The following is a 288,358-nucleotide window of genomic DNA, read 5'->3' on the forward strand; positions in this document are numbered from 1 at the left end:
CATAAAAGTTATTTTAATAGAATTTATTTTGCGTACATGCATCAATATAATCAGAAACAATGTCAGCGTTATTTCACTATCATGGTTCCTTCTTCATAACTTAGGTGCCCACCACATTAACATATCAAGCCATATGAAAATTCTGGACTTTCCTTAAACTCACTTAACTGCCTAGCTTTTGAGATTGACGTTGAGATGGTCTTTCCCTCAGTTTCTTCTCCAGTGCTAACATTGCACCCTCTTATTTCCTTCTGAAATGGATTTTGTTTTCTGCAACATTAAGATTCCTTGCTTACTGCTTCCAGAGAAACAACACAGTATTCAAAGGTGGAAGATTCAGTGATTCCCTGGTGGTCCAGTGGGTAAGACTCTGTGTTCCAATTCAGGGGGCCAGGGTTTGATCCCTGGCCTAGGAACTAGATCCCACATGTCACAGCTGAATAGCCCACATGCCACAAGACCTGGCACAGCCAAATAGATAAATAAATATTCAAAAAAGTAAATAAAAGGGAAAGATCCAATAATAGTCTAATTATGATGAATCTTAGAATTAAATTTTCCTGCAATACTTCATACTCCTCATTGTATGACAGATGATTATGTGTTTCCTGGCTTATTCAAGATACTAGTTTCTCCTTCTGCCAGCCTTAGGCTCCTCGTTGTCACGAGGACTCTTCAGTCACGTTGCTTCAGTCACACCATGGACTGCAGCCAACCGGGCTCCTCTGTCTGTGGGCTTTTCCAGGCAAGAACATTGGAGTGGGTTGCCATTTCCTCAGGCTTCTCATTAGCCATTCCTAATTTTACCCTACTCTGTTCACTGCAGCACTATTTACGATAGCCAGGACGTGGAAGCAATCCACAGATGAATAGATAAAGAAGTCGTGGTACATATATATATATATAATGGAATATTACTCAGCCATGAAAAGGAATGAATCTGAGTCAGTTCTAGTGAGGTGGATGAACCTACAGCCTGTTACACAGAGTGAAGAGGAAAACAAATATCGTATATTAATGCATATAAATAGAATTTAGAAAAATGGTACTGATGAACCTATCTGCAGGGCAGGAATAAAGATGCAGACCTAGAGAACAGACTTGTGCACACAGTGGAGAAAAAAGAGGGTGGGTCGAATTGAGAGAGTAGCACTGAAATACATACATTACCATATGTAAAACAGCCAATGGGAAACTGCTGTATAGCAAAGGGAGCGCAACTGGATGACCTGTGACAACCTACAGGGGTGGGATGGGCTGGGTGGTGGGAGGGAGGATCAAGAGGGAAGGGACAGATGCATGCTTATGGCTGATTCATCTTGTTGCATGGCAGAAGCCAAAATAACATTGTAAAGCAATTATCTTCCAGTTTAAAAAAAAATAGAACTAAAAAAAAAAAAGAAATGTGTCTTTTCCTTCTTCTAGATAAGTAGTACTATCAAAATACTTTTGGTAGTACAGAAACTTGAAATAATTGATTAAACTATACTTTTGAGAATAATGACATTTTAGAGAAAAAAAGATCTTAGGTATGCACTGTGCAATCCCTTCATTTGACATAGCAGACACTGAATTCCAGAGAAATTAAATAACTTGGTCACAGTGACACAGCTCACTGTGGGCTTTGCTAGGAAGAGGGCTGCCCCCTCATTTTCAGTTCAGTTCTCTTTCCGTGATACACAGTGTTTCAATAACCTTGGCCTTCAAGAACTCTGGTTAGTTCAGTAGTTAATAACTGAACTATATAACTATATAACACATTATTTTCCTGAACTTCTCTGGTCTTCCGAAATCATGCAATTTAAAAAAGCTTATTGTTTTAGGTACTTGAAGGAAAAATCAAGGACAAGGTCAATGGCAGCAAATTTGCACTTCAATGACAACTTGCAAAAATAAATTTTAAGTGAACACCAGATTTTCACTGTTGTTGTGAGAACAACAACAAAAATAAATTTTAAGTGAACACCAGATTTTCACTGTTATTGTGAGAACAACTAACTGGACTAGATCTTATGACTGTCACACATTCCACCTTCCTCATGTTACGAAGGCCTTCTGGAGTTTTCCTGGGCTTGCTCAAGTTAGACCGGATTGGCCAATGGATACTGACCACACATTTGTTTGCCTACTGAAGTCAACAGTTCAAGAAAATGGCCCATTATGAAGAGTCTTGCATTTAATACCACTCATTTGCATTCAAATAATTATTTAGTTGAAAAGGAAGCTTGGGCCAGGGGAAGTGAAGGAAAGCCAGGCTTTATTTTCTGAAAACCTTAAGCCTAGAGGATCTCTTGGATTTTCAAGAATAATAAAAGGAAACAGGTAAGACAATGCAGTCATGTGGACCCAAATGGTTCTGTTCTACAGGAAGAGGCTCGTGTAATTAGAAAGAGCCAATGGAGCACAGCATAGCCTAATCAAGGACCTGGAAGAAGTGTGTTTCTCCCCTGTCCGATCATGAGGCTACCATAAACCTGCACTTTTCGATTCCCCTGTTGTGTTTACACATAGAAGCGCCACTCACACAAGGTAACCAACACACTTAACAGTTTCCCATCTGATGAAGTATGAAGACAGAAAGTACCTGCTTCTGTTACAGATATCTAATATGTTTTTATCATCAGGCTTGAAAAGTGCATTTCCTCTCAGTCATAATTCACTGCATGACCTGAGTAATCTGGAACGCCTTGGGGAGGGTGTTGGGTGTTTACCATAGCATCTACTGAACTCAATAGTAAAGTGTTTGCCTCTTTATTTTTTGGGGGGTGGTGGGGATGCTTTCTAGGTGGTGGAGAAGGCAATGGCACCCCACTCCAGTATTCTTGCCTGGAAAATCCCATGGACGTAGGAGCCTGGTAGGCTGCAGTCCATGGGGTTGTGAAGAGTTGGACACGACTGAGCGACTTCCCTTTCACTTTTCACTTTCATGCATTGGAGAAGGAAATGGCAACCCACTCCAGTGTTCTTGCCTGGAGAATCCTGGGGACGGCGGAGCCTGGTGGGCTGCCGTCTATGGGGTCGCACAGAGTTGGACACGACTGAAGTGACTTAGCAGCAGCAGCAGCAGTGGTAAAGAACGCGATCTCCAATGCAGGAGACTCAAGAGACAGGTTTGAATCCTGGGTCGGGAAGATTCCCTGGAGGAGGGCATGGCAACCCACTCCAGTATTCTCGCCTGGAGAATCCCCATGGACAGAGGAGACTCATGGGCTATGGCTCATGGGGTTGTAAAGAGTCAGGCACGACTGAAATGACTTTAGCATGCATCCACTTCTGATTTTTAACCTTGCAGGGGTAATGGGTTGCTTAGTTAGATAATATCTGGGCCTATATGGGAAGCAGCTCTGGGTAAATGGAAGGTGATGGATGACTTGAAGGGAACGCAAACACATCTATGCCGTTTACCACCACCTCAGTTCAGTGTGGGAGGAAGCTCCATCATCTGTGTCCTAGGTACAGACTCACGTCACAGAAACGCCTTGTGCCAGCGGGGGGTGAGCCACACACTGGGAAGCCATGCTGTTCACAAGGGCAGGTCTGCGCCCCAACCCACAGGCGGGGACCCATACCCTGCTGCTGACATATGGCGCCCCGTCATTAGCCAGATGGCAGCAATGCTGGGAAAGGCCTGAGCACACGTGAATAATCTAATCTGGACTGTGGGAGGCAATTAGGACTGGCTGGGTGGGGATCAAAGCCGGTGCAGGGCTGGAGAAGCTTGAGCAGGTGTTGAAGGTGTTAAAAATGGGGGCGCTGGGGGAGTCTTCAGCATCAGCCTTACCTCAGCTATCCCTCTTCTACTTCTGAGTGGGAAGACAATTCCAACGTCACCCAGTCCCCTCTGTGCCCAAAAGAAAGGTCAGGGGTTCAGGACAAGAAAAACTTGTTGCACATAAAAAGTAGAATCTTCTTTGAGATTGCATCATGGAACAGCCTGCTTGAGAATTTTTTTTTTCAATAAAGAAGGCTTGGTCAGAGTTGAATAGTGGTGCTTGATCTGCCCTAGATGATTCAGAAAGCCTCAAATACCTTTGAAATTGTGTCCAAAGAACCTCGAAAGATCCATGACTCCAAAATATTTTGTAGCCACTGGAATAAAGGTCAGAAGAGCTCAACTTTTCTTTAATTTTTTTAACTCAGCCTTTCTGATCATAACAGAAAGAATTCTGGAGGGTTACTGCACATGAAGTGGATGTGGGATGACTCATGGTCTTGTATGTCGCCTGGTCTCTGGGTACCTCCATCTTCATCACCCTTCAGCTGGCCCAGGGCGCACTGCCTGTGTCAGAGTCAAGTAGCTAGACCATCTCAGGCCCCTCCAACCAGATCCCAACACAGCCCTTGTCCAGCATCACCCCTGTGAGCTAGTGCCCTAGATGACACCCCTATAATAAAGTTGCACTCAGGCAGAAAGCAAATGATCCATCATGATGGGAGGACAAGAGCAGACCTTCCAGCAGGGTAGGTCATGGCAGGCAGTTAACTTCCAGTCTCACGAGGGACAAGGAGAACACAGCGGACAGGAAATGGATACCCGAGTCCTGGTCCACATGTCTGCACTGGCCAGCACGCAGCACTGGGCAAGTCACCCTCACGCGTCTATTTCAGTTTCCTAGTCTGTAGAATGGGGAAGCGCGTCTATTTCAGTTTCCTAGTCTGTAGAATGGGGAAGTTGGACTGGATTCCTGAGGCCTCCATAGCTGAGGAGGTGACAGGCTGTGGACAAGCTTTATGGTGTGGCCCTGCCTGTGGGAGGTATTCAGAAAGGAATGGGTCTTTTATTAGGAGCCAGTTTATTCTTCCATCTTAAACACCAAGCTACATGTTTTAAGACATGTTGGATTTTGTGATTAGGAAAGGATTATAAGAAAATATATGCGTCCAGGAGGAAAAACATCACTTGAGCACACCATCAAGGTTTCAGTGATGGGTCAATGTGCTCGTTAGATGCGAGAGTCACAGATCAAATATTTCTGATTATAATGTGTGTTTTCTGATTTGGAAATATTGTTCACACATCTCCCTTCCTGCCTCCAACCTCCAGTTCTGTTCTTAGCAGATCATATACATTTAGATTCTAAACTGCTCAGCGTATAAGCCCTAAGTGCTCTGAACCAATACTTTGGCATATCAGTTGTACTCAGGTCTCTTGACTTTTTCACTCCAGGCTCAAAGGGGGGGCTCTGCATCCTCTATTCTCTCCTGGACTCCATCCTTCTCATCTCCACCCCCTTTTTGGATGTCCCAGTTCTAACCCTCCGCTCCACACTCATGCTGCTTTCTCCTATGGGGGCTCCAATCTTGCCTTCCCCACGGGCTTTCCATTCTCTTCCCAGGTCTTCTCAGATCTTCCTTATCTTAAACATTAAAACAGTTTCTCTGTTCTGTTTGCCTTTTTGTACACGCACGCGTACTTGGTGCACCTCAGTCGTGTCTGACTGTGACCCCATGGACCAAAGCCTGCCAGGCTCCTCAGTCCGTGGGATTCTCCAGGCAAGAAAACTGGAGTGGGTTTCCATGCCCTCCCCTAACGGATCTTCCTGACCCAGGGATTGAACCTGCGTCTCATGCATTATAGGCAGATTCTTTTCCACTGGGGAAGCCTACTTGTCTTTTTAGCCACTTTTCAAACTTTTTCCTTTTCCCAATCTCCTAATCCTTTGAGTTAATAGCTGTGTGCTTGAGTGCTCAGTTGCTTCAGTTGCGTCCAACTCTTTGCAACTCCATGGACCCGCCAGGTTCCTCTGTCCATGGTCTTCTCCAGGCAAGAATGCTGGAATGAGCTGCCATATCCTCCTCCAGGGAACCTTCCTGACCCAGGAATCGAACCTGCTTCTCTTATGTCTTGTCTTCTGCATTGGCAGATGGGTTCTTTACCATTATCACCACTTGAGAAGCCCAGTAAATAGCTTATACCTCCTGTTTCTGCTTCCCTTGTCTTCTTCCAGTGTCTTCAGTCTGGATGTTCATAAGCTGCTCTGTATTTGCTCTCTCCAAGCAGGGCTTTCTACGTCTCCTCTTTGCCTCTGGCATCTGATATAAATGCAGGGTATAGATAGGATGTCCCTCCATTCACGTCCAGTGCCTAGCATTGACCTGACTTAGCAGAGGCTCATGGAGAAGGCAATGGCAGCCCACTCCAGTACTCTTGCCTGGGAAATCCCATGGACGGAGGAGCCTGGAAGGCTGCAGTCCATGGGGTCGCTGATGGTCGGACATGACTGAGCGACTTCACTTTCACTTTTCACTTTCATGCATTGGAGAAGGAAATGGCACCCCACTCCAGTATTCTTGCCTGGAGAATCCCAGGGACGGCAGAGCCTGGTGGGCTGCCTTCTATGGGGTCGCACAGAGTCGGACACAACTGAAGCAACTTAGCAGTAGCAGCAGCAGTGGTGACTCAGCAAACCTTGGCTGAAAACTGAGGCTCTGTTGCTTCTTCCAGGTATTTCCCATCCTGTGTCTCCTTGCGGTCCAAGCCCTTCTCATCTCACCCCCCTTTCACTGCAATATTCTGGCTCACTTCTTCACTTCTGATTTATCCCATAGAGCACTCTTCCTCAGGACTCACCAACAGTTCCCCAGGGACTATTGACCCAAGCTCCATCTTCTCAATGGGTATTTTAAAAAATGTAATTAATTGCTTGAAAAAAAGAGTTCTGGAGTGGGTTGCCATTTCCAAGGGATCTTCCTGACCCAGGAATCAAACCCGAGTCTCCTGTGGCTCCTGTAAAGTAGGCACCTTCTTTACTGTCTGAGCCACCAGGGAAGCCCATGGATGCACAAATGAAACATTTAAACTGAACAAAAGGTACCAGAGAAAGATGAAATCTCTTTTCTACCCTTCCCTGAGTTTTCCTTCCGGGAGCAATCACTGTTAGCAGTTTCTTATACATCCTTGCCCATCTTTGCAGACATAGTTCGTGGATGCAGTGCTTCCTGATTGGCCTGCAGCTCACCATCGGGCCTGGGGCTCCATCTTCCAACCACTGGGCTGGGGAGCCCGTTTGCCTCCTGGACACTTCTCCCAGAGCTGGGCTCTAAGGACACACTCCTTGCAGCTTGCTTCAAGCTGCAGACCTGAAACTGTCCTTGTTCTCTCTCGATTGTCTGGGGCTGCCGGTGTCTGGGACGGACCTTTAGACCACACGCCCCGTGTGGCTCCTGTGAGGGATTCTAGCACTGCTCACCCTCCCTGGAGTGAAGCTCCTTTCTGGTCAGGGGTCCAGTCTGAATCCCACTAATCCTGACTTGGCTCTTTTTGCACCAACCAGAAACTGCTGGAAGTTCTAACTGGTTTTGCTTCTAAACCCACAGTAGGTTGTGCTCCCCATTGATATGGTTGCCAGGAGATAAGCCTGGGATGATCCTGTTCCTGTTTTTGCAATGTCACTTCATCAGGAGGCCTTATCCCGGGTCCAGGTCTGACCCCTCTTCAAATGATGCATTGGAATGATCTGAGATACAGCTCGGAATGTCCTCAGAGCCAGAGTGCATTTCCTACTAAATTGGGGAAGAGCAGCCACTCTGGGACGCCACCCCCAACCCAGTTCTGCATCTGACAAGGCAGTAATGATAGCCTTGGCCTTGGAAAATAGCCCTGTAATGACATCAAGAGTCTTAAAGCTGTCTCGAGGGAACATATAAATTACTGTTTTAGTTAGATGCAAAGTACCTTAAGTATAAATAGGAAGACTTTTTAGTTCCTTTAAAATCCACCTAATGAACAATAGGCCTGGAACAGTATTTACTGGAGGTGCTGCGTTAGTGACACTTGGCCTATTTAAAATATTGATTTGGTGGTAAATTCTTATTTATTATATACATAGTTATGCTATATACGTGTGTTATTTATTAGGTATGTTGCTGCTGCTGTGTGTGTGTTCTAGTCGTGTCTGATTCTTTGTGACCCCATGGACTGTAGCCACCCAGGCTCCTCTGTCCATGGAATTTTCCAGGCAAGAATACTGGAGTGGGTTGCCATTTCCTAATCCAGGAGATCTTCCCAACCCAGGGATCAAACTCGTGTCTCTTGCATCTCCTGCATTGGCAGACGGTTTCTTTACCACTAGCGCCACCTTGGAAGCCTCATTATGATTGTTACACATATGCTAACATATATAACTAAGCACATGTTAGACATGTTAATGTTATATATATATTGAGTCAGCCAAAAGTTCGTTCGGGTTTTTTGTTTACAGCTCACTAGAAAAACCCAAATGAACTCTTTGGCCAATCCTATGTATTTATACATGTAAGTCATGTCTGACTCTTTTGAGACCCATGGACTGTAGCCTGCCAGGCTCTTCTGTCCATGTGATTTCCCAGGCAAGAATACTGGAGTGGGTTGCCATTTCCTTCTCCAGGGGATCTTCCTGACCCAGGGATCAAACTCCTGCATTGCTGGCACCCCAGAGATGTACATCCTCTCTCCCTCTTGCATATTCACAATGCATGTTAGCATATCAAAGGCTCTGAGAGGTCCTAGAGTAAAATAACTTCTAAACCTTTTGAACTCAAACTTATTTGGCAATGAAGCACTTTATGCATGATTCCTGAGTGTTAGTTGCTCAGTCGTGTCCGACTCTTTGGAACCCCATGGACTGCAACCCGCCAGGCTCCTCTGTCCATGGGATTCTCCAGGCAAGAATACTAGAGTGGGTTGCCATCCTCCTCCAGGGGATCTTCAGGGGTACATATAAAGGATAGTGCTGCTTCAGTTTCTGCATGCAAGTTAACCAATTTATTTGTAAACAAACAGCTGGTTCCCTTAAATATTTCATATATCCATTACACTACAAACCAATAACATAATATGCATTATGTATACACCAATAAGCTAATATAAAGAATAGGTGAATTTTGGGAAAAATAAATCACAGTAAAGCTATTATCTATTCCTACCTGTGACCTAACATTTATATAGTCACATCTTTAAAAAGTCAGTACGTAAAATACATTTCTTTATAAATCAAAGTCCAGTTAGCTGGGCCCCTTCTGTCCTTACTGTCCCGTGATTTTTTCCCTAGTAGCCACTTAACAAACTTCCGGCAGGAACCAGAGGGTCCGCTGTTGGTCACTGATATTTTTTTCCTTAAGGAGATATCAACCTCATTAAGCCAAAGAAAGTCTTCTCATTACATTTTCTCACCTGAGTGATCCAAACTATATTTTCCTCATAGTTTCTTTCCAAATGCTATATGTCTCATAAGTACTAGGTCAGAATGCTATCTTTCTGCTACACAATTGGCTATATCATATATACATGTACTTTTAAAAATATTATTTAAAAATAATAAAAGTCATGCAAAATTGGCATTCTATCCTAAGCCCAAGTATGTTTATGAACTAGCACACAGATTAAAGCCCATAAAACAACTCATTCACAGATGGCTCCTCTCTGGTCATTCAGAGAGCCTCTTAGAGACTGCTATCTCGATGGCCCCGATTTTGTGGTTTTTCCATTTAATAGAAGTTGCCGTGGAAAGGAAGCCGTAAATAAAGACTCCCTGGTCAGGGAGCTAGAGCTCTGCTTTATCTTGGAGAGAACTGGAAGAAACAGCTGAGCGGGGCCTGGCCACCGCAGTTGCTTCTAAGGCTTTCTCATTGAGAAGGGAAAATAAGCCTCTGTGAGGGGACTGAGGATTTTTATTGGGAGGTTGGAGTAGAAAGAAAGTTTTGGTCTGAACAATAGTCATCTGTGAAATATTTTTAAAATCAAATGGCAGACAATATTTTCTTTTGAGACTTAATGATAAACCCTGGAACAAGAATGCCTAGAAAATACATTAGATTACAGTTGGTGTGAGCAAAGCTTGAGAAAAAGCTTGAAAGCAGGTAGCTGGAGTGCAGTATGTCTAACTCTCTTTTAAGAAAACCAAGAATCTATTAAAATGGAATACCAGCAAGGTCCTGCTGTATAGCATAAGGAACTCTGCTCAAAGTTATGTGGCAGTCTGGGTGGGAGGGGAGTTTGGGGAGAATGGGCACATGTATATGTATGGCTGAGTCCTTTGACTGTTTACCTGAAACTATCACAACGCTGTTAACTGGCTATACTCCAATACAAAATAAAAAGTTTATTAAAAGAAAAAAAAAAAAGAAAACCAAGAATCTAAGCAAGGAGTTTATAGACTTTTTGATTTCAAGGATAAGGAAAAAAATTCAATTAAAAATATTGATTTTGAAAGCCAACTCTAGTAGCCCATTTTTCTTTTTTGCCCAAATAAGGATAGACTAATTTGGCAAGAATTACCATTGTTTTATTTTTTCCACTAGGAAAAAAAATAGGAAAGCATGATGTCATATTTACACATACAGTTCAACACTTATATACAATTCTTAAAACTGAATGCATTTGGCTTTAATGAAAAACTCTGGACATTGTTCTAATTTTTCTCACGTAAGTTTGCTTTGTTAGATTAGTGTTTTGGAATGCAAAATAGAATAAAATAAAATCTCCTAAACATGCCAAGGAAGTATTGATTATCTTCAGAGAAATTCACATTGGTATTATTAGTTGCCTTATAATATAAAAATATCTCAAACATTATTTATTTAATTTCTTAGGAAAAAAAAGAACTGAGCTCTGCATTTGATGTACTTAAAAGTTAATGAATGTACTTGAAAGTTAATGATGTACTTGAAAGTTAATGAATACAACCTACATACCCTGATCATTTACAGATAAATATTTACTGATAAATATTTACAGATACAGTACAAAGAGAAAACTTTAGTACTGAGAGCCTGTGGAGGGAGTAAAAAGGGTGGTATTAATCAGGAAATATTCTTGGTTCTTTTTTAGGAAGGAGGGAGAAAACTGAAGCTGAGAGGCTAAAGAAGAATATGAAGCAAGATAAAAGAGCTTCCCTGGTGGCTCAAACGGTAAAGAATCTGCCTGCAGTGTGGGAGACCTGGGTTTGATACATGGGTTGGGAAGATCCCCTGAGGAGGGCATGGCAACCCACTCCAGTATTCTTGCCTGGAGAATCCCCATGGACAGAGGAGCCTGGCGGGCTACAGTCCATGGGGTCACAAAGAGTCGGACATGACTGAAGCAACTTAGCACACACAGCACAGCCCTGATGTGCTGCCTTTGGAGTCAAAAGCTTTTTGTTATTTGCCTATAGTTTTGGAGTGCTTTTCCTTCACTTTTCAGGAGAGTTTGATGGATGCACTTATCTACCTGTGGTTGGAGGGGACAGTCGGGACTATGACAGACACAACTGCCTTGGCGTATATCCAGAGAAAATTCCAATTTGAAAAGACACCCACACCTCAAAGTTCATAGAAGAATTATTTATTAACACAATAGCCAAGACATGGTAGCAACCTATCTATTCCTTGACAAATGAATGGATGAAGATGATGTACACATAGATATATATAATGGAATATTACTCAGTCATAAAAAAGAATGAAATAAGGCCATTTGCAGCAACATGGACGGACCTAGAGATTATCATACTAAGTGAAGTACGTCAGAGAAAGACAAATATCATATGACATCCCTTATATGTGGAATCTAAAACAGAATGATATAAATGAACTTATTTACAAAATCAGACCACCTTACCTGCCTCCTGAGAAATCTGTATGCAGGTCAAGAAGCAACAGTTAGAACTGGACATGGAACAACAGACTGGTTCCAAAACAGCAAAAGAGTACGTCAAAGCTGTATATTGTCACCATCCTTATTTAATTTATGTGCAGAGTACATCACACGAAATGCTGGGCTGGATGAAGTACAAATTGGAATCAAGATTGCAGGGAGAAATATCAGTAACCTCAGATGAAGCCATCCTCATGGCAGAAATCGAAGAACTAAAGAGCCTCTTGATGAAAGTGAAAGAAGAGAGTGAAAAAGTTGGCTTAAAACTCAACATTAAGAAAATTAAGATCATGGCATCTGGTCCCATCACTTCATGGCAAATAGATGGGGAAACAAGGGAAACAGTGGCAGACTTTATTTTGGGGGGCTCCAAAAATCACTGCAGATGGTGACTGCAGCCATGAAATTAAAAGATGCTTGCTTCTTGGAAGAAAAGCTATGACCTACCTAGACAGCATATTAAAAAGCAGAGACACTACTTTGCTCACCAAGGTCTGTCTAGTCAAAGCTATGGTTTTTCCAGCAGTCATGTACGTATGTGAGAGCTGGACTGTAAAGAAAGCTGAGCGCCGAAGAATTGATGCCTTTGAACTGTGGTGTTGGAGAACTCTTGAGAGTCCCTTGGACTGCAAGGAGATCAAGCCACTCAATCCTAAAGGAAATCAGTCCTGAATATTCATTGGAAGGACTGGTGCTGAAGCTGAAACTCCAATACTTTGGCCATCTGATGCAAAGAACCGACTCATTGGAAAAGACCCTGCTGCTGGGAAAGATTGAAGGCAGGAGGAGAAGGGGACGACAGAGGATGAGATGGTTGGATGGCATCACTGACTCAATAGACATGAGTTTGAGCAAGCTCTGGGAGCTGGCGATGGACAGGGAGGCCTGGCGTGCTGCAATCCATGGGGTGGCAAAGAGTCAGATACAACTGAGCAACTGAACTGAACTGATTTACAAAACAGAAATAGACTCACAGACATAAAAAACAAATTTATGGTTACCAGTGGGGAAAGATGGGGGGGTAAATTAGAAGTTTGGGATTAATATATACACACTACTATATATAAAACAGATAAACCACAAAGACCTACTGTATAGCAGAGGAAACCATATTCAGTATCTTGTAATAACCTATAATGGAAAGGAATCTGAAAAAGATTATATAAATCTCTCTGTATATCTATATAGCTGAATCATTTTGCTGTACACCTGAAACTAACACAATATTGTAAATCAACTATAATTCAATTAAATAAATAAAAATAAATTAAAAAAATCTAGAATACTACACTTTCAAAAAAAAGAGATACCCCTAGATGGCCATGCTATCGGCCATTCTTAATAAGCTAGATTTTTACAACTTGCCCGCAACTCCATTTTCAGGTGAGAGTAAAAGAGCTGGGTCTTACACATGGAAGACTGTATGATCTGGTATGTTCACTGAGGACAAAAATTTAAAAAATAGGTTCTAAATTTTTTTTGATTTGTTGATGAAACTGATCAATTTCCTTCTAATAGTGATATTATTTTATCAGGGGGCATTTCTATTTCCCCACTTTTCTTAAGCATTTGAATTCTATTAACTTTGTGAAATGATTGGAAAGTACTAAAGACCAAGCCTGGTAAAAGGTTAGCTGCCATCATCCAAATAGTTGGTACAAGATTATTTGTGGACCATCCCCAAATGAGGCTATTTTAGAAAACAAGGGGGAATAAAGACTAAGATAAAAGACTAAATATTTAGAATCTTTGGTTGCACTGACAGAAAAACCAAATAAAACTGACACACACAAACAGCACAATGTATTATCAACACACCACTGGCTATCTCATAGAAACTAAAGATGTGACTTAGGAACAGGCAGAATCTAGGGTCTGAACAGTCAGGATCCACTGATTCTCTGGATGTTCCGTCATTTGGTCAGAAGTTTCCTTCCAAAATAACCAAGATGGTTAACTGGGTTGATGTGATAACATAGCAGTTATCAGAAGACTGTGTGCATGGATGGTGTGGGGAGAGTAGAACAGGAAGAAGATTCTGTTTTCAGAAGAGATTTGTATCAAATAAATCAGAGATGTCCACCTGATTGAAAAAATAGTGAAGAAGCTAGACAGCAAGAGAAAATGGCTTGTCAAGTTTCTTGACTGTTTATAAATAACCAAGATCAGTTTCAAGGGTAAAGTAACACCCCCTCCCCGCCCATTTAAAAAAAATTTTCTTCATTTAAGGACATCCTTTGAAAGATGTACCAACAAATAGCAAACTGTAAGCCACTTGGCCTATTGTGCAATGCTTAATTACTAATCTTCATTGCGCACTCATCATATGCAAAGAACTTTTCTGGATTTTGAGCTATGGGAAAGAAGTTGCAAACATGACTAGGTCCCTCCTTCAAGGAGTTTACACTTTAGAATCTGGAGAAGGAAAAGTTTAAAGCAAGCTATCATAACTAAGTCAACCTAACATAAGGACAGATTGCTATATCCCATATTTTCCTCTAAAAAAAAAAAAAAGAATTTGTGGTCTTAAAATAGTACATGATGCACCACGATTCACAGCCTGAACTACATAAGTCAGTCAGAAGGTGTCCTCAACCATACCCTGCAGACTGATCACACACACCACCACCTGGATTTAGCGGAAGATTTTCAAATGCATCTTTTTCTTTCTTTCTTTTTTCTTTTTCTTTTTTTCGAAATGCATATTTTTCTGTGTCTCTGTTTCTCACTGGCTTTTTGGAGAAATACCAGAGAGGAAAGGAAACCGTAGGTTATTTTTATAAGTATGCTTGCACATTCACCATCATCATCATCATCCACAAGCCTGGCTTTTAAAAGCCTGGGACTTCCCTGCAGGTCCAATGGCTAAAACTCCGAGCTCCCAAGGCAGGGGTCCCAGGTTCAACCCCTGGTTAGGGAACTAGATCCCACATGCCCGCAACTAAGACCTGGCACAACCAAATACATTAAAAAAAAAAAAAAAAAAAAGTCTGAGGGGCAGAGGGGCGAAAAAGGAGCTGGTGAGAGGAGGTTTTGGCGGAGGATTCCAGCAGGTGGCGCTTGTCTCCTCCTCCGAGGTTAGAACTTTGAACTCACCCTAGACTCCTGAGGGAATCAAGAGGTACTACTTACTCAGCGCTCAGTCAGTGCAAGTGACATCGACCATGCGGTACTTTAGATCATCACCTTTCCGCATCACCACTTAAAACACCATCTCCCCCTCCACCAAGGGTTGAATTATTTTCTTATTTGACCTGCATCCTCTTCCCTTAGCTAAGTCCCTCACAAGGTCGCTGCTCAAGACTTGGGTATAGAGCCTTAGAGAGTTGGAACCGAAACTTCAGAAAGGAGAGGGACGTTATTAACCTTCCAACTGTTCTACTCTTAGGCTGTCAGAAGTTCTGATGCCCCTGGTGTTGGTCTGGGCAGAAGGTGAACAGGGGCTAAAAGAAGCTCACAAGGTCACCTTGACGAACACCTGTGCGCAGGCTCCAACCGGGACCGGGTTATTTTATAGTTGGGGTCACTGCCTTTCTGACCCCTCCAACTCCACCCAATTCCGGGCTCAGCCAGCCACAGCCAGCCCCTCTTCCTCACACGACAGTGGGTTCTGTCCACCATAGAAACGACCTGCATCTTGAAAACTCCTTCCTTTCTGTGCCTGTAGTTTTCTGCCATCGCTCAGAAAACGCTCTGCTCCACTCCTAAGCTGTTCGCAGCGGCGTCCAGCCCCGGCGTTTACAAGGGCGCAAGCCTAGAGTCCGAAGGCTCTCCTTTCAAACCCAGCTCCGCCTCTGACTGCCTGGGTGACCTCAGACGGGTTTCTTCACTTCCTCTGTGGGCTGAGGGAAACAATTTTTCCGCTCACGGGGTCCCCTAGATTCCTGAGATCACGAACGCCGACAACGGAGACCAGCGTCTGGCCCACTGGAGGTGCCCAAACGCTAGGGGCGGGGGTCGTCTGTTAGTCTGATCCTACCGTGAAACACTGCCTCTGGGGGTTGGGAGGGGACTGGAGGTCAAAGAATCCGAATAATTCGCAGAATTGAGATAGCCTCTCGCCTACCCCGTGATCTCCCCGCGTCCAGCCCCAAGCGAGTACCGGGGCAGCCCGGCGCCGGCGCGCGGCAGCAGCCGGGGCCCGCGCCCGGGGCGGCGGAGGCAGGCTCGGGGCTGGACTGACGGCTCCGCGGGAAGGCGGAGCAGAGAGCGGGCGGCGGAGGAGGGGAGAGCCGCCGGGAGGAGGGCGCAGGGGCGGGAGGAGACACATGCGCGCTGCCCGCCGCCGCCGCCGCCGCCGCCGCCGCAGTCCTTAGCTTCCCGGGGACAGGAAACCTTCGAGACCGCGCTGCCACGGCCGCCTCCGCCTCTCGGCTCCCGGTTCCGCGCGCCTGCCACACCCTCCGCCCCTCCTCCGGCATCTCTCGGCGGAGCGCCGCGGGGACTCGGCCCCGGGCTGTCGTCTCCCGTTCCGGGGGGGAAAGGTGTGACCTCCCCCCGCAGGAGCGGCGCGGCGGGGCGGGGGGGCCCGGGAGAAGATGGCGACGCCGGGAAGCGAACCCCAACCTTTCGTGCCTGCCCTGTCGGTGGCTACGCTGCACCCCCATCATCATCCCCACCACCACCACCACCACCACGGAGGAACCGGAGCCAGCGGCGGGGCCGCGGGAGGCGGCGGCGGCGGCGGCGGCGGGGGCTTCAACCTGCCCTTGAACCGGGGGCTGGAGCGCGCGCTGGAGGAAGCGGCCAACTCCGGGGGCTTGAACCTCAGTGCCAGGAAACTGAAGGAATTTCCCAGGACCGCGGCCCCCGCTCATGACCTCTCGGACACGGTGCAGGCAGGTGAGAGAGGGCCGAGGGCGGGCGGTGGGTGTGGGTGTTTGGCGGGCTGTCGTGCCTTCCCCGACGCGGTGGCCAGTCTGAGATCTGGCCTGACCTGGGGGTCCAGCGGCCCGTGCTGTTCCGAGGCAGGGACCCGCGTGGGCGGTCCGGCCGGAGGAGAGCCGGGCTGCTCCGGGCCGCCGAGCCCGCGGGCGCGTGGGTCCCCCCCGCCGCTGCTGCGCCGGGGAAGTGGCCGCTGGACTGGGACTTGCGGGCGCGCCGCGTGCGCGCAGTGGAAGTGGGAGGTTTCGGGCGGCTGCGGCCGCTTCCTGGGCCCGGCGCAGGGGCTGGGGACCCGGGCGCCGCGTCTGCGCCTCCAACCCGGGCAAAGCCCTCTTTGCGCCGAGGCGCCGCCCGTCCGGGTTGGGAAGCCTCTAGACAAAGGTGGCGCGCCCTCCGCCGACCCGAGGGCACCGGCGCGGTTCCGCCGGGCCCCCCTCGGCGACACCACCGAGCGATCGGGCAACTTGTGCCCGCGGCTTCCTCTTCCTGCGTCTATGTGAGGGAGCGGCGGCTCTGGTCGCGAAACCAAATCGCAGCCGCTTCGCCGGGCTGTCCGCTCGCTGGTTCTTTGCCTCCAGCTCACCGCCCACGCGGTTTGGTCCTGCCACTGAAGCTACCTCGTACTCAGTAATCCGATCTTTGCGGGGGCCCTGGAAGAGACGGCAGGGTATATTTAAAAAAAAAAAGTAATTAAAGTGCGCTGGTTTCCACCCGTGAGCCCGACAAGTTGTAACTCGCGCCAATGAGCATACAGCGTTTTCAAGTTATGTCGTGTGTTGACATATTTCTGAGAGGTCGGCTTTCCCTTTGGTAGTTGGAGTTACTGGAGCAGGATCTATAAACAGGAAGGAGGCTGGTGGAATGCGATTCGGGCCTTGGGATCCAGGTAGAACTGCCTGGGTTCCCCGCCGTCGGGTTTCAGTTCTTTGGAGGAGGGTTTGTATCTTGCCTCCCAGCATTTCCCAGAGCAGTGGGTACCCCATTTGGGAACCACCAACCAGACCTCCTGGCTGTCGTTGCGTCACAGGCCGAGTGTCAGACCCCTGGGATCCTGGATGGCTTGACTGTCAGCTCCAGATCTGTTTCCTCCGCTGCGGGAGGGTGGGGGTGGGGAGAGGGGACAGACAGTGGCCTTTTGGAGCTAGATTCCAGCGCTCCCCTCTTTAATTCAATGCACGTTTATTAAGAGTCCTAATGAATATTCAGACAAGACTTCTGAGTTCACTAGAGGCAGAAAGCACTCTTTGGGGTCATTAAACTTTGCAATTTGGATCTAGGGATAGTCAGGAATGGGCAAAAAGGAGGGAATTTCCAGAGTTGAGTTGTCAACAGCTGGGGAGGTTCTTGATTGGACCACTTAGATGCAGTTTCTCAAGTGGAAGTTATTCCAAGAATTGCCTGAATCATTAACTTAGGAAAAAAGTCCGTTGTTAAGTTGGACTTCCCTTTTGCGGCAGATTGTAAGGTGAGCTATGGCAGGATTGGATATGACTGCTGAAAATGTAGCTGGCAGGATATTCATTTCATTGGATATGAACATGGAGCTTGCAGGACCAATAACAATCTGTGTCTGTAAGTTCAGAAGGAGGCAATGAATAGTGTTCCTCTACTTCTGAGGTTTATTTCAAAGTTGGGTGAACTTGATGTGTTTGCCCTACTGGTGTTTCTTGGAGAAGACCGGTGCTTTTAAAAGCAGAGACCACCTCTTTCAGTTCAGACCTAACTGTGTGAAGCATGGTGGTGTTTAAAACACGATTTCCGTTGTCCTTTTCTTGTTTGTGGTGAGCTGTGCTTGTGAGTTCTGCAAGATTTTAATTCGAAACCTCACTTGCACATGTTCTATGTGCAGAAAATTCTAACTAGTTAAATCTTGGAGGCTTAACCTTAGTGACAGTGAACTGAAAATGTTAGTTCCTCAGTCGTGTCTGACTCTTTGACACCCCATGGACTGGGCCCACCAGGCTCCTCTGTCCATGGAGCTCTCCAGGCAAGAATACTGGAGTGGATAGCCATTCCCTTTCCCAGGGATCGAACCTGGGTCTCCTGCACTGCAGACAGTCTTTACCATCTGAGCCGTCAGGGTTAACTCCCTATGGATAAAGGCAATATTAATTATGGGAGGAGGAATGACACTGGAGTTTGTAGGAAGTTAGGACAACTCTTGAAGTAAAGAGTATTCAATGTAGACAGCTCGTTTACATGAAATTTCATTACCCAAATGTGTTAAAGAGTTGCTTTTGCAAAAACATTTTTGCCTCAGGTCAAAGCTGGGTGTAAACCAGTTGTGTTCTGCCCTTTGCTCTGTTTACTCAGAGCACTGTTCCTTATTTGGAAGAGCAAAACTCGAAATAAAGCAAGAGTTAAAACTACCTCCAGTGTGCACAGTGCTGACATTTCCTGCATGTAAGAGTTTTAGAAGAGTGGAGTGTCTGAATAGTAACATATACAATAGAGACAGTGGATTCTCTGGGGTTCATATTTAGTTTACAGAACATCTCTTAAAATCAGAAGGACACACAAAGATCTTTGAAGACCCGAGATGTAAAGTGGACTTTTTCATAAATTTTGTAAGACAGGGAGTGACAGAGAAAGCTTTATCTCCCCATTCAGTTGTATAATTCAGGCCATTTGGTTTATGCCTTGTAAAAGTAACTCTTCTGGCAGCCACCCTAAGCAGAACTGCCCTCTTGGGTAATGTAGCTTATCTGGCCAGGAGTTGAAAACCCAGATGTAAACATAGAAATATAGAAGCCCAGGGCTGCTCAATAGATGTTTAAGCTCTGTTAATCAAGTGCATACATCCCTTTCATAGGAAAAAACCCAACACTCTTAGGCCTTCCCCCTTTGAGCCAATCAATTTACTCATATTTGAGTGCAAATAGGTTGGTCGTCAGGATCTAGACTTCTGGCTGGTGAGCTGGGGAAAGAAGGGCTGTGTGTTAGCACAGGTGACCCTGGCTGAATGGAAGAAGAGCCACTATGAGCTCTCGGACTGGGCTCTGCATCACCCTGCTGGGTCCTTGTGAAAAGCACGTTCAGATCCTCCTGTACAGCTGGGGAGAGTTGAGTAATACATGCTCAAGGTCATCGCTCTACTTAGATGCTAAACCAGGGATGGAACCGTGATGAGTTCACTCTAGTGTGTGTGTTCTTGACCATGGTGCTAGTGGTAAAGAGTCTGCTTGCCAGTTTAGGAGACATAAGAGACGTGAGTTCGATCTCTGGAGGAGGAAACAGCAACCCACTCCAGTGTTCTTGACTGGGAAATCCCATGGACAGAGGAGCCTGGGGAGGGCTACAGTCCATAGGGTTGCAAAGAGTTGCACACGACTGGAGCAACTTGGCATATACTCACACAGGGAAGGGGTGGAGAGGAGTAAAATCCAGGAGGGTACCTGGAGACTCATTCAACCAACATTCGTTCTGCAAGTACCCACCAAGCACTGCTCAGTGCCAGGCACTGTTCTAGGTACCAAGGATACAGCAGAGACCAACAGAGACTCCCTTGACCTCTTCTGATAGAGTTTTCATTCTCCTTGTCGGTGAGGGTGGAGATAATTGAAGAAATAGATTTTGAAGGATGAACTGGGAAGACTTATAGGAGATGTACGCTATCTTGGTTTAGAAATATACACTCTGCCTTGTATTAAAGGTGACTTGCAGTAGCTTGTAAAATAGCACAAATGGTAGTAATAAATACGAACTGATGCAGAAAGTCAGGTCTGAGAAAAAAGTACACAAATACGTTCATTGGGAAAGCAAACTTGTTGTTGTTGTTCTAGTGCTGATTTATTAAATAGTGTCATTTGGGGATAAGGAAGTTCCAAAGGGTGTTTGTATGACTGAAATGAAGTGACTTGAAAAGAGGAGTAAGAAAAGAGTCTGTCTCAGGCTGATTGCTGGAGGTCCTGGAAAATGAAAAGGAAAATCTTGGATCCGATGTACAGAACAGTTGTTGAAAGTTGGTCACATTAAGAAGAGAGTGGGGTATGTTATTGCTGATATCTCTTTTTGGGGTGGCTGGAAGCAGGAAAGGCGATATGGGAAATGCAGGGCTCGCCCAGACAGGAATACAGATGAGAAAAGTACTCAGTGAGGTCCTGTAAGTGCCAGTGCTGGTGCTGGAGGAGGTGCAGAGAGTAAGATGCGACAGGAGCACACGTGAGATGCCACGTGATCTTTTTTTAAAATAAAATCCCTGCATCTTCTTTAAATATATACGTGTATATATATATGTAATTTTCTATTTATGTGTTTATTTACTTTTGCCTGTGCTGGGTCTTGGCTGCTGCGCAGGCTCTTCTCTAGTTGCAGCAAGTGGGGGCTCCTCTCCAGTTGCCGTGCGGGGGCTTCTCGTTGGCCGTGGCCTCTCTCGTGGCAGAGCACAGGCGCGAGGTCATGCGGGCTCCATTGTTTCGGCTCCTGGGCTCTAGAGCGCAGGCTCAACAGTTGTGACCCACCGGCTTAGTTGTTCCAAGGCATGTGGGATCGTCCCAGATCAGGGATCGAACCTGTGTCTCCTTAATTGGCAGGTGGATTTTTTTTTTTTTTTTTTAACCACTGAGCCACCAGGGATGCCCCCTTTATTTTGCATCCTTTAATTTCAAAACAAAACATGAAAAACACGATACACAGCCTTTAATTCCCCCTGTCACATGTGGGAAGGAACAGGGTTTGAGGCCCTGGTATCCTGCCTTAGACAGAAGGATGGAAATAAAACCACTGGACATCAGCAAAGGGGAGCAGGTGGGCCAGGCCGCCGGGGCTGCTGCTGGTGGGGCGGCCATGGGAACCGGGAAGCTGTGGGGACCTCAAGGTGCGACGCCGGTGGCACAGACAGACATTGTCTGCAAAATTCAGAAAAAAAGGTCATTTTAGTTAAACTGGCTGGGAAAGACTCTGCTAACCTGAGGTTTGGGTCAGGTTTTGTAGGCTGGCTTGGTTTTGGATGGAAGTCCGCATGCACATTCTGTGGTTGGAAAGATGGTGTGAATGTGGGGCATGCCTGACAGTCTGAGATCTGCTGTGCGTACAAGTGAGACGGGTGTTCAGGCCGTCACCGTGCAATGGGGTGACGTGGCACAGGGCTCTTAGGACCCTGTAGGGCACCGCGGATTACTGGGGCCTGGGATATGTCAGCCTGTGGGACTAAGGCCCTGGTCTGTCTGCGATACCTCTCTCAAATATCTACAGAGGCAAAGACTCTTCTCTGAGATTTGTGGCTTCTCTGTTGAAGCCTGAGTCCCCCTGCCCCACTCCCATCCTGTCTCAACTGAATCCTTGGGATATTAGCTTCCTTTAGTCACTGGGATGCACCCAAGACTTGATGAAATCTATCTGGTCTCAAAAACTATTCCATAATTTTGGCCGTAAAGATTTTTCATTATGAATGTAATGAAACTTGAAATCACACGTGTTTTTGTAGAACATGATGTTCTTTTGTAGTTATGCTTTGTTTCAAATTATGTTTCTGCTATTGAATTGATTAGTCACTGTGCTATATCGATCATTTATAGTTGTAGTCACTCTCATTTAAATGGCTATATTCATCACATATATTCTGACTATTAATACTTCAAAAACAAGGAGTCACAGCTTTTCCTCCCTTTTATTATTGTTGTTGATCAGTTTCACTGTTGTTGTTTAATCACTAAGTTGTATCTGACTCTTTGCAACCCCATGGACTGTAGCCTGCCAGGCTCCTCTGTCCATGGGATTCTCCAGGCAAGAATATTGGAGTGGGTTGCCATTTCCTTCTCCAGGAGATCTTCCAGGACCAGGGACTGACCCCGTGTCTCCTGCATTGACAGGCGGATTCTTTACCGCTGAGCCACCAGGGAAGGCCAGGTTTCACTGTGGTTTAGTCGCTCAATCGTGTCCAACTCTTTGTGACCTAATGGACTGTAGCTGCCTGGCTCCTCTGTCCGTGGGATTTCCCAGGCCAGAACACTGGAGTGGGTTGCCATTTAGAGGACTTCTAGTAGTCAAAGCTGTTAGCGCTGCCAGGCCTCCGTGTGCATGGTGTCTCTGCACCACAGCCACGCGTGCTCTCCCACGTTTCTGTGTGTGGCAGGAACAGTCTCCACAAACACACCTGCATTCTTGTTGCTTGCATCGTGGGCCGCTCTTTATTGAAAAGGCAAGAACACGATAATCATGTTTCCAGAATAACAGCATGCAACCATAGGCCACAAAACCTCTGGGAATTTTTGAGCTGTGCCAGTTTATAAAGGTCAGCCCAGGGTTTGACCATCATTGAAAGTATTCCACCGGCTAATTCGTTAGTCACTGTGACATCTTATTTGTTTTTTTGGTGAGTGTCTGTTATTCGGCAAAATTTTGGCATAACCTCACTATTTAAAAATTTTAACTTCAATTGTTGACTAAGAATTTTTTTTTTTTGAGTTCTGTTGCAACTTAAAATTTTCATGCTGTGGTTTAGCAGTTCTTTGGTTTTAGCATTTAAAGGGTAGGTAAGCATTTAAAATATAAACACTAACATTTGAAATCCATTTTAGTGTTGACTGGTGCAGAGGTTAATTACCTTTGCTCTTGCTGTGTGTGAACACAGCTGGTCTCTGCTGGTGTGAACAAAGGCTTAGAAGTTGTTAGTCAACTTCGTCATTACTTATCAGTATTTAAACACAAGTTGCTTCCTTTTGTGTGCACTTTTCTATTATTCCCCTTTTTCATATCTATCTATATCTATTGACCTATATCCATAGATATAACTATGATGTCTGTAAGTTATATAGATATAACTATTTACCTATACCTACAGGTGTATTTATATACCTGTATTAATTGGTATATATCTATATACTTGGATGTACTGGTGCTCAAGACGGTAAAGAATCTCTCTGCAGTGTGGGAGACTTGGGTTCAATCCCTGGGTTGAGAAGATCCCCTGGAGAAAGGAATGGCAACCCACTCCAGTATTCTTGACTGGGAAATCCCATGGACAGAGGAGCCTAGCGGGTTACAGTTCATGGGGTTGCAAACAGTCGGACATGGCTGAGCAACTAACACACACACACACACACACACAGATCTATATACTTACATCTATATACGTTTATATGTGTGTGACTTGCTTAGCCAAAAAAGAAAGCCCAACTATATTTACATACCCGATGCCTTTATTTATGTACAGTTTATAAGTAGTGTGGAGGCATTTACTATTGCTACAAACTTCTTGTTGTATGAAAGTTCTGTGGCACCAAATTTTTCATTTGCTATATGAATTTCTTTGGCTAGAGATAATAGGTATAAAGACTTTTTATATTTATGCTGGGCAGCATTTACTTTCTCTTAATATCGTCCCAGAGTCATCTCCTCCTGGCGCTTTGTTGAGTCTGCTTTTCCAGAGACTTGGCGATTTAAATGGCAGAACTGCTATGAACTCTGCTTAAGGTGCTTATGGGGTTGTCGGTTGGGTCACATGACTTGAACTTTTGTCTGTGCCTCATAGAATTCTGTTTGTGATGCTACTTGCCAGATCTGGCTTAGCTTTTTGGAAGATTAGACTTCTGCCTTAGAAAGGCATTGGGGAAAGCTGGCCTGGGCTTAGGTCTGGTACTGCCACCACGATTACCGTTTGCGAGCTCTTTCAGTGACGGTGTCACTTGTTGGAATTCAGGTGATTTGGAGTTAACTGTGATGTTTATTTCAAATATAAAATTATGTGTGTGCTCAGTCATGTCTGACTCTTTGCGGCCCCATGACTGTAGCCCGCCAGGCTCCTCTGTCCATGGGAGGATTTTCCAGGCAGGAATACTGGAGTGAGTTGCCATGTCCTTCTCCAGGGGATCTTCCCAACCTAGGGATTGAACCCTCGTCTCTTCCACCCTGGCAGATTCTTTACCAATAGCACCCCCTGGGAAGTCCCTATCGTAAAAGGCTTAAGGATGTAAGACCCAAAACCCAACTATATTTACATAGCTGATGTATAATTTATAGAAAGTCAAGAGGCTTCTGTTTTATTGCTACTATTTTTCGTGCGTGGCGTGGAAGGGTTTTTGCAGCAGAATTTTCAGTTGCTATGATATTTCAGAGAAGTTTTTGTGTGTATGTGGTGTGAATTGTTTAACCAAAAAAAGAAAAAAGGCAAGAGAGAAAAGAAAGAAAAAAAAATAAGAATGGTCAGGATTCCATGTAAGCCTTAGGCCTGCCAATAGAGATGCAGGCCTGAAGCGTGTCTGTGTTCTCTTCATCTTAATTTCAGAGTTCAGTAGTATTGCTTCCATATACTGTAGTAAGAAGTCGTACATTTGGAAACCATCTGTTCCCACAAAGTAATTCAAAAATCGAGTGAGATTGTTTACATGGATAGAAAGTCGAAGAACTGTGAGAATTTGGCTTCTCTTGCTTTTACTGCAAGCAAGTAGAAGTGAGATGCCTTTCTCAAAGTCAGATTCCTGGGTGTGCTCCTACTTTTTCCTATCTGGGTCCTCCATTGGTCATAAAGGAGGGATACTGGGACCAAAAAAAAAAAAAAAAAATTGGAGACAATCAGTGTTTGGTTTGCATCATAGAAACGTTTTAATTTGGGGTTGCTGAGAAATTATTGTTCCTATGTTCATAGGAGATTGATACTGAGCCAGGTTAATTTATGGTACCTGGAACCCTTCCAGGATGTTCCGGGGTCAGGCTTTATAATTTTGGAAATCTTCTTTGATATTTGCTTTCTTCCTTCTGCTGTGCTTCCTCAGTCTCTTTGCTGGAGGGGCCCTAAGAGCTTGTGACTCAAAACACAGTCCGTATCTCTCTGGCCCAGTGAGCCTTGAGGTTCCCCTTGACTGTTCTCCCCAGAGGGGCAGAGGGAAGCCCCATCTTGGTTTTCTTAATCCTCTGGCTTCTCCTGTGGTCTTGCTTTTGACAGCTGACCTCTGCAGCTCTGGCCATGGAGTTTTGCCACCCAAGGTATTCCTCCAATGTTCCTTTTTTAAAAAAAAATATTCTATGTATTTATTTTATTGGAGTATAACTGCTTTACAGTGTTGTGCTGGTTTCCGCTGTACTACAGTGTAAGTCAGGTCTGTGGGTCATATGTCCCCTCCCCCTTGAGCCTCCCTCCCACCCCTGTACCAGCCCTCTAGGTCCTCAGGGAGCACTGAGCTGAGCCCCCTTGCAATACAGCAGCTTGCCACTTGCTGTCTGGTGTATATGCCAGTGCTGCTCTCCCAGTGCGTCCCCACGCCCTTTGCCTCCCGTGCCCACATGTCCATTCTCTACATCCTCCAATGTTCTTCCCTATTTTTTGATGTTGATGCTGCACAGCCTTACAAGTAGCATCAGTACATCTTACCTGGTTCCGTCAGCCTGGCTCTGTTTTACTGCATTTTCTCTCTGCAGGCAACTGCGATGAGTTCAAAGATAGCATCTCCCCTTGCAGACTGCCTGACTTGGCCTTTCTTCCCATTGCCCGCATTTCCCTTTTCCAGGTCATTTCCCTCGCTTCACCCCTCCACCTCCCCACCTTCTGCCCTGGAAAAGCATGAAAGTGAAGTTGCTCAGTTGTGTCTGACTCTTTGTGACCCCACGAACTGTAGTCTACCAGGCTTCTCCATCCATGGGATTTTCCAGGCAAGAGTACTGGAGTGGGTTGCCATTTCCTTCTCCAGGGGATCTTCCCAACCTAGGGATCGAACCCAGGTCTGCCGCATTGGAGGCAGACACTTTACTGCCTGAGCCATCAGGGAAGCCCTTCTGCCCTGGACGAGTCTACTTAACCCTGCTCCCATTTGGTCAGTCCCCAGCCTCCTCAAGACAGGGGGCTCCCTGGCAGCCCTTCCATGTAGATCTGAGCACAGAATCAGGCTCAGCTTTAAGACACTTTGGCATTATTTCCTTATGGTGCTTTTTTGTGAATTATTGCCTTCATCTCTGGTACTTTCCCCATGCTTAAACTCTTTCCTCCTTTGCTGGCCCGTGAGGTCTGGCTCGGCAGGGATTTTCCCTTAGTTTCGTGTGTGCCCTCCATACAAGGGACAGAAAGTGCTAGATTATTAACAGTGCACTGCTCCTCTCCTCTTTCCTACTCGAAGCCGTCTCTTAGTCCCTGCACTTTCAGTCCGTCGTCATCTTGGATCCGCCACGACGCACGGTTTGCTGATCTGATGCCGTTTTTTCGGTCCTCACCTTTTTTTTTTTCCCCCACACGGCATCTTTTTGCTTCTCAGCCATCACCCCACTCTACTAGTTGGCTCAGGCTGCTGTAACAAAATACCGCAGACTGGGTGTCTTAACAGAAGTTTATTTCCTCACTGTTCTAGAGGCTGAGAGTCCAAGGTCAAGGTGTCGGCGGGGCTGGTTTCTCCCGAGGCATCTCTCCTGGGCTTGTTGGTGGCCAGCCTGCCCCTGTGCTCCTGTGGCCTTTCCTCTGTCCTTGAGCGTCCCTGCTGTTTGCTTGTGGGTCCGTGTTTCCTCTTCTTATGAAGACACCGGTCACACTGAATTAGTGCCCGCCCATAACCCACTCGTATAACCTTATGAGCGGTTATACAACTTGAGAGGCCTGATCTCCAAATAGATCATGTTCTGAGGAACTGGGGCTTCAGTGCACGAATCTAGGGGAACTCGATTCAGCCCAGCACACACTCCTCCTGGCCTGGATACAGTGACTGTGCTGTGTAAGCCTGCCCTCCCAGGAGGCCTGGGCCAGGCCTGTCTTATTCCCCACAGTAAATGTTTCTGAGTACCTGATGTCCTGTAAAAGGAAGGGGCCACATACACACTTAAAAATGGGTGACTCTGACTAAAGTCTGGGTCCCCCTTCTCCCCACCACCTCGCTCAAATTTAGAATCTTGTTTTTGGTGGTTGGTGGGTCCCTAGAGTTATTCTTTCTCAACAGGTAAGAGTACTTTCTTCAACATTTGCCAAGTGTTTGATAAGCCAGATTACATCCAGAGGTCGAGTTGTCATGACTTCTGAGAGGGACAGGTGGGAGTTTTATTGTATCAAATGTCGCTTGAAGTTAACAGTTGAAGTGAGTAAACAGGTTTTGAGCACTCAGCAAGGGTAGCAGCTGTGGACGAGGAAAAAAAAGAGAGATATAGTTGTCCCTGTAGATTTTGCAGAATTGGGTAAGGACTCAAGTAACGTATTTGGAAGACTGTTGTTTTGTTGCTGATGTGTCTGCTTCTTTTGCGACCCAGTGGACTGCAGCCCACCAGGCTCCTCTGTCCATGGGGCTTTCCAGGCAAGAATACTGGAGTGGCTTGGCATTTCTTTCTCCAGGGGATCTTCCTGGCTCCTGAATTGCAGGTGGATTCTTTACCACTGAGCCATCTGGGAAGCCCCGAAAGTACTGTATTCTCAGTAACTTAAGTGTCATTTTCAGAAAAAGCCTTTTAGTCCTTAGCCTAAGGGACTGTCTTCCCTGTTGTGTAGCTTAGAGGTTAAAAATCAGCTCTCTTGAGCCTCAAAGACCAGGGTCCAAATCTTGGTATTGTCGATTGTTAACTGTGTCACTCTGACCAGATAACTTAAACTCGGAGTATCAGTTTCCTGTGACCTGATGTCTTACCTGTAAAATGGGCACAATGGATACTGAGTCGTGTTGTGAGGACAATGCTTATAACAATGATAACAACACTATCAAGTTCTTTCCTGTGTCAGGCATTGTTCCATGTCCTTTATATGTAAACAGATATATTAAATATATGTAATATATACATTTCCTCATTTAATTCTTGCTGAGTGTTCTAACTGTAGTAGGAGCTCAATATCTCCTTACCTTCCCAACTGCCATTTGGGTTCCACCCAACTTCCGATATCCAGTTGAAATCCACCTGCCTCTGAAATGCCTTTCTTGACCACTGTAGCCTGAAGAGGGAGTTTCTCGATAACTAGAAATCACCCCTTCACATCTCTCCCTGGTTTAATGGCTGAGGACACTGAGGCTCAGAGAGCTTAAGCCACTTGCCCAAGGTTACACAGCAGGGTGGTGGACACCTCCCAGCCAGGAAGCTCCCTCCCTCCTTAGACTTCTCAGGTCAGCCCCACCCAGACCATCCAGGAGGAGCCCCACCCAGACCATGCAGGAGGAAAGACTCTAAAAGAAAAAAAAAAATACTGTGAAACCTTTAATAACATGTGGTCCAAAGCTGGGGAGAAAAAGATAGGAAACGAAGCGCAGTTACAGATTAAACGTGTTAGTTCAGGATTTTACAGCATGTGGTTTGGAGGACATGCTTGGGCTCCATGTAAATTGGATCCCAAAGTACTGACAGACGCGTGGGGCAGTCCCACCCAGACTCAGGCCTGGAGGTCCGCCTGTCAGAGCAAGACTTTTCTCAGCACTTGGAATCCATTTTCCTGTGGAAATAAAGTAGTAAGTGGTGGTTTGGTTTCCCCGCCAACCCTCCCTTTAACCCTGGCAGAGCTGGGCCTTTGGAAAAATGCAGACTCCCTTCTGACATGGAATTCTGCATCAGGATGTGAAACTCTTGCCTCTGGGCGATTGCTCTCTTCCCTGAGGCCGTTCTGACCCAATGTCAGAAAGCCCAGCTCCCTCCCAGGCCCCTTGGTCAGCGGGCCCAGCAGACTGGGTGTCCCTTCCACCCGGTGCGGGGAGCCGGCTGCTGTGCTGTGCGTGTGTACTCAGCCATGTCCCACTCTTTGCGACCCCGTGAATCACAGCCCCCCAGGCTCCTCCGTCCATGGAATTTCCCAGGCAAGAATACTGGAGCGGGTTGTCATTTCCTTCTCCAGGATATCTTCCTGACTCAGGGACTGAACCCGCATCTCACGTGTCTCCTGCACTGGTAGATGGATTCCTTACCCCTGAGCAACCCAGGAACCTCATGTGGGCATAAGTCAGGGGCCAGCTCTGGGGCTCAGTGAGGCATCCAGACGTGAGACGAGTTGGTCTGGGAAATGCCCCGTGCAGGAGACAGGCAGGGATGGAAACGCTGCTCTGCCTAGTTGGTGTATTTTTTACATATTATTCCCCCAGGTTATTAATTTTAGAATTTGAAGCAAATTGCTGAGTCTTGCTGAACTTCAGGTGGGTAATTTGTTTTGTTTTAATATTTATTTATTCGGGTGCATAGGGTCTTAGTTGTGCCACACAGGATCTTTAGTTGTGGCGTGTGGGATCTAGTTCCCTGACTAGTTGTGGCGTGTGGGATCTAGTTCCCTGACTAGGAATCGAACCCAGGCCCCTGGCACTGGGAGTGTGGAGTCTTAGCCACTGGACTACCAGGCAAGTCCCCAGGTTTGTAATTTGTTGATGGTGAAAATACTCTTTTCCAGATGCTCAATATCACTCATTATCAGAGAAATGCAAATCAAAACCACAATGAGGTACCATCTCACTCCGGTTAGAATGGCTGCTATCAAAAAGTCTACAAGCAATAAATGCTGGGGAGGGTGTGGAGAAAAGGGAACCCTCTTACACTGTTGGTAGGAATGCAAACTAGTATAGCCACTATGGAGAACAGTGTGGAGATTCCTTAAAAAACTGGAAATAGAACTGCCATATGACCCAGCAGTCCCCCTGCTGGGCATACACACCGAGGAAACCAGAATTGAAAGAGACACGTGTACCCCAATGTTCATCGCAGAACTGTTTACAATAGGACATGGAAGCAACCTAGATGCCCATCAGCAGATGAATGGATGAGAAAGCAGTGGTACATATACACAATGGAGTATTACTCAGCCATTAAAAAGAATACATTTGAATCAGTTTTAATGAGGTGGATGAAACTGGAGTCTATTATGCAGAGTGAAGTAAGTCAGAAAGACAGACACCAATACAGTATATTAATACATATATATGGAATTTAGAAAGATGGTAACGATGACCCTATATGTGAGGCAGCAAAAGAGACACAGATATAAAGAACAGGCTTTTGGACTCTGTGGGAGAAGGTGAGGGTGGGATGATTTGAGAGAACAGCATTGAAACATGTATATTACCATATGTGAAACAGATCCCCAGTCCAAGTTCAATGCATGGAACAGGGCACTCAAAGCCGGTGCACTGGGCCAACCCAGGGGGATGGGATGGGGAGGGGGATGAGAGGGGGGCTTCAAGATGGGGGACACATGTACACCCATGGCTGATTCATGTCAATGTATGGCAGAAACCACCACAATATTGTAAAGTAATTAGCCCCCAATTAAATAAATTAATTAAAAAAAAATACTGTTTTACCTTCAGGGCTGTTGCGAGGAGCTGAGATACAGTCCCCAGAGCAGAATTTGGGTTTGGCTTAAGTGAGTGATCAGTAGATGTCACTTGCTTTCCTAGATTCCCAAGGGTTGACGTGTCATAGTTTGTCTTCAGTACGATAAATAACTGGGTGTCATCAGCCTGTCATTGGCATAGTGGCTAAGGGCGCACATGGCTGGCTCTCAGTCCTGGTTTCACAAGAACACAGCTAGTGCTTAACTTCCCTGAGCCTCAGTTTCCTTGTCTTGCAATGAGGGATCATAATCCTAGGATTATTGTGCAGAGGCAATGAATGAATATATGTGTAAAGTGCTCAGATCAATGCTTGGCACTGACATTTGCCATTATTATTATCACAGTCCGTTATTTTTAGAAAAGAGATTCAGTCTTCTAAGGCACAGAAAGACTACATTCCTAGAAATATTGTGACATTAATAAAATGATTGTGATATCCAGAAAGCTTCAGTATACCTGGTGGCACTGTGTGTAAGCATTATTTATATTCTTTTGACAGTCTTTGGAAGTTGGTAGAGTAGGTACTGGCTCAGAGAAGAATCTGCCTGCAGTGCAGGAAACCTGGGTTCAATTCTTGGGTTGGGAAGATCCCCTGGGGAAGGGAATGGCTGCTCACTGCAGCATTCCTGCCTGGGAAATCCCCTGGACAGAGGAGCCTGGCGGGCTACGGTCCATGGGGTGGCAAAGAGTCAGACATGACTGAGCAACTTAGCACACAGAGAGTAGGTATTATTTATTCTTCCAGAGCTAAATATTCAGATCTTAGGTGTAAGGAAACCCGGATTAGATGGCGAAATGGTTTTCCTTGGGTTGTGTTACCAAGTGGTTGAGCCAAGACTATATCTTCTGAGTTTTTATGTGTTTTCCATTCATTCCTCAAATACTTCTCCAAGGAGTGAGAACATGTCTGTGAGGATGCAGAGATTAAAGAATAAATATGTAGATTTCAACATGTGATTGCTTTTCTTACTTTCCTAGTGTCCAGCATTTGGTTTGAACTTTAATCAGAAGGTGTTACATCCAAGGCCTGCTGAGAGGTTCAGTATCACCCCGAAGTTACTGATAAGGGAACCAAAAGGGGAGATGGTCTGGGTCCAGGGTCCTTCAGGCTATTTCCTCTTTCAGTCCTCCCAACGGCCTTGCAAGGCAGGTAGTCTCCTTGCAGCCCAGAAGGAAACATCAGTTATGCAAACCTGAGTACATTTGCAGAGCCAGTAGAGCCAGAGCTGAAGCTGGAATCTGAACTCGGGTTGAAGAAGTGCTGGAGTCTCTTGCCATTAGTAGGAGCAGAATCTGCCACCCCCAGAATAGGCCACTTTGGCATATTGATTATTTTGAACTTTGCTGTTGTTGTTCGGTTGCTAAGTCATGTCTGACTCTTTGCGACCCCATGGACTGGTAGCCCACCAGGCTCCTAGGTCCATGGGATTCTCCAGGCTAGAATACTGGAGTGGGTTGCCATTCCCTTCTCCAAGGGATCTTCCTGATTCAGAGCTTGAACCCAGGTCTCCTACATTGCAGCCAGATTCTTTACTTTCTGAGCCACTGTTTGCTCAAATTCATGTGCATGGAGTCAGTGACACTATCTAACCATCTCATCCTCTGCTGCCCACTTATCCTTTTGCCTTCTGTCTTTCCCAGCAATAGGATCTTTCCAATGAGTTGACTCTTCGAATCAGGTGGTCAAAGTATTAGAGCCTCAGATTCAGCATCAGTTCTTCCCATGAATATTCAGAGTTGATTTTCTTTAGGATTGACTGGTTTGATCTCCTTGCAGTCCAAGGAACTCTCAAGAGTCTTCTCCAGCACCACAGTTTTTAACTTAAGTTACTTTAAAAACATTCTGGCCTCTTTAGTCTCCCTGAAAACTGAAACTAAATACCTCGTGTGAAAGAGATACCAAAAGAGACACAGGGATACCCTCCATACCAAAGAGGGAATAGAAGAATTCAGGGTGGAGATGGCTGTGTAAATAAACTTTATTTCTTCACTCATTTCCTACCCCAAGTCCAAACTCATTTGTCTTGTCAATTTTTAGGAGGTTTACTGTTTTTTTATTTTTTTATTTTTTGAGAGGGGGTGGGTCTAAAATATATATAAAAGCGTTCTGTTTTGGTTACTTCTTTCAGTATCTTATATTTATGAGCTCCTATATGTAGGAAATTAGTTTTTTTCCCATTGTTGGATAGCAGTTTAGTTACTAGGCCAACCAAGAACCTAGAAGGGAAGAAGGAATTAAGTTTTCTTCTCCTATACTGTGCTCTCTACATATTTAGAGCTGGAGCTATGGATCCATAGACGAGAGTTTGTGATGGGAATCAAGCCCAGAGCATTTTGATAGGTAGTCCCTGTGGTGACTCAGAGACTGTTGAGTTAAATTCCACTCCAGACTCATGTCTCCCATTAAAATAAATGGATACAGAGGATCCAGGTGGATGCCTGGGGAGTTCTAGTCCTGATACTCACCAGTTTCCAGTGGCCAATTACCAGCTCCATTTCTAAGAACTGTGCTTTCCAGCAAGCACCAATACTCATTAAAAAAAATCCTCCAACATTTCTGTTATTTAAAAATTTAAGTACACCTTCAGATTTTTGGTTTTGTTATGAAATTTTGTTAGACTTTGTAGTCCGTAACTTAATTGAACAGCCTATTTAAAATTTACTTGATTTTATTCCCTCCAGTGAGAAATGAATGGTCATTGAGTGAGTCATCAAGTAATATACTTTCTAGAGCGTTCCCTCTGCAGTAGGAGTACTTACATTCTCTGTGTTTTTTTTTTTTTAAATAACAATCGTTGAGTTGATTTCTAAACATGCATTTTATTTTGTAATGAAGATCCTTCAATGCATTAATTAGTTGCTTTTATAATCTTATAAATGAAATAACACAGCAGCCCATTTTGACTAAAATGGCAGCACAATGTATGGCTAAATAACCAAAATTTTTTGTTAATGCAAATCGATCTAATTCAAAGGAATCTGATTGTGCAATTGAAGGCAAACAGATCTTTTCTTTGTTCAGTTCCCTTAGAGGTGAGGATGATAATCTCTGCATGCAATTTAAGGCAATTATGTGTAGTTTTCAGTCTTTAGAAAGCCTGGATAAATCAAAGTTAATTTTAGTTGTACCAGTCCTTCCAGTGGCTATCGTCTTGTAATAAACTTTCCGCCGTGGTTTGTTCAGATATTTGCAATGAATGCTTTCTTGCGTCTGTGCCGTACTTTGAAGGGCACCATGCAGTAACTTTATGAGTGCTAATGTGCCAAAGTCCGATCTATTTTATGAAATTCACTTGGCAGCTGTGAAGACTTGCTGTTGCTCCCCCTCGTCCCCCTAACCCCTAAAGTCCTTGGAATCAGTATGTTAATGAAGACTTGATTTCTCAATGTGAAATTTACACAGTGGGAGTTCCAAGGTAATGTGCCTTGGCAGTGCCCTCAATGTCTGCGTTTTTAGAGAGTGAATGACAAAGACAGGCTAGCCCAGCTCAGTGTTTTCACCATCAGGCTGCCAGGGTCTTTCTAAGGTTGGTTCATTTTTTCAGTGTGCACAGCCTCTGGTCTCAGTGGCCTCAGAGGTTCTTTTAGAACCCTCCTCTTCTCTATCAGCCAGGTCTCCTTGTTTGTGATCTCCTAACACAATTGGGTTAGATAAGCCCCATTACCTTTTTTTTTTAATTGAATGAAAGATTCTTTAAATTCTGTAGTGCTTTACACTTTTCAAAAGTTTCATACCCTTGACTTCATATAATTCCATAATAAACCTTCTCTTCCCTACCCCTGTATTCCCTCTCCCCAATGGGACTTTGCTTCTTTTTTGTCTTATTCATTAGTTTGTTGTACTTTTTAGATTCTCCATGTAATATCATATAGTGTTTGTCTTTCTCTGACTTATTTCACTTAGCATAATGCCCTTCAAGTCCATCCGTGTTGCTGCAAATGGCAAAATTCCATTCTTTTTTATGGCTGAGTAGTCTGCTGGTGACTTCCCTGTGACTCAGTGGTAAAGAATCCTCCTGCCAATGCAGGAGCCTCTAGTTTGATTCCTGGCTTGGGAAGATCCCCCAGGGAACTAAATGGCAACCCACTCCAGTACTCCTGCCTGGGAAATCCCATGGACAGAGGAGCCTGGCGGGCTACAGTCCATGGGATCACAGTCAGACACGACTTAGCCCCTTAGAACAACAGGATTCTATTGTGTGTATATATATATACACACCGCATCTTCTTTATCCTTTCATCTATTGATGGGCACTTAGGTTGCTTCCATACTTGGGCAGTTGTAAATAATGCCACTGTAAACATTGGGAACCCCATCACCTTAGGACAAAAGACTTCAGCTTTCAAACATATCACTTTGTATAGTTCTGTGCAACACTCGTTTCTCAAGAGAGCCTTAGGTCACTGTGGACATCACAAGAGGTGCTCTTATGGAGCGCTCCTAAGTATCCTATAGACCAGGTTTTCTGGGGTCAGTCTGGTTGATACCATTTGCCCTGGCTTAATGTATAAAGACTGCTAAGTCGCTTCACTCGTGTCGGAGTCTGCGACCCTATGGACTGTAGCCTGCCAGGCTCCTCTGTCCATGGGATTCTCCAGGCATGAATACTGGAGTGGGTTGCCATGCCCTTCTCCAGGGGATCTTCCCAACCTAGGGATTACATCTCCTTCATTGGCAGGTGGGCTCTTCCCTACTAGCGACACCTGGGAAGCCCCTTAATGTGTAATAGCACCTCCTTATAATGCATCCTGATTTGGATGATAAATTATGTGATCTTGTTACTCATGGAACCATAGGCACCGTGTATTAAGATAAACTGAAAATGGAGATGAGGTAAGTGACTTGCTCAGGCCCTCTGGTCACTGAGTTCAGATCAGGTTTAGGATCTGAGCAATTTATTCTGGTCATCTCCATCACCTGCCCAGACTGCTGCCCTTTGACGGGAATGACAATGCTTGGCTGGTTTCTCTCTTTTTTTTTTTTTTTTAATGTGGGCCATTAAAAAAAAGTCTTTATTGAATTTGTTACCTATTGCCTTCTCTGTTTATGTTTTTTTGGTTTTTTGACCACGAGGCACAAGAGATCCCAGCTCCCTGAACAGGGATCAAACCCTCACCGTCGAATTGCAACACCAAGTCCCAACCACTGGACCGCCAGGGAAGTCCCTGGTTTCTCTTTTTAACTTTCACACCAAGGAACCCTCACAGGAAGGTCTTTGGCATTTGTCATTAATTTTAGTGGGCAAATACACCACTCATTTTAAAATCATGAAATATAGCATACATAGAAGAATCTATACAAAGTGTAAGCATGGCTTCAATGACGATAGTGAAATTGTCTTAGGGACAGACAGCAGGTAGGAAGCTGGGACTGGGGTGGGGACATGAAGACCTGGGGAGGTACAAGGGCTGATGCAAACAGTTTCTGTCTTGGGTTAATGGTGAATGCACAGGTAAGTATGCATTTGTCAGAACTCATCACACTCTACACGTAAAAAGGTTGCGTTTTGTTATATACTGATTGTACCTCAATAAGTTAGACTAAAACTGCTTCTGTGTGCTCTTATCCATCTTGAGAAGTAGAACAACCAATTCCTCTTTAGCTCTCTGCTTGCTGCACTATCCCTGAATAACAAGCTGTTTCATTATTATTTTTTTAACTTTTCAACATTTTTACTTTTTTTTTTTTTAAATGTGGAACATTTTAAGTCTTTAATGGGCTTCCCTTGTGGCTCAGCTGGTAAAAAATCTGCCTGAAATGTGGAGACCTGTGTTCAATCCCTGGTTTGGGAAGATCCCCTGGAGAAGAGAAAGGCTACCCACTCCAGTATTCATGCCTGGAGAATTCCATTAGCTGTGTAGTCCATGGGGTTGCAAAGAGTGGGACATGACTGGTCAACTTTCACTTTCACTTTGATTAAATTTGTGACAACGCTGTTTCTGTTTTACGTTTTGGTTTTTTGGCCAAGAGGTGCGTGGGATCTTAGCTAACCTACCAGGGATCAATCTTGCACCCCCTGCGCTGGAAGGCAAAGCCTTAACCACTGGGCCACCAGGGCAGTCCAAACAAGCCATTTTAAAACACAGAATAACTGGAGCTTTATGGCTGAATTCTTGCCTACTATTTGAAGACTGACGTTTCTCTGTTCTTTGACCTTCATTTTCTTTATTTTGAAACAGCTTATTAACTGTCTATGTGCTGTGCTGTGCTTAGTCGCTCAGTTGTGTCTGACTCTTTGCGACCCCATGGACTGTAGCCTGCCAGGCTCCTCTGTCCATGGAATTCTCCAGGCAAGAATACTGGAGTGGGTAGCCTATCCCTTTTGCAGGGAATCTTCTTGACTCAGGAATAGAACCGGGGTCTCTTGCATTGCAGGCAGACTCTTTACCGTCTGAGCCACCAGGGAAGCCCGAGAATACTCGAGTGGGTAGCCTATCCCTTCTCCAGGGATATCTTCTCCACTCTCCTGCATTGCAGGTGGATTCTTTGCCAGCTGAGCTATCAGGGAAGCGCAACTGTCCACATAGTCACACTAAATCAAATATTCTAATTCTCTTTATGAGTGGCATTTTAGTTTATTGATAGAAAAACTGAAACTGAGCCAACCTTCCGGGCGTCCTCGGGATCGTGCTGGTTAACGAACTCCAGGATCTGAGAGCACTGCTGTGCACCTGTTGGGTGCCAGACACCCTGCAGACCTGATCTCATTCTTCCCCTCGGCCTGGGAAAGGTGTTTACCTTGCATTTTGTGGAGTGCAGATACCAAGACCCAGAGATGCTCAGCAGCTTGCCCGGGATTCTAGAAGCCAGGGTGTAACCCGTCCACCAGACTCTAAAAGTGTTTGCCATTCCCACCACGCGCCCTGTCATTAGAAAGAACTGCCTTTTGTGGGGAAGGCGGGGCCTTTTGGCGGCTCCCTGCTTGTGCCCTGGAGCCTAGGACCCTGTGATGCTGTATCACCCGCGGCCTTCCCTTGTGACGGCCCTGAGCCGGCTTGCTCCCCACCCCGCCTCCTTCGAGGCTCTCTCCCTGCAGAGCTCCCATGTCATCTGCCTCTGGGATCCAGCGTGCCCCTCCTTAGCCACTGGGTTTCCCCCCACCCTCCTCACCAGTCTCTGTGGCTTCAGCTGCCTCTGTCTCAGTCCCGTATGTTCCAGGTTTAGCACCTCTGTTTTGCCTTTGATCTTTTCTTCCCTTTACTCCTGGAGAGGGAAATGGCAGCCCCGTCCAGTATTCTTGCCCGGAGAAACCCATGGACAGAGGAGCCTGGCAGGCTACAGTCCATGGGGTTGCAGAGTCAGACATAATTGATCGACTGTCACTCACTCCCTCCTTTTCCTCTCTGTATGTGCCAAACAAAACACAACAGAAAACAGAGCAATCAAAAAATCAGACTCCGGATTTCCAGTCCCTGTCAGTCACCCCATGATCTTAACACTTGCCTCTTCTGTGATGTCCCCAATCGCGGCTTCCCTCTCCCCACTCACCCCTGGCTTTTCTGCACTTTAGGATTTTGGTACAAGTGATTGAATTGATCCTTAATTGTTCTTTAACTTCATGTCTTTTCTCTCCAGTTACTGATAACAACAAGAAGAATGATAATAGCTTTTTTTTTTTGAGTCAGGTATTGTATTAAGTATTTCTCTCATTTAATCCCCCAAGTAATCTTAGGATGTAAGTACATGCATTCTCCCTGTTTCACAGATTAGAAAATGGAGGCCCAGAAAAAATAGCCGCCCATAGCTACTTAAGTGGAGAAAAGTGAAAAAAAGGGTTAGTTGCTCAGTTGTGTCTGACTCCTTGTGACCCCATGGACTGTAGTCCACCAGGGTCCTCTGTCCATGGAATTTCCCAGAATACTGGTGTGGGTAGCCTTTCCCTTCTCCAAGGGATCTGCCAGACCCAGGGATCGAACCCGAGTCTCCTGCATTACAGACTGATTCTTTACTATCTGAGCCACTAGGGAAGCCCAGAAACTGGGATTCAAATCCAGTTTGACTTGTGTGGTCCCATCTCACCCTTTAGTGACCCCTCGAAAATTCCTTGACGAGCATAGAAAAGAGAAAAAATGGAGGACTCTTATTGTGCCTCTAGTATGGCATATTCTAGAGGTGGCTTACTGTATTATTCTCATGGTAAAAATGAGATATTGTGGTCTCCAAAAACTGAGGCTCAGTTTAAATAATTTCCTCAAGGTCAAGGAGCTAATAAGTGAGACATCAAAATTAAAGCAGGTCATTGGTCCCCTAGAAATACCACCTCTGTGCATGATGAACTCCTACTGGATGTCCCGTTTTTTATTCTCTGCAGGATGTTAGTGAAATTTTTTGATTAGATTGATTGACCGAAAGCAGCGTTTCCTTTTTTTCTGCTAGAAGGGAGCGTGTGAGAAATAGTCCGCTGGGGAAGAGTGAAACCTGCAAGGAATGTTAGTTTTAGAGAAGGGACAGTGTAATAACAAAGGTGAGGTGGAATAGCTTCTCAGATGGCATGGTGCAACTGTAGAATTTTGTTTATCTCGAGAGACTGATTTTAAACCTTCCTGAATTTTACCCTAGTGGAGCAGGGTTGTCTGAAATTAAAGGATGGGAGAGAATGATTTCGTATTTCTGTTCTGATTTTTTTTTTTTTAAACAGGTTTATTTGAGATGTAACTCACATTCCATACAATTCCACTCATTTAAAGAGTGTAATCAGTGGTATTTGGCATATTGAGAGTTGTGAAGCAATGGGCACAATGTTTGAGTATCTTCATCACCCCCGAAGAACCCTGTCTCCACTAGCAGTCACTCCCCGTTCCTCCCAAGTCCGTCCCTACCAGCCCGAGGCAACCCACCGCTAGTCTGTGATAGTGAGTTTTGCCTTTTCTGGACATTTCAGAAAATGGAATCACACAGTACGTGTTCTTTTGGGACTGACTTCTTGCACTGAGCATCACGTTTTCAAGGTCGTCCATGCTGTCGCACGTAATCAGTACATCATTCCTTTTTATTGTGGAATAATACTCTATTATGTGCATACCCCATACGGATAACATTCTTCAGCAGATGGATACTTCACTTGTCCCCCACCCCTTGCTGTTGTGAGTAACACTGCTGTGAACAGTTGTGCACAAGGTTTTGTTCGGAAGATCCTGTGTTGTTACCTTTCTCTAATCAGCTGACTTCCTGCCCTTGTCAAGTACAGAATCAAACGCTAGTGGCCAGTTACCCTGGTTTCTTTCACCGGTAGATTCGGAGACTATTGAAATTCTCCCTAGAGCTCACCTTTCAAATTAATTAACAATTAAAAAACTAAACAAAAAAGGATCCATTTATGTTCTAAAAATATGTTACGATATGTTAGAATTTTGTTGATCAAAACAGGCATCCTCTGACTACCCAGTACATCTTGTGGTTAGTTCTTATTTGTTTGGGGCTACCCTGGTGGCTCAGATGGCAAAGAATCTGCCTGCAATGTGGGAGACCTGGGTTCGATCCCTGGGTTGGGAAGATCCCCTGCAGAGGGGAATAGCTAAAGCTCTTCGGTTCTTGGTGTTAATATAAGTAACTCAGCATGCAGAGGACGGGTCTGCAGCAGATGCAGCTCCTGGGTCTTGGAGTTTGTTTTTGTCAGCAGTGTTTCTGCTTTCTGCTGACTGTGCTGCATGCCAAGGGCGCAGTTGGTGGTGGTATTCGCAGAGATGTGTGTTAGCCTGAGGGACAGAGGACACTCAAGTGTGGACTTTTGAGCGATGGGCACCCGATCTGCCCTCCACACATGGCCCTTTGTACTCTCAGTAACCGGAGAAATGCTGGCCGTGTCTCTGGGTTTTCTCCAAGCCTGCTAGGGGTGGCATCTCCCAGGGCTGGATGTGAGCTTCTTAGCATTGTATGTGGTAGGAGCTCTTCCATAGTGAACCGCCAAGGGCTCACATCACCATGTCTTTGTCACTGGCTTCCATCTCTTGCTTGCTGTGACCATGCATGAGGTTTAAAACGATTATGGCTGTTTAGGCAAAGATCAAGGTCAAATCTCTGCTCTGTCAGTTACTAGTTGGGTGACTTGGGGCCAGTTCTGAGCTCTGATTTTTTATCTGTCAAGGGAAAATACTAAAACTTATTTCCTGGGGTTGCTGTGATGATTCAAAGAACAAATTCTCAACGCATGGTACTTGGCATGTGTGTGTGTGTGTGTGTGTGTGTGTGAGACATTAGTAGTAGCTGTGTTTTGAGCTGTGGTGGCCCCACTGGAGGAGCTATTTTTAGACAAGAGTGATCTGCTCACTGCCTCCAGCCCTCATCCGAGCTGAGGACCTGCATCTGTCTCTGTCACTAGTCTGGGAACATACCTCTTGGCTGATACAACCTCCCTTCTGCCAGTCCTCCGAGTCCTCTTTGCACCCGTCCCCAGGCAGTGCCCGGGGACTCCCTGCTGTACACAGGGTGTCAGTGGTCCCGCCCAGCCTGGTGCTGGCCGGCTTGATGGAAGGTCTTGGACTGTCTTGCACTTGGCTGCCTGGGTAGCTGCAGCTCCTCTGAGGCTGTGGTCCCCTAACCACATACGTTTATCATCTTATATGAGCCATTTGGGGTCTCCTGTAAGCTCTGTGACTTTAATTTGAGAACCAGCATGTAATGTGGCGTGGTGTCTTAGCTCTTGGTAAAGGTAAAATGGGAGGGAAAGAGAAAGGGAGAGAGTAAGTGAGCGAGCGAGAGAGAGGGTGACGTAAAGGCCAATTCTGCTTAGAAATATGAACATCTTAGGGTGAAGATGCTTCATCCGCAGGGATATAGTTTGGAAAATATATTTATGACCATTATTTTCATTACATCGACTAAAGGAAAAGAGTAAAATCTTTCCAACCTTTGGGGGAGTACAGGAGGCCGAATGAGAAGGCGGTGTACTGGGACGCTGAGTGTCCCAGTGATCTGAGGGTGAACTGAGGCAGTAAAAGTTCGCAAGGACTTTAAAAGGCTTTTTAAGTTTTTTTGTTTGTTTTGCTGGGCCAGACAGCATTATGAGATCTTAGTTCCGGGACCAGGGAACGAGCCTGTATCCCCTGCAGTGAATGCATGGAGTCTTAACCTTTATAAAGTAAGAAATGCTGTGCTATTTTCTTCATTCATTCATCCAGCAAGTGTTTATTATCCAGCACATGTGGGCTGCAGAGGGCACGTGGGCTGTGGAGGGGCTGGTCCCTTCCTTCTGCTCACGTCCCTATGTGATGAGAACCGTGACCCACACCATGACTCGAACCTCACGGCCATGTTGAGGTTCCTGCTCTTCCACCTCCTGGTCTGGTGACCTCGGGCAAGCTCCATAATCCCTCTCTGCCCTGGTTTCCTCATCTGTAACTAGAAATGATAATAGCACCTGTTTCCGAGGGAGTGGAACATGTAAGTACCTAGAGCAGTGCCTGGCATGAGGAACAATCACTGTTAGCTATTATTTGATTCTTCTTTATTTGTTCCCGTCTTTCTTATCATTCCCTCACTCTGTCATCAGATGCAGGGAGAGACTTCGTTTTTCTTTTCCTGTTGTAACTAGTGTCCCTAGTTCCCAGGCTCCCTTAAGTGAAGTGAAAGTGTTAGTCACTCAGGTGTTCGACTCTTTGCGACCCCATGGACTGTTGCCCGCCAGCCTCCTCTGTCCATGGGATTCTCCAGGCAAGAATACTGGAGTGGGTTGCCGTTTCCTTCTCTAGGGGATCTTCCCGACCCAGGGATCAAACCCTGGGTCTCCTGCATTGTGGGCAGATTCTTTTCCAGCTGAGGTACCAGGGAAGCCCCATATAACTATATATTGCAAGCAACTGGAATTTATTGTGGCTACAGGTTCATGGGATTCCCCAGGCAAAAACACTGGAGTGGGTTGCCCATGGTAGGAGCTTAGTAAATATTCGAGCTCAAGCAATGAGTGAATGGATGAATGAATGAACACTGGGCTGGGCTGGATGTTCCATCTACACTGGTGACCCACATGTGGTGCTGGCCTTCATGGAGCTGGGGTTAGTATAGTGAAAGGAAAATTGGAGTGTATAATAACAGATGGTGACAGGGGGCATGCAGGCTGAGGCCCAGGTGGACTATTTTGGATTATGTGGTCAGGGAGGAAGTAGCATCTTCAGACTATGTTGTGTGTGGCTCAGTGGTAAAGAATACACCAGCGATGCAGGAGACCCGGGTTCGATCTCTGGGTCCGGAAGATCCCCTGGAGGAGGGCATGGCAACCCACTCCAGTATTCTTGCCTAGGAAATCCCATGGACAGAGGAGTCTGGCGGGCTTCAGACACGACTTAGGGACTGAGCACGCACGCACGCACGCATGGTTGATTAATAAACGGGACCTCTTTTTCCCTTCCTCCATTTGGAAACCTAAAATAATCATTTGTGGCTTCCTTTCCTGACTTGTAAAGCATTTCTACTCAATTATTCCCTCTCTTCAAACAGATAAACTATTATCTGCATGTTCTAAAGTTTTTAAAAGGATGACAAACAAGCTTTTATGATTTAAGAGATTTTAAAAGTCAACCCATGTAACTGAAAACTGATTATGAAACACTCACTCACTTGTTTACTTTTGGTTGCTTGGAATTAGTTTTTTTTTTTTTTTTTCTATTTTGGTATATGGGATATTTGTTGGTTTTCCTTCATCTTTCTCTTGTCTGTTTGGATAAATTCAGCTAGCAAAATTCTTTCTGGGTGCAGTAATAATAAAGATTTTGCTTAGTCTTAGGGTGAAGTTTACATTAGATATTTACAAGTACATTCTTTTTTTTTTTTGAATTTAAAAAATTTTATTTACTTTTGGCTGCACTGGGTCTTCGTCGTTGTTCTGCCTTTTCCTCTAGTTGTGGTGGGTGGGGGCTACTCTCTGGTTGCGGTGAGTGGGCTTCTCACTGCCGTGGCTTCTCTTGTTGCGGAGCGCCAGCTTTAGGCCTGCAGGCTGTGGTAGTTGTGGTGCGTGCATTTACGTGCCCCGCAGCATGTGGAATCTTCCCAGACCAGGGATCAAACCCCTGTCCTCTGCACTGGTAGGTGGATTCTTGGCCACTGGACCACTAGGAAAGCCCACAAGTACATTCTTGAATGTTAGCATTAAAGGTTCTTTTGGCCAGTAGATAGTGAGACAATTGAAAAACATTAAACCAAAATATGCCTGATGGGCAGGAACCATCTTCTTTTATTAGATGGGGGTCCCCATTAGGGTGGACTCTTCCATTCCTGTCCTACCTTGGGAATGACTGACGGTGGGCAGCAGAGAGTCAGTAGAAGCGCTGGCTCCGCGCTGCGTCTCCATTACCGCCAGCGAGAAGGACAGAATTCTCTGCTGCAGCCAGTACTTTTATAGGTATGGAGGCTAGCTTCAGCTCTGCACCCCAAACTTTGGTGTGAGTGACCATTGTATGGCTTAGCTTCTCGCAAGCAGGAGACGTGTGTGCGGTTAGCTAAAGAAAGAACCATACTGGGGAGGGCTTTTCATTCATCTGCCCTGCACACAGAGGTTCTCTCTCCACGCTGGAGGAGACATTGCTCTGTAGCAAGACCTGCAGAACAGAAAGCTGTGTGTGTGTATGTTTGGCAGACGGGTACAGAGCCGTCTCAGTCCTGTGTGTAAAAATCATCAGGCAGGGATTTTCAGTTTTGCCCAGGGCTGGTGATTTTCAGCTTCTTGTGTCGACTATCAGCACAGTTTCTTGAACCCTGCCCTGTGCCTTGGAACAGTTGCAAATCTCTTTGTGCTCAGGGAGTCCATTTAAATTGAATTGAAAGATTGAAACCATTTAAATGGAAAGATACAGAAACCATTGCCCAGTCTATATTTAGGTAAATTTATATTTTCACTTTTCACTTTCATGCATTGGAGAAGGAAATGGCAGCCCACTCCAGTGTTCTTGCCTGGAGAATCCCAGGGACGGGGGAGCCTGGTGGGCTGCCGTCTATGGGGTCGCACAGAGTCGGAAACGACTGAAGTGACTTAGCATGTTTGGGTATTTATATTTTCTTTCTATTTACATTTTTCTTGAAATGCCTGCAGGAACCCCTTCTGGCTGAAATTAGAGAATGAAGCTGACTACTAAGCCCTTGAGCTCATGCCTCTGGTGAGATAGCAGGAAATCTGCAGGGGAGTTCAGAGGGCGCGAGGATAATTAGCAGAAGTTGAAGGAGGAAAACCCCTGTGATACAGAATAGTATGACATCGAAAGTGATGAATATTTGACTTGGGAATGCGTTTTTATTTTTGGCAGTGGATTTACCTCCCATGTTCAGCCTGGACAAAGATTGGAATTAGTCCGCATTCCTGAAGCACATGCTGATTGCGTGCTCAGTCACTCAGTTGTGTCTGACTTTTTGCAACCCTATGGACTATAGGCTGCCAGACCCCTCTGTTCATGGGTTTCTCCAGGCAAGAATACTGGAGTGGGTTGCCACATGTTCCTCCAGGGGGTCTTCCTGACCCAGGGATCGAACCCCCCGTCTCCTGTGTCGCAGACAGATTCTTTACCACTGCCCACATGCTGATTTTGGCTGAAGTCTGAGGCATGCCAGCGACCAGGGGAAGGCCATCTGGGTTTTAGACATTTACCATGGACTTTGTGTTCATGTCTTTGCATTAGGGCTTCCCTGGTAGCTCAGACGGTAAAGCGTGTGCCTGCAATGCGGGAGACCTGGGTTTGATTCCTGGGTCAGGAAGATCCCCTGGAGAAGGAAATGGCAATCTACTCCAGCACTCTTGCCTGGAAAATCCCATGGACAGAGGAGCCTGATAGGCTACAGTCCATGGGGTGCAAAGAGTCGGACACGACTGAGCAACTTCACTTTCACTTTCACTTTGTGTTCATGTAACTTCTCCTTAAGCTGGAGAAATGAGAACTGAAAGGCATTTTCAGTGAGGTTCTCATGCACAACAGCCTGTTTTAATTATAGTGCTTCCTTAGTGTCAGCTTTAAATGAGAACATTGTTTTTTTTCTTCTGTAGGATTCAGGTTGTCGGTGTAAAACTTGTTAGAATTCCCCAATGATCAGTCAGTTCAGTCGCTCGGTCGTGTTTGACTTTGCAACCCCATGAACTGTAGCACGCCAGGCCTCCCTGTCCATCACCAACTCCCAGAGTCCACCCAAACCCATGTCCATTGAGTCGGTGATGCCATTCAACCATCTCATCCTCTGTCATCCCCTTCTCCTGTCCTCAGTCTTTCCCAGCATCAGGGTCTTTTCCAATGAGTCAGCTCTTTCTATCAGGTGGCCAAAGTATTGGAGTTTCAGCTTCAACATCAGTCCTTCCAATGAACACCCAGGACTGATCTCTTTTAGGATGGACTGGTTGGATCTCCTTGCATTCCAAGGGACTCTCAAGAGTCGTCTCCAACACCACAGTTCAAAAGCATCAATTCTTCGGCACTCAGCTTTCTTTATAGTCCAACTCTTATATCCATACATGACCACTGGAAAAACCATAGCCTTGACTAGATGGACCTTTGTTGGCAAAGTAATGTCTCTGCTTTTTAATATGCTGTCTAGGTTGGTCATAACTTCCCTTCCAAGGAGTAAGCGTCTTTTAATTTCATGGCTGCAATCACCATTTGCAGTGATTTTGGAGCCCAGAAAAATAAAATCAGCCACTGTTTTCCCATCTATTTGCCATGAAGTGATGAGACCGGATGCCATGATCTTAGTTTTCTGAATGTTGAGTTCCCCAGTGATAGGTTACTTTAAATGCCCTTCTGATAACCTGGAAGTTGTGGTTGGTGTTGAACTTGACAGGAATCATTGTATTCTTTTATGCATATTCTCTATATTTTGAGACCCAAGAGGGTTTTCGCTACATGGTCACAAGGCTGCTGTTGGTTAGAACTCTGAGTTTTAAGAGGTTGTCAAGCTTCCCAGGTCACTCAGATGGTAAAGAATCTGCCTGTAATGTAGGAGACCTGGGTTTGATCCCTGGGTCGGGAAGATCCCTGGAGGAGGGCATGGCAACCCACTCCAATATTCTTGCCTAGAGAATCCCATGACAGAGAAACCTGGTTGACCACAGCCCATGGGGTCGCAAAGAGTCAAACACTACTGAGTAATAACTAACACTTTTACTTTAAAGTTTGGAAAAGTTGGGAGCAGCCTGCTTGTTCTCTACTTTCCCAAACCAGAATGAGAGGCTCCTTCACTGGTCCCATTGAGTTCTGTGCTTACCCTTTATCATATATATAAATATCCATGTTCCCTTTGTTCCCCTTCTCTGTTTCTTTGTCCCAACACCCCAGCCGAGGGCCAGGCCCACATGGGCATTTGTGTCGGTTTTCTATTGCTTCATAAGAATTTGTCACAGAAGCGTAGTGGCTGAAAACAGCATGGATTTATTATCTCACAGCCTCCCTGAGTCAGGAGTAAGGGCATGTTTTGCAAGGTCCTCTGCTCAGGGTCCAACAAGACTGTAATCAAGGTATCGGCTGAGGCTGCTCTCATCTGAGTCTCTGACTCGTCTTCCAGGTTCGTGAGATTATTGGCAGAATTCAGTTCCTTGAGGCTGCAGAACTATAGAACTCATGGTGTTTTTTTTTTTTTTAAAGAGAGGCACTTCTCTGGTGGTCCAGTGAGTAATACTCCGTGCTCCCAGTATGAGGGTCCTGGTTCGTTCCCTAGTTGCGGAACTAGATTACACATGCCACAACTAAGAATTTGCATGCCACAATTAAAAAAGACGCTGTGTGCAGCAGTGAAGATTGAAGACCCCACATGCTGCAACTAAGACCCGGCCCAGCTGAAGAAATAAATACAGATAAATCAATAAGTAAATATTAGGGGAAAAATGGGTCCAAGTCTCTGTTTTAAAGGCATCACCTGATTAGGGCTAAATAAAAATAAATAAATAAATATTAGGGGGAGAAAAAGGGTCCAAATCCCTGTTTTAAAGGCGTCACCTGTTTAAGACAGGCCACTCCAGATTACCTTCCAGTCGATGAATTCAAAAGAACCCACCTGCCACAGTGCAGGAGACATAAGAGATATGAGTTTGATCCCTGGGTCAGGAAGATCCCCTGGAGGAGGGCATGGCAACCCATTCTAGTGTTCTTGCCTAGAGAATCTCGGACATGACTCAAGCGACTTCACGCACGCATGTGAGTCTTTCTCTGATCCCCTCTAACCACATGCACATGCTCTTCTTGTTGTTGTTTAGTCGCTGAGTTGTGTCCAACTCTTTTGCAACCCGTGGATTGTAGCCTGCCAGATTCCTCCATCCATGGAATTTTCTAGACAAGAATACTGGAGTGGGTTGCCATTTCCTCCTCCAGGAAATCTTCCTGAGCCAGGGATCGAACCTGCATCTCCTGCATTGACAGGCGGATTCTTTATCATCTGAGCAACAGGGGAAGGCCATGCACATGCTGTATCCCCTTGGAATCCCTGGGCTGTGAGATGTATTAGGTGTGGAAAGAAAGCCTTCCCTTCAGATCTCCTGGCTTCATTTCAGATCAGTTGGCTATAAGAAATCACACTGAAGTGTGGTCGTCGATGTTTAATTTGGAGGAGCACGAAGGGTGTGTGCTGCGTGGTGCCCACATGGCATAAGAGTCTCCATGATCTAATACCGCTCTGCCCAGCCTTAGAAGCTTCCTCTGCAGACAGTGGCCCTGCTTCCCTGACAGTTCCCAGGCGTGGGTGCCACCTTGTGTAAACATGGCTGCTTTTAGTGCCTGCAGAAGCTAAAGGATGACACATTAGTAACAGCTGGAGGATCTCATTCAAATTTGGAGGAAAATATATGAAGGCTAGAGTCTGGTAACATCCAAACATAAGAGAGTCTTTGTCTCATCTGATTAACAATCGGATACATTCTGAGTGCTTTTCTGGATGGTAAGAACCAGCGTTTCTGCTGGAAGGACCACATCATTCTTCTTCATGATAACCTACCCCTGTTTCTCAACTCTCCTTTCGCTTCCAGCATTAATATGTCAGTCCTTTGGACTCCCTTGAGAACTGAAGTAGCTTGGTGGCTGGTCCCCACGAGCTGGTGCAGAATTAGCAGTCACTCGGTTGGCTTTGGGAACGTCTGAAGTATGCAGTCAGGTGCTCACATCCTGGGAGCTGGAAGCATAGGGCTTGGCCCTCCTGCCAGAAGGGAAGCACACTCCGGGGGAGCTCCCCAGGGAGAAGGGGTTGACACTTACACTTTATTAGTGATTTTAATCGAGGGAGCCACACTGCACCCTCCCAACTCTGCAGGGACAAAACCCTAATGCCAGTGAAAATGCCCTTGTTCATGAGTATGCTGAGACATTTTCCCTAGGATGAAGGTGGGGGACTTGCCCTGTGCAGGAGAAGGACTGCGTTTTCAACAATTTGTATGTAGAACTTAGAATAAAAAACAAAGTACACCAAAGGACTGTTTTTTTGAAACCCTGGTCTGGTTGACTCAGATGAACAGGAAAGTTGTATGCTTGCCTGCAGCATCTGATTATGGGCTGCGTTTGCAGCCCGAATGGCCACGTAATGTGAACCTGCAGAGCATAACTTAACTGCCAGCCTTCATCAGTGTTCATTTCTTTAGCTCATCAGAGAAGTATTTATCACTATGGAAAGTGACTATACATGTAGCCTTCTAGAATTCCATGGAACAAGATGTCAATCTCAGATGGATTGATGTGCCCTATGTCTTTTTGCCTATTATTGTTTTTTTCTTTCTTGGTAACAGTTTCTTCACATATGCCAACTTTTAGCTAGTGGGAAAAAAAAATGATTTTCCCTTTCTGGCCAACTTGAGTAGAGGGTAGGGTTGGCTTCTTTTCTGGGGTTTATCATTATGGATCTGATGATGTGATCAATAAGGAGGTAATAACACCTCCATAGGCTAACAAAGTAGATAATTTGTACTTTCTTCGCTAAATTATCTTTTCACCACCTTCATATATTTCACAGTTAATTTTTCTGTAGGTTCATCCAAAGGCAGTTGCCTGCTGGTTTGTCCCTTTCATACCGAAGCAATGTGAATATTGAAATAATTGTCAGTTAAAGAAGATCCAGTTTCAGAAATAGCTGTCCAGTTGTTCATCATCTGGCAACTTAAAATGCAAAAGTATGAGGTGCTTTTGAGGAGAGAATGTGGAGAAAAGGGGACCCTTTTGTACTATTGGTGGGAATGTAAATTGATGTATTCACTGTGGAGAACGGAATGGAGGCTCCTTAGAAAACTAAGCATAGTGCTACCATATGACCCAGCAAACCCAGAGTGAAAGCCTCCATTCCAAAGACACATGCAACGCATTGTTCATTGCAGCGCTAATTACAATAGCCAGGCTCTACATCAACCTAAATGCCTATCAGTAGAGGACTGGATAAAGAAGATGTGATACATTACACAATGGAGTATTACTGAGCCATAAAACGGAGTGGAATTGGGTTATTTGTAGAGGTGTGGGTGGACCTAGAGACCGTTGTACAGAGTGAAGTAAGTCAGAAAGAGGAAAACAAGTATTGTATGTTAAGGCGTACATGTGGAATCTGGAAAGGTGGTATAGATGATCTTATTTGCAAAGCAGAAATAGAAACACAGACATAGAGCACAAACAAACATGGATGCCAGGTGGGAAGAAGGAGGGCAGAGGGAGGAATTGGGATATTGGGACTGACATATATGCACACATGTATACACCACTGATGCTATGCATAAAACAGGTAACTAATGTGACCCCAGTGTCTAGCACAGGAGCTCTACTCAGTGCTCTGTGGTGACCTGAATGGGAAGGAAATCCAAAAAAAGAGGGCATATATGTGTACATGTAGCCGATTCACTTTGCTGTACAGCAGAAACTGACATAGCATTGCAAAACAACTGTATGCCAATAAAAATTAATAATAAAAAGTGTGGTAACATTGTTAATCTTGTGGGGCTTCGGGGTAATTTGAGAAGACTCGCAGTCTGTACCTGGGCGAGGCAGGTCTAGAAGAAGGCTTCACCAAGGAGTGAAACCTCTCAGGCAAGCGGGGTGGGCCAGTGAAGCTCCTGGAGCATTTTGGCATGGACATCTGTTTGCGTTTCTAACTCAAGGCCTTTTTATAGCATTTGTTCCTCTGCCAGGCCCTCCTCCAACTGCCTCCAATTTAAAAAAAAAAAAAATCAAGTCCCATCTAACTGCCATTCTTGTTTGATTGTGAGTTAGCGCTGGAAAAGCTTTATAGGACTATTTTCAACAAAGAAGGAGTTTTAAAACTCATTCTATCACTTGTCATCAAATTATAAGCTGACTCTAGACAGTATCTCAAGTTCTTAAATCATTGAAAGGGTTTCATTTATTTCACTCTTTCTTATAGGGCTCTTCTCTTCTTACTTGTTTCCCAGAATTGTGTTTTTAGAGTGAAGAGATGAAATTATCCGAAGTGTAATTTGCAATTTGCATCCTACGCGACAGTTGAGACAACACTAGCTAAACTGCTAAGAAAAAAGCAAGCCGTGTCTTGTAACGCCAGTGGTTACTGTTAGCATACCCTGCTTTCTGTTTCAGGGGGTACTAACATTGGAACTGGGGACTTTTTGGCCTGGCGCAAATCTGTTAAATTGGTAAATCACTTGTTACTTCACATTTTGAAGTGGGGCTTGTTAGACGAACTTGTTTGTGAGACCAGAAAAAGCGTCCCTTCGCGTTTTGCTATTTTTGATTCTATAATGTGAGTTAATCAGTGCTGACATGGTGATAAAAGCTACCGTCGCCTGTCCAACCTTCCTGATGTGCAGGGTGGATTAGGATGGAAAAGCTTAAATATATGGGAATGAGAGCAGAAGTGACAGAGCTCTGGGGACAAAGTTCTTTTTACCGAAAAAGAGCAGAGAGCAAAGTGAATTGGTTAAGAATTTTGTAGTTTTTAGCACTGGGTCAGTTCTGATGAAGCTCTAGGAAAGGGAATTTATGTACAAAGTCTGACTCTAGGCCTCTTTATTATTATTATTATTATTAATAGCAGCAGTAATGTTTTCATGACACTTGGGATACTGAGGTATGTAGCTGGAATCCATCCTCGTGTTAATAGGTGCATCACTGGTAAGTATCTAATAAGCATGCGCTTTGCTTAATGAAGTAAAGGAAAACACATCCCCCATGGCACTGTTGTACCAGAAAGTGGGTTCATGTGTCAGCTCCCTGCTGACGTTTGGAATCTTGCTGGTGGGGCTGTGTTTGCTTCTTTGTCTGCTGATTCTCTCATTGTCTCAGTCAACCCCACTGCAGCTAGATACCTTTTACTTCCTTCCCCTAATCCCCATCCAAGCCTCCCAATCTTCTGGGGGCTGAATGGAATACAGTGTTTTTGTTTTTGTTTTTTTGGTGTGTGTGTATGTGTGTTTTTAGCTGTGCCATGCAGCATGCATGATCTTAGTTCCCCGACCAGGGATCGAACCCGTGCTCCCTGCGGTGGAAGCATGGAGTCTTCACCACTGGACCACCAGGGAAGTCCTTGGAATACAGTGTTAACTGTGCCTCTGACGCATCTGCAATTCAGGAGAGGCAGGTTCTGCCCCTGGGTCGGGAAGATCCCCTGGAGAAGGAAATGGCAACCCACACTAGTATTCTTGCTTGGAAAATCCCACGGATGGAGGAGCCTGGCAGGCTACAGTCCATGGGGTCGTAAAGAGTCGGACACGACTGGGCAGCTAACACTTCACTTCACTGAACCATCTGAGGGAAAGTGTGGGAAGGCCAGGGACAGAACGGAAGGCAAGGCAACAATAACAACAGCAGCAAAAGGGCCGTGGGAGCTGGGGTGAAGGAAATGGAGCACGGAGGACTTGGAGGGCGAGATTAACAGAGTGGTGACCAGTGAAGTTGCTCAGTCGTGTCCGACTCTTTGCAACCCCATGGACTGTAGCCTACCAGGCTCCTCCATCCATGAAATTTTCCAGGCAAGAGTACTGGAGTGGGTTGCCATTTCTTTCTCCAGGGGATCTTCCCGACCCAGGGACTGAACCCAGGTCTCCCGAATTACAGGCAATTGCTTTACCATCTGAGCCACCAGGGAAGCCCAAGAGAGTGGTCGGGGTAGGTAAGACTCCCCAGCATCGTCTGAACAGGTACCACGTGCCAGGCATGGTCATCTCTGTCTCACTAGTATCCTAAACAGTTATCATTATCATCCTTGTTTTATTATTATTATTATTTTGATAGTACCTTGTAGCTTGTGGGGGGATCTTAGTTCCCTGACCAGGGACTGAACCCTTGGCTTTGGGCAGCGTGAGCCCAGAGTCCCAACCACTGCACTGTGAGGGAATCCCTCATCCTTGTATTAGATAGGAGGCACCTGCAGCACGAAAGAAAGTCATTTTTCAGTTTCGCAGCAGCCCTTTCAGGGATCAAAGCACAGCAGTCTTGGCTCCTGTTCATACCCCTCACCATTACACTGGAGTCAGCAAAGGGTGGGATGAAAATCACAACTAAAGGTGGGGATTTCTCAGATTATTTCGCCTCTCCCAGCCTCCACTCTTCCATTAGTTTTCCATCTTCTCAAACCCAAGTACTCCTGTCCTCCTTCTTGTTTTCCCGTTCTCTCCATAATCGGTTGCCTTCCCTTTCAGTTCAGTTCAGTTGCTCAGTCATGTCTGACTTTTTGCGCCCCCATGAACCACAGCACGCCAGGCCTCCCTGTCCATCACCAACTCCTGGAGTCCACCCAAACTCATGTCCATTGAGTCGGTGATGCCATCCAACATCTCATCCTCTGTCGTCCCCTTCTCCTCCTGCCCCCAATCTTTCCCAGCATCAGGGTCTTTTCCAGTGAGTCAGCTCTTCGCATCAGGTGGCCAAAGTACTGGAGTTTCAGCTTCAACATCAGTCCTTCCAGTGAACACCCAGGACTGATCTCTTTTAGGATGGACTGGTTGGATCTCCTTGCAGTCCAAGGGAATCTCAAGAGTCTTCTCCAACACCACAGTTCAAAAGCATCAGTTCTTCGGCACTCAGCTTTCTTTATAGTCCAATTCTCACATCCATACGTGATCACTGGAAAAAACATAGCCTTGACTAGATGGACCTTTGTGGACAAAGTAATGTCTCTGCTTTTTAATATGCTGTCCAGGTTGGTCATAACTTTCCTTCTAAGGAGTAAGCGTCTTTTAATTTCATGGCTGCAATCACCATCTGCAGTGATTTTGGAGCCCAGAAAACTAAAGTCAGCCACTGTTTCCACTGTTTTCCCATCTATCTGCCATGAAGTGATAGGACCGGATGCCATGATCTTAGAAGACCGGATGCCTTCCCTTTATATAATCCAAAAGAATTTTAAAAATTACTTGAAGAAAGTATAGTAGACACCTAGAAACTGCTCGTTCCATGGGACACTGGCAGTTTTAAAAATTGGAGTGTGCTTAAGATACCAAGGATCCTTGCTTGTGTGCTTACTCACTCAGTCGTGCCCTACTCTGTGATCCCATGGCAAGCCAGGCTCCTGTGTCCATGGCATTCTCCAGGCAACAATACTGGAGTGGGTACCCATTCCCTTCTTCAGGAGATCTTCCCGACCCAGGGAGTGAACCTGGTCTCCTGCATTGCAGGCAGATTCTTTACCATCTGAGCCACCAGGGAAGCCCACAAAGGACCCTTATCGCCAAGTTTTTCCACCAATGGGAAAACAACTGTTGCCGTCTTCTTTTGCGCTATTTCATCCTCCCAGTGGCTGTGACCAATACAAGACTCTCCGTGGTTGCATTGAGTTCCTTTGGATGTCTTCCTGAGGGGTGAGCCTGTTGCCTTTTGATGGAATTAAGCTATAATTGCCCCCAAACACTTCCAGAGATTTTCAGGCTCAGAATCCAGTAATGGCTCCTACCTCAGCTCTCATACCATCGTATATCACAAAGCCTTGTGCTCTCGGAAAGAAAAATAGTGGCAGTTGTATTCAGTCAAAGGTGGAACCAGGAGCATAATACATTTTTCTGAAAAAGGTGTTACCCAAAACTCCACTTTGATCCAGGCCAGAGGACATCCAGTGGTCTGAGACCCGCCGTCTCAAGGACTGTTCTGCCACAGATTCTCCAAGGATGGATCTTTTTTTTTAATTAATTAACTTTTCCACCCAAACGTTAAACTTTTTGTTTGGTATTGGGGTATAGCTGGTTAACAATGTTGTGGTAGTTTCAGATGAACAGCGAAGAGACACAGCTGTACATAAACATCCACGGACGGATCTTAATGTCAAAAAAATAAATGAACAACCTTTTTATTTATCTTTTGCCAAACCACATGGCATACAAAATCTTAGTTCCCTGACCAGGGATTTGGAGATCGAACCTTCATCCCTTGCAATGGAAATTTGGAGTCTTATCTACTGGACCGCCAGAGAAGTCCCCCATCTTATAAAAGCTACCAGTTCTCACATTATGCATTTCATTTGATCACTGCGAAGACAAATCAGTTTTAGCTTCCCTTAAAGATCTTGGTGGAATTTGCTGCAGCCACATGCCCATGTTGAAAAGCATGACTACTCTGTCCTTTTCTATATTCTATAGAATATAGCCAGTGAGAATACTGGCCAAATTAAAAAGAATGAGGTTCACTGGATCAAGGCATTTTCCTTGCTGGATTAAGTCCATGACCTCTCGCACGCACTGGAGGTCTTGGTTGGAAGTATGGTGGGGTAGTTTTGTCTTCGTTGGAGTCTTCTGCCCCTGAACTCAGAGGCTACGGCATGAACTTTTGACTCCAAAAGACGTCTTCAGATTTCTGCCTGTGTTCGCAAACATCAGTATTGATTCTAACTTTGGGGTGTTTCTAGTCTTTGGGGTAATTGAGAATAACTACATTCCCTAGGTTTCTTTTCTATTTAATAGAATAAATGTTAGTGATGTGATTTGATCCAACCAGACTACTACAGACTTTTGACCTTGTCTTCCTTGGTAGCCCAGTTGGTAAAGAGTCTGCCTGCAAGGCGGGAGACCAGGGTTCAATCCCTGGGTCGGGAAGATCCCCTGGAGAAAGAAATGGCAACCCAGTCCAGGATTCTTGCCTGGAGAATCCCATGGACAGAGGAGCCTGGTGGGCTACAGTCCATGGGCTCACAAAGAGTCAGACATGACTGAGTGACTAACACTTTTGCCCTTAATTATTGGCTTGTATTTTTGTTCATGTTTCAACTAAGGTTTCTTGTTGTTTTGGTCACCTAGATTTTAAATTCCATGAAGTTAGGAAACTTATTTTTCACATGTTTTCCCTTTGTGGAAAGGGAAGACTAATTTCTAGGTATTCTGTAGAAATGATGTAGGTAGTGGCTGAGGATAAGATCTGTGAAATTTCCTTATTTTATGCAGATCTTGGCCTGACTACTTGCTAGCTGTGTGGCCTTGGGCAAATTCCTTAATATCTCTGGGCCCTATTTTTCTGTTCTGTAAAATGAGGATAACAAAGGGATGCTGAGAGACTTAAGTGAGATAATCCACCCAAAGTACCTGACAGTCAACATTCAACATATTGGAACTCATATTACTGTTTCTATTCATGTTTTTTTTTTTGTTTTTTTTTTTTAGCTTTTTAATAGTGAACTGACACATGTAGAACAACACAACGATTTTCTGGATAGAGCAACTAAAATAGTGAAATAAATCAAAACCTTATTATTCGAAGAGTAGTTGAAGAAAACAGATGTTAAGCCCAGAAAAAAGAAATACAGAAACTGTGATAACTCTTTTCCAGTATCTTGGGGGAACACACTCCTTCCATTATAAATTTATTTTAACTATCAGACCACATAAGGTTGGAAACACATTACATTTGTTAGTAAAACTTAATCAATTCCTTTATCTGAAGTATGTATGATTCCGAAATTTTAGGCAATGGAACTTGTATTCAAAGACATGAGAATAATTAAGACGCTTAAATTGTTGTCTGTTCATCACTGGTGGAGTTCACATTCTAGTTATAGAGTGCCTTTCTTCCAGGGAACCTAAATTTCTTTACCCTCATAGCCTCATCTCTTTCCATAGTGTCCTGCTGTGTTAATCCTGTTTTTTTTTTTTTTTAACATTTAAGATCTTACTCCCCAGTGTATGTTCCTTGGACCAGCCTCATTGGCATCACCTGGGAGCTCCCAGAGACATGCAGACTCAGGCCCCACCCCAGACCTCCGGACTCAGAGTCGGTTTTTTGTTTTGTTTTGTTTTGGCCATGTGGCACGTGGAATCTTAGTTCCCCGACCGGGGATCGAACCTGTGCTCCCTGCAGTGGAAGCCTGGACTCCTAACCAGTGGACCACTGGGGAATTCCCAGAGTCTATGTTTTTCACAAGATCCTCTTTTGATTCAAGTGCATCTTAAAATCTGAAAAGCATCTCTCAAGACACCAAAGTTAACTGTGTTTGGAATCACATGGCAAGCAGATTTCCTGCCTAGTCAGGGTTTCGTAGCTTCTGCTGTTGAGAGAGCTGAGATGCCCAGTCTTTCTTTCTCACAATGCCCTCTGCCACCTTGGGGCTTCTGAGGGTTCCTGTAGCTCATGTTTCTCTTGTTAGGCTTTGTAGCTATGCCCCTGTGAGTTTTTGCCCCTTAATATTTTGTCTCTTTGATTTCTTCATGTGCTCTTGAACTTTTAAGCTTTTTATTTCTTACTTTTAATACGGTATTTCAGTCGGGTGACAATTTTATAGTCAGAGCCCACATGGTACGTATTTAATAATGTCTTATAAAGCACCACTTGTTACGAAAAGAAGCGGATGTTCTTGAAATGAGGCTATAGGTAAAATATGGATGGAATTTGTGCCTCATTTGGGAACTGATGGAGAAGTATATTTTGGTCTGCTATAAAAGTTCCTTCCTCTAACTTCCTCCGTGCAACGAAGCCATGAAAAGCACAGGGAATTTGCAATTTGCTTCACTACTGAAAAGTTACAGGAAATTTATGGGGTAATAGTGACGTTGAGAAGAAGTAGTTCTCTAAGAGAACTGCATTTTTCATAGGTAACTGGAAACATTTCCAGCTTTTAAAATGAACAGATGTCTTTTTCTCTCATGATTAGTAAGGTTTTGGAAATGAGCAGGAACAACTTGGTAGCGTTCCTGACATATATTTCAAAACATTTTGGATCTACTTGTTAAGTACGATGTTTTAAAAGGCGCTGGCACTTGTATTCCTGCTACTCATAAGCATACATTCAGCATTTCTTTTTTTTTTTCTTTAGCATTTCTGTAATTTGCAACAGTTTTGTAGAAATGAGTGTTATCTGAAATGAGTGTTCTTGAACATGCTTTACCCACATAAGTAATTTTCGTTCTTTAGATTACATCTCTCTCTTTCTGGTTGTAACTGGATTTACTGGGGATGAGAATGAACATTGTCATTTTTCCCCCTAGGAATGATAAATGTAATTACAGTACTAAAAAAATCCTTTCCAGCTGAAGGAACAAACCATGAAGACTGTGGTTTAAGTCTTTGTAAATGTATTTTTCCCCCTGTTAAATCTAAACCATACAGTTAGACTTGGTTGTGCTGTGTAGGTGTCCGATTTTAGTTTCTTTGACTTTGTGATCTCCCAGTTCTCAGGCATGAGTCAGTCCAGTCCTGGGCAGAAAACTGCACTTTCAAAGTTATTTTGACTTTTCAGTTTGAGTTTTTAAACCTTAAAAGCATTGTGCATTCTTCTCACCAGGATGACATGTTTATCGCCAGTCTAGCATCTAGAAATAGCTTGACTTAGAGGAGATAAAAGTCAGTGGTCGCAAAAACAGAGATGGGAAGACAGAATGACAGACAGAGGGAAAGATCAGTGGGTATGACCACAGAGATGACACATTTTGCTAGACTCAACATTGTAATTGTTGCCCAGGAAGGTCTGAGGAAGGGCCACACACAGGGCCCAAGGTCGCCGGTTGCATGTGGTCAGCAGCCAAGGACAGCTCCAGCAAAGGCCGGGGAGAACTCTGTTCATCTGTTTCTTCATTTGGCCAGCTTTGATTGAGTTCCTCCCTGGGCTCAGGAATTATAATACAGCTGTAGGAGTAAGTGCTGGGGGTCAGGATAGTTCTTTCCATATTGTGTTGTCTTGAGCAGGTTTTCCTAACTTTGAATCTTCCCAAGAAGAAACCTTGGGTCTCTCTTGGATGTTGTGTATGATGTGGTTTGTCTCAGCTTCAGCAGAGGGATTCTGGCTCTCACTGGATCTCAGTTTCTTTATCAGGAAGATGAGGAGTTGGCCATTAAACGACGTCAGCAGTGGCTTCCAGCTGAGATCCTTGGGATGTCATGTGGCTTGTTGAGGATTAAACAGCTCATGACGGATCCTGGAAGAGGCTTGCAGATGCAGACCTTTCTCTACCCATCTGAGTTTCTTAAGTCGTAAATGTTCGAACCACAGCACCCTGAGGAAGCTGCCTGCTGAAGGTGAAGCTTCGGATCTCCAGTTGGCCTGATTGTCGGGAGGAGTGACAGGCGGTGTATTGAAAAGCAGAGGAATCACTTTGCCTCGTGCTGGGAGGGGTTGGGGGCAGGAGGAACAGTGGGGACAGAGGATGAGATGGTACAATGGCATCACCGACTCAGTGGACGTGCGTTTGAACAAACTCCAGGAGGTAGTGCAGGACAGGGAAGCCTGGCATGCTGCAGTCCATGAGATTGCAAAGAGCTGGACATAACTTATCGACTGAACAGAAAGAGAGAAGTGGAAGTTTGGCCTTCAGCGACATCTCAGTCCTTGGCTCTGTGTACCACACTTCCTTTAGTCAGTGGAATAGTAATTCCTTGAAATGAAACCCCATCCTCAAGTTTGCCCTGTGCCTTCACAAGAGCCAGATAGGCTGCACTGCTCATAGAATGTGCAGGTTGTAATGCTGATTAAGTGAAAAACGTGTTGAGGCTGGCAAGGGATTTCTGGCATTGATGGATTAAAGCAGATTAGACAGCCTTTCAGGACACTTTTAATAAACTTACAGTATGTTAAAGACATTTAAGAAGAAGGATCGGAAGGAAATAAGGGAGTGAGAGCACATTATGGGTGCCTGAGAGAAAGTATTTCACTGAAGCTCAATTTTAGGTTGTCCTCAGCTTGTGTTTTCTTTGGTAGTTTTGATTAGTTGGGAATTAGAGACAAATTTTGGGCTTCCCTGGTGGCTCAGATGGTAAAGAGTCTGCTTGCAATACGGGAGTTCGTTCGATCCCTGGGTCGGGAAGATCTCCTGGAGGAGGGCATGGCTACCCCCTCCAGGATTCTGGCCTGGAGAATCCTTATGGGCAGAGGAGCCTAGTGGGGTGCAATCCGTGGGGTTGCAAAGAGTCGGACACGGCTGAGCGACTACGCATGGCACGGCACAGAGACACATTTTAGAGGAGTGCATCGTTATTGTCATTGTTTTATAGCAGTCTTAGTGGTAAGTTTCAATAAATGACACTGGTTTTGTCGCTTAAAAGTTGAAACAAATCTGCCTTATTTTTAATGTCTGTGATAATAAAGACTCAAAACTATAACCTTAGCACAGATCAGAGAGCTGTGAGAAACAGTAAAAAATATATATATCACTTTCATTATTAGGCATTGTGTATGAAATTAATAATCGCTCTCCTTCCTTATACGGGCTTCCCTGATTGCTCAGTTGATAAACAATCTGCCTGCAATGCAGGAGTCCCCGGTTCGATTCCTGGATTGGGAAGATCCGCTGGAGAAGGGATAGGCTACTCACTCCAGTATTCTTGGGCTTCCTTGGTACCTCAGCTGGTAAAGAATCTGCCTGCAGTGTGGGAGACCTGGGTTTGATCCCTGAGTTGGGAAAATCCCCTGAAGAAGGGAAAGGTTACCCATCTCTAGTATTCTGGCCTGGAGAATTCCATGGATGGTATATAGTCCATGGGGTTGCAAAGAGTCCTATGTGACTGAATGACTTTCACTTCACTTCACTCACTTCCTTTCCTATGTCAATTGCTGAAATTAATCTTAGCATTTCTGTTTCAATTTTAGTACCACTGAGTAGTTAAGAATTGGTGGGGCTGTAATTATTAGTGCTATGTGGATATTTAAGTATAATTTGATATGAGGAAATTAAAGGAATGTGCAAACTTGAGGCTGTGTTTTTCTCTTTCGGGTAAATCTAGTCATATAGCTCTGTTAGAATTGTAAATGCCGAGTTATTTGATCTTTCCTGGTTGAGTTGTCTTGAAGTAATTCACATTTACAACATGCTGTGTATGAAAGCGTGAAAACCAGAACCATACAGTTTCACTACCATCTGCAGTCCTGAAATGTTTTTTATGTACATAGTAAATCTGGGATTGCTTATAGTAAGTGGTAGATACTGAAAGTGGTAGCAACTTTCAGAGATAAATAAGTTACCTATTAGTCTGATTAAATGTTTTTGGTAGTTACATGGTAAGTCATATATGTTTCCTTGTTATTTCTTCTGAGTTTCCTCAGAGATAGATTAACTTTCTTTTCACATATTTAAGGTCTTAGCAGCATTTTCCCTACTCCTGGCCCCCCTAGATTTTTATTATAAAATATGTCAAACATAGAGAAATAGAAAAAATAGTACCTTGAACATACATTGAACATGCCTAGGTTCCTTAATTGTTAACCATTATGCTGTATTTGCTTTATCTCTGTGTGTATGTGTGTGTGTGTGAATGTATACATATATGCATATTTTTTGCTTAACAATTTGAGGCAAACAGGGGTAGGCGAACATTAAGATACTCACCCCCTACGTTCTTAAGTATCTATCTTCTAAAAATAAGGACATTCTCCTACATAACCACGGTAATATTTCAAAATCTGAAAATTAACCATAATTGTTTCATGATTCTCGATAGCCAGTCCATATTCACACCCCTCTCCCCCAATTGTTTCCAGAATGTCTTTTATGATTGTTTATTTTTTCCGTGAACTAAGATCCAGTCAGCGTTCTTGCATTGCAGTGGTATGGCCCTAAGGCCTTATTTTTTCTAGTCTAGAAAAGCTCTCATATTTTTTTTCTATGACACTGCCTTTTTAAAAAGAGACCAGGCCACTTGCTGTGGAGAATGTTCCACGCTGAGTATGCGTCTGATGGATTGTTGCCCTGCGGCCCATTCAGTTTTCCCTCGCCCCCATATTTCGTGCAGACTGGGAAAAGTTTGAAGGTTATTATTTCTTTTACTCTTTTTTGGGGGTAGGGAAGTGATTAGGGGCTTCCCAGGGGGCACTAGTGGTAAAGAACCCTCCTGCCAATGCAGGAGATGTGAGAGACTTGGGTTCAGTCCCTGGGTTGGGAAGATCCCCTGGAGGAGAGCATGGCAGCCCACTCCAGCTTTCTTGCCTGACGAATCCATGGACAGAGGAGCCTGGCAGGATATAGTCCATGGGGTCGCACAGAGTCAGAAACGACTGAAGCGACTTAGCAGGCTGGCATGCATGGAGGAGATTAAGAAAACGCGAAGGTTGTCTGTTTAGAGTAAGTTTCCCTCATACCCAGGCCTCTGTGCTGTTGAGTAGGATGGAGAATAATGGCTTCATTGAGAGGTAATATATATGTTTCTAGTCTTCGGTTGCTCCCACGTGAAGTGATAAGTAGATGTGTTTATCAGTGGATGTGCTAGCTTTCAGGAGTTGATGTGTGTCTTCTCAGAACAGAGTTTTCTGTTGCCTGTGGCCTTTTATTTTCTGTCAGTGCCCTGCCAGCTGTAGCTGTGAAAACACGTGGACTTAACTTTCACTTGCCCTGGTTGGACGAAGCTCCTTCCTGCATGGACAGTCCGATTGGCTCTGTGGCCTTAAAATGTCAAGTAAGTGCCCTTTTCTGTGTGCCCTGAAACTCAGCCTAAGCTTTGCTATAAATGGCAAAGCTACTGAGTTGCTGTGGCTACAGGCCAAAGGCTGGAAATAATTTTAGGATCTAAAAACACAGTTTTCATATGAAAATGTTTATTTTATGGGCCGCTGATAAGCATGCATGTGTGCTATTCATTTTCATAATGAATTAGTTCCTTTTTTTTTTCAGTTGTAAGAATAAACCTTCATTAATATCTAATTTGTTGGAATGGAAATGATTCCGGTAGGGTTATGATGATTTCATTGTGACCTCCCTTCTGGAGAGGCATAATGAAATGGATACTTTAATCAAATTCGAAGGAAGATTTATCTGAATGTGCACTTGATCAATAGGAAAGGTGGCTTTTGGCTTTCACTTTGAAATATTGTTTTCTCAGCGAGGGCTCCAGGCTAGGCCCCAGGTTCCAGAAGGCAGTTAAGAAGGGAGTCAGGATATTACAGAGTTCTTAGTCTCCCAAACCTAATTAAATTTGAGTCCTTAGAAGCATGCATCTCTTTGGATTCATTTGGATGCGTGGGTCTAAGAGGGAATGTACAGGAAATTTAGCATATATTTATCATAAGTGAAATTCAGAATTAAGATTAGTAGTTTCATTCTTTATGCTGATGTGTGTTAATCAATGGACAACTAAGCAAAGCTCATTTTACAAGTTTTCATTTGGAACTTTTGCTTCAATGTCTGTTTCTTAAGTATGAAGTCACAAAGCCATTTCATTTCCTTCTTATAAATTAGCAAGTGTATAATATATGTATATAAAAAATTGAGTTCTTAGAGCTGAACGGGGCCAGAGAAAACCAGCAGGGCAAGACCTTTCCCTTTAGGCCAGAAATATATTAATTCCTGTTCTCAGGTAAGAATTTGAAGGCAAATGTTCTTTGAAAAACATGAAGGCTCACAGGGGACTGCAGCCTGGGATGTCTTCTTTTATTGCACTTTTTCTTCTCTAAGAATACTTGTATTTTCCATTCAGTCATTAGGCTAACGTCAAGGAAAATAATATTGATAATTTGAGAGATTAGAGGAGTTCAGTCATCTGTTGGTAGCATAAGTCTTCTCCATGGAGTCCTTCTTGAACTTTGGATGGAATTGGGGGAAAACTGTCCCTGATTTTCAAGGCTTCCCCAGCATCTTGTGGTATTTGAATCAAAAATAGACTCTTGTTTTAAAAACTGTCAGAATAGGCACAGTTCCCACCCAGCCGGGCTGTTTGTGGCTCAATCCTTGCTTTGAATGCAGCAGTGCCATGATGAGGCCGCTCAAAACTTTCGACTGGTGTGCACCCATTGGATGGACATTTTTTTTTGGTATCTAAAAAGTTTTTTTTTTTTTAATTTTTTGTTGGATAAATTTTTAAAGAGTATCATCGATTTCGTCAAAGCCTCACATAAGTGGAGAATGAAGGTCTCCTGATTTGGGGTTGCTAATTTATATTATAAACAGGAGTGTTTCTGTTTCAGGGTGAGCCACAGCTCAGAGGCAGCAGTTTTAGGGAGATTGTATCCTCAGTTAATCACTTGGCGATGGTGGTTTAGTCACTAAGTCACGTCTGACTCTTTGCGACTGCGTGGACTGTAGCCCGCCACGTTCCTCTGTCCATGGGATTTTCCAGGCAAGAATACTTTCCTCTGAAGGATCTTCCTGACCCCGGGATCGAACCTGGGTCTCCTGCATTGCAGGCGGATTCTTTAGAGACTGAGCCACCAGTTAATCACTTAGGGAGTTGAAAATGTGATGCCTGTGATGTGTCCCGGTGGTCCATGGCACTTTGTCGTTCTATCTCTTTCATTCCTGGATTTACCCTTCCAGTTCAGAATAGGCAGGACACGGGAGGGAAGAGCTCTGTTACTTGCTCTGTACCTTGAGGGACACTGTGCCCTCCATAGGGACATGAGGGTTCCCTGTGACAGTCAGTGCAGGACTCTGGAGTCACTATGATCTGGATATTTTAATCCTCAGAGTCTCATTTTCTTATCTATAAAATGAGATTAAATTGTTAGAGTCCATCAAGCATTGAGCAAGTATGCTACAAATGGTACTTAACATTACTCTCTATTGACATTTGTCAGTTTTATTTTTCAAAACCACTCATTCGATCACATCCTTCCTCTTCCCAATCCCTGGTCTTAGAGCTGAAGAACCTCTGGTGACTCCCTCCTGCACGTGGGCTAAAGTTCAAACTCCTTGGTGGGTCCTCTGAGGCTCCCTGTGATCTGGCCCTATTCAGCTTTTCGAAACTCAGACTCCCCTTCCTGCTTGCATTGGACCAGTTGGGCTGAACACGATGCTGGAGTTCTGGCTTCCATAAGTGTCTTTTCTCCACCTGAAGTTCCCTCATCACTTGAGTTCTTGTGCCCTCAGCCCCCCGCCCCACCATCCTAAGGCTAACTCTAACCTCTGATCCCTACCCCTAACCTGCCTCCAGTTGCCATCTCCTCAGATTCCCTAGTCCTTTTTGAGACTTGTGCCCCCAAATAGCCTTTCTTGTTTCCTTCCAAATTGGAAATACGGTCATCCTTCTCTGAATTGCTAACTCTATATTTATAGCTCTCTTAAAAGCCTCAGAAAGTTTATTTAGAATTCAAGTCATTAGAAAAATTAAACAATGTTCTGGACTTCCATTTATATAATATGAAAGTTTATCAATGTATTTTCAAACACTTTTTCAATGAGAATTGAAACAGCAATATTTGTTTTTCCTTTAGGGGTTTACTTTACTTTAGGGGTTTGCTTTATTTACTTATTTTTTCATCCTCCTAAGACCTGAATTTGATGAGACAGATGTAGTTAAGTGGAAGATGCCATTCTTCAAACATTTCTGGGAATCTCAGTACTTGGTAGCTGACTAGGTCATGCTCAAAATAGAAAGGCAGAAATGAAAAGTCTGCCCAGAGAGTTGCTGGATCTTAGAACCAGGAGAAACCAAAGTGACTTTGGTGAATCATTATTGTGGTCTGAATTAAGCATAATCTCAGATAAGTGAGGCCGTGTTCTGAAGAAGCTGGTTCTGCCGGTTGATCCAAATGGCTAGTTTTTCTGGTGCTGCCTTGGGAACCAGTGGGCACACCTGTGCTTTTGCAGGGGGCCCCTGAGGCCTGCGGCCCTGCCAGGAACATGACCCTGGTGGGGACCATTCTGTAGCTGGTGAGGCCCTGAGGTCAGGCCAGTGCTGCCACTGTATCAAGTCTAGGGAGCATGGGATTTCCTTGTTGTGCTTAGTGGCTCAGTCATGTCCGACTCTTTGCGACCCTATGGACTGTAGCCCGCCAGGCTCCTCTGTCCATGGGGATTCTCCAGGCAAGAATACTGGAGTGGGTCGTCATGCCCTCCTCCAGGGGATCTTCCCAACCCAGGGATCGAACCGAGGTCTCCTGAGTTGCAGGCGGATTCTTTACCATCTGAACCACCAGGGAAGCATGGGATTTCCTTGGGAAACCATATATCACTCCCAACCCCTATCAGCTTCTACTCCTGCCCTTTTGAAATGTAAACTCACCTTGCTCTGATTTTGTACTTGTTTATTGTCGTAGTTTTGGTTCAGTTGGCTCACCATAATGATTAGGCATTTTTATCATCTATTATTGCACGTACTTCATGTTATTGCTTTTGATTTATTTACAGATGGAAGGTTTGTGGCAACCCTGCTCCGAGAAAAGTCTATGAGCACATTTTTAGCATTTGTTCCTTTGTGTTTTTGTGTCACATTTTGGTAATTCTCACTGTATTTAAAACTTTCGTTATTATTATGTTTGTTATGGTGATCAGTGATCTTTGATGTTACTATTGCAAAAAGATTCTTACTCACTGAAGTCTCAGATAATGGTTATCATTTTTTAGCAATAAATTATTTTTAATTAAGTTATGCACATTTTTAAGACAATGCTATTTCACACTTAATAGACTACAGGATAGAATAAACATAATTTTTGTGTGCATTGGGAAGACAAAAAACTTGTGACTTTTGTGGTATATGCTTTATTGTACTGGTCTGGAATTGAACCCCACATGTCTCCTAGAGATATGCCTGCATAAAGCTGATTTTAATTTGACATGGTAAAATATAAAGATATTATGAATTAAGTGGTATAACTTCAAATGATATAGAATTTGGAATGCCAAGATCATCATCATTATCTAACCTGCTTCTAGTATTTACCATATGACAGGAACAGTTGTAAATGTTTTACATATTTAGTTTACCCATTTAATTCTCACAGGAATCCCATGAGGTCGTGGCTATTAGTATCTTCATGGAAGCACAGAGAGTTTAATTAACCTGACCAAGATCACACAGCCAGCCAGTGGCGGCGTTGTCATTTAAACCTAGGCAGTCTGACTCCAGGGGGCAAGTCAAGACATTCACCGTCTTTCCTTTCTTGCCTGTATAGTCTTACTGTTTGGCACTGGACCCCTCCTTCATTTCAGGGAAAAAAGTGGAAAGTCTGCATTTAACAGTTAAGCAAAATAAGCACAGGATGTCGTAAATTTCCAAGCTAATAGGGAATTGTTCAAGAAGTATATTTACGGATGAGGCTTTTAAGAAAATCATAGGATGAGTATGGGACCCTTGTTATCTGACGTGTGCTACTTACCCAGAGAAAAATTTAGGGAAGGGATCCTAATGGAATAGCAAGTGATTTTTAAAAAATCTCCCCAGAGAAGTAAAGACCCTTTGGTTTAAAGCCACTATCGTGCTCTCTCCTTGAGGCTGAGAATGCTTAGGGCCATGGGCCAGGTAGAGGGAGAGCTGACTTCCAGCAGAGTTTACAGGAGAATTTAATATTTCACGTTTCTCAAGTTGACTGAATTAGTCCATAGGACTTCATAAGTGACTGCTTCCCTTAGCTTTGATGAATAATAAAGTCACCAAATCATGCGGCTGCACATTCTAAAAAAGACAGCCCTACTTTCAAGTTGGCACCTTTTAGAAATAAAACATATCTTGTCTGAAACGTGAAGACTGTAATGAGATCAAATAACAAGAGTGTCATTTCGGAAAACCTGTTTGCCTCCAGGTTCTGTGGCCACCCAGTCCACAGCGGGCAAGAAAGTCTCATGAACAGATTTTATCTGAGTCCCATTCATACTGTTCTCAGTATTGCTGCATTAACTTCCTCTAGCTGTGCAGTTTCTGAGTTTTCTCCCAACCTTATTCTAAACTTGTAGTCTTCATTTAATTACAGTCTTCATGATGATTATTTTTGGGTTTGCCGCCCCCCCCCAACCCAGTTCACTGTAGGTTTAATATACCATCTCTGATCTTTTCTAGTTGTGTTCTCTCAACTCCCCCAGCCTCCATAAGAACCATATAACTGTATTCCCTTATGGCAGATGGGAGTGAATGGAACACGTTTTCTCTGTCTGGGGAGCGGAGAGGATGACTGGGCCTGGTACCAGCTGTGAGGAGGAGCCGTTGCTTTCCCCATGATTGTGCTGCCTGCAAGGCTGCCCCCAGTTGTGTAACACGCTCACTCCCTCTCCAAAGACCCGCTTTGTGTCTCCATCCCATTTCTGCATTCTGGTCCAGGTTGTGTCTCTCTCCACATTGCACAGGCGGATTAGGTAGGAAGCAACTGGGATCCGCTTTTAGATTCGAGTCAGCATTTTCACCTAGGACACGGGATGGCTGCAAAGCAGCCCTTGTTGTTCTCTGAGGTTTATCACTGACATCCGTTCTGCCTGAACATCCCCAGCTGGTGCTGAAGCCACACGTGCACTTGAAACTTCACCTGCCTTTTTGCTTTAGATGTAATTTCAGATTTCGTTTGTTTTTATTGGTGAACTCAGGAGAGAAAGCGGGGTTCCTGCTATGACTCAAGGTGAATTCCTATGTCCAAATTCTCTATTTTTGGAGTGTTTGGACCTGACAGGAATTGACTCAAGGAAACAAAAAGAACAGGAAAAGCCCTAGGCACATACTGGTTGATCCAGACAGAATTTTGCTGGTGACGGGCAAAATCGTGAAAGCTAAACTATGGCTCAGCAATTTTTCTTTGAATATTTTATGTAGGAAAGGGGATGTTAAAGGTGGGAAAGTAAGAATAAGCATGTCTTTAAAATAGTAAGTCATCACTTTAATGCTCAAAAGCTTTTTATTTTTATTATTTTTAAAATTTAATAATTTAATTTTTATTTATATATATATTTTACTTTACAATATTGTATTGGTTTTGCCATATATCAACATGAATCCGCCACAGGTGTACACGTCAAAAGCTTTTTTAAAGTGGATAATCAACAGGGACCCACTGTGCAGCACAGGGAGCTCTGCTCCGTGTAATGTGGCAGTCTGGATGGGAGGTTTGGGGGAGAATGGAAACGTGTCTGTGTATGGCTGAGTCCCTTCGCCGTCCACCTGAAACCGTCACAACATTGTCTGCTTTACTGCTCTACTCCAGTATAAAATAAAAAGTTTAAAAAAAATTTTCTAGTTGTGATGTGAAAAAGTCTTTAAACAACTTTAGAAAAGACTCTAAAAACCAGCGTAACTTCTCCCGTGAGGTGTGTCAAATTGTTGATTATTGGAAACAGGATGTCATTTTATCCTTCTAGGCTTTTTGAGAGACTTCATCTTCTCCTGACCAATGATTTATTAGATTCCACAGGAATAGAATGAAGGTGAATTTTGTTTGAAGAAAAGACTTTAAAGAAGTAACGGGTTTTGAGATTTTTAAAAGCGGAAGTTTTGGAGACCTGGGCTTCCTTTTTTAGTGTGACTGTAAGGGGGCGGAGCTGAGAACTGAACGGTGGTGATGGGGGCTGGGGTATTGAAGTGAAAGTGAAAGTTGCTCAGTTGTCTCCGTGACCCATTCTCCAGGCCAGAATACTGGAGTGGGTAGCCTTTCCCTTCTCCAGGGGATCTTCCCAACCTAGGGATCGAACCAGGTCTCCCACATTGCAGGCAGATTCTTTACCAGCTGAGCCACAAGGGAAGCCCAGGGGTTGAGACAGAAGCATGGGTTTCTTTTCTGAAGAAAGTCTTGAGTTCTTACATTTATTGGGCTGGTGAATTTTATACTTTACCTGCGGCTCTGAAGAAATACCGTGACCCTGTCTTATGCCCCCTGAAAATTTTCAACCTCAGAGGCAGCACAGCTTGGTGCAGTCTGGTACGACGATGCTCAGTTTAGAGTCATTACTTTGGAGAGATAAAAAATCTCGTGTTATTTCGCAAGGAGCCTGAATTAGTTCTGTCTGTTGTAGATTTCCATTTTTTTTTGATGGAAGACACGTGGTGTGGCTGTGAAGAGTAAATAGGAAAAAACTGGGCATCTTTTAATCTTGAGTTTTGTCTTAAGCATATGTATGGAAATGAAATATCCCAAACAACAGAGATATCTTTGTTGGAGTGTGAAAGAACGCCAGCGAATTCTAACTGGGAGTTATTTTCAGAGGAAACTTTGAAGCATGAATAGACAAAGGGAGTGATTTTGAGGGTGTGCCTGCTGGAGACGGTGGGAAATCCCGTTGTGGGCAGACAGGCGGCTGGTGATTGGATCAGAGTCCCTCAGACGTGGTGGCGGTAGATGCTGGTGGGCAGACTGTTAGGTCCAGTGATCGGTGCTTTGCTTGGCCTGCTGAACTTGAGGGAACCAGGGGAGCATTGTCACTGCCTCTGGCAGGCAGTCAGGTGTGTGACGTATATGCAGGTCAGAACACCTGAATTTTCAGGTGACTTTCAAATGTATTTATTTATCTGTTTGGCTGTGCCAGGTCTTAGTTGCAGCATGTGGGGTCTCTAGTTTCTGCATGCCAACTTAGTCGCGGCATGCAGGACCTGGTTCCCAGACCAGGGATTGAATCCCAGGCCCTCTCCACTGGGAGTCCAGAGTCTTAGCCACTGAACTACAAGCGAAGTCTTTCAAATGACTTTTAAAAGGGCCACCATTAATATGTTGAAAGACCTTGTATTTATCACCAGAAGTCTAGGAACGTTCCTAAGTTGGCTGATACAGTTGTTATTGTTGTTCAGTCGCTCAGCCGTGTCCGACTCTTTTTCGACCCCATGGACTGTAGGCAGCCAGGCTTCTCTGACCACGGGGATTCTCCAGGCAGGAACCCTGAAGTGGGTTGCCATTTTCTGCTCCAGGGGATCTTCCCGACCTAGGGGAGATCAAATCCTCATCTACACTGGCAGGTGGATTCTTTGCCAGTGAGCCACCAGGGAAGCCTGGCTAATATAGTGGATGCTCCTTATTCAAGGATTCTCTTTGTGAATTCTCCTGCTTGCTGAGATTTATTTATGGTCCCCAAATCTGTACTCCAAAATAGTGCTGTTGGCTGTGAGTTCAGTGGTAAGGAATCAGCATCATATATCAGATGTTTTTAAACCGAATCACATATAAAACAAGATCAGTTAACTAAAATGTGATGCTCAGAGATGTGGTATTCAAGGAGCCTAGTCCTTCTGAGTCCTCCGGTGATAATAGTTTGGTATTTGGTAATTCAGTGTTCAAGGTGATTTTTCTAGAACAGAACTACCACGCATACAGAGGATTAGGTATATGTAGGAGCTCCTCTCCTTCCCCTGCTGCCCTGTTAATTCTAAAATTTATATGAATGTAGTCCGATCATAAACCATATGACCTCATCAACAGCACCCAAAGTTCTGGGAACCTCGAGGAGGTTCTTTTTTTTTTTTTTTTTTTTTTTTTGATGTGGACCATTTAGAAAAGCTTATTGATTTGTTTGGCTTTGTCAGTTATCAGTTGCGTCATGCGGGATCTTCGTTGCATCATGCGGGAGCTTTCATTGGCACACACAGACTCTCTAGTTGAGGTTCCTGGGTTCAATAGTTGCGGCACTCGGACTTAGTTGCTCCGAGGCGTGTAGGATTTTAGTTCCCCAACCAGAGCTCTAAGACGTGTCCCCTGCATTGCAAGGTGATTCTTAACCACTGGACCACCAGGGAAGTCCCTCTGCAAGGTTCTTGATACCATTTTATAGTTGGTCTATCACTGTAAGTGTGGATAGATGTTGGTGTGCTGGTTCAGAACCACAGGTATGGTAAAATCACAACAGAATTCCAACTTCACAGTTTTTGAGGCAGTTTCAAAGTCAGTATCTAGTGCCTTCTTTCCTCCCCAGTTTCCAGAAACACCGCTATTTCTTTATGTGTAAAATGGCCTCTTTTGAGCATCTCTGGGGTGGTTTCCTCTGGTCGTCTTGTAGCCGTGGTTCCCCAGTTCAGTGTACAATCAGAGTGAAAATAGGCAAAACAGAAACTTGTCTGTCTAGGGGAGGGAGATGGTTGCATATTTTTGGAAGCTTTTGCATCGGAATGGATGATATGCTACCAGCTCTTAAAAGACACAGATTTCAGAAAATTCAAGGGAAAAAGTTGTCTGCCTTTTTAGCCTCCCTAGGACTTTTTCTTTCATAGTCTCACACCCCATTCCCACCCCCGAAATAAAAAAAAAGACACAAAATGGCCCTTTTCTGTGTTTTGAGGAAATGGTTTTGTGAGGCTGTTTGGTTAGACAATGAATTAAAGACTCAGAACTTCCTGGATGGGCTTTTGGGAAAGGAAGTGTGTGCAGCTGTGAAGCCTGAGGTTCGGCCTGCCTCAGGACACTTGAAAAGTTATTCTTTGCACCCAGAATCATGGGTAACACTGTGGTGCACAAAGCCCCCAGAGATTATATATATATTTATTTATTTAAACTTGGTAAAATACATTAAAAAATTACCATCTTAACTATTTTAAGTGTACAGCTCAGCCGTGCTGAGTATATTCATGTTGTCATGCCACCAGTCTCCAAAGTTATTTTCATCTTGCAAAATTGAACCTCTGTAGCCATTAAATACTAACGCTCCATTCTCCTCGGCTTCCCAGGTAGCTCAGTGGTAAAGAATCCACCTGCCAATGCAGGAGTTCCATCCCTGGGTCAGGACATGGGTTCCATCCCTGGGTCAGGAAGATCCCCTGGAGAAGGAAGTGGCAACCCACGCTAGTATTCTTGACTGGAAAATTCCATGGACAGAGGAGCCTATAATCCATGGGGTCGGAAAGAGTCAGACACGACTGAGCAACTAAGCTCATACACATGCTCCAGTCTCCCCACCTCTCCAACCTAAGAAAGCACCATCTACTTTCTGTTTGTGTAAATCTGACTTCTCTATAAATACCTCATGGAAGTGAAATCATATAGTATTTTCTTGTGACTGGCTTGTTTTCACGTAGCACAATGTCTTCAAGATTCATCCAAGTTGGAGCATGTGTCAGAATCTCCTTCCTTTTTAAGACTGGGTAATATTCCCTCCCTTTGGAGCCTTTTTTTAGGCTCCAAAATCGCTGCAGATGGTGACTGCAGCCATGAAATTAAAAGACGCTTACTCCTTGGAAGGAAAGTTATGACCAACCTAGATAGCATATTGAAAATCAGAGACATTACTTTGCCGACAAAGGTCCGTCTAGTCAAGGTCATGGTTTTTCCAGTGGTCATGTATGGATGTGAGAGTTGGACTGTGAAGAAAGCTGAGCGCCGAAGAATTGATGCTTTTGAACTGTGGTGTTGGAGAAGACTCTTGAGAGTCCCTTGGACTGTAAGGAGATCCAACCAGTCCATTCTGAAGGAGATCAGCCCTGGGATTTCTTTGGAAGGAATGACGCTAAATCTGAAACTCCAGTACTTTGGTCACCTCATGCGAAGAGTTGACTCATTGGAAAAGGCTCTGATGCTGGGAGGGATTGGGGGCAGGAGGAGAAGGGGACGACAGAGGATGAGATGTCTGGATGGCATCACTGAATCGATGGACGTGAGTCTGAGTGAACTCCGGGAGTTGGAGATGGACAGGGAGGCCTGGCGTGCTGCGATTCATGGGGTCGCAAAGAGTCAGACACGACTGAGCGACGGAACTGACTGAACCGAACTGACTGAATAATTAGGGATGTTGAGCATGTTTTCGGAGAAGGCAATGGCACCCCACTCCAGTACTCTTGCCTGGAAAATCCCATGGATGGAGGAGCCTGGTGGGCTGCAGTCCATGGGGTCGCTAAGAGTCGGACACGACTGAGCGACTTCACTTTCTCTTTTCACTTTCAGGCATTGGAGAAGGAAATGGCACCCCACTCCAGCGTTCTTGCCTGGAGAATCCCAGGGACGGGGAGCCTGGTGGGCTGCCGTCTATGGGGTCGCACAGAGTTGGACACGACTGAAGCGACGCAGCAGCAGCAGCAGCAGCAGCATGTTTTCATGTGTTTATTTGGCCACTTGTATATCTTCTTTGGAGAAATGTCCGTTTGCCCATTTCTTAATCGGTTTGTTGTGTTTGTTGTTGAGTTGTAGTTTTCTTTTTTTAATATACTCCGAATATTAACCTTTTGCAGATAAATGAATATGACATATCTTCTCTCATCTCCTGGGTTGCCTTTTCATTCTGCTAATAGTACACTTTGAGGAAAGAAAGTTTTTGGTTTTGATGAAGTACAGTTTACCTATTTTTTTCTTTGGTTTCCAGTAATTTTGGTGTCATATTGAAGAAATTATTGCCAGATCCAATGTCATGATAATTTTCTCCTATGTAGGGTGAAAATGAGCCTGATGGAACCAGGTTACCTTGTATTACTGTGGAACTGTGACTGATGCCTAATAGATGTTCAGTGAACTTCCATAAAAGGAATGCCAGTGACCATGAAGTCCGTTGAGCTGTGTTGTCATGGAGATACATATTGAAGTTGGAAAAGATTTATGATACTTTTCTTTTTAGCTCCTTGGCTGTCTCAAAAACATAAAAATGTTCACTTTAACTATTGAAAGGCACAGGTTTAATAGATTTAAAAGAGAATTTTAGTAAACGGATCCCAGTGTTTCCCAAGGCTTCCCTGTGGCTCAGATGGTAAAGAATCTTCCTGCAATGCAGGAGACCCGGGTTGGATCCCTTGGACAAGAAGATCCCCTGGAGAAGGGAATGGCTACTCACTCCAGTATTCTTGTCTAGAGAATCCCATGCACAGAGGAGCCTGGTGGGCCACATTGCATGAGGTCACACAGAGTCAGACATAACTGAGCGAATGACACACACACAGTTATAAATGTAACCCAGTGTTAAATGTGTTCATGTGTTAGTTATATTAAATATAAAATATGCTGGTGCTTTAAAAAATTATTCCATTCTGCTTCCCCACACTAGGACATTGCCCATGTGATGTTTATCTCTGTGGCATTCCCAGGGGGCCATCTGCATGCTTTTCTTCAGCATGCATTGTCTGCACCACCAGGCTCTTAAACGTAGAAGCATAAACATTTGTTTTCTAGGAGTATCTTTATGGTTTGGGCATGTGGCTTCCTGTCTTTTAATACTTGATGCGATCCTTTGTGTGTGCTTTCTAAACACCTGCATTTGAAATCTTTCAGGTGTTTTCCTGTAGTTTTCTCAGATAGTTGGATTCCATCGGGCCAAGAATAATAGAGTCCAAACTGTGAACTGTATGGTCAGCCCTTCTAAGGAAGTATTTAATTGATTTTTGTTTGCCATTTCTTGGGTCTCGTTTGCTGCCCCAACTTACCCCAAGTTGAGTTTTCCAAGCTGTCATTGTATGTCCTGACCAGTTTCACACACAAGTGAACCTAAAGTATTTGTTGTAGGGCATAGAGGTCTTCCTAAGGATGTACGTTTTCATTTTCTTTACATAACATGCCAGTCACTGAATTGATTTATCTTGTCGTACAATTTGGCAGACACTGAGCCCTGGCGCCATAGACCTTTGCTATTCGTATTCTACAGCAGCAGCCAGCCTTTCTGCGGGTGACTGACAGCCTGTTGCTGTGGGATGCTGTCAGTCCCTTAAAGCACTTTGATTGTCGACATCATGCCGGCTCTGGCTGTACATTCAGTTTTACCTGCGCAGGCGCTGCTCCACAGGAGGTGGGACTCTCAGAGCAGATCGGACTTTCCCTAGAAACAGCTTTATACCTGGGGGCAAGGGCAGGATTCCCAGAGGAAGACTCAGCAGGAAGGAGATCATGTGTCAGCCCACTCTAGCCCTCCAAAGTGTAGTTCCTGGCCGCTAGGAATTGCTTGCGTCACCTGCAATCATCTGTAATTGCCTACGATCATTTACTTCGTGGATACTCTGAGCAGAGGTGCTGTGTCTGGTTTCTCTGTTATCAACAGTCCTTAGCATGGTGACTTGGGTGGAGAAAATGCGTCAGCCTCACATCTGGTAGAGTCTCTTCATTCTCTGTCTTCTTTTTTCTCCAGTGCTTTTTCTTCCTCCCTGCAGAAAACAGAATTATGGACAATAAGAAATAATGTGGTATGACCTGGGGGGCAACTTGTTTGGGAGATGGAGACTGCCTGTATGTGAAAACTTATGTTTGAGGCATACTGGAGCAAAAGACCCTTATAAATTAAGAAAAAGTAAGATTAGAAACATTTTAAAATGTGGTAGTGAATACAGGACAATGGTTAATAGTTATCTCATTGATCATAGGTAAATAGAGGCTTTTAAAAAGTTAAATGACTTGTCCCTTAAGGTTGATTCAGTGTCCTCTTGCAATCTGAATTTTCTTATCCAGTCCTTTTAAATCTAGGTGGGGCTTGGCTCCATATGAGGTATCACAAAACCTTAAGGCTAATTGGATTTCCGTGGCAGTGTTCAGGTGGCCCCCCCTCCAGTACGTGTCAAGCCCAGCCCTTTTGAGTTTGTTTTCCTCCTGTCAAGGTCCGGTAGGACTGTCACGCTGTTTGGGGCTGGGGCATGGAGTGGCAGGTTCCTGGCAAGGTCACAGGGCCTAGGACATTAGGGCCATAAGCTAGGCTTGCATCATGGCATCAGCACTGCTCCAACTCTTGAAATCCAGCTGTGAGTCAGAGTTTTCATGTACTTTCTTTTTTCCTGGGAGGAAAGAGTCTGTTAGATAAACCTGGGAATTGATAGCTGGTGTGTTGTATTTGGATTTGTAGGTTGGATGTTTTATGTTGACCAGTTTGTACCATTGTCATGTAAATTAGAGATGATGGATCCAGCTGTGGTTTAATGGTGACTGCTCCTGGATTCAAAAGATCGGAATTTGTGTCTCATTTCTTTCTGTTCTTGCTGTGTAGCCTTGAGGAAGGATTAACCTCTTCACTCCTTAAAGGTGTCAGGAAGATGAAATGTGACTAGTACTGCTGAATCCAGTGAATTTGGGGATCAAATTGAGTAGAGCCTGGATTCTGGATGTGGGAAGTCTTTGAAGATGATCTAGTTTCATTGTGTAACTGAGAGTCTGAGACATTTAAGTGTGTTTCCTCCGTTTCCTCTGTCAGTGGTAGTGTCATGATTACCACCCAGAACACATTTACTCTGGGACGGGGTGTCTGCTCAGGGTTAAGAGTTTGGGTCTTGGATTGGTCCACCAAGGATCTGAATTATCCCCTCAGTTTACTGTGTCTGGAACCTTAGACAAGCTACTTACTTCTTGCACTTAGTCTTCCTATGAGATTAAATAGAAGAATATTTTTTTTTTAAAAGAAAATTCATATGCATGTGATGAAGATTGAATGAGGTAAATTTATGCAAAGCTCTCAGCACTATGACGGCACCCAGAAAGCATTCAATATCATTATTGTTTCTTAATCAAAGAACATTACTGTTGATCCCTTAGTGTGCTTCTATGGATATTAGGCTGAAATTCTGCATTATCAGAAGGTCGGTTATTGATAGGCATTGCTCAGTTCTTTAATAATAAGTAAGTAAATTTAAATAAATTTAAATAGTCTTATCTTGATGAATAAATGGCTTTTTTTTTGTTGTTGTTGTTTGACCATCCTGGGTCTTCATTGGGGTGCACAGGCTTTTCTCAAGTTGTGGCACATAGGCTTAGTTGCCCTGAGGTATTAATATGGGACCTTATCAATAGTTTCCCAGCCGGGGATTGAACCCATGTCCTCTGCATTGCAAGGTTGATTCTTAACCACTGGACCACAGGGAAGTCCCTAAATGACTGTATTTTTATAACAGAATGTCTGCATTCTGCAGCTCCATCTTTTAAATGATTTGTACCTCTTGCACTTCCCATGATCTAGGAGGCAGGAGGCTCCTTCTTTTTCATTACTGGCATCAAACAGAGATGCGGACAATCTCCTGACTCCTCCTCTTTGGGCGTAGCTTTGTGTTTTGGGCTCGGGTATGTGATCACTCAAGGAGGAACAAAGCCGCACTGCAGAGATCTGAGGTGTTGGGAACCCATCCAGTTTCCTCCTCTGACCCTGCCTCAGGTCTTCCCTGAAATCTTCTGTCAATCCCCGTTCTCTTTCTATCAGCCACCCACCTTACATAACCCACGTGGGTTTCTAAGGCGGAGGTCCGCAGAGGTGTTCTGTGTCCAGCAAAAGAATTGGGGTGGAGCTGGGGATCCATTTGTGTCACCAGAGTGAGTAATGGACGTGCAAAGTGCTGGGTGCTAACACTGAATGACAGTGTCAAAGTGTTAGTTGCTCAGTTGTGTCCAGCTCTTTGCCACCCCTTGGACCATAGCCCGCCAGCCTCCTCTATCCTTGGAATTCTCCAGGCAGGAATACTGGAGCGAGCAGCCGTCCCCTTCTCCAGGTTATCTTCCTGACCCAGGGATTGAACCCGGGTCTTCCTCACTGCAGGCAGATTCTTCACCATCTGAGACACCAGGGAAGCCCAACACTGAGTGCCATCAACAAATTTGAAAATTCGATCTGCCATAGACAACCTAGTTAATTGCCTTAGAAAACTTTTTAAGTATTGGTGAATTTTAAGCATTTGAAAACACTTTCTATTTTCAGCTTTTTAATCAGATGATTTGATATTCAAAGAGGTTATGTTCTGCAGACCCCAGGGCCTTGTTTGTTTTAAATAGTTATAGGAAGCCCTTTAATTTCCATGAGATTGAGATTTTGGAGGCCAGGAGTGATTACAGGGATTACGTCTAAAATCGTTTGACCTTGCTACTGTTGAAATTTTATTTATTCATTTATTTTTCTAACCAGCTCATTGATCCTGCCTCCCTGTTTGTTTCACTGGCAGTAACTACTTTTTATTCTTGTATTGCAGACTACCATGGAGGAATAGTGAAAGGATTGGGGAAGGAGTTGCCAAATTTGGCCATAAAAAAAAAATTTCAGGACACCTCATCCCATTTGAATCTCATACAAACAATGAAATTTTCTGGTATAACTATGTCCCATGCCAGAGTTAAATTTGAATTTTAGTGAAACAAGGAAACATGTGTTTAGTTTAAGTATGTCCCATGCAATATTTGGGATATACTTAAATGCTGAAAAATTTATTGCTTCTAAACAAGAAATCGACCCATTTGTTTCTTAGATAAGAAAGGCTTACTCTGCTTTCTTGGCACAAAGCAGCACCCAGAAATGTGTGGAAGTTGTAATTCCAACCTACCCTTTTCAAGTCTCAACTCTTCTGAGTTTAAAGCACTTTTTTTTTTGCTCAGGAAAGTTGGATTGACATAAAAAACACACGTGTCTGGAATTATCTCTGAGTCCTTTATAAACAAATGGCCAAGACTTGGAAGGGCACACCTTAGGTTACAGAATGTTTTCCTGGGCTGGGCTCCAAAGCTTCCTGACTCTGGAACAATAATGGGTTCTTTCCATGCTACTTTATGTATTTATTTTACGGCATTCTTGTGCCTTTTATCCCTTCATAGCCACTTGGAAAACATATTTGGGTCCTGCAGGAGCAGACATACAGAAATTGTGGAGTGTTTTATGTTCAGAGGCTCTGTGTGCTGAGGACGAGGGACCCCCCTCCCCCTTCTTTCCCCTCCTCCCTTCTCCCCTTCTTTTCCCTGTGCTCCTTCCTCTCCTGCCTCCCCTTCCTCCCTCCCCTCAGCCTTCTTTCTTTTTCTTTTTTTAAATAATCATAAGAAAAAAAATAATCATAAGGATATTATTCCTCATTATGTGCTTGTAAATATTTTTATTGGAAATTTTTGACTGATTTCTAAACATCCTGATGGGGAAGTAGGGTATTTCTTCATGCGATAAATTCTTTAAGGAGAGATTTGAAGAGTTTTGACCTTTGAGTTTTCTTTTTTCTTTCAGTTTCCTTGCTGTCTAAAAATCTTACATTTCTTGTTAGGAGGCAAAAACAAAGTATCTCTGATGATAATGACTAAAACATGTGATTGGAATTCAAGTTTTAAGTTTAGTGAAATGAAAGTCATTCAGTCATGTCTGACTCTTTGCGATCCCATAATCCCATAGATTATACAGTTCATGGAATTCTCCAGGCCAGAATACTGGAGTGGGTAGCCTCTCCCTTCTCCAGGGGATCTTATCTTCCCAACCCAGGGATTGAACCCAGGTCTCCTGCATTAAAAGTGGATTCTTTACCAGCTGAGCCACAAGGGAAGCCCAAGAATACTGAAGTGGGTAGCCTGTCCCTTCTCCAGCGGATCTTGCCAACCCGGGAATCAAATTGGGATCTTCTGCATTGCAAATAGTCAAAGCTGTGGCTTTTCCAGTAGTCATGTATGGATGTGAGTTGGACTCTAAAGAAAGATGAGCACTGAAGAACTGATGCTTTTGAACTATGGTGTTGGAAAAGACTCTTGAGAGTCCCTTGGACTGCAAGGAGATCCAACCAGTCCATCCTAAGGAAATCAGTCCTAAATATTAATTGGAAGGACTGATGCTGAAGCTGAAACTCCAATACTCTGGTCACGTCATGTGAGGAACTGACTCATTGCAAAAGACCTGATGCTGGGAAAGATTGAAGGCAGGAGGAGAAGGGGATGACAGAGGATGAGCTGGTTGGATGGCATCACCAACTCGATGGACATGAGTTTGAGCAAGCTCTGGGAGTTGGTGATGGACAGGGAAGCCTGGCGTGCTGCAGTCCATGGGGTTGCAAAGAGTTGGATACTACTGAGTGCCTGAACTGAACTCCTGCATTGCAGGTGGATTCTTTACCAACTGAGCTATCAGGGAAGCCCCATTTTAAGTTTAATAGTGACAGTTCATTCATAAAATATAACATGGCAGAACTAGGAGGAATCTTACATTTGATCTAGTCTTAACACTTCCCTCATTAGAGGAAATAGAGACTCAGAGATGTGAAGTGACTTCCCGAAAGTCACACAGCAAAGTTAGTGGCAAAGTTTGAGAGCAGGTACCTGGGTTGCCTAACACGGCAGAGCTTTCTCCCAGCTGTTGAAGAAAAAGTTCAGTATTAAAATTAAAATACTCAAATGCTGATTTTAAAAAACCAAACTCTGATTTTAACAGTTTTTGGTAGAAGTCTTTCTGAAATACTTGATCTTCTGAAGTTGAAATGGACGGTGTAGCATGCACTTTAATCTTTTCTCAGTCTCACTGTTACCAACATTGTCTTTTGAACATCAGTTATTGTTTGTGTTTAACACCTAGATGCCCTTTGCGTCTGTGAGTAAAGTCATCTCCCATAGCTGAGGTTTTGTTTTCATTAGTTTTCAGTTACATGCAGTCAGCTGGGATCCAAAAATATTAAATGGAAAACTCCAGAACTTAATAATTCTATTGCTATTTTATTATCATCATTATTATTTTATTATTAGTTATTGTCCCTGCATTGCAAGGTGGATTCTTAACCTCTGGACCACCGGGGAAGCCTTTGTACTTCTCATATGATATTTGCTGCTTTGGTTTTTTTCCGTGTGCATTTTCTTTTCTCTCTGAGGCATGGTCCTCTGTCGTCTTACGTCTTCCCCTTAGTGTCTGGTGCTGAGCTGGGGTGCTCAGTCTGTGGCCGGAAGTAAGTGTTTGTCGAGTGACATCTATAGGCTTGTCATTGGCCATTATTTCTTACCTGCTGGATGTCAGAGTTGTCTTGATAGTTGACGTTGTCTGCTGAGTGACTCCTGGAATGTAAGAAGCTATGTGATACCCGTTAATTGGTCTGAATGTATAAAATGTTATAAGGCATCAGACAGGCCGTGCTCACCATTTCTGGGTCTAATGGAGGTGCTTCTGCATTTTAGAGGTAGAGTAACTGAGGCAAAGAAAGGGAGTTTGAAGTGACCAAGGACATAAATGAAAAACATTGAATCAAAAAGATATCAGCTTACTCTTATCCATGAGTAGGCAGAAATGATATTTTTCTTTGAAAATCCCCAGTGCCAAAGCCTTCATGAATAACACTGAGATGTAACTCGTTCTGTGTGGTAGGTCAGATAATAACATTCTCCCACCCCCTGCTATCAACCCCCTCATAGATGTGCAGGTCCTGATTCCAAAACTTGTGAATATATTACCTTACGTGGCGAAAAGGACTTTGCAGACGTGATTAAGGATATTGAGTTCTAGAGATTATGTTGGGTTTTCCCAGTAAGCCCAGCATAATTACAAAGGTCTTTATAAAGGGAGGTGTTGGTGGAGTGGGGTCAGTCAGAGGAGGTGATATGGCAGGACAGAGGCAGAGGTTCGGGTAATGCAGGGCCATGAGCAGCTTCTAGAAGCTGGAAAAGACAAGGAATGAGCCAGGAATCCAGCTCTGCCAGTTCCTTCATTTGCGGGCCAGTAAAACCCATTTCAGATTTCTGACCTCCAGAACTGGGAACAGATACATGTATGTTGTTTTAAGCTGCTGAGTTTGTGGTAGTTTGTTACAGCAGCAGCTAGAAACCAATACAGTCAGCTTCGGAAGAACTTTATAATTTCCCTATTCCTGTTGGGCTATGAGTGCCCCCAGATGCTTGGACTGAATGAAAAGAAGAGAATCTCACATGGTCCCAAGCTTGAAAACTTTTGATTTCTATATAGTCTCAAAAGATCAAAGGAAGAACTCTCACACAAACTCCCCCACATGCTCTGCAGCAACACACACACCCTCTCTCTCTCTCTCTCTCACACACACACAAACACACACATGCACGCCTGCACTTCAGAGGAAATGACTGAGAGAAAGAACGTATGTTTCAGTTGACTTTAATGGCTGAATGCCTCTATTGTGCAGATGCTGCCCAGATTCTGAAAGATGCTGTGGTGAAGGAAAGACCCAAACCCCAAACCTTTTATGTACACTGTCCGCTTTAGATATTTTCTGTCAGAAGTAACCCAGCCCTTCTCTTTTAAAACGTTTGCTCTCCACGCAAACATTTAAATGATGTTTGGCATGTTAAACACTTTTATCAGTATTATTCAAAGTATGTTATGAAATGTCCTCAGATGCCTTAGGAAAATGATTGTCATTTCTTGTCTGCTAATCAGGTGAGCAATTTCTGTGCAAGTGAGGGGTGGGGTGGGAAAGGGCTCAAAGGCCTGGGGTTCTCAGAGAGGTGGGGTTCCCTTTTGTAATGAAGACCTTTGGCCGTGGGAGAAGGCTACTGATTTTTTTTTTTTTTTAATATGCTTATTTATTTTTCAGCTTGTGCAGTCTAGTTCCCTGACCGGGGATTGAACACGGGTCCCCTGGACCACCAGGGAAGTCCAGCTGCTAGTTAGTTTTGAAGCAGAGCTGAAGGCAGGGCCTGTCCTGTGCTTCTGGAGCAGTCAAGAGATGAGGTGCTAGTTTTATCGTCAGAGTGGAAGGTGATGAGTTACTTTCCGGGAGTTGCTGGTGGATATACTCTGACCATGTGGGGTCTTAGCTCTCCAGATTGAACCCAGGGGCTGAACCTGCACTTCCTGCATTGGTAGGGGGAGTCTTAACCACTGGACCTCCAGGGAATTCCCCATATGCAGTGGATTTTTAAGGGCAGATTAGTTTTCCCCGTAATCTGTCACAATTGGTAATTCCTGAAGTTATGGTCTAGTGATTTAAGTTCTTCGAGAAGTTACTACACGTTGTATGTCATTATTGTTCAGATGCTAAGTCCTGGCCGACTCTGCGACCCCATGGACTGCAGCACACCAGGCTTCTCTGTCCTTCACTCTGTCCTTCACTGTCTCCTTCAGTTTGCTCAAATTCATGTCTGTTGAGTCGGTGATGGCATCCAACCATCTCATCCTCTGTCGTCCCTTTCTCCTCCTGCCCTCAGTCTTTCCCAACGTCAGGGTCTTTTCCAGTGAGTCGGCTCTTTGCATCAGGTGGCTAAAGTATTGGAGCTTCAGCTTCAGCATCAGTCCTTCCAATGAATATTTAGGGTTGATTTCCTATAGGATTGACTGATTTGATCTCCTTATTGTCTAAGGGACTCTCAAGAGTCTTCTCCAGTGCCACAGTTTGAATACATATGTCTTTTGAGCAAGATGGACAGAATGCAGTGTCCTTCTCTCTTTTGAACTTGGTGTCCCCCTCACTCACTCATCCCACGAAAAGGAACGGTGTAGCATGTAATTGTGTGTACCCAGCCACGTAACCCTCTTGAGTGAACCAGGGAGAAGCAGCCTCTTCCCTATGGTTTCTTAGTGTCCACCGAGCCACATTGGCTTCAGGTTAGTTGTTTATGACCTTTGCCTTGTCACCATAATTTAAAACAGGTCAGTGATTTCTGCATAGAGAGGGCACTGAGCCCTGCCTTGTCTGCCAAGGTTGGCCATTTGGTTACATGCCCCACACTTGGGCATGAGCGTAAGGCGTGAAGTCTGTGTACCTTTCCTCACTTCTTTCTTTTTTAAAAAAGATTTATTTATTTTTTAAAATTTCTGGCTGTGCTGGGTCTCTGTTGATTCATGCAGGCTTTCTCTGTTGCAGTGAGCGGGGGCGATTCTCTAGTTGCGGTGTGAGGGCTTCTCACTGTGGTGGTGTCTCTTGTTGTGGCTCCCAGGCTCTAGAGCACAGGCTCAATAGTTGTGGTGCACCGGCTTAGGTGCTCTGCGGCATATGCGAACTTCCTGGGCCAGGGATCGAACCCGTGTCCTCTGCATTGGCAAGTGGATTCTTAACCACTGAGCCACCAAGGAAGCCCTCCCCATATCTTGATGTTGTTCTGGACTGGAGGTCTAGGTCTGTCGCCTTAAACAAGACAACTACACTCTTCATCCTTAGAGAGGGACGGTTTTCCCAGCAAGACCTGGACATCACTCTTCCCTGAGTTTTCATACCATCCCCTTGCTATTCATAAGTAATCTTTAAGATTAAAAACTGCATCTTGAGAAAGCTGCAACAAGAGTAACAAGGGGAAAAAGTCATGTATTTTTATAAACACTCAGCTGCTGATCTTTTCTCTTTTATTCGAAGGTGAAAGCATTATGTAAGGAAGGTCTCACAGAGAGTTTTAGAATTTCAGAATGAAAAGAGGTCTTAGATGAACGCACCAAATAGCCAATTAATTCATTCAACCAGAAAGACTTAGTTGAACACCCACTGGGTGGAGGATTCTGTGCTGGGAACTATGCTTATTACACGTTGAACACCACAGCGGTGGTCCCTGTCTCACGGAGCTCATACTTTAGGGGGTGATGGACAATATTCAAGTAATTGGGGAAGAAAAATCTCTAATCAGAAGCTTAAGCAAACTACGGCAAGTCCGCTGTAGGAGAGGTTAAGGAGCTCTAAGAACATATGAGGGGAAGGGACTAGATCTAGTCTGGGGGAAGGGGACAGTGGATGTTTGAACAGATTAAGAGGATGATCGGGGATTAATTGGAAGAAGGAGGAGGGAAGTGGGGTCTACCCAAGGTTTGGCAGCCTGGAAGAGGGATCCTCTTGAAGTCTTAAGCCAGCGTCCTTTTAGAAGGAAGTTGAGTGAAGAAAGGAGAAAAGGTGATATTTTGTGAGCTGTGGTTGTCAGAATGCCCAGGAGTCAGTTTGACAAGATGTCCATTTCTTTTCCCCTCTTTTTTACGGCTGCCAGTTAGATCTTTGTACTGTTCACTGGCTCCACAGTCACATCAAACAAAATAAGAAAGAAGAGGAAGTGACATGCTCACTTATTAGGCTTTACTTTAAATCCTGGTATGGATTTATTTGGGAGGGAGTTTGAAATGGCAATCCAAAATATCCCCTCCTTGGGATATCCGATTATTTAAACGTTGTTTTTAACACTTTGCTGTATTCACTTTTTTCCCCCTATTGTTTTATGTTCAAAGGCATGCTTCCTAGGGTAGTAATTGATTTATCCTGCCTCTTTCAGACTGTATCATTGTGTTGTTATTTTTTAATTTGTGAAAAGGTATAGTCACCATATTTATATTTTTCTGTAAAATCTTTGACATTTTATTAATCTACCAAATCTGCATCCTGAGAAATAACACAATACCTTTTCTGATATGCGTTTATCTGACACGCTCTACGCCATTCACCACAGGCATTTAGGTATGCAGTGTTCACAGAATTGACTGAAAACGGCTTAGGAAAATGACATGGAATATAATTTACCTCGTAAATCACTGATCCTATTAACATACATATTCAAGATGTGACTCTAAAACGTTATTTGGGAGGCAGTTTTTAAACAAATTTTTATTTTGTATGGGTGTATAGCTGGTCAGCAATGTTATGATAGTTTCTGGTGACCAACGAAGGCACTCAGCCATAGACACACTATGGACACCCACTTCCCCCCAGCCTCTCCTCCCATCCGGGCTGCCATGCAACACTGAGCAGAGTTCCCTGTGCTATACGCTAGGTGCTCGTTGGTTACCCGTTTTAAACAGAGCAGTGTGTACCTGACCATCCCAAACTCCCTAACTATCCCTTCCCTCATCCTTCCCCCCCGGGAGGCAGTTTTACAGCCAAGGATAGAACCTGCTCTGGAGATGCTGGGTCCAGGAGCCTTAGAGTTTTGGTCTCAGTTAACCACCTCATGCTTTAGGAAGTTTTAGGATCAGATTCTGGACCCACTGTCCTCTGTTGGCTTTGCCTCTCAGAGCCAGCTTTACAGCTGTCACCTAATGAGGTAGACCTCCAGTCTCCGAACGCCCGTGTGGGTCCTCCAAGGGCCTTACTGTAGAGCACCCATTTAGACTAATGTGCTCAGTTGCTCAGTCGCTGGCAACTCTTTGCGACCCCATGGACTATAGCCTGCCAGGTTCCTCTGTCCATGGAATTTTCCAGGGAAGAATGCTGGAGTGGGTTGCCATTTCCGCCTTTCGCAGCCTGCCCACATTGGTTTATCCTATTTGATATATCAAGCTCCCATAGCTCCTTTCTTCAGCCTCCTTTGGCTGTTAGAGAATGAAATAAGTCTTTTAAGAAACAGCTTTTATGTTCCCTGCTTTTTAAAGTGAATACCTTCATTAAAGATGTGTATTTTTCTAGAGACTATTATACAGAGTGAAGTAAGTCAGAAAGAGAAAGATAAATATTGTATACTAATGCATATATATGGAATCTAGAAAGATGGTACCGAAGAACTTATTTGCAGGGTAGCAGTGGAGAAACGGACCTAGAGAACATACTTATGGACATGGAGAGAGGGGAGAAGACCGTGAGATGTTTGGAGAGAGTAACATGGAAACTTACATTACCATATGTAAAATAGATAGCCAATGGAATTTGCTGTATGGCTCAGGAAACTCAAACAGGGGCTCTGTATCAATCTAGAGGGGTGGGATAGGGCGGGAGATGGGAGGGAGGTTCAAGAGGGAAGGACTATATGTATACCTATAGCTGATTCATGTTGAGGTTTGACAGAAAGCAACAACATTCTTTAAGCAATTATCCTTCAATTAAAAAATAAATTTAAAAAATGTGTGTGTTTTATATACATGTTTATAAAGGTATGAGCAGGGCTTCCCTGGTAGTTAAGCTGGTAAAGAATCTGCCTGCAATGCAGGAGACATTGGTTCCATTCCTGGGTCGAGAAGATCATCTGGAGAAGGAGTAGGTTACCCTCTCCAGCATTCTTGGGCTTCCCTGGTGGCTCAGACGGTAAAGAATCTGCCTGCAATGTGGGAGACTTGGGTTCGATCCCTGGGTGGGGAAGATCCCTTGGAGGAGGGCCTGGCAATCCATGCCAGTATTCTTGCCTGGAGAATCCCCATGGACAGAGGAGCCTGGTGGGCTACAGTCTGTGAGGTTGCAAAGAGTCAGATACGACTGAGCAACTAAGCATAGAGTAAAGGTATGAACACATTAATGAAGTGAATAATTATGAACAGTTGTTTCTATCTTGTAGGGTTTTATTTTTACTTCTTAAAATATTTGATTTTTTAGTTAAAAATTTCAAGAGAGGAGAGCCTTTTATTTAATAAAGCACAGCTTCATCAGTTTGTGATTTGCTCTTCTTTTAAAAAACATTTTAATTTATTTCTATTGAGGTATAATTGACATACAACAACATTATATTTCTATTCTGTAGCTTTAAGTTGTATAAGAAAGAAGTCACTTGACATACCATGATGCTTTGGAATTGGATCTGTTACAGAATTGGGCTGTATGTGTAAGTTCATAAAAAGAGCCCACAGTTTTGCTGAAACTCTTACCACATAAGAGAGAGATGGGTCTGTATGTGTTGATTTTGAAGCACCACTCTGCCAGAGACCAGGCAGATCACTCCAAGAACCACTCTGTTTTTAACCTTTGAGTTTTTTTGGAGAAAATGAATAGGCTAGCATTTGGAACTGTTTGTTTTAAGTAGGTTTAGTTTTGTGTTTTCAAAGCAAGATCAGAGAAAAAGAAAAATTCTATACTACTTATGCATGGCTTCCTAGATAAGCAGATGATTTCTAAGAAACAGTACAACATTGTTTTGAAGAATAAAGCTATTTCCTTATTCATCTTTAAGGCTGTGTATTTTTTGCTTGTTTATTTGGTCAGTTACGAACAGCAATTTAAGGAAGAAAAAAGTTCATTTTTACCTATCACAGATTGCAGTGGCTAAGTAATTTGAAGGTGCCTGGTTAAGAGTATATATACGTTGGTGGATCACACAAGTTGGTGAAAACCAGTATTTCCTACTCATTTCCAAGGCAATGTAATTTGCTATTTATGCACTTGTTCAATTATGAAGAATCATAATATAAGGAAGCCACTTTCATTTTGACCTATTGAAATTATACAGTATCATGCTTAAGTAATCTTAAGTTTTTCTGGTTAAGTGCATATATACATGTATGTACATTGATGGATAAGGTAATTATTAAAAGCCATTGAAAAGCTGCAGAAACCTGTTGTTTGTGCATTAGTATTTCAGATCGGCATAATACATGTCGTCAGGTTTTCTGTATCCTTGAGGGGGAGAAACACATGAGCCTCTACATTTTTTTGTTATTTATTTAGTTTCTCTAGTTGCGGCAAGGGGGGCTACTCTTTAGTTGTGTGGCATGTGGGCTTCTCGTGGTGGTGGCTTCTTTTATTGGGGAGCACAGGCTCTAGGGTGTGTAGCCTTCCGTATTTTTGGCACATGGGCTTACCAGTTGTGGCTCCCGGGCTCTAGGGCACAGGCTCAGTAGTTGTGGCGCACGAGCTTAGTTGCTCCGTGGCATATGGGATCTCCTCGGATCAGGGATCGAACCCATGTCTCCTTCATTAGCAGGTGGATTCTTTACCACTGAACCACCAGGGAAGCCCCCTAAATTTTTACTTACCACTCTCTGCTCCTTCCCTATCAGTCGTCTCTTCCCCCACCCCCATCATTTCTTCCTTGATGATAAAATGCCAACTTTGTTCAGACCTCTCCGTCTATGCTCTTTAGGTAGGTGGTATGAGGCCTGAGGGCTGAAACACGATGGGCCAGAGCTTTCATTGCTCAACTCTGTTCATTAGAATCGCTCTGGGAGCTTTAAATACAGATGCTTGGGCTCTGCCCAACGGGATTCTGATTTACTGGTCTGGGGTAGGACATGGCTTAAGCCCTTGAGATGGGTTCTTTGTAACTTGTAGCTGAAAGCATTTGAATTGACACAGCATAAGTAAGGTGACCACAGAATCATCATTCAACTCTGAAATGTTCCTCAATGTCCTCTGAATTCCTACCTCCCACTCTTAGGCTTTTGAAGTGGTTTGGGCCAAGCACACTTTTATTCCAGCGAGAAAACATTAGTGGGTTGTTTTGCTTCATCAACACTTTCTTAGGTAAACCAGGTTGTATGTGTTTTAAGCTCTTGACACTGACTTCATTAATGACACCTTTGAGGTAACATAGTGTGATGGTTGTTGGTCCCTGAATTCTGGGAAGCTGTTTCTGGTTCCAGAGAGATGAAATTGATAAAGACTAGAGGGCAGAATATGAAAAGAGCTTAAAGATGATCTGTGAACAAATCATAAAACTAAAGTCATAAACATCTGCCAAACAAATCCACATAAGGGAAATATGTTTAAAAAAAAGCAATGCTGAATTCATAAAAGGCTAAATAACCAAAATGTTCTTAGAGGGAAAAACATGTACGATGAAGAAAACATTTAAAAAAGAGAGTCTTGATAAAATCTGATCTCTGGTGGTAAATGCTATTTCTCAATCACATCTAAAATTTTACCCTGAATTATATGTTCTGGTTGACAGCTTTGTTCATTTTTTCCCTTGAAAATGAATAGTCAGTGCATGCTAAGTTGCTTCAGTCGTGTCTGCCTCTTTGCAGCCCTATGGACTGTAGCCTGCCGGGCTTTTCTGTCCATGGGATTCTCCAGGCAAGAGTGCTGGAGTGGGTTGCCATGCCCTCCTCCAGGTGGATTCTCCTTATTTCAACTCCCTTATGTATTATTGTGTTAACTTTCCCTGCCACACTCAGATGAAAGGTATTATGATAGTCAAGATGAGTAATGATGTAAGGAGAACTTCCTCTATTGTTTATCAGTGCAATTTCAAAACATTCTGTCCCAGGAAGAGACGACGGTGACTCAGAAAATCCTGTTGGAGTTGAATGACATTGTAAGAGACCATTTGGAAATCACCGTCTGGCATTTGGGCACCTGGGACTCTGACCTCATTCCATTGCCCCACCTCCTTATACATTTAATTTTGAGGGTGCCATTCTTTTTAGGGCTACCACTGGTTTCTTGTCCACACTGATGAATTCATTGCATAGCAATGAACCCGAGTTATCACTACTGATGATTTGGTTCTTGCTCTTAGAAATGTTTCTTCCTTGGCTAAGTGGCCTCAAATGCACCTCTAGCAATTTTTGCTTTTTTAAAATCCAGCTTTCAACTTCCGTGTATTCCTTCATCCAGACGTTCCTTGTGGGTATGTATGGAGACTGGCTTTTGTCTTATTGTTATCCAAGAACAAAAGGAGCTTTAGGCCCAAGAGTTTCAGGAATGTTTTGGTCCCCAAGATTGAATATTTTTCAGTTGTATTTTCTACAAGTATTTCTGATGTGTACAGACATGCCCAACTATGGTAGTCTGTGTGGACTGTCTTAAAAAGGAATTATTATTATTAAGGGTTTGATGGAAAAACTTCCCAGGAAGCCTCCTGCTTTGAATGCCGGTGAGAAGAACCCATTAGATGAAGCACACCAAATACTGGTCTCTTTCCTGCCTGCCCTCTCTGTTGTACCTCCTGTGAGGCAACCCTGGTCCTAACGGTTTGTGAACAATTTGAGTAACTCCCTCATATTTCTCTCCTGGAGTAATTAAACATCGTTTCTTGGAAATGTAAACAAGAGACTTAGAATTCAGTTGCGGTAATGCATTTGGCAGAGGAATTAATTGTGTGTTGGGAAAAGAAAAATATCCTGGAGTGAGTTTCAGTTTTGCAGATAAGGAAACTGGCTTTATTTAGCCAATTGGAACAATACTGGACCTTGTACCCTGATGACAGTACTTTCTTTTCCCAGAGTCTACCTGGGCTTAAGACCAACTTCCAAATAAAACTTGAAAGTAAATGGCACCAGACAGAAACCGAGCCCTATAAACTAAGTTTTTATGTTACCGTTCCATAAAAAGAATTTATTTGCCTTCAAAATGAGCTTAGAACAGAACCATGGTCTGAGAGACAGCTTTGCCTCTGTCCTTAAGATGACAGCATCCTTCCACTCCCTGTCCTTGGTTCTAAGCCTGGCCTGTAAAAAATAACAGGGAGAAGGTGGTGCATGTGCATGTTGGGAGGGGGCTGATGTTCATCTATTATTTAGTGAGCTTCTAAAAATGAAAGTAAGAGTAACTTCTTAAGTCACTTCCAGGTTCCTCCCAGAGAACTTTAAGTGGTACTGTATTGAAAAACAGAAGTGAACTATCGTTTTTTAATTTATTTTTTAACTGGAGGAAAATCGCTTTACAATGTTGTGTTGGTTTCTGCTGAAGAACAAGGTGAAACAGCCATAATTATACATATATCCCCTCCCTCTTCAGCCTGCCTCCCCTCCCTCCCCCATCCCGCCCTTCTAGGTCATCACAGAGCTGGAGCTGAGCTCGCTGTGCTACGGAGCAGCTTCCCACCAGCCATCTGTTTTATGCACGATAATGTGTATATGTCAATGCTACTTTCTCCATTCGTCGCAGCCATAAAAAGGAACAAATTTGAGTCAGTGGTATTGAGGTAGATGAACCTGAAGCCTATCATACAGGGTGAAATAAGTCAGGAAGAGAAAAACAAATATCATATATTAAAGCTTATATGGAATCTGGAAAAATGGTACTGATACACCTACTTGCAGGGAAGGAATGGAGTGCAGATGTGGAAAACAGACTTGTGGCCATTTGTTTTTTTTTTTTAATACCCCAGAATAAATCTCCTTTTCTGTTGTGAGAGTAAGTGATCTGAAATTTCTTTCTTATGCACGTTTTTCAGAGGTGGTATCATGAAATGGTTAGACGGTCTGTCAGGTGAACAGCTTTTCAGGCGGGCTTCTGGGTGAGGGCAGATGTCTTTGGGGTTGTTTGTATTAATACTAGAATGCTTTGGATGGGAAGTCAAGGGGTCATCCTCTCAGGCAGAGGACTGCGGCAAATTTAGACACAACTTTGGACCCAGGGCCAGGAGAACTTGGTTCTCATCCCGGGACCAGTGACCTACTAGCTGCGTGGGCAAGTCAGTTCGTTTGTCCAAGCCTCCCTGCTTCCTTCTGTGAAGTCAGGGTGTAGGCTCCTCTGCGTGGTCGCCTCTAACACTGTGTTTTTGTGAGCTGGAGCTCACACGTTTGAAGCAGGAAGTCACAAAGGGTCATCTGAGCTGCATTCCTGTGTGGCTGGGGAGGCTGAGAGAGGCGGCCGTGTGACAGGGGCAGGGTCCTAGCAGGGCCAGTCGGGACTTCAGGTTCCCCACAGGCTCCATAGTCTTAGATGTGCCTAACCCTTCTCTTTAAAAGGCAGACTTCAAGCCTGCTCTCTGTTGCAGTTAGGTGGCCTTACTGTCTTAGACTTACTTGCTCAGATTCTCCTTAGAAATTGATCATTTTAAGAAAGTTCCTTAAAGAAGATAAAAGCTCTCCTCCGAGATGGGCCCTATAGACTTTTTTTTCCAACTTGATAAATTGCCATTTTCTTCAGGGCAGCAATGGAGAAACAGACATAGAGAACAGACTTATGGACATGGGAGAGGGGAGGAGACGGTGAGATGTATGGAGAGTAGCATGGAAATTTACAATGCCATATGTAAAACAGATAGCCAATCGGAATTTGCTGTATGACTCAGGGAACTCAAGCAGGGGCTCTGTGACGATCTAGAAAGGTGGGATGGGGCGGGAGATGGGAGGGAGATTCAGGACGGAGGGGACATGGGTGTACCTGTGGCTAATTCTTGTTGATGTGTGACAGAAAACCACAAAATCCTGTAAAGCAATTATCCTTCAACTAAAAAAATGAAAAAAGTGGCAAAAGATGTCATTTCCTCACATCATATTCATCTATTCACTTATTCTTTCATTTTTTAGATGAAGAAAAATGTATTGAAGTATCGTCAATTTACAATGTTAGCTTCAAATACACAGCAAAGTGATTCCATTTTGTACACACGCCTACCCACACACACATTTTTTAATATCTTTTCCATTATACAAGATATTGAATGTAGTTCCCTGTGCCATACAGTAGCATCTTGTTGTTTATCTGTTTTCTATATAGTAGTGTATGTTAATCTCAGGGCTTCACAGGTGGCGCTAGTGGTAAAGAACACGCCTGCCAGTAAAGAAGACATAAGAGATGTGGGTTCAATCCCTGGGTTGGGAAGATCCCCTGGAGGAGGGCATGGCAACCCACTCCAGTATTCTTGCCTGGAGAATCCCATGGACAGAGGGGCCTGGTGAGCTACAGTCCATGGGGTGGCAAAGAGTCAGAAAGGACTGAAGCGACTTAGCACACGAGAATGTTAATCTCAGACTCCTAATTTACCTCTTCCCTCCTTTTCCTTTTGATTACCATAATTTTGTTTTCTGTGTCCTTGAGTCTGTTTCTGTTTTGTAAATAAGGCATTTGTATCTTATTTTTTAGATTCCACATAGAAGTGATATCATATGATATTTAAAAATATTTATTTATTTAATAATAACTAATTATTATTTAGTAATAAATATTTGGCTGCGGTGGGTCTTAGTTGCAGCATGTGGGATCTAGTTCCCTGGCCAGGGATCTAACCTGGGCTCCCTGCACTGGGAGCGTGGAGTCTTAGCTATTGGACCCACAGGGAAATCCCCCTCGTTTGATATTCATTAAGTAGTTTTCAGAGTCTATGGAGCTAGTTGGACACAAAGATAAATCAGACATAGCCCCTCTCTTCTGGAAGCTTTACACCCTGCTAGTGACACCCTCAGAGTATCCTATGGGCCATGTATATGAGTGTTCCTCTACTAAAATTTTGTGTGTGCCAAGTCACTTCAGTCGTGTCCTATTCTTTGTGACCCCGTGGACTGTAGCCCACCAGACTCCTCTGTCATGGGATTCTCCAGGCAAGAGTACTGGAGTGGGTTTCCACGTCCTCCTCCAGGGGATCTTCCCAACACAGGGATCAAACCTGCGTCTCCTGCAGCTCCTGCACTGCAGGTGGATTATTTACCACTGAGCTGTGAGGAAGCCCAAATTATAGCTACTTCGAATTTTAGCAGAGCCTGGTGTGTAGGAAAATTATTCTCTTGTGTTGGCTGCACTGAATTTTGCTTTGATATTTTCCCCTAAACTTAGAAGAATAAAGACAAATTGCTGCCCCAAATCGTAAGTATAGAGGTGTCTTCTGCATTTGTGGTGGAGATTGATGTTGAGGACATGGGACATGAGACTACAGCAGCCTTTCAGGAATGTCTCACTGGGCATTTCTTCAAAGCCTGTGTTTAATAAAGAACAAAACAGCAACAACAAAACTTAGTGTACCCTGAATACTTTATAGGGTTTTCCCGCTTGTAACTGCTCATTTCCTACTTCATCAGTCATGCTTGTTTTTGTTTTTTTAATTTTAGTTTTGGCCACGAGGAGGTGCAGAGTTGAATTCTCCTAGGATCCATGTAGAAACTCACTGCCTCCATGGATCTTCCTCAGTCATGTTTTATTAACATGTGGGTTAATTAACTTTAGTGCATGTTATTAGGTGAAATAATAACTGTTATATGGATGGTGTTTCACAGTTTACAAAGATGTTTAGGAAAATCTTACTGGATTCTTGGGATTTTTAGCTACTCAGTCCTAGTATTACTACTGGTAACACATTTTCCAGAATTCTAGAATTGCATTTTATTTCTCTTAATATTAAATGAAATATATTTTTAAGGGAAAGAGTACATTTAATTTCCTTTTGGTTCAATTACAATTTAAATTATGAATGGAGATCATGTAATTTTGGTATCTGTGTTGGTTTGGTAAACTATTTGGTCTCAGGGATTCATTTCCACAGTTTCAGATTTGACAGATGCAAAGAGGTACAGAGTGCAAACTCCTCACCAGATCTGTCTCCAGCCACCCAGTTCACCTCCTTCCAGGCAACCAGGTTACCACATTCTCGTATATCCTTACTTAGGTACCAACAAATAGAAAGGTTATTATTATTTTCTTCCTGTTTTTACACTAATGATGACATGCTGTGTTCACTCTTTTATGGTGTATGCATTTATGTTCAGTAAACTCCTCAGGGAAAAAATGACAAGTGTAGAGTAAATTGCGAGTCTGTAGTATTCTCCAGCAGAAACAGGTGTGGGACCCCAAGGACAGGGTTGTAATCATCATAGGAACCTTGCTCAGGTAACTCATCAGGTGTGGAGCTGTGTAGCAGGGAAGTGATCTGTGGATAATCTGCCATATTTTTCTAGAACAATGATGAGTTGTGTTGCTGAAGTCTACAGGGACTTGTTGCTGTTGTTCAGTCGCTAAGTCGTGTCCTACTCTTTGTGACTGCATGGACTGTAGCACACCTGGCCTCCCTGTCCTTCACCATCTCCCGGAGCTTGCTCAAGCTCATGTCCATTGAGTCGGTGATGCCATCTAACCATCTCATCCTCTGTCGCCGCCTTCTCCTCCTGCCTTCAATCTTTCCCAGCATCAGGGTCTTTTCCAGTGAGTTAGCTCTTCCCATCAGGTGGCCCCAGGTTTCCTGCATGGCAGGTAGATTCTTTACTGTGTGAGCCACCAAGGGAAGGCCACGGAAACTTAACTTTTTGCCTAATTTTGCCTTTGGAATTGGACATTTCTTTTCTCTTTCAAACTTTAAACTTTTTATTTTGTGTTGGGATATGGCCAGTTAATAATGTTGTGATAGTTTCAGGTGAACGGGGAAGGGACTCAGTCGTACATATACATGAATCCATTCTCTCCCGCTCCCATCCAGGCTGACACACAACCCCGGGTAGAGTTCCATGTGCTATACGATAGGTCCTTGTTGGTTCTCCATTTTGAACATAGCGGTGTTGGACATTTCTGTGCATGACTATACTCAGTTTGCACTCCCCACCCCCCCATTTTGCAGGGATATTGAGTAAATCATTAGCTGATGATAATTTTTGTTTATTTTTGACCGTGCTGGGTCTTCATTGCTGTGCGGGCTTTTCTGTAGTCGTGGCGAGCAGGGGCTACTCTCTAGTTGGCTGTGCAGGCTTCTCATTGTGGTGGTTTCTCCTGTTGCAAAGCACCGTCTCTAGGGTGCTTGGGCTCAGGAGTTGTGGTTTCTGGGCTCTTGAGCACAGGCTCAGTAGTTGTGCTGCACCGGCTTAGTTGCTCCCTAGCACGTGGGATCTTTCTGGATCAGGGATTGGACTTGTGTCTCCTGCATTGGCAGGCAGATTCCTTACCACAGAGCCATCAGAGAAGCCCTTTACTTTATATTGCATGCTGAAATGTTGTGGGGAAACTTGCTGTCTTTCCTGGCTTTTGTAAGAAATGTATGATTCATTGGGTTCTGACAGCATTTAAGGGGAACTGGTTCTGGCATCCTGGGCTCTGAGAAGAGCTTCTGTGTCCTGGTCAGCCACGCCCACACACGCTCCTTCTCCCCTAGACCTTCCTCTTCATGCTCTGCACCTCAGAACCCAAGAGATTTGGGGGGTCATTAGAGTAGAGCTACTTGTGAGCATGTTTTCTTGGACCTAGCAGCCTTTTCACCCCACTTCCTCAGCCCAGACAGAAGGTCTTCCAGGGTAAGTGCAGTCAGTCAGATATTTCTCCACCTGCAAAATGGCATTTGCCAGCCTGTGGGGGGTGTACTGCAGGTTCGGTGTGGCCTCTGCATCTGTCCTTTTCCCACTCGGCCCGGAGTGGCTTCAGGGCAAGGGCTGTGCTCCAGTTTCCAGCCGTGCACGCTGAGTGGATGGCGGCCAAGCCGACTCTCCAGAGGTCAGCTCTGAGCGTAGGCGGGTGAATGCCATACACACAAGTTCGGACAGCAAATTCTGACTTCGGTTTGGAAGCCAAAGTAGGAAACCATAAAAGGTTATTTGAGCAGGAGAGTGACAGGCTTCCATGTGTGACCTCGTAAGTTAATTCTCATGGCATTAGATGAGGGGAGAGGTTGGGGTAAGACTTTTGACAAGGTCTGGATGAGCAGTGATGGAGTTCTGCAGTACTTACTTCCCATTGCTCTAACTAAATTTCTCAGGAAGAGATAAACCTTATATTAGATGTATATAATAAGTTTGATATTATAATACCCTTCATAATATAAGGTTATAGCCTAGTATAGTAAGGGAATATAGGGAGTTAGTCACCACTTTATACTCAAAAAGGATAATATTTTTTAAAATTAATTTATTTATTTTAATTGGAGGCTGATTACTTTACAATATTATAGTGGTTTTTGCCATACATTGACATGAATCAGCCATGGGTGTACATGTGTCCCCCATCCTGAAGCCCCCTCCCACCTCCCTTCCCATCCCATCCCTCAGAGTTGCAAAAAGGATATTATATTTTAAACAATTGATATTTTTTACAGTGTCTTCTGATGGTAAAATAGGAAAACTCATCAAGTGGATGGGAGTGTTGCTTTGAGAAGTTTGCATTCATGAATCCCGCAGAACTTCATCTAATCCCTTCCATATACCTAGAGAAGGAAATGGCAACCCACTGCAGGATTCTTGCCAGGAAAATCCCATGGACAGAGGAGCCTGGCGGACTTTAGCCCATGGGGTCACCAAAAAGTTGTACACGACTGAGCAACTTTGATTTCACTTCACTTATTTATGCTCTTAGAAACTGGAAAGGTTTAGAAGGTGGATAAGATGCAGGCTTATTTTACTTGTGTTCCAGACATTGGACTTGAAATGTAAAGCAAATGTTGCATTATTCTTCCTTAGGTAATAGAAATTTCCATGCAATGTGTGTATTGATCATTCCTGAGTAAATTGAATTAAATGGAATGTGCTAACAGAAGTTGCTACTTAAAGAAGCCCTAGGATGGGAACTTCCCTGGCGATACAGTGGTTAAGACTCTGTGCTCCCGATGCAGGGCCATGGGTTTGATCCCTGGTCGGGGAACTAAGATCCCGCATGGTGTGCAGCCAAAATAAAAATAAACACTCTACAAAAACTAAGTAAAACAAAGAGGTGACACTTTTGTGAAATAAAGAACTTTAAAACACTGAAATCTAAATAAGCACACTTTCATTTCTATGGTTCTTCCCAAGGCAGGGTATCCTGTATCTTCAGTGTTGACTGAATTCTAGTCAGCCAACCATTTGCTTGGTTAAGAGAGTGTGTGTGTATTGGTCGCTCAGTTGTGTCTGACTCTTTGCGACCCCATGGACTGTAGCCCACCAGGCTCCTCTGGCCATGGGACTCTCCAGGCAAGAATACTGGAGTGAATTGCCATTGCCTTCTCCATAAGAGAGTGTATCATTAACCAACTCAGTGACACTGGAGCCCTCCAAAGGATGTAAACCATCCAATGCTGTACAGTCTCAACCATTAAATAGATTTACATTCTCTTCAGCTTGGGTGGGTGTGATTTGCATCTTTCTTAACAGACAAGCATCTGCAAGTGTTTTGCCTGCAGAAGCTCATTAAAAATCAGTGCAAGTCCTGCCAGTGTCTCTAGCAGCAGGCACCAACTTGCAGAACCCTTGTTAAGTGGATCGTGTTCCCAGGATCAGTGAAGATTCCACGCTTGTTTCATGCTGCCATGAAAGTTTCGTCCTGGAAGGCATCCGGTGAGTAGGTGAGTACATCGCTCAGGCAGTGCTGATTTTTCATAAACCCCAGGGGAACTGTCAAAGACCCAGACAACCTGTCACATGAAAGGGAAATAAAAATTCTCAGGTTGTTAATGTGTTGAAATTAATTTATGCTATGAATCAAGCTAAGAAAATGTACTTCCGAATTTGAACAACCAGACAGCCTGCAGAAATTTCCAGCCATGTTCAAGAGTGCCATGGTAAAGCTGGCATTTCTGTCAAGATCCTTTACCACTCCCTTTCATTTTTTTAAAAAAAAAAAAAAGTTTGCAATTAGTAATTTCAGTGAAGCAGCTTTCTTGTGTCGTACTGCTCATTGAGCCTAAGCCTTTTGGGAAAACAGAATTTGGAGAGAGACCCAGGGTGTCATAGCTGATCCCCCTGGCATGTGTCCCAGAGAAAGCGGGGCTGGAAGCTCTCAGTGTAGTTAAAAGATGCCGGTCTGTCATTTGCATCCATTGAAACTGAGCACGAGATTTTAGAGGGGGCTTTATATTCTGCTTTCGCCGAGAGCAGCTGGTGAAGGGCTGCAGATTCTGTGTGAGCTGGGGACCTGTCATCTGGTGTGTTTCGCGCAATCCTGCCTCATCTTGGGAGCAATTTCTGGGCCCTAATAATGATAATAATGCATACTCTTGGGGAAGGGTAATGCTTGCGGTTATTTAGAATGTCCAGACTAAGTAGGGGCTTTGGCATGAAGATGGTTAATGGTGGGAGAAAGACGACATTTAATAAAAGGATAGTGATGAGGAGAAGGCAAATCTTCTGGATAAGGAAAGCCACAAATACATGACTAACAGCCTTTCAAAATGTTTATAAAGTGATAGCTTTTCAGTACCAGAAAGGCAAAGTGTCCAATCTCTAGCTTCCTTTATAAAAGTCTACTTCATCCTTTGGAGGGTGACTCCTTTTGTTGTTCAGAGTCAGCCTTTTTCTCCAGGGATATGTTTAATTAATCCCATCATCTTCCATTAGTGATTGTGCCAATTTGATCATTCTTTTCCCTTCTGCTGCCCCACCTCCTTTCCTTGACTCCCAAGAATAATTAATGCAACCATGACTTTATTTTTAACTTGCAAAACATTTTCTGCAGGCTGAGTTTATGTAAGATTATAAGATAATCTGTGTGGGCAAAATAGAGCACACCATTGTAAGAGCTCCTTTCGTTCGTTTTTCGTTCTCTGGTGTTGGGTTTGACTGCTGTGGAGTTTGAGGATGGATGTGTTCTGCACCTTATTAAGGAAAGCACTTTGAGAACCCACCAGGATCCACCAAAGTGAGTTTCAGAACGACCTCCCCTTGGCAGTCCCTCAGTTTCTCCCCATTCCTAGCCCATCCCTGCTCGCTGATACAGTGCCATTTTCAATGGGATTTTTCATTTTTTCTTTGGTAAGAGGACACAACTGCCTCTTAAATTGGTTTGGATATCAGGAGATCCACCGAGTTGGAAAGTCTTGCAGGGAATCGGTGGAGCCTGAAGGGATTCTGCTGTGAGTAGTCTCAGAACAGGTGCAGCACGGGGAGGGTGTTGGGGGGGAATTCCTTGCAAAGTTAGAATTCTGCTGCTTATCTTGGGGGCACAATCTGTTTTAGCCAGCATGAAGGAAAACAGAATGGAAAACACTACTAACACCTTTGGAGTGACCTGGGGATATTATTGACAGGAAAAATCTCAATGTTGTGAGCTTAATACAGCCACTCCAAATCTGTGAATTACTTTTTCAAGGAACAGTTCAACCTTTGTTGCGACAGCATTTACTTGTAGAGTCGAATGTTATACTAGGAAGATTTATTACAATCAGTGGTCTTCCTCCCACTGAAACTCTTCCTGTTACTTTCTTTTTAGATTTGTTTTTTTTCATTTTGGCTGCTGTGGGTCTTTGTTGTGGCACACGGGCTTAGTTGCCCCTTGGTATGTGGAATCTTAGTTCACCGGCCAGGGATTCAACCCATGTCGTCTGCACTGGAAAGTGGATTTTAAACCACTGGACCACTATGGAAGCCCTCCTATTACTTGCTTACCTAACAGCCTTCAGTAGTGGACTGCCCTGGCAGGCTAGTGGTTAAGACTCCACACTTCCTATGCAGGGGTCATGGGTTCAGTCCCTGGTTGGGGAACTAGGATCCTGCATGCCTTGTAGCCAGAAAAACAAAAACCAAGAAACCTTCAGTATCTTCAGCAGCCTCTGGGTCATGTGCATAGAGAGCCTTGACAATCACCCTCATATTTGCCATTACCCCTCTTCTAACCGGGTTCTGGTCATACCTGCCGGCTTTGCCTATCTGGATGCGCAGCCTTCTCCCTGCCCACATACTCAGTGGTGCCTTGTGTGCATGTGGGGCTTAAGCTTAAGTGTCTCCTCATCCCCGTCGCCCTCGGTCCCTGTTAGGACCGCCTGCTTTCAAATGCCTCTCACGTCCTCTGCTACTTCTGTGCTCCAGCTGTCCAGCGCTGTGAACAGGTCACCCTAAAACAGCAGCTTAGATCAACAGCCATCATTTATTTTGCCCATCAGCCTAGAGTGTTGACTGGGCACACCTGGGGGTTAGTGACTGGAGTCTCATGTGGTCACAGTCAGAGAGTGCTGGCTGCTCACCAAAGAGGCTCTTTTGCTTGCAGGGATGGTATGGGAGTGGGGAAGTTCCCACCCTTGGGGGCTGGAACTTCTGGGGATTCTGGGACCTCTCTTTCTCAGTGTCATTTCTCCACATGGCCGCCTCGGACAGCTAGATTTCTGTGGTGCATGAAGTCTCCTGGAGTCAGTGTCCCAAGAGAGCCTGGGAGAACCTGGCTGGCTTGAAAGTCGCGCAGAGTGACGTTTGCCACACTGAATTCATCAAGGGGGTCACAAAGGGGGTAGGGGTACATAGACCGCATGTCTTAATGGGAGGAGTATCTTAGAATGAGGGAACATGTCTTTATTTTTAATTGTGAGAAAATATACATAAAATTTACCACCTCAACCATTTTTAAACACACACAGTTCAGTGATACTAGGCATATTCACGTTGTTGAGCAGCCACATCCACCCACAGGGCTCCTATCTCACAAGTCTGGAACTCCGTACCCATTAAACTACCCAGCTATCCGCTTTCCTGTCCCCCAGACCCTGCAAGCCACCATCCTGCTTTATGTTTCTATGAACTTGAGTACTCTGAGTATGTCTCTTGAGTGGAATCACATCGTGGCTGCCTTTCTGAGTCAGGCTGTTTTTACTCAGCACAAGGTCCTTAAGGTGCATTCAAGTTGCAGCACGTATTGGAATTTCCTTTCTAAGGCTGAATGGTATCCGTTGTATGCATATACGGTGTTGTGTGGATTCTCTGCTCATGGACACTTGGGCTGCTTCCACCTGTTGGCTCTTGTGAACAGTGCTGTTATGAACATGGTTATGCAGCGCAAGACGTGTTTTGAACTCACCAAGCTGTTACCGTTCATTCTGTCTTTTGAGGTCATTTTCTTTGGACTAGAAATACCTGAGAGCAGGAACAGTGAGTTTCTGTCTTTAAATCCCTAGGTCACAGCATAGGCAACAGAAGTATTTGTCGGATGAGTAATGTATGGGTGGACAGATGGATGGAAGGATTGGTGATAGCTACTCTAAGTGGAAGGTGGGAGGTTTTAATTTCCGAAGCCTGACAAGGGCCATATTGGGTCATACTCAAGATGGGGCCATCCCATAATGTGCCAAGTCCTGTGCTGTTGTTTTGATAGACCTACTGGCTAGGGTCTGGCACAGAGTCAGCTTTTATTAAATACAGATTGAGTTGAGTTAAATTGCAATTGGGAAATGGGCGATGAGCTAAAAAGGCTATGTTTTAATACTTTTTCATCATTATAGTCTTCCACTGTGCTTAATACACGGTCTTGAGAAATTTTCTGGGTAATTCAAGGAGTTGTAAAGTAGTCGTTTCCTTTGTTGGTTAGTTTCTGCTTAATTTCGTTTTAAGCCTGGCAACCTTGATAATGACTGCCAAACCGTGTGACGTTAGACTCAATTTTCATTAGATAAGTTTTAGCCCTTTTTGTGTGCTGACATGGATGGAAAAGAGCACATGTGTTAAATACAAAATTAATAGCGACTCTTGCTTTTCGTTGTTTTCTTTCATTATTCGAATGCCCCTGTAAGTGGGTTTATGCAAAAAAAAAAAAAAAGAAATCCCCCCAAAACAAAAGTGAACGTGATTGTAATATTCTGACTTTCTGTTTTATTGTAAATTAGATAACACAAGGTTTATCATAATAGAGCGGAGCAAGCGCTGTCCTTAGCATGCAGCCATTGCTGTGCATTGTTGTTGTTCAGCCGCTCAGTCGTGTCTGACTCCTTGTGACCCCATGGACTGCGGCACGCCAGGCTTCCCTGTCCTTCACCACCTCCCGGAGTTTTTTTCAGATCACCACCAGACATATCCGCAGCCGAGTGTCGCTTCCGCTTTGGTTCAGCCGCTTCATTCTTTCTGGAGCTGTTAGCAGTTGCCTTCTGCTCTTCCCAAGCAGCATATTGGACACCTTCCGACCTGGAGGGCTCATCTTCCGGTGTCTTATCGTACTGTTCATGCGTCCTCACAGCCAGAATACCGGGTGGTTCGCCGTTGCCTCCTCCAGTGGACATCATTACCCTGCACCATTGGTAGGCACTGGGTCCACCCAGGACCCACTGGTGGTCCCCGCCCACTGGCAACCAGCCGTCAAAGACCCAACGTTAGTGGTCCTGTGCCGCAGTGGGTCCCGACCACTAACAACCACAGTTAGTGAGGGGGGATTCAGACTACGCGGGGTGGTGGTCCTGAGCTGGAGAGGGAGGTGAGGGCGGGCCCTGCCTGCTCCCTGAGGGCCCCCAGCTCACCCGACTTCCGCTGTTGAGTGCTGTTGGGCCCCACCGTGTGTGGGGCGCAGGGACTTGTGTTTCCAGGAGCAGTATTTCCTTTAACTTCTTCATATGTGTTCTTCAAATTAATGTTTGAGGAATTGGTTGGGAGTTTTCATCTGCCTCACACATCTTTGCCTGGAAAATCCCATGGATGGAGGAGCCTGGTGGGCTGCAGTCCATGGGGTCGCTAAGAGTCGGACACGACTGAGCGACTTCACTTTCACTTTTCACTTTCATGCCTTTGAGAAGGAAATGGCAACCCTCTCCAGTGTTCTTGCCTGGAGAATCCCAGGGACGGCGGAGCCTGGTGGGCTGCTGTCTTTGGGGTCGCACAGAGTCGGACACGACTGAAGCGACTTAGCAGCAGCAGCAGCAGCAGCACACATCTTTTATATGGACATGTGGTAAAATTGGATAAGCCTTGGATTTGGAGTCAGATGGGCTTAGGTTTGCATTTTGGTTCTGTCATTTACTTGTAAATATACCATTTGGAGTACTTCCCAGGTGGGGTAGTGGTAAAGAACATGCCTGCCAATGCAGAAGTCATAAGAGACGCGGGTTCCATCCCTGGGTCAGGAAGATCCTCTGGAGGAGGAGATGGCAGCCCACTCCAGTATTCTTGCCTGGAGAATCCCACGGACAGGGCAGCCTGGGGCGGGGGGTGTGGGGTTTCGATCTGTAAGATTACAAAGAATTGGTTTGTACACATACTATTTAGAAGAAGGGGGAAAGTAGAAATAATAATAATCTCTCTTGGCCAGCTGGAAAGATTCAGTTCATCTCAACCAGCCCGTGTCTGAAAGTACATGTGTGTATATGAAATTTGAAAGTCACATTTTGGATTTCAGCGTGCTTCCGCCTATACTGGTATCTGTAAATGTAAATGTAATGACAGGTCCATCTTCCTGGAAAGTAAGGTAGTGAGAAGGGATGGTTCTATTTCTGACTCTTTGCTTTTACCATGGAGCTTTAGATAAGGCTGGATTTTTATTTGACAGATTGGGAGATTGAGGCCCAGAGGATTGAGTGAACCATGCAAGTCCTTGTAACGTGTGAGAGGCAGAGCTGGGGAGCAGGGTGGAGTGAGAGGCAGTCTGTCCAGCGTTCCATTGTATAGCTAGACTGCTGCCTGTCATACTGTTTTCCCAGGCTTCCCCTCTCCTTCTTCCTCCTTCTCAACCTGGTCCACCTGTCATTAGTGTAGGCACATGTGCGTGTACACACACACACACACACACACACACACACACACACACACACACAGCAAAGGTCTAGAAGGATGCAGCGTCCAGTCTCCTTTCCAATGGAAACTGCTAGTACCAGTCCTGGCTACCCATGGCCCATGTTTGTTGGTCACTTCCTCCAATAGCTTATATTAAAGGGATAATTCTATTAATAATTATTTTTTTCTGAGTTTTCCTTTTCATTTGTAGTTTTGAGACCCATGTGAGATCTTTGAAGTACCTGCATTATTTTCTCTTTCTCTCCATGTCCATGGACCGAATTACCATGCTAGGCATCTCGGTAAAAGCTTGATACACACATACCTGAAAACCTCCCATCCCACAAAATCACACATTGGAAAGAATATGGTTTATAGGAAATAGAGGGTCAGGGCACATCTAAGACATGGGTCTCCACATGCTCAGACCACGGGGGCATCTGGCAGTGGGCCATGTGCTGCATGGAGCATCAGCTTCATGATACACCGTGTCCAGCTCCTGTCACTTCCAGGTACAATGCCGTGATGGGGGCAACATGCAAGAACAGTGTGGCTTTTGCTTTATGCTGCAGCCAGTCCCCTGCTGCCTGTCTAGCCTGTGTGACAGAAAATGTCGGGTAGTGATGGACAATACCTAGTGTTACTGATGCCGCTAAACGTCACTGAACATACCCGTTGGATTTCTCTTAGAGTAATGAAGACTCTTGAGAGTCCCTTGCACTGCAAGATCAAACCAGTTAATCCTGAAGGAAATCATGCCTGAATATTCACTGGAAGGAATGATGCTGAAGTTAAGCTCCAATACTTTGGCCACCTGATGCGAAGAGCCGACTCATTGGAAAAGACCCTGATGCTGGAAAGATTAAAGGCAAAAGGAGAAGTGGGTGGCGGAGAAAGAGATGGTTAGATAGCATCACTGACTCAATGGACATGAATTTGAGCAACCTGCGCGAAATCGTGGAGGACAGAGGAGCCTGGCGTGCTACAGTCCATGGGGTCACAAAGAGTCGGACATGACTTAGCAGATGAACAACAATGTTTACAAAACATTTTGAATGTTTATTCATTCTGAACATGACAGTGACCTGCATTAAATATCCCCCAACACCAGAAAGTAAACATATCTCATTGGGTATTCTCAAGAAATGTAATGCAATGTTCCTGGTAAACTATGGAAACAAAAAAAGGCCAAAGGCTGTAGTGCAGAGCTTCTTGGGGGTTTTGAACCTGTGGTAAAATCAGTGAGCTGAACTGCAAACTGGGAGACCAGGATAGGATCCTTCATAGGGACAGAAAGACATCTTTCCCCATTTAATAAAACAGTAGTGACGACAGCTGTCTTCTCAGGATCTGTAGTCCATGTCTGTCTTTTACTTTTCATAGCTCACTTGTTATTTTTTATTAATCCTGTGGAAATGTATTTTGTGTTATCTTGCATGCCAGTCATCATAAGATGACCCGTTGGTCTAATACTGCCTTTCAGGAGTCCCACAATCTGACGAGCGCTCCACCCAGAAGCCTGTTCTGTTTTCTCATTCATTTCTTCTCTGCTTGGCTTCTGTGTACATTAAGAAGTTGGGAGTGGGAAAGGACCATGTTGTTTGTCAAATGGAAAGTATACTCAGCACTGAGGCTTTGAATGCTTGGGGAGAGGGGCGTTTTGACTTTCCTTCCTTCGTCAAGTGCAGTTAGACTGATTCTCAGAACAATGATGAGAAAGTTCTAATTAACTCAATATTTGAAACATGGTAAAATAAACGAGATGGGCAGTTCTTTACAGAAGACTTTTATGAACTTCACTCTGAAACTGCAAGCTTTGGGGAGTTCTGGTTTTCTCCAGTTTTCTGTTGGCTGCCTTCCAGTTCTGCTCCCTAGGTTTGGGACTCTTTCTGTCCAAAGGCCACTGGGAGACCTCAGCACCAGGATCTGTTCCCTCCTTCCTCTCTCTGAACTCTATTTTAGATCTGCAGTCAAGTTTTGAGGCTTTTTGCAAGCTTTCAACTCTGAGGTATTTTGGAAAACTGTAATTGTGTTTGTTCTCCGCTGTATGCGTGTGGTTTCTTAAAACACGAGTGTGATTATTTTCTGCATCCTTTCCATAGCAAACACTTCCCCCTAAACTACAGGTTTCAAAAGTGGGTTCTCTAGTGCACTTGGCAGTCTCCCTTGAAGTGCTCTCACTGAGAAACTGTCTCCACGACCAACAACTTGATACAATTTTGAGGCTTTATAAAAGGTGGCTTCCAAGCTTGTGTTGGGGTTTGCTCCTCAACAGGAGATGGACCTGCCCAAAGCATTGTATTTTCCAGCAAGCCATGCAGTGCTATTGAGTGATTATGAAATTTAATTTGATGATGATCAGAGTGGTCTTTAAAATTGCACTTTGGGTAGTTTTTATCCGTAAAATAGCAATTTGTGGAAGACCATTAGCATGGAGCCTGGACTCTGAATCCCAGCTTTGCAACTTTTTTTTTCTAGTACTTTTATTGTTTCTTTTTCTTGTTAAAATTTCAGTCTACCTGAAATTTACTTTAGTATGAGGAATCAAGATTGGCTATTTATTCTTTTTTAAATAATATTTGATGTTGGGGGTAAAATATTACATAATACAGAGTTTACCATTTTAACCACTGTTCGATATACCATTCAGTGGCATGAAGTACATTCACAACTTTTTTAGCTGTATGTTATAGATCAAGTTATTTTTACTTCTTTCTGTCTCAATTTCTTTATCTGCTAGTAGGTATCCCTGTCTCTATCCCTATGTACTATCCCTACATCTCCATTAAATGTTTTCCTTAAATTATATTTTTTTGGAGTATAGTTGTGTTACAGCGTTGTGTTAGTTTCTACTACACGGCAAAACGAATCAGCCATTCATATGCGTATACCCCCTCCCTGTGGATTCCATTCTCATCAGGTCACCACTGTGCATTAAGTACAGTACCCTGTGCTATACAGAATATTCTCGTTAGTTATCTATTTTATACATGCGTCATTCTCAGTCTCATAATTCCTCCCATCCATCCTCTCCCCCGTGGTATCCATATTTTTGTTCTCTATGTCTGTGTCTCTGCTTCTGCTTTGCAATTAAGATCATCTACACCATTTTTCTAGATTCCGCATATTTGTGTTATTTTTCTCTTTCTGACTTACTTCACTCTGTACGACAGTCTCTAGATCCATCCACATCTCTACAAATTACCCAGTTTTGTCCTTTTTGTGGCTGAGTAATGTTCTATTATATATGTATACCACATCTTCTTTATCCATTCCTCTGTTGATGGACATTTAGGTTGCTTCCATGTCGTGGTTACTGTAAGTAGTTCTGGTATGAACACTGAGGTGCATGTATCTTTTTGAATTATGTTTTTTTTCTGTGAGGTTTTTACGAGATGATGAGTATTTGGAAAACACTTTGTGTGCCTGGGAGACAGTAAGTGCTGAGTAATGATTTGTGGTCATGGTGACTTGTAGTCCTGGCAGGCTCTGAGTTTGCTGGTCAGAACTAGTGCCATATGTGTGGTGCACCTATATAAATGTTTAGATGGGGCAGTTTTTGCTCACTGACTCAGTGTGAAGACTAGAGAATTCTCATTGCAAACCTGGGTCATTTTACATCATTTTTGTGTCCACTTTAGCATGGGTGCAGTTTGAACTTCAGGAGGACAAAAACATTTTCTCAGATCGGGATTATTTTGTCTTCAAGTTTAAGGCATAATTCAAGAGACCTAGAGAGGGTAGACTTCTAAATCTATTCCATGCACACTAGCTCTTTTCAGAACTTGATAAGAGCTCTTGCTTTAAAAATTAGATGTGAGCAACAGTTGTTTGTTATGCCTGAACTCTAGATGAAGTAAATCATGTGACCAAAATGAGAGGAGAAAGAGAAGTCACACGAAAATAAGCGTGTTGTTTACATGCTTTCAGAAACCATATTTTGGAAAATAATATGCCAGTTTAACATGCTTTCTTAAATAATATAAACTGTATTTCTATTGTAGTTGCTAGTAAGTGATAATGTGAAACAGTTTCTATCAACAATCTTATTATATTTTAGTTCAGCAGGAAGCTTCCAGCTAGATCTGTGAAAAAGGATACAGAAACCATCTGAAATAAACTATTTCTAGACTTAAAAACTGCATGTTCTTACAATGGAATATACTATATTCAGACACCGTCACAAAAATGCCTTTCTTATCAGTGCTGCCCTAGCTAAATGTGAACTTTAAAAATTGGAAATCAGGCACTTTGTAGACAGTTCGTGCTTTGTTTCATATTTTAGCATTAAGAAAAAGAAAAATTGCCCAAGGAAGTGTTTCTGGAAGGAGTCAAACTTCTCAATTCCCTTGGTGTGTAGCCTACAGTGTTTTTGTTGTTTTAGGAATTGATTGTGACTCTAAGTGTAGCTGAAAGGATATTCATTTCTAAAGCATGGATCCTGATTACTTCCTAAAAAGTGAGTGATAATATAGCAATTAGATGCTGTCATCATATTACACACACTTGGTCCAGGTGTCAGTACAAAACCGTCATTATCACTGAACTGTGTAATAACATGTAGGGCAGAGTGCAGGAGTGGAAATAACATTGGATTTTGCTTCGCTAAGTCTGGGTTCCAGAATTCATCATGGCCCTTGGGCCATGGGACCAAGCCTTTAGGTTTCAAGAAACTGTGATGGGAAAGAGCATTGGCTTTATGGAGGCAGCTGCTAGAAAGTCCTTTGCTAGCTCATTTTCTTTCCTCAGTTTTCATGTTTTTCCTAGGATGATGTCATATATGAACACCCCTTATTTACATGCTGATGTCTTCCAATCTACATTTTAACCAAGACCTTTATCATGGGCTCCAGACCCCAAATCTCATGGCTAACAGACCACTCTACTTGGTTGCCCCCTAGATAATATTAAATCAGTGTATTGAAAACTAAACTCATCATGGCTCTCCTCTCCCACCATTGCCCACAAATCTGGTTTTTCCTCCCTGCATTCCTTTTCAAGTAGCATGCTTCTGGGCATTTCCCCAAGCCAGAGACCTCAAGATGCCCTCAGCTTTTCTTTCTCTCTACTTTCTGTATTTAACAGATCACTAACTGGCAGATCACTCTGCCAATTCTACCTCTTAAATATCTCCCTGATCCATTCCCTCGTATGATGATGTTCATTTTTCCATTGCAGATGACTTCACCTTACTCCTGGCCCTTCTCATTTCTCACCTGGATTTTTGTGTCCAGTCTCTGTAACTACTGTTTCCATGCATGCCTGCTGAGCATCAACCCCATGTACCAAAACCATAATGCCAGTGACGGTTCCTCAGTGAGCTACCCCCGCCTCCATTCTTCACCTGGGCAGCACCTGTTGGTCTGGAGTGAATTATCTGTTCTGCCCCTGGTGCTCTCCCAGACACCGTCCAGAGACTCAGCCTACAGGTCAATGCCTCTCTGAAGTCTTTCTCAGCCTGTCAGACAAGTTGGTATTTAACCACACCGGTAAATATAGATCTTGTGTATGTATCGTACATTTTCGTTGTACGTTTTTCTTTGATTTCTCTTCTTCCCCTGTTGGACTCTGTACTTGAGGTTATGAACTGAGTCCTAAATTCTTGTCGCTCTATACACTAGCTGCATAATGTGCCCAGCTTATAGAGGCCTCCTATAAATGACTGAGTGTGGATGGTCTTCCTTGCGGCGGGAAGCATTAGGGAAGATGCCGTTTAGCCTTGGGACTGCCCCTACCTCCTCGCTCACCCCTGCCAGCATCTGGGACTTACTGCTGAGTAGGCTCACCCCTGGGGACTTTGCTTGGCTCTCCTCACTTAGATACGTTGTATTATGGGATCAGAGCTACACATGATAAGTCAATACTTTTTTTTTTCATTTCTAGATGAGTTTTTTTGATGGGCAAAGGCACTAAGGTTGGACATGACCAGAGGGACACAGGCAGTGTGCGCCTTCTCTTGGGCATCTGTACGCACCCTGGCCATCCTGGCCATCCCACTCTCAGCTCACAGCCAGTCCTCATATCACCCGGCACTCACTCTCCGTTCGTCTGGTTCGGCCACTTTCCTTCTGTCCTATTGACTGCTTCACACTTCATCTTAAGACCTTGACCATCTCCTGCTCCTTCCCTCCCAGCTGGGCTTGGCGGCAATCGTTCCGGGAACTTCAGTGGCTGCCCACCACCCCATCCACTCAGATATCTGCATCTGTGCCTCAGTTGGCTGCCTTCTCTCCTTTCCTGGAGGGGAACAGTCCGTGGTCCCGCGGAAGGCTGCTTTCTGAAGATCATCAGCCTCGTGAGCCCCGCTGGATCCCCTGCTGTCCCTGCCGTAGGCCCGCCTTTCTCCTACCTCAGCACTCTCCCCTTCGCTGTTCCTCCTGAAAAAGGTGCCTCCCCCAGATGTTCCCATGACTTCCTGTCTTCCTTCCTTCAGCTGTTTGCTCAGTCACTTTATTTGTGAATTCTTCCTGATCATCCTGTTCAAATTTGTGGTCCCCTGCCTCATACTTCCTATTTCCTTATTCTACTTTATTGTTCTCGTTAGCGTGGACCACCGTCTAACATGCGATATATTATCCCTATTAGTTTTGCGTAGATCACCCCACTAGAATGTAAGCTCTGGAGGGCAGGAATTTTGCCAGGATTCACTGCTGTTTGCCCACCATGCAGAACTATTCCTGGTATGGATGCTCAAAAGTATTTTTTGAGTGGTTCTGTCAAGAAGGAGCTTTCTCAAACAGAAAAGCACAATAAATTGTCTGTTTTCTTCTCTTAAAACTATAGGCTTCAGCGGAAACTTCAAGTTTTTATTTTATCCAAAAGATAACAAAGCTGAATTTAAAATTCCCCCAAACACTGTGTCTATTTTCAAAGAAAGACATGAAAATGAAATAATAACTTAAGCCTTCTCTGAACACTTTTGTACACATAAAATGTCATTAGTGATTAAAAAAACAGTATTTCTATTATGTATAAGGAGGTAGTATGGATTTTCAAATGGACTGGTGCATAAGATTGGCTTTCTTAACTTTAGATTTCTGAATCATATCTACTTAAAAACATCACTGGTGATATCTTTAAGTTTTTTTCTGTCAAAAATAAAGTTTGTGGTAATAATTCCTTCTTTGACCTTATAAGCAATATGGTGAAACTGGCTCACGACTTGTGGATAGCTTTTAAAATTTTGCCACATTCAAGATTAATCACCATTGATATAATTGATGCCATATGATATAAACTTTGAATTCTGTATGATTTCTATTTCAAAGTGATGGCTGTTACCCACACTCTGCTTAATGTTTAACACAAGTATTGGGGAAACTTGAATAATGAATTATCTGGCTAATGGACCTGTACTTGAGAATTAATAAAAGGAAAAATTCATTTCTTTATCTTAGAACTCTTTAAAAATGTACTAATTTTTTTTTTTTTTTTGCCATTTAGAAAGTCTCTTGGAAGGTCAATAATTTTATCTTTGATGAAGATCTTACATGGTCTCATGCCTGAGATTATTTATAGGACTGTAAAAAATGATATTTGATTTGCCTCTAAAAGGGTTCCTTTTAATGAGAGACCAAATCAATAATATATGTGAAAGGGCTGTTTAACTATAAAAACATTCCATCCTCTCTACTTTTGGTGGGGGTAACGTTAACTTTCTTAATGTTTTTATTTGCTATTTTAAAAATTTATAGTAAAATAATCTGGGACTTCCCTGGCAGTCCAGTGGTTAAGACTGTGGGCTTCCAATCCAGGGGGCACAGGATTGATCCTTGGTCTAGAAACTAAGATCCCACATGCTGTGTTGCATGGCCAAGAAAATATTAAATAATAATATCATCATCATCTAATTATTGATGATTATGGTCATCTGACATTCACAACTGAGCACACACACACAGACTCTTTTACAGTATATTTGATTTCTAAAGCTAACAAATGTAAAAATTCTGGGAAAAATTTATGATGAGGTCATTTTTATTATAAAGGGCTTTCTTTCCACCAAATAACATTTCTTTTATGGTTGAGAGTTTTCATATTTATGTACTCAAGTCACAACAGTGCATTGTTTCATTCTTGGTAGTAAACCTGGAGTGACTGTAAGCTCCAGCCAGGCTGAGGCCATGGAGTTCCCGGGTAGCTGCTCTGTGTTCCTCCCTGCTCCCTGCTCTGTTTACAGCAAGTCCACTCCTTTCCTTTAACTCCAGTATAATCATGTGAGTTTGATCCATTAGGGCCCTTGGGACTCACCTTCCTTGCCTTCCCCATATTACTCATCTTGCAGCACTTGTCAGATCCCTTAATCACTAATAACTAGTTTTCCTGCAATTACCGTGTAACAGAGACTGTCCATGAACTGGCTGGTGAGTAATTGTCATCAGCTGCTCAGCTTTAGTCCAGCAGCAATCACGTGATTTACTGAAGGGCCCCTTGAGCTCTAGAACCTCCCAGGGAAAGCTCCGGAGATCCTGTTCTCCCTCTTGCCATTCCAGAGAACCCAAGGTCTGCTCACAACACCTGAGCAGCTGCCCTAGGTCTGACCTGCCAGAGGACTGGCCCACACTATCTCCTGTTCCTTAGAGCCCCTTGCTATGTCTCCCCTGGGCTCCTCTGCACCCTGGGAGACCCCGTTCCTGGGAAAGTCTGTGACTGTGTCTCTTCCCATGTCTGCCTAGAATTTAACCATCAGGCTCTGTCTCTGTTCCTTTCTGCTCTGCTAGATTGTTAAAGCTGAAGCCATGCCCTAATTTATTTCTTTTCTCAGTTGTCATCCGTTGAGTTCCAGGCACTGCTATTCACTCTTCTTTCCAACATTTATGAGGTCCAAGTGTATCCAGCATGTGCAGTCGTTGGCATTGTGATGAGTGAGGGTATCTGTCTATGTAGATCAATGGATGGAGCTAGAGAACACTGTTGGGTAAGGTGACTGCTGAGTTAGTGGTACTTGGTCATCAGTCCCAGGGTTGGGAAGTTCCCCTGGAGGAGGACTTGGCAACCCACTCCAGTATTCTTGTCTGGAGTCCCATGGCCAGAGAAGCCTGGCGGACTGTAGTCCCTGGGGTCCCAGAGTTGGACACGACTGAGCACCCACGCACGCCCAGTCGTAGAGCTGCCTAATAGCATTTATAGTGTAGATGTGCTGTCTGTCCTTGTGAGATTTCCCAGAGCTGTCCCTTTTACTTATGCCTCCCACCTGATAGGGTTAGTAATTTCTGTTACTCTGGGAAATTTCAGGTTCCAGGATAATGTTTGTATTTTATGATCATTTTTAAAAGCATTCATTTTTTAAAATTGTAATAAAATAACAACATGTCACATGAAATTTACCCTGTTAACCATGTTTAACTGTCCAGTTCAGTGGCACTAAGTACATCCACGTTGGTGTGTGCCGTCACCATCATCCATCCACAGAGCTCTTTTCACCTTGCGAAACTAAAACTCTCTCCCTCTACACAATTCTGCCTTTCCCCAGCTTTTGGCAACCATAGTTCTACTTTCTGTCTCTATGAGTTTGACTCCTTTAGGAACCTTGTGTAAATGGAGGCATACAGTATTTGTCTTCTGGTGACTGGCTTATTTCACTTAGCATAATCTCAGTGATTACCCATGTGGTAGCACGTGGCAAACTTTCCTCCCTTTTTAAAGTCGAACGCTGTTCCATTGTATGTGTAGACTGCATTTTGCTTTTCCATTCATTCCTTGGTGAAGATTTGAATTAATTCTACCTTTTGACTTTTGCAATAATACTACTTAAAGCATTCATGTTTCATAAGAAAATTAGTGTTTTCCCTTTAAATTGGTATTTCTCATTTTAAAGATGAGCTGTTTTTATTATGTCTCAGAGCCAAAATTCTCTTAAAGGAAGTGGGAAATGATTCATTAGCTAAACAGAATCACTAGGGAATGGGTCATTTCACAGAAGCTGTAACCATTTAAGATGTTTTGTTTTGAGTAATTTTACATGAAAACATTAAAAAAAATAGATACTGCTCTGCTCTCTTGAACATTTTAAAGTTAGTTTAATTTTTGAATGTGTTAACTAGTCCTAGATTATTCAACATTGAGAGTATTATTTTGGTGCTAAAACTACATTGTTGTATAATATTTAGAAGGGTTTTGACCATTACATTTAGAATTTTTGAATTTAAAATACTGAAATTTTAAAATGTGTATGTATATTTTACTCTTTGTTATTTTTTTTCTTGTTGTTGTTAGAAGCACACTTTCTTATGACTGCTTTTCTTTGTAGAATCTATTTGTTGCTTCTGAAACACAGTGGTGCTAAACAGGCAATAATATCATTTGTTAGAATTATGTTGAAGAGTAAACAGCCTTTGAGTGAGCCTTTTAGAGATTAAGTAAAATGATTATACTTTGGGACAGGAACCCCTTCCCCCACCAATTCTATCTATGGTGGTCTTTTACAATTTTATTTCCTAATTTTTTTGGCAATGCTTTGGATAGGAGAGGTACCATAAAGAAATCAATTTTTGCTATCAACATTTCAACAATGCATTTGTTCTGTAAAAGGCCATGCATGCGTGTTAAGCCATTTCAGTCTTGTCTGACTCTTTGCGACCCCATGGACTATAGCCCACCAGGCTCCTCTGTCCATGGGGATTCTCCAGGCAAAAACACTGGAGTGGGTTGCCATGGCCTCCTCCAGGGGATCTTCCCCACCCAGGGATCAAACCTGCATCTCTTAGGTCTTCTGCATTGGCAGGTGGGTTCTTTACCACTAGCACCATTTGGGAAACCCTCATATGTAATTACCTCTTCAGTATTTTGTGGGCTTAAGTAGGTATCTACTGTTAATAAATTCACCAGACCAAGAGTCTGGATCTGTCATATTTTTTTTGGCATTTACCAAAACTAGCTTCTATTTCTTATTTCCTTCTTCTACTTGGGAAGGGTAACGTTCAAACTAACTTACAGATTTTTTGCTCATAATGCACCATTGTTTTTGTCTATTGTTTCATCTCTGATTTAGTGTTATGAAGCCTTTGTACATATGGTGTACTTCTTGTGCTTGTTGCCTAGATTTTAAACTCCTTCCCAGCCCAGGCCTTTTTTTCTTGCTAGAAATACTGTATTCGAAACCCAGCATTAGCTAACATAATGACAGAGACTATTCTTAGAGTCCCTCCTCTGTGTGGATGCTGCTGTAAGGATTTGTGTGTATCATCTCATGTAGTCCTTCCAGTAACTCAGCGAAGCCAGTACTAGTACTATCCTCATGTTACAAGTGAAGAAGCTGAGGCATAGAGAAATTAAGTAATCATTTCCAAGTGCACACACCAAGTAGTGGAATCAGGGTTTGAGCTCAAGCTGTCTGACCGAAGAATCTCCTTTCCTACTACCTTCCTTCAATGAATATTCATTAAACTCTTACTGTATACCAGTGAACAATGCAAAGATCCCAGCCTTCACAGAACTTACATTCTGGTTGAGGAAGAGAGAAAATGAACAACCAAAATACATGAATAAATGGTATGCTATATTAGAAGGCTATCCAAGCACTAAGACAGAAAAGAAAATGTAGAACAGAGGAAGGGGCGGTAAGACAGACAGGTTGACATTTTAAGTAGATAATCAGGGAAAACTTCATGGTTCATACAGAGGAACTGTTTAACAAGTCTCTAGTGTTTGACAAGATGATTTTTTTTTTAATTGATCTCTTAGAGATGTAGCCTGAGATCTTGACTGACTCATTCAAAACTTTCATGAATCTGTTTATTAGTTCTGCCTGTTTAACCCTGGAAGTGACATGTGGTTTTATCTCCAGAGTCAAGGATGAGGTAGCCCATGGGCTCTGCTTCACTGCCTGGAGCAAGTCTCTTACTCCGGAGTACTCCCAAATGTGCAGGTGTCTGGGGAGCTGGCTGTGGGTGCTGAATCATGGGGCCGGGTGGGGTGTCTGTCCTGGAGTGGGGAAAGAGGGGTGATTAGACCCCTGGGACATTGTGCAGTGGTTCTTTAGAGAAGGATATCGCTGAGATTCTTCTGGAGAGACCCCTGCCTGCCTAGGGGAGAATGGATACAGATTGTCCAGACAGGGCAAGTGACCCCAGACCATCCTTCCATCCAAGGATTGTCTCTGAACTATGGACCCAGCAAGGGACTGAGCAAGAGGGCGAAGGTGGCCTGGCCCAGAGGGTCCCGTCAGTATTAGGAAGACAGTGGGGCCTGTATGCTTGTCTGTGGGTCAGGGGTTGAGATTTATGTGTGAAGGACACACACTTCACCCAGTTACTGAGGCATCATGGAAGGTGCTAATACGCTAAAATTAAACTTCCATTCCCTGTTCCTGTGCTCCAGTTTGTCAGTCGTGCCCGACTCTTTGTGACCCCCATGGATTGTAACCCGCCAGGCTCCTCTGCCCATGGAATTTTCCAGGCAAGAATTCTGGAGTGGGTTACCCATTCCCTTCTCCAGGGGATCTTCTCAACCCAGGGATCAAACTCGTGTCTCTTGCGTCTCCTGCATTGGCAAGGCAGGTTCTTTACCACTAGCGCCACCTGGGAAGCCGTGATCACATATTTACTCTCAGCTTAAAAGATGGATCATTCAGTTTTTCTGGAACTGGGCATGATTGGACTCCAACAGGCCTTTCCTTTAGACCAGAAAGCACGGATGTTGCAAATGAGGTTCCCAGCTGTCCTGGTCTGTCAGCCTTCTGCTCGTGGCTGTGGTGGCTGATCACTCAGGATGTTGTTGTTGGAGGGGTGCGGCTGGTGGGGGGGGGGGTCATCCAGCCCCTCCCAAGGCACAACTTTCCTTTTTTATACAAAAACAACACCGTGCCTCCGAGGGTGCTGACTGCACACCAGATTCCATTGACTGTTTTCCTACGCTCCTCTGCTTATTTTTATTCATTTGGCTACTTTATTTTAGGGCTTCGCAGAGCTTGTTTTGGCCCGAGCGAAACGTATTGTTTTATTTCTGGCTGCCCTGCTCTCATGTGAACGCTTCAATTAAGAAGCGGACGCGGGGAGGACGTGGTTCTGGGGTTCCGGTTTGCTGCCCGGCCGTTTGCCCAGAGCTGCAGTCGACCCCACTCCCCAGGGCAGGCTGAGGCCCCTGGGCAGGTTTCCAGCAAGAGCGGACTGAATCCGGCTCGGGATGGGCAACCAGGCCCTGATGACACAGGCTCATCTCACTGGAGAAGATATTAGGACCTGGTCAAAATCACTTATTTCTAGTCCAGAGCTTTGACATCATTTCATGCCTCCTCACCAGGTATCAGAAATGGATTTTTTTTTTTAAAGAAAAAAAAAATGGATCTGTTTTTATTATTTTTTAAATTAGAGATACCCCACAAGAACAACTGACCTTCCCTAGCTGCAGTCCTACGAGGCTGAATCAGTGATGTTTGAAAACAGGGCTTTGGTGTCCTGCCTGCTGGTTTAGTTCTTGCCTCTGCCACTTACTAGCTCTGTGTCCTGAGGCAAATTGCATAACCTCTCTGGGCCTCAGTATCCACACATACTGGGAGTGATCATTGCACCTGCTTTCTTAGGTTATGGTGAAGATTCAACAAGAAAAAAAAACCTAATTTTCTATGATCATAGCCAACTGATCATGATATGTAAAACTCCATTGCAGATTGGATTTTTGTCGCTCCAATCGTATCTGGAACTAGTTGAGCTGGAATTTAGACTAAGAATCTAATCAAACTGAATTGGTGCGGTTTTCTTTCCCAAGACTGTTGTCTAAATCAGACTCTTCCCAGACCCAACCACTTGCCTCTAGGAGAGCGCCACCTGTTGGTGGGTCTTGGTTTAGATAGGAAGCTGAGAGGGTGGATCACCTGTGTTTGCCTTGGGATTACTGTTGTTCAGTGGTTCAGTCGTGTCTGACTCTTTGCGACCCCATGGATTGCAGCACACCAAGCTTCCCTGTCCTTCACCATCTCCTGGAGCTTGCTCAAACTCGTGTCTATCAAGTCAGTGATGCCATCCAACCATCTCTTCCTCCGTCGTCCCCTTCTGCCTTCAGTCTTTCCCAGAGTCAGGGTCTTTTCTAATGAGTTGGCTCTTTGCATCAGGTCGCCAAAGTATTGGAGCTTCAGCTTCAGCATCAGTCCTTCCAGTGAATATTCAAGATTGATTTCCTTTAGGATTGACTGTTTGATCTCCTTGCAGTCCAAGGGACTCTCAAGAGTCTTCTCCAGCTCCACAGTTCAAAAGCATTAGTTCTTCGGTGCTCAGCTTTCTTTATGGTTCAGCTCTCACATCCATACGTGACTACTGGAAAAACTATAGCTTTGACTAGACGGACTTTTGTTGGCCAAGTAATGTCTCTGCTTTTTATTATGCTGTCTAGGTTTTTCATAGCTTTTCTTCCAAGGAGCAAGCGTCTTTTAATTTAATGGCTGCAATCACCATCTGCAGTGATTTTGGACCCCAAGAAAATAAAGTCTGAAAATAAAGGGATAGTGGGGATCAACTAGCCATCCAGGGATGCCCGAATCACACCCTGATACTTCTGGCCATGGACCCCAGGCTTCAGGATTTTTAAAAGCCTTCTTTCTAAGTGATCCCAGTATACTAACGCAGTTGAGATACACTAGGAAGATATTTTATTTAGGAAAAGATTTCTTAAGTGGCTTCATTCATAGCTCCATGTATTTATAACAGAATTAGAGCAGCACACAAGAAAAATAAACACAAATTCTTCATCCCTGTTTATCTCGAGTTTAAGAACTGACATATTTCTATCATTCAGAACTTACTGGACTTTTCACAGCTCCTGATTCATTTGCCCAAACTGGTTTGGGTTGTATTTCAAAATAAAGATACAAATTGCATTCTTAACACTTGCCTGTTATCTGTGAACTCTTATTCTTCCCGTCTGTCTGTAAATATTACTACAACTGCCTGGCTCCTGCTTTGTTTCTCTCTGCCTCCGGCAAGGATCTGCCCTCTAAGAGTCCCAGTTAGAGACACTCACGTCTGTGTGGGCACCCTGAACTGTCTGCTCATGACTTTAATTACAGCTAAATCCTGGATTTCTTTCTCTTCTTCCTTCTTGTGTGTTTTGTTTTTGTTTGTTTTTGGTTCTTTTGTTTTTAAAGACGGTTCAGACCATATTTTATTTCTTTGTTTTCAGCTGACAGGAAAATTTTTGAACCAATTTGTATGACATTTTTCCTCATTGTTTATAATCAGATTATCCACTCTGGATTATCAAAGTCAAAATGTCTTAATCCAGACTGACTTTCCCAGCCATTCTGGGCATCTTTCCCATGGTGAGTTAGTGGATGCCCAAGGGTACAAAATAATGTCTGCAGGAGCCTCAGTAAATCATAGGAAAGCAAACCTGTTCCTTTTTTTTTGTACCCTCTTTCTTCCAATAAGAAAGCTAGTTGAGACTCATTGGAAAAGACTCTGATGCTGGGAGGGATTGGGGGCAGGAGGAGAAGGGGACGACAGAGGATGAGATGGCTGGATGGCATCACTGACTCAATGGTCATGAGTCTGAGTGAATTCTGGGAGTTGGCGATGGACAGGGAGGCCTGGCGTGCTGCGATTCATGGGGTCGCAAAGAGTCGGACACGACTGAGCGACTGAACTGAACTGAACTGAGATGATATTCAGATCCAAGTAGGAAAAAATAAGTGACGTATTTGAAAACTCATTCTAAACCCTTCAGTGAAACAGAGTGCTTATATAAGATTAGGATAATTGGCAGTTTAAGCCAGTTTCTACTCACCAAGTTTCCTGTAACCACTTCCAGAATTTAGTCCATCAGGTGCCATTGTTTTCAGTACTTTCTTTTTTGAACGTAATGTTTCTAACTTTCTTGTCCTCTGGGTTTTTACACAGAACATGTTGTTGACTTGATTTTTATTGTATTTTGGACAAATGAAAATGCAGTGAAGATTTAATCGCCATATCTTCCTAATAATTTAGCTGTGGGATACATGATCTGGCCATTGCTCCAAGGAGAAAGGGTGGGGAACTTGGTCAGCCTTGGAGTTAGACATACTTAGCTGTGAATATGGTTACTGATTTCTGTGGCTTTGGGCAAGTCACAGAAGCTTTCTGAGCCTAGTTTACTCATCTGTAGGTTGGTGGTGCTCCTTGCGTTGGTTTAAATGAGTTACTAGACGCAAAGCTCCAGATACGGTGTCTGGCTCAGTGGGAGTGCTCAAAGGGGTGATAACAAATACCCACCTGGATTTTACCTCTTTATTTCTATCTTTTTTTTTTTTTTTTAAGCCCAATTGGAACCTTTTACCTTATAGTTGAGGGTTTGCCTCCTTTTATTTATCAAATTATAAACTTAAAAAAAAAGTAGTCCTCTGTGTTTTTCTTTTCTGCAGAAACCATGTACTTAGTAAATTTTGATGAATCCGTCAATAATTTATCATTTGGATAGTGAATCTAAACAAATAGGAAAGGAAAACTTGTGATTTTTCTGTATTTCAGTTTTGTTTTAAATTAACCTAGGCAACTGTTTCTCTATAGGGATTGAAAGAGTCTAAGCTCCATGTAGGTTTTGTTATTTCTTCCCTTTTAACGCAGAAACTGGAACCCAAACCCAGGATGATAAGGGCGTGTTACATAGGTAAATTCTCACTAACTCTGGACACGGAGGTCTGTTCATTTGGTCTGTTCATTGTAGTCTGGGCATTCATGTGCCCACTGTTAACACCTTATACCTTTATTTATAATCAATAATACTCTCAAAAGAAAGAACTGGAAAAATCCAGAATAGCTCAGTTAAAGGATTAGGGTGATCCTGTAGGCCAGATCCTGGACAGCTAATAGTTTTGCATGTGACTTTCCTATTGAAACTCTCAGAGACCTTAAAAGATGTTTATTGTAATGTGACTCATAGGAGAAGGGAAAGAAAGAAGTTAAGAGGAGAGGTGATCATATACTATTTCATGTATCACTCTTTATTTGATGACATGTTTAGATAATTTAGAAAATACTGATGTTTCTAGAATGAATCCTACTTGAGCCTAATATGTTAATCTTTTTAGGTAAGTGTTTAATTCTGTTGACTCTTTTTAAATTTAGATTCACACATGTATTTAGAAAGGAGATTCATCTGTAGTTTTCTTGTTGTGTACTTTTTTGTTAGATGATTATATCAGTATCATCTGTTACTATTTAAATAAGAATTTGAAAACTTTCTTTCCTATCACATGGTTTGAAATGGTTTAAATATGATCAGAATTGTCCCTTAAAATTTTCCCAGAATTCTTCCTCTGAAGACATCTAACCTGCTTTTGTTTATTTATGTGTTTATCTATTGGAAGGTCAGTTGGGGAGGTAGGTTTTTGATTTGTGTTTCATTAGTATACACAACATATAGTGTGATTCCTTAAGTAAATCTGAAATATTATTTACTGAACATCTTCAGTTCTTACTGATTAAGTCCTGCCTAACTAAGGGCGAGGTGATTTGTTACTGTTGAGTTACTGTTTCAAGAGTGGCAGTTCTTGTTTGTATTCAGTGTTTTATGGCATTTTACAGTCATGTATACCATTCCTAGATTTGGACATTAAGGACTATTCCACATTTTTATTGTTGAGATGGTGATGCTGTCAATTGTATGTTTATATTACTGTGTAGACCGTTATTACTCTTTATTTTAGATGTTCTTTATTTATTCATTTGTTTATTTGGCTCCGTGGAGTCTTAGTTCAGCATGTGAACTCTCAGTTGTGGCATGTGGGAGCTCGTTCCCTGACCAGGGGTGGAACCTGGGCCCCCTGCATGGGGAGCACAGAGTCTTAGCTAGTGGGCCACCAGAGAAGTCCCCACTGGTACTGTCTTTGGTACACTTGGCCAAGGGAGCCAGTTTTACCGCAGATCATGCAGCAGACACGGTATCCATCCTTAACAGACAACAGAGTTGTCTAGTACATTGTAGGTACTTAGTAATTCTGGTGAATGAAATACTTGTTTAGTATCTACTGTGTGTTTGGAAAAGGTATAAAAGACATGTTCAGAGACAATATGTTATGAATGCAAAATTGAATTAAATAGTTTAAATATTAAGGCAAATGTGTATTCAGATATATTAAAGGATTCGATTTACATACTCATCTGGGGGAGAAACCATTTTCAGATGGAGAAAAAAGTAAATATTGATTCAGTTACCCTGTACCTGGCCTGAATTTACAAACTGATATAGAGAGCTAAAACTGTTTCAGTAGTGTTTTTGTTCTTCTATATGAATTGGGCTATAATGCTAGGAAATGGGAATCACAACTCTGTAGTAAGAGTGGTACTAAAAATAATGTTGATCTAAATTTAGATTATAATATTTATTTTAAACTTTGTTAAAGAAAAGGTATTGATAGTTGATAAGATTGTATTGGATTATGTTGAAGATATATTGACAAAATATTCTTTCCTTTTCTCTTAGATTTATCTAAAAACAGACTGGTTGAAGTTCCAATGGAGTTGTGCCATTTTGTATCACTGGAAATTCTTAATCTGTATCATAATTGTATCAGAGTCATTCCGGAGGCCATCATTAATCTACAGATGCTGACTTACTTAAATTTAAGGTAGGTTTAAAAAAGAAAAAAGATCACTTGCATTTCTGTCAGTTTTTTTCTCTCTGATCTTTTCTGATCACCCTTTGAAATAAATCACATGAAGATTATTGAAGAAATATCTTTTATAATACATTTATAGTGCCATTATTATTGTTTTTGGTGCTCGACTTCTCAATGTCAATAGGGCAAGATGTTTGGCTTCTTAAGATAATTGATACAGCATCATTTATAGTTTTTGTCTGATACTTGGAAGGTTGTTGGTCTGTTTTCTTCGGATATTGATGTAGATTTTGGAGGAGGAAGGCTGAAGGAAGTGAGAAAGGATTGATGGTTGAGGCAGATTAGGACCTTCCTGGTTTTGGAGATTATTGGAAACATTGGATTTGCTACCCACAGTTGACTGAACCTGTTCACCTTAGGTCACTAGAGAAAGCTGAGGAGAGGAATATTGAGCCACTCTAGCAAGATATGACTTTGCTGTCTTTAGCCCATTAAATTAGGTCAGTGTTTGCTGAGTTTGGGTCAGTGGTCTGTACTGACTCTCTGATTAACCACAACACAGTGTAACCTATTAATGTACTGAGTAGCCCTGAAGTTAAGAAAACTAAGAGTTTTAAGGCCTAGCTTTTAGACTTTCGCTGCTGTGACTGTCAGCTTTTCTGGCCTGATTTTGACTCCTTGATACTTAAATCCTGGCTCACATCTGGGATATCAGGCAAGAGGGGGAGCTGCTCTATCAAGTCTGTCTCTACTATTAAAACAAAGTTGCAGAGTTCAAGCCTGAGCAGCCATCACTCTTGTCAGTTGCATTATCTTACTCTGCAAAGGATAGCGCCTGACTAGCAGGGTTTGTGCTGTGAAACAAATATGCAGCCTTCAAAGTGCAAGATTCCCAGTAAACCAGGTATAGTATTAATTTATGATAGAGAATAATGTCATTTATATTTTAGGGTTTTTATTTGTTTGGTTTGGTTTACCACTGATGGTTAGAAATCTTCTGCAGCTTTCTTTGTTGTCAAAAATGGGCTTCCTTTGCATTTCATTAGGACTGTATATCTTTTCCCTTGGGAGTGAAAAATAAATCCTAGCCATGTTTTTAAGTGGCCTTTATTTCATTTTTGGTAAATAAGATGTAAACTATTATTATTATTACTACTAGAAGCTCAACAGAGCCAACTTTCATTTTTTCCAGGTTTCTAGTTCATTTGAGTTTTCTTGTGTAAGAACCATTCATACCATTTCTGCTGCAGCAGAGTATTAATTACCTGGAATTGCCTGATGGAGCCAGCATAGTGATGTCTATAGACATGGCTTATTATCTCCCTAAAACATCTGTCTTCTAGTTCCAGCCCACATAGGGGAAATAACCCAAGAGCATATGTCGTTGGTCTGTTTATTTTACTGACCTACTCCTGATACTTTCACCTCCAGCAGCCTGCTTTCAACAATTAAATAGATTTAACTTTGCATTGTTGTACAGTATTAAATATATATATATATACACTGAGAAACCTTGGGGTAACAGATGACGTATTTCTTCTGGCATGATATAAACTATAAAATTCTACAAATACTAGGGAATCTAATCTCAGCATTTATATTTTGCTTTAAAAGCAGTAATAAAATTGTTTTTGATAGGATGATTTTTATGTTGAGGCTAGTTGAAGGTAGAATAATGTTACTGTTCTCAGATGGTAGAAAGACTGTATTGGAATATGAATCTCAGGAGTCTTTCAATTAAGAACAGAGAGAATTTATTGGAACTGTTAATGGTTGAAGTTGTGTTTGGCATATTGTAAACAAAGTTTTGTGACGTATTTCTAGGTAAAAGAAAGAAAAGAAATAAAGGGGTCATTAAGCACCCAACTTTTTAAACTTTGTTTTCTTCTGATAATGGTTTCATTTCTCACTGGATTTAGTTTCTCTATTTTTGGTCCCATTTATATGGTGGTGGTTTAGTCACTAAGTCGTGTCCAACTCTTACAACCCCATAGACTGTAGCCCACAAGGCTCCTCTGTCCATGGGATTCTCCAGGCAAGAATACTGGAGTGGGTTGCCATTTCCTTCTCCAGGGTATCTTTCCAACCCAGGAATCATTTATATAGGTCGTTTTTATTTTGTTTTGGTTTTCTTTGCTCACATTTCCTACTTTAATATTACCATCTTTTAGGACATTTTCTCTAGTGTTGAATCATAGCTCTTCAAAGGAATTGATAAATAAATGGATGAAAGTAAGAAAAAATATATCTCTTACTTTTCAGAGATACTCTTAATATGTCAAGGTATATGAAAAATGTATGTGTCTCATCTAAAATGGTGCTATATGTACATATGTGATTATCTTTGGTGACTTCTATCACATTTACTTTAAGAATGTCACCTAAAATAGCAACACAGGGCAATTTTTAAAGTGAGCAGGAGATGGTCATCTTTTCTATTCATTTATAAGCCCTCTAACTCCTGTTTGATTATTAGATTTTTGAAATGAAAATTCTAGGAATAAGACCTTTGTACTGAGTTTTTCTTTGTGGGAGAGATTTGAGGTAGAATGTTAAATTTGCCTAAATGGTTTATTTGTAGCTTCTGAAATGGTGGGTGACTGTCACATCTGTTTATCTATAAATGTGTAATACAATAATATCTAGAAGATGCCAGTGGCATCTAGTTAAATTGTAAGTCTTCTAAGAGATGTTGAGTAATGACATCCCATGATAATAGTGTTGTTTGTGTGAGTTCTCCCTGTCTTCAGGCTACCATCTCCACTCCCAGCCACCACCACTCCGACTCTGAAGGCAGCTGGTAACCAGAAGGAATGTAGAATGTTGTGTTTGTCTGTGATCATGATAGATGTCCCCTTCACAACAACCAGGGTTGGGCACTGTGGCCTTTTCGTGTCTTTCTCATGAAAACTTAAGTCAACAAAATAAAATGAATGGGTGTGGTGAAGAGGCATGGTAGGATTCTATTGACTCCTGGCCTTCAGAGAGAAGCTGCCAATCCACATATTAGGAAAAGAGGCAAGATGCTCAGGATGCTGCACAAAGTACTGCTTTGTAGGACAGCTGCTGATCCCCTTTCAATCCAGGCTTTTGTGTGTGTGTGTGTGATAGTTACAAATTGAACATTATGCCAACGAGAAAAGCTCTTTTTTTAATAGGCCATCTATCTAATTGATTATTTTTTAGTTGAAGTATAGTTGATGTACAGTATTAGATGTTACAAGTGTACAACATAGTCACAATTTTTAAATGTTACGCTCCATTTATAGTTATTATAAAATATTGGCTATATTCCCTGTGTGGTAAAATATATCCTCATGGCTTTTTTATTTTCTAAACCTTGTTTATTTGGCTGTGCTGGGTCTTGGTTGCGGCATACGGGATCTTTGTTGCCATGTGCGGGTTCTTAGGCACGTGAGGTATAGTTCCCTGACTAGGGATTGAACCCAGGCCCCCTGCATTGGGAGCTTGGAGTCTCAACCTCTGGACCACTGAGAAAGTCATGTTTATTTATTTTATACATAATACTGGGTTGGCCAAGAAGTTTGTTTGGGTTTTCCTGCAAGATGGTACAGAAGAACCTGAACGGACTTTTTGGCCACCCCAATAGTTGGTAGCTCTCAATCTCCCAGTCCCGTAATGCCCCTCCCCATGCCCTCTTCCACTGGCAACCACTAGTTTGTTTTCCGTATCTGTGAATCGGTTTCTTTTTCATTATGTTCCCTAGTTTTAGATTCCACATACAAGTGGTATCATACAGCATCTGAAAAGATATATTCTAGATAGAAGCATTTAATCAAATTAAGCATTTAATCTAAACTGTAGCTAATTTAGATGTGTTGGGGAAGTCAGTATACATTTCAGAAAATTAAGAATATCCTGTAAATTACTTTTGAGTGCGCAATGTAGACTGGGTCAGATACAGCACGGTCTGAAATGGCTTTAACGGATAGGCAAGTTCAGCAGACTATATCCATAAATACCCCAAACACTTTCTTTTCCATAGTACACTTAGGACTAGAAAGAAAGTGCTGCTCAAGAAAATAGCACAGAGAAGCTGCTTTTCAGATTCCACAGATTTCATGTTGCTGTGCATAACATTAGACATGGTCTCACTGTATTTTTAATTGTTTTCTTTTTTAAAATAAATCACATGGAGAAATTGCTGATTTTTGTGTGTTCTAAAACAAGAGACGTGTCCTGTGAAGCCACTTTGAATGTATGGGAACCATTCAAAATTGATGACGCCCTCTGGGATGCATTGCATATTCCAGCCGAGTGAACAGTCATAAATATTTGATGGTGTTGTGATGATGACAACAGAGGTGATGATGGTGGTGTGTCACTGCATCTGCAGCTTCTTGGCTGGTAGGATCTCTCAGCGACATTATCTTTAAATGTCAAATGGCTGTTCGGTGCCAGCAACCCAATCCCATCTTAGACTAGAGATGGGTTTAATTAGTACATGGAAAGAAAACCTTTACTGTAAAACACAGTTAAAAACACTTCAGCGTTTCCTATTTTTGCTCTCGCCGTAGAAATGTCCTGTTTGTGGAAAACATTACTTTATTGCTGTTTATGTAGTGTCCTTTGAAGAAACTGGGCTTGTAATCTTTTCTTCTTGGTGTTTACAACAAAAGGTTATGTTGATTTAATGTACGTGCCACTGTGTCTTCTCCTGTTAGAAAGCGTCTTAATCCAAGAAATGTGGCCAAGAACAATACAAGTGATTAAACAAGACTTGTTCCTATATCGGAACAAACACTTTGAACCTGGTACACGGGAAGACCTCACAAAGTGTAAGACCTATTTTAAGCAGTTGGAGAGGTTGTTGTTGATGAGACTCATGAAGAAAATGTACCTTAGAAAGTTTTTAGAAGAACACAGAGCAGAAAAGCTTTTGGCAAGTGTCTGGGTGTTGTGAATGAAACTAAGAATAGGGAGCTTAGCTTCAACGTTTCATCTCAGAGATTTGGGGGAGCAGAAGCTGCCCACCAAAGGCACATTCTTCACAGCATTTGATCATAGTGTTTCCAGAACTCTTGGTTAGTGGTTTTACTGTTCTGGGGTGAAACGTGCAGAGCCAGGAGCTGGTTTATTCATTAGAAGCCCCTTTCTCTGCCAGCATCTTAGGTATTGCCTGTAAAGAAGGGGGGCCGTCTCTTGAGCAGAATGTTATCACACCATACAAGGAATCTTTATTGGCTGCTTTTTCTGAAGCCTGGCATCCTTTTTGGCTGCTTAACAATGTGCAGAAAGAGCCAACTTCCTGATGGCTGTATATAACCTGTATCCCCACATTCCTTTGGGGGCTCATTTGGAGAATAATCTTTAATCCTCAGACTGTAGCTCTCTATTTGAAGGACTTGGGGGAAGCATCCTGCATCCTAGGTTTGCCTTAGAAAGCATAGATTTTATAATTTTTGTTATGAACAAAAACTAATTTCATTGTTTCTCAGAATCTTAATTTTATCCCTGAGAAACACAGCTTCTCCTTGCATTGACCTTCCTGAAGAATCTCTCAATTATAGGATAGTATTTTTGTCTTTCTAGAAACAGAGAAAATGGGCGATGTCTTCTTAAACTGGAAAAAGGAGAGGAGTTTTGCTCATTCAAGCTTGTATCACTCTTTTATGAAGATCATAGGAGTTTTTCCTCATTCAGACTTGTATTGCTCTTTTACGAAAATCATATCTGGTTCAAAGGGGAAAGGAGAATATTTAGGTATGTGTGTATATATATATACATACATACATATACACACACACATATATATGTGTATACACACACACACACACACATATATGTGTGTATATATATATATATATATTTCAGAGAAGGCAATGGCACCCCACTCCAGTACTCTTGTTTGGAAAATCCCATGGACGGAGGAGCCTGTTAGGCTGCAATCCATGGGGTCGATAAGAGTCGGACACGACTAAGCGACTTCACTTTCACTTTTCACTTTCATGCATTGGAGAAGGAAATGGCAACCCACTCCAGTGTTCTTGCCTGGAGAATCCCAGGGACGGGGGAGCCTGGTGGGCTGCCGTCTGTGGGGTCGCACAGAGTCAGACACGACTGAAGTGACTTAGCATAGCATATATATATATTTGGAACTTGCCTTTGGTAACTAGGTTGTGCTTTGTGAAATGACTGATCATCAGGAAGACACCAAAATACAATAAACCGTGTTGGAATTTGGAAGTATCATCTTAAAATTTGAAAGTATTTTCCATAGACTGCTGGAGTAGAAAGTGGTCGTCAGAGTTACCCATCGCAGGAGCAGCAGCTTGGGGTTGAAGCCTTGCCTCTTCTAATGCGCTTACTGGGCATTTGTCTTTAAGGTGGAACCTTTAGGCAACAGCCCTTAAAAATTTTAGTTCATATTTATAAATTATTGTGCCGGGAAAGTTATTAGCATTGGTAGTTGAAGGGCTTTATTAAGTGTGAATATGTTCATAATAGGTATTTCTTATCAGACTCCATTCCTGTTAGTATAGCCTAAGCTTGGCAAGACTTCCATAAGGGATTTTTCCATTCTTCATATCACCTGATCACAGACGTGGTTTTAGATCAGTGTTTGTATGAAAAAAAAAACAGAGGAACACAAAAGGGGCATTATGGCTTATGACAGCTAGACTGCTGTCAGAATTTGTTGGGTTTGTTTTCAGTTCTGCTTCTGATCTTAATAAAACCTCTAAGATCTTTGTGCTGCAGATTTGCTTTCTGAAAATAGGATGAACACTCTCTCCCAATGCACTGTATAAATTTTCCTGTTTATGTTCATTCTCAACGTTTTTCCTGCAAGCCCCAAATGAACACGCTGCAAATTACATTTCTATTTCTCATCGGATGGACCAAAGCTCTTTGAAACATTGCCATTTCATCAACAACAAGCTTATAGTTCCTCCAAGAATGTTACAGTTTTCCAAGTCTTAAAACAAGTGTCGTAGATGAAGAGAGGAAAAGGAAGAAAAACAGAACGTAAACATGTGAAAGGAGGTGTGGAAGTCTGGAAAAACTTTCACCATTGTCATCATCATCACCTCTACCTCATCAATTCTTAACAGCTAAATATGAGCTGTTACACTGTCATATTTGAGCCCTTCAACAGCTCTTTACTTGAGATGGGAAATAGGAAAGTGATGCATCCCTAAAACACATTATTTCGTAAATAAGAATCGTGGGAATTAGGGAAGCTTATTTCTGTGGCCTTTACTATTTGCTCAGCACTTTCCCCGTTGCCATCTTGTTTGATACTGTGCTCTGCTGCAGTCCATGCCCTTTGGACCATTTCAGAATCGTAAACATAGTTTATGAATTAAAACATAGAGAATTTTCCAGTAGGCCAACCTAAATATTTAAATAAGGGAATTAAAAATATTCATGCTACTATATCCATGCTTTAAAGTTTTTTAATGCCTATAAATTTGTGCCTTTCTTTTTCCCTTTATTTATTATTTTCAGAAGTTTGTTTTTTGTGTATGTTTTAAAATTTCAATGACCAACTCTTTTGATATTTTCTTTTCCATGAATTTCTGATACTGTCATATTTCCTTTGGTCTACTTTCTAATAGCTTTAGTCTTTTAATTTATGGAGTTTCCAGTTATTGTTCTTTTCTTATAGGAGCATTTAAGGCCATGGGTTTCTCTGTTTTTAATGTTTTAGCACTAAAGTTTTGGTGATTCCCAGAAGTTTTGATATATAGTATTTAAAAAAATCACTCCTAAATCATTTCTGATTTCCCGTGTTTCATTTTTGACCCATGAGTTTTCTATAGAGCAGATTTTAATAGTTGGCTTTTAAAATTGATTTTTAATTGCATTACATTTGGAGGATGTTTTGTTTGACATTGTTTCTTTAGGTTGGTTGGTATTTGCTCTATAGCCCACGCATAGTTAATTTTGTAAATATTCCACATGAACTTGGAAGGAATGTATGCTAAGTGCTATGGACTGGATTCTAGCAAACCCACTAAGTGTAACTTCCTGTTGCTTTTGCATCTCACTTATTTAGGGGTTTCCTCTTATAACGTGCATTCTTCAGTAGTGCATTCACTGAGAGGATATAAGTGCAGTCTTATTCTGAAATGACTTTCTTTACTCATTTTTAAGATTCAACTATTTGTACAAAATTTTCATTTGTACTAATATAAAGTTTTAAGTTGACAGCTGTTTTCTATTGTGTTTCAAAGATATTAGATTTTCTGGCCTCTGTTTTACTATGTTTTAAGTTTGTAGAAAATCTTCTATATTTTTTCCTTTGATTTCTTCTCATATCTTTGTCTTTGGTGTTTCTGCACTTTATGCTATGATATGCACAGAGATTTTATTTTGATTTATCTGACTGTACACTTAATTTTGCTTCCTAAGTCTAAAGATTCATGTCTTTCATCAATTCTAAAAACAAAAAATAGTTATTACCTTTTTAAATACTGCACCTTCCTCTATTTCTCTGTTACTTCTATTTTTTTAGTGTACTCCCTGTTGGTTATATGTTAGACCTCTCATCCTCTCACATTTTTAGTCTCTTTGTTAGTTCTCATTTCTTTATATTTGGGTAATATTTTTTAAGCATGAATATGCCTTTAACGTATCAAGAGTGAAAGTGCAGTAATACTGTGAAAGCAGGAAAAATGGTAGCACCATGAGGTTCCGTAATGGAAAAGAGTCTTAGTGATTGAGATGCATGGCATAAGAACTGTGCATTTTGACTCATTAGTGAAACCTGGTGCACTCTCTTCTGCTTCCAGTGGTACTTTGTTGGTTGCCTAAAAACAAATCGATACAGTAAGCTCCCTAAGTGCAAAACTTGAAGTTACAAACTTTCAAGTGTATGAACTTGCGTTCGCATGTTCAGTCACGTAAATGGGTTGTGTGTCTGGGGTACATTGTCACGTGCGTGCATCCTCTACAGATGGTTGCAATTTTGTGTACTGTTCAGTATTGTATAGAGTACGGTAGTAGCATCTCCCGCCTCCTCCCCTCCTCTAGTTTGTAGCTCCTCCTTCCTGCTTACTCGATGCCAGCCCCCGTATGCCAGCTGTTGTACTGTACTCCTTTATTTTCAAGGTACTGTACTGTAAGATTAAAAATGTTTTCTTTTTTGTGTTTGTTTTTTATGTATTATTTATGTGAAAGGTACTGCAAGCCTATTACAATGCAGTACCATATAGCCAATTGTGTTAGCTGGGTACCCAGGCTAACTTTATTGGTCTTAGGAACAAATTAGACTCAGGAATGCACTTTTGGAACAAAACTCATTCATTTGTGCAGGACTCTATGGTACTGAATTTCTTTGAGTTTTTTTTTTTTTTTTTTAATTATAAAACTTGATGAGAACTAGTCTTGTTCCTTTTGGCTTTATATTGAAGTTTGTGACAATTTGACTTCCTAATCTTCAATCTTGTCTTTGTTGAACTCTGTCCTCCCCCCCCTCCTTTTTTTAATCTTTTCGGCATCCTCCATACTTTCTTCCCTGAAATTAGGGCTTTAAGGAAGTAGGTTTTGACTGCAGTTTGGAGGTCTAGTGGCCAACCCAGGGTTTCACTTTGGTTCTCTTTGCGTTCTTACTTGCTTGCAGTAACAATTACAGTAACTGGACAAATAAAATTTTTGTTAAGAGTTGTTTTTGAGAAAAAGAGACACAGTATTGGTTTCCTCAGCTTCCCAATCCAGGTCTAAATGCATCACTTTGTGTTCAGAAGTAGTAAAATGCATGCTATAGTGGCTAGAACATTGCAGAATATGGTGTTAAAAATATCATCCTATTTCTGAACAGAATGCTTGTGCTATGAGAACTTAGGAAGGAGAAATGTTGATAAAATAATGTAGCCAAGAGTTTCAGCGTATATAATAGTCTCAAATGACATTTTTTTCAGGGATGAGAAATAAAGTCAAGAATAAATATGTATTCTGTAGTTCTTTATCTACAAAGAGTTGAGGGATTGGGTGCTTAGGGTTCAGGAGGACTCATTATGAAGAGGGCAGTTTATTCTGTAAGGCTTTGTATTTCGTCCTCTGTCATTTCTTGGAATACCTTTATACTCTCTGGAACAGATGGACTGTCACAACAGATGCCATGAGATGATCCCTCTGAATTCAGTTCAGTTGCTCAGTCGTGTCCAACTCTTTGCTAGCCCATGAATCGTAGCATGCCAGGCCTCCCTGTCCATCACCAACTCCTGGAGTTCACCCAAACTCTTGTGCATCGAGTCAGTGATGCCATCCAGTCATCTCATCCTCTGTCATCCCCTTCTTCTCCTGCCCCCAATCCCTCCCAGCATCAGAGTCTTTTCCAATGAGTCAACTCTTCCCATGAGGTGGCCAAAGTATTGGAGTTTCAGCCTCAGCATCAGTCCTTCCAATGAGCACCCAGTACTGGTCTCCTTTAGGATGGACTGGTTGGATCTCCTTGCAGTCCAAGGGACTCTCAAGAGTCTTCTCCAACACCACAGTTCAAAAGCATCAATTCTTTGGCGCTCAGCCTTCTTCACAGTCCAACTCTCATATCCATACGTGACCACAGGAAAAACCATAGCCTTGACTAGATGAACCTTTGTTGGCAAAGTAATGTTTCTGCTTTTGAATATGCTGTCTAGGTTGGTCATAACTTTCCTTCCAAGGAGTAAGTGTCTTTTCATTTCATGGCTGCAGTCACCATCTGCAGTGATTTTGGAGCTCAAAAAATAAAGTCTGACACTGTTGCCACTGTTTCCCCATCTATTTCCCATGAAGTGATGGGACCAGATGCCATGATCTTCGTTTTCTGAATGTTGAGCTTTAAGCCAACTTTTTCACTCTCCTCTTTCGCTTTCATCAAGAGGCTTTTTAGTTCCTCTTCACTTTCTGCCATAAGGGTGGTGTCATCTGCATGTCTGAGGTTATTGATATTTCTCCCGGCAATCTTGATTCCAGCTTGTGCTTCTTCCAGCCCAGCGTTTCTCATGATGTACTCTGCATATAAGTTAAATAAGCAGGGTGACAATATACAGCCTTGACATACTCCTTTTCCTATTTGGAACCAGTCTGTTGTTCCATGTCCAGTTCTAACTGTTGCTTCCTGACATGCATATAGGTTTCTCAAGAGGCAGGTCAGGTGGTCTGGTATTCCCATCTCTTTCAGAATTTTCCACAGTTTATTGTGATCCACACAGTCAAAGGCTTTGGCCTAGTCAATAAAGCAGAAATAAATGTTTTTCTGGAACTCCCTTGCTTTTTTTCTTATGCTTATTCTCTGAATGGTGAGATCCAAATAGCTAGAAGCTTTGGGTCATTTTGAGAGTTGGATTGTGTGGAACTGTGTTATCTTTTAATCTCAGTTTATCTACCTTATCCTCCTGGAATCAGGCAGTGTTTTTCTGAAACTCCATTTGGCAACTGGCAAACCTTCGCAGAAAGGGATGGGAAAATGATATAAGAAAATTGATCCATTCTACTGAGTGAGTAGTCCTTCTGTTCATAAAAAGAGAATAAGAGAACCAGAGAAAATCTGCTTGCCAAATTCCCTAGGAGAAAAGAAGTTACTTAGTTCCAACCACAGTGAATGCCATTAGCTCCATCAGGGTGTAAGTAGAAGATTGTTGTTTAGTCGCTGAGTTGTGTCAGACTCATTGCAACCCCATGGACTGTAGTTGGCCACTGTCTTCTGTCCTTGGGAGTTTCTAGGCAAGAAAACTGGAATGGGCTGCAACTTCCTACCCCAGGAGATCTTTCAGACCCAGGGATTGAATCCACGTCTCTTGCATTGGCAGGTGGATTCTTTACCACTCAGCCACCAGCATTTCCTAAAAATACATTCTATGGAAAATCTTCTGTTGGATGGTAATAGGTACGCCTACTTAAGAAAAGTCCATGTATCGTACTATCAGAACTCTTCTTTCTCTGGTGAAGATGAGTGTTAGTCACTCAGTTGTGCCCGATTCTTTGCAACCCCATGGACTGCAGCCCACCAGGCTCCTCTGTCCATGGGGTTTCCCAGGTAAGAAGACTGAAGTAGTTTGCCATTTCCTTCTTCAAGGGATCTTCCCGACAGAGATCGAGCCCAGGTCTCCTGCACTGAGCTGTAGGGAAGCCCCCTTCTTTGGTGAGGTCTGTGTATGAGCATCTCCTAGAAAGTGCTGTTCAGAACATCTGTTTCTAAACACTGATTTGGCAGAATGCTGTATCACCTAGAGAACCCTTTAGGAACTGACCTCATGCCTCAAAGAGAATGAGGTTAAAAAGCATATGCCTTAATGATGTCTTGTTCAGAGGCCGAAGAATCTGTATGGACTGGATATGTTGAAAGATAAGATGAAATGTGAGTGGAGAAGAGAAAGGCCCTGGGAAACACTATAGCATACAGTGTGTTCACAGAGCTGCCACCCAGGCTGATTTATTCTTTATTTAGCACATTTTAAATATGTATGTATTTATTATTAATGATTAATTAAAATAGGCAATTCATTTTGAGAAACAAACAAGTACTGAAAAGTGCAAAGAGTGAAAAGTGTATCACTCACTAGTAGTCAGGTTTAAGATTGTTTCCTTCTCCTGAGCTCCTTAGTAAGACTGAACTTTCTCTGGAGTGGGGTGGGGGGATATTTTCAGTTTCTGAGAGCTCTGTATTACAAAATGAGGAAAAGAATCACCTTGACCAAAAGTCTGTAGCAGCTGTGTCTTTAAATTGAATTGTCTGTACTGAGATTTTATTGGTGAAACACCACCAGACTTCTTCTCGTTAACACTAATCACCTGTTAAAGATAATTCTTTAAAAAAAAGATAAAATCATAACTCTCATACAAATGTAAAATGTACATCTGTGAAAGATTCTATTTAACCCAGTAATTGATGGAGAACTGATTGAATGTTATATTTTGTTTAAAGGAAAATTCAGTGTGTGCACACACACATACATACAAACTCTAGTGGACTTGATGACATGAATTGACAAATAGTTCCAAAGCTGTTCAGTATCCAGAGGGCAGAAGTCAGTTGCAGTTCCTCTGCACTCATCATGATTCATCTATATTTCTATGAGCAAATGATTTGCACTATGATCATTTCTGCAAACAGAGTTCTAAAATAACTTGAAGTCAGTGAAAGACAGAGGTCATCTGGAAGGATGTGCTAGACAAGACCCCCCACGTAGTTTATATCTGTATCAAAATTACTTACAGTTTTTTCTGATACGCCAAGTAATTTATATTGCCATGTGCAAGAACTGTGTCACTCTGTGAACTATTTGAACAGGACTGTAGGTAGAAGAGGGGCTTTCCTGGTGGCTCAGCAGTAAACAATCTGCCTGCCATGCAGGAGACACAGGAGATGCAGGTTCAATCCCTGGATTGGGAAGATCACCTGGAGGAGGAAATAACAACTCACTCCAGTATTCTTTTTTATTATTATTAATTTATTTATTTTAATTGGAGGCTAATTACCTTGCAATATTGTGGTGGTTTTTGAAAGATGGTCAGAGACATTACTTTGCCAACAAAGGTTCATCTAGTCAAGGCTATGGTTTTTCCTGTGGTCATGTATGGATGTGAGAGTTGGACTCTGAAGAAGGCTAAGTGCCAAAGAATTGATGCTTTTGAACTGTGGTGTTGGAGAAGACTCTTGAGAGTCCCTTGGACTGCAAGTAGATCCAACCAGTCCATCCTAAAGGAGATAAGCCCTGGGTGTTCATTGGAAGGACTGATGCTGAAGCTGAAATTCCAATACTTTGGCCACTTCATGGGAAGAGCTGACTCATTAGAAAAGACTCTGATGCTGGGAGGGATTGGGGGCAGGAGGAGAAGGGGATGACAGAGGATGAGATGGCTGGATGGCATCACTGACTTGATGGACATGAATTTGAGTAAATTTCAGGAGTTGGTGACGGACAGGGAGGCCTGGCGTGCTGCATTCATGGGGTCACAAAGAGTCGGACACAACTGAGCAACTGAACTGAACTGAATGACGACCCTATATGCAAGACAGCAGAAGAGACACAGATGTAAAGAACAGACTTTTGGACTCTGTAGGAAAAGGTGAGGGTGGGATGATTTGAGAGAGTAACATTGAAGCATTTATATTACCACTCTAGTTTTCTTGCCTGGAGAATCCCATGTACGAAGGAGCCTGGTAGTCCAGAAGGTTGCAAAGAGTAGGCCACAACTGTAGTGACTGAGCATGCATGCACTCATAGGTAGAAGAAAAAAAATAAAGAGATGTTCAGTAGGGATTGGGAAACTTCTTTCACATCCTGTATTCTAGACTGTGAGAGGCCATTTGCAGGTAGTAGGTGAGGAAGACCAAAGAGATAGTGGGAATGTTTTGAAGGCAGCACATTGCTTTCACTTTTGTGTGGCCAGTCATGTAAATCGGTGATCTTCAGGGAGTTTGAGAAAACTGATACCTCTGGTGCGTTAGTCTCAGTAAGAGACCCTGTGACCTCAGGATCAGGAGAGAACAGCCTAGGGCCTTGGCAGAGGCAGCCTTTGAGCATCTGACAGCGGTGCCCAAATCTGCAGACACTTGTTTCAAGAGTTATCACCACCAGTCTGGAATCCTTCATTCCCCCTTACAGGATAAGACCTATACAGGATGTCTCGCTTTCTTTATTCCTTGTGCTCATGCTCAGTCGCTTCAGTTGCGTCTGACTCTTTGCAATCCCATGACTGCAGCCTGCCAGGCTCCTCTGTCCATGGGGATTCTCCAGGCAAGAACACTGGAGTGGATTGCCAGCCCTCCTCCAGGGGGCCTTCCTGACCAGGGGTTGAACCCACGTCTCCTGTACTGTGGGCGGATTCTTTACCCACTGAGCCACTTGGGAAGCCTGGATATATGTATCCATATAGCTGACTCACTTTGCTGTACAGCAGAAACTAACACAACACTGTAAAGCCGCTATAGTCCAGTAAAATTTTTAAGAGTCACTGAATTTTTATACGCAGTAAGAAATATTGGTTGCTCCAACACTTAAAATCCCTGATCCACATTCAAGTCGGAGGTAGGGGATCACAGCTCAGGGGGATGTGGCCTGTCTTGGTAGGAGCTGCGCTTCAAGATTCCTTTACATTTCACATTTTATCAGTGCACTCAGGCAGCACAGCACTCAGTAGGTGTGAAACTAACCGGATTCCTTTCAACATTCGACACCATAGCATCTTCTTTCCTTGGTTTGGTCACATGCTTTCCTGCCCACTCTTCTCCTCCTTTCTATCTCTTCTCTATTCCTGTGTCTGGATGTTCTTTCTCTTCCTGCACCTAAATGCTAGTATTCCCCAAAACTCTATCTTTGGTCCCTAAATCTTGTCTCTCAGACCTCATGCCTTATGTGTGTGTGTCCAGTACATTCTATGTCACTTTGACTTATTTTAACACTAGTCCTCATTTTCCCAGTTGACTAAAATCCAGTTTTTCTTAGATGTCTTTTGACATCTCTCAAAATTCAACATGTGTTAAACTGAGCCTATTCTTTTCTTTCCCAAATCAGTGTATTTGGAACCTGGTTCCTGGCCATGCTCCTACAGCTTTTCTCCAGTCCCCCAACCCACCAGCTTGGAATCTCAGAGACAATCTTTGACCCTTTGCTCCATTGCTTTTTATATAAAACCAGTTATTGAATCGCCAGCCTAGCACCTCACTCCATCTTGCTTAAAATTCAGAGGCCTTTTCCTATTGCTTTCTTGGTTTGCCTTTATTATTTTTTAATTAATTTATTTTAACTGGAGGCTAATTACTTTACAGTGTTGTACTGGTTTTTGCCATACATTGACATGAATCAGCCATGGATGTACACGTGTCCCCCATCCTGAACCCCCCTCCCACCTCCCTCCCCATCCCATCCCTCTGGGTCATCCCAGTGCACCAGCCCTGAGTGCCCTGTCCCATGCATTGAACCTGGACTGGTGATCTGTTTCACATATGATAATATGCATGTTTCAATGCTATTCTCTCAAATCATCCCACCCTCGCCTTCTCCCACAGAGTCCAAAAGTCTGTTCTTTACATCTGTGCCTCTTTTGCTGTGGTTTGCCTTTATTTTTTATTCCAAAGTAAAATGAGCAGAGGCTATATTGTGTTGAGGGAAAACCACAGACTTTGACCTGAAGCCCAGCCCGCCTGATTTCATATCTTAGCACAGAGTGACTCATTAGTTAGACACCTTGAAGCAAGTGATTTAAATTCTCTTTGTATCTGAAAAGTGTGTGCCCATGTGCTCAGTTGCTCAGTCGTGTGTGACTCTTTTCGACCCCATACACTGTAGTCTGCCAGGCTCCGTCTTTGGGATTCTCCAGGGAAGAATACCCGACTCCAGTACTCTTGCCTGGAAAATCCCATGGATGGAGGAGCCTGGTAGGCTGCAGTCCATGGGGTCGCTAAGAGTCAGACACGACTGAGTGACTTCACTTTCACTTTTCACGTTTGTGCATTGGAGAAGGAAATGGCAACCCACTCCAGTGTTCTTGCCTGGAGAATCCCAGGGACGGTGGAGCCTGGTGGGCTGCTGTCTATGGGGTCGCACAGAGTTGGACACGACTGAAGTGACTTAGCAGTGCAGCAGTAGGGAAGAATACTGGAGTGGGTTGCTATTTTCTCTTTAGGGGATTTTCCTGACACAGGGATCAGACCCGTGTCTCCTTTGTCTCCTGGGTTGGCAGGCAGATTCTTTACCACTGAGCCACAGGGGAAGCCCCCCGTCTGAAAAGTAAGGGGATTTGATACTTTTACTATAGGATTACTGTGAATATAGATAAGATGATAGTTGTCCTGCCCAGCACAATGCCTTATCCGTAAGAACCGCATAAGAAAAGTCCATTGAATTGTTGAATGAAGTTTGTAGCATGTTTTGTCTAATGAGTTCCAATGTGGGTTAAGAAAAATAGTAGTAAAGGTCTAGTATTTGAGTAAAGTAAGTGGATTTTATAGTATTTTTAGTAATGAGGCTATGTTATTGATTTGTTGAGTAGTAGTGGAGAGGGCAACCCACTCCAGTGTTCTTGCCTGGAGAATCCAAGGGAAGGGGGAGCCTGGTGGGCTGCTGTCTATGGGGTCACACAGAGTCGGAAACGACTGAAGTGACTTAGCAGTAGCAGCAGAACAGTTAAGTGAAACTGTATTATTATTGGCTGTCATGAGGGAAGCTTTCTGAAGGCTCACTTCCTTGGAAGGACACATGGGAAGAAAAGGGTGTACAGAGACTTATATTCCTACATGTCTACCTGTATCAAACATTCAAAAATTCCTGGAAATAGAGAGGCACACATCTTCAAATGATAAAGATGTTCAAGCACTTTAAATTTCATTATGAATATGTTTTGTTAACTCTGAGTAAAAGTTGATCTGAGCAGCCAGTTCTCATTTAAATCAGTGTCAATAGCCTTTTCTTTTTTAATAGGGAAAAATGCTAAAGTAAAAAAATATATGTATTTCCTTGGTTTTGGTGTGGAGTGGCAGAGAGGAGAAGGCAGGTAAATGAGGCGCACCTTCTTGGGAGCAGAAAGGTGTTGTCCATTCTGCATGGAAGATGGTTCTCAAAAGTGGGAGAATTTTCTTCAGTGCCGATACATCTTTCCCAGCCACTTAGGGGTCATTTTCCCGTTTGCCAGCGACAGTGTTTTACAGGAGGCTATGGCCTCTATAGTCTTAATACTTAAAACCTCAAATCCGCGTTGTTGCCTCTGGTGGTGTTCAGCCAATTAATGTTCTTGCTGGTGTCAGGTTGTAGAGTTCTCGTTGAAATTCAAAGCTTCCTTGGTTTTGAACATTTAGCTCCATTTTAGAATGAAGGAAGGACACGATCAATATTATAGAGGAAACTTTAAGGAATAGTTTTTAGAGCCTTGTTGTTTTAGAATTGAAGAACTCTTAGGAAAAAGGAGAGGAAATATAACTGAGAAAGGGACAACTTATCAATAACTGTACTCTGAAATCTAATTACAGACATCGGTAGTGGCTGCTAACCATTAGGGGTGTCAGAAACCAGAATATTTTAAGCAAGGGTTTATTTATACTCAAAAGGAGACTGGTGGCTGTTATTGTGGGAAACCAGTTCAGTTGCAGAAGCCAAATATGGTGCAGGTATGCACAGCAAAAATGCACAGCGAAATGGCTGGTGCAGCAACTTGCCTGAATTTTGAACTGCGTTAGTTGCTCGTTTTTTGTTTCTTCCTTTTCTTTTAACTAAAGTTCACTTTTACCTTCTCAAAGCATGGCCCTTATGTGGAGGGTGTGAAATGGATTGGTGTAGTGTTCAAGAACTGGTTTAAGATTCACTTGAAACCGTGACTCTGTGTTTCTAGTTTTGCAGCATTTTAAGTTTTCAAATGATTGTCATCCTCAAGTGGTAGGTAGCAGAACTCCTTTCAAAGTTAGATGTAAATATAGACTCCCAGATTTTATGCACATACAAAGTTTCAAATTTCTATCTAAAAATACCATATAAAATATTCCTAAAATTAAATTATATTTGTAGAATTTATATTTTTAAAATTAAAGTAGACCAAGATATCTCCAGGCAACTTAAAGCCAGGATCTTGCTGTTGTTGGTCATTTTCTCAGGCATATGAGGATGGTGGGAATGAAGGGGGCGGGCTGGCAAAGAGGGGAAGTATTAAGTCACTTGGGGAAGTGAGGGTGAGAAATTTTGCTGTGGTGGGTTTTCAGAATGAACCAAGCAGGAAAAAGGAAATCGTTCTCTATGGGTATTGTTCACTGTTGTGTTGACATGAAGACAATTAACAGTCAAGTGTCATATGCACAACAGAAAAAAAATTTACTCTGCCTTTGATGAAAGGGGAACAGGGTATGCAGAAAGAACATAAAATTAAGAGAGGTATTCTGTGCAAGAGGAAGCTTACTTGGCTCAAGTGAAGTAGCTGTTCTTCACTGCAGTTCAGGCACAGACAGTGCATTCAGAGAAGCAGTTATACAGTAACTCCCGCATCCTTGTTTATTCCTTTCCTTCACGGAGACTCATGTCTGGTGAGCCTGGGGCGTTATCACCATAAAACCGACCCTGCTTTCTTTGTGTCCTTTCGCTGCAATCTGTGACATTTTCTTCCTAGGTTTGTGATGGTTAGTGATTTCACATCATTATTTCTGTTCCTTTTTGGAATGTGTGTGTGTTCAGGCTCAGTGGTGTCCGACTCTTTGCGACCCCATGGATTGCAGCCCACCAAGCTCCTCTGTCTATAGAATTTTTCAGGCAAGAATACTGGAGTGGGTTGCCATTTCCTTTTCCAGGGGATCTTCCGGACCCAGGAATCGAAACCATGGCTCTTGCATCTCCTGGCATTAGCAGGTAGATTCTTTACCACCAGTTCCACCTGGGAAGCCCTGGAAGCCAAGTAGTCAATAGAGATGATGATCCCTGAGTATTCATGTTTTTCCAGAAAAATGGCAGGATCTTAGAGAAGATGGGAGGGAAAAGGTCAGTTGTGTGATGACATGTTTTAGTCCTGGTTCTCCAGACCAGAACAAGTAACTTGGTTTGTTTTGGCATGAAATTTTATAGCCCGGCCTGGTTCTCCACAGCATGCCTTTGAATGGTCATCTTTAATTGGCTTACGTTTCTAAAAAATAAACAAGAAGCCATATTTTACCAGTGGCTGAAATTTTAGCAATCAGGAAATAAAATACATGGCTAAAACCTAATTAAGTTCTTTTTGATCCCTCCCATTGCTTTGCCACATTAGTGCTGTTGCGTATGGTTTAACCTTTATGTACAGATTAGGTGTTGGGCCAAGCACTTTTATATCCATAAACTAATACATCATATTAGGTAAGTATTATTATCTATGTTTTATGGATGACAAAGCCAGAGAGGTTAAAGTTACAGAGACGATTATAGTAGAGATGAGATTTGAACCCAGGTTTTCTCCACAGTTAGTGACCTCTTTACCAATTGCATAGGTGAATCTGTTATAGAAATCTTTCTATAAATTATTTTCTGTTAAGTGAAAATTCCATGTTTCATTTTGAAGTGAACCCATTCACTTACAAAAAAGAGATACTCCGGTAGAATAAAAAATGTATATGCTGCCTGATAATAAAATCACATGTATATAGCCATGTTTAAAACATCACACACACTAAGGAAAATAACTGGTAAACCAATAATAAATAATGTCAAATACCAAAATTAGGTCTGAACGTATTGATATTAATAAGGAAGGCCATAGTCAAAATGTATTAAAATAAGACTCTAAAAGAAACCATACAGAAGTGACTTGGTTTGTGAATTCTTTAATTTAGGAATTAAATGAAGGGAGTGATACTTGAAGAGAAATTTAGCTTGCAGACTTAGGCTATCAAAATCATTCAGATTATGGTGAGCTGCCTTTTTTCATCCTGAAACTGGGAAACAGATCATTAAGTCTGGGAAGAAGTCATTTGGCTGAGAAAGATGACGACAAAACCTTAGCAGTAGTCACCGACTCGCAGGGCCCACCGCCTTCCTGCCCCGCGCCCCCCGCCCCCCCGCCCCTCCTCACACCATCATCCACCTTCATCATCTCCATTTCGGACGCCAGGTCCACCCAGCCCGGACAGGGAGAGAGACGGGAGGTGCTGGGCAGCCCTTGCTTTGCGATGGCAGCAAGGCCCAGGCCACCATGGCCGAGTCTGTAATTTCTACTTCTGAATAAGTGGCCCTCTTTTCCTCCACTAATTTACTCTTTTGTAATGAGTGAGTTTAAAAAATCTTTTTTTTTTTTTTTTAATATTGCTTTCAGATGTGACTCCAGGCTGGATTTGAAAATAAATGTTGGCCATTACCTTATCGGATGCTGTTAGGGCCTTATTTTTAAACCCCCTTTCCTCTGAGGGCCTGTTCGGAGTGCAGAGGGCTGCCGCAGACAAGTGGGGGCCGGGAGGGTGGGTTGTGGCCTGAGGCACTTATTTGCTTGAGAAAAATTGCTGCCAGATGAGTGGTTTTTAGAAAGCTCTGGCTGCTGATGTGGTCTCTAGTAGGGAGGGGATTAAAGGGAGTGCAGTTTCTCCTCTTCTTTATAAATATTTGCTGGAGAGCTAATGGGTTTTTGTGTGCCTGTGTATTTCCTTTTTCTATTGGGGAAATTACCAGTAATACAGGGACATCCTGTGATAAAATATACAGAGTACAGGCTGAGGGAATGGATGGATGAAATAGAGGAAATATGCCCCGGGCCTGTGGCATGCCGTAGTATGACTCGTCCTGGCATCTTGATTTGCTTACAGGTGATTAACGACAGTATAAATAGAGGAATGTGTAGGGCATAAATAAATACATAGGCTCTTCCATCAGCTGCTTTTAGCAGAAAAAGCATTCATCCCCATCAAAGAAACCACAAATGCTCTCCCAAGCCTAAATTTTATTTTCAATTAGTTACCCACCCTGGAAGAATGCCAGTGGGAATAGTCCCATGTAACTTCAAATGCTCCCGTGTCTGAAGGAGCAGAGCCTTCATCACATCGCTTAAATGGTATATAGATGCTCTCCCAGTGCAATGCCTGATAATCTGATTAGATGCCTGCATTGAGGTAGTGAGACTGGGAATACTGTAAATCTGAGTTTCCAGGCAGACAAACACAGGAAAGATCTCCAACTGTAATTGCTGATTCTGTGGAAAATAGGAGCATAAAAACTTCTAAAAATACTTACCTTTGTTCTCCTTATCCTGTCTTCAAAGGGGAGTCCAAAATGCAAGGATTAGCTTACTATGTTTTAATTTACCAATCCTCACTATGTGAAATTATATATTAATAAATATTTTAAACCACAAATTGCATTCCAAAATATTTACTTGCTGCCTTTTAAGAAGGGGCTTCCCGGATGGCTCAGTGGTACAAGATTCTGCCTGCAATGCAGAAGACGCAGGAGATGTACGTTCGATCCTTGAGTCAGGAAGATGCCCTGGAGAAGGAAATGGCAACCCACTCCAGGATTCTTGCCCAGGAAAATGCCATGGACAGGAGCCTGGCGGGCTATAATCCATAGGATAGCAAAGCGCCGGACACGACTAAGCAGCTGAGCGTGGATGCATGCCTTGTAATAAACTGAGTTCTTTCCAGGAGTGTGAAGAAAGCTTGAAGAAAGCTCTCCCAGCAGGGCGCGTGGAAGGCCCCCTCCTCCAGCCAGAGGAACCCCTCTGGGTTCCTACAGCTGTGCGACGGCAGCAGGAGGGCTCTGAGGGCAAGAATCACAGGCTGGCAGCCCTGGTCCCTTTGTCAGCTGCCCCCAGACAGCAGGAGAGAGTGTCAGTGCGAGCCCACCACCCCAGTCCAGCCTGTTATCCTCGCCGGCGGAGCTAAGAGCTCTCCGGTCCTTCTGGTGCCAGGATACAGCCCCAGGCTCTCACTCTCCTCCCCTCTTTGCTGGACCCTCCTAGAGAAAGCCGTCCCCCTCTCTGGAAACAGCTTTCTTTGTAGGCCTGTGCAGTGGAGAGAAGATATGGCTGTACGTTTTCTTGCTAAACCCTGGTTACCTGGCACTGGGCACCTGGTCAGGGTGGTCGCTGGAGGGCACCCAGACAACCCCTGCTTTTTCTAAGCCCATAAGTTAGAGACACCCTTTGACTAACCAGCTACCCACCCCCTCATATGGTAGAGTGAGGAAGTAAAAGATTCAGTTGAAATATAACATACGGAAAAGTGCACAAATCTAAGTGTACATCTTTTTTTTTTCTTTTTAATTTATTTTATTTTATTTTATTTTTAACTTTACAATATTGTATTGGTTTTGCCATACATCAAAATGACATCTTAATGAATTTTCACAAGTAGAAACACCCATGTAACCAGTATCCTAGTGAAGTTTCCTTTTATAATGATTTCTTCCTTAATAATAGAAGCAATTTGTAGGAATTTTTGAAAAATACATCAAAGTATAATAAAGAAAATACAACCCATGCATTGTACCTGCTGCTGCTGCTGCTAAGTTGCTTCAGTCGTGTCTGACTCTGTGCGACCCCAGAGACGGCCGCCCACCAGGCTCCCCCATCCCTGGGATTCTCCAGGCAAGAACACTGGGGTGGGTTGCCATTTCCTTCTCCAAATACATTGTACCTACTCCCCATAAAATGATCACTGATTAACATTTTGGTGTGTTTCCAGCCTGTCTGTTCCTCTCTTACACACACAAAGATATATATGCATGTCCATAAATACACACACGGTCCCACAACCTCTGAAGCTTCATACACGTGTGTGTGAATAAACACAGAAGTCCCAAATGATTGCAATAACATGACCTACAAATTTGTAGATACTTCACTGTCCGGTGGTTGGCTTCCTCAGCAGAGTAGCCAAGATATAAGGGGAAACGAAAAACCATCTGTCTCCTAACTCGATAGCAGGAAAAGAGCTGCTTATGAAGGAGGGGATAAATAGATGGCTGACACACACTCATGCTGATTCATAGGTTTCATTTATTCAGTATTTTCCTTCTCTCTCCTAGCATTGATGGTAGGAAGTATAAAGACTTTTTAATGCAGAGCATTAAGTAGAGACCTTTTCATGCAGAGCAGGGGTGAGACCTGTACTCACATTTTTCCGGCTCCTCCGTGACACTGAACTCCTTTTGGCTCCAGCTTCACTTTTACCAAAAGGCCAACTTTCCTTTTTCTTTTTTTTAATTAGCTCTCTCACAGATAGCCAAGCAGAATTTAACCACAGAGCTCTTGCTTTAACAAAGGGAAGCGGAATCAAAATGTTGGAAATGGGCCCGGTGGTTTTGTGAGTTGCAGCAAAATGATCTTCCCCATCACGACGAAGATGGATGCGATGGTGCTTCACTGCACTGAAAAGCTGGGGGCTTTGGTGGTCGCTGAGTCTCCTGCTCACGCTGTTGGGAAGGGAACAGTTGGCACCAGCTTCCCATTGCTGTTGGTGGTACAGCCTGTGCTGTCCATCTGCTTTCGGGCTGGCCAAGTCTGCAGGGGGCTTGATAGGGTCCCTTGTGCTGAGAAAAGCTGCTTCCATCAGAACTGCCTGCCCTTCTCTTTTTCACTTATTTATTTTAAATTTTTTTGTTTTATTTTTGTTTTGACTGCAGTATGCAGAATGTGAGCTTTTAGTTCGCCAACCAGGGATTGAACCTGTGCCCCCTGTATTGGGAGTGCGGAGTCTTAACCCCTGGACCGCCAAGGAAGTTCCTGCCTCTTGTCTTTTAATATCTTTTATATCCTTATGCACTGGGGATTTGAATTTTTACACATATAGAAAGTTTATTGGATTTTTTATATTTGCAAAATGTTTTCTTAGATCACACCTTTCTCCTTGCTTGTTAAAAACATGTTCACAGGAGCATCCATGGTGGTCCACTGGTTAAAACTTCACCTTCGAGCGCAGGGAGTGTGGGTTCAATCTCTAGTTGGGGAGCTTACATCCCACAGGCTCCCCCCAAAAAAAACAAAAAACAAAAGCAAAAAAAAACATAAAACAGAAGCAAGCAATAGTATAACAAATTCAGTAAAACCTGAATAGTCCATATCAAGGGAAAAAAAAATCTTAAAAAAGACAGTACGAGTGGAAAGACATTAAAAACAAATATGTTCACAAACAGTATGAAGTAGCCTGCATGTTTACCAAAGTTCTTATGTTTCTTTGCAGTCGGAATCAGCTGTCCGCCCTGCCGGCCTGCCTGTGTGGTCTCCCTCTCAAAGTCTTAATCGCAAGTAACAACAAACTTGGATCACTGCCTGAAGAGATAGGTCAGCTCAAACAGTTAATGGAGTTGGTATGTTACTGATTTTTCAGATGCCCTTCTTGTTTGTTTGCTAATCATAGCCCATCAAGGTAATCAGAAAGACTTTTTCCTACAGGGGGTCAAGGAGAGAAGATCATGTTGTTGGAGGTCTGTATATGATAAAGACATTAAGTGGGGAAGGGAATAATCATGGCTTTGCTGTGACAAGGAGTTCCTGAAATTTACAGGTTTCCTGTAGTTTACACTTCCTGAAGTTTGCAGGATTTATAGTTCCTCAGGTTCACAAATTATCCTATGGTAGTTAGATCACTTTTTTTTTTTTCAGATTGGATAAGTAAGTTTGTAATGAAATATGGATACACTGGCAAAATAATCTGCAAATTAATTAGTAGGCCACACTTTGTGAAGGTGTATAATTAAGTCAGAAAGAACAGCATGCTCTGATTCTGTAAGGATTTTAGTAACCATTGCCCCAAATTGATGTAACTTTAGAATGTGACCATAACCCCAGGGATAAGAAAGAAGAGCAAATTATAAATAGGCAGAGATGGGTTGGAAGTACGTACCTGAAGCCAAGAGGTCAGCTCTTTCACCACTAATTGAGTTACTGACCTTGTTTCTAAAAGCGGAAAAAAGTGAGTTCTTTCTCGACTTCCATTGAGCTAAGGTATCTTGGGTGAACGAAGAGGCAAGAACAAGCAACTGGGCTCAACCATAATCATCACAATTTATCCTCCAACAAGCATCCTTCAGTACTGTCCCTGTTGTTGTCCAGTCGCTCGGTCATGGCCGACTCTTTGCAGCTGTCCCTGTGTTAAGCACAAAACAGGATGTTCTGATTACAACCACGAAAAGGACACAGTACCTTCCTTGAAACAGACTCCCAGTCTAGGACATTGATGGCCAATAACTTTTCTCTTGCGTGCCAGTTCCAGTTCATTTCTTTGTGGCTACCTGGAATATTGGGGTGATGGCTTATGGGGCCCAGATAGAGTGTGCTGGGACTCCATGGTCAGGTGTGCATCTGGAATTGGCTCAGAAAGGAACAGCACCCACGTCACGTACGTATCCACTTTGACTTTAGGAAAGAAGTAAATAATTGTGGTGTAAAGACAACAGAGCTCTACAAAGAGTGCCTTTTTCTGTGACAGCAGAATCTGAAGCTCATGCCCACTAGCTCACACCAAGAGCTGGGATGAGTCGTAAGGATACAGGGGTCGTCACATCACTGGTACCACGGCATCTGGTCAGGGATTATGAGTGACCAGCAGAAGACACTGGAAAGGTATTGAGAAGCATGGCGGCCATTGGTTTTCTTACTCAGCTTTCCATACTTTTCTGTACGGTGGAGAGGTTGCCTCGCCCACAGATCCCAAGGTTAAATGTTCTTCAGCTAAAGCATTTAGCAGGACCTGCTAGCATGTTTCAGCCCTGGTTTCTGAGTTGGAGAGACGAGATCTGGATCCTGTGTCTTCTCCTGATTCGGGGTCAGCGATGCCCAGGGCCTTCGGCCACACTGCTCTGACGTGGCTGCTTGAGTGCCACCTAGAGGGATGATTCCGAAAGAAGACAGATATTAATTTGGGCGGATACACTCCTCCTACAAAGTCTCTATTACAAGAAGTAAGTGCTTGGCCTGGGGATTGATTGATTCAGTCCTGGGTTGAGAATGGTTTGTACAGAAGAGACCTTTGAGAGTCTCCTTACATAAATCCATGTAAGGGACAGACTTGTGAGCACTTTTGAGCACATCACTCTTTCTGCACGGACTGTTTCTTCCTTCTCTTCTTCGCTTGGTCAATTTTTAGCCAGATTTCACTTCCTCCAAAAATCCTTCCCAGATTCTCCAAGCCAGAGTAGGGTGCTCCTAAGGCCAGCACTCTACATAGCACTGAATTTTCGTGGAACCACATTTGTCTTCTCACTTGGCGTTCTCTAGGTCAGTACCCACTAAACCCAGAAAGCTGCTTCAGCACCGGATCAGCGTGTTACTTGTTGTATCCCAGTGCTTGACACAAGACGTTGTTTAGTCACCAAGTTGCGTCCGACTATCTCTGACCCTATGGACTATAGCCCTCCGGCTCCTCTGTTAATGCAGCTTTCCAGGTGAAAATACTGGAGTGGATTGCCATTTTCTTCTCCAGGGGATCTTTGGACCCAGGGATCAAACCCACGTCTCCTATGTTAGCAGGATTCTTTACCACTGAGCCACGAGGGAAGCCCCTGACACAAGATTGACATCCCCAAAACATGATTGCTAAGGGCTACTATTTAGGTCGGGGAGAGTGGGCCAAGAAGGTGGCTTGGGATAGATTGGGAAGACCCTCACGTGCCGTGCCAGTGAGGGGCGACTCTGTCTTTCAGTCCGAGTTAATTCAGAAGTTTCCATATTAACTGATTCCAGAAAACAAAAAGTATACCAAAAACACTTTGGATGAAACTGAGAGTTATATGCCTTTAAAAAAAAAAATGCTTCTTTTAGGAGTGTGATGAACACTCAAATCTAAGTTTACTAGAATTTGGATTAGGTCTTGCCGATCCAGTGTGAATAAGGAGTTGGGTTTTTTCCACTGCTCAGGCTCCCATGGAGAGGATGGATGGCACGTCGGTGAGGTCAGTGTTTGGCAGCCAGCGTGTGTTTCAGTTCCGCTGCACCCGGGCTTAAGCCGACAGCGTGCCCGCCCTCAGCTGTGCGGCTACCAGCCTGCTCATCCGCTAAGAGGGGGCACACGTGTTGAGCCCTGGAGCCAGCCCCACACGGAGCAGGGCTTTCCTTGGACACTCTTGTCAGCTGCTGGGCTGGCATGCGGCAGAGGTGGAAGAGCACCGTCTGCAGCCTCGGGGCACATGAGCTGCTGGCTGGCTGTAAGGGGTGCTCTGGGGCTTTTCTTTGCTCCCTGACCAGACCCCAGCTCCAGAGAAGGCTGCTCTGCTTCCTGGATCCAGCACCGTCATCAACCCCCTCCTTGTGTCTTTTCTCCACTAGCAATAAACTGTTGAACGCCTGAGCCCTGTAATGTTAGAGCCATAGGGGTTTTTTAAAAGACATCTAGTCCAGACTTTCAACAAATTGCAGAAGAAGAAATCCAAGGCAGAGAGATGGTGAGCGACGCCTGGAACGTCACCCTGGCGTAACTGACTTACAACCCAAACAGAAATGCACTCAGCTAGCACGGTTCTGTGAAAAGACCATGCAGGCAGCAAATGTCATTTTTGTTTTTGTTTTTGCCTTAAAAAAAAAAATTGGGATATAGTTGATTTACTACTTTTTGCTGTATGGCAAAGTGAATCAGCTATACATATATCCACTCTTTTTTAAGGTTCTTTTCCTATTATAGGTCGTTACAGAGTACTGAGTAGAGTTCCCTGTGCTGTACAGAAGGTCCTTATTAGTTATCTATTTTATATTTAGTAGTGTGTACCTATCCCAGTCCCAGTCTTCCAGTTTATCCATCCTCCCCTTTCCCCCTTGGTAATCATAAGACTGTTTTTTACATGTGTGACTCTATTTCTGTTTTGTAAATAAATTCACTTATACCTTTTTTTTTTTTTTTGGTTTCCACATATAAGTGATATCACACAATATTTGTTCTTCTGCAAATGTCATTTTAAGTGTACTAGTAGCCACATTAAAAGAACAGAAGCAAGTGAAAGTCATCTTTACAGCATATTTTAGTTAACCTTAGATAGCCAAAATATTGTTTCAGCATCTCTACAATATAAAATGGATGAGATATTTTACAGCCTTTCTTTCATCCTAAGCTTTTAAGGTCAACTGTGTATTTCCCACCCGCAGCACATCATAGGTTGGACTGGCCACACTTCTCTTGGCCAGTAGCCACATGTGGCTCATGGTCACCCTTCATGGGCAACCCTGTATTCCGTGTTCTTTCTGCTCTATGAGCAAGCATGATCTTTGCAAAAAGCATTTATTTGCAAAGTTGATGAATATTTAATAAGTTGCCATTATTTAATCACAAAGGGTGACTGGCCTTGCTTAAGGTCACAGACTAAAAATGACTGGTTGCCATCAGTTCTTATTTATCTTTCCTATCTCTTTGCTTAAAATAGTACTGATACTACAGGTAACCACATCAGAGGATTTTTAGCTATCAGTTGGGAAAAAAAATTCCCTGGGGAGCCTGAAATGATTCTGGAATTGCATGGGAGGCTCCCTTACATAGTAACCAACTTGCAAAAAAAAAAAAAGAAGAAAATTTTGGGAGCTCCCCAAGCATTCAGGCTACATGAAGCCACCTAAGTGCTGATAAAAATCTCACAGTTTATTTTTAGGCTCTGAGCATTGTTTAACTATTTTGGAAGAAATGTTTTGAAAATGTTCATGTTAGACTCGAAGAGTATCCTAAACTGAGTTGTAAACTCTTGTCTTCCAAGAGTCATCGTTGGCTTAAAAGACAAAAATGATAGCACTGTGGCCATCTGTAAGAAAGGAGGTGCCCTCTCTGATTTTTGAGAGGAGTTGGAGTTGGAATACAGTATCTTACCTTCCTGAATGTATCAGTTACCTAAGAATCTTAAAACACAAAGCATTGGCACTTAGTGATTGTGCAAAGATATGGATAAGCAATTTTTCCTCCTTCCCTGAAGACTTTCAATTAAGAAGTACTTCTGAGATTTTTTTTTTTCTTAAATCCACAGGAGAGGCCAGGATGGATTAACGCATCGTTTCAGGTGCTGGAAAACTTAGGGAGCCTGAGCCTAAGCTCTATTGAGTTTGTGCCTGATGGGAATGATGTAGGACTTTTTGACCTCCTTGGGCACTGCATTACTTCTGTATTGCTTGTCTCCTTAGAGCTGTAGCTGTCTCTGTTCCTTTGTTAAGTCTTTATATTTGCGTGTTCTTTCTATCAGGGACAGATACACCGCACTGGCATTTACTGAGCACTTACATTGTATGCCACACACTTCGCTGGGTATATTTGACATGTGTTCTCTCATTCGATCTTGACAATCGCCCAGCAAGGTGGATATCCTGTCTCCCTTTCACAGACAAGTTTGGGTTTCAGAATTACTTACCCAAAGGCATGGGGCTACAATGTGGTGAAGCAGGAGTGAAAACTGAAACCTTTGCACGGCACAACGGCGGCTGAGCTCACCGGGCCCTCATCTGGATTGCAAACCTCTCGTGGAGAGAAGCCGTGGTTTCTTTCTGTGGAGCTTCCCTGTTTCAGCTTGCAGTGGTTTTCCCATTAAAGTTGTGGCAGGCCATGAACAGCAGGGAAAATGTTACAAAACAGGGTGTGGTACAAATGGACAGTGTCTGTGAGAGTTTCCTCCTTGAGGAGCCACAAGCCAGGCACAAGGGTCAATAGACCTCTCTTGAGTTGGCTAAACATCACTTTATTCTTAAAGATCCTTCAAACTTGTCTTTTGTTGTGTGTGTGTGTGTGTTTTTACTTGTCAGATCATACCTGAAGGATAAGGTGTGTTAAATATTTGGTGGGAAATATTGTATGAAGCCATGTTATAATTAACAGATGGCTCTGAAGAAGACAGGCACACTAAGAACACAATAATTTGAGAATCTTTTATGGGGTATTTGTCAAAGGTCACTATCTTCCCTGGTGGCTTAGACGGTAAAGCGTCTGCCTACAATGCGGGAGACCCGGGTTTGATCCCTGGGTCGGGAAGATCTCCTGGAGAAGGCAGTGGCACCCCACTCCAGTACTCTTGCCTGGAAAATCCCATGGACAGAGGAGCCTGGTAGGCTACAGTCCATGGGGTCGCTAAGAGTTGGACACGACTGAGCGACTTCACTGTCACTTTCACTTTGGTCTGGCTGGTTCTCTGATTGTGCTGGCTCACTGGGGTCCACAGGTGGTCCGTCTCTCGTTTGGTTTTCCTCAGTCCTGTCTCCATGCTCTGGGTGAAAGTTGTGTTCCTGTGCTTAGCTTCACGTAAGAGAACATAATACCACTGTTTTAGAAACCTGCTTTTTCAACCCCAAAACTCTCAGGGTCTGACTCAGGTAATAACTGACTAGATGGTGCATTTTCTGGCCCTGAGTTAGACACACTATTGTTTTTTTTCCCCCTCTTTTTTTGTGTGTGAAATGTGTGGTTGTGTGGAGAGTTGGAATTCAAGGATAGAGTAGACACAGGATGTATTGAGCAGCTTCTAAGGGAAATCTCTTCTTTATTGTTTTTCTGTGCAGCATGCCGGTCTCTGAGGTAGATGTAATGGAGACAGGAATTCACGTCTAATCAAATCCTAGGTCCTTTCCTAGTCTCTGCAGATGCCTCCCAGCCCCTCTGGTTTCTGTTAGAGAATTGGAGAACCAAGGCCTGTTCAAGGTCCCTTCTGTAGCTTCTACCTCTGCATTTCTTATGGAGAGCCGGGGGGTGAGGTATGTGTTTGTGGGAACGTGGAAGGGTGTGAACTAGAGTTTTATACTAGAAAGAGACTCTCGGTAAGTGTTGAGAGGTAATAATTTATCATACCAGAGGTTGCTTGAAAAAATTTTGAATTTAAATGAACATACCAATTTGTTTTAAAAAGTTCTTACTACAGGCTTTTAGATTTTTGATTGCTAAAAAATCAAAATTGACATTACTCCTAAGTCAGTAAGTAATCTATCTTTCAACAGATTTCTTCATTATTTCTAACGTGGTAGAAGGATTTTCCTGATGTTGTAAGGAAACTAGAGTGATCTATAATCTCGTCTCTTCTTTTTACATAGGAACAGAGAGGTTAAGATATTGCCCTCAAGTTGCACAGTGGGAGTCACACCAAAGACATTTCCACGAAAGGCCGTGGCCACATCATGGGAGGCCAGTAATATTAATAGCTTGTATTTCCTGTTAGGATGTTCACATTTTCTTCTGTTAAATAAAGAGCAAGATTTTAAAATATGACTTAAGCCATAGTATAACAACACTAAAATTTTGAAAACCCAAGAGTCGGGGAGATAGCTCATAAGAATCCCACAAGTAGTTTTGCAGCGTAGCCTGGTCTCCCTGGAAACCTTTTCTAACCAAAAATCGTCTTGACACACTTAATTATATTGGCTTTCATTAAAAGTTACAACTTGAAAAAACAGGTCTAGTCTTTCTAAAAATGTTATATTCTGAAAATGAACCTTTCCTGCTTTAATAATCTTGAACCTACGCTAATATTTTAAATCCTTGTCATTTTTGCATTCTGAAGGTAAGTTTGCAACTAGCAGTCAGTCAGCTAAAATGTATTAATCTTGAACATGCTTCTAACCCTTCTAGAGACTTTTTTGGTAATTGCCCAGAAGGGTTGTGATAAATGAGAATCTTAACTTATAAAGTCTTTCTTTGGGTTGCTTCGGAGCATTTTGATTAAACCAGTGGAAAATACGTGTATTTTAAGTCATTGCTGGAGTTCTGATGTTCTTTGTTTTTTTAATCTAAATGAGAAAATTGGCTGGCCCATAAGACTTGAGTTTGAGTGTTTATGTGATTATGTAATACATAATGATTAGATTCATTTCTGTTTCAAAAAGAATAGATTTAAATATTTATGACACATTTAAGATTCTTGCTTTTGGGCCTTTCTGTATATTTTCAATATTATAATGCTAAGTATATGGTTTCTCTATAGCTTGCAGTAATTATTCTGCGAGACATAGCTTAGGGCTAAGAGGCAATTCAGAAGGGATTCATTTGATTAGCTGAAGAAGCTCCTGGATCTGGAACTTATAACTTGATAAATTATCACTACTGAAGCAATATGGGGCATTAATGTTTATTTTTTAAATGTATTTTTTAAATCATATCTTTTAAAAATGAACTCTCCCCCCTAAAAAAACAAAAACAAAAAACATACTTTCTTTTAGACCAAGTGGGGAAAGACATGTTCTAAAGAACCAAGCTATTCTAGGAATGTTGCTTTTTCAGTTTCTAACCTGAAGTATCTTATCCAAAAACATCTAGACTATTTTCCTCTCTGTCCTCCTCCTCATTCCCCAACTAATTAAGACATAATTACCTATGTGGTTTTACTTTTGTGACAGAATTCATAACCTCTTTAAAACTGGGCAGAGTTTAGTAGCTGAGAAGGAAGAGGTTAGCACGGTTTTGCAGTATAGATCATACAAGAGTGAAAAGTCTTTCTCTCGCTTTCCCCTCGTTATTTTGGCAGAACAGGAAGTAACTGGTGGCAGTGCAGAGTATTATTAAAATAATGTGACCTTCACCATATACCCTTCAAAATGTGAATGGACAATTGGACTTTGTGTTTCTAATGGTCTACAGATGTCCTGTCTTGTAAGTTAGAAGGAAAAGCTTGTTGTTAACATTATGTGAAGTTCTTTAAAAAAATAAATTAAGAAAGCATTTCCCCTGCTGGTAAGTAAGTATTTAAATATAACTGAGGGGAGTCTACTTTCTTTGATAAAGCCATTTAGAAATATATGTTGGAAAAATTACTTCCAACATATATTTGGAAGTAATTTCCTTCCCTAAATTATATTTAGGGAAGCTTAGGGAAACAGCAGACTCTTAATTTCATGACTTAACCAGCGGCAATCAACAATGTGCAAGGTGAATATAGTATACAGAAAAAAAATTGAATAAAAATGCATTTTATCTCAGACTATTTCATAATGCTGCCTAAATATATCTAGTTTCTCTTGGCTTGCCCTTCCCACCTCTCTTGTTTTAAGAGAAAGATTTTTTAAAAATCATGTGTTTGAAACCTCAAAGTCATCAGTTTCACATAGAAAAATCTGCAGTTCCCATATTCTGCAAAAGTATCTTTCTCATGCTATCATTCACAGACTTATAAAAACATTTCAGCTGTCATCATAAATTCTCCTTAAAGGTGGAAAATAATCTCACTAATTCTTCCTCCATGACCTTCCCTTCCTGTCAGCCATCAACAATCTGACTGTGCCTGATCCTGAGTCCAATAAAAGAATTTAATTTCATATATTTCTAGGGCTCACCTGTGTGCCATTTGTGTGAAGGCTCTTAGATTTTAAAATGGCACTTCTTGAGAATTTGTAACTTGGTTGAAGCAAAGAAAGATAAAACACGGGTTTGGTTATTGACTTCTATGGCTGATGAGGTGCTGTAGTAATCGGGAAAAGATGGCATTTCACTTTTTACTTCTCATACATGGAAGTATATTCAGAAAGGCAGAATAATTTACTGACTCAGTGAGGGTGTAAGAGTGACTGAGCCAATCTCTAGACCTCCTTTATGTAATTACTTCCTTAGACTTTTATGTCTCTGCAGATGTGCTTGTGGGTTTTTTTTTTTAAACATCAGGGAAGCCTTTCATAAAATTTGGCGTGACTTTTCTGGGCCACAAGCAATGCAGCAACAGCCAGCTTGGGGGTGATGCCATCAAACATCTAATGTCCTTAACCTATCACATGATAGCCCCCCACCTCTACCCCAAGTCAGACCGCTGAGTGGGCTGATTCCAGTGTGTGTGCCCAAACTTCATAGATCACAGCTTAAATGCCTTCAGTAGGAGTGATGTTATTCCTTTTCATCAAGTGATATCCATGTAACACCTTCATGACCATGACAGATTGGCAGGTCACCTGAGGATATTGAAAAGAGATGGGATCAGAGGACAGCGATCCACTGTGCTCTGTGCAGCCCTGCTCTTACACAGAGCCTGGGGGTTTCAGGGAACTGGTCAATGAGTTCCTCTCATATAAGTGATTATGAAACAAGGCTTTGTTCCTTCTAAAAGGAAGAGTGAAGGGGGAGTTTTTTATAGATTCAGCAGTGGTGTGGGATGTTTACAGACTTGATCTCACTGGGATCATTTGTAGTCCAAATATACCTATGGTTCTGTGACACCAAGCAAGACCTTCAAGAAATTTTGTGTGTGTATTGGGGCCTCCTGGGCTCCCAGCCAGAGACAGAATAAACTGCAGCATCATGGAGCATCAACATAAAGTGGTTTAAGACGTTTTATCCAATATTTACTGATCTTGTACTTTCTACCTGGCATTCTGCTTGGCACCAGGAGATCAAAGTGGCTAAGAAATAGTCTCTTCCATCTAGGAGCTCGCGGGCTTACAGGAGGAGGCAAACAATTGAGTGGTTTTGAGCTTGGTACTTTATCCTAAAGTTTCTAAGGAGCTGCTGCAGATGTTTGAGCTGGTGGAGGACACGGTGAAGTTCAGGCTGTAAATCTTCACTGTGTGAAGGATGGATCCAAGGAGGAGCTGGATGCTTGCAGACAACCAGGAGACCATTATAGTGTCTGGCTGAGAGATGCTGCTAGTCTGGACTAAGTGGGTGGCTGGGGTGAGGGAGGTGGAGGGCAGGGCAGAGCAGGGCAGAGCTGCCAGGGACAAGAGGAAGAGTGGGATTAGGGATGATAATATGATAGAAGATTAAAGATATCATGGCCACCATTTTGCATGTGTCGAGGTGGTTCTAATCAATGATTCAGTTTAGTTCAGTTGCTCAGTTGTATCTGACTCTTTGCGACCCCATGGACTGCAGCACACCAGGCTTCCCTGTCCATCACCAACTCCTGGAGCTTACTCAAACTCCTGTCCGTTGCATCGGTGATGCCATCCAACCATCTCATCCTCTGTTGTCCCCTTCTCCTCCCGCCTTCAATCTTTCCCAGCATCAGGGTCTTTTCCAATGAGTCAGTTCTTCGCATCAGGTGGCCAAAGGATTGGAGTTTCAGCTTTAGCACCAATGCTTCTAATGAATATTCAGGACTGATATCCTTTAGGATTGACTGGTTGGCTCTCCTTGCAGTCCAAGGGACTCTCAAGAGTCTTCTCCAACACCACAGTTCAAAAGCGTTAATTCTTCTGTGCTCAGCTTTCTTTATAGTCCAATTCTCACATCCATACATGATTATTGGAAAAACCATAGCTTTGACTAGATGGACCTTTGTTGATTACCAGTGGAGTATTATTTTTTCCAAGGCAGAGAAGACACAGTCTCCATCCTCCACAGTCTTGCTTGTAAATGTTTATAAACATGTTCCAGTCCAAAGTTTTCAGCCTTCTGATAAGAATTACATTTAAAATAAATAACATATCTAAACAATGCATTAATATACATAGTTATACACTGTAAATTGTGAGCCTCTGGTGAGGTAGGGTAGTGGCTGAACAGTGGGTTGGGAATTGGTTCTGAGTGTTTACTCTGCAAGCCTTGGACAATTGACAGAACTTTCCTGGGCCTCATTTTTCTGATCTGTGCATATTAGGCCAGTAATATTGTCCCATGGATTTGTTGTGAGAATTAAGTAAGACTGAAGCATGTAAATGCAGCAGCCCAAGAGTAGCTACAAAAGGCTACTAACATGCCTCTTTTCACCTTTTCTCTCCCCAGAGGATGTTTTTAATAAAAACATTGTACTGTCTTCTTTTTCTCTGTGATGAGCCTCACTTGGCCTCGGACCTGGAAACCAATATATAAATGTACCTGTACAGTTATCCTAATATTTAAATTCCTTAAGGAGATTTCCCCTGAAATGCTTGATTTCCCAGCGAAAGGCCTTTATTGTTTCTCTTTTTGTTTGCGATGCAGGACGTCAGCTGCAATGAGATCACAGCCCTGCCTCAGCAGATAGGGCAACTGAAATCCCTACGAGAACTGAATGTCAGAAGGAATTACCTTAAAGTTTTACCACAAGGTAAAAAAAAAAAAATAGAGGGGAAAAGGAATCAAACAGAAGCCTTTTATTGTTTTTTAATAACCTCTGTGAAGGTAAATCCAGTCATGTTTGTATGTACCTATTAATTATAATTTGAATTTCATGTGTAGATAACAGAGAAGTTACATTCACGTTGTAATTTTAGTCAAGGGTTTCAGTAACAAAATTATCCCCCCGTATAAAGCCGTGTGTGTGTGTGTGTGTGTGTGTGTGTGGTGGTGGTAATTTGCTCAGATTCCCATAACAAAGTCCCAAGAACTGAGTGACTTAAACAATGGAAATGTATTTTCCTGCAGTTTGGAAGCTGTGAGTCTGAGATCGTAGTGTTGGTTGGTTTTGTCTCTTCAGAGGCCTCTCTCCTTGGCTTGCAGGGGGCCATCTTCTCCCTGTGTTTTCATGCCGACTTCCCGCTGTGTGTGTCCTAACCTCCTCTTCTTGTGAGGACACCCATCATATTGGGTTAGGACCCTTCTTACCTGATAACCCCATTAACTCACTTACCCCTTAAAGGCCCTGCCTGCCTCCAAATACAGTTACATTCTGAGGAACTTGGGATGGGGGTCACGGTTCCAACATAGGAGTTTGGGGGGCACAGAATCCAGCTACTATCAGGAGGCAGCATGAGTTGCTGTTGGTGTGGACGTGTGATGTCCTCAACTGTCCAGCCAACAGTTAGCTGCTGTGCTTGGTCCTGCAGGTCCAGGATTCACCTTGTGTCTCAGATCCGTGCTTCAGGCCAGGGTGTGCCTCTGCTGAAGTGAAATTTGGACCCCTAGCTCTGGTGGTTTTGAAGAATTTCTTGAAGCCTGGAGCAAGGATGTCTTGGATCCATGCTTCAGGCAAGGGTGTGCCCCCTGAAGTGAAATTTGGACCCTCAGCTCTGGTTGTTTTGATGAATTTCTTGAAACTTGGAACAAGGATGGCTCTAGAGACTCAGGTCCCCAAAGACACAGCACGAACTCAAAGCCCTGCAGATAGCACCGCCTAGGAGACAGACTCAGGCAAACGTTTCTCTGCGTCTCTGGGCTTCCATATTATGCCCTCTGATATGATGTTGTGTTGAAGTTCAAGTAAAAAGATACTCAATACAAAAAAATTGTCAGTCAACTTTACTTCAATATAATAAAAGTAAATAAAAAATTAAAGATATATATATTCAGAAGTGTTAGGCCATTAAGAACTTTGATAAGCAGCCTTGTAGGTGGTGCTGGATCTGAATTTCACATTTGGGGATCCTCATTTGGACCTGAGTCAGGGATGAGTTGATGAACGATGTGATGTTGAATGGTTTCTCCAGAACGTATTCTAGTTTTCCAAGATGACACTGATTTCTGTCATTTTTCATATGAGCACACTAGCCATGCCCAATTTCAAATTTACATTTGCAAATATACCTCAAAGCTAAAATGTTTATTTGGAAACAGCATTTGGTTAATCTGACCCTCACACAGCTATTTTAGAACTGCCTGATTTTTATTATTCTGTTCCTGTTTCATGATCTTTGGCTTGAAATGCTTCGTTATTCAAAGCAAGAAAATGGAGCTCATGAAAGGGAAAGAACTTTATAAAATGTCATCTGCTTTTAGTGTTATCTTCCATCTTCACCTTTCTCATCCTGACTAGTATTTTAAAGAAGGAACATTAGAAACCAAGCATAAAGATTTATTACTTTATTACCTGAGATGACTTGGCATAAAAACAGTGATTTTTCATTTTGTCATTATGCAGTTCTACTTCTCAATGGATGAAGTTGTTTCCTTGGTTTGAGCAAGTACAAAGGAAAAACTTATTATATAGACAGCAAATCTGTAAGCATATAACCTTTCATAGCATTAAGGAAAACTTTCATTTAAACTTAAGCTCTTATGTTAATTATTGAGAAATCATCACTAATTATTGAACTCTTTTTTTTTTTTTTAATTTAATCATTTAACAGTTTTCTGTAATAGAAACATGAGGGAAGAAAGTTCATCTGTAAAATCAAGAGATTTGTTTCTGACACTGTTCCTTGCTCTCTCTTAACTTAAAAACACTCCTTCTAAAAAGAACGGTTACAAATTCCTATGCTTTCCATAATTGTGTTTTCTCAGGTTCCATATTTTAATAAACACCAAGAGCTAAAGCTTTAGTTTACTGGAAAATCTTTTTTTAAAAAATAATTTCCTGAATATCAAGTGTCCTTTTGCTTCACTCTGGAGAACTCTGTTAACAAAAGAGCATTGATAATGCTCTGAGGCAGTGAATTTAAAGACTTTTAGTATTTACTCACTCACTTTTCCTCTTTCGTATCCCTCCTCATATACTTTCAATCTGAGGAGGAGGGGAGACGTTTGTGGCCTTATTGCCCAGATCAGTTTTATGGTGTTTTTCCTAATGGAGCGGGGAGACTCTGACTTTGTACTTTCCGGGACCAGAACAGACAAGAGTGTTAAGGCAGTCATTCATTGCTTCTCTTTGCAGTGGACAGAGCAGTGGGATTCATTGTTCTTTGTTATTTCTTACCACCCCTTTTCCTATTCTTTTGACCTTTTCTGAGCAGAGTTACCATTTTCTCTTCCATTTCCTTGTGAAACTGTCGGGTTCTTGCATTCCTAAACTAAAATGGTAATTGTGTCCCCAACAGGCCCTAAAAGGAATAGTCATTATAAAACCCATCTTTTACTTTAAGTTACCTTCTTTCCCCTTCTGCTGTATCTTCTCTCTGCTGCTGCTGCTGCTACTAAGTCACTTTAGTCGTGTCTGACTCTGTGTGACCCGATAGACGGCAGCCCACCAGGCTCCCCTGTCCCTGTGGTTCTCCAGGCAAGAACACTGGAGTGGGTTGCCATTTCCTTCTCCTACTCTTGCTTAAAAGTCTTCATTTTAAGTGGCAATTTGTTGAAGAGCCAGAGTCCGGTTAAACTTCGTCCTGATTTGCCAAGCTAACTTGATGAGAGTCGAGTCAACCATTGGAGAGATGGATTCATATTACTGGAAGTTACAGCAAAGAGATATTCTTTTTATATATAGTCCCCCTAATTCTCAGCTCTGTTTTTAGAAACAAACTATGAAGTGGAAAGAGCTCTTCCTTTTAAGTTTCATGATTCCATGCAGTCCCAGGGCTCACCTCCTACCTACCTCCCACTGCTGTCCAAGCACTTCATCAAAGCAGCTGGGACAAGTGAGGCCTGGGGAAGGTCACTTATCCTGCTATTGATCAGAGAGATGGGTTTGAGCAGAGAATTCCTTGGGGGCAATTTAAAAAAATACACATCCAGCTTGAATTAGATTTCAAAAATTCTGATTAGAAAAGATATATGCACCCTAATGTTCACAGCAGTACTATGTACTATAGCCAAGACATGGAAGCAGTCTAACTGTCCACCAACAGATGAATGGATAAAGAAGATGTGGTGCATATATATGATGGGATATTACTCAGCCACGATTAAGAATGAAATAATGTCATTAGCAGCACCATGGATGAACCTAGAGATTAGAGAAGTCAGAGAAGTACAAATACCTTATGATAACGCTTTTATATGTGGAATCTAAAAGAAGATACAAATGAATTTATTTACAGAACAGAAATAAACTCACAGACATAAAAAAAGAAACTTAGGGTTACCAGAAGATTAATTAGGAGTTTGGGACTAGCAGATACACACTGTTATATATAAAATAGATAAACAACAGAGCCCTGCTCTATAGCACAGGGAAGATATATTCAATATCTTGCAATAAACTATAAAGGAAAAGAGTCTGAAAAAAACAAATATATATAGTAGTTGTTCAGTCACTAAGTCGTTTCTGACTCTTTGTGAGCCCAGGGACTGCAGCATGTCAGGCTCTCCTGTCCTCCACCATCTCCCAGAGTTTGCTCAAATTCACGTCCATTGAGTCAGCGATGCTATCTAACCAGTCTCATCCTCTGCTGCCCCGTTCTCCTTTGCCTTCAATCTTTCCCAGCATCAGGGTCTCATACATACATACATATGTATGTATAACCGAATTGCTTTGCTGTACACCTGAAATACAGCGTTGTAAATCAACTATATTCCAATTAAAAAACATACACATCCTGGGTTTCTCTTACACAACTGCCTGCCTATCATGACCTGAGTTTGGGAGCTGATGAGCAATGACCCTGTTCACTGTCCCAGCATTTCAGTCTCATGACTCTTTTCTTTAATATAGAGCAGTTCACTAAGGTATGAAAGAGGGAATGTCCCTCCACACCCAGAGCAAGCTGACTTCAGAAAAGGGATGGGTTGCTAAGCTTCTGTTGGTGGAACATGAAGTAGTCTAGCTGAGTAATGTGAAAACCCTCAGGCAGTACAGGGGGAGTGGAGGGATAGTGTTCTTAGGAATACTTTCCCAAGGTCCTGCCTTTGGTTCCTCTTCTTCCTATAGTCCCTGACCTTCATCTGCTTGAGAACTCCTTGAGTATTTGAAAGCACTGCGTATCATCCCTTACCAGATTTCATAACAAACGTGGTGAGGCCCGTTCTGAAATGAACCCTCTGTCGCCTCTCGTACAGAGATCTTAGTGATTTGCCCCGTGTCACCCTACATGTCTGGCATTGCTCAGCCTCTTTGCTCTATGGAATATATTTGAGTTCGTTTCTTGCAGCTGCCAATGTCGGTTGGAATGCTTGAAATTACTGAGTGTTTGCTATGCCACTGGGTGGGGATTTTATGCTAAATATAATGTTCTGTCTTGTTTGTGGAGCTACAGAAGACCTCTTTTAAAGCAGTAGAATAAAGCCTAATCAAATCAGAATTACAGGGTCTGTTGCAAAATTCCAAATTTGATAGCATTTATTTTTTAAAGCGGTGTTAAACAATCATGAACATATTTTTAGTAACTTGTTCTGAGATTCTGCCAACCCACATACACAGAATACATAAGGATATGTTATAATTAGCGTGTTATTCGTAAGCTAGCAAGCTGTTTGAAAACAGTTGGAAGTTAAAACATAAGCATGTCTTGGTGTGGTGTGGCTTATGTGATTGTTTTGCTGGAAAAAAGGCCTTTTTAAACAATAGATGTTGTACATGTATAGCATTTGCAGCTCTTATCAGAACTAACAATAAATTAAAACTTTTGGGCTCCCAGTGAAAGCTTTCCTCTCTTCTTTAGTAAAATGTTATATTGAGCTGGCCAAAAAGTTTGTTTGGTTCCTGAGTATGTTGTTCAATAAAGTTCTTGATGAAAATGAAAAGCATGTTTTTTAGTTTTGCTTAAACCCAAACGGACTTTTTGGTCAATGCAATATCAACATAATGTATATTCTTCATGCACAACTTGATTTTAATTATGCTAAATGATATATTTCCTGATAAGCAGAAACTTTTTTGAATGTTCAGCCACTTAATCTTGTTGCTTTCTGAGTTTTTTTCTTTTCTTTTTTTTTCCCTGTTCTTTTAGAACTAGTAGATCTTCCCTTGGTAAAGTTTGACTTTTCCTGCAATAAAGTGCTCGTGATTCCCATTTGTTTTAGAGAGATGAAACAGCTGCAAGTATTACTGCTTGAGAATAACCCTTTGCAGTCTCCTCCAGCACAGGTGAGGGGTCTCACAGCAAAGTTGTTGCTGCTGGGGGCAGTGGGGTATGCTATCAGTAGCATCTAAGCAACTCTCAGCAGAACCATTTTTTTTTTATATTCTGCAGAATTAATGTGTGAGACATGATCATAAACAGTCACAGTGTTTTAAAAACTGAAACCTCGGGTACATCTGACTACAATATGTCATCTTCTTGACATCAGATTGTTTACCAGCATTGACCTCGCTGTTCTGGTCACTGCAACTCCAGAATTATGATGTTTGATTATTTCACTTACTCAGTTGTATTGATCATTTGTGCGTGCGTTTGAAACTTTTTTCATGGAGTGTATGGTTTATGAAAGGAGTAATAGAGTCTTTAAAGTTAGCTGAAAAATGGAGTTTGACCATTTTAAAATACAACTGTCAGTTATTTAGAGACAAGATTCAAGCTCAAATATTAAACTATGTGACAATAAAATTAAATACATGCTTTCAGAATTGGAACATTTCTAGGTCAGTCATATGACATACATACGTTTTACACTATTTTTACATAAATATATTTCTGTTAAAATTTTGCAATTTAGTGCAAAGAAACAAGAAATTTCTTGAGCACAGTTTGCTATTCAGGTAGAATTTGAGGAGATGATTGCCTTAAAATCTTACCTGTTTTGGAGACATCAAGTTTGTTGATCACTGTTGACATATTACTTAAAGTGAAAATGCAAAAACTAAGACATACGGAGTGAGATGTCTGATGTTTCCATTTTGTTTTGTCTTTAAAAAAGGAGCTACTTATTATTAATTTTTCCTTAGATTTGCACCAAGGGCAAAGTGCATATATTCAAATATCTGAGCATCCAAGCATGCCAGATTAAGACAACAGACTCCCTTTATCTCCACACCATGGAAAGGCCACACTTACACCAGCAGGTGGAAGACGGGTGAGTATGACAACCCTCGACTGGAAGCCCCATTTAGAATTTGTTTAGCCCAACACACTCCCAGTAAAATACGTCAGATCTCAGCCACTTTTGGAATAAGAAAGGGAAAATTGATCATGTTGATAATATTTTGTCATCTTTCAATCTCATCTAGCTTCTCCTAATCAATAATCAGTCCTTCTTAAGTGCTGCCTATGTGTGTGCGCACATGTATATACACATCTGTTTATGTATAGCCTTATAGATAGGATCTATAATATAAATGTATGTATATTTTACTTAGCAGTTCGAACAGATGTATCAAACTGAGACACGGTTTTCTAAGTTAATTTTTACTGTGCTACTGTAACATTGTTCAGAAATAGTGCAGGCTTTATTTTTTTAATTGTCTTTTAAAAATGCACTGTGCATGGTTTTTGCCATTTTCTGTTTAGAATGGGAACTTTAGAATCATTTCGTGTGTCCTTGACCGTTTTGTGGCATAAATTGGGCCTTGAATTTTCAGAGAACAGAATTCTCATACTGAACACACTTGTAGACATGCAGGTTGGTTTTGAGATGTATTCATTGCAGAAATATTTCCTGAACTTTTTACTAAAAAGTAAATACAGTGACTTAAGATCTCAGCCTACCTTAATGATACCTTTATACAATGCTTAAAAGAAGTATTATTTTATTGTTTTAAACATACTATCAAATTTATTTAGTCACTGGATAAAAGTTTACAGAATTATTGAAAGTTAGGACATTTCATAACATAAGAGGTAAGAGCAACTGACAGATTTTACTTTTTTATATGCTAGAATTAATAAAATAAGAAAATTTGTTATCTGATTAAAAAATGGGCCGCTCAGGTAGAATGTAAATCCATGAAACTCCGGACACAAGGAATTTATTTTACATTCTATTTAGACAGTACAGGGACTTCCCTTGTGGTCCAGAGGTAAGACTCTGCTCTTCCAATGCAGGAGTTGCTGGTTCAATCCCCAGTCAGGGAACTAAGATCTCATGTGTCGGTGGTCAGGCCAAAAATAAATTAACTAATTAATTTAATTTAAAAATTGTCCAACAGACCATTCAAGTATCTGATTTTCATTAGGGTCTTGTCTTGGTGGCGGTGGTTTAGTTGCTAAGTTGTGTCCAACTCTTGCAACCCCAGGGACTGTAGCCTGCCAGGCTCCTCTGTCCATGGGATTTTCCAGGCAAGAATACTGGAGTGGGTTGCCATTTCCTTCTCCAGGGGATCTTCCCGACACAGGAATCGAACCCGGGTTTCCTGCATTGCAGGCAGATTCTTTACCGACTAAGCTATGAGGGAAGCCCAAGTTGGGCCTTGTCTTAATATCCTTTAATATTCACCTGATTTGTTGCCTTTGGATAATAATAAAAATTTATATAGCAAAGTCATTATTTTGATATAAGTTGATATATGTTGTTTTGAACTTTGTCGTTTTGATTCTTTTCTAAATGAATTCAATATTGATGGCGTATAACCCAGCAAGAAGGATTCTGATTCGGGCGTTGGGAGTGATAACGGAGACAAGCGATTATCTGCCACAGAGGTAAAGTTCGGGGTCAGATTCTTTTCCTTCTGTGCCTCTAGGTCTATCTACTTGCATTCACTGGACTCTTGGATAAAGGCAATTGCTTGAGAACATGTGATAAAGTTTGTGAAAGTTATTTGAAATTTTCCAAGTATTCTATAAATATTAACTGTTGTTAGTTTTTTCTGCATCTTTAATATCTTGTAAATGTCTCAAGAATATGAGTCCCTGTCTCTTTCCCCTCCTCCCACCCTCCTTACATTGTCCAGAATATTCTTGCATGCTTAATAAATATTACAAAATGACTAAGTGGTGTGCAAGTACCCAGGAAGTATTTTTATAAATATCAGTGTTTGTTTTTAAATGACAGAGTAACTTAGGAAAAAGCTGTTAATATGCCTGCATAAATGTTAAGCAATCAAATGTACATTGCATTTTCCCCACAGGAAATGCATTTTTGAGTAGCCATAATTTTTACAGCAATATTTGTTTTTCGGAAATTCTTAAATTGTGTTCTTTTCAGATAGTATTTGATAAAAGTTTGGTGATTTGTGACTTAAGGCCTCCCACACTAGAGTTTTGTAAAGTGGTTATAAATAACTCATTTAGAACATTTTATATATATATAGTTTGTTAGGTTCCCAAACCCTTTCACTAATAAATTACATGAGGTTTCTTGACCAGCAGACCTAAGAGGGACAGCTGGGATAGGGGTGGATGTATCATGATGCCTTCACACACACATGCACACACACACAAACACATCATGATGCCTTCCCTTTTTGAGGGAATTTACTGAGTTGGACTGAGAGACACATGCGTACACACTCACACACTGAGTTTTTGTGGTTATTTAATTATGAACCATTGTAATACTCTTTTAAGGGCTTCCCTGGTGGCCCAGTGATAAAGAATAGCCTGCCAGTGCAGGAGAAATGGGTTTGATTCCTGGGTCGGGAAGATCCCCTGGAGAAGGAAATGGCCACCCACTCCAGTATTCTTGCCTGGAGAATTCCATGGACAGAGGAGCCTGGTGGGCTACAGTCCATGAGGTCACAAAAGAGTCAAACACGATTTAGCGACTGATAATACTCTTTTAAGATGTGATTAGTACCTCAGTTACTCTAAGAAATCTGAATTTTTACTCTTTGTATATATAAAGCCAGGAAAATTGCCTTTTCCCTGTTCTCTTTAGGCATTTGAGATTTAATATGTAGCTAAGATATTTAAATTTATTTCCCACAAAATATTTCATAAGGCAATATATTAAAAATTAGTATGCCTTAATATTTTTCTAATATAGAATATTTCAAAAGGAAGAAGAGTTTATAGGCAGAAAAAGAAGGCTAATATCTATAAAATGAAATTACCCTTATGAACCTACATGCGAAATTACCCTTATGAACCTACATGAGTAGTTTACTGTGGTTCCGTGGGGGAAAAAATACTCAACACATTGCTTTGCAAGTTTTATTTAATTCAGCTCCCTTAGCTGTATTAAAACTCATAAGTCCCCTGAAATAGCCCATTGTTTCAGAAATTACTCACCCGAGCTTATTTTCTATTAAATTAAAACAGACTCTGCTTTATCCTTTGTCTGTCTTCTAGGGATAATTAAGTTCATTAATAAAACATTAAACAAAGAACTTCATTATCCTTTTGTTCCCACTTAGTATAAGTAGGATGCTAATATTCTAAAAGGAGGCCAAGGGTTTATTTTCTCCTTTTTAACTAGATGCATATCTTGGAATTTTGCTAAGTTTTTAAAGGTGGGAGGAGGGTTAGAAGGAAGGACTGCAGAAAAGATTATGTTGAATAGAATAAAGTGTGCACATTTCTCATTAGCTTTTTGTCTTCCTGTTTATTGCACATGGTAGTCTCATTACCTGAGAACACCTCCAAGAAATGTGTGTTTTACACGGATAAAGGTTCTGAATTATTCTATGTAACTTTCTATTTTCACTTTATTTGGCGAATATGTTATCATCTGTGGTCAGTCAATCTTGCTCCCTACTTAATATCTCCTTGTGGGGTTCAGAATTCACACCTCATTCCCTCTTTGGCTGTTGCCATTGTCCGATTAATTTTAACATTTGTTACTCAGATAAGCAAGCAGAAAACAAATGTGAGGCCCAGTAAGGAGCTGGGTAAGGAATGAAATGCACATTTGTTTTCTGCCAGTTTCTGAACAGTCTGTGCGTGTGTCCAAAAGTAAGACGAACACGGTGTGGTACAAGTCACAGCCTCGGGAGTTTAGGAGCAAGCCACAGTCACCTGAAGTTGTGGGGGTTCCTGATCCCTGTGACTGGAAAAGCTTTTCACGAAATAGTGAAGCTAAAGTGGAGACATAGGAAAATACATGAGGCTTCATGTTTCACGTGTGACAGAATCATAGATTATTTGAACAAGCTTCATCAGTTAGTGTGGGAAACAAGAGCCCAAGGGAGAACCAAGTCTGATTACTAAATAGAAGCATTATTCTGAAAATTGCACAGAACCCATGTTCCTTTTAAGTACTATATTTAAACTATATTTAAAACAGCTTCCTCTACCTAAACAGGGAAATAAACTGAAGCTTGATGTTACGTGTAAGATGCACTGTGAATAAATGAGGTGTTTCAGGGGTTGGCTGCCTGCTCTCTGTATTTGGCCTCATGAAACCTTAATGTGCTTTTGGTAAATCAGTATTGTTGTCAGATCTCAGAGCACCGTTACCATGATAGCGATCGATTAGACTTAGGGCTAGCTTGGTAGTGGATTTCCAGTTATTTCTTTATTCTATCAGGTGTTATCCAGTCCTTCTCAGCGTCCTGACTCTTAGATTAGAAAATATCATTAGGTACCTGAAAAATTTTCAAATCAAAACGTACGTACAGAAAAGTATGTGTGTGTTAGCTTGATGAATTTTGAACAAGCGAGCACACTCATACAAACAGTTCCTAGTTAGAGAAAGAGAACTGTACCAGCCACCCAGGAAGACCTCCTCATGCACCCACCTCCAACCCAAGAGCAGCCGCTATCCAGACTTCAAACACCATAGATTAATTTTGCCGGTCTTTGAATTTATATTTTAGTGGCATTGTCCTTTGGTCTCTTTTAATCAGTACTACATTTGTGAGAATCACAGTACTTTTTTTTTTTTTTTTTTTTCGATCACAAAACATTCTCTTAATCTGCCTTGATAACACTTCTCCCTTGAATCAGACAGTGCCTCGTTTCTTTTCAGCCTTCTGATGAAGACGCCGTTAGTCTCAATGTGCCAATGTCAAACATCATGGAAGAAGAGCAAATGAAGGAGGACTCCTGCCATCGCCTTAGCCCAGTTCAAGGTCTCAGAAGGAAGGATGGGAAGAAAATGATTGTTTTGTTTTCACTAGCGTTCAGTTATTTGGCTGCACTTGTCTTAGTTGGGACCCTGGGGATCTCCCATCTTTGTTGTGGCATGTAGGATTTCGTTGTGGCATATAAACTCTTAGTTGTGGCATCAGGATCCATTTCCCCTACCAGGGATCGAACCCTGGACGCTGCATTGGGGACATGGAGTCCTAGCCACTGACCACCAGGGAAGTCTGGCGAAAGTGCTTGTTTTTAAGTTCCAAATGCTGTGTTTAAAATATGTAGAAATATGGCAACAATAATACAGTAGTTACTGTTTATTGAGCATTTCATATGCAGCAGGCACTGGCTAATCTGTGAAGGTGATCTCATTTAAAATTCAAAACTCTGACATGGATACTCTAAGCACTCTATCTATAGCTGAGGAAGTTCGGTTCAGTTCAGTCGCTCAGTCGTGTCCGACTTTGCAACCCAATGGACTGTAGCACACCAGGCTTCCCTGTCCTTCACCATCTCCTGGAGTTTACTCAAATTCATGTTTATCGAGTCATTGATGCCATCCATCCATCTCATCCTCTGTCATCCCCTTCTTCTCCTGCCCTCAATCTTTCCCAGCGTCAGGGTCTTTTCCAGTGAGTCAGCTCTTCGCATTAGGTGGCCAAAGTATTGGAGCTTCAGCTTCAGCATCAGTCCTTCTATTCAGGACTGATTTCCTTTAGGATTGACTGCTTTGATCTCCTTGTAGTCCAAGGGACTCTCAAGAGTCTTCTCAAACACCACAGTTCAAAAGCATCAATTCTTTGGCACTCAGCTTTCTTTATGGTCCACCTCTCACATCCATACATGACTACTGGAAAAAACATAACTTTGACTAGATGGACATTTGTCGGCAAAGTAATATCCCTGCTTTTTAATATGCTGTCTAGGTTTGTCATAGGTTTTCTTCCAAGGAGCAAGCATCTTTTAATTTCATGGCTTCAGTCACTATCTGCAGTGATTTTGGAGCCCAAGGAAAGAAAGTCTGTCACTGTTTTCATTGTTTTGCCATCTATTTGCCATGAAGTGATGGGACTGGATGCCATGATCTTAGTTTTTTGAATATTGCGTTTTAAGCCAGTTTTTTCACTCTCCTCTTTCACTTTCATCAAGAGGCTCTTTAGTTCCTCTTCACTTTCTGCCATAAGGGTGGTGTCATCTGCATATCTGAGGTTTTTGATGTTTCTCCCGGCAATCTTGATTCCAGCTTGTGCTTCATCCAGCCCAGCGTTTTGCATGATGTACTCTGCATATAAGTTCAATAAGCAGGGTGACAATATACAGCCTTGACGTACTCCTTTCCCAATTTGGAACCAGTCTGTTGTTCCATGTCCAGTTCTAACTGTTCCCTCTGTTCTAGAAGTGGCTGTTTTTTGCTGGCTAGAAGTCTTTGAGGTCTTCCCAGGTGGCACTAGTGGTAAAGAACTCACCTGCCAATGCAAGAGACGTAAGACATGGGTTCAGTCTCTGGGTGGGGAAGATCTCCTGGAGGAAGGCATGGCGACCCCTCCAGTATTCTTGCCTGGGGAATCCCATGGACAGAGGAGCCTGGTGGGCTAGGACTCGTTGGGGTCGCAAAGAGTCAGAAACGACTGAAGCAACTTAGCAGGCAGGCAGAAATCCTTGAAGGTGATGTGGTCCTCCTTGGTTCTTTCCAGCGTCCAGAGCAGCTGGAAGAGATCCACCTTTGCTCCTTGTTCCTGTCCTGCAGCATCTAGAGCCCAGTCCGGTTGGATGAGCTCTGACAGACAGCGCTTTCCCCTCCATATGGCCCTCATCATAGTCACTTTTCATGTTATGATTTTGGGTCCTTACTTTTGTCCTTTCCCACACTTTCTTACCATGTTCACTAGTTTTTCAAATTCCTAGAATGTTTAGCATTATACCTGCCGTTTATTTAGTAGTTGCTCAGTAACTGTTCACTGAATTTTGAATTTGAAATACTTACTTGTCACATGTTGCTGAGAGTGCAAAAAAGTCCTCTTTTATGTTTTTGTCTTCTCTGTTCCTTAAAAAAAATTACAGCAGATTCTGTCATACGAAACTAAACCATAAAGAGGCTGTGACTTTTAAAAATGTTACTATTTGGAGGATAATTGTTTTATAGAGTTGTGTTAGATGCTGCTGCACAACGAAGTGAATCAGCTATTCGTGTACCTATATCCCCTCCCGCTTGGACCTTCCTCCCACCCCACCCATCCCACTGCTTTAGATCAAGAGGCCTTGATGATTAGATTTGGGGTTTTCTATTTCTTTTACTTTTATTCCCCTTCTTTCTCTTTTTTTCACCTTGTCCTCACATCCGATAGGGAAGATAAAACTTGGGTCACCATATGCCTCCAGAAGAGATCGGGGAGAAGATTGGGAAGCTAGATGATGTATTTTAGAGTCATCTGTGTTTTTGTTCATCTGTTTATTAAATCATGCTTTGTCTCTCTCTTTTTATTTTCCTAACAGGGGGATTTCATCAGGAATTTCAGCCAGCGCCTTCGCTTGTGAGTGACAGTGACAACTCAGGAGAAGACAGAGGCCAGTTTTCCCACGGAACAGATGTGCTCCATTCGGAATTTATAAACTACATGAAGGCAAGTTGAGGATCAACTGTTAATAATTTCTTAACTTACTGAGTTCTGTTTGGCGCCTTAGAGTTTAAGTTCAAGGTTTCCAACCCATTGCCTTCACTCTCGGCTTTTTGCCACCTTCCTCAGGCCTCTGTACCATCTTCTCAATGCCTCGTGTGTCTGTCTGCTGACATGAGGACCTGATCCCTGCCATCCATGCCTATCTGTGTTTATGTATGATTTTCTTTTGTATTCGGAAATTACTAAGCTTTCCAGCAGTCAGTGCATCAGGTAAATCAGGAAATTTATCAGAATTGCTGTGACCATCCAGTAAAAGCTAAAACGAAGTTTCACGTGCTTTTCAATGTATCCTAGGAAAATGCTTTTCTTGAGAGCGTATTTATAGTAAAAGGAGAAAAAATGAAGACTTTTAGAGGAATATGTTCCCTTTTTAGGAAGGTTTCTCTGAGGTCACTTATTCCTGAGCAGGGTTAGTGGCGCTGAGATGTTGAAAGGTTGGATGAAGTCACTAAATTGTCAGACGAACCTTCATCACAGGAGCGGCAACAATGAGGGGAAAACCAGCCCTTTACAAAGCTGGCGGTTAAGGTTCCACTTTGTGACAGGATTACGTGCCTTGGTTTGTTCCTGTCAGTGCTTTGGCCTTGGTCATGGCACCCAGGGATCACGAAGATAATCCTTTTGGTTTAGTTCAGATACCTTGTGGGTGGTGAGAGACGGTGGTCTCTGAGTTGCCGTGTTAAAGTCAGGCCTGGGGTCTTCAGGTGCTGGTCCTTATTTCCTGAGGATGGTGCTAGGATGGCTGCGCTCTATCTAAACGAATGTCTCCGAGCATCACCTTCGAGGGAACTGGGAGAAAAACAGCTGAACGGTACACTGTAGGAGACTTGGGTGTGCTCAAAGCAAACACAGTGATCCTGGCATATGACACACATTTGCAGAAAACCTAATTCGTTATTCTGTATATTTAATTCATCAGCTCTTATTTCAAATTCTCTCACCCGCACTGCCTCCTTCTGTCCTCCTCCTGCTCTGATGTGGCTTCAGTGGAGCCTCATCACTGCTTATTCGGATGACAGCAGGAGTCCCCCAACCCCTGCTGAGCATCCAGCATCCCACCCTGCCAGGCATTCTCCTAAAGTGAGAATCTCAGACTGTGACTCTCCAGCCGGTGGCTCTCACAGGACACTCCCACATTTGATGCCTGTCTGTTAATTCTGAGACAAGTCTGTCACAAAAATGTGGGAAAATGGGCTTTGGTCTTTCTTTTATAAACAGTTCAAGTTAAGGGTCTAATGGTGGAAGCCCTGAAAGAAAACAGTTAAAGTGATAATAAAATTAAAAAAGCAGGTTGTTTCAGAAAAGCAGGTTTCCTAGATTTAGAGGTTTCGGGAGGCACCGGCTCCATGGAAATGGCTTCTGTACAGAATGGGTCCTGTAGGCGGAGTCTAGGGGAACAAAGCTGAGTGTAGAAATCTACCCCAGATGTTTCCCGAGTAAACACTCCTGCAGGAGGCTTCTCTTGGCAGGTGGAGAACTCTAACAGTAAAACAAAACCTAAATCTACAGTGAAAAGTTGTACACCGAAATCAGGCCCGTTGTAAAGTGTGAGTGTGTTTGACTGCTATCCAGTGTACTGAATTACTCAGCCCTCGACCATCGAGAGCTCTGTGTTTTGTATAATCGTGTCTCCTCTCCTTCACTGAAGTAGCATCTTGTGCTTTTGTAACTACAGTTGATCCTCATTCACATAGTTCTGTTATATAAAGTCTCCTCAAACACTGAATTGTCTAATCCTGAACTGTTGCTCCCATAGGAAATACAGGATTAGGTTCCTACGAGCCTCTGGTCACATATTTGTTAGCTGGTTGGTATATAACCTGGTTTTATGTGTGTTCCTGCCTCAAGACACCTTATTTAATGTGGATTGTTGGTTTGTTAACATTGAACTTGCAGCCAAGAAAGACCCTGTAACTCATGCAGAAAAGGAAGCTTACCTAACACAGGTATTTTCTCCTTAGGGTACATCATAGCCTTCTCATGCTTAGGATAATAAGACAGCACTCTGGTACTACTCTAGGGGGCATTTTAAATGCAAAATCACCAAAGAAAAGCATCAAAATGTGAAAATGTGATACTAAGTAGACTCTGAAAAGGACTCTTTTTTACAGTCTGAAAGCTGAAACAAAAAAGCATGGGTGACCTCCCCTTGTTCAGCCTCAACTGCGGAAGTGTATGTTGGGGTTGGGGACTCTGGTTTTTCACCAGGCTCTGCATGTGTCTACAAAATCACCACAAGTATTGATTTTGGGGTGACAAATAGATTTCAGATAGTAGATAAATTCATAAATACCAAATCAGTGAATAATGTTTATTGACTGTATAGCCATCTAACTTAGCAAAGTACTGAAATAGATGTTTTATACATTTTTTGTTTTATATTGGCTACTTTTTATTGTGAAACTGAAACTTGGAAGGAAATACCCATGGCTCCTATAGTTGAAACTCAATAGGAAGGGACAAGAACATGTTTTCTTAGTTATTTCTGGTTGTGTATTTTCACCCATAAATTTCACTATCACTTGGATAGAGGTGCAGTAATTTATATATTGATTTTTATTATGCACAAAATGTGTAATCAATATAGAAAAAATCTAAGTGTTTTTCTTTTTTTTTTAAAAAAAAAAGAGTCCAGTGTTTTTCAAGCCAGTGGTTGACATCAAGCAGTTAGATCCCTCCTTAGAATGAGACTTGTTCTCCATGACACATCTGGAGAGTTGGCTGGGCCTGAGTTAGTTAATAATGTGTCAGAACTTTGACACAGAAAACAAGCCTTTTGTCTGTTGTACCTTGCTTGCTAGGGGAATGTTCCCACTTTCAGGGATGGCTTCCGTTTTAGCTGTCAGCTGAGTTAAAGCAGTATTTCTCTGTGTTGGAGATCAAAGTGGAGAGCAGCGCATGGAAGTTCCAACAGGGGGAGAGGCCTTTCTAAAGATTCCCACCAGAGCGCTTCTTTGGGATCAGAGGAGAGGGGTGCATTTCAGTGAAATCTGGATGTTTTACACATGAAAACCATCAGATGCAATTTGAGGCATTTTCTGTCGTTAAGTCTTTATGCTTCCCTTTTTCCTAATAGCACACGCAGGCACACGCGCGCGCGCGCGCACACACACACACGGTCCTCACAAACAGTAGAATGCATATTTCCATGTAACTGACAAGCTCAGTGGAGGAATCTGTCAACATCAGGAGGTGCTAAGAGGGCGATGAGGAATCGAGTTAAGCTTTGCATTTCTGACTCTTATCCAGAGTCCAGAGTCAGGCTCTCTTTTTTTAAATTTTAATGTTTTATTGTTGTTATTGTTGAGTTGCTAAGTTGTGTCTGACTCTGCAACCCCATGAACTGCAGCACACCAGGCTTCCATGTCTTTTATTTTTAATTGTGGTAAAATGCATATGACCTAAAACTTACCATCTCAGCCGTTTTTTTTAAGTGTACAATTCAGCGGTAGGTATATTTACCTTGTTGTGTAACCATCCCCACCATCCATCTCCAGAGTTCTTTTCATCTTGTAAAACAGAAGCTCCTTACCCATTAAACAGTAACTTCCCAATCTCTCTCCCCTCTCCTCTGGCAACTACCATTCTACCTTCTGTCTTTGTGAATTTGACTATTGTAGGGACCTCCTGTATGTGAAATCATAGTGTTTTTTTTCGTGATTGATTAATTTCACTTAGCACGTTGTCCTTAGGGACATCTATGTTGTAACATGTATCACAATTTCCTACATTTTGAAGCCTGGACGATATTCTATTGTATGTCTAGACCGCATTTTCTCCATGCATCCATCCACGGCCACTTGGGTCGTCTCCACTTTTTGGCTGTTGTGAGTAGTGCTGCCACGAACATGGACGGAGGCAGGTTTAGACTGCTGACTATCAGAGCCAGTGGCTCTCAGGAGACCTGTGTGTTCTGTCCCATAGGAAAGGACTGAGGCCTGTGAAGAACTGTTACGGATAGAAGAGGATGCACACTGGCCTTCCGAGGGGACGTGAGTACCCAGAGCTGGGGATGAGCCTCCATCCTGTAAAGTGCACATGACAAGTGGAACAGCAGCTCTGTCATGATAGAATTGTGGGCCACTTTTCTTTGGGCAACCTGATAGTCCTATCCAATGGTATTGATCAGAGGGTGCAAGTTTACCCACGGGTGCTTATTGTCATAGTATTGGGACCACACGGTACTAGGTCATACCCCTTCCCTGGCCGTGAGTTTTATCTGATATGAGGCTCTGGGTAGAATGTGATTCAGGAAATGAGATAGAATTGCTGGACTAAAGATTTCAGCTTACTTTCCTTTGTCTGAACCAACCAACAGATGGACCTTTTAAAATGATATATGGTCCTGTTCCCACTTCCTTCCCCAGAGTCCTCAAGGCCTGAGAAAACGATATACTTCTGAGGTCTTGGTCCTAAGTCTAATAGTTGCGCTAGCTAATGTTTGTTAAATACCACATGCCACGCACTGTCCTGAGTACTTCACCGGTTGTAACTCATTTCCTCTTTACAACAATCCTATGGGATAAATTCTGTTTTTATCCCTCATTTTGCCGATGACAAAACTGAGGCACAGGGAGACTGATCATCTTGCCCCAGGGTTACAGAGGGCTAGGATTGAACCCAAGGAATCTCACACCAGATGGCCATCCCTTCCAGTCTACTGCATATAAAGATTTACTTGGCTAGCTTTACGCAGGAGGGCATGAGTGATCTGTCAAGACAGTGAACCTTTTCCAGGGGGTTGAGTTTGGACCATATGGCATAGGGTAGATTTTTGGTTCCCAGGATTTTGTTTTCCATGATCCAGCATATAGGCCTGGACCTTCCATCAAACTTCATGAGGGTTTTCCTCTTAGTGAGAATTTACTTCATCATTAAAACTTTCTCCACTTATAGAAAGACATTGACTTATGTTCTGTAGTGGAAAGCAGTAACCATGATCAAATCTCTCTTGCCTTTTAAAAATATTGCGGAGTTCCTTTCAAATTACTGTCTAGTACAGACAGCTGTTCATTGGATATGCTGAGGAGGAGGAGGAGGACTAGCTTGATTATAGAGTCATAGAATTATAGGGAAATGGATTTTATAGAGAAAGTTTTTAAACTATGTAAATCTTTGGAAACTCCATTTTCAATCTTACATCTGTTGTTCCCAACTCTGCCTGTAAATCAGTATCATCTGTAAACCTTAATAAAATGTTCAAGCCCTAGACAGCCTGCTTGGGACTATCAGACCTGGCATTTTTTTAAAGCACCTGAGATGATTTTACTGCTTAAAGAGCCTGGACTGAGAACCACTCAGTTTGTCCATTGCCCTCGTGTTACAGTTGAGCAGATGGGGGCCCAGGGGCATAGAGACTTTGAGTGATATGTTTTACAGCCAAGCTGGCTCCCCCACCCCAGCAACTCTGGAAGCCCACCCCACAGAGTTCTGACACATCTCCATTAAAATGCTCAGTTTGTCAAAATCATTTTTGTGATGTGAGGTGGATTTTTGTAAGTTTGCTCTTGAGAACCCAGGTGCTATCCGTGATCTAGTGGTCATTTTCAGTCTCACGCTTGGTTTCATGCTGCAGAATAAGTGCATCCAAAGACCAGGACCTCGATATAGCAATGATTGAACAGCTGAGGGAAGCGGTGGATTTGCTGCAAGATCCCAGCAGGTATGTGTGTCTTGCCCTGGCCCAGGTTCCATGGGTCCATGAAGTACACTGACTTATTGAGTGCATTCTCTCAGTTTTTTAAGTATCTGTAATGCACAGTATGGGCTCACCACTAACCACTGAAAGAAAAGTTAGTTTTAACTGTCTGTTCTCCCAAGATGCATAAACAAAAGAGTCAAACTTCTGGAGGGATTGAGATCAACTACCCCCTGTTCGTCGTTTCTAGAAATTCATTCATCCTTCATGCAATTCATAGGCTGATTTTTGTATAATGTTTAGACAACAGAAATAGTCAAAGTGCATATTTTATATTAATGAAGTTTAAACCCCTGGAATATAGAAATATAAGAGATTTTCTAAAAAGGGCAAGTATTAATTTATCATGTGCTACCATATTTATTTCTTTTTAAAAATTTTTATTGAAGTATAGTTGATTTACAATGCTGTGTTTAATTTCTGCTGTACAGCACAGTGACTCAGTCATCCATACATATGGTGCCAAGTGTATGTTAACTAAATATTTCCAAAGATTTGGGTGATAATTTTTTAATTGAATTAGTCATTATCAATAATAGGCACTATATGCAATCAGCATAGTTTTTGATTTTTTAGCTGAAGATAATAGAATGCCCATGGACAAAATATTTTTCAGTAATGCAGTATTGATGGAGAAATAGATCCAAAGGTTATCCCTGGTAAACTGTTCAGGGTTTATGGGGATTTAAATGTGAAGATGATGTGGTCTTGTAATATGGTGGGTGTGGAAATCACACCAGGTTCTGGGAATTTATGAAAAGAGTTATTAGTGAGTCCCAGAGTGCCAGGGAGAGTGCACCACCACTGTTCCTGGCTCTGAAGGAATACTCACAGGTCAGGCTGAGCATGGCTGGAAACCTTCAGCAATTGATTTGAAAAGCATTTCAATTCTGCTAACATTAGTTGAGTGCTTAGAGCATGGAAAGATGTGCAGTGTGTACGTTGGGGGATATAAGGATGAACAAGACATAGCTCTTCCTTCCAAGAACTTAAACGACCACAACAGACGTTGCCTTGAGTAGTGATTTATAAGTGTAATGGATTTAAGGGCTTGACGTGAAGGAAACAAGCGATAGAATGAATGCCTGACTCCGGATGGAAAAGCGGAGGTGGCTCAGCCAGCCTTCTGAAGTTTAGAGTATTTCACCTGGGCCTTTAACAGCTAGCACTTTCAAGGAGAAAGCGAATTCTGGACTGAAAGAATTAAAAGCTCATGCAAAGGCATGGAGGTCAAGAAGAGTGGAACAAACTTGGAAAATCTCAAGCGGAAAAGGTGATCTCCCATGCTGGCTGTGCTTCAGTATCATTTGTAGAAGTTTCAAAACACAGGCACTCTGCCTGACACTGCCAGTGGTGCGGGGAGCCTGGCCATTTTCATTTTTTAAAAAGTTCTGCTGGTGCTTCTGATGTGCAGCCAGGAGTGGGACTTCACAGAGGAGCTGTTCGGAGTGACGCAGGTGTGACTTCAAATTCAGGGTTGAGGAGCTGAGACTTACTTTCATATGTAGGAGGCAGCGGTGGCTTTAACATGTGATGATGCGTGTTCATTTTCCCTCATGGTTGGCTCAGAGTCTGGCTTATTTGTAAGCACCTAATCGAGGTGTGTTCCTTAAAAAGCTGAGTTTCACATTCTAACTCAGAGCAGTCAGTGAGAAAGGTGGAAACAGGGAGAAGAGAGCTTCTGTGTGTGTGTATGTGAGAGAGAGAGAGGGAGTTTGAGATAGAGAGAGAGGCACACAGAGAGAGTAATTATATGGAGCGAGGAAATAGTATGACTGGAGGAGAACATGCCTTGGTCAGCCAGACACTGGTTGCAATCCCGGCTCTAGCACCAGGTACCCTGGATGAGTTACATAAGTTCTCTGTACCCCAGTTTTCTCATCTGTAAAATGTGCTATAAGTACATGTCTTTTACTTTTGTGAGGATTTGAAATAATAAATAACTGCTGGTGGAAAGGTGCACTAGCAGAACCGTTCTCCAGAAGGCATCCTTGTAGTTTCTGCCATAGCCTAAAAATAGACAGAAAGCTTTTGAATTAATTCCAAAAATGTATCCTAAGGGACAGAGAGACATCAACAGCAGTTGTGAGGGGAAAGAGGTGTTTTTCCTAGCAAATATTTGGGGAAAAGGCAATGATCTAACAGTTTGGAGATACTTAAATTATGGTCCCTAATAAGATGAAGTATGTGACCAATACGTTTTTTTAAACTTTCCAATGTATTTTAGGTTGCTCACTATATAATGTTAACTTTAAAAAGTGTAAAAGTACATAAAATTTGATCCCAATGATATAAGTAGAATGAGTGGATAGTGAAAGTTGCTCATTCGTGTCTGCCTCTTTGAGACCCCATGGACTATACAGTGGAATTCTCCAGGCTGGAATACTGGAGTGGGGTAGCTCTTGCCTTCTCCAGGGGATCTTCCCAACCCAGGGGATTGAACCCAGGTCTCCCACATTGCAGGCGGATTCTTTACCAGCTGAGCCACCAGGGAAGCCCAGGAATACTGAAGTGGGTAGCCTATCCCTTCTCCAGCAGATCTTCCTAACCCAGGAATTGAAGCAGGGTCTCTTGCATTGCAAGAGGTTTCTTTACCAGCTGAGCTACCAGGGAAGCCCCAGGTCCCATTAACAATTAAAACTAGAAACAAATATATCAAGATGGAAGTTTTCTCTGAGTGTTTCTAAATTATGGTTTTTATTTATACTTTTAAACATTGGAGATACTCAGCAGTAGATACTGTGGTAGTTCTTTGGTGATTGTTTGAAGTTGGGGTGAGGATGGAGGGAAACAGTCCAGGGTGTTTTAGACCTGACCCCTCCTGTCTCCATCTGAGATGGAGAACCATGGGGCGCAGCCAGTTTGAGAAGGAGGATATTGGGATCAGTTTAGGACCTGCTGCATAGAATCCAAGGTGGCAGTGTGATAGTGTCCATTCAGCTGCTAGATATTTAGGTCTGGGGCTCCAAGACTTAGACTTAAAAGTTACTTTCAGGGACTTCCCTGGTGGTTCAGTGGTTAAGACTCCGAGCTCTCAAGGCAGGGGCCAGGGTTCGATCCCTGGTCAGAGAACTGGATCCCACATGCTGCAACTAAGACCCAGTGCAGCCAGATAAATTTTAAAAATAAATAAAGTACAATAAAAGTTACTTTCATAAGATATGTTGTAATGGAAGCAGTATTATAAATGGATGGAGTTCCCAAGGGTGAGCCTATCAACGGGAAAGGAATTTGAGTCCAAGATAGAGCCTCAAAGACGTGATGTAGCAGAGAGAAGACCCCCACTTGGGCTCAAACTTTATACTGTTTTAATATTTCTGCCTTCTTACACTTTGTATCACGTTTCCAGTAAACTTTGCTTACAAATTCAAGATGAATACGTGAGCCCCAAAGTGAAAAAGAACGGCTTCGTTTGGTGGAAATAGCAGTGGCCAGGGAATGTGGGACTGGAACCCAGAGTAAGATTGGGGTGCCCTGGCGGGTGTGGCTCCTTCATGAGAAGTGGGTGAGCTGAGGATCTGGAGATACCACTCCAGCTTGGAAAGGTCTGAGGCAATAAGTTGCCAAGGATGTCTAGCCAGTCGGCATAGTTGGTGGGTGTGGAGGAAAATAGCCTTGAGTAACCGTCCCAGGGATAGTTGATTTGCATCTTTGTGGATTGTTATTTTAAAATTATATTATGTTGTAAAACTTTTATGGATTTGACCTCCTAAAGCAATCGACTGCTTTGGCTGCTATAGATCTTTGTTGTGCGTCCTGAAATAGATATTCTACTGCTACAGTTCTGACTTGATAATAATGTGTCTGTGAGCCGGTGTAATAGGGATAAAGAAAGAGCCCTGTCTTTGCTTCTGATAAAGAGGGGGCACTTCAAGAGGTCAGTTATTTCTAGCTGCTTGAATAATAGTCATAAAAAGTTTATATACACATTAAGATTTCCCTTTATCTCATTTCCTTGAACCAGATTGCTTTGTTTGTTTTAATCAAGTCACTGATCATAGGATTAAATTTTAGAGCTTTACCTTTCATGCGACCTTAACATCAAAAAATTTAGTTGAATATTGCTTTCCTGTTTTGCCTTTGTTGATTTCTTCTCTCAAGGATTTCTGATTGTTGGTTAGATATGATTTTCAATAGGATTGTATACTATGAATGCATACCCACCTTTTAAAATAGCTTTGTAACTTTTATATGACTTTTAGAAATTCCTGGTTTTATAGATCTTAAAAAAAATTCAGCTCTTAAAATTACAGAAATTCAGAAACTGTAAGAAAATTTCAGAGATAAAATGCATACCTAAAATTGATTTTAAAATTTTTTATTTTAATATTCCTATTAAACAAATGCCCTTGGGACATATCTGTAGTATAGTGTATGTACAATATAGTAGAGAGAAATTTTACTTGTTTCTACAAACTGATTAAGTTCTTAATAAAATTTAGTGTGTGCTACCTATGACTTTTATGACCTCATCAGAAATTACTATTGTATTTCAAATAAGTTGGATTTTGATACCAAAGTAGATTGAAAATTATATTTAAAAATATATATATAGTCATGGTGAGGAAACTATATAGTTTGAAATTTCTACCGTAAAACTTTTATTACTCAATTCTAATGATAAACACAACTTTTAAGTATATAACTAAAAGCAGTAGGATTTATTAAAGTTCAGTAATTTGGTAACACTTTTTCTCCCCTACTCTTTAGATTAAGCACAGATATTACAGAGAGAAGCGTTGTAAACTTTTACCCTGTGGACCCAGCAGATGACTTGGAATTACAGGACTCCGCACTAAAGTATGTTGACTTTTCTATAACAGTATATTTTCTCTTTTTACATTGAAATATTTTTGCTTTAAATTATATTTATATCTTTTTATTCTGTAATTCCTACAGTGGTCAAATACAGCTGGAGAGGTCTCCAGAATGTGAGGTAAGGCTGCTCTTGGATGAACCAGAGTTCTGGGGCAGTATTCTGCCGCTGAAGAGTGGCTACCGTATTCTGTCAAGATGTATCATGGGGTAGAACATTCTTTATAACACTTTGGCCACCTGATGTGAAGAGCCGACTCATTGGAAAAGACCCTGATGCTCGGAAAGATTAAGGATGGGGGAAAGGGGGCAACAGAGGATGACATGGTTGCCTGGCATCATTGACTCAATGGACATGAGTTTGAGCAAACTCCAGGAGACAGTGAAGGACAGAGAAGCCTGGTGTGCTGCAGTTCATGGGGTCACAAAGAGTCAGACACGACTGAGTGACTGAACAAGAACTTTCATTTGTGAGATCAGTATTCAGATTTGTTCAAGATCTGGTTTTCAATTTTTTTTATACTTTTAGCTTCTTTAGTTTTCCTGCTTATCAATTCTATTTCACCTCCCACTGAAGATGAGAGTTGACTGTTTCCATTGAATTCTCTAAGTCTTTATGTCAGACAGTTTTAAGTCAGGCCATGGCAAATAAGACCCACAGGGAAACCTGGCTCTGTCGGACACTGGAGGTAGTACCAGCCAGTGCCAGCAGCCTATGAACTGACCAGCTGAATGTAAACTAGGAAAGACTTTAAAGATAAGGGTAAGTGATTTGAGAAACGTCTAGGAGGATTAAGAGACTAGCAAAGATAAACTGATGGGGGAATTTGGGGACAGGTTAAGGTAGGTTAGGTAGCTATGTAGGGTAAAATTCAGGTGGCTGCAGAGAAAGCAATTTTGACATACAACTAGAGATAAGCTTGGAAGGTCCCAAAGATAAAAGCGGGGAGAGAGAGAGGTCTGAGTCAGTGACATGGGAGTAAAACATTGGTTACAGCCTGTTTCATCCCTTCTTACTGAATGGGTTTAGGATGGCTAATTTCAATACAGCCAACTTATGTTGCTTGAGCTATCTGAACAGGTACCATAGTAAAGCAGTCTCACACTCTTAAGTAGCTAAGTCTCTGTGTTAAATAAGTAGGAAAAGAGCTATAGTTTAAAAACCCATGTTCCTAGAGAATATGGTTTCATAGTTGAGTATTGTGATTTGGGATTACATTGAGTTTTCTTTCCATTTCAAAGGCTTGCTAACTATGGACTCGCGTGGGCTACCTCTCTAACTTCTCCTCGATTTTCTGTAAGTTAGGATCCATCTTATAACTCAGGACACCTGACTTTAGCTGTGACTGTTCCTCTGCTCTGTCCTTAGAGTCACTGCACTCCCTCCTCCCCAAGTGGAGAGTCACTCAATGACCCAGGAGTGGGACATCAGGGAGCCTCTTAGGTGAAGGCTGTCCTGGGTCTAATTCATGAGGCCCTCCTTTTGAGACATGCTCCTTTTGATTCTGTTCAGACTTACTTTTGTATTTGGCTTTTTACTTGGAAATAATTATAAAAGGTTAAAAAATTACAGAGGTCTGCAAAAAGTTACAAAAAAATTAGAACCTTTTACCCATATTTTCTGTAATTAACATTTTACCACTTTTGTGGTATCTGTCTCTCTCTTCCTCCCCAGAGTTCTTTTTCTGAAAATTAAAGGATAAGTTTTGTACGTCATAGACCTTTTCCCTAAACATCTCAATGTACCTTTCCTAAGAATGGGGATTTTATCCTATATAACTCGACTTCAGTTATCAACTTCATAAATTTACACTGATAAAATAGTTTCGTCTAATATGCTCTCCATAGTCCAAATATTTAGATTGATCTAATGACGTTTTTCACAGCACTTTTTCCGCTTTAGTAGGATCCAGTTTAGAATCAATAGTTGTCAGGTACCTATAGTTTCCTTTATTCTGGATATTTCTATAACCTTTCTTTGATTTTTTATGACCTTAAAATTTTAAAGAATATAGTGCTCTTCTTTTTTAAAGAATGAACTGCCTCTTATTTTGTGGGACAGAAATCCTTCATATTTCCTCATGATCAGATTGAGTCTCTGTGTTCTTGTCTGGGATGCTGCCCAGGTGACGTGGTGTCCTTCTCAGGGTATCACCTTCAGAGGCACATTGTGAATGTCTGAGCTTCACTGGTGATGGTAACTTGATCACCCAGTGGATGAGGAACTTGATTTCTCCACCATTTGAGTATTGTTTTATTTCCCCTTGCAACTAGTAGTCAGTGAAGAGATACTTTGAGACCATGGTAGAATCCTGCTGCAGACCCACTTTTTTAATCTTTTTTTTTGGCTGTGCCGCATAGCACACAGAGATTCTCACTAAGATGTGGGACCTAGTTCCCTGACCAGGGGTTGAACCCACGCCCCCTGCATTGGAAGCACAGAGTCTTAACCACTGGGCCACCAGGGAAGACCCTGCAGAACCAGTAAAATAGATGCCCTCCTCTGTGCATGATTTTAGGAGTATCAGGAAGACACCAAGCCTCTAGGGGAAAAAAATCTCCATTCCATCTCTGATTTACAGTGTTAATTTGTTTTTTTTTTTTTCCTTTTTGGTGGAACAAGGAGTCACGTTTGGTGTAAGGAATTCTTATTCCTTATCTTCCTTCTTTGGGCAATTCTCTGTCCATGACAGATATGTCTTCATGATTTTAAAAAGGGAGGGAGAATTTCTGGCTCCGGTGGAAAAAGAAAAGTCACAAGAAGGAGGAATGGAGAAGAAAGTGGTGGATGAGCAAGGCCAGTACCCATGATATGTGGAACTTAAGTGGGCCCCTCCTTTATGGTCTGGTTATTTCTGTATTATTTCTTCCACCCAATTCAGGAAGAAATCAGTTTCGTAAGCAGAGTCTTGAATCAGTTAGCCAGTCTATGTTGAGTCCTTGTGCTGGATGTGGCCTTGTTTTTAGTACCCAAGACTGGAATAGGAAGGAGACGAAGTTGCCCTCACTTTTAAGGCATTTTAAAAATTGTGGAGGAAAGAAGCCATAGATATTGAGAAAGCAGAAATGACTGTGAGATGGCCCATAATCCTGGGTGTTTTAGGTACTCTGGGATAGTAGGGGAAGGGATAAGAGTTTAAGGAGAGAGAGATTAATCTAGATTTCAAGGGCGATTTGGATTTGGATGGGTCCCAGGAGGCCGTGCTGGGCAAGACAGCGTGGCCATGATGGAATCAGCATGAAGCATAAACCGGACAGAAACACCACGAGAGAGGCTGGTGCCCAGTTACATTGGTGAGACCAAGATTGTGAAATGCCTTGTAATTAGCACACCGCATTCTCTTCCTTTTAACACACTTTAGTTGACTGTCCCCATTAAGTTTGGGTAGCACTGGCATCCATCCAGGAAGAACTACAAAGTATACTCTTATACATAAATAAATGTCCAGTGGGGAAGGATGGTGGAGGAGCACAGGGAAAATTGGAGAACAGAGTTTCTGATAGAGAATCAAAACTGCAACTTACTTGTTAGCAGTTAAGACATTTAATTAGGTAGGGAAATCAATGACATTTTATTCTAAAAATATGTTATTCCCTTGAATTTGTCACAGTTGGGAATGTTTTTTAATAGCAGTCCTCAACAATAGGAACAGACATCTTAAATTTTTACTAGTTTGGTGATACGTATGAACATGTTTATATTAGTTATCACCAAATTTTTTATAGGGCGGATCAATGGGATTTTGTTGTTGTCATTGGCCATGTCGCAAGGCTTATGGTATCTTAGTTCCCTGCTGCTGCTGCTAAGTCGCTTCAGTCGTGTCCGACTCTGTGCGACCCCATAGACGGCAGTCCACCAGGCTCCCCCTTTCCCTGGGATTCTCCAGGCAAGAACACTGGAGTGGGTTGCCATTTCTTTCTCCATTCGTTCCCTGACCAGGAATCAAACCTGGGCCTTCAACTGTGAAAGTGTGGAGTCCTAACCACTGGACCGCCAGGGAATTCCCTGGGGTTCTTGATTACCTTATAAAAAAGGCAGATCTGGGTAAAATAAACTATTGAGTTTTCTCATTGGTTGTCAAAACAAACTGATGTTGAATTGATAGCATAGGACTTTCCTAGGTTCAGGCGTGTTCGTTCATTAAAAAGCTCCCAGTGAGATTTTGTGTATTTGGGAACTACTGCCTTGGGCCATTTCTGAAAACCCTTATGCTCTCAGCACGTGGGAGCCTGCAGGTTACTGGGGAACCTGGCAAGCTGATGTTCACAGGTACTTTGGGCTGAGCTCTTTACTCTGGGAAATCCCTTTTCTTAGTTTGTATATTTTAGATGTATTTTTCTGTGAATATAGCTGCATGTTTTTAGAAAGTGTACAGTAAGAATGGCCTACTTAACTACAAATTAATTCTATGTATTAGGCATTGTATCCCTGTGTGCCAGGGATATGATAGAAGTCAGACTCAGTTCTTGCCTTAAAAAGTTTATAGTCTGATGGAACATACCATGCATTTTTTTTTCTTCTTTTAGGTGCAAAATGACCTAACATTACAGAGTAATGGGAGCGAGTATTCTCCCAATGAGGTAAGTTTCCTGATGATTAATGAAAGCTGAGGTGTTTTGTGAAACCTGAATTGGAATATCTTTTACAAAAATCTGTAATCTGAGACTGTTGTGATTCATGAGTTAATTGTATTGCAGAATCTCGGAGGGAATCTCTCATTAGCTCTCATAGCCTGATCCAGCCCTATCCATAATTAAAGATTCATTTTATAAGATATATTTTGAAAGTTAAATATAGCAGCATTTTTATAGAAAGCAGAGTGAAAATAGCTCAAATAGGCAACATTTAGAATGTCTTGTTAACCATAACTGATCCATGGGGTTTCCACATAGCTGAGACATCTGCTCAGTGTCATCTGTTTTCTGTGTTATGAGATTCTTTATCAGATGTGCCCTCTGTGAGGTGATGTATGTGTGTGCTTGTATGTGTGTGGTACACGTGCATGCGTGCACTTGAATGCACACATCTATTCTGGAGCAGAAAAGGATTACCAGTATCACACGATTATGAACTCTTTTATAATGAACATATAAAAATTGAATAAATCTGCCCCCAAATAACATTCTGTTGATTCTACCACAAGAATTTGCAATGTGAAGATGCATCCATTATCATGTTTTTTAGTCAGGACTTCCTCACAGCAGCCAGTGCAAGGAGGTCGAGGTTTTGTTGCAACCCTTGATCCTGGAGAAGCATGCATAGTTCTGCTCCAGTTCTTTAAAAAGTGTCCTTTCCTTCTAACACCACAGATGAGAGAGAACTCCCCCGCCAGCTCTCCGACCAACACCAGCACAGCTCTGTTTGGCCTGAAACCTCGATCAGGTAAATGGAAACCTCAGTGTTCTTGCCCACGTGAAACAACTCCGGAGTTTCTCTTTAGCCTTTTGCGTGCATTTGTTATAGTGGGAGCAGCCTTGTCAACGCTGGTGAGTTTGAATCCTGGCATCAGAACCTTGCTACAGCTTGGCGAGGCCAGATTTTCAGGCTCTGTTGTCAGTGTGTCTCCTCTTAAGTCTGTGTTATCAGTAACAGAGCAAAGAGAGAAAAATGTTGGGGCATGTAAGTGGCAAAGAAATGCTTTTTGGATAAAATAGCCACCCCTTTGCCTCGGTAGCTGCTGGTACCTTGCTGCATGAAGGATGGTGACTCTTTGTGAGACACCCCTCATTTGCTCTCTGGACCTTGGAAAGGTCTGTGTGATTACTCCTGTGACAGGGCAGTCATTCCAAGACTCACGTGAGTGGTCAGAGAGATTTTAAAGGTCTTTTCTGGTTATAGTACCTACTTTATTTTAACTTATTATTAGTAGTTGCTTCTCTGTTTTAATATTTTTCATTCTTAGGTCTTTTGCAAATATTCTGTACCAATGCTTTTCAGTTAAGTGCTAAGAAGGCACTCAGATTCTTTAAGCAAAAGGTAGTAAAGAACTTAGATATTCTTGGGTTTATTAGTAAAGCATTTTGGCAGCAGTTGCAGATACACATATGTATAATTTTTTACCCATAGGAAAAAAAAATATAATTCTTTTATAAAGGGATGTTTTTTCATTTTTGGAGGAAGTTGGTTGATGGGTAACGTGTGGCCAGGTGTAAAGGTTTCCTGGCATTTTGAATGGACTATAAGACAAAGCTATTTGAGAACATGCTTGGGTGTGTGGTGGGGCTTAGGAAGTGTTTTATGGAGAGCCGAACTGTACTTGAAATTGGACTCAAATGACTAGCCTCACCATTTACAGACCTGAGTGTATACAGCCAGATATGGGCTGGGCTTCAATTTGCAAGGTCTCAGGTTGTGCTGGGAGGAATGGGGGCACCCATGCCTTGAGTGGTGATCTACCAGGAATGTTCTCTACACACCGAGGGCCTCATATTTGGCTAGGCTTTCTCCTGTCCCTTATAGGCAGTTTTAGACAATTTTAAAAGTTCTTATAACTGAGCAAATCAAAAGTTGAACGTATCTCCACAGAATAATATTCTTTTAAATGTGCATCTTTGTAGTTTAGTCGTAAAATTGTCTCCATGACTTTTCCAGTTCTTTTTATGGGGTCCAAATTCAGCTTATCAACTTTGTGCCCACACTGTTGAACCATTTCTGATTCTTTGCAGTGGTGAAAACTAAGTGAAGTATTCATTTTGAATAGCAGGAAACAAAGATAATTTCCCCTCCTAGCTTCCAGCCTTTCTATAATGCTGACTAACCGGTGTGGAAATTGTGCTAGCTGTTGAAAGCTTTGTGGAGTTTGTTGTAAATAATACTGATTTTTCTTCAGGAACATCAGATGGCATGTTGGAACTTTATGAAACTAGCATCATCTATTGGGAATGTTTAAAATTTTATTTATTAAGTTTAAAATATTACAGTATGTATTTTTGACATTTTCTGGAAAATATATAGTAATCTTAATTGAAGGTCATATCATTCTTTTTGATTAAGTAGCTTTGGATCTTTAAAAAGTGATTTTTATGTTGAAATTAAGTATATGAATTCATGTGATTTCTGTGTTATAAATAAAAACAGACTTCTCAAATCAGAAATTTGGAATAGAAACTTAGATTCTTTAAGTTGGCTGGTAGTTTTTTCCAAAAGAAATTTTTTTCTATGTTTTCCTCCAAGGAAAGACAAATGTATATATACCCAAATAGTCATTCCTAGAAACATGTCCATGTATTTTACCGGCCTTGCCTTAAGATTGAATAAAAATTGTGTAGGTATTTTCTAAATATCAGAAACTACTATATGAATAGTGCCCCCAAAAGAGATGTTATTTCATAAATGACCAACTTAGAAGTTCTTTGAACTGATGGATATCTATTGGTTAATTAACCAATTATCTATTGGTTAATTGTTGTTAAGGAGACTCAACTAGTGTCCAAAATTGGTTTTATACTGATCAATATCTAAGACAATGGTTCAAGGGTTGAGCAGAGTTGACTAGATTCAGCTATCATTATAGATGTCTTTAAAGAGAAATTTTACACTGCCTTGGGAAAAAAAATTCACCAACTGTAAATGCTGATTCTATAATAGCTTTATTTATAAATAATAGACATATTTACACATATTAAACTTTGCATAGCCAACTTTTATGGTGAGTCATATTTGCTAAAATTATTTAGAAGGTCTTCGGGAAAGGTATCTGGTAGGGCTTTTGCTTTTTATCTGCATAGTCTATGGGAGCCCCTTCTTTCCCCTGACATGATTCATTAGTGCTCTAAGTCTGGGCTTGAGAACTGTTAATGATGAATGATATTAACTGCATGCAAAGTCTATGATTGATAAGTACTAACACTCAGTTTTTTATCGTTCTTTTTATTCCATGCGCCATCTTTCATTCTCCTGCTGTATTGTACATTTGAAATTAAATCCCATAATTTGAAATTCGCTTCATTTCCATACAACCCTTATGCCATTTGTGAAATGCTGCCGCCCCTTTGGTTTTTCCTGGTCCTTGCGCGACTGTACGCGGACTGGCTCTCTCGCTCTCCTGCAGACCCAGCCCTCACTCTTCCTCCTATCTCCTTCAACAAACTTACACAGGCACAAACATGGGACAGCTCTAGCTACTGTGTTCCCTCTGCAGGAGACAGTGACAATGGTAGGTGGCTTTGTACCTGTTCTTCAATGTGCTCATTAATAAGCCAGTGAATGAATGTACTGAACATTCATTTCTGTGCAGCTGAAGATACAATGCGTTCTCCTGCATGCCTGACTTAAGAGATAACAGTAAACCTGGAAAGTCCAGAAAAATGCATGTGCATTGTTCTCTGGCAGTTTGTTAAACTATGTTTAATTATCTTGAACATTCTGAATTTTGGAAGGACTGTACAATAATTTCTTCTCTATTCTTTCTGCTTGGGTTTTTTTTTTTTTTTTTTTGGTGTGTTTGCTTGCTTATAAAAATTTGGGTTTTTGTACATTTGGATAATCTCTTCTGAACTAATGCTTTTTGGAGTTTATAATAATAAATAATAAAAAATAATAATCTTTTATTATTTAGGCTTCCGATAATGAGATTTTTTAAAGTAATTAAGATACACTGTGACTGATCTGAAAGGAGTGCACTGAGAATGGTTAGAAGTAAGGAATTTCTAAAAACGAAGAGAAATCACTTGCTTTTTTTTTTCTTTGAAAATTATTTGCACATTTTGACTTTTGATAACTTCAGCCCTTTCATCTATATAATATTCAAGAGGGCTTCCCTGGTGGCTCAGTCGTAAAGAATCCCCCTGCCAACGCAGGAGATGTGGGGTCGCTCGCTGGGCCCGGAAGAGCCCCTGGAAAAGGAAAAGGCAGTGGAATCCAGTATCCTTGTCTGGGAAATCCCACGGACAGAGGAGCCTGGCATGTTGCCGTCCATGGGGTTGCAAAAGAGCTGGACACGACTTAGAGACTAAACAACAACAAATATTCACGAGTGGTAAATTGGCTTGAGAATCAAATGTGCAAATAAAAAATTGAGGACACCCAGCTAGGATTAATGTGGATATTGTTTGATCTCATGCCACTATATATCTAAAGTGGCCTAAAAGATGAAAATAAAATACATATAGTTATTTAGATACACTTACTACAGATATCTCAATCTCCATATTGATCTGTTAGTTCAGATCTTAGGCATTTTACTCCAAGATACAAAGCAATAAAAGTAATATCGAAAGAAATAGAGAATATGATTCATAGGGAAGAGAGGTGATGTGTGGGGTAAAACCACTGCAAACACAAGAAGATATATTTTCTAAGTTATTTTTTTAATCTCAATATCAATATGTTACATGTAATGAATAGAAACCATATATGTAAAACATTTGTTGTGATTTCTGGTCGAAATTCAACCAAAAAATGCTTTTTTCAGACTTCATTACATAGAAGGATAATGTATATTTTGGCAGGTTAGTATTCTTGCCTGGAAAATTCCATGGACAGAGGAGCCTGGTGAGCTACAGGCCAGAGTGTTGCAAAGTGTTGGACATGACTGAGCACACATGCACTCACTATATCTTTCCTGATAGTATCACTATATCTTTCCTTTTTCTAGACCTCTGTAGCAGAAGGTGTTTTATCTGATAGTACTGGAGAAGGCAATGGCACCCCACTCCAGTACTTTGCCTGGAAAATCCCATGGACGGAGGAGCCTGGTGGGCTGCAGTCCATGGGGTCGCCAAGAGTCGGACATGACTAAGCGACTTCACTTTCACTCTTCACTTTCATGCCTTGGAGAAGGAAATGGCAACCCACTCCAGTGTTCTTGCCTGGAGAATCCCACGGACGGGGGAGCCTGGCTGCTGCCGTCTGTGTGGTCACACAGAGGCAGACACGACTGAAGTGACTTAGCAGCAGCAGCAGTTACAAAAGGAATTTTATTATTTCATAGATTTCTAAAATTTGAAACCAAAAGCAAGTGTGATTAAACAACAATAACAAGGAAACCAAAGTTCCTTCTTGTATCACCCCACTTTAAATCCTGGAAATTGAGGAAGGCTAAGTGGAAACTTTCTTGATAAACTATTCCTTTACTTAAAAATAAAGGGGAGAGAATCATTTTCATTTCTCAGAAAGCATGGCTATTTATGGATCTGATGATGTTTAAAGGGAATAAAGCCTAGAATGAAAGATTTATGTGTGATTTGGTATTTCCTTAGGAATTATATCTGAAAAAGACTTTTTAAAGCTAGGTAAGATTTAGATGTAGCAGTAAAATTTCTATCTTTATAAATGAACCAACTAAAACAAGAAAGGTGGGGTGACCTGCCTAGCTCACGCTGCTAGATAGAAGGGGAGCTGGGGCCATGCCCAAGGGTCCAGTCTCCTCTCCACCATCTCTACCTTCACATCTACAGCTGTTTATTGAGGATTCTTTGTGCAAGATACTTTGTGCCAGATAAAGTCTTAAGATTTCCATAGAAAATAATCACTGTGAAAATCTTCCTGAAAATAAAATAACCATCCAATACTTATATGATATTTTTTCTATGAGTGAAAATTCTAGGGATTCACATGTAGGTATTATAGTGTACTACACACACACACACACACACAAAATAACAAAGGGATTGTTTTCAGTATTAATCTACCTGGGTCAGACATTGGGTAGTTGTTATTTTCCCCTTTTTGCAATTTGCCTACAGTATGCCCTAGGGAAGGGATAATTTTCTGTTAATTATCTGATAATTTTCTGGCAGCAGAAGTCTTTTCAAATATTTGTGTAGGTTCCCAAATCTGACCTTTCAAATACAATCTTCATTCTCTTTGAGCTAAATGTTGCCTTCTGATTTGAATACATTTTCCAATACATTTAAAGTTTTTTTCAAACTAAACTTTTTATCTTGTATTGGCATATAGCCGATTAACAACGTTACGGTAGTTTCAGGTAAACAGCAAAGGGGCTCAGCCATACATACACACGTGTGCACCCTCCCCTAAACCCTGCTCCCAGCCAGGTGCCACCTAACATTGACTAGAGTTCCCCGTGCTATACCGTAGGTCCTTCGTTGGTTATCCATTTTGAATATAACAGTGTGTACATGACCTTCCCAAACTCCGTAACTATCCCTTCCCCTCCCCCAGCAACCATCAGTTCATTTTCTAAGTCTGTGAGTCTCTCTCCGGTTTCTTCCATGGGGTCGCAAAGAGTTGGACACGACTGAGCGACTTCACTCACTCATTCAATTACTTTACAGTATTGTGGTGGTTTTTGCCATACATTCACATTCTCTTTCTGTTTTGTAAGTGTTTTTTAATTAATGAAGAAACACTGTATGTATCCCCAAGTATGTGAGCTAAAGTTGGAAGAGGGAAATAGCCTACTTTTATGTTGCTCTTCCTGGTTACTCTGAAACAGTAGATCCCATTCAGTGCCCCTCATGGCATCTCAAAGCTGATTACCCCATCAGTTTTGTTTCCTCATAGTTGCTCCATTGTCCAGTATCTGTGGTTATCTCAACCTGTGAAAATAAATGGCATCATATTCCCACTCTACCCAGCATGATGCAACTTGCCTTTCATTTGTGATTTTTATTAATTACTTTTGGTAAAGTTGGCTTGTTTATTCCTTGTTCACTGTCATGCTTTATATTAAAATTCCCACTTTTTAAAAATGACTATTGAAGTAAAATTATTTAAAGAAACACATTTGAAATAATAAATATTGCTTTCTAATATTTTGTTTCAAATATATGTCATTTCAAATTCCCATATCTTCCCTAAACTCAATCTTCAAAGAAATAAAAATGACAACTGGCTAGGAAGTCCTCGGGAGTTTGAATTTCTACAGTCCTCAAAGTCCTGCCTCCTAAAATGGCTGGAGAAGGATGTGGACCTGTGTCTCTATGTCTGCCCCCTGGGGCTGGAGAGGGCAGCTTCACTTCAAGTTGTTCTTAACTTGAAAGCTTCACTTCCGCTCCTTCTCTTGTGCTCTTTTACTACTCTGCTGCTTTCTTTCCTTTCCCCCTTCATTTTGAAATTAAAATTGTTCCTGCCTTCCTTTGAAGTATTTTCTCTTTCATTTTCAACAAATTGGTGGGTGCTAATTTATACTTAAAATTGATCTTTAAACTGTCACTGGAAAGTGAATGAATGGACGGACATACCTATCTTGGGCCAGTTTTCTGACATTTTCTGGAATTGTTTTTACCATAATCTTGCACTTCTAGGTATTTTCTTCCCCATTACAAAAATCAGGAAACTGAAGCTGGGAGGGGTTGTGGTTCTCAACCCTGGCTTTATATGAGAATCACCTGGGCATTTTTCAAACAATGGCTGCCTGTGCCCTACACTCAGAGACGCTAATTTATTTGGTGTACCATGGAGTCTTCGCACTGATTATCTTGCTGACTTGATGTTCTGTTTAAGCAGGTAAACACCCCTGGGTTAAATAAACTGCCCAAGACAATAGAGAAGAAATTTGAGCCTTCTGAGGGCAGAGAATTTATCTAATTCATTTTTAGGCACCAGAGGGAATAAATGAATGTATTAATCAGATTTCTGATTCACATTAACTGGATCTACAACTCATGATACTTTTTCAAAGCCACCCTATTGTTGCCCTTGAATTGGTATGTCTTTAACATCACACCCTGTCCAGATTTTTTAGTTTCCAAGGGGAAGTGGAGAGCTGAATTCCAAACCTCATGTGTCCACAGAGAAGAAATCTGGAGTTAAATTTAGATAATAAAGGTTAATAATATCCACTAATAATTTCTATGCAAAATGCTTTTCTTGTAACAGCATTTCAGGGAATTTTTAGAGGAGTGGGCTTTCTTTGCTTAACTGAAAGGTACTTTTATAACATTTTAAAAAATAGTTTCTTGTGCACATCCTTAAATATCTGTTGAAAGTTGCTCAGTCGTGTCCAACTCTTTGCGACCCCATGGACTATGGCCTGCCAGGCTCCTCTGTCCATGGAATTCTCCAGGCAAGAATACTGGAGTGGGTAGCCGATCCCTTCTTCAGGGGCATCTTCCCAACCCAGAGATTGAACCCAGGTCTCCCACATTGCAGGGGGATTCTTTACTGTCTGAGCCACCATGGAAGCCCAAGTAAACTGGAGTGGGTAGCCTATCCCTTCTCCAGGGACTCTTCCTGACCCAGGGATTGAACCGGGGTCTCCTACATTGCAGGTGGATTCTTTACCAGCTGAGTTACCAGGGAAGTTCCAGTATCTGTTGAGTGCCTACTGTGTGTTAGGCATGATGCACTTTACTGTGGACACAGTTCTGAAAAAGACAGACTAAATCTCTGCCTTTGTGGAACTTTTTATTTTGCAGTCTAAGGCATTCAAACCTGGAAACTAAGCTTTAGGAGATTTCTCAGGTGACTGCTTATATCAGGGTAGGGTAATCTGTGTCAAGGTACTCTCCAGATAGACTGATCTTTGTTTTCTTGCTTGTTTTTTAAGATGTTTTGATGTGGACCATTTTTTAAAGTCTTTTCTGAATTTGTTACAATACTGCTTCTGTTGTTTATGTTTCTTTTTTTTTTTTTTTTTTTTTTTACTATGAGGCATGTGGGATCCTAGCTCCTCGACCAGAGATCGAACCCACGCCCCTTGCATAGGAAGGGGAAGTCTCAATCTCTGGACCACCAGGGAAGTCCCAGATAGTCTGATCTTTGAATGAGGGAGTTTTTGAAACACTTTTTTTTGTTGTTGTTTATTCATCAAACAAGCTGCTTTCTTGGACAGGGATAGAAGTTTAAATTTGAAACAGACATAAACTCTGTATTAGAGAGTCCTATGGAGAAAATCAGATCTGTACTGTGAGACAGAAGGTGATGAGTGCCATGAGAGGCACAGATAAGCAACGTTGCGCATTCATAGCTGACAGACCATTCCCAGGCCGGGGATGAAGACGATGAAGAGAGTGGAGACCATTCCCAGGCCGGGGATGAAGACGATGAAGAGAGTGGAGACCATTCCCAGGCCGGGGATGAAGACGATGAAGAGAGTGGAGACCATTCCCAGGCTGGGGATGAAGACGATGAAGAGAGTGGAGGAGGAGGTAGAGATAAGGGGAAAGTAGTAGAATTTGACCTGTACCTGCAGAATGAATTTGATATTCTTCCTAAGCATATTCATCATTCCCTGCAGAATTTTTGCTTAGAAATTTGTCTCTGTATTTATGAGTATGAGCAAAACTGCAAGTATGAGCAAACCATCCTTTTCATTCTTTGAATGTTATTTGATACATGGTAACTAACCAGCTAAGCAGGACTCATTTTTTCCCTGCATCTTAAATCTCCTATTTCCTTGGCTTTTCCTGCCCCTTAGGCATATATACGTGTGTGTACACACGTCCTTCCCGGGTGGTTCAGTGGTCAAGAATCTGCCTGCAGGAGCCCCAGGAGACATGGTTCTATCCCTGGTCAGGAGGATCCACTGGAGGAGGAAATGGCAGGTCACTCCAGGATTCTTGCCTGGAGAATCCCAAGGACAGAGGAGCCTGGTGGGCTACAGTCCATGGGGTCGAAAAGAGTCGAATACAGCTGAGCACACACACACATAAACACACACTCACTCCCTCATATACACCCTCCCTCTGCTCTCTTGTCCCAGCTTTTTTTCCTTCTTATTTACATTAATCAGTGTGGCATTTGCTTTGAAAAATATTTACTATAACAAGGCAGCTCTTGTAGCCTCAAGTTAACTTTTATTCCCCTGAATTAAGTAGGGGAGTTCTTAAATGTAGTGACAGAAAATTAAGGAAAACTAGAATAATTCCTCCATAGATCAATTTCCTGAAGCTCTGACCAAACTGGTCACTGTATTTATTATTTAAATATGGCTTGAAAAGAAAAAAAATTGTAGATAGTATAATCAGAGCTCCTATAATGATCCTATGAAAATTAATTCTGTCATAACAAACATGTGCTCTGTAGATTTATCAGTCTAAATCATTCATTTTAAATTCTCATATATTCTACAATAATTAATCTATTTAGAAAACTAGTAGTAGTCAAATTTCCAATAATTTTATATACACTGGAAGTGTTCATTTAAAAAATAACAGTTCACATATGTTTTAACATTTTTTAACTGCTTATATTCATAAAGCAAATACCCAAGCATGCATTTTGTATTTTTTGAGATGTATGGGCATTTAAGATGAAAAGCAAGACCATGTATTTAAAACCCAGACACCATTGTGTTATCTTGTTATCTCACATAGGGCTCTAACAGGGCATAGATACTTGAAGAGTGTCCTGTTAACCAAAAGCTCACAGTTAATTTAACTGCCTGATAGCTTCGTATTCAGAATGAAGTCTGCCAGTAAAAACATATTGGAAATATTAAACATGTAGTATTAGATAAGATTGCCCCCAGAAAAAAAGCCGAAGGAAAATAAAACCTCCAAAGAAAACACTGGATTTGTTTAAACAGAGCTGGGGCTCCCCCTTGCGGACCAGTATGTGTATTACTCAATTAAGTCCACATTCCTTGACTTTTTTGGTAAATTTGGTTGATTTCTTTTCTTTGAGGGTGTGGATTTTTTCTGGACTTTCCATTTTAATGTATCTCTCTTCTGATCACTAAGTTTAAGTAGGTAGATTTTTTGACTGCGCTTCATATGGTGCAAAGGCAACTTTATCTCATCTCTCCCTGCTGACTGGTCTACCCTACTTCCTCGGCCTGCCTTGCCTTTATTTTTGAAACAGTTGGTCTCACTTCCTGTGGGGTTTGGTTTTTGTGGGTCTTGGTGACAAGACTTTGGCTCTTTCCACCTGTGACTTCCTTAGGGGGCTTGAGACAGAAGCCCAGGCCCCAGGCTGACTTCTCTCTGAAGTTCCAGAAGGTGTTTCATGTACAGTAGTCATCCCGTTGCTCCATTAACTTCCGTAAGTCAAGGATTTCTTAAGATGTGTCAACTTTCTGGTCCTCTGTAGAGCACCAGAATGCTGATTCAAATATCCTAGAACTGATTTAGAAAGAAAATACCTAAATGTGAAAAGTATAGTGTAAGACATTCATTAAGGTGTTTTGATTCAAAGATACAAATTAGGATTAAAATGACATAGTTGTATGAATGTAGGATAATTGATTATAGGGTGGGCCCCAGTTTTTAATTCAAAGTATATTTGTAAACCATATTTAACAATAAATAAATTGAATTAGCTTTTAAAGTGGCTCATAGAGAATGTTTGTCAGAATAGAATAAACATTGCATAATCTTCTTATTCTATATTATTGAAGATATGGTGATTGAAGCAACTAGAATCGCAGTATGTCGGTGCAGCCTTCTATGTGGTACTGATTTTTAAAACTGGAGTTCTCTGCCCCAGACTTTCTGAAGCCCTGCCCCCCCCATCCTCCCATCCCCACCTCTCCCAATCTGAAAATCTATGGGACACAGAGAACCAACGACAGCTCTTAACCACTCTTTGCTCCCTCTGTGTGCATGGAAAGTTGATAGTCTTAATAAGAATCTAAAGGCAGAAAAAGATTCAAGTTTAAATCTGCCCTGTGCTTTGTATCCTGATATAAATTGCTAGAATCACTGCCCATAGGTAGAATATTTCGTGCTTTCCTGATAGTCTTTAAGAGATGTTATCCTTCAAAGTTTGAGAACATTCATTTTGTCTGCAGCCAGAGCCTTAACTCCTTCCTGAGTTGCCACTGTGAGTTGCTATTCCTGGAAGGTTGTAATTTTAAGGACCTGCAGGCAAAGATGATCTCTTAAGACCGCCTCCCATCTTGACAGCTTTTCTGAAAGCAATCTACGGTCATCTTTGAAGAGCTGACTTAGGGATGCACTTTCAGTGACATGATAGAAGCCAGAATTTCCCCTCCACGCTCAGATAGATAACGCTTGGGAGTAGGTAGTGCATATCATCACTTAGTTCTTAATCCAGGCTGATGGAAAAACCGCAGCCAACAAAATCATTAACCTGTGCTTGTTTATACCATGTAAAGCAATTCTGTCTTGTTACTTGAAACAGAGTATTCAAGTTTAATGAAAGGATTGTGAAACCTGGAGTGTAGATGAAAGCTTGGAATAGAAGCAGTGGAAAAATTAGAGGAGGAGTCTGGAATAATACCAAGGATGACCAAGCCCTTTCCTGGATTCAGCTGATCATTCGTCCACACAATGCAGAATAATTGAAAACATAATTTTCTCTAGAATATTTGAATCAAGCTTTTCATGTAAAGTCAGAATTTCCTGTTTTTGTGAGTGGTGAATGAATTATTTGGGATAAATAAACTATTTGATTCAAACATGAGAAGCCCGATATGGCAGTCTGTACTAGACACTCCATAAAGGCTTTCCCCCTTTCTCTTCTAGTGTTTCTAAGACCACAGAGAAATTTGGAATCTATAGACCCACAGTTTACGATTCGGAGGAAAATGGAACAGATGAGAGAAGAAAAAGAACTGGTGGAACAACTCCGAGAGGTACCGGGAAACGTTGTATTACTGAATAATAATTTCCAGCGTTGAAGCAGCATTCCGTATTTTTAAAAAGTAGATTTTGAAATACTTCAAACAGACCTGGTTTCAAATCTAGCCAACTCGCCTACTGACTGTCTGCTACTGGGCAAGTCACTTAACATCTCTGAGTTTGAGTTTTTTCATATATTAAAACAGTAGTTCCCATCTACCTTTGTGGGATTTTGTGAGGAATCTATGAGGTAATATAAGTAGAAATACGTAATACCTATGTATAAAAGTTAAAACTTGTAAAAATGCATTGTTATTAATTTATTTAATAAGATTACGTGACTTTAAAGGATGTTTATAGTTATCCCTACTAGGCAGAATTTTCCAATGTCATATAATAGGCAAACCATTTGAGTTCCTACCAAGAGTGAAGTCTTGTGCTGGGCGCTAGGGGAGCTTTTAAGCTTGGTGATGGCAGGAGCCATGGCTGTCTTATTCCATGTTGTAATTCTATCCCCAGCACAGCTCCTGGTGGCAACTGTGTATATATTTGTCTACCCTCATGGTCTTTGTGTCTAATTAGGAGGATCTCACGTAAGTATGTGGAAGGTCAAACGGCAGGCCAAGGATCAGTTACCAAAGAACTCACTGATATTAGTTATTAAAGGCAGCATATCGTGCTTTACTACATAAGTTCTTTTATATTCAAAGAGAAGTACCATAGCCATTAATTAGAAGAATATAGGAAGCTTCTTGAAGAGGTGGATTTTATACTATATCTTCTTCTTTCACTGCTGCTGCTGCTGCTGCTAAGTTGCTTCAGTCGTGTCTGACTCTCTGTGACCCCATGGACTGCAGCCTACCAGGCTTCTCCGTCCATGAGATTCTCCAGGCAAGAACACTGGAGTGGGTTGCCATTTCCTTCTCCACTAGCAAATGGTTATTGACTGCTGCTCTGTGCCAGGCCGTATGGTCTAGGTGATGGAGAGACAAAAGAACAAAAAGGTCTCTGCTTTCATGAGGCCTGTAGTCTATTGAGAAGAGAGAATAAGTAAGAAGGAAACAAATAAATATACAACTTCAAATAACAGTGAGTTTTACAAATGAGCAATGAATTCTATAAGTAAAATTAAAGCTGAATTTAAGGAAGGTCAGAATCTTTTTTTGTTGTAGATGATACTTCATATATATGGTTATATAAGTCGCTCAGTCATGTCTGACTCTTTGCGACCCCGTAGACTGTAGCCCGCCAGGCTCCTCTGTCCATGGGAATCTCCAGGCAAGAATACTGGACTGGGTTGCCATTTCCTTCTCCAGGGGATCTTCCCAACCCAGGGATCGAACCTGGGTCTCCTGCATTGCAGGCAGATGCCTTATCCTCTGAGCCACCAGGGAAGCCCCAAAAGTATATATATAGCAGGTAGTCCGGAGGAAAGAGATAAAAACCCGCAAACTCCTCACCACCACTTTAAGCCGCTGTGGTTGACTCAGCAGTCACATCGGACAAGTCAGACCTCGGTCGTTTGCCTCGAGTATTTGGGTGTGCTGTAAACTTGGGAGGCGAACTTTCAGAGATACGTAAAAATAAGATGAGAAGTTGAGACAAGCCTCTCAAAGCGTGATATGATTTTATCTTAAAGCCTGGGTCATATTGATAGCTTATGTTTTAATTTAATTAGAGACTGAAAGCAAGGTTAGAAATAAAAAATCAGGTGTCTAGACACAGGACAGTTTTGAAAGAGAATTAGGCAACACTGTTACAGGCACTGATTTTCAAGTGCTTTACTTATTGCAAATCTCCAAATTAAGTCATCCTTTCTTACAGTGTTACCCAGTTATGAGGAGCTTTTGCTGTAAAGGAGAAATTTGTATTTGAAGTTTAAAAAATGGATTTTCCTGCTTTTGAGGAGATGGAGTAGATGTACTTTTCCCCATTCCTCTCACTAAGTACAACTAAAACCCTTGGCAATTATATATAAAATAAGCATAAGAGCACTCTGCAAGGTGGAGAGAATAATTCAGACCAGCTGGGCTCCTTGGGACTAGGAATGACTCGGTGCTGAGTCCAGTGGGTTTTCTTTTCTGCTTCATCTTTCTCAGACTTGGAGCTGAAGTAGCTGGAAACTGGAAATGCTCATGGGAACAGGTTTTTTTTTTTTTTTTTTAAAGTCCCAACAAAAGCCTGCTTACTTTACTCAGAGGACCAGAAAAAGGACAGCCTAGGGAGACAGAAAACTTTTACAATTTTTTTACATTTACAACATCTACAACAATAAATGCCCTACTCCAGCTACAGGAAACCTGTGGCCCCAACCCTACCCATGCCTGCAAAGATGGAATAGGCAGCTGACTTTCACCTCTGCAGGGATGATATCAGAGAAGGCCAAGTTGGGAGCCAGGAATTTCATCCCTACTAACTAAAAACAATCCCATCCCCTCCCATGGTGACCGTGGAACCTATACACGGGGAGCCTGGATTTCAATCCCAGTCCCAGTGAACTGACACCAAGTGGCAATCTGCGTTTACACAGCAACAGCAAGGTGGTGCCTTCCCACTCCCTGCCAGAGTAGTGTCCAAAATAGCTAGCCAAAAGAGAAGTTTAAATAGGGTCCAAAGTCTCATAACGTAATACCAGAAATGTCCAGTTTTCAACCAGAAAAAAAAAAAAAAAAATCATTCATTGTACCAAGAACCAAAATGAATGTGAAAAGGTAATCAGTAGATGACAGCACTGTTACGGCAGAGATGTTAGAATTATCTGACAAAGATTTTACGGCACTCACCGTGAAGTTTCTTCCACAAGTAGTTATGAACAAGGCTGAAACAAAGGGAAAAAATTGAATGCCTCAGCAGAGGAATAGATAATCTTAGCAAAGAAACAGAAGACATAAAGAAGGACCAATGGAAATTTAGAACTGGGAAATACATTATCTGCAGTGAGAAGCCCAGGGGATGGGCTCAACAGCATCACAAAGCATCAGTGAACTGTAGGAGAGAACAACAGGGATTACCTAGTCTGGGCAGCAGAGAGAGAAAAAACAGACTGAAAATAAGTGAGCAGAGCCTCAGGGACCTTTGGGAGTTACTGTAACAGATGATCTGCATTCTTGTCCTGGGAGTCCTGGAAGGGGAGGAGAAGAGAGCAGGGACAAAGAGGTTCTTGAGGGTGGGAGGAAGTGGGTGTGACTGCAAAAGGGCAACACGAGGGATCCCTGTAGTGAGAGATATGTTCTATCCATGTCAGTGTCCCGGCTGTGTAGGTGCTTTTGCAGGTTGCTCCCTTAGAAGGAAACAGGGTAAAGTGTACCTGAGATCTCTCTGTATTACTTCTTATAACTGCATATGAATTTATAATGACCTCAAAATAAAACATTGCATTTTTTTTAAGAAGGGAGAAAAATTGCTTTTTCAATGAAAGCATAATCTGAGAAAAACACCCCTAATCTCTCTTCTGCCCTCTGCAGGCTACCTGAGATACATTATCCGAAATAATAAGTTTGGGTTGGATTTGGGTTTTGCATTTGATTTTTGTTTATGTTTACTTATTTTATTTACTTCTTGTTAAAATATAGTTGACTTACAGTATGATTTTAGTTTCATGTGTACAGCATATTGATTTGCTATTTTTGTACATTGCAAAACAGTCACCACCGATTTGGCTTTTATTTGTCAGCTTATTCTGGTTTTCTATTTTAATTGCTAAGCCTGAGGCAATATTGAACTCAAGAAGTGATTCCATTATTTTAAAAATTCAACTGATTAAAAATTTTTAGCATAACTGAATTTATTTTTCTACAGAGGGATTTTTATTTAATATCTTTTGAAAGGTTTAAATCATGTCAGTGTTTTCCAGGTGTTCTTATCCTTTATAGTGAAACTTAAACCTCAGTTCATAAATACTCATAACTGTATTTTACCCTCAGTTGCCTGAGAGCAATTGACTTCCTTTTGATCTCTTTTCAGAGCATCGAAATGAGACTCAAGGTCAGCCTGCATGAAGACCTGGGGGCCGCCCTCATGGATGGCGTTGTCCTCTGCCATTTGGTCAACCACATCCGCCCGCGATCCGTCGCAAGCATCCATGTCCCCTCACCAGCAGTTGTAAGTAACACCATTTAAGGAAAACTAACTCTTACATAAAAGAAACTCCTTTGGAACAGGACTGCTGGTTAAAGACACTGATGGGGATCACCAGGACCCTGTTCAAATCCTCTCTTTTGGGCCTCAAACAACTTGAAAGAGCAGAAAAGGAATAGCGTGTCTGTTTTGTCTTTGGGGATTTTTTGGCCGTGCTGTAGGGCGTGTAGGATTTTTAGTTCCCTGACCAGGGATTGAACCTGTGCTCCCTGCAGTAGAAGTGTGGAGCCCTAACTAGTGGACTGCTAGAGAATCCCAGGGATAGCATTTCTGAATAAAGCAACATTTTTACTATAAAAAGGGAAACTATTTCAAGTAAATCTGTAAATGAGAGACAATGAACTACTTTCAAATATAAAGCAAATCACATTAAAGAAATGAGTGCTCTGCTCGCTAACTTTAAGACTGTAGAGACAGAGATTTATTCCTCACAAGCATTTATTTAAGCAATGAGAAGTCCTTTCGGAAAACATTTTTTGGTTGGTAGGTTCTCTTCTAATGGAATCTATTATTTTATAATTATTGAGGATTTTAGGATCACTCTGAAAAGATGTAGGTTCTGAGTAAAATATCATTAGTAACCTATCAGGCCAGAGGTTGGTTAGCTGGTCATTAATTCAGTAATTCCTTGACTGCTAGCTGTGCTCAAGGGTCGGTTGGAGATACCAAGGAAACGGAAAAGATCAGAAAGAGTGAGTGAAAAAAAATCCTTGTCTCACTGTTGAGGAGATAAAGCCAGCACTAAAATCTTTTCCGTGTACTTCATGGAGCATGTTACCATCAAGAAGAGAGGAATCAAAGATAAGCTTGTCTTTGAAGCCCACGCAGGGTTCATTGGACAAGTAGAGAAGAACTTCTATCCACACTATTGCTGTTAGATGAAGCAGAAGAGTTTAGGGGCTAAGACTGTAGTGTTGGGATTCCAATTCCACATGGGTATGAGCCACACGACTTTGGGAAAGTTATTTAACCTCTCTTGAACTTGATTGGCTCTTCTCTGTCACAGAACTGCTCTCATGAGGATGAAACGAGGTCCCGTACATGATAAACACGGGAATGAATGCAAGCCACTGTGATCACTAGTGTTTGTGAGCAGATTTGCAAAAGTCAGAGCTCCCAACCTCAAGGCACAGTGTTCATAAAAGGTCGCACAAGGAGTGTGTGGGATGAAAGCCTCATGTGAGGCTGCCCACTTCCGACGCCTCAAGGAAGGTGTCTCAGTGGCACTATTGGTTTTACTTTCTTTTCTCTTCGCAGTAGGAAAAATAAGCTGATGATCCCGTTTCACCTCTCAGTTTTCTTTCTATACAGTTAAACATAATTTTTGCTTCCCAAAGACTGACCACATTTTGGCTTCAGAAAACACAGGGGAAAAACAGACCAATTTGTCTTATGACTTAAATCTGCTTTATCTGCCTTAGTTTGGACAGTAAATTCTGTCCTGTAATCTAATATGCAAAAGTTTTCAAGTCCAGACAGCTATAAAGTTTGAACTGTGTACCAAATTCTCATTCAGTAATTTTCCTCAAATTATAAGAAAGAAACTATCATTCTTCAGCTCCCAATTTAAATATACAATAATTGTTTTATAAGGTATAAGAGACACTATGAATCATGTATCTATACACATTTATATATTTTGTCAGTTCTTCAGGGAAAAAAAATGCTACATTCTTTGGTTTTCACTTTTTATTTTTTTCAAATAAAAAAATTTCAATTGAAAATGTCATGTGAAATAATGCCTGATTAGAAAAAAAGAGATAATGGAGAAATGCAGGAGGAAGATAAATAATGTCTTATCCCACTCCCTAAATACAACCACTGTTTACGTCTTGGCTTTTCTCCAACATAGAAGTTGTTTTGAATTGTGAGCTTCACATATATACTGTTTAGTAGTTTTTAAAATTTATGGAAACCTAAGTATCTCCCTGAGTCATTAAAGTTCCTCATAACCATGTATTTTAACAACTGTAAAATGTTTTGTGCTTAGTCGCTCAGTCGTGTCTGACTCTCTGCAATTTGCAACTCCATGGACTGTAGACCCCCAGGCTCCTCTGTCCATGGGGATTCTCCAGGCAAGAATACTGGAGTGGGTAGCCATGCCCTGCTTCAGGGGATCTTCCCAACCCAGGGATCAAACCCAGGTCTCCTGCATTGCTGGAGGATTCTTTAGTTTTCCTTTTTAGAAATGTTTCTGAATTTAGTCCACTTCTTAGAAATTCTTCACTGAGCATCTTGAGCCCCCACTGACCAGACCCAGCTGTGCTGTAGCCGTAGAACCTGGTCTGCTTCTTCTGTGCCTTCACTCTCCACTCCCGTGTTTGCACAAGCTGCTCTTTCTAACCTAGAAGGCTGCTCCCCACCGTGCCTCTAAATTTCTTCACCTTGAGGCATCAGCAGCCTTCTAATAAAACCTGTTGCTTTGAGGAGAAAGATAGTCATTAGCCTGGTGAATCAACCCTTAATATAGAAATATATTTGCTCATGGGAAAAGGTGATGTTTATGGTGTGCTTTTGGAGAAGGCAGTGGCACCCCACTCCAGTACTCCTGACTGGAAAATCTCATGGACAGAGGAGCCTGGTGGGCTGCAGTCCATGGGGTCGCGAAGAGTCGGGCACGACTAAGCGACTTCACTTTCACTCTTCACTTTCATGCATTGGAGAAGGAAATGGCAACCCACTCCTGTTCTTGCCTGGAGAATCCCAGGGATGGCGGAGCCTGGTGGGCTGCTGTCTGTGGGGTCGCATAGAATTGGACACGACTGAAGCGACTTAGCAGCAGCAGCATGGTGTGCTTTTAAGTAAACTAAAGCAGGTTACACAGCAGTATGATCTTATAAAAATAGCGTGTGTGTGTGTGTATCCACATGTATACATTCACATACATGTGCAGAAATTTTGTACATGTATGCAAATATGCAGAAAGTCTACATATAAACACATATCTGTGTGTGTACACACCTGTTATATCACACATGTACCTACACAGTGTCTAGAAAAATATAATCCATATATTAACAGCTGTTCAGGTGGATTGTTCCTGGATAATTTTTTTATTGTTTTCTATTTGTTTATGTATTATTTTTCTCCAATAAACACGTATTACTTGTGGCATTTAGAAAGCTCAAAATTTAACCTGTTATTTCAATTATTCCTCTTAATAACTAATTATTTTTGAATGTTGCATTTATAGCCTAAACTTAGCATGGCCAAATGCAGAAGAAACGTGGAAAACTTTTTGGAAGCCTGCCGAAAATTAGGAGTACCAGAGGTAACATCAAACTTAGTTCCAATCACTATGTTTTAGTAACGGTTTTATTTAATGTATGTTTGAACCCACTGAATAGGAATACTCCTTTGTCCCTCCTTTTTTGTGTCAGTCTTTCTTGAGGAATGATACGAATAAGTTATAAAATTTTAGTTGAAATTACTCTATTGCAGTGAAATAAAAATGGCTTAAAATGGTATGGTCAATTCTGAGGAAAAGGGGAACATTAAGGTTTTGAAATAAGTGAGAAATTCCAAACTTAAAAAATGATTAGCATGATTCTCCACTCAGAGAGCAGCAATTGCTGAAGCTTCAGGGAGCCTTCTGTGGGGTTACATAGGGAAGAATTTTGGAGATGATGTTTTTCCTTATCCAGAGTTCTTAAGCAGAGCAGATCTGTAGTTGACTTTTCACACCCTGTGGTTTTGGGGTATGTAGATCAAAATAATCAGCATTAATTGAAAATATTATAATTATTGTTCTTATCATTAATCATTACCAATAGAAGTGTTTGTATATTATTTTATAGTTTGTTAACTGTTGCACTTATGTTTTCCCCTTTAGTCCACTAAAGTAGCATAAAATGATTTCTTAGGGAGATAAAAGCCAGTCCACTCAATTTGGGTGTAATTTGACAGACTTTTCATCATTGTAATAAACAGAAATGGACAGAAATTACATTTCTTAAATGTTCCAGGATAAAGTAATTACAAATGCTAGAACATTTTTGAGCATGTGAAGGAATTATATTTTCATGTAATTCTACTCAGAGATAACAGTTAGTTATTGGAATTAGGGTTTTTTCCCTTTTCCTCCCTTTATTCCTTCCTATTTTTCAACTTGGTGAGGTTTGAAGGTGAGGGTTAGCAGTGGGCTTCTAATCTTATGTGAGGAAAAAGGGAAAAATTTTAAAGCATCTTTAAATCAAAACTGTATCAATTAAAAGAACCTTGCAAATTCATTTTGTAAAAGAGTATAATCTTTATATAATGTACTAAATGCCTTTATGATCTATCCAGATGTCTTTCAGCAGTGTTAATCTGTGTGTCTATATTGTATGTGTATATTTTACTATTGCACATACATTCCTGGCTACAAATGGTTGTGAAATTCTCATACATGTACCTCTTTTAATCATTTGATTCCATCATGGGTTAATAAGATTTCCCATGTGTGAATCAAAATTATCATACCAAGTTTCAGACTGTAAATTATTCGTGTCTGTACTCAAAAGCACTGATGAGTTATCACCTAATTCCCTGTGATATTTTAAAACTCATCAGCGTTTTCTTGGCTTACAGTGATACAAAATGAAATGGGAATGCCCTTAACTATTTATTGTGAGTAAAGGTTGATAATTATGGTTTCCTTTTAAAGTGAGGGAAAGGAAATTAAATTAGCATCAAAATGCAGAGAAAATTTTATCATAATTTCTGAATTATGCCGCTAGCACTAACAGGCAACTGATAATTCCTGAGATGATTGAATTGCAAGGAGTAAATCGTCTTTTTTTGCCAGTATTTCACTTAACTATGCTTAGTAAGAAATGCATCATTAAGGCTATTTTTGAAATTATTTTTTTAAGATTTGAGATGATTTTCAAGTTCACATGGTATATGTGTGTATGTGATTGTGTATACATCTATCTGTATCCATCCTGATGGATAATTGAACAGCATTTTACTTGTAACTGGAGTAATAATACATTAAGTTCATTGCTACTAGCAAAAGTCTATTGGCTGGCTAGCAGTTGTACTTCTTTAATAAGATATGTTAAAGGGAGGGAGGAATATTCTGATGGAAACCAGAAATTGCCAATTGGAGGGCAATTGGCAGATCTTCTGTACACATAAAGGAACATGTTTTCATCTCTTGGAATGAATGAGGAATAAATTATTGGAAATAAGGAAATGTTTTCATCTAGTAATATGATACTAAGTTGGGGGAGGGTTGGAATGACTCCTTCCCACTTAGATAAGGATCCTTCTTCCGCTGTTTAAGATGGTTGATGAATTGCAGTGTGTATGTGGCACACTGCAGTTCATGATTTATAGTGAAAAGGAAGTTATATCCCGAATCTAGTTGCAGAAATTTCCCCTGGCAATCAGGTATTTTAAAAGGCTGGTACTTAAGAGCAGAGGACCTTTAACATTACGTTTTCTTTTTGGTTTCAAACTTAATACTTGGGTAAGAAAATATTCACTGATTGCCCAGTAGCTTAATGAATTCCTCCTAATGTGCAAGCTTGTCCTCTCTTCTCCATTCATAACTTATCTACATAAACATACCCAGAAGTCACAAAGATTGGGAATTCTGTATTTTTTAAGCTAAATATCTAATTGGCAATGATAAACCATCCTGTAGAGACTGAAAAGCCACAGCTGTGCTCTAGCCCGAGTTTGTTGCCCTTTGTAATAGAATTACAGTTTGAAACTACAAACCAGAGTCAGGGTCGGCAGCTTATTCACTTTTATTAGGTTCATCTGGGTGGAATGTGGTTGCTGAGAAGTTAAAACTATTGCACATAAAGCAATACAGTGGGAAGAAAGCAATTTTTAAACTGTTCCACTTGTTATAGTTTATTATATTTTCTTTCGAAGTCTCCAGGGACACAGTCCCAAGTATCTGCCTCAGGGTTGGTCAAGGTTCATGAAGCATTTTATTGTGTGTTCAGTGGAGTGGCTTACCTATAAATGTGGCTTCTTCAAATTGGCTGCCTTCAGAATTGCAGACAGCGTGAGCCTAGTATCTCTGCAGAAGGCTAGAGTATGTAGTAGATGTGTACGGTGACTCTAGACGTCTGTTATTTGTGACGTTTGGATAAGGCTGGACCTATGCGTTTCCGAGTCTAGGGCACAGTTAGGATTTGGCACAACTGATGCCAATGATAGGAGTTGACATCACAGAAAGTAGTTGGTGTTGGAGTTCTGGAGAAATTCTATTAGGGTTACACCTGGCATATTTGCCGTCTCTGAGGGATTCTGGGATGAGGTAGAGGTTTGCTAATGAGAATGCCAAGGAAAGATCCTTAAAAACAAATTGGAAATGTCCCTCCCTGGCAAGTTTCTTTCCTGGTGGCAGAGTTAATATTTCTTCAGGTAGTTATTTCAGCCTGGGTCACTTCTCTTCCTGCTTCCCTGTGCCTTAGGTTTTTGTTTTTGATTTTGTTTTCTTTTGTTTGGGGCCAATTCCCCAACTAAAGGGACAGCACCTGGAAGGCAGGGCATGAGGGTGAGTGCAGAGGATCTGTGAGCAGAGTGAGGGACACGAGGGGTTTAGGATAAATTAGCCGCACCTGTGTCGTTAACTGGTTATGTGCCCGGAGGCGAGCCTGTGGCAGCCTAGAGCCATTAAAGCCATTCGCTGAGAACTTCTTACACCTGCCTCCTCTTCTTGAATGCTCTCTGTTGAGGATTAGAAGTATTTTATTACCATACAATGAAGAAAATGAGGTCCAGAGAGGTTACACAATTTCCTAACCTCACATTTGCAGCTGGGAGGCAGCAGAGCTGGCTTTTGAACCCAGGTCTGTCGGGTTCAAAAGCATCAAGCGCCTGCCTTCTTTCTGGCATACATGGAGGGTCTCTTTGATGGAGTTCCCCTGCTCTGCAGACTGCAGGTGTTGGACTTAAGCGATAGATTAAGCCACATTCTCCAGAGCCCTGGATCTTTCCAAGGCCCCACCCAGGAGGCGAGGAAAGCCACATGGGGAGGTTACAGATCGTAACTGCCGCCTTGCTTCAGCTACAGCAGTTTCTCCCTTGCCTGTGGCATATACTGACTTTCCAGTTAAGACTTCCTTTGGGGGACAAGTGTTCTATTGCTAATTATAGTTTGAAAATCACTGAACCCTTAAGGTTTCTTTTAGCCAATAATCCATGGATGCTCTGCAGCCACATGATTTCAGAATTGTTCCAGTTGCTTTCCACCATCAGCTGCTCAGCTGCAGGAAAATTACCTCATGGAAATCTGGGAATTGGGAGATTTTGCTGGCTCCATCCCAAAGACACCAGTAATGTTGATGCCAGTCAGACTGTGTGCTGTCTCTGACCTCTGGTGCAAGTGTTAACTTGATCTTGAACACAGGCTTACCCTTGGTGGGCTTCCAAGTTCTTCAGAATATACTTTCAATCACCAAAAATCTGACTTCAATTAAGCCTCCGGGTCATGAGGCATTTTATGAACATATTGAGGCTTTCTTTGCCTTTTCTGAGTCATCTTGGTCATTCCTGGTCTCTGACCTTGATGTGGAGAATTCACAGTTGGCTACTGGAGGGTTCTCAAGTTTATCCAAACTTAGGGCTGTTTTAGGACTCCTACTAGTCTCAGGTCAAGAGAAATCTCTCATTTGTGAAGCATCAAAAATACTAGAAAATATTTTTTTTCTTACCAGGGAATGTTTCACCTTGATTTTTTTGGGGGGTGGGGGTTGTGGAGAGGGAGACACTGAAATATTTATCTGGAGAGAGATCCCGTGGTCTCTTTGTCTGAGGGAAACAGCCTTGTCTTTTTCTGAAAGATATTGCCCTAGTCTCTCAGCCTGCTGGGAAGCACCCATGTCTGTGTCTGAGAGAGAAACTGTGGTCTTTCTCTGAGAAAGGTCACTTAAGTCTCTGAATAAGGGGAGATGCTCTGGTCTTTCCTGGGAGAAGTCTGAGGGGGAGACACCCTGGCCTTTCTCTGGGAAAAGCTACCCAGGTCTCTGTGGGGAGATGCCTTGGTCTTTTCTCTGGAGGATGTTGCCTAGGACTCTGACTGAGAGGAGATGGCGTGGATTTTCTGTGGGACATGTCACTCAAGTCTCTGAGGGGAGGTGCCAGGTCTTTCTCTGGGAGAAGTCACTCAGGTCTCTGAGGAGAGGCGCCCTAGTCTTTCCTAAAGAAGTTGCTCAGGTCTCTGTTTGAGGGGAGACACCCTAGTTTTTCTCTGGGAGAAATTGCCCAGGTCTCCCTATGAGGAGAGATGTCCTGGTATTTCTCTGAGAGAAGTCACTTAGATCTCTCTCTGAGGGGAGACACCCTGGTCTTTCTCTAGGAGAAGTCTCCCAACTCATTGTCTGAGGGGAGTCACACTGGTTTTTCTCTGAGAGAAGTCACTTAGGTCTCTGTCTGAGGGGAGAAGCGTCCTGGTCTATCTCTGGTAGAAATCACGTGGGTCTCTCTCTGAGGGGGACAGCCTGGTCTTTCTCTGGGAGAAGTTGCCCAGCTCTCTGTCTGAGGAGAGATGCCCTGGTTTTTTCTCTGAAAGGAGTCACTTAGGTCTCTGATTAAACAGAGAAGCTCTGGTCTTTCCTGGGAGAAGTCGCTCAGGTCTCAGACTGAGGGGAGAAGCCTTGGTCTTTCTCTGGGAAAAGCCACTCAGGTCTCTGAGGGGAGAAGCCCTGGTCTTTCTCCGGGAGAAGTTGCTCAGGTGTCTCTGTGAGTGGAGTCACCCTGGCTTTTTTTATGGAAGGAGTGCTTGGGTTTCTGAGGGGAACTGCCCTGGTCTTTCTCTGGGAGAAATCCCTTAGGACAAACCCTGGTGATTCCTGGGAGGAGTCACTCAGGCGTCTCTCTGAGTGGAGACATCCTGGTTTTTCTCTGGGAGAAGTTGCTTAGGTCTCTGAGGGGAGGCTCCCTGGTCATTCCTGGGAGAAGTCACCCAACTCTCTGTCCAGGGGAGATGCCCTGGTTTTTCTCTGAGAGAAGTCACCCAGATCTCTTCATGAAGGGAGATGCCCTGCTTTTTTTTTTTTTCTGGAAAGAGTCCCTCAGGTCTCTGAGGGGAGACACCCTGGTCTTTCCCTGGGAGAAGTCCCTCAGGTCTCTGACTGAGGGGAGATGCCCTAGTTTTTCTCTGGGAGAAGTCTCCCAGGTCTCTGACTGAGGGGAGACACCCTGGTGGGCTTTCTCTGGGAGAAACTGCTTGGGTCTCTGACAATTGGAAAAACCCTGGTCATACCTGGGAGAGGTCGCCCAACTCACTGTCTGAGGGGAGATGCCCTGGTCTTTCTCCGAGAGAAGTCTCTCAGGTCTCTGACTGAGGGGAGACATCCTGGTCTTTCTCTGGGACAAGCTGCTTGGGTCTCTGACAAGGGGAAAAGCCCTGGCCATTCCTAGGAGAAGTCGCCCAACTCACTGTATGAGGGGAGATGCCCTGGTCTTTCTCTGAGAGAAGTCTCTCAGGTGTCTCTGAGTGGAGATGTCCTGTTTTTTGTTTTTGTTTTTTTTTTAATTGAAGGAGTGCTTGGGTCTCTGACAGAGTGGAGACACCCTGGTCTTTCTCTGGGAGAAGTTGCTCAGGATTCTGTTTGGGGGGCGAAGCCCTGGTCTTTTTCTGAGAGAAGTCACTCACATTTCTGAGCAAAGAAGACTCACTCTTTCTCTGGGTCAAGACACTCAGATCTCTGACTGAAAGGAGATGCCCTGTTCTTTTTCCGAGAGAAATAGCTCAAGTCTCAGTCTGAGGGGAGACACCCTGTTCTCTCCTGGGAAAGAACAGGTCTCTGTCAGGTGTCTGTCCAAGGTGAGACTCCCTGGTCTTTCTTGAGAGAAGTCACCAGATTTTCCGAGGGGATTGCCCTGGTCTTCTTCTGAGAGGAGTTACCCAGGTTTCTGTCTGAGGAGGGAACCCTTGGTCCTGTTGAGAATGGACACCTTGTTCTCTGTCTCTCCAATTTAAATGAGAAACCTTGGCCTCCAACCTCTTTGTGGACCAAGGTCCTTCATTTAACAGACCTGGTTCTCTTTAGAGGAAGAAGGAACTTGGAATTAAATGCACCTCGTTTTCTAACTGCCTAGCCCTTCCTATTCATTACTAACTCCAGGGAGAAAACAGGCAAGAGGATTAGGGCAGCAACTCCATATACTGTACAGGGCCTCTGTGCTGCCCAGGCAGGCAGAGAGGGGTCCTTGCTGGCCTGTGGGAGGGGAATGTTTTCATTCCATGTCCACAAGGCAAGTCACTTGGTGTCCATCCTCTGCATCAGCCAGATGAGTTAAAAATAAAATCCTAAAATGCACTGAGAAGCTAACGATGACTGTGTTGATACAAATGGAATTATGATTGAATCTTCTTGTCAGTACCTTTCATATTTGTATTTTTTTTCTTTTATATGAGGTATTATTTTTGAAAATAATTGTAAAACCTTTCCTACTTTACACCCGTTTTTGAGGGTTTAGGACACTATACATATAAAACTGATCAGAAATTTTTAATTGAAACACATTTTATATATTGAAGCTACCTTTTTTGTTTGTTTTAATCTTAAAATAGGAGGTTATGAGTTCCTTTGCCTCTTTGAGCCCAATGCCTCTTTTCTTCCCCAAATCAATGACTTTAGTGTCAATTTAAATCCTAACTAATAAACACTTTTAAGGGGTGGTGAGATTATTACAAGATTTATGTTTCTATTTGCATTGATTATCTCTGAGGTTGGATAACCAGAGGTCCAGGTCCCTGATTATACACCTGATTATATTAAAATCAGTTTTTAAATTCATAATTTATTAAATAGAGCTAATCTCTAGCTTGGAAAACCAGTCATCCCTTAATAGTTAGTAGGTGTTTATCACCGTTCAAGTAAGAATCCTCTCCCACTGGGTGTCTCCTGGTGGCAGAACAAAGTCTAGTCGGTGCTCTGACAGCCTTTCAGATATACATGGTTAAAAATAAATATTTTATTCCAAAAGCTTAAAATTACATTTCCAGATAAATTATCATACCAATATTAGAGTTACTCTCTAAGTGCATAAAATTGTTGATTAGTTATCATATCTGGGGGAAAACTCTGGAAACCTTTTCCTAATTCACTCTGCCAAATAATACCTTGTCAACTAAGACTTTAAATTTTCAGAATAACCATCAGCGTTCCTGTGCTAAAAATACTTTGTATTAATAAGTATACTGCCTTTAAAATTAAATGTAAATAAACAGTATATTCTAAATTTCTTAGAATTTAGTCTATTACACTCAGAATGCCTGTAAATTAAACCTTTTGCCAGATCCATCTATATATCTATTTGTATCTGTAGTATTTGGGGGAACCTGAGTTAATCTTTAATAGTAATTTTAGCCACACACATGTTGCCTTGTATCAGAACCAGTTAACCTCTAGTAATGGTGATTTCTGTTCACTATAACGGAAATTAGAATTTGCACTTGCCTCTGGGGACTCTTAAGTATATTAACTATGTTTTTCAAACACCTTGCAATAATTACTAGTGCTCTGTAAATATATGGTGAAGTTTGGCCTTTTAAAATTTCCTTCTCTTGTAGTGTTTTCTGATTTTAATTATAAGAAAAAATAAAGCATAATCTGTAAGTCCTTCTTATTAAGACTGAAATTGGGGAAGCACAAGGATCAGAAAACCCCCAGGTTCTCCTGGCAGTTTCAGCCCTGGTTCCCGTCACGGCATCCTTGAGGGGCTGACTTGATGGCTGTGAGCTGTGTAACTGGGGTGGAAGCAGAGGCGCCCGTACTCCACCCATTATGATTTTGCCTGTCAGCCAATCTTAGACCCATGCCTTTTTCTTCAGAGATTGTGATTTAATTTAAACCACCCGCCATGGACTGGCTAAAAACAGTTTTACCCACCGTAATCTAAATAAAACCCAGAATCTGTGGCATCATGAAAATTATTTCCAGAATGAGAAGAATGGTCTGTGTTGCCTACCCATGTGAGAAGTGTACTGTTGGATAAATACACTGGAAACCATAGACAATCTGAGTTCTTTGGTGGAGTTGCAGGAAAGCAGACCAGACATTTTCCATAGGGTTCTGGGAAATGTTTTGAAATACATACTGGAGATATATACTGCTTTTACCCATGGAAATACCCCTTTTGTGACAATCACATTTCAGTGTGCATATGCCTTCTGTCTTATGTTCATTTTGTTCAGAGTTCACTGATTAAGCACAACGTTGCAATAGAAAATTGTTATTGCAATAGGAAGCTACTTCTCCTAGATGTTTCCCCATCTGTTAATTCTTGAGTCCATCACTGTCCTAGTGAAATACATTCTATTAGTAGCCTGGTGGTTCAGATGGTAAAGAATCTGCCTGCACTGCGGGAGACCTGGGTTCAATCCCTGGGTCAGGAAGATCCCCTGGAGTAGGGAATGGCAACCCACTCCAGTGTTCTTGCCTGGAGAATCCCGTGGACAAAGGAGCCTGGCGAGCTACAGTCCATGGGGTTGCAAAGAGTCAGACATGACTGAGCAAGTAACACACACACAGTAGCTGTTTTAATTCTTGAGAAAATAGCAGTGTTCACTTGATTCCTCCTAATGCACTGAGAAAAGATGCATGATCTGAATAGATATAACATGATTTGTTAATTCCCTTAAATGTCTTTTGTTAAGAGTATCTCTACCTTCATAAATTAAGATTGGGAGGTTTATAATCTTATTCAACCCATTTACACTGAGTTTGCCTCCTTACCAGGGGCCATCAAGCTAACTTCAGAATATATGAGAAAGACATAGTCTTTTAGAATCATCTTTCAGTTGCTCTGTGATTTGCCTCTGCTTAGCAGTGATGCTAAAACAGAGGGCAATGTTGTTGCAAAGTATATCATAAAATATATATTATATATATATTTAAATGCTTTGCCTAATTTGGACATAAAGCTGCATTTATGAAAGATATTACAAATATTTTCAAATATTTTCTTTTTCAATTTGGAAACAAAACCAGAACTTTGGTTTTATACTGACATATCAATTATAATTTTTAAGTTGAAACTGTGGTCAGGAATTCAGGGTATCAGAAAACCATTTTTTTCTTGAGAGCATTAGGCATCCAGAGGTCAACCAAGACTCAGCACCTAATTTTGCGTTTAGTTGAGAAAGGAAGAGTTCTGCCTCCTTGCATGGTGACTCTCACGTAGACAAAACCTGAAGGTCCATGCCCAAACCATACCTGTTGAGAGGTGAAGAAATCTACATAATAATGCTATGCAGGAATGTACTATTATTTAACTGCAGATCTAAGAAGCTCTGCTAGACTTTTGGTTTATGTCAGTAGCAAAAATGTGAAATTTAATGTACTTTTGGGGCACATGTAGGGATATAATTAGACCTAGCAATGCCCAGAGTTTATCAAAATTCTAAAAGAAAAACAAATTAGGTGCATTCATTACCTTTCAGAGAGAAATACTTTATATTCAGTCTTCATAGACCAGGATAATGGCTTAAATTTTAAAGTTTATATTTTTCCCTTTAGTAAGGCGAAGACCTAAATGTGTCCCAGGTGAAAAGCTCTTATTTTAATGCCATTGTTGACACATGAGAACACTTGAATATTAAAACTCTTTGAATACCAGAATGACATATAAATTACAGAACATTCTCTTCCTCACTAGCAAGATTGGGGGTAAAGAATTTCTTTGTCCTATTTGCATAGAAGTCCTTGGGAATGCTGCTTTTATTTTGTAATTAATTAAAAAAAAAAAAAAAAAAAACTTTGGTGAAACGGTTTTTACCTGCTTGAAATAAGGGGTTACTCTTGCCATTTGCTAGTAAGTAAAAATGTGTTCTTCTTTCCAGCCATTGTTCTGTGTATTTTTAATTGTATGCACTGTCTCTTTCTGTCCTGATGGCTGCCCCCGGAATAGGCTGACCTCTGCTCTCCGTATGACATCCTGCAGTTGGATTTTCGTCACATTCGAAAGACTGTTGACACTCTGCTGGCACTTGGGGAGAAACCCCCACAACCAACTTCTGCCCTCCGCTCCAGGGACCTTATAAGCTTCTGTCTTGTCCATATTCTCTTTATAGTGCTGATCTATATCACTTACCGCTGGAATGCTCTGCCTCCGTAACGCCTGCATGTGCATCCTTACGCTCTGGTCTGTCCCCTGCTCTGTGACAGGGTCCTTCCTCCCTCTGAGCCTTTGCCTTGCAAACTTCCATCCCTGTCATCTCTTCAGTAATCTCTCAAGTTTTGAAGCTGAACGTTTATACATCAGATTTTCCAGAAGCACAAACTTTATAGATTGCGGTTCCCATTAAATAATTTCACTTGCTGAGGAACAGTGAGGACTGGGTGTACGCACACCTCGTTTCCTCGTCCACGTAGTGCCAGCAGCAGTGCCAGCTATGCAGGGCCTCTTCTCTCTCCCAGTGAGCTTTGCTGCCCTGGGTAGAGCAGAAGTTTCCAGAACAGGAGCAAAGGGGATTTAGCGTATGAAAATCTTTCTATTGGGTCAGTATTGAAGTTGAATCCTAATTCAGGATTGGGCAGTTGAACTGTAGAGGGGCCACCTTGCCAAGAAGACAGAAAGCAAGCATTTGGGGTTCAATTTGGTCTTTAATAATAACTACTGTTGACCAAGTTGAAAATTACCATCTGGAAAATGACTGCTTTGCTGGCTGTCCATTTGGCTTCCTCCCTGCTTCCTGCAGCGGGAGCTGTGAAGGGCATCAGGGCGGGTGACTCTCTGCCCTGCTGCATGAGAGCTGTGCTGAAGGGTCAATGGGGAGAAGGGGGCTCAAACTGTCAGAGCGCCCCCTGGAGGATCCACTGCACACCACTCTTTCTGTATATTTTTACTTCTTATTTCCTTGTTTGGTCTACTCTGAGGCTCTTAGAAAGGATTTTCCAGAAGGGATTTCTATTTTTAAATAATATAATGGGTCATTTTGCTTTTTTTTTTTCGTTACATCACATCGTAACTTCAAGTCTAGAATGTGATGGATTTGACAGTATTTATTTCCAAATAAAGCCATGAGTCATGGAACATTTTTGGTCCTGGGGCTTGGGTTACTATGGTAGGAGCCAATGAGATTGCTTTTATTTTAGAAGAATGTAGTTTCTCCAGTGACTTGAAATTTCCATTTAACCTTTGATTTCCAGTGACATTAGCAAGCTACTTCTATATTTAATAAACTTAAAGGATTATATGTTAATTATTATATCTGCTTTCAGAGGAATGTTATCAGTCTATAATTAAAGAAAAGGACATTGTGATCCTATCTAGACCAAGATATTCGTGGTTTGGGATGTCATTTTATAATACGAGAAGGCCCTACTCCAAGGTGAAGACAGACTCCCCAGTTCGATTTACATCCGGCTGCCAAATATCTTTTCTTAGGTTGGGTGGAGGGGGAGAATGGAGTTCACTTCCTCAAGATAAATTTCTCATTTACTCAGATGGAAGCAGTACTTATAGATGGCTACTAAGAAGATAATTTTATTTTTCTGAACATTTCCATGAATCTAGGGGAACTTGAGAATGTGGAAAACTTACATAGTTAGAAGAATATATTTTATAAAGATGCTTTGTTGGTAAATCAGATCAGATTTTCTAACAGGAGACAGTCTTTACATGGTAATATCTTGAGTTAACTGAGCCTTTCCCTCCTGATTTTGTGTTGATTGGTGAAATACAGGGTGTGTGGAGTTGTCTAATTCACATCAGTTGTGTAATAAGTAACCTGCAGATGTACTGAATTGCCTTGGGTGCTGTCTTGTACTCATTAACTTGTAACACAATAAAATCCCTTTGTACAATGTCTAACGAGCACCATGAGCCATAAGTTGTTAATAAATACATTTTGGGTGATAAATCCAAGTTTTTATCAGCCCATCAATACATTAATTTGTGCACCCCCAGAATTACACTCAGCACTTATGTCCAGCTCTGCAGTGCATTGAGACTTCCCTTCCATGGTCATAGCTATTTGGTTTTTTTCTTCTTAATTAGGATGGGGGCACAGAGGAAGAAGAGAGATGACTTACTGGGTGGCCATTTGAAAGACAATGCTGTCAATAAAAACTAACTAGCACAATGCCTTGAGAACAGATTTAACTTTCAACGCTGACCTGACATCATTCTTTGGCTGCCTTCCTATTTCAGTTCTGGCTTCCGGAGTAGTTTTTTGGATCCACTTTTATTTCTTGTGTCATTAATGCATCTGTACCCTAATGTGCTGCTCCTCTGGGGATCTGTTGGATGGTATTTTTTTTCATCAAATAGCCTGGTAACAAGCAGAACACAATTAATTTAGCCCTTTAGGCAAAACTTAGAATGAACTCTCTTGCCCATTACTGTTCATTTCTATTCAGAATATTATTAAACCTCCCCGTGGTTCCTCCCCCAGGTATCCACGCACCAGCTCACATGCTAGCATGGTGCCTGCCACTGCCATGTAACTAGGGATACTTGGTCAACCCACTTGATATCTGAGAGGTGGTTGGGGATTTAGTTGTGATTTATATATGCATACTAAATCTTCCTTTCACAAGAAAGACTTTTTTTTTTTAGTTATTTCCTTCTAATACCTGATAAAAATGATCAAGTATTTATTTACACATTCTTTTTGAAATAGAAAGATCTATTTGAAATAGAAACTTCTCTTTCTCCAGTTCTTCAGTCAGTGGCAACTTGCCACTCAGTGTCGGGATTTCCGAAATCTGTGACACTGAGTTCTATTAGTTCGTTCTACTTATGGATTTGTGGTTCCTAGGTAGCTCACTGCCCTTGGGGAGAAACACTTTAAAACGGTGCTGATGAAAAGGCCCCACAGAACTCAAAAACAAGACCACTGAGTGGGATTTTCATCACGGAGTAGATAAGTAAAGGCACTCACAAATAAAGGCCAATTATTTGTGAGTAAGAAATTAAATTTAGTGTACGGTGGCTAGAGTTATGTCTCTAAATTCCATGCTGGTATCTATCATAAGGAAAAAGGATGTTTTACCTACAGGGTAAATGTAATGGACAGTAAATTAAAATTTTATTATTTTGAAAATGGTTCTGGATTAGGTGAAAAGTATTTTAATGGGATTTTATTTCAGGAGATTTAAGTTTTTTAAAACATGTATTGAATTTGTGCAATACTATTTCTGTTTTATGTTTGGGTTTTTGGGCCACGTGGCATGTGGGATCTTAGGTCCCCCACCAGGGATCAAACTCAACACTCCCTGTACTGAAAAGTGAAATATTAACCACTGGACTGACTACCAGGGATCAAACTCACACTCCCTGTACTGAAAAGTGAAATATTAACCACTGGACTGACTACCAGGGAAGTCCCAGGAGGTTAGGCTTTTAAAATTCGGCTTCAGATTTTGAAATTAGTTCTCAATAAATAATCAGGTATATAGAATGTTTGCTTTTTTCCTTAAGACTATCAGGATCCAGTTCTGTGGCTTTTCCCCTGGATTTTGTTTATGATTGTGTTCATTCATTCATTCTTCAAATATTGAATGAAGATTGTTTGTGCAGCACCCCACCTTGGCAATAAAAAGGGTGACCATGACATGTGATTTTGTCTTAAAAAAAACTTACATTCTAGATTAGGAGTTGGCAAACTTTTTCTATAAAATGCCAGTAAATATTTTAGGCTCTGTGGGCTAAAACCTACCTTTAGGACTCCCCGGCTCAGCTGCTATAGTATGAAAGCTGCCACGGATGACTCATAAATGTGTCTCAATAAAACTTTATTTATAAAAACAGACCACGGGCTGGACTGGCTTAAAGGTTTTTGGATCTTATATAGCTGACTTAGTGGACAATTAAAGAGGAATTCAATGGATAAGTTTCTGTGATAGGTCAGCTACAAGATTCTATATGTGAAACACATGGACAGTCAGGACTGACCTTCATGAGAGTGTGTGGTCTTTGAAGCCTTTCTAGAACCATGATGTTTACACTGAAGCCTTAACGATGTGTAGGAATAGCCAGGTGAAGGGGGTATGGTTTAGAAGGGTGAGAGAAGGGGTAGATATGTATAGAAAACAAATATTCTAGACAGTAGCTGGGCTGGAAAACAGAGAACCAAATGAAGATTTGACAAATTCTCCTGGTCTAGAAGAGGTTGACATGATTTGTATTTCGCATCGGAGGAAGCAGCCCCTGAGTTCTCATGTGGCAGAGGAGGAACTGAAGTTCTCTTTCCCATGCAGACAGTTTCAAGGTTCAATCAGTTTAGGGCCAGGACTTTGCATTTTAGACAACAGACTGAACCACATGAAATGTGCTGCCTGGGTGACTTCATTTTGTCTAGTGGGTGGCCTGGCAGGAGGCAGCGTGCTTCTTGGGGAGCATAAGAAACTAGAGAAAGAGGAGAGTCAGGCAGGGACAGTGATCCGCCTGCTCCCACGAGGCATTTTCTGCAAGAACAAGACGTCTGTCCCTCACTACAAAGGAAACTGAGTGAGCTAACCAGCAGAGCTAACGCCTTTCCTGTGTTGAGGGTTCTCTCATGCCCACCTGATGCTGATTTGGTGGGACTTACCTAGAGAGAACTCCAAGGGGCCAGGGGCCGTTTCCTGTCTTCCGGACACAGAAGGAACGTACTCATTTCTCAGTCAAGGACCTCGCAGGAAGCAACATGATGTCGTGGAAGGGGCTGCTGCTGTAAGATGAGACACAAGTTCAAATCCTACTTTACCTACTGTGTGACTGTAGCGAAGTTAAGCTCTCTACATCTCCGTTTTCTCCTCTCTAAAACAGAATACTCTGTTTATTGGATTGGCCAAAAAGTTCATTCAGGTTTTCCCATATGATGTTACAGAAAAACCCAATACCTCTCAGAGTTGTCAAAAAGAAGAAAGGAAAAAAGCAACGTAAATCTATAGCATTGGGACCGGACCTATAGGAGGTACCCCAGAAGGCTTGCAGAGTTGGAGTTGAATCTTTATGGCTCGCCTGCCTTTTTCAGCCCTACTTGTTGTGGCTCAGAAGAGGGATGGGTGAAGGGATAAGAGTGAATAATTGTTTCACGATTGGAGAAACAGTGCAAAGGATAGGACGAGTTCTTCAGAGTTTTATGATTCTGCTCTGTGCTTTAAAAAGAAACAGCAAAGGAGAGCAGTCTACTACTACATTCTCAATGGAAATCACTCATCTCCTCTAACAAGGAGATTTTTTTGTGCATTTAAACCCAGTGTAAATGTTCACCTCTCTAAGTTTATTACACAGGTGAGGTAAAATCATTTCCCATCCAGCTGTAAATTCACAGCAGTTCCTTCCCATCACAACTTCTATAGGGATTCCCTCCCTGTGGGATATGCAATGACAGGACTCGAGTTACAGAAATGGCCTCTGGCCACCCCTGAAGCGCCTCTGTGTTTCTGGCAGACTCGTCCTGTCAACTAGCACCTCAGGTTGTAATTCCCATCAGAGATGTCCTCCTGGTCCTGTACTAGAATAACTACAACTTCTGATTGTTTTTATAAGGTTTCTATGATCTGATGCTTGTCTTCCTGGGTACCTCCAACCCCATAATGTAATCTGAGGACACCTCGGGGATTCTTAGGAAGTCTAAATGCAAAGAGAAAGCCAGAAAGGATGCAAGGGGTACCTTTTATATATGCTGTTTGCTCCTTGTCACCAGCTGCAAGGGTGGAAGGGAGAATCTGGAACTCTGTGGGAGGACTTTGAGCTCACTTGGTATGTGACAACTCCAGTGTCCTGTCAGCAGGCAGCCAAGGCTTCATATCTTGCCATCCTGTTTCCCTGGAGCCCCAGCCCTGCCCAAGCATGACTTCTGTTTTGGAAACTCAACTCTGCAGACCACTGGAGCCATCACTAATCGGTGGGACTGGGCAGTCACTGATGGAGACATACAGCTCAAGCAGGACTCAGGACAGCCCTGTCAAAGCCATGTTGCACACAGAGGTTAGGCTTTGTCCACCTATTAGTTGTAGAATTCAAGAATGTTTGCTGCTACACATAGGTGAACGCTGAGGTCAAGATGCAAAATATCTTGTTCAAAATGCCTTGGGCAAATCCCTCGTTTTTAAACTTCTATTCATGTTCCTTCCTCAGAGCTCTATTGATTTCTTAGTGTTTTTTTTGCAATGATTTGTTGAGCTTATGTGTCAATATAATCCCTTTGTAATTTGATACAGCTGATTTTTTTAGTTGTTTATCTTTAAACTGAGTGGTGGTTTATCTTTAAATTGAGTGTTTGTTTTTTGATACACAGGAGCTTTACACTTTCAGGTGATCAATTGTTTTTATCTTTTGTAATTTTGATATCACATATTCATCCCCATCTGTTTTTCAGAGAAAATATTAAATACATACCTATATTTGATTGGAAGGGGTGTTTGGGGATTTTCTTTTTAACTTCAATTCATCTCAAATTGTTCTTGGCATCTGGTATAAAGTGAAGATTTCTTTTTTTTCCCCAAGGAATTCCTTGGACCAGGAGCTTAACCATAGTTAGTAGGCATTTATAATTTCCTACTTGGATTCTGTAGAAACCATAAGAATGAGGAAAATACATTCCTGTCCCTGTGGTATTAGTCTTAGCAATGAAATGAGATTCACAAGCCATGGCAAACAGGTGTTGGGTACACACTGACCTCAGGCTGTAGCACAAGGAGGAAGCCACTGTGGCCTGGGGCCCAGTTCATAACTTGGACGGAACCTCCTATTCTTTCTCAAGTTGATATTTGGCTACTAAGTTGGCGAGCAGCATAAGCTTGCCTCTCCACCGAACACACCATTGATGACAAGATAATCCTGTTTGATACACACCAGCCACTTGAAACGGAGAAGGCGATGGCACCCTACTCCAGTACTCTTGCCTGGAAAATCCCATGGACGGAGCCTAGTGGGCTGCAGTCCATGGGGTTGCGATTGAGCTACTTCCCTTTCACTTTTCACTTTCATGCACTGGAGAAGGAAATGGCACCCCACTCCAGTGTTCTTGCCTGGAGAAGCCCAGGGCTGGGGGAGCCTGGTGGGCTGCTGTCTATGGGGTCACACAGAGTTGGACACGACTGAAGTGCCTTAGCGGCAGCAGCAGCCACTTGAAATAACTGTTCAAATTGTGTTTAAAAGAATCAGCTGTTTTATATTGACAAATGGCCATTACTTAAGGCCCAGAGTCAGAGTTTGAAACACTCTGAAGTCTATAAGTTGGGGAAGTGGGAGGGATGGGGGATGCTAAGACTGCGAGATTAGAATCTACAGACATTTCGAGGTTGTGGAACAGGTTCTTGCATGTGTCTTTTAAAGATCTTTTTAAGAGCAGAATGCCTGTACTTGGGATAACTTATGGAGATTCCTGCACTGAGGCAACAGGAAGATCTGGTTCCTCCAGCAAGAGTCACGTGAAAGGAAGCAGTTCTGACCAGTGACCCCAGTTGGCTTCAAGTTAAACACTGCGTCCACCACCTGGAGCTTAATGCAGCTTTCATCTCAACTCTTCTTAAAAACGGTGGCCACTGAGAAAGGAAAAAAGCAATAATATGCATATATTAATGCATATATGTGAAATACAGAAAAGTGGTACAGATGAACCTATTAATTGCAGGGCAGGAATAAAGACATAGACACAGAGAAGGGACATGAGAACACTGCGTGGAAGGGAAGAGTGGGATGAATTGGGAGATTAGGGTTGACGTGTAAACACTACCATGTGTAAAATAGCGAGTGAGAGTCTGCCGTATAGCATGAGGAGCTCAGCTTGGTGCTCTGTGGTGACCTAGAGGGTGGGAGGAGGGGCTATATACACAGACATACAGCAGATTCTCTCTGTTGTACAGCAGAAACTAACACGACACTGTAATGCAATGATACTCCAGTTTGGGGGAAAAAGTGGTTACTGGACTGTGGAGAGCACACCATCTCGGGTACACGAGAGGGAGAGTTTGCTGAGGAGTCATTTCCCTCTCAAGCAGACAGTCTCTGGAAGGAGATTCCCTTGTATGGTATTAGCCCAGGGTCAGACAACAGAAGTGTAAAATTACTTTGTCTTTGCTCTTTTGTAAACCGTCAGTTGAGCGTGCAGGGTGCCACACACAGGGAGTGAGTCGCCTTGATTATCTTTCTTGAATAGTATGTGCTGGACATTTCCCAAGAGCAAAAATACAGCGCGAGAAAGTAGCAGGACATTTGTGTCTTTGACGGTTTTATAAAAGAGTCTTGAAAAGGAGGCTATTAAAGGCTGTGGTTAAAATTACTTATTTATAAGGCTGTTTGCAAACTGAGAAAAGATGCCTCCATTCCAGAGATCATGGGAAATAAAATGAACTAACTCAAGACTAATGGCCAGTTTAAAAAAAGATTCGTAAAGGTTTATGGTCAGTAGAACCTTGTGTGGTCTGTATAAATGAGTATTCAAGTTCTCTTAAAATGTGTGAGAGGCTGTCTGCAACTTTGCTTTGTAAGAATATAAGCTAATATGTTCCTGGTGGGTGGTTTCCAACTGTATGTAGCTCAGTTATTTAGTGTCAAGGATTTTTTTTAATGTTTAGATCTTTTGCACATTTCAGGATGACTGGAAGTCTTTCTAGAGCAGCCCTCACTTGTGGAAAAAATCATTGTTTTCTTTGCCAACACAGAACAGGTCTTTGTAATGGTTGAAAGCTAGGAAGAAAGCACAGTCTGAGGTGATCAAATAGGCAGACAACAGAGCTCGACTTAACTCCTATCAGTGGTGTCTCGAGGTTTTATCCTTAGATTCCAGTCATCTAAAAATCAATGCTTTGTTCTTCTTCCTTTTAGGAAAAACTGTGTCTACCCCATCACATTCTTGAAGAGAAAGGCCTGGTCAAAGTGGGCATTACTGTTCAAGCATTGCTAGATGTGACTGTAGCGAAGGCTCTGTTCACATGAGACCGACTCCTCTCTCTGGTCGGCTCAGACGCTCTTCCAGTCAGAGACCCTGGACTGTGCTCTCAGCACCTGTCCCCTCCACCCTCCCACTCCCTGCTCGTCAGTTCCCCAACTCGAGTTGAATTGACGGAAGGACATGAGAGAAGATTTCCTACCTTTCGTAACTGACTCCGACATTAAGGTGAGACAAGTAATTACCTAAAGCCCATGAGGGAGCTGGTTGTGAAGAGCGGAGCAGCACATCAACGCCTTCTGCAGCCTCCTTCCTCCCTTCCATGCTCACCCACTGCCATTACCAAAACACCGAGCACAACCGTTTTGCGGCAAGATGCATTTGTTTTTATTAAAACCAAACACATTGTATATTTCGTGGGGGAGGGGGGTGGAGGGAATGAAACTCAATCAGGTTTTTCGCCACCAAATTTTTCAAGAAGTTTCTTGAGACCATTGCCTTTAAAAAAAACAAAAAACTATTTTCGACATACAAAATATTTATATAAATATTATTTATTAGTGAGTTGTTATTCATCCTTTGGATGCAAATTGTAAACTAGGAAACTATTTTATTACTGCTTTTTTGTGGTTAAACACTTTATTTTAATATTATAAATATTGAGTTATTTTCTATCCTCTTTGGTGTGCAGGTAGTTCTAGGTCTCCATAGTCATGTTTTCTGATGTATATGACTCAAAAAAAAATTTAAGCAAAAAAAAACAGGTGCTTCTGTGACAAAAACTGTTTTCTGGGGAGCCATTATTTACACTTTGGTTTATGGAACATTGGTCTTATTTATATTTCTGCATTCCATCCAGCTTCCTACATTCCAGCAGCCCTGTTGTCCCTTGATATAATGAACTGACTGAAATCGAGAGAGCACCCCAAAGTTATTTGTAAATAGCCGTGATGGAAAAAAGACATATTAAACTTGAATATAAAAATGTGAACAATTCTTTTTTTGGGTTCATACTTATTTTGCTATGCACAAAACATTCACGTTTTAACACAAAGAAGTGACGAGTGTTGGCCTCGTGTGTCTTGTCGTGTGATTTTGCACTGTAACCTGGGTAGAAGTCTAGCACCGAAGGTAGGTAATAAGGAAGTGGTGTAGGAGAGGGGAGAGGAGGAAAAGATGATTCTGTAACCAAAGTGTTTTAAGGTCAGCTTCATTGAAAAGTGATTCAGAAAGAACTTGAGATACAGGACCTAGGTCAGGAAACCAGCACTTTCCACAGCTGCCCGTTTTAAAAGAGGCAACAATTCTGAGATGTAGACGTGCTTATTTTATTGCAGCTTAGCTGGTGGCTTTCAGAGTAGCCCATAAAACACTGTAAGACTCACAGTGCCTGGTGTGAAACCTCAGACGTGAGTCAGTGAATTGGTGGGGCAGATGGATGCCACGCCAAGGTGGGCACAGGAGAAGGTGAAGTAAGTAGTATTTGTGAGCCTGAAGGGCCCAGGAGGGAGCAAGTTCAAACAAAACAATGACTTGAGAAAACCCAGCAAAGGAGAGGGATCCGTGTTGGTCTGAGGGAGTCACGTAAGACTTCACAGACACATAGCCTATTTTAGGCAGTTACAAGCGTGTGCACTCACCCTGCAGGTACAGATTTCCCAGGAATTCGTCTTTCCAAGTCTTGTGAATGCTGACTGCATCTTTGCCTCTGTGAAAAGCCATTGTTGAGTTTTTAGAGCAGCGGCAGCCACAAGCTGTAAGACAGATGTGAACACAAAGAGACCAGGAGGACAGTGTGCGTTGAACACAGACTTACATCAGCCAATGCCAGGGCTGCCCTCCTGTCTGGGCAAGGGGGGAGGGGACGCTGAAAACAGTCATTTGGATTGGCAGCTAGCAGTTACTTCCTGTCAAATGTACTGTGCACTTTAACCTAATTGAAAATATATTTTAATGTTTTCCTGTACTGCACAAATACCTGTTTTGTCAAATAGCATAACAATGTAAAAAAAAAGAAAACACTTTGAACAAAGAGCGTATTCAATGTTAGCCACAGTCAAAGGTTGATGATAGAAATAGGAATTCAGATGGCTGCACCTTGATGGGCATTGAGAATGCAGGGTCCTGAAATATTTTTTTTTACATGTATATATGGCAATATGAAACTCTGTAATCCTTGTTTTGAAAGATTTTTTTTCAGAATTAAAATATTTCTTTTGATACTAATTTTCAGTATTTTCTTGCAGTTGGCTGTATAATATGGATGGCTTCAATATTTTATAAAATGCGCTTTTTTTTTTTTCTTCAAAATGGAATCCTTTGTGTGGCTGAGATGTCTTCAAGATCTTTGTCCATTGCTTACACGTGCAATAAGATGTGCATGGCCGGCCGACAGTGCCCTAAGTGGACAGAATATGCACAGTGCAAATATCCTTCCTTTTATGACTTAACAGCCGTTAAAACTTTGAATCTGTACAGACTATCTTCTGATTGACTTCCCCATCAGATGCAGAAAAGAAATCATACGTAGAGTGTCACTGATGAAACAGATTGTGTCAATCATCTAGTGTATATGTTTTTATGTTGTGTATTGTGAAATATAAAAATAATATGCGTATATAGGATAGGACAGTTTTTATTCAAACTAAGATCCCCGAAACACACAGAACATGAGCACTCAAAAGCAGAGTTGCTATGATTGGAGGGGTTGGTGAGGGAGGGCAGTTGGAGTCCACGTGTACATCAGACCTCTCCACTCGTCCCTTGGGTAGTGGCCCCAGAAGTGTCCGTGAGGAAATCTGAAGGTTCTGTGGTGCTTGCTGTGAAATCCTGGGGTCTGGTCCTCCCTCCCAACTGTCTACTGAGGAGTCCGACCCTCAGGGAGCTCAGTGACTTCTGATTTCACCTCCCATGAGTCCAGGTTGGTGTTACCATTTTCCCCACACGTCCAGCCTCCCTCTGGGAGAAGAGCAGCTGTTTTGAGGGATTCAGGGGAAAACAGGGACAGATCATTTCTGCTTTCTTGCCCCAACCCACACACAAGAGCTGAGACCCCAGCCTGAGCAGGAACGGCTGGGACCGTATCTACCGAGTCAGGAAGAGCTATGCCCGGCCTGTGAGGCTCTTGACTGCAAGTGCTGCGACTGTACCCAAAGCGTAGCCATCTTGGTTTCCTGCACATTACAGGAGTCCAGTGCCTTGCAGATGCTTTGCATTGTAAGTTGATTGGAATGACTGGGAATGTGTGAAGGGCAAGGGGAAGGATGGAAGTGGGAGCACTGGGGGGAGCCTGGCAGGGCATGTTTGCATTAGGGTCACCCATGCAGTTCAGCCACACGGCACTGACCGCAGCTGGGGACTGTCCCAGAGACTGAATTCTAGTCACCTGCTGTATCTGAGCACTTCCTGGTTTCTCCTGGGGTGAGTATTGGCAGCAATGACACCAGTGGGACTGGTTATCTAATCTTCTGTCTTCCACTGGAGGTCAGCTAGCAGAGATCAGGTCCCGTTGGCTGTGGGTAAGGCAGGATTCCCCTCTAAAGAGCTCTCTCTACTTCCCACACTCATGCTAATGGGCCACCTAAATGGCCAGAATTTATGGAGTGGTTCCTGTGAGTCCAGAATTTTTTCTGAACTTTCAGTTCAGTCGCTCAGTCGTGTCCAACTCTTTGCGACCCCATGGTCAGCACGCCAGGCCTCCCTGTCCATCACCAACTCCCAGAGCTTGCTCAAACAGATGTCCATTGAGTCCGTGATGCCATCCAAACGTCTCATCCTCTGTCGTCCCCTTCTCCTCCTGCCTTCAATCTTTCCCAGCATCAGGGGCTTTTCCAGTGAGTCGGTTCTTCACATCAGGTGGCCAAAGTATTGGAGGTTCAGCTTCAGCATCAGTCCTTTCAATGAATATTCAGGACGGATCTTCTTTAGGATGGACTGATTGGATTTCCTTGCAGTCCAACAGACTATCAAGAGTCTTCCCCAACACCACAGTTTGAAAGCATTAATTCTTCAGCGCTCAGCTTTCTTTATAGTCCAACTCTCACATCCATACATGACCACTGGAAAAACCATAGCTTTGACTAGAGAGACCTTTATTGGTAAAGGTTCTGAACTATAAGCTCTATTAAAACATGGCTGCTTGTCTATTTGGTTCTTTGCTGGTTCTCCATTGCCCAGTACAGTGCTTATCATGCAGTAGGCATTGGAGAGATGTCAGTTAGAAGAATCAATGAATTTTACATATATTATCTTAAAATCTCTTACCAAAATGCAACAAGGAAAGGACTTGCAGTAGACACCCATGGTGAAATGAAAGTCGCTCAGTTGTGTCTGACTCTTTGCGACCCCATGGGATCTACAGTCCATGGTATTCTCCAGGCCAGAATACTGGAGTGGGTAGCCTTCTCCAGGGGATCTTCCCAACCCAGGGATTGAACCCAGGTCTCCCGGACTACAGGTGGATTCTTTACCAGCTGAGCCACAAGGGAAGCCCAAGAAGACTGGAGTGGTTAGGCTATCCCTTCCCCAGCGGATCTTTACAACCCAGGTATTGAACTGGGGTCTCCTGTATTGCAGGCGGATTCTTTACCAACTGAGCTATGAGGGAAGCCCAGACACCCATAGGGTTGTCCCCTAATACCACATACTTCTAGGAGCTAACCTTGCCTTGTATACCGTGAGGGTTTTGTGTTTCTTTTTTTTTTTGGCTTCACCCAAGTGACATGCAGGATCTTAGTTCCCGACCAGGATCAAACACATGCCCCTGCAACGGGAGTACAGAGCCCTAACCACCGTACTGCCCAGTCCTTGGTGGTTCTTACCCGACGCTGCCCACCTGGTTCAGGAGCAGCCCCGTTATTCACAATTGACTAATAAATCTCCTCCAGGACTCAGATTCTTTCCTGGTGACTGAAGACAGAAGACACGAAACTTGGGAAACACTTAGAGTATAAAACTGACCTGCAGGGAGAAGTGACCAAAAAAGCTCTGCTCTTTGCTTTCTTGATCCAGTAGTAAAGAGTTCTGTATTTCTGAAGCTTGAGTTGGCAAACCTCCCATGAATGTTTTCAAGAGGCAATGGCTTTGCATGCAATCATTTGAGTGCATATTAACTAGGAGAAGCTGAGACTCAGAGTATTCAGATAACTCATTCAAGGTCACAGCAGGTGAGAGAGCCTGGCAAAGTCAAATTCAGCCATCTCAGGCCTATGTCCTTTTCACCGTACAGAAGAACTTCCCAGCAGAGCTAACCCAGGTGAGGTTTCTGGAGTTAAAAAAAAAAGTTCTCGACAATACCTAAGATATTTGGAGATACAAAAGAAAGTATATTTATAAAATAAAACCTGGTAAGCTGAGCCTGTTGGGACCAGTGCAAAAGCTAGCTAAGACAGATTAAGGTCAGAACAAGAATAGGAAAAAAAGATTTATAAGAGAAGCACACTGAGGGGACACGTGCCTCACTTTGACATGAGGTCTAGGAACACATCTCCATTTTCCTTGCCATTTTTCTCTCCCAATTTAATAAAATATTGCTACGACTTTTTAAAATTTGGGGATTCTTCTCTCTGTTTATCAAAGTTATACATGTTCATCATATAAAGTTTGGAAAGTATAAAGATGTTGGGGAAGGTCCCCAGTAATCCCAGCTTAAGGGAACTGTTAAACTTTCAAAATATTTTCCTTGAGATATTCCTATGCATTTTTACAGAGTACCACCTTATATGCTGGTTCCCCTGCCCCCACCCCGGCCCTTGTTAATGGTAGAGCATATGCGTTTTCCAGGATAGAATTGTTCCATGTTAGAAACTATGGTCTCTAATAGGCATAACAGGATATTTTAGAGGCTTCCTCTGGAAGCACCCAGAAGCATGTCTAGTTCCTAGAAGCACCTGGTATTAGGCAGGCAATACCTAAAAGAAGCAGAAAGTGAAAGTTGCTCACTTGTGTCTGACTCTTTGTGACCCCATGGTCTGTTCATGGAATTCTCCAGGCAAGAATACTAAAGTGGGTTGCCATTCTCTTCTACAGGGGATCTTCCTGACCTAGGGATCGATCCTGGGTCTCCTGTATTGCAGGCAGATTCTTTACCAGCTGAACTACCAGGGACACCCCAAAGAAGCAGCAGTGAAGTGAAGTGAAGTCACTCAGTCGTGTCCGACTCTGCGACCCCATGGGCTGTATGTAGCCCACCAGACTCCTTGGTCCATGGGATTTTCCAGGCATGAATACTGGAAGTGGGTTGCCATTTCCTTCTCCAGGGGATCTTCCCCACCCAGGGATCGAACCCAGGTCTCCCGCATTGTAGGCAGATGCTTTACTGTCTGAGCTACCAGGGAAGCCCCAAAGAAGCAGACATACTTGGAAATAAGTGTAAGGGCACTTAGGTCTTTGGTGAAGGGAGCCTGCAAGAAAATGGGGAAGTCCAGGGGGATGGGGAGGGGAGGGAGGTGCAAGAGGGAGAGGATATATGTATACTTATAACTGATTCATGTTGCTGTACAGCAGAAACCCACACAACAGTGTAAAGCAATTATCCTCCAATTAAAAATAAATTTAAAAAAAGAGAAAGAGGTGATCACTAGGGATGCCTTCTAGAAAGTGGCCACTAGGGGGTGCGTCCTTAAAGCAGCTCCACAATGAGCTACTGAATCCAGCTCAATCCTGGAGGAAGCTTTGAGAAATGGTATGGAACACCTCCCGCCTTCCCTGGTGGCGCTAGTGGTAAAGAACCTGCCTGCAAATGCAGGAGATGTAAGTGACTCGGGTTCAATCCCTGAGAAGATCCCCTGGAGGAGGACATGACAACATACTCTAATACTCTTGTCTGGAGAATCCTATAGACAGAGGAGCCTGGCAGTACAGTACACAGGGTGGCAAAGAGTCAGACGTGACTGAAGTGACTGAGGACAGACAGACAGTAGAACACCTCACACTTCAGAATTATCCCAGTTAAGCTCGCTGGAGGGAGCTGAAGTATGCACAGCCCAGAAAAACCTCCTCCAACAACATGCCTAGAAATGCTTAAAAAATAAATAATATACATTGAAGTGCTGTGATTATTATAAGAAAATAAGAAAATCCATAGAGCTGGAGCTCAGAGTCATAAGACAAAGGTGAAGCCACGGCTGTACTGGGATCTTTTGTCCATCTTGATGATGACCAAGAAAAGATATTATTAATAGGTCTTCTGTGATAGAAATAAGTACATGGACCCATTCAAGGGTAATTCCTGAGTTGGATGTGAAATCTCTGCACAAAGCTAGGATCTGTATAAAGCTGCCTCGTTATGGAAAGGATAGGGGGAAAAAATGTGTCCATCTGCAAAGGAAACTAGCCATTATTGACTGAGAGTAGATGGGGAAATATCATCTCCTGTGACTTTGTCATTACAGCTCTCAGCTTCCATAGGTTTAACATTTGAATTTTTACCACAGATACAGTGTGGGAAACCCCGAGATGAAGCATGTTTACTTAAAGTTTTTCAGATTTGTCACACTCCAGGATACCAGAGAGATAAAAAAGCAGTTTCTTACTGAAGGAAGGTTTCCACCACCAAGACCCTAATTCCTCGGGATTATACCCAACCATGCCTGGGTTTACCATCCAAAGTGACAAAGTTAGCTCTGAAACTTGAAGCCTGAAAGCTTCTTCTGCAACTTATCTGGTGGCAAGTCTTGATCTGAACTGTCAGGAGGCTATTTGAACTTTTTTTTTTTTAACCACATTTAAAAAAAAAATTCTCTTAGTATTCAGAAGAGAATAGATATAAGAGAGGCAATATATAAAGATGGTGATTGAGAACCTTCCAGAATTGATAAAGCATTTGAATGCTCAGATGGAGAAAGCATAGTGCATTTCAAGCAGGATAAGTAAAGACAAAGACAATCCTAAAAGTGAAGACAGCTTACCTACAAAAAAGAAGAGAAATCCAATTGGATGGACAATATAGACTTGTTGATAGTACAATCAGAAGCCAATGGGCAGTGAGTAACCTCTTTAAAGTGCTAAGAGAAAATAAATATTCATAACTTGAGACAAAAAATGAATTACCATCAATTCACCTTCATTGAATTAATTATTTTAGGGAGAAGAAAGGTCTAAAATTTAAAAAAGTATGGTTGAGAAATAAATATAAAACTATGTAAGCACATTGGAATAAGCATTGGCCGTAGGACAATGACCACTGGTGTCTGATTTGGAGTAGGAGGTTGCTAAATAAAGGACAGTGGAAAGAAAGTACCAGCTGGTTATTGCAAAAGCCAGGAAGGCATTATGGAAGTTCAAATACTCTTAATTCCTTGTACTTCTTTGGTGGAGGGTAGAGATGTTGATTTATTTTTAATTGTGTTAAATGTAAATATATTGATGTATATATTTACATTTATATTTAATGGATATATTAATGTACGAAAAAGAGTTTATTGCTTTTAAATCAGTAAAGAAGAAGCTATGAAGTTAAAAATCTCTTAAGCTATGAAGTTAAAAATCTCTTAATAATAAATATATTAATGTATATATTTACATTTATATATAATGGATATATTAATGTAAGAAAAGAGTTTATTGCTTTTAAATCAGTAAAGAAGAAGCTATGAAGTTAAAAATCTCTTCCAAAAGTCACAGGAAGGAAGTGGATTGGGAAGAAGATGCAAAAGAAGCAGAATAAGCAGAGTGGCCCTAAATAACAGAGTAGAAATAAACCCAAATATATCAGCAATTACAGTAAATACTAAAGAACTAGATAGCTAAAAGGCAGGTTAAAAATCCAACTCTATGATGTTTACAGACACCATGAAATATAAGGACACGAATTGAAAATAAAATGACCACACATTGATTTGTATGTGTTCCACAAATATAAATAAAAGGAAAGCCAGTAAAGTTATATTAGTATCACTCGGAAAAGGCAGTTGAGGAGAATCATCTGAATAGCTAAGGAGAACCTTCCAGCAAGTGGTACTTGAAATCTGTGTAAATATATATCCAGGACAGCTGTGTTCAACCAAAAAGTCTTTGTGTTAAGAGGTACACATTTAATGGACGGAGGACACTGGCCTGTCAGGCAGGTCTGGAGATGAGGATCATCGCATTGAGCACAAGGTCACTGAGAAGACAAGACGAACGTCCTCAGACCGAGGGCAAAGAGGCCTTTTCTGACTCAGAGAGGTGATGAGACTGAAGGAACAGGAGGCAGTTGCCTGTAGAAAATCCATCTTATGACTCTCCTCTGTGCTTTGAAATGCTGGACTTGAAGGTTGATTGGTACAGCAACACTAATGGAAAAATAAAGTGCTGAGGATTTAGAGAGGACAGCGGACTCGGTATTTCTGCAGGATCAAATCGGGTAAGGTGGGGGTGGGATTGGGGAGAAAGCGTAGGTAGGGGTAAGCTGCTGGACGAGGCCGGGACAGTCTAACATCTAGTAGGCACTTGATAAGCATTTGTTGAACCAATGAACCAACGCCCTCACTTTCCATTCATTTTCCCTCTTGTCCTCACCACTCCATTGAAAACGCTCATAATAATGTCATGGATCCCACCCCAGTCGCTTGATCCAGTGGCCTCTTTTCAGTCCTTGTTCTGGTTGACTCTCTTGTAGCATTTGGGATGTTGAGCCCTTGCTACTTGAAAGCCAGGAGTTCTGTCCTGGTGCTATTTTTCTCTCTCAGAGTGTTCATTTTCCATTTTCTTCACAGTCTCCACCTTCTTCTTCTTTTTTTTTTTTAAGGAGTGTTGACACTCTTCCATTCATGTGAAAGAAATCTATCCGGTGGCTCCAACAGCAGCAGTGATGTATAAATCTACGTATCTTCACAATTCTAGGTCCTGCTTCCCTTCTGAGATCCAGAATAATGCAGCTCTGAGTATCTTCACTTGAATGTCCTTGTGAAAGTCATCCACTTGGAGGTTCTTCAACCTTAATGTATTTGAAATTGGACTCCCTACTATTAATACCTCCCCAAAACTCCTCCGTCTTCTCGTGTATCTCCTGATCCAGTGGTTTCCTCACCTTCCCAGTCTCCCCGGCTAGACACGGTAGGGTCATCACTGACGTGTCCCTGGCCCTTTCAGTTGGTCACTAAACAATGTAGATTCTTCCTCAGAAACATCTCTCTGCCCCAGCACCGCCTCTTCACCCCTACCACTTTAGTGCCAGCTCATTAACTCTTTCTGAGATGAGTAGTCAGTGGTCCATTTGGTCTCCCTGTCTACCTTATCTTTACAACCTTCTCCTGTGATCATAATATGAAAAAAAGCACAAGTCTTAGCATGTCTCTTCCCTACCAGAAACACCTTCACTGCCTCACGGTTACTTGTTCACAGGTTTCAATGCCATGCGTGCCTTTCCAGCCTGTTGGCAATTTATCACTTGGCGCAGCCCCGCCAGTTTCCCGTTACCACCAGGGGCTCTGATGTTTTTGTTTCCTAGGCTACACATATGGCTTAAGATGTCTTCTCATCTCTTCTTGACTTTGCAGAGTGCTACCCAGGCTTGATGACTGACGGTCAATGCCTTTCATTTCGGTGAACTTTCCCCTCCCCCTCCAGATGATGTCTTCCTCCTTGGTACTCCTGAAAAAAGAACCCATTCTGCTGTAGTTGAAGGTTTGCTTCCCAATAAACGTCTTTTATCAAGCTCATATTAGGCAAATAATAATTTCAGCAGGGAAAGGGACATAATAAGACTCACAATAATTTATTTGTTCTCTTATAGAAATCTTAATAACCAGAGTAGTCACAGATCCAAGTGATGAAGAAAATTAAATACAATAGCTGAAGTTTATTGAGTACTTGGGGCTTCCCAGGTGGTAAAGAACCTGCCTGCCAGTGCAAGAGACGTAAGAGACACGGGTTCGATTCCTGGGTTGGGAAGATCCCCTGGAGGAGGGCATGGCAACCCACCCCAGTATTCTTGCCTGGAGAATCCCATGCACAGAGGAGTCTGGCAGGCTCTAGTCAACAGATCACAAAGAGTCAGACATGACTGAAGCAACTTAGCATGCACCCAAAATTGAGTAGTTATGACCTGACCGGCCCTGTTAAATGTTTGTATTATAAATCTCACAGCAACCCTGTGAGAAGCACCTACATAATCCCTCTGCCTTGACTTTGTGCAATGAGCCAGATTAGACTAACTGAATAAAGCTGGGCTGTTAGCAGAATTACCTTAGAATCTATATTTAAAAATAATTTCAACAGCTGGGACAGCCTCTCTGCACTATGCAGCAAGAGATGGGCTACATTATTTTACAATCAATACAGGAAATTTCTATACTCCGTCAGGTTTTCTTTGAATATAAATAAGAAAATGAGTTGCTGCTGCTGCTGCTGCTAAGTCGATTCAGTCGTGTCCGACTCTATGTGACCCCATAGACAGCAGCCCACCAGGCTCCCCGGTCCCTGGGATTCTCCAGGCAAGAACACTGGAGTGGGTTGCCATTTCCTTCTCCAGTGCATGAAAGTGAAAAGCGAAAGTGTAGTCGCTCAGTCGTTTCTGGCTCCTAGCGACCCCGTGGGCTGCAGCCTACCAGGCTCCTCCGTCCATGGGATTTTCCAGGCAAGAGTACTGGAGTGGGGTGCCATTACTTGCTGTTTACTCTGGGAAACTTTGTCAGTGTATGGTCTATCATGCTTCTCCTAATCAAAACACGAGGTGGCAGTGTTTTTACTGAAATGATTTTAGAAGAAAACATGAAGGACTAGGTTTTAGTCTTCTGAGAATAAAAATTGTGCATATGCAGCAATGACCAAAGAGGCAATGCATCTTGAATCCACCACTGAAGCAGCCTGAGCTCAATATTATAACTCCGCATGCAGGGGTAAAACACACACGGACACCTGTCTAGATTTCAGAAAGATTTCTGAAATACGATCTTGAAAAAAAAAAAAAAAAGTTCTTACTCAGTTCCCTCCTCCAGAGCACGTTTTCTATTCATATTTGAATTTGTCCAACAAACCCAATACGATAAATGTTCACTGACTTAACTGGTTGAGGACATGCTGCTATCGTCCCAAAGGGAAAGAGCTGGCTTCTCATCGGCACCTGCTGCCACTCATCAGGTATCACCAGTGGCAGAAGACTGACACCTGATGCCAAAGAGGCAAGGAGGCATCAGTGCCCTTGGATTGGAGTCCTGGAATCAGGCCAAACAGAACACACAATCAAATTCCTTTTATTATCTCTTAAGACCCAAAGGACATTTTCTCCTGGACTGGCCAGGACTACTGAAGGAGGTGAAGAAGTATACAAACTATGTCTTCCTGGAGGGAGGTATTTTATTTTTAGAAAAACAAATTAATGGCACAGCAGATACTCTGTGTTGGTCCTCACAAATTCTTTTTTTCACAAAAGGTTGCAGCTGGGGACTTCTGAGGGTCTCATATTTGCATAGGCATCCTCAGCATATGAACTATTATTTACAGTTGCCTATATTAATTTACCAATGCATCATGTATATTATAAGACATATAGAAAAATATATACATTTTAATAGGGAATGAAATGAAAATAAACAAAGGCAGAAGCTCTATGACATTCCTATGGGTGATCTCTAAGGACAGGACATCTCACTCAGGACTCCTCTGACACTGCTGTTGCTGCTAAGTCGCTTCAGTTGTGTCCGACTCTGTGCGACCCCATAGGCGGCAGCCCACCAGGCTCCCCGGTCCCTGGGATTCTCCAGGCAAGAACACTGGAGTGGGTTGCCATTTCCTTCTCCAATGCATGAAAGTGAAAAGCGAAAGTGTAGTCGCTCAGTCGTTTCTGGCTCCTAGCGACCTCATGGACTGCAGCCTACCAGGCTCCTCCATCCATGGGATATTCCAGGCAAGAGTACTGGAGTGGGGTGCCATTGCCTTCTCCGTCTGACACTAGTGCATTTGTTACTAATATCTGGGTGGGATGAGAGTGATTTCATACGGGTATATTATCTTCCTATGCTCCACGGTTCTGTGAGTTAGAGGGTGAAGGGGCTGTTGTCTACACATTTTCAGATGAGGAATCAGACTTATAAGGATGAAATGAGCTGCTCAAGTCACCTTATGGAAGCAGGAGACATATCAGGTTAACTTTTTTCTGAAAGTATCATTATAATAATTCTATCTTTAAAGTGTTTTTGAATCAGAACTTAAATTCTCAGGGCTGTAAAGGAAGTGAGAAGTGCATGGGACTTCCCTGGTGGTCCAGTGGTTAAGAATCCACCTTCCAACGTAGGGGATGTGGATTTGATCCCTGGTAGGAGAAGGCGATGGCACCCCACTCCAGTACTCTTGCCTGGAAAGTCCCAGGGACAGAGGAGCCTGGTAGGCTGCAGTCCATGGGGTCGATAAGAGTCGGACATGACTGAGAGACTTCACTTTCACTTTTCACTTTCATGCATTGGAGAAGGAAATGGCAACCCCCTCCAGTATTCTTGCCTGGAGAATCCCAGGGATGGAGGAGCCTGGTGGGCTGCCGTCTATGGGATCGCATAGAGTCGGACACAACTGAAGCGACTTAGCAGCAACAGCAGCAGGGGAACTAAGATCCCAGATGCCACAGAGCAACTAAGCCTGTGCTCTGCAACAAGAGGACTGTGTGCTGCAACTCGAGAAGCCTGCTCCCCACAAGGAGAAGCCTTTTTGCTGCAATGAAGACCCAGCACAGCCAAAAACACACACACTCATAAAGATGTTGACATGGATGGGTGTAAGCACTGTTTTTTCTTCCTGGCTTTCAACATTTATTAAACATTAGTGTTTAAAATTCATGTTTTCCAACTTAAAATATGCTATGTGCACAAATTTCTTGTTAGTAATGTTGACTGCAGCCATCAAAACTAAAGCCACTTTGTCTCTCATCCAGTGTGTATGTTCACTGGGGCCAAATACAAGAACAGCATTGTTTCTGATGAGAATATGTAAAAAAGCTGTTTGGATAATTTGACATGTTTATGAACTCTTCAAAACAAAAATTCATGTCTACTTGTCACAGTTTATTACACATATTAAAAATATTTTTTAAATATCAGTTTGGAATTTTTCCACTGTAAGATTTCAATAAATAATTTTTATCTGGGCTCCACTTGCATATTCAAAATTCAGAGAGCTCACAAGCCATCACACATCACCTTCACTTCTAAGTGGTTTCTAAGTGAGATAACATTATTTGACTCCATAAATGATGTGGTCACTGAAAACTGTATTCTCCCAAATAAACATTCTTGTATAACATCAAGAATCTTTTGTTTCATGCAGTAGTATATTTATGATCTCTATAACATGACTACTTAAGAGATTTTAACACAATCTTCACTAAAGTATAACACATATGAAAATGTGTATAAGTCTTAAGTGTATGGCCTGATGAATTTGCCAAGTAAACATGCTCATATACTAAGCTCATATACTAACCCAAATGAAGCGAGCATCTCTAGTTCCCTGAAGGACCTTGTATGCTACCCTCTAACCACCTCTGCCCAGGGCCCCATACTCCTTCTGCTAGAAGTAATCCCATCCTGACTTCTAACACCACAGATGAGATTTGCCTGGCTTGGACTCTCATGTGAAATGATACATAATGACATATACAGTTTATAATTTTGTACTTGGATTCTTCCACTCAAGATTGTGTTTGAGGGATTTCCCTGGTGGTCCAGTGGTTAAGACTCTGCACTTCCACTTCCGGGGGCACTGGTTCCAGCCTTGGTTGGGGAACTAAGATCCCATATATCATGTGCTGGAAAGCTGGTAAGTTGCTTCAGTCATGTCCGACTCTGTGTGACCCCATAGACGGCAGCCCAGCAGGCTCCCCCGTCCCTGGGATTCTCCAGGCAAGAACACTGGAGTGGGTTGCCATTTCCTTCTCCAATGCATGAAAGTGAAAAGTGAAAGTGAAGTTGCTCAGTCATGTCCGACTCCTAGCGACCCCATGGACTGCAGCCCACCAGGCCCCTCCGTCCAAGGGATTTTCCAGGTAAGAGTACTGGAGTGGGTTGCCATTGCCTTCTCCATATCATGTGGTATGGCAAAAAAAAAAAAAAAAAGATTGTGTTTAATGTTTGAGACTGTGTTGCTGCATCTAATTTTATGTGTTTATCTCATTGTAGAATATTCCACTGTATGAATACACGGATTTTATGCATACTATTGTAGATGGGCATTTGGGTTTTTTCCAGATTTGGGATATTATGAGCAGTGCTGCTACGAACATTCCCATATAGGTTTTACATACATGTTTGTGCTGGGTACACCTCTGGTGGGATTGTTGGGAAGGGCCGTTATGTTGACTTTAAACTCAACTTTCAAAAAACTAATATCATAGCGTGTGGTCCCATCACTTCATGGCAAATAGATGGGAAAAAAAATGGAAACAGTGATAAACTTTAGTTTCTTGGGCTCCAAAATCACTGAGGACAGTGACTAGAGCCACAAAATTAAAAGGTGCTTGCTCCTTGGAAGAAAAGCTATGACAAACCTAGACAGCACATTAAGAGGCAGAGACATCACATTGCTGACAAAAGTCCATATAGTCAAAGCTATGGTTTTTTCAGTAGGCATGTACAGATGTGAGAGTTGGACCATAAAGAAGGCTGAGTGCTGAAGAACTGATGCTTCTGAATTGTAGTGCTGGAGAAAGTGAAAGTGAAGTTCACTCAGTCATGTCTGACTCTTTGGGACCCCATGGACTGTAGCCTGCTAGGCTCCTCTGTCCGTGGAATTCTCCAGGCCAGAGTACTAGAGTGGGTTGCCTATCCCTTCTCCAGGGGATCTTCCTGATCCAGGATTCGAACCAGCATCTCCTGCATTGCAGGCAGATTCTTTACCACCTGAGCTACCAGGGGGGCCCCTGGGAGAAGACCCTTTGAATCCTTTGGACACCAAGGAGATCAAACCAATCAATCCTAAAGGAAATCAACCCTGAATAGTCATTGGAAGTACGAAGTACTGAGGCTGAAGCTGAAGCTCCAGTACTTTGGCCACCTGATGCAAACAGCTGACTCACTGGAAAAGACCCTGATGTTGGGAAAGATTGAGGGCAGGAGGAGAAGGGGGCGACAGTGGATGAGATGGTTGGATGGCATCATCGACTCAATGGACATGAGTTTGAGCAAACTCTGGGAGTCAGTGAACGACAGGGAAGACTGGCGTGCACAGTCCATGGGCTCGCGAACAGTTGGATATGACTGGACATTATGCTGGATCTCAGCAGACTCTGCCAGCTACACTCCCATTAGCAGGCCACCATACCGCCAGGCCAACACTTGCGATTTCTCCCAACTTTGGCCATTCAGGGAGGTGTACAGTGGCACTTCATTGTCTGCATTTCCCTGGTCTTATGAAGTTAAACACATTCTCATGTATTTATTAATCATACTTACATCCCATTTTGATAAGTACCCAATCGAATATTTTGCCTTCTTTTCTGTTGGCTTATCTTTTAAATAATTAATTTATGGAGTTCTTTATACATTCTAGATTCAGGTTCTGTCAGATACCCATTCTGCAAGCACCTCCACCCATTTCATGGCTTGCCTCTACTAGTAATGGTGGCTTTACTGTATTGTTTTGTTTCGTTAAAGGGAGATTAAAGAGAGCTTTTACATTTACAGTGATCCGGGAAATGAGTCAATTCCTTTGCCTCCTTCTGTCAGGTGACTGTCAGAAGCACACAAAATTAGTATTAGGAGTTCATTTTTAGGTTATTTGCTATTATAAAGTCATGGAAATGGTTCCTTATTATATGAGAGACTGGGATTTTTTTCTGGTAGGGGAAACATCATACAGGTATATAAGAATATTCTTATATATATATATATATAAGCATTCATTCGTCCCCCGGCCAGTATTTGTGACACATCAAAGCAAGTTCCAATTTATTGGCTCCCCATATATCCTTAATGGTCAATTCTGTATTGTAATTGAAGGGTTTTGTCGTTACTGGTTACCATTGGCTATATGTTGGCAATTATTTACTGAGTATTTGAATGTTTTGCATTTACCCTGCAAAACAGCAAAGTGATGATTTTTTTATAATGTTGTGACAATTTGTAAGATAATAGTCCCTAGTAATTCACTTAAACGCTAATCTAGCTATTGCTATGAAGGGATTTTTGCAGACATGATCAAATTCCCGAATTAACTGACTTTGAATAAGGAAGATTATTCTGGATTATCTGGTGGGCCTTACTCAGAAGGTATATAAAAGCAGGATTAAGGGCTGAAGCTGAGAGAGAAGAAACTCCAGCTGTGGACAATGGCCTCAGCCCTGCCCATGGAGTCCCTGCTCCTGAAATTCCCCTCCTGCTGGCACTTCATTGTTTGCACTTCCCTCCCTTCCCTTCCCTTCCAAGTCTCATGGATTTCAGACTCAGTTGGCCAACCCCCACAATGACACAGCAAATTCCTTCTAAAATGTCTTTTAATGTACATGTCTACCAATAGTTCTGCTTCTTTGGTTAAATCCTCAACAAATACACAGATCATAGGATCACACAATTATTTTTCTTTATAAAGGAATTATCTACATGAAAAAATTTGTGAATTAAAATTTTAGAGGACACAAATTTGTTAAGACTTAGAACCATTTGGGTGTAGTTCATTGTAGGGTTCAATCTTGAATACTGATATTTAAATAGTGATAATTTTAAAAAGTTTAGTCTAATTCACATTTACACAGTACTTATTTTATAATTTTAAAAACCTGATGTCTTCCTCTATTACCATGTAATATGTACTCTTCTTGAATGTTTAAAATGTATAACTTTTGTGCTCTTTAACAGAAAAATATATTTCTTTTAAAACAACCAGAATTCACCTATCATGTTTCAAAAGTGTGTCCATTAAGTTCTCGAAGGAACACACTCTGGTACTTACAAGGAGAATCATTACTTTTCTTGGCCGAGTTTATCAAGCTACATTTCTGCATGTAATTAAAGGAAAATATCTTTCACAGTAACAATATGAAACAAGTTTCCTTATCAAATTTCAGATCTAATCTAGTATTTAATTCTTGTCTCTTGAGAGAGGTCCATAAACCAATGTCCACAAATCCATTTGACTCAACAGATAAGAAATATAGTTGACTGGGTTCTGGAAATCTGACTTCTATCTTAGCTCTCCCACAAATAACTGTAATGATGGGAAATTCACTTAATCTTTCTGAGTCTATTTCTGTATTCACCAACTAACAAATATTCAACTCAGTGACCACTAGAAGCCAAGCAGTTGTTAGACACTAGATACAAAACAATACGGAAAAAGACAGCCTATGCCTCTGAATCATTTCCAAATGATCTTGAAAAAGCTGTTAAGTATCAAATATTTCCCAAGTGAACACTGGTAAAGTAACTTTAAAAATCAGAAGCAGATTTGATATATTTATTCAGTGAGTGATTCAACTACAGAATGAAGCATTTTTAGCATTATGAAATCCAAAGTTTTAAAATCTTATTTCCTTGCAATTCTGTTTATTACAATTTTATAATCCTGAAGAGATTCTCTTATCTGAAGTTTTTCATGCATTCAGATATTTTGCATGATGTCTGATGTGATCAGCGATAAAGGTTGCAATAAAGTAGTAGCTGTGATCATAACCCTAGAAGACAAAACAGAGAGATGATGTTTATCTACCATTCAGAAAAGTCAGTAAAGGGACATTAAATATATCTTGCATGTCACTTAATTTGCTTGTAAATAATTAAACTATCACCATATGTGAACGGTTTCTAATCAAAGTAAAGCTTATTACACTTGTACTTCAATATTTTCACTGAAAAAAGAATAGCAAAAATGTTAAAAAAAAAAAAGAAACATTCTGCATAGCCTAGTTTCTAGATGCTGCTATTAATATATGCAAAGAAAAGAAATAACACATTAATTAAATGCACAGAGTAAACATGTGGTCCTATCAACAAGGACATAAAAGACTCAGAATTTAGAGAGTTTAGGAACACAGGCAAGAAGTTCCAAATCCCAAAGGAAACACACTACCACCGATAAGGAAATGCTAAGATACAAAATAAGCACATGTAAACAATACAGGGAAAGAACATGTGAACAGCCAAATGCCCTATCCTGGGAAGTTAAACAGGGCCATGATAAATCACATTAAGAATTTGACCTCCTGTGCAGTAAAAGCCTACTACAGCTGAGGAAAAAGGAATAATTAATTAAATGCTGACATCTCTCAGCAATAAACCAAATTGGGTAAAACGTCAGTAAACTTTTAAAAACTACCATGCTGCAGAGAGAAAATGTAATTGAGTTGAAACAGATTTCTATCTGGTTAAATAAAATCAGTGACAGGTGATCAGTGGCAAAAGGAGAAGCAACCCTCCTGAAGGTGTCCTCTGAGTACAAAGTAAGTACCTTTCAAGGGAAAAAGAAATTAAAAATAGGATGGGAAGAACTTAAGGGTGTTAAAAACCAGGTAATTTTTAGGACAGCCCTTACCCTGCCAGAGGCAATTAAAATATAAAAGAGAATAAACCAGGGAAGATAAGAGTCTAAGAAAGTTTAACCTGATCAAGCAAATGGTCTGATTGGAAGAAAAATGAATTTTTCTAAGCATTGAAGAAACAAAACTGGGCCTAATAAAAAATATCACCTGAATTTCAGGGAACAAGGTAAAATCCCTAAGGTTTTGATGAATCAGTAAACGTTCTCAATCTCTAACTTCCAGCCGTATGCAAAGCATATCTTGGGTACACCAGTTAATAAAGAGTTCTACTTTAAAATCATCAAAGAAACTTAAAAGCCATCTGTTTTCTATTTTCAGTGGCCAAACTGCAGAAGTGAATCTGACAGGAATGCTGTCAAAATTAAGGCTGAGCCTTGGAATTATTTGGTTTCACATCACTCAATGATTAGACCAGTCCCAGTTAATTTAGAGCTGAAGGACAGTTTCTTACATAAAGAAAGTAGGACACAAGCACTTGGCACCCATGTAACTCTTGTTAAGAGGTCAAATATGCCCATGATTTTTAGGCCACAAAACCTGTAAAGCATAGTACCAAGTGGTACCTGCCAGTTTTCTGATAAAAAAATGGACCCGATCGAAAATAGGTATGCGTGTATGCTTATTCATGTCTGACTCTTTGCGACCCCATAGACTGAGTCCACCAAGCTCCTCTGTCAATGAGGCTTTCCAGGCAAGAATACTGGAGCGGGTTGCCATTTCCTATTCCAGGGGATCTTCCCAACCCAGGGATTGACCCAGTGTCTTATGCGTCTACTTGCATTGGCAGGTGGATCCTTTACCACTGAGCCACCTGGGAAACCCTAACGATAAAGCAGATAGTAAGTCCCTCAGACCTGAGGTAGTCTGAAGTCAACCGAAGTTGGCTTAAAACTCTGCAAAGTTGCCTCTCTGGAGCCACTGCCGAGGTATGAACATTGTGCTGCTCATTCAACTATAACAAACCTAAACGTGATCTGCTCCACACTGTGCAGTTCCCTCAAACTGCCCATGCTGGAAGGAAAGTGGACAGAAAACTGGGCCTGAGCTAAAAATTGTGACTGATGATTTCAATGCTTTCTCGTCTTTAAATAAAAAAGGAAAAGGAATGCTTTGTCTTGACTCTTCACTAAGCACAGACAACTACGTTTTTCAGTTGCTTGGGATATAGGCATTTTAGAAATAAATAAATTGACTTATTTTTTCCCCTCAAGAATTTCATCAGTGTTCTAACCCTGCTGCTTATATAACAAACTCTAGAAGTTTTTCAGTCTTTGTAGGAAGGCTGAAACTTTGCTGTTAGTGGTAACAACAAAATTTCCTGGCATAAACTCAAGGGATGCAGAAGAGGCAACCAACAGCACTATTGCCAAGAAGTTCAAGTCATTTGGGAAAAAACACGCTTTGTTCTATCACTTATAGCTAGAGTTAATAAAATTAAACACACTGTTATCTTTATAATAAAGTTTCTCAAGGTTGATCATTGATCTAAAACATGTAATTCTGATGATAAATGTTCAAATTAATCTATTAATAAAAAATTCTATTTTTAAATGATGGATAGTCACAAGAAAGAAAAAAGGAATGTTGGGGAGGATGTGGAGAAATTAGAACCCTTGTGCACTGCTGATGGGAATGTAAGGTGGTATAGCTGCTATGGAATATAGTATGAAGTGTCCTCAAAAAATTAAAAACAGAATCACATGATCCAACAATTCCACTCCTGGGTATAATAACCAAAATAAATAAAAGTAGAATCTTCAGGAAACATTTACACATCCCTGTTTATAGGAACATTATTCACAATAGCTAAGACTTGGAAGCAACCTACATTGTTCACTGACAGATGACTGAATAAGCAAAATCTGGTATATGTATAGGATGAAATATTATTCAGCCTTAAAAAGGAAGAAAATTCTGGCACATGATACAACATGGATGAACCTTAAGAGGACTATGCTAAGTGAAATCAGCTAGTCACAAAAAGACAAATACTGTATGAGCCCACTTATGGGAAATCCTCAGGGCAGTCACAGAGACAGGAAGTAAAATGGTGGCTGCTAAGGATTGGGGGCAGGGAGGGATGGGGGGTTAGTGCTTAATGGGAACAGAGTTGCAGTTTTACAAGATGAAAAGAATTATGGACAGGAATGATGGTAAAAGCTGCAGGGCATTATGAATGTATTTAACACCACTGAAATTGCACTTAAAAAGAGTTAAGGTAGTAAATTTTATGTGGTATTGTGGTTATTTTACCACAATTAAAAAAAAAAAGCTGAAAAAAAGTAAAAAAAAACCCAAACAGGTGGACAGGATAGAATGGTCTCTCATCTGGTCATATAAGGATAAAATGAGTTAATGCTGTGAAAACAGTTTTGTAAGCTTACACATTGATCTACTACTACTACTAAGTCGCTTCAGTCGTGTCCAACTCTGCGACTCCATAGACGGCAGCCCACCAGGCTCCCCCGTCCCTGGGATTCTCCAGGCAAGAACACTGGAGTGATCTAGATAATACTTATCATTATAAGTTTTAGATCAATGTGCCTGGAATATTACCCATAAACATATTATCCATATGGCATATTACCCATAAACATGAATAAAAATGTTTTTAAAAAGCCTGGCCATGTATAATTTTCAGGGTTCATTTTTCATCCTGAAAGAAAAATTTTGTTTATATTATGTTCTGAAGTGTGTGATTATATAATTTTTTAAAAAATAAAGGCAGAATTTCTTTAATTATAACTATATTAGCATAGAGTTAGGTGAGTAGTGAATAGTCAAAAGTATTTTAGCCAAGGAAAAAGGAAAATCTGCAAACCAATCAAAATCCAGTAATAGTTCTCAAACAACGAGAAAGCAGCTCAACAGATAGGTTAGTATCTAACTCAATATATAGTGCATATGTGTGTGTCAGACAATACACAGCTTCCGAGGCTAAGATGTGTACCTAAAGAGAAGAGTAATTAAGGTGTAAGCTTGTCTTTTTATTTGACTGCAACAACAGCTGCATGTGTAAAGAAAGACACCCGATAATGTTGATGATTAAGTACCACCCAAGCATCAAACTTTGAGCTATTTACTGATCTTACAGTAGGACAGAAAATTGTAAATCCTTTTCACTGCCAAAAGCGTTCCTATTTCTTTGTAATCTGGTCTTAGATATCATTGACTTAATAGGAAGGTTTTCACTTTGTCTTATTAGAAAATATCTTAACTAGAGGTACCTTTTCAAATTCTAAAATAAAATTTAAAAAATACTATGGAATCTTGTTTTTTTAATAATGAATTTAGAGCAAGGTAAGGTTTCCTGGTACTTGCCTCTTGCAATCTGAAAACAACAGGGATTTTCTTTTCTGTACAGGCAGCTATGAAGTTATCAGGCAGTAACTGTCCGTCGGAAAGGAACTCGTCCTCTTTCCCTTGATCAATTAGTATATCCAGCTGAGGACCTGGATAGGACTTCACAAGATAGGTAGCATCATAAGCCTATAAAAAGAGGAGAAATAATGAAAAGTAAATTCCCAAGCGCCAGAAAGATATTCTTCAGAATATCCTATACTAGAACCGAATAGAAATTTTAAGTCATTCAAGCTCTAAGGCTGATTAAGTTGGCTTGTCTGGTTTTTATTTATAAGGTCTTCAGAATGCTATTCTCATTACAGCCTCTTCCTTACTTTCAAGCAGTCCTAGACCGACAGCAAGGATTTTATATCTCAAGTATTCTTCATTGTGTAACCTTTTTTCTTCTAAATCACCAAGGTTATTAACCACTTCTCAACTTCAAAAACCCTGATATTTTTCCTTTGTAAATCCTTTCACAAATTGACTATTTCTTCTAACTATTTCAAATAAGCAGTCTATTTTTGTTTCTGCTTTTTGACTAATTCCAGACATAAATCTCTCTTTTGCTATCTGCTGAAAACCACCAAATATCTACCATCTCCAGGAACTTTCAGGAAGACTTGAATAATCTGAATCATGTTAACAACTCAAATTTAGTATCTGAGGAGCTGCCACTAGTTACAATTTTCTATTTTACCATCCGTCTTTAAATGCTGATCACTCATGTATATTCACTAACCACACTGATGCACTGATCAAGACAAACAAAAGATTTTCCCTTCTAAAGTATCATGCTTTTTCAGACTTGCTTTCTTTAGTCTTAAAAGGCGAGTGAAAGGAAACATACAAAGTCCAACTAGTGTAAAGTTCTATGAGTTCATAATTCTGCATAGCCTCCTTCTTCCAAGAGTAAATTAAATGCTGGCCTAAACACAGCATAATTAAGACAGTAAAATCTACTGCCACTTGGAGAAAAAGGATACACGTTCCTTTATAGGCTACCCCTCCCCTACTTCTCTCAATCAGTTGGTCTTTCACTCAAATCTTCTATTAGACCATAAGGCCCCTGTGGGCAGGAAAGGATCATCACCTTCTTGACAGAAGATTTCAAAACTCCACACAAACACTGCATATGGTGAAAACTCAAACTACTGATGCACAAGCATTGTTAATGCGTTGTTCTCCAAGTAACTAATAGTAACAATTTTTGGCATTCCTCCAATCTAATGAAAACCTAGGCCTAAGCAAAACAAAACTTTAATCTAGTGACTAAGAGATTAACTTTCCAATTCTGTTAGAATTTCAATGACCAAACTTAAGTAAAATAGGGGTCCATGTGTAAATGATTTTGAATAAACAGCAATGAGACAAAAAAGGTTTCCCCCCCGCCCCAACTCAAGTATCTGCTACTTGCTAACAAGCACATGGTGATGAGCTCATTTGCAAAATATTCAAATTCTTGGCAGGAGTTTTCAAATAGCCCATTTCTGCACAGTCTTGGAAAAAAGGGCCTGTTTATTTTCATCTAGAAGCATCTGCTCTTATGCTTTAAAAAGCAATCTCGCTGTTGTAAATAGACTCATAAATGTACATTACATACACAGTATCTATGTTTAAAGGCTGTTAAGCCTAGAATTAAAAATCTAAACCTGAGAGACACTAGATTTTGAAACAGATACACAAAATAAAAACCCAGGCCTCCTGGTTCTTACCATACAATCGAGCACATAGTTAAGAGATAAGTCTAAATTTAGTAATAGGGGCTATTTTTCATAATGTTAATTTAGAAAATAAACATATAAATTAATCATTAGCAGAAAAAAGATGTAGCCTCAGAATATCTGCCATAATTCAATACAATTTAAAAAAGATCCTTCATGGGTGGTGTTATTGGTATATGTATTCACTTTTGTTAATTAGTTTTAGCTCTGGATGTTTGGGCTTCCCTGGTGGCTCAGATGGTAAAGAATCTGCTTGCAATGCAAGGGACCCTGGATCCTTACTTGAATAAGTTAGGAACAGAATGTCTGTAGTGCAGCTTTTCAACAAATTTGAAAACTTATGAATGAGTTTAAGACAGCCATCCGGTACCTACCTCCCATTTACTTTGATCTGTTCCCAAATATCCGGTAAAGGCTTTTTTGCCCCAACGACAGAGCACTGGGTTGCAAAGTGGAGCAAATGCTGACACAGACTTAAGGCACGAAAATAAAATAAAATTTACAAACAAGTTATATTTTTGTAAGTTGACTATGCAAAGATATTTGCAACTTGCTTAAAAACTCTGACTTGTCATGAAAGTCCCTGTGAACGAGTTTTCTTCTGCTATACTATGAGCTTAGATTATATGCCTCTCCAAGACCCATCATCCTTTATGTTCTATTCAAAGAGCTAATAAAATATAATTGCTAAAGCAACCAAGCAGTACATTACATTTTCATTAAATAAGGCACAAATGAAGTTTATGATGAATTTCTACTCAGTTTTTCCACTTAAAACAATGGAAAATCAGAGTAAACTTTATGTGAGAATATTCTTGGTAAAAATATAGGTAAATGATAATATACTGCCATAATAACATTAGTCAAGACTAACTTTTAGAAAAAAAGAGCCTAGAAAACTATAGTTTGAATAGAAGCAATGAAAATTTCTTGATAATACCTCTAGCAGACCAATGAGAAAACACTGGGTTACAAGGCCTATTCTTTTGAGTCTGCAGCATATATTGTATGGTCAATTTAATAGTCTTCCCCCACAATCTCTTGAAATTCCCAACACTAGAAAAGTTTAGTTCCAATACTAAACAACAGTATCTAATTTCAATCTCTGTAAGTTCCTAATATTATATTATTCAAGAGAAATATCTGTCACTAGAAGCTTAGGTAATCTTACTTTGTATTTTCCAGGATTCTTCAAAGCACAAATCAGAGCTCCATGGCCTCCCATAGAGTGGCCAAAAACAGACATCCTTTGGGGGTCCACTGGGAAATTGTCATTTACAAGTTGGGGAAGCTAGAGAGAATTTAATGGTGGGACAGAAGATATGAGATAAGGAAGTTTAGACTCTTTCAAAGTTGTATAAAAAAAAAATCAATACTTCCAAATCACAGTCTTAAAATGGTTTACACCGTAAAGATTTTTTAAAAATGCAGGATAGACAATGATTATATATCACTGGAGAATATATGATACATCACACTTAGAAAGCAAATTTAAGACGATAATGCAGAAAGAAACTTCAAAATGTTCTAAACTTTGATCCAATAATTTCACTTCCTGGAATCTATTCTACAGGAAAAGTTCTTATGGGTAGAAAAAGTTATACACAAAGATAAGCAATGCAGTAATAAACATTATGGTAAAAAACATATGTAAACATATAAATAGCTCCATTAGAAAAAAGTAAATCATGGCATATGATGGAATACTATCCAATTCTTAAAATTATGTTACAAATAGATCAGAATATTATAAAATATTTGTTTTCTATAACTAAAAAAGAATAAGATAAAAATGTTTCACAATTATATGAAAACTACTCATAAAACAAAGTCTGGAATATACCAAAATATAGTTGTCTGGGGTGACAGAATTACACATGATTAAAATTTTATACTATTAGTTCTGAATTTTTATGATGTGGACATTGTTAAAATCATATAAAATTTAGAAAAATGCATAAACTGTACACAAATATTATTAATAGAAGCAATGCTTTACCACTTATCCTTTCTGATTATGATTAATCCCTGTGAATATGTCTGAATGAACCAACTACCAGAGAAATGCGAAGTGTTTTCCTATACTATTTGCTTTGTATAACCTGGTCAATGTAAACAGGTATCAAAATAATTATTAAATTCCTTAAAATTGTACTTAAGTGAATTTAGAATGCTCCTATTGTAGAAAATAGGAGTATTCTCCTATTGAGAATAGGAGAATACTCCTATTGTAGAAAATAGGAGTATTCTCCTATTGAGAAAATAGGAGTATAGTACCAGTAAACTTGGGAATCTTTACAAAGGTTAATTAGTAAATATATACTAAATAGGCTTCCCAGGTGGCACTGGTGGCTAACACAGGAGACGCAAGAGATGTGGGTTCAATCCCTGGGTCGGGAAGATCCCCTGGAGTAGGAAATGGCAACCTACTCCTGTATTCTTGCCTGGAAAATTCCATTGACTAAGCAGCCTGGTGGGCCAGTCCACGGGCCACATAGAGTCGGACATCATATCACATATACCAAACAGATTCAACAATACCATACCTTAGTTTAAAAGACTAGAAGGACCTTGTGTCCAAAATCAAACTTTCACAGTCATCGATTAATAATTACAATGTAAATTAAGTTACCTCCTTCGTTACGTAAGAGTACATTCTATAGTTAGTTTTCCAAAGATCTTCAGTAGCATCGACATAAAACCCAGCGCCAGTGCCGAAGTCCCAGCTGTCCTCTTCTCCTTTAATATTGCAGCCACCTAATTAAAGAAAAGTCTCGTGGTTTCATCTTCTCTGTTAGTAATGGCCCCCGTTTAATAATACACTTTAAAATGAACCTGAATATTCAGTTGCATCAGAGCTGTTCACTGGACACTGTGAGCTCTCTGGCCTTTTGGCGCACATACGTCCTTGCCCTCGAGTGCGGTCCTATGACTAGTTCCAGACAATGAGGTAGGAAAAGGAGGACATGGTCCTCCAGGCTGGGGTATTCACTGTCTTTCTTTGTTGATGTTAGAAGATCCTAGTGTTCTGAACATATTCTCACTCTGTTTTACCTGTCAAAGGGTTTCGACCTTCTTTTTATCCTTCTGTAAATGTGTTGAAATTTCTTCTCTGATGACCCTCCTCACTACCCCAACACTTCTTTGCTTCTCTGTACCACTGTGATCTCAGAAGAGAATGGGGACAAACACTTGTGCTCAATTCGCTATCTTGAGCTGACAGTGAAAATGTCTTCTTATATACTCTGGAATCATTCCATCCTGTTTCTCCTATTTATCCATCCCGCCAGTGGAATTTTCTTACATTTCTTTTTAATTAATTAGGTTTTATTTTATATACTTGCATGCAGTTTAAAGTCAACCACTGGGATTTCGAATAAAATCATCAGTTCAGTTCAGTTGCTCAGTAGTGTCCGACTCTTTGCGACCCCATGAATCGAAGTGTGCCAGGCCTCCCTGTCCATCACCATCTCCCGGAGTTCACCCAAACTCATGTCCATTGAGTTGGTGACGCCATCCAGCCATCTCATCCTCTGTCGTCCCCTTTTCCTCCTGCCCCCAATCCCTCCCAGCATCAGAGTCTTTTCCAATGAGTCAACTCTTCTCATGAGGTGGCCAAAGTACTGCAGTTTCAGCTTTAGCATCATTCCTTCCAAAGAAATCCCAGGGCTGATCTCCTTTAGAATGGACTGGTTGGATCTCCTTGCAGTCCAAGGGACTCTCAAGAGTCTTCTCCAACACCACACTTCAAAAGCATCAATTCTTCGGTGCTCAGCTTTCTTCACAGCCCAACTCTCACATCCATACATGACCACTGGAAAAACCATAGCCTTGACTAGACGGACCTTTGTTGGCAAAGTAAAGTCAACCACTGAGATTTCGAATAAAATCATAGTGATATGTAATTGGATGGAAATGACCTCTTTGTAAGAGTCTCTGCTCATCCAGGAACATGGCACTTTCCCACTAATGATCATTAAGAATTTTTTATGGTTTTTACTTAAAAATAAACCTTATTTTAAAAGTTTATTCTGGAGACATTTTATATTTTTGATGCCCTTCTGAATTAAACATTTTATTACATTTCCTGTGAGACATGTTTTACTTGTTGTATCATAGGGACTGTGAAAGGAAATGAAGTGCTTCCCAAGGCCGGTCATTCAACTTCCAGATAGTTTTAGCTTCCATTTAAATTCCATTTCCTGACCCTTCCAGGGTCACAAAACAAGTTTCAACTATCTGATGGATTGAATTCTCAAATACCTGACATTTTCATTTCTCTAACGTATACATTATAATCACTTGTATTAAAACTAATATTTGTTTAGCTGCATGACTGCTTGATGACTAACAGAAATAAGAAAATTACTACATGACAAGACAGGCTACCCAAGGAACAAAAAATTATTTCCTCTGCATTGTAAGTTATTTTGGTACTAGTGCCAAGATGATAAAGATTGAGTTGCTCAGTCTCTGTTTTAAAGTGTCAATCTATAAAATGGGAGTAGCAAAACTGTTAGTAAAATTCAGTGAGGAAAATATATAGTATGGTATTTTAGAGTCATGATGTTGCCTGAAAGATTAGTAAATAGCAAAAATACAAAATAAATTGTGTACATGTTACTCTGCTTGTAACTTAGTCTTCAAGATTTATACTTTTACAAAGGATCTCTGGAATAAGAACACTTACGAGGGCTGGTATCTGGGGCAATGACGACAAGGCCGTGTTCCGAAGCAGCTTGATGGTAACCAGATTTTGATATAAAATTTTGTTCTGTGCAAGTTAAACCTAAAGATCAAAAATATTGTTATCTCATGATATACTGTAAACGGCTTATAAGCTTTATTTAACAACACAAGAAAATAAGCTCAGTTCAGTTCAGTCGCTCAGTCATGTCCGACTCTTTGCGACCCCATGAACCGCAGTGCGCCAGGCCTCCCTGTCCATCACCAACTCCCGGAGTCCACCCAAACCCATGTCCATCAAGTTAGTGATGCCATCCAACCATCTCATCCTCTGTCATCCCCTTCTCTTGCCCTCAATCTTTCCCAGCATCAGGGTCTTTTCAAATGAGTCAGCTCTTTGCATCAGGTGGCCAAAGTATTGGAGTTTCAGCTTCAACATCAGTCCTTCCAATGAACACCCAGGACTGATCTCCTTACTTACTATTAAAAAGGTTTTTTGTTTTGTTTTTTTTGAAGAAATCATGCTGAAAAAGACACTAAAGTTTCTCTTCTCATAAAATTTGTAACAGTATCAATCTAAGAATTGTCTTAGTTATCAAGACAGTATGGTACTGGCACAAAGACAGAAATATTGATCAATGGAATAAAATAGAAAGCCCAGAGATAAATCCACGCACATATGGACACCTTATCTTTGACAAAGGAGGCAAGAATATACAATGGATTAAAGACAATCTCTTTAACAAGTGGTGCTGGGAAATCTGGTCAACCACTCGTAAAAGAATGAAACTGGACCACTTTCTAACACCATACACAAAAATAAACTCAAAATGGATTAAAGATCTAAACGTAAGACCAGAAACTATAAAACTCCTAGAGAAGAACATAGGCAAAACACTCTCCGACATACATCACAGCAGGATCCTCTATGACCCACCTCCCAGAATATTGGAAATAAAAGCAAAAATAAACAAATGGGACCTAATTAACCTTAAAAGCTTCTGCACATCAAAGGAAACTATTAGCAAGGTGAAAAGACAGCCTTCAGAATGGGAGAAAATAATAGCAAATGAAGCAACCGACAAACAACTAATCTCAAAAATATACAAGCAACTCCTACAGCTCAACTCCAGAAAATAAACGACCCAATCAAAAAATGGGCCAAAAGAACTAAATAGACATTTCTCCAAAGAAGACATACAGATGGCTAACAAACACATGAAAAGATGCTCAACATCACTCATTATCAGAGAAATGCAAATCAAAACCACTATGAGGTACCATTTCACACCAGTCAGAATGGCTGCGATCCAAAAGTCTACAAATAATAAATGCTGGAGAGGGTGTGGAGAAAAGGGAACCCTCTTACACTGTTGGTGGGAATGCAACCTAGTACAGCCACTATGGAGAACAGTGTGGAGATTCCTTAAAAAACTGGAAATAGAACTGCCTTATGATCCAGCAATCCCACTGCTAGGCATACACACTGAGGAAACCAGAAGGGAAAGAGACATGTGTACCCCAATGTTCATCGTGAGCACTGTTTATAATAGCCAGGACATGGAAGCAACCTAGATGCCCATCAGCAGATGAATGGATAAGAAAGCTGTGGTACATATACACAATGGAGTATTACTCAGCCATTAAAAAGAATACATTTGAATCAGTTCTAATGAGGTGGATGAAACTGGAGCCTATTATACAGAGTGAAGTAAGCCAGAAGGAAAAACATAAATACAGTATACTAACGCATATATATGGAATTTAGAAAGATGGTAACAATAACTCTGTATACGAGACAGCAAAAGAGACACTGATGTATAGAACAGTCTTATGGACTCTGTGGGAGAGGGAGAGGGTGGGAAGATTTGGGAGAATGGCATTGAAACATGTAAAATATCATGTAGGAAACGAGTTGCCAGTCCAGGTTCGATGCGACGATGCTGGATGCTTGGGGCTGGTGCACAGGACGGCCCAGAGGGATGGTATGGGGAGGAGGAGGAGGGAGGAGGGTTGGGATGGGGAACACATGTATACCTGTGGCGGATTCATTTTGATATTTGGCAAAACTAATACAATTATGTAAAGTTTAAAAAATAAAATAAAAGTAGAAAAAAATAAAAAATAAATAAATAAATAAATAAGTAAATAAATAAATAAAAAAAAAAAAAGAATTGTCTTAGGTTAAATGATCCCTTAGCTGCCTTTTCAAAGTCATGGACTACAATTTCAATTACAGAAATCCTCTGGACTAGATGTGTTTGGGAATTCAGAATTTTTCAAACTGTAGAATGGCAATATGGTGCATAAACCAAATGCTATGACAATCCCAATGGCGTGTTATCAAGTATGTTAATACTATTCCTGCATCAAAGCATAAATGTTCACAGTGAGATAATATTATGGTCATCATAATACTAAGATATTTTTATATACAAGTAGTTCTCAGCAATAAAATTTAGACTAATCATCTTTGAATTTCTCAGTGTACTAAGAAGAGAACTGCTACTGCTGCTAAGTCGCTTCAGTCGTGTCTGACTCTGTGTGACCCCATAGATGGCAGCCCAGCAGGCTCCCCCATCCCTGGGATTCTCCAGGCAAGAACACTGGAGTGGGTTGCCATTTCCTTCTCCAATGCAGGAAAGTGAAAAGTGAAAGTGAAGCTGAGTTAAAATTATGTAGGTACTTAATTTTTACCTTTTAAAATGAAACATAGTTCTCAAAGACTGATAATTTGGTGAGAAAACATACATTAAGGGAGGATTTAGTAAATCAAAGTTATAAGAAGCAATTTTAAAGAAACAATAATACAACTCTATGACATAATTTGGTTTTCTATGAGTCTCTTAAAATGTTTGCTTCTAAAGATGAAGTGCCAGGATCTTGTGAAAGAGCTCTCACAATCCACTGGATAGTCTGATATTCACCAGTGTTTAAGAAGAAGTCTTCTGGGATGTTCCAGACTGTTGCCAGAGAAGATCCGGGTCCAATTCAAACATTCTAGAGAATGCTGTAAGAAGTTACTTGTCTGTGGTTTCTAATTACCATATCACAGGTATCCTGCTTTTACCTAACATTGTTCTATTTGAGTGGTAAAGACTCTAAGAAATGTTTGGTTTAGGCACAAACTAAATAAGTTTTCTAAGCTTTTGCCAATGAGTCTAGAACTTTATATTTTCTGCTAAATTATGTGGTCTAACTGAAAAAGAAGTAGATTTCCCTGGTTGGCTCAGTGGTAAAGAATCAACCTGCCAATGCAGGAGACACAGGTTCGATCCCTAGGTCGAGAAGATCCTCTGGAAAAGGAAATGGCAATCCACTCCAGAATTCTTGCCCAGAGATCCCATGGACAGAGGAGCCTGGCGGGCTACAGTCTATGGGGTCGCGAAAGAGTCCAACATGACTTAGCAATTACACAATAACAACACAGACATGAAAAAGAAGTAATAAAAGAAATGTAATTCAGTAGGTTTGAAACTGTTCTCAGGATAAAGTAAGAGCAGACTATAGGCTCCTAAAGTTTTTTATAGATGGTTAAGAAAACACACCAAAAAGTCAAGATGGAAGAGTAAGATAAGCCAGGAAAAAAGAAAAAGAAACCCCTTTACAAAACTCAAATGCATAACACTTACCAGACAGCCAATATAGCACAGGGCATTTTCCAGTTTCTGCCTTTGGTGGTAAATAGACAGCAAATTTCATTTTGCACTTCAGTTCAACACTATAATTTTAACAGACATCAAAAAAAAAATTGCCCCTCATTAGTCACAAAGAAATGTAAAACAAGTGATTTAACGTCCAGAATAAGTGATCTCATCAACATTTTAGGGTATAGCCCCTAGCCCTTGAAGAAAGAACAGGGCCAATTTAGCATACTAATCAACCTGAGCTTATGCTGTACATGGTACACAGTCATCTGGAGAAGAATGAATTAAAAGAATAAATGTAATACCCTCAATATAGCACGAAAATTTTTAAAAGAAAAATTGTTTCTAAAGAAATGTATGAAATAACAAATCTAAAGATCTTAAACTACATGTTTGCTCACAGACACTGAAATGGATCACGTCCTTAATTCTCTTTTTGTATAAATATGAAATTTATATGTAATTTACAAGTAAATATCTTATTACTATCACCAATGTCAAAACTAGGTAAGATAAATTTGATAAAAACCACAGGTTTTCTATGTGAACAGTTATTCATGCAACCGTGATCTTTCATGGGCTTATTTAAAGATTTAAGTAGGTGGAAGCAGAGAGAGATCTAAAATTGTATCCTCTTTGTACTTACCTGTCATGTTCAAAAACTTTCTGCAGTCCACCAAAGCACTTGCTGCTGGAAACCTGTTTCAGGGCCATTCTTCCCCTACTAGTGAAGAGGGACCTCATCAATCTCCAGAGAATTAGCTCTTAAAAAATTTGCAACAGAACTGCTTTCAGATAAAGTATCTAAACATATGGCTGTCTGCCACCTCGAATTTTTTTCACATGCTAATTTTCTGATAAACAGTATTATGAAAGTGACTAAGTTTATTAGGTACACTTAGAGTTGTTATATTCACTTTAGAAAACAAGTACTCTGGTATGTCATTACTTATTAACAAGCTTCATGGTGTGTATGTCTGTGGACTGCCCCAAGTTCCTTTAAGAAAGCGAGAGAATACAAATAAGTTATTAACTGATTACTTTAGCTAAGAAGATTAAACATTGTTAATAGTTTGCTGTGAACTGTAACAAAAGAGTCAATGGTATGACTGATTATGGCTGGTAAGAAAATGGGAGGAAAATGATGTAACAGTAATGGTTTTGATAATAATAAGAAAGAACATGTATTCAACACTTACAGCATAGGCACTTTCCTATACATTAAACCAAGTCAAATTACTCATCCTACCGGAGTATTTCAGAGAAAGTGCTGTATAACTTTCAGATCAACATTTCTCCTTTTAAAACAAACAAGCAAGTAAAACATACGGCTGTCCTAAGTGAATTAAAAGTGAAAGTAAAATCGCTCAGTCGTGTCCGACTCTTTGCGACCCCATGGACTGTAGCCTACCAGTCTCCTCAGTCTATGGAATTTGACAGAAAAAATTTTTGAAGTTTGGTTAATTCTTTTCTCTCCAAAACATCTTAAAGTTTTCATGAATAATTTTAAACTTAAATGTTAAAATACCACACATTATTAATTTTTAATAATAATACCAATAAAAACCCCCACAAAAAACTGGAACACCATCTTTTATGTATGGTTAAGCACCCATTGAGCAAAGAAAAACCAGACTGATTCTGATTTGTATTTCTCAAGGAAGGATTCCCTTTCTCTCCTTATTATAAATCAGTAAATCATACACACTAAATATAAAAATCCTCGGACCCCAGGAACCGGTATTACCACTCTGGTGGTCTCTCCGTGAAAGGCTCTACTGCATGCTAATCCAGCTGTGGTGCTACAGTTACTCTAAAAAGACATGTAAAAAGAATCTTGGAAAGCTTATTTGGGAAATGTCTTTGCAAAAGATTAGTTTCAACCTTACCTTTAGGTAATCTCCTCGATAAATCCAAACACTGAGCTTCACGCTGGAAATCTGGGGTGTGACCCAGAGAGTCTGACCTCAGAGCCCCTCTGCTGCTCTGCTTTCCTGCCTCACCAGAGGGTTTCTAAATACTCTTAAAAAAAACTTTTTTTTTTCCCCCAGAAAAGATTGACAATTTGATAGCATTAGGGTATTACAATTACACACAGAGGAATTACCTTCTATTCAAAGGTTTATGCTTTTAATCTTCAAAAGGCCAATTTTAGAAAAAAATGATGTTATTAGTTACTGAATATTAACCAGCCATTCTTGTTCACGACTCTATCTTAAACAATGAATTAAGAGACAGAAATACACTTTTAAAATATATGCACATGAGACCAAAGAATAAAATTTACCTGGTGGAATTATTCTGCAAGGAATTCCTATTTTTTAGACCTAGCAGGGATTATATCCGTTTTCCCAAAACATGGTACACCGAGAATATATCTAGTACATGAAAGATATCTAAAAATTATTTGTTGAATTAATGAATACATTTTTAAACTTCTAGCTACCAATTATGTGAACATTTTTAAAATTAACTTAATCTTTACCTCTATTGTTTTTATACTTTGCTATTCACCTATTTTAGTAACTCATCACTGGTCTATTTCTTCTACTCTTTGAATGCTCTTTTTAATTAAAATTCAAAATCAAGTACTTTCCATTTGGGCAAAGAAGACAAAGTGAAAATACTGTTTTTTAAATTGGTAGAATGAATTTTTTTTAAAACCTTTTAAAGTTCTTTTTCCCCCTAACCACCCATTTTAGAAACTGTCTTCAATTATGAATTAAGAAAAAAGGCTCAATAAAAAAATCAAGACATAAGCTAAGAACTAGATATGATATACTTCAATATATGATATACTAGGCGATTACACTTTTCACTAAAAATTTCCTAAGCTAAACACAGCATATTTTAAGCCAAGTTACTAGATTTTTTATATTCAAGTTCAAAAGTAATATATCAAAAATAAAGTTTAATGTACCTGTCCAATTACTACTTGCTTTTTGGTCTGTACCAAAGGGTAGATGATCCTGAAAAAAAGACCAAATGATGTATAAATGGGACATACTTTTTACAACAAAGGTAACAGTTCCACTATACATTCTCAGTAGAGTTACCTTCCTTTCTTAAGGTAGATGACCATCCACCCTGGGTGTGGCAGAATGGGAAGGCCAGCTGACGGAACAGCATCGTCGCTTTACCTAGGCCCATAGTCTAAGTAACCTTCATATCTACTTTGCCACAAGGCCTCGTGTTTGGTTAAAAACTTTTCCTGGAATAAGATTCCAATGAAGAAAGGTTTTTTTATTTTCTTTCTTTTTTCTTTTTAAATAAACAGAAAAAAAGTTTTAAATCGTAATTTGAAAGTATGAGATATGATCAACTGCTGAGAGTGATGAAAACAGGAATGGAGACTAGAAAAGCAGAGGAAGATAAGAGGAAGCCTAAATCCACCTGAGTTGCAGGTCAAACTTGTCATGCAGGGAGGATAAAGAAGCGAAGAGATGAGAACTTAAGGACACTGGGCTGACTGGCTAGAAAACATGACCTGGTGAGAAAACTGACTAGGCTTATGAAAGATGGTGAAGTGAGGGCAACACAGGAACAACAGAAATGTGTGCAGCGATGCACACGAAGCGACATTTGTCTGACAGACGCTTCACTTCAGTTCTAGGAAGAGATCTTGGGGAGAAATGAAATTACAGAGTGCGACAGAATAATAAAAACACCCCTCTCTGAAACCTCAAAACAAAAACCAACCCCCCTCCCCCCCCCAAAAAAAACCCACAGTGCCAATTTTCTTAGAAAGTCAATGAGATGTACCTCAACAATCTTCAGAGAAAAAGGTTCTCTCACTGCATGGTATCAACACATGGAATGCCGATTAGGTAAACACTATTAAAGAGAAAGCTGTCTTTATTCACAAAGCATGTACTCCTCCAAAAGGCCAAACTGTCAGATTTTACTTTTGTTCCCTTTACTCATTGAGGCTAAATGTTATCTATCTCCAGAAATCTGTATTCTTTGTATTTTACCCATTCTTTCATTCTTCTCCTGAGCATCAAAAGTTTTCTACCTATCTCTACCTGGATTTCCATTCCCATTCTCTCATGGACTTTGATCCATTTCTCTGGCTGCAATGTGTCCCCACCCCACTGGCTCTAAATGATCTGCACAGGTCTCCCCAACATCACCCAATTATGGCACTGCTCTCCAGCACTTCTTCGTAAAAATCCTTTTCCTCAACGAAATTACAGGATCTGAGTTCTCTTCCATTCTTTGTTTCTCCTCCCATCTTCCTTTCCTTTTTTGTTTACATTCTTTCCTTAACTCCCATCCCCAAAGTTTCAACTATTTTTTGTGTGAAAGAATATAAATCTGCCTCTCTCCACTCAATCGTTCTCAAACATTGGTGCCAGAATTTAAATTTCCTGTTGAACCCATCTCACCTGATGTGCCTCTGGCTAGCAAAACTCAACACAGCTGAAGTGAAGTTCAATCTCCTACCTTCAAATCACGTTTTTCTATTCCTCTTTCTGCTCTCTTTTCATCTATGCCCGTCTTACCCAATTCTGTTTGTAATGTCTTAACGTTATCCCCTCTTTGAATTCCCATTACTACCATCCTAATTATATACAAGAAATTAAAACTTAGCTTCCTACTCTGTTTTCTTCTTTTATGTCTCACTAAAACTGATCCTGAGTAGAGGCCTAGGGCTTTAATCCATTTACCTTACTGCTCAGTGGAGCTCTACACAAGTCACAGTCAGGTCTAACATGGTCTACTTGGAATCACTCATCATTTAAATGTATTTTTAATTTTATTTTAAAACTGTGATAAAAACATAAAGTCTTCTGTCTTAACCATTTTTAAGTGCATAGTTCAATAGTGTTAAGTTGTATAGTGTTAAGTATAGTCTGTCCATTTGAAAACATGGTTAGCTTGCTCACATTAACTAGCAGATGACAAATGCTGGCCCACAGCCAGGATCCTGCTACAGGTGTAGAGAGTTAATCCCACCCAACTATCAGGCCAGTAGCTGAAAACCAGTATGTCACTGAAGTAGAAGACATTGGCATTAACTATACGATTTTTTTCAAGTTTGATTCAATTAAAAGTTCACAAAATTCAGACTATGAACTGACAAAAAGAGCAGGATGAATAAAACGCCATATATACTTCGGTCATATTATTAACTGTGTAGTAATCATAATCTCTTTTCCTTCATAAAAATTCACATGGCTTGCCCACAGAATTTTTAATCCACCCTGGGGGAAAAAAGAACATTCATGAACTCCAGACACCTTAACTTAAATTGTCTTCAATGGTCCCACACTATTTTTCTGGGCTTGTTTATTTTAGTCAAGTTCAATCAGTCTAGTATAGTCTGGATGTTTCTACTGGGGGCCATGGTACAGTGATTTTAAAGCAGGTTGTGGAGCCAGACGCTCCAGGTTCAAATTCTGGCTTCTCTAGGTACCACTTCCTGGTAGTATTCTGGTCGTGGCAGTGTCTGGGGGCAAACTTTCTATGCCTCATTTCCCCATCTATAAAATGGGGATATTAATAGGACCAATGCGATAGGGTTGTTAATTCATGCACTTACAACGCTGCTGGCTATGATTACTCACACTATTATTTCTGCAACCTCCAATGCCCTCCAAGGTCCTTGCAAATGTCGTCCCCCTGACCACCCCATTAGAGATGACCTCCACGCTCCGAGACAATTCTGACAGCGCATTTACAACACAATCGGACTTCCCAAGAGCTTGCAACTGCGTGCAGAGAAGCGGGTTCCCCCTCCCGTGGGGACTGCGAACGTCTAGGGTCTGCTTCCTCCATGAGTGGGGTGCACATCAATTTCACACAGAAACAGCTACGGAAACGCAGTGGGCCCTTGAGAAACAAGCAGCTGCTCAAAGAAAGAGACTGCAGGCCCGAGCGCCCGGAGTTACAATTCTTGGGGGCTTAGTGGGGAACAGGGGTTTGGGACAAGGCGCCGAGCCTGGGTACAAAGTCCTCCGGCCAGCGCCCCTCCCTCGGCTTCCAGCTCCGGCTCTCTGCGGCCAAGCCCACGGGCCGCGTTCTCCGCGATCGCACACACGCGACCCGCCGCAAGGGCTCAGGAGAGTCCGTCCCCACCGGAACCCCCAGTATCACCCGTGCAACACGAGACCCCGGCGGCCCGAGGACAACCAGGCCTCTGCCCAAAACCAGGCTCACCTACGGTGGCGGCGGGAAAAGCAGCTGCACCAGAAGGGATGTGCCCGGCCTAAATATGGCCGCGGGAGCCACCGCCTCGGCCCAGCCCCCTCCGGGCCCCCCCACCCTGGGGTCCTGTTTCCGGAGTCTCTTTTCAGCCCCGCCCTCCCTTTGGCCCCGCCCCAAAGCCTCGCCCCTGTCCCCGCCCCTTCCCTCAGACTTGCCCCTCCCACAGCGCTTGTGAGCCGCTTTTCCCTTTCCAGGACTTGCCAGATGGGCGCTAGTGGGAAAGAACCGGCCGGCCTATGCAGGAGACGTAAGAGACGAGGGTTCGATCCCTGGGTCAGGAAGAGCCAGTGGAGGAGGGCGTGGCAACCCACTCCAGTATGCTTGCCTGGAGAATCACATGGACAGAGGAACCTGGCTGGCTCCATACAGTCCATGGGATCGTAAAGAATCAGACACGACTGAAGCAACTTAGCCCGCAGCCCCCTGTCGTAAGATAAGACGCCCCCCACGTCAAGGACAGGCCTTTCCCCCTATCCCCACCCTCCCCGACTCCCTCCCTCCAGACTCGTCCCGGAGGACGCAGGATAATGCCCAGGCTTGAGTGAACCTGAACTCTGGCCCCCCAACTCGTGTAAAATGTTTTCATGTAATCTTTTGAAGTTTTTTTAGAAACCAGGAGATAACTTCAAGTCCATAGCCCCCCACCATCCCCATCTTTCCAGTTCACCTACTTGGTTGCTGGAGTGAAGTCGGAGCCATTTAAAAAATCTGTGCTGGAAACATAGAAGGAGCTTCGCCAGTGTCCTGTTTTCTCCCTTCTCTCAATGTTAGATGAATTGAGCAACAATAGTTGCTGGTTGCTGACATAACAACAAATACTTGCTTGACCTTCTCTTTCTGTTGCTTGTTTGTTTTAACCAAATTGATCATTAGTGTACTTTGCCCATTGAGGAAATTAAATATGATTACATAAAAAGCTTAAAAAAGTTTTTTTAGCCAATAGTTAGACTGAGAAATTTTAATGACATCTTCTAAAAGACAAGGCTGGCTTTTGGGGCATGCAACATGCCCAGTGGAACAGGACGTCAAAAGGGACCTGCGCTTAGTATAATTGATTGCTATGCCACATTGTTAATGAGTTTTGAAAGGGCCCCCGTATTTCCGTTTTACACTAGGCACTCAGTGCAAATGATGTCTGAAAGCAGTGGTAGGCGAACTGTTGCTCACGAAAGAGTGGTAATTGGAACTGTTGTTTTAAGTATAGATGCCACACAGGAGATTACCCGTCAGCAATTTTCCAGTGGCTCAGGCCCGTTTGGCCATAGCCAGCTGTGGATTGAACTAATCTGAGGAGCTGTGGATCCAGTGGAATTCAGGCTGAAGATAGTATTTATTTAATCAAAATGATGTTTATATTCTGAGAAAGCATTGAAATGAAAATTTCAGTTTACTTTCTACTATTTTTTAATATAAATTACTGAAAAGGGAATTTTCTTCAAACTGAGTTTCACAACTAAAATAGAATACCCAAACTTGCAAGTTATTTAAAATTGATAGGAAATATTTGGAGAGAGTTAAGGGTATTTATTTGATAAATTGATTGCTGTGGGGTGCAGACTAGCCTAAGAACTGTGACATGAAGTCTTCTATTGAAAGGTTCTTGGGTTGATAGAGTGTGATGATAACCACAAGTGAAATTTGAAATACCTTTTACTCAACATGAATACAGCTATAATTTATAGCTTCAATAAATTTGTTTCTTCTTTAATACTATATATATATAATTTTATAATATCTAATTTGAAGAGATATATGTATGCACCCACCACATTCATTGCAGCATTATTTAAAATAGTCAAGACATGGAAGCATCCTAAGCATCCATTGATGGATGAATGGATGAAAAAGATGTGAGATTTTTATGTATATATGCACAATGGAATGTTATTCAGTCTTAAAAAAGAGGAAAATATCAGTTGGTACAAGGTAAATGAACCCGAGGGCATTATGCTAAATGAATATATCAGACAGAGATCAACAAATAGTGAATGATTTCATTTATATGTCGGATCTTTAAAAAAAAACAAAACTGAGAGCTCCTGGATATTAAAAACAGATTGATGGTTGCCAGAGGTGGTGGAGGGGAGCAGGGAGGGTGCGGGTTCGGGGATGGAGGGGTGGGGATGAGCAAAATCATCCAGATTCCTAGACTTTCCAGACTTCCAGTTATGGAAAATGAGTCCTGGAAGGCAGTTCAAATGACAGAATAGAAAAAGCTTCAACTCACTTCCTCCGAGGGACACACTTAGCCTACAGCTACTGAGGGTACAGTTCACTCTGAAAATGACCTGAAAATTATCTGAGCAACTCCTTCATATCAGCACACGTCCAGGCAGGTAGGAAAGGCTGAGACAGAGTCTCGCCCTAAATCCCACTCGTGCGTGGCAGCCCACAATTTGGAGGGACCTCGCAGAACCTGACCTTACAGAATCTGAGTTTCTGCGTGGGAGAGAGTGTTCATCTCCTGCTTTAGGCACTCCAGACCTTTAAGACCTGCATCTAAGAAATGAGCCCCCCTGAATCGTCTGGCTTTGAAAACCACGAGACCCAAAAGGCTGTGTGAGCTGAGAAGCAGCCTTCAAAGGGCGGGCATGTTTGGGCTAAACCGCTCCAGGGCTCAGGGCAGAAGCACCCGGTGGTTGAAAAGTTTTCAGACTTTATGTGAAAGAGATTTATTTGCTAATCTTAAAATATCGCAGGTTGACTTGGGGGTAGTGGGGAGGGCAAGGCCTGTCGAGATGCTCTCCTGGGAAGGGGTGCTGGCAGGGGCCATTTGCATGCTGTTCCTCTGTCTTGCTAAAGCTGATGGGTGCCATTTTTATTTTTAACTTTGGACTTCTTTCGTTTTCTGGGGGGTGTGGAGGGCACTGTCTTCCAGCTCTTCCTGACACAGTCCACAGTGGCAGTATCTCCCGGAAGGGAGCTTCTGCACACATCTAGAGCCCTGGGGTTTGCGGCTGCAGCCCAGGGAGTGCCCACTGACCACCTGTCTCTGGAGCTCAGAGCAGCAGACCGCCACCCCAGGGCATGCTCACACAGACTGAAGCATAGCCCCAGTCTTTCTGAGAAAGAGGCCGATTTGCCTGTCCTGGAGCTTCGCCTTAAGGGGCAGGCTACATTTCTGTTTTCTTCTCTTCCTAACTATCTCAACATCCCCAAATTGATACCACTTTCATTTTACTTGTCTTTCACTGATTTCAAAGGTTTCATAAAGTAAAAAGGACATATTTCTGCTTTCATGATTTCATTTCTTTTCATCCCAATGTTTAATAAATTTTAATTGCATTAAAATATACAGTATTAATTATATTAATGATACAAGAATATATTTGAAAAGAGCACTAACAAATATAAAAATTAATAAAAATAAAATCACCAATAATCCTACTGTTTAAGAGAGAATTTCATTCAATTTTTCTGCTAGGTCATCTGATCATTTAAAGTTTGAAAACATTTGCCTGCAAAGCTTTTGTGCCTGATTGATGAATTTTTGGAAGCAGTAGTGAAACCTTTTTCCACTTTCTAACATGATTGTTTAGATTTTAAAATTCCTTTCAGGTAAATTTTGATAATTTATGTTTTCCAAAAAGTTAATCTCTTTTATCCAGATTTTATATTTTTTGCAGTGTTTTCTTTTTAAAAATAAAAATCTCCATGCCTGTGTTTATCATACTTTCCCCCTTGTTAGTACCGTTCGTGTTCATTCTCATTTAGCTTTGTTTTTTCATTCAGAGATGATTCTTCTTAGGTGGTCTTTCCAAAGAACAATACTTAGATTTATGTATGAATTTTTTTAAATTTTATTTTATTTTTAAACTTTACATAATTGTATTAGTTTTGCCAAATATCAAAATGAATCTGCCACAGGTATACATGTGTTCCCCATGAACACATGTATTTTTAAATGGAAATTTAAAATATATTCCTACCAGAGGGATTATTGAGTCAACTCTTTTAAGATTTTTAGTATTCTTGAGATATACTGCAAAATTTGTTTCTAGAAAGCTCATCAGACTCACATGCAGTGTTTATTTTTCCCTTTCACAAATTGGTCATAGTGACCAATTATACCTCAATAAAATTGGAAAAAAAAATAAAAATAAATAAAAAACAGACTAGGGTCATATCATATGATTGTTCTAAAATTATTTCATCTTTTCTTTTTAATAGCAGTATAGTGCTTCATGGGAGAAGGAAATGGCAACCCACTCCAGTATTCTTGCCTGGAGAATCCCGTGGACAGAGGAGCCTGGTGGGCTGCTGCCCATGGGGTTGCACAGAGTCTGACATGACTGAAGTGACTTAGCAGCAGCAGCAGCAGCAGAGTGCTTCATTCTGTGGACATACCATATTCTATTCAACCAGTGCCTTTTTGCTCTGGCTATTGATACTGCATAAACATGACTCTAAAACTTAGTCATATGAAATACCATTTTTCTGCACTCTCTCTGTGGGTTAGGAATTCAGACAGAGCACAGTGGGGATGTCTTGTCTCTGATACATAATGTCTGGGGCCTCAGCTGGGGAGAACTAGAACTGAGATGACTCAGTAACTAGGGTGAAATCATCAGTAGACATTTTTACTTACATTCCTGTTGCTTGATTTTGGCTCTTTAAAGCACCTACCTCCGCATGTGGTCTGACTTCCTTACAGTATGACAACGAGAGTGTAGTTGGACTTTTTACGTGGTATCTGAGGGCGCTAATGCTGAGAGTCCCAAGAGAATCAGGCAGAAACTGCACAGCCTTTTCTGTGTTGAATAGTAGTCACAAGCCTTCCTTGATTTCAGGAGAGGGGAATCTAGACCCACCTCTTGATGGGAGAAGAGCCAAAGAATTTGTGGGTGTGTTTTAAAACCACCACACCTGTTACGAACATGTAGACTGTCTATGGTTTTGTTCATTACAACAACACAACACAAAGATGTACATACGTATATCTGTGTGCACACAGCAAGGATTCCTGCAGAGTGTTTCCCACAAATAGGGCATGCACATTTAGAATTTTGATAAGTATACTTCATAACACTCCTATAAGAGTTTACCAAATTTATGCAGCCTTCAGCACATGAAAGAAACTATTTTCTTATCCCTTTTCTAACACTAACTTATATTTGAACATATTTCCAAGAAAAAAATATTTTTCTATGAAGGAGTTTTTAATGGATGACTAATTTTCCATATAAAGTATTTTACCACTCTCATTGCATGTTTAGATTGTTCTTGATTTTTTGTTACTATAAAGAACTTGATGATGTATATTTTGTAAGAAATTTGCCCACTTTTAAAAAATGAAATTTATTTATCTGGCAATGCTGGGTCTTAGTTGTGGCATGTGGAATCTAGTTCTCTCAAACCCGGGTCTGCGGAATTGGGAGCAGAGTTTTAGCCACTGGAGCACCAGGGGAGTCCCTGCGACTTTCTTGTTTCCTAAGGACAGAATCTTAGAAATGGAATCTCTGCGTCGAAATTTATTCTCCTTTTTAAGCCTCCTGATGTGAAGTGAAAGTGAAAGTGTTAGTTGCTCAGTCGTGTCTGACCCTTTGCAACCCCAAGGACTGTAGCCCGCCAGGCTACTCTGTCCATGGGGATTCTCCAGGCAAGAATACTGGAGTGGGTTGCCATTTCCTACTCCAGGGAATCTTCACATCCAGGGATCAAACCTGGGTCTCCCAGATTGCAGGCAGATTCTTTACCTTCTGAGCCACCAGGGAACCCCTAAGCCTCCTGATATGTATTGCCCAAATATCAAACACTTATGCCATTTTACATTCCCATCGATGTGTTCCATCTCTTTATGCTCTTTTCGTTAGGCAATGTTCTTCACCAGAGGGGCACTTTGCATTTTATAGCGTGCAACCTGAAGCACATTTCACTACACATTCCCAATGTGAATTCAGAAATCGCATAGATTAACTGTCTAGTTGTAATTCTGCATGAAGGAGATGTTTTGATGAATGCAGTGTCTCTTTGATGAGTACCATGTGTTTAAAAAAATTAGAAAACTCAATACCTAGACTGCACTACTATAGTTACGTTTCAGAATGATGTTTTGGCATCATTTTCTTAGATAGCTGAAATGAAAACATGTAACATTTGAGATGGTTTTATAATATTTATAAAGCAGTTTAATACCCTCTTACACAGTCTCCCAAAAGTGTTTCTCTTAGCACTAGGGGTCTGAATAAAAATTTGCTTTCCCCAGTAAACTACTCTACTTCTGTCCATTAATAGGTGCTATGCTTTGTATTTCCTTCTTTGGCCTGTTTTTTAGGATGTTCATAACTAAGTTTTACTGAACTACTATCACGTTCTTTAATCAATTTTTTTATAAATACAAATTTTGTTTTCTTCTACTTAATTTTTATTTCTGTCTCTTTTTTGGAATGTTTGGCTCTTGCTACAACTAATATACCCTCAATAACTTTTAGATGATGGAGAGGGAAGTTCAAGTTTTAAATCAGTTGATAAAAATTACATCTTTAATCATATAGATGATTTGGGGGTTGGGCTAGTTATGTATTAATTTTTGTAATACTATGAGCTCAGAGCAATTTAAAAGTTAGGGTGTGAGTTATTTTGCTCTTCACCTTTCTGTGCCTAGCAAAAGAATATAGAAATCTGGAAGTAATCAAAGTCTTTATTTTAGGCTTGATCTAATTTTGATTTCATAAACTGTATTTAATAAAACATCTAATGGATTCTTTTACAACACAGAACTAGTGTAGAAGAGTTTTTAAGACAATTTTATTGGAATATAATTGCTTTACAATGTTGTGTTAGTTTCTGCTTTACAATTTAGTGGATCAACCATATGCATACATATGTCCCCTCCCTCTTGAATGTCCCTCCCACCCTACCCCCATCCCACCCCTCTAGGTCATCCCAGAGCCCAGAGCTAAGCTTCCTGAACTATACAGAAGATTCCCACTAGCTATCTCTTCTACACATGGTAGTGTATATATGTCAGTTACAACTGCACATTTTAATATTTTGCATTTATCACGGTGATAGATCTAGCATCCTTAGATTGACATTCTGAAATAATCTGTTTCCGATTCTGTATTTTTGAAACATTACTGTGTTTAGAATTTTATCTTTCTAGTACTATGTGTTAGCTTGAAGCAGACCAGGGTCTTCAAGAAAGGCAACATCAGTCCCACAGAATGAAATCCAGAGTGTAAATGACTGTTGCTTTCAGCCCAGACTAACTCAGCTGGATTTAAGAAGACATAGCTAGTATCTCTTGATTCTTTTAAATTCTGTTTTTTTCCAGTCTTCCTCCAACTAAATTAACCTAGAACATGTAAGTCAGAAATGTTATGCAAACACTATAGAAATTTACCTTGTGAGTAGGGGGGTAATGTGCCCTTTACAATGTTCTAAAAATGTTTTTGTTGGAATCAACAAGTGAAGAAGAGCACTGTTTTAAAAACTCTGAAAAAAGGAGTCAGTGGAGAATAAGAATAATAAGAGAATAAAATATGTGAATAGGAGAGATTTTTATAGAGTGAAACTTGATTCAAAATGAAAGAATTGAAGAAAAGCCAGGACCATTTTGAACTTACTAGAAATGGTCAGGAAAACAGTGATAATTTTATTGTTATATTTGGATAACCTGATATACAAAAGACTGTTCTTGCAAAGCTGACAAATTTTTGGAATTTCCATAAACTAGTTATATAAAATCATAGGCTAGGATGTTTCAGGAATATACTTAGGTGAAGTCAGAGCTTACATAACAATTTTTATCTCACTTTAAATTTTATCATCACTTGACAAAGCTTGATTAATGAACAGACTTTCTTTATAAATCTGGCCCCACATTTCTCCAAATGACACTGAGAAATTCTAACTCCTTAGAATTTTATTTAGATTCATGTTTCTAGGATTAAATATGAGAATGCTAGGCTAAATGAAGGACTTCATTGAATCTTTAAGGTACTAAAGATCTAAGGAATCTTTAAGGTATGAATTATGAAACTCTCACTTGGTGATACACTACTGTTTTTGTCTTAGAGCATTCTGATAGATTTGTGTTGTCTGGAACACAGTTTGGGGAATATCAATCTAGTTTCCTATTGGTCATGTTCCTATTGAATGAGACCCCATTATAATCTTTCCATACTTGTAATTCTCCTTTCCATCTTCTCTCTCTATTGTCATTGATTTCCGATTTAATTCCCTTGTAGTCAGAGACCATACTGTGAAAGACTTCAATCTTTTGAAATGTATTGAGATACTTTTATGACCCAGCATAGTGTCTATCTTCATAAATGTTCCATCTGCCCTTGAAAATGATATGTATCATGTGGTTGTAGATTATATGGTTTCTAAATATTCATGCAGTCAAGTTAGTGGATAATGTTGCTCAGATATGACACATCTTTACTAATTTTTGTCTGGTCTTAAATGTGTCCTATTAATTATTCAGAAAAAAGTGTTAAAGTACATATCTATGATTGTGGAATTGCCTGTTTTTTCCTTTAGTTCTGTCAGTTTTAGCTTCATGTATTTTGAAACCCTGATATTAAGCATGGAAACCTTTATTATTATATCTTTTTGGTATTATTATTATAATTTATCATTATAAAGTAACTGGGATGTTTAGTCTATATATATTTAATGTAAGTATTGATATTATTGGATTTTGGTCTTTAGCTATTTATTTTCTGTTTGTCCTATCTTTTTTTTTTATTTTTCTAATTCTTCTTTATAGATATTTTTTGGATTTGTTAAATATTTTTCAGTATTCCATTTTCAGTGTTTGGTCAATGTTTCTCTATTGGCTCTTCAGTTTTACCCTTTTATATTTTTTAAGTGGCTTCTCTAGGAATCACAATATATATTCTCAATTTATCACAATCTAACTTGATTTAATATTATGCCATTTCATGAAAAAAAAAAGTGAGAATTTTGTAACCAGTATTGTTCCATCTTTCCACTCCTCTTCCTTTTAACTCATTATTATTATTTTATCTACAGTACATACACTATAAACCCCATGATATGACTACAAATATGTGAAATATTATACATCCACATTAATTGCAGCATTGTTTATAACACCAAAACAAAAGAAACAACCTAAATCTCCATCAGTTAAGGACTGGTTAAGTATACTTTGGTACATCACAAAATGGGATACTATGCAGCCTGCTATAAGAATGACAAAATTCTTTTTGTACAAATGTAAAATGACCTCTAAGTCCAAAGAAAAAACAAGCATAGATCAATGATCAATGAATGTAGTATGCTAGCTTTTGTATTAAAGTGAAAAATTACAAATAGGCATTAGTATGTGTGTAAGATGATGACTGCAGCCATGAAATTAAAAGATGCTTACTCCTTGGAAGAAAAGCTATGACCAACCTAGATAGCATATTCAAAAGCAGAGACATTACTTTGCCAACAAAGGTCCGTCTAGTCAAGACTATGGTTTTTCCTGTGGTCATGTATGGATGTGAGAGTTGGACTGTGAAGAAGGCTGAGTACCGAAGAATTGATGCTTTTGAAATGTGGTGTTGGAGAAGACTCCTGAGAGTCCCTTGGATTGCAAGGAGATCCAACCAGTCCATTCTGAAGGAGATCAGCCCTGGGATTTCTTTGGAAGGAATGATGCTAAAGCTGAAACTCCAGTACTTTGGCCACCTCATGCGAAGAGTTGACTCATTGGAAAAGACTCTGATGCTGGGAGGGATTGGGGTCAGGAGGAGAAGGGGACGACAGAGGATGAGATGGCTGGATGGCATCACTGACTTGATGGACGTGAGTCTGAGTGAACTCCGGGAGTTGGTGATGGACAGGGAGGCCCGGCCCACTGCGATTCATGTGGTCTCAAAGAGTCGGACACAACTGAGCAACTGAACTGAACTGAACTGAAAGAAATACTAGGAGAATGCACAAATCTACTAAAGTGTACTAACTGTAAATAAATTATAGAGGATATGAGGGAACAGGAAGCAATGAGATTCCTAATTATATTCATTTGATTTTTGAAATACCTGAATATATTTACTGTAAAATTAATATTAAAGCACAATGATAACATTTAGATTCTGTGTTTAGCTATAAAGCACATACATCATTTGTTTAAAAGTTCTGCTCACTTATAGTTGAATCAAGGACTGTGACTAAAGACGACCTTGTGCTGCTTAAAGTATGTGCCATGTAGCTCTCCACTTGCTTTTCTATTTTAGATGAAAATGAACATGTTCTCACATGCCCTCCCTTTTATCTTTGCTTTTAAATAACCCACCTGTATATCCCAGATTTTTATTCTCTCTCAAAAGAAAATACATGGTTGATTCAGGAAATGAATACTACCAATTATTGAAAGCGGTTATGAAATTTTGTCAGCTGCCAAGTCTTTTACTCCCTTGACTCTTTAACTTTTTCTGAATAAATTGTTCTTTTGTATATTAGGTTGGCAAAAGAGTCAATAATTACTGAGAAAGATGTCTTTTCTTATGAGTAACTTAGATGGACTGTTGCGAAGAATGCTAGTTTGTGAGTATAGTCTTTCCGTCTGATCTCAGCCCTGAACCTGGCACTGTGAGCTCAGGTTATAATGGAGTCTTGGATAAGAGAAACATACAAGATGAGCCAAGTCTGGGTAAAAGAAGGAAAAAAAGATGAAAGATCTGGGCCACCAATTAGAAACATAAGATGGTGGTAGCTGGGGGAAAGATAGTCACATCACCATTTAAACACCTAAGAATAAGTGTAATCATAAATTGGCAAATTTCCACTTCCATGCAAGCGGAAAATACAAAATGCTAAACACAAAACGTTACTGAGAGTATTTTCCGGAAAAGAAAACCAGATAATTAAACATGTAAATTCCTTTCAAATTTATTGACAAGTTTTGTGTAATGCCTATCAAAATTCCAAGAGTATTCTTGTGGAACTTGGGAAATGATTCAAGACTCATCTGGAAGAATAAATCTACCACATTTTAAAAAATTCTCAAAACACAAGATGGATTAATAGGAATGATTAATGCAGGAGTGATTAGATAGGGATAAAGCAAACATACTGACATGTAAATTATAGAATCTACACGATGCATATAGGGTGTTTAGCATACAGCTCTTTGAGTTTTGATGTTTGAAAATTTTCCAAATAAAATGAGAAAAAATCTGGCACAGCTCCCTATTCTTATCACATCAAGTCCAAATGCCTGTGTCTAGCTTTTGCAACTTCATTTTCTACTGCTTTGTATTAAGCCCTGTTCTGTAGCCAAACTGACTTTTTCAGTGTCCCTCATTCCTGTTGTGATCATTTTCTTTTTCACACTTCTCTTTCTCCTGCCTACGATGTCCTATTATTGCCTCTTCATGAACCCCAGTCTTGCCAGACCTCCACCCAGGTCCTGCTGAATTCAGCCTACCACTGGCCCACAGACCCTCATCTCTTGTTATCCTTATGATTTAATGCAAACTCTTCAATGCCTCATGTTGTTCGCTCATTAAGTTCTGGTCTATTAGTCTGGTCTATTAGCACTACTAAAGTGTGCTAACTATGAACAAATTATAGGGAGTGGATATGTGCTTAGCTGTGAAATAGATATATCATTTATTTAAAAGTTCTGTTCATTCATAGTTGAATCAAGGACTATGACTAAAGGGAAAGATGGCCTTGTACTGCTGAAAGTATGTGCCACATAACTCTCCACTTGTTTCTCTATTTTAGATGAAAATGAACATTTTGTCACATTCCCTCATCTCAAACTCATCTTGATGTTTCTTTGTGTTGCTTAGCATCTACCATAGTACTGAGATGATTGATCAAGGATTGCTAGCTGATGAGTGGTCAAGCATCACAGCCATGAATTCAATCATTAATGAATCAGTTTCCTTTGTAGCTTTGTACTTTTCCTCCTTTTCCTCGTCTTTGTAAATATATAATATTTATATAATATATTTATATAAAATATAATATTTATTAAATATATAATAAAAGGAAAATTATACATGAAAACAACTGAATTCTGCCTTTGAACTACGTGAGCATAGGAAAGGGTGCAGATGGTGAAATGACTTACCAAACTATTAATATTATCAATGGCGAGAAGTAGGAGAGCCTCAACATTTGTAAAGGAGCCTTTCCATTTGGCTGTGTGTGTGGCTATGAATTTGAATGTTTTACAACAACAATATAGCCTTAAGTTACTTGCTTAAGTGTTTTAAAGGTTGTGGGTAAGACCGACAGCTTTTACTAAGGTAAGACCGACAGCTTTTACTAAGGATACGTTTCTTTTCATTTAGGCAACATGGCTTCCCAGGTGGCTCAGCGGTAAAGAATCCACCTACTAATGCAGGTTTGATCCCTGGGTCGGAAAGATCCCCTGGAGAAAGAAATATCCACTCCAGTATTGTTGCCTGGAGAATTTCACTGACCGAGGAGCCTGGCAATCTACAGTCCAAATGGAGTTGCAAAGGGTCAGACAGGACTTAGTGACTAAAAAACAACCAACAATGTCATTTTAACATGAGCTTTGCAGAGATGCACATTAACCAAGAGAAATAGTTGGCATTTACAGTTAGCAAGGGCACTGCATAGTGCCATGGAACCATTTGATAAATAAAGCATTAGAAAGGACAATGTAATCAAGAATGGAACAGTTAAATTTGTTATTGCCTCAAGAGATTGACTGGGCTTCCCCGGTGACTCAGACAGTAAAGAATCGGCCTGTAATGCAGGAAACCCGGGTTCAATCCCCTCGAGAAGGGAATGGCTACCCAATCCAGTATTCTTGCCTGAAGAACTCCATGGACGGAGGAGCCTGGTGGGCTACAGTCCAGGGGGACTGCAAAGAGTCATACACGACTAAGCAGCTAACACTTTTCGCTTTCACTCAGGAGACTGAAATGTAAGTACAATTGAGGGTAACAGATGTATGATTATAGATTGTGGTGCATTATTTTTAGAATGGAGAAAAGTTTATTGATTGAAAAGAAAATAGTGGTCAAAGCATACTGTTAGAATGCTTGAAGGGAGAGGGGTGTAGGCTGCCCCCTACCTTCTTTCAACAGCAATCCCATAGTGCTGTATTATTTGATAAATTCGGTATATATTTCCACATTTTTCACATTGATATGGAAGTACAACTAATTAGAATGCATGTGGCTCTGTGGACTCTTTTCCCTAGAATATTAAGCTTTTCTCTGCACAGAGGCTTTTCTGGTATTGAATATATTTTTTGAAGCATAAAATATGTAAAAATAAACTGAAAGATTTTTTTAAAATTGAGATTTAGCTAAATGTGAGCACATGTATACAAAAATACATTGCAGTTCAGAGGATTCAGTGTAATAATTATAGGAAATTGCTTGATAAGCTCTAAAGCAGTACAGTGATTTGAAGGCATGGCGTTTGTTCTCACTTAACTGCTTTGGAAGAGGTTTTAGATATGCCAGACACATAGATTTCTAGATATGTATAATGGTGCCTTTAAACACTGTTATAAAAAATGAATAATTTGAATTGGAAAATTCTTAAACTCCTATAGAACATTCCTTAATTTGGGGGGCTCCTTCTTTGTCATTCTGGATAGTGATAATCTTTATTATCCTAAACCCAAACCCAAAATGAATTTTTTCTTTTTCTCTCTCCACTATATTTATAGATACGTCTTTGGGTGTCTTCTCTCTGCTGCTAGTATTTATGAATTTAGACTGTTTTGGTTTTGGAAAGGTGATCTGGACCCAATACGTTCCATAACATACATCTCCAACAGGTTTTAGACCAGCTCTCAGCAGTGAAACATATGAATAGTCACACCAAGCAGATAACTAAAAATTATGCCACCTCATTTCAACTCAGGGTAGATTTTGCCACAAAAGACTTTAGATCAGGTCAGGTATTGCTACCAAATCTGTTATTAAGAATTATTTTTTAATGTCCAGAACTTTAGGACTTTAGAATTGAGGATAAAGAATTTTGGAATTCAGGTTAAAAGGTGGTGAGCCTGTTATATAAAGGTTTCCTGAGGGCTTGGAGCTACAGTTCCCCATCTTTACTTCATCCCTTTTATTAGCAAACAATTTCCACATTTTGTGTTTCTTCACCTCTGCTACCACTGCTTTCGATAAAGCCCTGGGCTATATAGTTGCAACCATCAGAGCCTCCACCTTCAACTCTGCTGGGTCTCCCACTGGGACCTGAGTGATCAGAGTTGCAAATTTGATTACATTTTATCTCACTAATTCATCAACGGCTCCCCACTGACCGCTGGAGAGATTCCCAACGTGAAAGTTTCCAATTTAGGGTGTCCCTGATAGCTCAGTTGGTTAGTGGGCTTCCCTGATAGCTCAGTTGGTAAAGAATCCACCTGCAATGCAGGAGACCCTGGTTTGATTCCTGGGTCAGGAAGATCCCCCAAAGAAGGGATAGGCTACCCACTCCAGTATTCTTGGGCTTCTCTTGTGGCTCAGCTGGTAAAGAATCCACCTGCAATGTGGGAGACCTGGGTTCAATCCTTGGGTTGGGATGATCCCCTGGAGAAGGGAAAGACTACCCACTCAAGTATTCTGGCCTGGAGAATTTCATAGACTGTAGGGTCCATGGGGTCACAAAGAGTCGGACACGACTGAGCCACTCTCACTTCCCTTCACTTCACTTGGGTGTCTTTGGCCCAACCCCCATCTGTACAGTTCCACTCACTTTCTGTTGCTTCTCTCTCCCCTTCACTCTCAGTGTAAGACTTACAGTTCACTGAACTTCCTTACTTTCCCACCTTTGGGCTCCTCTAATATTTAAGTGCCCTTCCTTGAGGTCAGCTTGGTGAATTCATCTGTACCGTTTATGATGCTGATGAAACATGTCATCAGTGAAAGTTTCTCAGCCCTCCTGAATTAGAGTCTAGCACTCCTTCACATCACCAGTGTGGCTGGTGCTGTGTTAGATAGATGCTTGCGTAGCTCTGATGAAACTCTTGCGGATTTTATTTACCTGTCTGTGTTTCCAACTAGGCTCTGGTCTTCCTGAGGGCAGGGACCATGCCTCCATCATCTCTGTATTCTTAGCATCCAACGCAGTACCTCAGTGTGTTTTTAACAGGTAATTGAAGGAATGGTTAACTGTTGTGCTGGTGGCTCAGAGGTTAAAGCGTCTGCCTGCAATGCGGGAGACCCGAGTTCGATCCCTGGGTCAGGAAGATCCCCTGGGGAAGGAAATGGCAACCCACTCCAGTATTCTTGCCTGGAGAATCCCATGGACGGAGGAGCCTGGTGGGCTAGAGTCCACGGGGTTGCAAAGAGTCAGACACGACTGGGTGACTTCACTTTCACTTTCACTAACTGTTGTGCAGTCTTACTTTCAGGTCAGTATTTTTGGAAAAGTATCTCAAGGACTAATTGTCAAAGAAACAAGTTCTTATACAAACTTTAAATTCCTGGGTCCAATCCTGCATGCATGCTAAATCGCTTCAGTAGTGTCCGACTCTTTGCGACCCAATGATCTATAGCCTGCCAGGCTCCTCTGCCCATGGGATTCTCCAGGCAAGAACACTGGAGTGGGTTGCCATGCTCTCCTCCAGGGGATCCTCCCGACTCAGGGATGGAACCTGTGACTCTTAGGTCTTCTGCATTGGCAGCCAGGTTCCTTACCACTAGCGCCACCTGGGAAGGCCTTATACAATGACACTCGAGGGAAAAAAAAATCATCTATTTTTCCGAACAAAAGAAATCTGTGCCTGATTTCCCCTGTCAGAGGCTGGTGAAAGTCCAGTTTTATCACTGATGCCTGGGAACAAGAATCCTCTTACTTTAGAAGAATCCAGAGGTCAAAATTTCAGAAACCGCAAGATGCTCGTGTCTGCGCTGTGCAGTGGAGGCCGGCTGGGAGGTTCTCTCCCCCCATGTCAGCATCAGGCCTGCGGTTCTTTCATCAAGGCGCCTGGTCTTCTGTTCTCTGCCCTTCAGCCGCAGCCTCATAGAGGCCTTACTTCTTCTCGCTTGTACGAGCGCTCATCCCTTTAGTTCCCCGAGTCTCAGGGAAACCTTGGCATAGGCCCTCACCCGCAACTGCAGTTTAAAGTGTTGGATCCCAGCCTCTCTGCATCTGATGTGACATGCCTCAGTGGCTTAAGCAGCCCTGTGGACCAGCCCCCTCTGGAAAGGAGCCTCAGACCTTTAGAGACAGATGCAGGTAAGAAAAGGAGATGCCTTCTTTTTAAGTCCACATTGTTGAAAGAACCCCAAATTACAGTAGGTTGGTTTTCTTTTCCTTGATAACTCACTCTATTATATGAACACCAAGGGAAAACAACAAGGGGATAGATTAGTTTGACAGGCTGTCAGACCTCATGTGGAAATTTTGCCTAAGGTTTTTAAAGATATTTTTATTTGGCTGCACTGGATCTTAGCTGCAGCATGTGGGATCTAAATCCCTGAGCAGGGAATCAAACCCGGGCCCCCTGCATCGGGAGCGTGGAGTCTTAGCCCCTGGACCCCCAGGGAAGTCCCATAGTTTGTTAGTTCTAGAGGTACCTTCAGCTTCATTTCTGTCCCCCTTTCTGCGGGATATAGTCAGGTAGGTCTTCCTAACAAGCAGTTACCTCTTTGCTCTTTAGCTAGTAATGTTCATGACATCACATGTTCTGCAATAGGCAAAATCCTGTTCAAGGCTCTACCTCTAATTCTCACAACGCCATAAGACACTATCATCTCCATTTAACAGATGAGGCTTACAGAGGTTAAATGATTCTTTCATTTTTTTTTTTCATTTTTCCAGTGTATTCGCTGCAGAGGCAGACTTGGAAGCAATATCTGTGTAACTCTCAAGCCTATGAAATTCAAGCATTTTCCTAAATCTTTTAGCATTCAATTTAAAATATAACCTTCCCTTCTTCAGTCCCTGGTGGCTCAGATGGTAAAGCGTCTGCCTGCAATGCGGGAGACCCAGGTTCGATTCCTGGGTTGGAAAGATCCCCTGGAGAAGGAAATGAAAACCCACTCCAGTATTCTTGTCTGGAAAATTCCATGGACAGAGGAGCCTTGTAGGCTACAGTCCATGGGGTCGCAAAGAGTCAGATGTGACTGAGCGACTTCACTTTCACTTTTCCCTTAATAGCTTCCCATGCACTTTAAATCATTGCAAAATTCACTAACACAAGATTCCCAAGCTCTGTTATATAAATTCTTGTTTTTGTGAACCTGAGGAGTTCTTAATTCTCAACCTCAAACAATTCTTGCTGCATGGCAGTGGGAAATATTTTATTAGCTTGTTTTCACTAATGTCCTATAGTTAATTCTCTCATTTTTCCTCAGAGTTTGGGTTTATAGATAATCACATCCATGCTCTTCTCTACTCACAGGTGTAAATTTGGCATCTGGCTGAGGGCTGCAGTTCTGTGTATCATTTTATGCCTTTCCTCTCCTAGGTAATTCTTCAAAACATCAGGGGACTAGATGGTTGGAGGACTATGTCACCCAAATGACATGAATGTTTCTAATTCAGACACTAAATGACTTTCTCCTTCCTGAGGCTTGGCAGATTTTCCCTCCTGAATTGCCTAATTTTCTTTAGATTGTAACATGGCTATTTCAATCACAATGCACTATGATTGCTTGTTGAGGTCATCAAATCATGATCCCCATGATTCTCCATGGTTGGAGAAGCATCATTGAGCTTAGTTTATCTCCTTTCCATTGTATTTCCTGAACTTCACATTTAAGCTTCTGTATATTTTTAGCAATGACTCTTTTTGCAGATTGTGCCATTAAAGAAAACTTGGCTGGCTCAGTTTTTAAAGTGTGAATGTTCTGTTGTTATAGATTAGGCGACAGAGGATGAGATGGTTGGATGGCATCACTGAGTCAGTGCTGTTTGAAAGAGACAACAACCCTTAGCAGAGTCAATAGGTTCTCTCTTTTTTTTTGGAGAAGGTTTTGACCAGACACAGTACTGACATTTGTTAGATCCTTGTGTGAAAACTTTTCTTTTGTCCAGGGATCCAGCAGGGAAACACTCTGCACCACCCACCACAGCTGGTTGGATTGGGGCATCTGGCCAAACTCTGGTGAGAAGGCTATAAGAGAAGCTTGGAACAAAATCTCTGCCCTGACAGTGAGACCCTCCAGCAACCCACTCACCCTCTCTTAGAAATCCGAACAGAGGAGTATGGAAAAGACTAAGTAATGAGTGGCAGGTGTAGAAGACAAACGCGGTCATGGTAGACCATGAGTGAGGATGTGAAAAGGAAGGAGAAAGTGAAGGAAGTCAGTGTAGGAGCTGGAGAAGGAAGAGGGGCACAGAGAGGAACGGCCTGGGAGAGAGCAGCTGAATCCCATGGAGGTGTGGGCGAACTCGGCCCTGTGTGACCTCAGGCAGCCCTAGGTTTGGTACAGAGCTGGCTGTGCTTTTCTTTCTGGGCTTCTGTGGGGCCTCTTAGACATCAGTGATTCCTGCTTGCTCATTCCTGTGTGTATCCTGACCATAAACTCCTTTATTGATGGAGGAACTTGATGGAGATTTTTCAACAAATTAGCAGGCCTAACACTCATTTTAAATAGTATCTTCCCTCTTCAGGTTTTATTTGTTAGTGCAAGAAATAGAATGGATATATAAGAAAGTTATTTTGGGGTATAGTTTTACTGAATAAAAGGCATAGGGTTTATTTGTTTTCCCCTTTAAGAGGAACTTAATGTTATATTTTGTGGGCATGAAGATGAACCAAGAAAACAAACAACAATCCACCTATCACGATTGTATCATGTAAGATCAAGAACCATCATTTATAGAGAGAATTAATCTTGTTGATGGTGAACTGTCCTTATGGGTTAAAATTATGTTTATTCAGCAAAGTCTAATTTAACCTGTATCGTAAGTTAGATACTTTGGGAAAAACTGTGCCTTCTCAAGGCTCAGTTCAGTTTAGTTCAGTTACTCAGTCATGTCTGACTGTTTGCAACCCCATGGATTGCAGCATGCCAGGCTTCCCTGTCCATCACCAACTCCCAGAGCTTGCTTAAAGTCTCAAGATTAGAATTCTGTTAAGCTTCATTTTTCAGTTTAACTTAGGCCAGGCAGATTCAGGCCTGATGGTGATGTGCTCCTGTATTTTTTTTTTTAAGTTTTTATTTTACTTTATTTTTTTGGCTGTGCTGTGTGGCATGTGAGATCTTAGTTCCTCAACGAGGGACTGAACCCATGCTCCCTGCAGTGAAAGCACAGAGCCCTAACTACTGGACAACCAGGGAATTCCCACTCTTGCATTTTTGAATTAGGGAAGAAATAGAGCAAATAACTGAGAATATGAATATTGATTCAAAATCTGACTCTGTTAGTTACTCTGTATGAGCTGGGGCATGTCACTTAATCTCCAGTTTCCTTATACACAAAATGCAGATGATGGTAGTATTAAGCATATAGTTTTTATCTTATGAGAATTAAATAAAATGATATATTAAAGACATAACACAATACTTGGCTTTCAATTAGGGCTCAAATACATAGTTATGAAGTTTGTAGTCTGTATTGCTGTTGTCTTTCATTCGCTAAGTCATGTCGAACTCTTGCAACCCCATGAACCAGGCTCCTCTGTCCATGGGATTTCCCAGGCAAGAATCTGGAGTGAGTTGCCATTTTCTTCTCCAGGGGATCTTTCTGACTCAGGGATTGATCCCACATCTCCTGCCTAGGCAGGTGGATTCTTTATCACTGAGCCAGCAAGAAAGCCCATAGTATTAAATGTAATTGCTTTTATTGTTCTTGAATGGTGTAATTCAGAGATTGGCTAACCATGGCCAATGGGATTTGTCTGGACCCACCCTGTTTCTGTAAATACAGTCTTTCTGGAAGAGGGCCTCATCCTCTCGTTTGCTTATTGTCTGTGGATGCTTTCACATTGCAACAGCAGAGTTGAATGGCCATGACAGTTTATATGGCCTACACAACCTAAAATATATACTATTCAACTCTTTACTGAAAATGTTTTCTGATCTTTGGCATAGTAGAAACAGGAAACAGTACAAACTTAAGTCATACAGATCTGCTCTCGAATTCTGCTCCTTAGTTTGGTGAAATTGAGCTAATTTCCCTCTCAGACTCAGTTTCCTCATTGGTTATGATGAGATAAACAGATGGTCGTCGGAATGTAAATAAATATTTACATCTGTATCTTCTTTCTGCTTTTCTCTCCTATAATAAGGAAGGTAGGCTGAAGGTTCTGGGTTTAATTTCATTGTTTCCCCCCCAAATGTCAAAACATTGCTAATTTATCATTTATAGACACACCTACCTATCTACCTATAAGTGGGTACTTGTACTTTATCTGGATTCTTAGAACCAAGTAGGACTGCTCAAAGCCATGAGCAACAGAAGCTGTTACTAAATTTAAGTAAAAAGTATTCTTCTCCAAGGGGAAAATAGTTTTGTCTTTCAAAGGCATTAAAACAAATTTCTTAAAGAACATTAGATAAGTACACCCATAGCTTTAATATTTTATTTATATACTTAATATAAATTGAGATAACTTGCTATTTGCATCATGATTATGATTTGAACTCCTTTTGAGTGGTCTTAATGGGTTTTTGGACTCAGTCTGATCTATCTGGTGAATGGGTAGAGGACTAACTGTGAGTAATAGCTTCCACTTTCTACTTCAGACAATTGCAGGGATGAATTAACCATAGTTGAGTCCTCTGATGATTATATTTGAAGGCTAAGAAAAAGTTGGCTTAAAGCTCAACATTCAGAAAACGAAGATCATGGCATCCGGTCCCACTACTTCATGGGAAATAGATGGGGAAACAGTGGAAACAGTGTCAGA

General features: G+C 41.7%; 2 protein-coding genes across 13 annotated transcripts; one reads left to right on the forward strand and one right to left on the reverse strand.

Moving 5' to 3' along the window:
• Positions 1-15,931: 15,931 nt before the first annotated feature.
• On the forward strand, positions 15,932-230,761 carry LRCH1 (leucine rich repeats and calponin homology domain containing 1). Of its 2 annotated transcripts, none has more exons than XM_070380284.1 (19): positions 15,932-16,456; positions 123,216-123,360; positions 147,914-148,040; positions 159,518-159,623; positions 165,055-165,191; positions 165,990-166,117; positions 167,616-167,679; positions 170,888-170,990; positions 173,491-173,618; positions 177,600-177,667; positions 179,251-179,337; positions 184,084-184,173; positions 184,273-184,309; positions 188,716-188,769; positions 189,499-189,571; positions 201,523-201,632; positions 205,582-205,719; positions 208,949-209,026; positions 219,619-221,495. In XM_070380284.1, exons 1-19 carry the CDS (start codon positions 16,153-16,155, stop codon positions 219,823-219,825), a joined length of 2,184 nt encoding a protein of 727 aa, XP_070236385.1. In that variant the 5' UTR covers positions 15,932-16,152; the 3' UTR covers positions 219,826-221,495. The 2 variants fall into 2 exon arrangements, with proteins under 2 accessions (XP_070236385.1, XP_070236384.1); XM_070380283.1 differs by lacking the exon at positions 219,619-221,495 and adding an exon at positions 228,472-230,761 and having other exon boundaries at positions 15,934-16,456.
• A 16,117-nt stretch (positions 230,762-246,878) lies between these two features.
• On the reverse strand, positions 246,879-267,636 carry ESD (esterase D). 11 transcript variants are annotated; one of them, XM_070380296.1, is made up of 13 exons: positions 267,535-267,613; positions 265,135-265,206; positions 264,429-264,583; positions 264,293-264,341; positions 263,660-263,750; positions 262,019-262,096; positions 261,358-261,446; positions 257,730-257,828; positions 255,672-255,796; positions 254,211-254,330; positions 253,414-253,512; positions 251,295-251,462; positions 246,879-247,109 (listed from the first exon to the last, which is right to left on the reverse strand). In XM_070380296.1, exons 6-13 carry the CDS (start codon positions 262,084-262,086, stop codon positions 247,029-247,031), a joined length of 849 nt encoding a protein of 282 aa, XP_070236397.1. In that variant the 5' UTR covers positions 262,087-262,096; positions 263,660-263,750; positions 264,293-264,341; positions 264,429-264,583; positions 265,135-265,206; positions 267,535-267,613; the 3' UTR covers positions 246,879-247,028. The 11 variants fall into 11 exon arrangements, with proteins under 11 accessions (XP_070236397.1, XP_070236391.1, XP_070236386.1 ...); XM_070380290.1 differs by lacking the exon at positions 263,660-263,750; XM_070380285.1 differs by lacking the exon at positions 263,660-263,750 and having other exon boundaries at positions 262,019-262,136.
• Between the last annotated feature and the right edge of the window lie 20,722 nt (positions 267,637-288,358).

The sequence above is a fragment of the Bos mutus genome, chromosome 12, assembly GCF_027580195.1.
Source record: "Bos mutus isolate GX-2022 chromosome 12, NWIPB_WYAK_1.1, whole genome shotgun sequence".
In the NCBI taxonomy this organism is placed as follows: domain Eukaryota; kingdom Metazoa; phylum Chordata; class Mammalia; order Artiodactyla; family Bovidae; genus Bos; species Bos mutus.

Coding starts and splice junctions, on each gene's coding strand:
- LRCH1 (XM_070380284.1), top strand. CDS start 16,153: ATGGCGACGCCGGGAAGCGAACCCCAACCTTTCGTGCCTGCCCTGTCG. Junction 170,991..173,490: donor TCGCCTTAGCCCAGTTCAAG/GTCTCAGAAGGA, acceptor TTTTCCTAACAG/GGGGATTTCATCAGGAATTT. Junction 184,310..188,715: donor AGAGGTCTCCAGAATGTGAG/GTAAGGCTGCTC, acceptor TTCTTCTTTTAG/GTGCAAAATGACCTAACATT.
- ESD (XM_070380288.1), bottom strand. CDS start 262,116: ATGAGGTCCCTCTTCACTAGTAGGGGAAGAATGGCCCTGAAACAGGTT. Junction 255,797..257,729: donor TGCCCCAGATACCAGCCCTC/GTAAGTGTTCTT, acceptor TTCTTTAATTAG/GTGGCTGCAATATTAAAGGA. Junction 253,513..254,210: donor AGAATCCTGGAAAATACAAA/GTAAGATTACCT, acceptor TCGTGCCTTAAG/TCTGTGTCAGCATTTGCTCC.